This window comes from Melanotaenia boesemani, chromosome 12 (assembly GCF_017639745.1).
Source record: "Melanotaenia boesemani isolate fMelBoe1 chromosome 12, fMelBoe1.pri, whole genome shotgun sequence".
Lineage (NCBI taxonomy): Eukaryota > Metazoa > Chordata > Actinopteri > Atheriniformes > Melanotaeniidae > Melanotaenia > Melanotaenia boesemani.
In genome coordinates this window covers 7,033,881-7,239,088 of record NC_055693.1, presented here as the reverse complement: position 1 = coordinate 7,239,088, position 205,208 = coordinate 7,033,881, and the positions used below count along the sequence as shown (strand labels likewise).

Genomic DNA, 205,208 nt, shown 5'->3' with positions numbered 1-205,208 from the left:
AGAACACTCAAGCCTTTACACTGCTTGGGTTTTGTACAGATTTTAGAAACTAGATTGTGTTGATAAAAGTCTTGTAGAAATAGCTCCGGATCATTATTTGCAGTCTTGAAATAATTACACAGTTCATCCAGATTCAGACTGTGCATCCTTGTCTGCTCAGTAAACTTCTCATTTTAAAAACTGAGGACATTAATACCAGTTTCCATGCTGCTGGTCTAAACCTTCCCACAAGATCTGACCGCAAGGATTCTCCTCCATCCTGTCACAACATTACTCAGATCCAAATCTGATGCTGGCCGATAAAGCCACGCCAGCATTCAGTACACACTGATGCTGAACACAGGCCAACTGGAAACAGGGAAAAAATAATAAAAATTGTCCCTCAAACTGTGACCACAATGTCTGAAACACAAAATGATCCCACATATTTTTATATTTGGTAACATGTGAAGCCTGGAAAGTCTGAGCATTATGCAAGGAAAGACTTTATACATTATACAGAAAATCAGCTCTGAGGCTCCAGCATCCAAAACGTTCATAAAGGAAGAAAAGAGCCCTGTCTTTAAGGTCTATTTTTGCTTTAGCTTGGAGCCTTCCACAAAACAGAAATACTTGTTGAAAGTGCTGGTGACATCACAAATTTAGCTTATTTAGAAATCTAATCGTATCTTTAAAACATGATATGCAGTAGAAAGTAAAATAAAATAAAGATTTCTAAAGAAGAGTTTTTGTAGAAATGATTGCTGTAAATCTGCTTTATCAGTTAAAAATCCGTAATGTGGGATTTTATCTGAATGTTTTCCACTGTATGTAGAGCTGGAGTGGAATGAGAATTAGTGACGTGTCGTCCACGAACTAGATGATTCTTTGTAGTGAACAAGAAGAGCTGACTCCCTATGAAGAGAATCAAATCTTTAGAAGGGGCAGGACTTTATTTTGATTTGTACACCATGCAGCCAATCACACGTGAGGAAAGAACAGGATCATACCACTGAAGAAGGGAGGGGGCAGACTCTCAGAAGACTACGAATATCAGACGTGGGGAGCCGGATTTAAATTACACAAATTGACCTTCAGATATTGATTTGTTTGATGTGGTTCTGTGTTAAGTTCATTTATATGTTTAATTAAAATATTAAATAGTAACTATTTTTTAATGAAAAAAAGCATAAAAATAAGCTTTTCTGCAAAACGTTAAATAAAGAAAATGCTTACCAACATACAAAACCATTCCTAATTGTAAAATTGGTTTAAAATAGAAGCTATGAATACTACTAAATGAAGAGCTATTTCGCAGCTAAAGAGCCAACTCTTCTAAAGGAGCCAAATCTTTCAAAAGAGCCAGACTTCCCACCACTAATGAGAATGTTAACAAGTCAAATATATTAACATAAATATATTTAACACTTTTTGAATGCAATTTTACTTTACCATAACCTCAGTGTGTAATATTTATGGCGATTTGACTTAAAGAGGTATTTTTATTACCCTTATTTAAGGTTTAAACACTTAAGTGTAGTTTATACCCGCACACTTTATTTGCATAGACCTGGGGTATTTCTACTTCAACATGGAGGAATGTGGGCAACACTGAGTTATTATCCACTCATAGTGCTCAGTGAAGAAAGACTCAAGGCTGGATTTCCAGAAAAAGCATAACCATTTCTCCTTCCATAAAATAAGCATCCACAGATTTGAAAACAGCTGGAATACGTGTTTATCTGATGTACCATGTTTGTTTACCTCTAGTTGTGAGGTTAGGTAGTGATTTCAGACTTAACTAATCTAACAATTTGTTGTTCTTTGGGCATTTGTCAGCATTAAAAGAAGATGTTAACACACTATTTTCATCTTAAAAAATGAACAAATAATGGCTTATTAGCAAAACAATTATTGGATAATATCTTTCTGTTCTCTGCACTTGGTTAATCCAATTCAGGGTTGCTGCCGTCAGAGCTCATCCCAGTTGCTATCCCTCGCCTTGATTCATGTGATCCCAACAACTCATGAGCATTGTGTCATACAAACAACTCAGAGCTGGAAATGACATGAAGACTCAGGCCATTTACACCAGTGACAACATCCATGTAATCTCAGAGCGCAACGACTGTTCTGTGCGCTCTGGTGTCGGTTGCTTCCCAGAACTGAAACACTTTGCTTTTCTCACCAGTCAGTTGGAACTAAGAAAACCTGCTAGTTATTCATAAAGTTGAGTTTTATTATTTTAACTGATGTTTGTTTGTGAGCACTTTGTTCTTTTTAAGAAATTCAATAAAGCAGAGATTAATTTATAGTATAACTGTACACCAACATAACTAACACCCACTTTCTTAAGAACTGGCAATCAAACACACATAAATGCTCATAAAACTTGCTTGACATGCTTACATCAGCTGATCAACTATGACAACACACAACATGATAAGACATGAAAAGAGTAACTAGTTCACCTTGATTTCATTAGTGAAGCCAACACTGAAAGAGGCATGTCAGTGTGCAGGAAAGACAAGACGTGATAGCAGGTGGAAATCATTTACAAATGCAGACTGAACAAAACATCTGTATGTCTCTGTAGTGTTGTTACTTTTATTGTTTGTGTCAAGTTATCTGCCTACTGAATATAACAATGAACATGACTGAGCGCTCTCAGAAGTGACGACAGCGTGTTATCTGGATGTTTAAATCTATAGATGAACGGTGGTGGGCTCCTGTAGTTGTCGTGGTTGTAGTATGTGTATGCATGCTCATCCTGCTGTGCAGCTGCAGCTTTTCCTGGTGCCATTTGACAAGTGACTCAGCGTGTACAGGCCACGGGTGGATAAGCAGCAGGAGCCATTAACACATTAAACACACTGACACACACAAACACGATTGATTTGCATGCACTGATGAACATATTGTACCCATGCAAGCAAACAGATGGACACACACTGGAGTGCCATTAAAGGTTCCACTACGTCCGCTGACGAAAACACGTCTTAATCTTTTTAAAATGACTCAGAGGCTCCTTTGACATCATCATGTTTTCGGCAAGCATCTCGTTTTCCATCACATATTCCTTTATTACAGCACAATTAAAAAAGGAAAAATGGACCCATCTGAGGTCATTTCCACTAAGTATGTTCCAAGGATTTTTTTCTTTTCAACTTTCCTGTCAGTCACAGTTTGTTAGAGGTTAAATGTTAACAATCTGAACAAGCTATCAAAACGTTTAACAGATAAATTAAAGCAAAGTAAAAACATCTACTACTTTAAAAGAGGCTACAAAATGCTAATTTTAAATAAATAGAAACTAGAAAAACAGGAGTTTAATCCAGGACGGTAATGATAGTGTTTAAAACCAGAAATATTGAGGTTTTATTTGTTATTCTTCCCTTCTTTGTCATAGTTTTCTTTTTTAGACATATGAAAATGTCAGAACATGTTTAAAATGAAATGAAATTAAATGGATTTAAAATAATAAATTAAATTAAAATATTTAAATTTGCAAGGTAAATGAAATTATAAATGAAAACTACATGAATGGGGTTCAGTTTGAACATACCTGTTTACATGTCTGTGTCAGTGCATCATACAAAACAACAGGCAAAGAAAATTATTTCCATATTTTTATGCACATTTCTTAAGAATATAAACATTCCAAACAGATTCTGTATGTGCTGTTTTTGTTAATTTCTCCTCAATAATCAGTGTGAACAACAGTGAATATGATTTTTTTAATTTTCATAAATTATATTGGTTTATATAATAATGTGAATTTTATTGAACAAACAGAAAAATGCTGAAAACGGCATCACACAAAATCCATTGTTCCATATTATTTCATAACAGTTTAAAAATATTAAATGGGTTATAAGGAACTGAAAATTTACAGCTGTAATATTTTAATACATTATTTAGGAGATCATTTTCCTAAAAACAGCAGCAACAACAAAACATTTTAAAGGGTATTAACATGTTAACCTTCCTCAACCTTAACAGCTCCTCTGAACTTAGAGGTCCTTCCATAGTTTCTGTCTGCAATTCATTTGAAGAGACCAGGAATTACCTTCTAAAGTATTTGTTAGGGGGGGTATGCTGCCCCCCACCTTCCTCTTAAGGATTCTCCACCGGTTCTCAGTAGAGTTGAGGTCAGGAAATGATTTTTCTCCCTTTATACTCATAGCCACCAAAGACTCAATGGTATTTTTGCAGCATGAGATGGCGCGTTGTCTTTACTACAGAAGGAACGGTTCTTCCTGGTGTACCATGGCTGGAAACTATCCGTTAGAAGTCATTTCGACACCCTCAGGCACTTTAAATAAACCTGCCAACTCACTAGTTCAAAACATCCCCCCACCACCTTGGTGACATGGCCATCGACCAACTAACCAGAACTTAGTCCATCTGCACCATCCCGATATCACAGCATTCATCAGTGAATAAAACTCTTTAAAAATGAGTCTTTATGTACTTGTGAGCTCACTGCAAATATCTCTTTGTGTGCATCTCTCTATCTTCAGTTAAGTTTGCACTTTAATCAGGCTGCTTAATGGAGCTGCTAAACTTCTTTTCCTTGTTCCTGTAACAATCTCTATCTTTATCTATCTATCATTGTTTAAAGGTGGTTGAAATATAGCTTTATGCTCAACTGCATCCTCTGGAGAACCCTGCATGGAGATTCCAGAGACACCAGCACCTTCAAATACCTGCTTGCTGCTGATCAGCTGCTTGCTTAATATGTTGTATTTGCCTGACGGAGACTTTCCTTGATAGGCCTTCATCTGAACAAACTTGTTAGCTCTGAGTCACACATTTTTTTACAGCACAATGATCATGTGAAGTTTTTGCACAAGGTTTTGTTCACATGCTTTTCATTTGCTGAGAGATCCTTCTTTTTTCCACAGACTATATTGGAAACTGGGACTTAACCCACTTCATAATGTGAAGCAGTTTCCCTTCACCTGTAAAACTATCGGACCTGTCTGAGATTGTTATCAGTGATCTAAACAGACAGGAGACACAAGCTAAATCTAACTGAAAAACTAAACTTCTCTATAGGATAAATATATCATAAAATTCCACATATCATAACCAAGTTTGGCTGGGTGATAAACAGAAAAAGAAAATGATACAGAACATATGACAGATTATTACTTTAGAAATATTTTTCATAGAATACCGAAAAACAATCTAAATAAATAAAAAGCCCAAAAAGATTAAAAATAAAGCATTGCAGGACTTCCAGTGTAGCAGCACATTAGATAGACACACACCTACCTCTGTAAATTGATCCCAAGAATTCCTGCAAAAAGATTACCTTAGATATTGAAATACAAACAGTATAACCCAGTAAAAGACTCTCTTATGCCAGTCAGGTAGAGACCACAGTAAATCCTCACAAGGGAAGGCTAATTTCAGGCTAACTAAAGGAAACAGAGTAGCTAAAGCTACAGCTAGCACAAGTTTGGAGGATGCAAGCAGCGCATAAGGTGAAAATATAAACCATGCTCTAATTCTCGAAGACCTAAAAGCTGATTTCATAAACACTTTGACATTGTATTGGTCACAACAGGAGGAATGAGAATGCATGCTGAGACACGTATCTCGGCTACGAAGGACATGGTGGCTGACCTTCAAAGAAAACTTTTGAGCTTCGAAGACAAAAACAAGAATATGGAGGACAAGATCATCAACTTAGAATCCAGATCCAGGAGAACCAACCTGAGAGTGGTAAACCTACTAGAGAAAGCGGAGGGTGGCGATGCCTGCTCTTTCTTGAAACCTGGATTCAGAGGCGCTTGATATCCCCTGCTTAAGTTAAAACAATTCCGGGAGATAGCTAAACCGTAACAGCTCAAGATCTAAACCCAATGGCCATCCAAGAACTCTCATCAGGATATTTCTCAGTGACAGAGACAAAGCACTGGTGGTGAAAGCAGTCAAAACAAAAAAGCAAGTCCTCTATGAGGATAAGCCGGTTCAATTTTACCCGGTCATGGTGGTTTTAAGAAGCAGAAGGAATTTGATTCTGTGAAATGACAACTCTGCGACGTGGAAATAAGACACGGCATGCTGCTCCCGGCCAGGCTGCTGGTTACCTTTTTTGATAAAATATTCAAAGCCAAAGGAAGCAGAAGCTTTCATATGTCAAATCCAAGAGGGGGACAACACAGGATAAACAACGGTATGAAGATGGTGAAGTAATTAGCCTCCATGCTCAGCTGCTACATTACAGCTGACAGCTTGGATTACTATGATACTAAACGTTTGACAATAAAGTCTAAGGCTCCGTTCACATTGCAGCTCAACTACGATGTTTTTGTGCATTTGTGAGTCATATTGGATTTTTTAATGACAGTCTGAATTGCTCAAATCAATTTTTTTAAAATCCAACCCAGGCCACTTTCATATGTGGTCCTAGATCGGCTACGTATCTGATCTGTGTGGAAGCGATCTGAGTCTGAACAGTTGCATTTCATCCAACTCTGACGTCACATAATCCGGACAAACTAAATTCTGCTGTTTCACAATATTTACTGTGTTGTTGTCTTTTCCTTTTTTTTCTATTGTAAAAGAAAATGACGTCAAAACAACACCATCACTTTAAATGTGAACAAATTAAGTAAAGTAATGCATTGTAGGGAGGGACGGGGTGTATTTACAATTACAATGTGTTAAAGTCGGGGTCGGGTCGCTTTTTATATCCTACATCGTCGGGTCCAGCTATTTCTCTGGAAGATATCCATGGGTCAGGTTTGGTAATCATCCTAATGGGTTTGGGTGGGTGTGGGTTGGTAAAATTGGACCCGGGCTGGACTCTGCGCAGACGAACACGGCTGCATTGTCTGAACACACCTCTGTACAGAAGTAGGAGCCATTGCTCCACAAAAGACCATTGTTCAGTCTCCTTCTTTCATTCAGCAAGTGGGCATAATTTTATCGGTTCAGAATGGGCGAGTACTTCCAATCTGATCAACAGACATCAAGCATCCATTACATCCGTAAACAATACATGACTTTGTGTTATCTTTTGCACATGCGTATCACTTCAGGGCCACATACCGCACACACTTCAGGGTGCTCAAGTCACTTTGAAATAATAATGTTAACAACCACACAAAAGTCAGGTTTCTTTAAAAAATCAGATTTGATCATTAAGACCTGCAGTGTGAACGTAGTCTATTCCACTCAGTTTAATTCCCCCATTTAGTGGTAAATGGGGACGAGTGGTGCTGCTGGCCATCAGTTGACCCAAGAGTCTACATTTTCCACACATGACATGGTTCTGTTAGTATTATGTGGTAACTCCTGAATGGGTCTCTGTGAACTGTCATTATATAGTTAAAATCTGGAACACCAGAAATGTATAAGCAATGACTATAGTTCAATATTTCAATCGCTACCTCTTGTTTAGCAAGAGGACAACTCCAGTTGGGTAAACTTTAACCTTCAAAGGGTAACTAAGGCAGGATGCTTTAATATTTCGTTACAAATCTGTTCTATATAAAGTAACCCTCTCGGCAAACCTTATTCCTTTTCTTTTTATTTACTCTTTTTCAAGTAAACATAGGAAGGAGGTGTTTATGTCACGCTGAAGTTAAGCTTAACAAAGTCTAACAAAGTCTTCTCATTACATGTGGAATGATCTTTAGTACTACCTCAGTTACAGGGTGGGGGAAAGGTGGCCTTCAGGCCCTGAGGTTGATGCAGTTAGGAGCATCTCTGGCATGTGCAATGTTTTGGTTGTTTAAAGGTACATTTTCACATTTTATCATGAGAGGACCATTTGTAACGAGCAGCTATGTCCAGTATTTTAGAAATTAGGGTGACTTTGTGGAACTGTAGAGGGTTGTTAATACAAAAAAATAATTAGGCAGGTTATAGGAAGGATATGCAGTCCATCGTCTTACTTCAAATGGCAAAAGAAAATTTAAAGATTAAGAGGAGGCGGAGACAGGAGTTGTTTTCAGCACCATTTACCTCCCAAGCGAGAGGGGTCATGACTTTAATACACAAGTCCATCCCCTTGAATGTAAATAAGGCAACTGCAGATAAAATGGGAAGGTATTTGATAGTCCAGGATTCTCTCTTTGCAGAGCCTCTAAATTTAGTCAATATTTATGCTCCAAAAAGGGATGAACCCAATTTCTTTAACAACTTATTCCATGTACTATCTGCACTTAATGACCATTATATTTTAGCCGGTGACTTTAACTGTACCCTAGACCCTAGTTTAGATAAATCGTCACACATAGATAAATCCCATAAGCAGAGAAACTATTCTTCAGTTTGCTAAGGAACTGAATTTGAAGGATGTGTGGAGAGACAGAAACCTTGGAGAATCAGCTTATTCTTGTTTTTTTAGCACGCACATTCATACTCCCGTATTAATTATTTCTTGATCTTAGCATGACTTTTTTTGTATAAAGTAAAAATGTACATATGACAGTATTACAGTTTTAGACCACGCCCCTAACAACTTTGTTAATGTAGATCCAGGTCTGGTACGAGACATGCCTAAATGGAAATTCCAGCAAAAATGGTTGAAGGACCCAGGTTTAATGGCATACCTCAAAACCCAAACTGATAATTACTTCACATTTAATACTCCTGAAACATTGCATCTGTTAGATGGGAAGCATTCAATGCCTTTATCTGAGGCCAAATAAACAATTTTACAAGCTCAAACTCCAAAACAGCCAAACAAAAAATAAAAACCTTGGAATCGAAAATCAAAATATGAAAGTATGTACTTTAGGTTTCCCTGTCCCAAGCTACACCAAAACATCTTGTCATTAAAATCACAATGAAATAAAATCTCAGCTTGAAAAGCTACAGCTAGCTTATAAAACTCAATCATCAACATTCGACAAAGAAGAAAAATCGGGTAAAATCTTGACCTGGCATATAAAACAATTCCAATTAGGAAGATTGATCACTGAACTAAAAAATAATAGAAGGGAGACAATTTCTGATCCCATTATAATAAATGACCCCTTTGAGGAGGAAACTCGATTTACAAAGGGTTACTCCCCCCTACTTTAAGGGGAGCTCTTTCAAAACTTGGAAAATCTATTGTTGGTTGTTTTTCCGAACACATTTCTGCCTTTTATGACGATGGCTCCCCACTATCCTTCCAGTTTTTAAAAATATGTTGGACGGTTCTTAATAGAATTTTAGTAGTTTCTGCAATGTTTTTAGTTGTTTTCTCTCCTTGATGCCAGTGATTTGATCGTTTCTAAACAGACATACATCTTTTCCACACAGGGTGCATCTTTCCACATGGTTGTTTAAGAAATGAGAAGCTACTCATTGCATCAGTTGCGGTTAAATAAGTTGTTGCCAGCTGAAAGATAATCGACCATGCAGTAATTATCCAATAGAAGGATCATACCTATGTGCTTAGTCCAATCCAGGTGGTGACTGGATAGCTCAGTTGGCAGGGCATCCGTCTCCCACGCCAGAGACCCACGCTTGAATCTCACAGGGGATGAATATTAACACCTTCCAGCTGGGTCCTTAATGCTACTTCCTAAACCGCCTTCAGATTTGGAAAAAGGGTCTGCTAAATGAGTGTAGAATAGAGACTTTTGTTTGTTTGTTTTTGGCCCAGCAGTGTATTTTGGACCAGAGCTATTCAGTGTCAAGCAGTAGTAACAGATTAAAATCATTCTTAGGTAAAGAGGGAGCCGGTGTAAAGATGTACTTCAACGCTTTCTACAGTAAACATTAACACTGTATGCTCCGGCTACTTGGCTTTACGACCACTTGTTCTTATTAGACAACTTTTCCCACTTTATGTTGCTCGTGTCTCAGCTTTTTAAAAAGAAGTCATTAAATTTAAAATAAGCAAATTGTTTTCAAAACACATCTGAGCTGTAAGCTCTGCTCTTCTGTTTTTCTGTTATTTTCTGGTAAAGAAATGAAGCTGAATTTACAAAATGCAGTCGGTTTTTGTTTACTTGGGATGGATTTTTTGTTAAATGGGATGGAAATGATCGAACATCATCTCAGGGTCAGATCCCTCTCCATGGATGTGTTTCTCTGGTGCACTTTTACAATCTCATGTTTGCAGATGAAAAGAAAAAACTTTCCACTTCTTCTTCCTCTGCAGAGTCACTTCAAAAATTTTTATTGTGTGAGAGACTGGTGAATAATAATAACAAAAGAAGAAAACATTTCAGGGCTGACACAGCTGTAAAAAGTCACAGCAGAGTGTTGCTTTATGTCTCATAACAAGAGAAAATCTCATGAGGAATTTGTTGGTTTAAGAAACATCGTAGACAGTTTTGATTTCTGGCTCCGTCTCATAGTAAGAAGAAATCTTTTTAGAACTGTAGTTGTAATCCTTGTGGAGGGAAACTTTCAAACTCAGAACTGAAATCTACTGGGAGATGAGGAGAAAGATTCACTGACTTGGGATAAAACTGGCAGAGAAATGTATTAAAAAAAAGAAAAAGACTTAATGACCTAAAATTCTGAGCTTTGACGTTATTAATACAGTGCTACCTCTGTTTCAGGTGGAAAACGACAGTCTAGAAGTCGTCTATTTGTCAGGGCACTTTCTGTATTTATGTCAGCACTTCAGAAACCATCAGTTTTTCCATTAACTTCTCTGTTTGTCGAGGGTACAGAGTCGGAGACATCAGTTCTCAGAATCTACTGCTTCCTCCTCTATTTAAAAACATTTTACATCATGAGCACAAAGGAAACAGATCTGTGACTCAGCTGGTACGGTGAATTGTATATTTATATTATTAGTATAACCATACTTAAGCCATCCATCCATCCATCCATCCATCCATCCATCCATCCATCCATCCATCCATCCATCCATCCATCCATCCATCCATCAGAGAAGCCCAGACTTCCCTCTCCACAGCCACTTCTTCCAGCTCATCCATTGGGATCCTGAGTCATCCTCAGATGTCGTCCCTCCAGCGTGTCCTGGGTCTCCTCCGGGTGGGACGTGCCTGGAATACCACTACTTAAGTAGTGGAAGTTATACTACTTAAGTCTACTTGAGGGAAACTTGTTTTCTTCAGTTAATATGATCATCATTTGCTCCACTTGTGGGTTTTCCTTGAAGAAATAATGAGCTGTAAAGGATCACCCTCCCGAGAGACTGCAGCTTCATCTTTTTGCCCAGATAGCCCTTTTATAGTTTGAAGTACAATTAAATGAGATTTAGGCATAAAAAATAATAGCCCAAATAAAAGGACAGAACAGGAAGGCTGAACGCTATGGGTTACCAAAAGTCACCAAACCTTAGACGTTTAGATTGGATATGTATCCACATAGTACCACATAAGAAAGCGGCCTGGGTCGGATTTGTGCTGTTCAGACTGTAATGACAAGATCAGACATAAGTCTTCTATGAGCAAAAATAAAATGATTTGAGCCACTTTCGCCTGCAGTGTGAACAGAGCCTTAGTCACTGAATTACAATCTGACACACACAGTCAAGCAAATATGATTCCTCCCATTAGTGTTCTTATTTTGTGCAAATATCCTCCAACTGAGTTGGCTTACAAGTGAGGTGCAGAGACACTTCAAGTCAAACCCAAACCACCCCAAAGAGATCCAGGGGCCGTCCCCACGATGCCGAATTACAGTAAAACTGCAAAAGTATTTTGGCAATCCCCCCTTTCCCCATGAAGCCAGGGATTAACCTCCATGAAACCGATCATGTCTGAAACCAGGTACGAAGGTGGATAGGTTTGAGACCTCCACCAGCTGTGGTACTGTGACGACAGGACAACCGCACCACTAGAGGATACAACGTCAGTGTGATGAACGGGTGTCAAACACAAGAATAGTGGCGTCCGTGACCAACTGTGTAGTGGTGCAGCTCCAGACAGTCCAGGCTTGTGTACAGCTTTAGCACCAAAATGCAACACAGTGCTGCGCTACTGTCCCATCAACAGCAGGAGCAAGCAGATATGTCATTATCTGCACATGCGCTACCTCTTGTTCTAGCTCTGAAAAGTTACTCTTTAATCATCGTAGCACTCCCCACAGCCTTGTAGCATGTACTACATCAGTTTCGTGGGGATGCTGAAGCCTTTCTCCTAGTTTTCACCACCGTTTTCACACCTGAACCAGCTTTGATACCGTGTGGACAAAGCCCCGGACTTCAGGGAGGCGCCTGTGTATCATCACGTCAGGGTTACTGATTCCTTTTTCCATTTTCTCTTTATTCATACATCAGTTTAAATAATCCAGGAATTTAACCAGCCTCTATTCACTCTGAGGCTGTTCAGTGAGATGCTTTAAGGCCAAGCAAGATGGAGATAAAATACAAGTCTCTATTAGGATTAAATGTCTGACAAACGAGCCTTACCGAAGCAGCCCTGTTGAAATAAATTACATGTGAGGAGCGGAGAGGATTGTTGCTGACTCTGAACACGTTGTACAGAAATGCTTTCAGCTGTTTATGTCCTCTGTCTTTCTCTGTGTCTGAGATCGTTTTAGGGAAACAAATAAAATAAAAGGCAGAGGAAATAACGGATTTTAGAGAGGGGGAGGGGGGATGCTGATATCTAACAGATGCTGGAGATTTCCTGTGAGTGATGGAAATGTGGTAGTTTCGTGTGACATTGTTTGAATGACTGATTGTGACGACGGTGCCAAATACCACACAGTGACGCTACAGTACATGTGTTGTTGATGCAAGACAAAGGCTTTGGGTCAAAGTAATGCAGCTCTGTTAGGAAGCTATGCTCACGGAAAATCAGTGCACTCATTAATAGAATTACTGAAGCTGAAAGGAAATCCACAAGGAAATTCATTTAAATGGGATGAACTGGAACGGTGCAGCATCATCAGTGCTGGAAAGACTACTCTTCAAATGTCATTTTTTTTAATCAGTCCTGCTAAAACTTAGTGATTAGCTATTCTAATCAATTGATAGCACTTATTAAAATGGATTTAAACATTTCTTTAGAAACGTATTTATGTCTTGTGTTAACATGTCACCAAATTAGTCAACAACAAAAGTTGCAAAACAATTCATGCAGGAAATCTTTGTTTAATCTTTGTTTTTTGGACACTTTTTGCACTGCAATAATTGTGACATTTCACACTGTAATAAACGGTACTTATTAACCAAGCTTGCGAGCTACAGCTGCCATTAAACTGCTATTGCACAATTAGTATTTTTACTCTTCAGATGCAGCAAACATCATTTAACAGTCTTTTAAACTTGTGCTTTTTTTATACAGATTTGAAATGTTTTTAAAAAGATAATCTTTTATCAGTATGTATTTCTACTTCTGTTTACTTCATATTATTTGCTCTGTTGAGCATTTTGATTTACAGTTTGCTTGAAAAAGTGCTATATAAATAAATATTGATTGGTTGATTTATGCTTTGTATTAGGTTTTATCTTCTACATTCTTCTAAAACACACATTGTTTTATTATTTGTAGCTTCTGCAACACAATTTCCTGTATTGGATAAAGTTTTGGATGGCTTCACATTGTTTGGTATTGTATTTCATCTTATCTAAAGGGGGGCAGCAAACTGCTAAGTAGGTGCCTGTTTGTCCTGTTTGGGAAGACTGTGCACTGATAGCACCTGTAGAAACGTATATAAAAAAAAAAAACACTCTTCGTGAATCTCAAGATTTGCATATAGTATTTCTGCCCAACAGCTAAGAAGTTTTTCAGGTTTATTCAAGCTATATTTGTCCTTCAGAGCATCTCTTCACACAGTCTTACCTGCATGGTCTCCACCCTTTTCACAAGTTTTAACATGTCTGTTATGCACTGCTAGCTCAGTACTTCACAAGCACAAGGATGACAAATCTTTTGTACCTGCTGCATTTTCTAAGGAATTATTGTGTAATTACTATAGAGCAGGAATGGGCAGCTCCAGTCCTCAAGGGCCACTGTCCTGCAGCTTTTAGATGTTTAAGGTGCTACTTGACTTTGTCAGATGATACTGTGGCTGTAAAGCTACAGTCTTTTCAGAGCAAAGCAACGGTCCAGAAATGTTCTGTGACTGCAAGATGGGACAGAGTATAAATGAGCTGCTTTTAGGTGAGTTTCTGCAGCGTTTCATGATGCATTCACTGTACCTCAAAAGTGGGAAGTTGGCTCTTGCTTTTTCCTTTGCTAACTGTGAACTCTGTTATCAGCCGTTATAAGTCAATAATGCTCTGGCAGTAATTCAATATTTTATGTGAAGACTAGGAAGTTACTCTTCTAATTCATTTCCAGTCAAAATCTGGAAATATGTGATTTTAAAGTAAAAGTTTATTTGTAATGCACTTTTCACAGACAGTCGTCACAAGATAAAATACATAAAATAGAAGTATAAAAGTCTAACTAAAAGCTTGTTGGAATAAAAATGTCTTCAGCTGCTTTTTAAAAATCTCCACTAAGTCTAAACTACGTAAAGATTGGGGCTGATTATTCCACAGTATGGGTGCTCCTGCTCGGAAAGATCTACTGTATACGGACTGACAGGGAAGTGCGGGGTTTGTAGAGAAGATACGCGATAAAATGAGACATAGGTTAGAGATTAGATTATATTAGATTAGATTAGATTAGATTAGATTAGATTAGATTAGACTAGATTAGACTAGATTAGATTAGATTAGATTAGATTAAATTAGATTAGATTAGATTTATTGTCATTGCAACAAGTAAAACTAAAAGTAAGGAGCAGGCCTTTCAGTGCGCTAATAAATACTATAAAAACATAGCACAAAACACAATATAAACATGCTGTGTTTTATGCAAGATAGATAGATAGATAGATAGATAGATAGCTAGATAGATAGATAGATAGATAGATAGATAGATAGATAGATAGATAGATAGATAGATAGATAGATAGATAGATAGATAGCTAGATAGCTAGATAGATAGATAGATAGATAGATAGATAGACAGATAGCTAGATAGACAGACAGACAGACAGACAGACAGACAGACAGATAGATAGATAGATAGATAGATAGATAGATAGATAGATAGATAGATAGATAGATAGATAGATAGATAGATAGATAGATAGATAGATAGATAGATAGATAGATACCCATGAATGTGAAAACCAGCCTTTAAACGTGTGTCCGATGTCACTGACGTTATGCCTGAAAGGGTTAAATGAAGTTCTGTGGATTACACATTCACCTTGATACATTGAGTATTTTGGTGATTGTGGAGTTATATATTAACGCTGGACCTGACAGGAGGGTCAAGGGAATGAGTGAAGAGAAGAAAGTTAAGATACTAAAGATAGAAAACAGCAGTAACTGTACAAACAAAGCAGAAAAAACAGTAGGAAGCAACATTGATTGACAATCAATTTCAAATGTTGTGGTGCAAATAGAATAGACAACAGGTGGAAATAATAGCAATTAGCGAGACACCCCAATAAAGAAGTGGTTCTGCAGGTGGTGACCACAGACCACTTCTCAGTTTTTATGCTTTCTGGCTGATGTTTTGGTCACTTTTGAATGCTGGAGGTGCTTTCACTCTAGTGGTAGCATGAGACGGAGTCTACAACCCACACAAGTGGCTCAGGTAGTGCAGCTCATCCAGGATGACACATCAATGTGAGCTGTGGCAAGAAGGTTTGCTGTGTCTGTTAGCATGGTGTCCAGAGCATGGAGGTGCTACCAGGAGACAGGCCAGTACATCAGGAGACGTGGAGGAGGGCAACAACCCAGCAGCAACGTGACAGAGTCTCCAGACTCTGTCACGTCTAGACTTCTCTTGCTATTTCAGTGCATTTTAAATTTCAAATAAGGAAATTATTTTTGGCTGTTGTTTGCCTGTAGAAAATTTTTTCACTTGAAATTACTTTGAAAAACTCCATATAGAGCCATAAGAAATAAATGCAGCAGATTTGAACAGATTTTTAATTTAATGATAAATGTTGTTTTATAGGCAATAATTAACAGGCTCTGTTAGTTCCAAGTTCAATGTGTGCAATAAAGTAATTTTAAAAAAGTTTTTGATAAAAACTGACCAGTCCAGCTCTCAACTTGTTCCAAATTTTTCATTTTGTCTGAGTTTGACACGCCTGAGTTAATGTCATAACTTGAAAAAGAAGTTGTGATCAATCAGTGAATACCAGTGAAAAAAAATTATTTACAGAAATATGTACGAGCTAAAGTGGTTATTAGTTTTAATTAACTCATGCAGAAAGTTTGTATTTAATCTTTTTATACTGACCGAGTTTAAATTCTGTCAATAAACATTTGATTTTGTTACTTTGATAATCAAATCAATCATCATTTGGAAGGTTTGGCTTCTTTACATTAGAAGAGAGAAAAAGCAGAAAAACTACAAACAGCTGGTTCATACATCATGGATTGTTGGGATTTTGAAGTAAAATTCAGATATTATACAGTTAGCAGCTCTAATGAAAAAATAAAAGACTATTAAATTTTCCTGACCTCTTTGAATTGATCTAAAATGCAGCTTTGAATTGATCAGGACATATCTGTCCAGATTACTCATAAACTTAAAAACAATAAAGAGCACAAGTAAATTATTACTTGCCTCAGTTTAATACAAATGTAAGATATAAAATTAGACACACAGCACTGATAAGATATCCTCAGAAACAATCGACATGTTGCATGCATGTTCACCATGTCTCAGAACATCACACTTATCAGGGATGTGTTTATGTACTGGGATCACAGCTTTCCTAGTCACAGCAGCTTTAGCAACAGGAAGCATCTGCTCACTTTCACACCACCTCAGATTAACACGCACATAGTGGAAAGATTTCAAAACGCGTCCGAAGGTGACCTGGACTGTGAGCCGGTAACTCACCTTACTGGACGTCAGATATGACGCCAGTTGTTCTGCAAAAGCTGAATCTGGTCAGTTTTTTAGAATAATGCTGAAGATGATCTTTAAGTCATGATACCGTAAGAGCACATCTTAACCAGATATGTTCTCACATTTGCTGATGGGTTTTTAAATATTTGTAGAGTTCAGTTTTGGCAAGACTTTAGCAATGACTCAGCAGGCAGTTGACAAGGCCATCATGGGATTCAACCCACGCAGTAAAATTATGGTTTTTCACTCATCAGATGATAAAACTTAACTGGCAATGCTGTGGTGGAACACCAAAGCTGAATACTATACTTATACTTGACACATGGTACAAGTTAGATATATTTATTTATTTATTTACATAAATTAAGCCTTTAAAGCAATTATTAACACACACACAATGCAGCTACACAGCTACACAGCTAGCTAGCTAGCTAGCTAGATAGATAGATAGATAGATAGATAGATAGATAGATAGATAGATAGATAGATAGATAGATAGATAGATAGATAGATAGATAGATAGATAGATAGATAGATAGATAGATAGATAGATAGATAGATAGATAGATAGATAGATTAAAGTCTCTAATTTGAAAATATACCATCTTCACCCATGAATGTGAAAACCAGCCTTTAAACGTGTGTCCACTGTCACGGACGTTATGCCTGAAAGGGTTAAATGAAGTTCTGTGGATTACACATTCACCTTGATACATTGAGTATTTTGGTGATTGTGGAGTTATATATTAACACTGGACCTGACAGGAGGGTCAAGGGAATAAGTGAAGAGAAGAAAGTTAAGATACTAAAGATAGAAAACAGCAGTAACTGTACAAACAAAGCAGAAAAAACAGACAAGCAGCTTCTACACCTGTAATAAAAACTCTAAACAAAACAAAAGAAAAAAAAAGGCACTGGCCATCCAAGAGGGAGTGGAGTGCAGGAATCAGGAAACCGTGAGCCCGAGAACCAAAAAGTACTGTGTTATTAACGAAATAAACCTCCAAGGACAAAAATCCTACATACAATAGATGTCACCTCAGAAAACTGTTGCATCAGTGAATTAAAAACAAAGAGCCAAAACTTAAAGCGAAACCTAACAAGGAATTCATGCTTTGGGACTCTCCAGACACACATGCAGGTGAGTATCATGACGCTTCCCTTGCATGTTATGTAATCATCCACACTTAGCTGAAGAAGTGTCAGTAACAGCCAATCCTCTGCATCCTCTCCTCAGCCTGTGCTGTCCATCCAAGCAGAGACCTGCAGAAATAATCACCAAATGTTTGCAAATATTTGGGCTTCCTGTCGTTGAAGAGGGTCCTGGAGGACCCTTCACAAGCTGGCAATGATAAAATTTAGATTACACAAGCTGTGCAAATGTACAAAACGTGAAGTAGCTTCATCCCTTTTATGCTCACACTAAGAAGGAACCAAAAGAAAATGTTTCAGTTAATGTTTTAGTGATATTGAAATGGTAAAAACCAAAATTAGTAATGAGATAATGAACACCTATTACCCAAAACCAAGTGTTAGAGATAGCTGAGGCATGTTTATTTCCATAACTTTTTAATAACATTTGTTATAGTCGCTGAAAGGTTTGCCCTACCAAACAATAAAGCAGGCAGTTAAAGGATTATGGTGCAACTGTTACAGACACTAATTTATCTCCTTATCTCTGATGAAACAGAGCAAAGTCTGAGGTCTAATCATATCTGTTTCAAAGTGGAGAACATTTAAACTGAAGACATCCGTGTTTAGCTCTCTCTGAAAGAGGCTGGTGTACAAACGTGGACAACTGGAGGATTGAATTATGTTGTGAATTATTTGCTCTTTTCCTAAAACATAATTGCTCCTGTAAACATCAGCTGCTATCATTCATACAAGTCAGGAAATTTCCCGTCTTGAGTTGCATTTCTGCATTAGGGACCTTGACGCGCAGCATTTAAATCTGATCTGTGCACATGCTGCTGAAATATTTCACTTGAGATAAGTCATGCTGCTAGCATAGCTCGAAGATACAGATTAAATGTTACCCATGATACTTACTGCTACAAAAATCACACTTACAGAGAAGTTTTGTTGCTAAATGAGCTCACTTCACAATCCTCTCTGGTTTTTCTGGCCTGGTCCACATCTGTCTGCACAGTTTGTTGTGGTGCAGCTCTCTTGTGAAAATATCCAACAGTGATGCCATTTTACTTTGGGAAACAATTACAGATCACCACAGTGAGAAGGGACGTTAATAAACAATCACAATGTGGAATTCTCTTGTAAATGGACAAATCTTATGTTTATAGCCATTGTTACACTCATACATTCATGGTGTCCATCTTTGTATAGTTTCCTCCTCATTAAACAATTGCATTTTAAATATTTAAAAATAGTGGACTTTATAGGACGTTTATTGCGAATGGCCGATCAGAAATAAATATTTTTGTCTAATATTAAAGTGTCTTTTTCGTTTTAGGAATGGAACATTTTCTACCTTTAACACAACATGCATCATATCTGATAAAAACTGTTTCTGAGACTATATTATACGTTATAGTGAAAGCAACGCTCAAAACCTTGTTGTATATAATCTGATACCAGTCATCTGACCCTGCATTATATAATATATATATATATATATATATGCATACATATTAAACATAAACTTTTTTTGGGGGGGGGGGGCTAAAAATAAAAAGAAACATGTTTCTTTTGTTTATTTATCTATTCTTTTTTCTTTTTACTGAGAAATGATTGTTTCTGCCTTTTATTTTTTTTTTTGTTTGTTTTGTTTTTCTTGCTGTGGTTTTCATGCTGGTCCTGAAACCAGAACAGAGACCACAGTGTAACACACATTTCCATCCCTCTGCCTCATCTCAATGTTATGTTCAGTAAAGTTTTAGTTCTTCTAAGTTGTTCAGTTACGGTGCAAACTCGATTGTACACAAATGGGAAAGTAGCTTCATGGCTAAAAACGGAGGAAATCAGGCTTGCACACTCTTGTAAAGTTTCATGTATGATTTCAGAGATCTGGTAAAGAAAGAAAAGAAGCATCTGTCGCCCAGCCTTAAAGCTTGAGTCAGTCAGAAACCATAAGTGTAGAGAGGAAATGGTGTTTGGTGTCTGCTGTTTGTGGGGAAAACCACAAAACAGACGTCACTACTTTTACTATTGATATAAAGTAAAAACTCCCCACTAAGCAATCACAGAAAAATCCTGTTTACAACTGACCTGAAAAAGCTCCACTCAGCAAATTTACCTCGTTAGTTTGAAATGAGATGCGGCTGATGGCTAATCAGGCCATCAATGCCATAATTTCTCAGCTATGTGAGGCTCTACTTGTGCACAGTGGTGCTACCAGCTAAGTACTAGAGCTTGCTTTCTAACATGCTGACAAACAGGCATGTTTCCATCAAAGACAGCTGAAAATAATCAGACTGCTCTAAGGTTCGCAGGAACTCATTCATCCGTTTCCAATTATGGCATTGAAGGAAAAAACAGGCTGTTAAGGTGCATCGGTCTGGAGAAAAAGTGGTGCATCAGACTGTCACGGATTACTGTCCCAGGAGTGAAACGATGAAATAAAATGACTCCAAGCGCACTCATCATATGATTAAATATCCACTGCTTAAGGCGCTGCAACAAAACAAGAAAAAGAATGTTTCTGGTCACTTTTCATAACATCTTTATTGAATTTGTGTCTCAGTTTTAAACATATTTACAGATACTTTAATTTTACTTTTGAGTCCAGTAAAAATACAAATACAGAACACTCAAGTTTTCAAAATCAACATCGCTCCCAGCAACTTCGTGGGTGCCCAAGTTTCCTCCTTATTATATATAGATGGTGATGATGTCAGCATGATGTTAGAGATGGAGGGGGATGTGTACGGTGACTGTTTGCTGCTGATGACTGAAGAAGAGAGAAGTAGGGGAAATAAAATGATCAAGTGCTTTAAAATCTTTGAAAGTTCAGGCTGGAGCTGCATCGGTGACTTTGTTGCTGTCTCTACTGGCCAGGGGACTTCTTAATGGAAAATAAAAGGGTCAACTTTAGCTTTTTGCTGGTTAAATAAATGGTAAATAAAACAAAATGAGTTACTTGAAGTTGAAAACTGGGTAGAGATCACTACACGTAACTGTAGAAACCAAACTAATGAGCTCATGAAGCAGCCTGATCGGTGGAGCTGGAAGGAAAGTAAATGTAATAAGCTGGAGTTTAGCCTTAAATTAGTCACTAATGTAGCAGCTGCAGAAGTGGTTGGTAAAAAGCGCTGCTTCGCTAACTGAGGATTTAACACTAAATGATGAGGTTTCGTCAGTTTACTAGTACATGCATGAGAAAAGAAATAAACAAGGCAGCTGCTGATTGTTCTAACTTTCAAAGAAACCTGTAATTCTTACAGCCGAGCACAAAATGTTGCTCTGAGAGATTCATTCTTATTTTTTTTTAATAATTTTTCTGCTTGTCCTTGGGGACGAGTCTGCGTTAATGTGCCGTATGACTGCAGTCAGAAACAAGCTGTCTGTTGTAAATCTGACCTCCAGTGCTGCCACGCGACCCCGCCATCTTCACCAGGAATAAGTCAGGGGACGAACTTGTGAATCTAAGCAGGCACAAAACAAGGATTCTGTGACGTGGAAAGCAAAGAAAAATGCATCATCCAGGGACTCTTAGTTAGTTAGCTAACATCTGTAACCAAGCACACTTTTTTTTTTTAAACTAAGAGCACATTTTGTGATGCTGTAAACAAACATAACATTTTGTTAGTGACATACAAACATGTAGCTTTTACACTTTAGCTAAAGGAGCTGGAAGCATGTTTGTTTAGCAAAACTTTGCTTTGTTAGCCTGTTTCCCTTTAATAAAGTTTAAAGAAAAAAGAAACATACAAAGACTTTGGCTCAATCTAATTAGAAACAGAATCCAACTTATTCTATATTTATATTTAAATGTGTTTATTTTTTTTCTAACACTAACAGAAACAGAGGCCATCCCATAGCAGCAGACTGCTCGGTTTTATTTACAGATTATTGGCCTTTAGATTCTTCCCTGTGGTCACTTTCTCTCCGATATGGTTTTACTTTTGTGGTTATCTTTGAGTTTATTCCCACTTTCACATCATTTCAGATGAAACTGCTCGAGTTTTTGTTCCTTTTTGTTCTGTCTGATGTCGGCTTTTTTTCCCGGCTGCTGTTTTGAAAAAAATGTTTCCAAGACTCAAAGGTTCAAGTTTGGGTATCATTGAAAGTTTAACCTGTCAGAATAAACTCGCATTTAACTGCACAGATTTGGAGTTTTAGGGCAGCATTTAGAAGTCAGGAAGTATAAGAAAAAGCTGCTCTGTGTGGGGCTTTAAGGTAACAGAAGGGGGCAGATTTGTAGCTTAATACAGGAGCTGCAAGTCCCAGGACAGGCGTTTTCAAGAGATTATAAAATGAAGCAATAATATAATGAATGACCGGTTTAAGGAACAATGACACCAAAATTCTTGTTGGGTTTCATGGTTTGGAGAGTTTGAGACTAAAATAGAAGCAAGAAAGTTTTTTTTATAGGATAACAATTGAAAAAATGGAGAATTGCAACACTGTGATGAGTTAATGGAAGAAACTGATGATGTTTGGTGGATGTACAAAGAAAATGTGAGATGAAAGCTCAGCAGGGAGGCAGAATTTCTTCATTTATTCAGCTCTTCAGCGCTACACCTCTGGTGTTCTCTTCTTCTCATCGTCCCGTACAAAGTGCACAAACAAATGATTTACAGCAGAGGTTTATTTCAACCTCACAAACACAGACTTACATAAGCAGGGCTGAGAACGAGCCTCGTTTCAGGATGCGTGGACTGAATATGACGTGATTTGTGAAAAAAAACAACACAACAACATGATCAGGAAACTGTAAAAAGAGATGGAGAAGCAGCATCCAATCAAGTAGCAGCAGAGTGGTGGAAATGGTCTTAAACTGGAGGAGGAACTGGAAGGATGTTGAGGTGAGGAGGCCTGCTGCAGTCCATGTGTAATTACTGTTTCATTAACAGTGGTCCACTTCTCTGAAAATGGAGGATTAAAGGAGGTGCTGTCACCACCTGCAGTCACAAGGTGATCTGTAACATTTCCAGGTCAGGGTTCAACTGGTGAAGAGACAGGAAGTGGACTGGGAGTGGGTCACGGAGAAACGGAGGGCTTCGATTCAACCCAGTCTCTATTAATTTCCAAAACAGAAAAAGACACAATTCATCAACAGAACCTGTAAAGTCCTCGTGTCTGTCAACCTGGAGGAAAAAACAAAGCAAAAGCTTCCGTCAGCTCAGTGTCAAACTGTCTGATCGTGTAATCCTTCTGGATGCACGCTCAGTGCTTCAGCTCAAGTCTGAATGGGAGCAAAGTTTGGTCACATAAAGTCTAAAAAATAAAGAAACTAAATCAAGCCTCTGGTTCGGAGCTCAGAGTCAGCTGAAGCCAAACGGAGGCTGAGCAGCACACCCGCCGAAGCAGGGTGACACAGATCGACAGATGTCAAAGAGAAGGACGTAGAAGAAGAAACGGAGAGTGGGAGGCGGTCCTCTCTGCAGCGCTCTCCTTCTCCTCTGGCTCATGTCTGCAGATCCGTTTTCAGATTAAAGTCTGAAAGAAAAATTTGTCCGGTGTTGGTGGGTGTTTCTTTTCTTTGTTTTGTTGTCTTTTGGCGAGCAGGCAGGTGGGCAGAAAGGTGGCGCCCCCTGGTGCTGTGGTGGTGGAGGAGGAGGAGGAGGAGGAAGGCCAGTCTGTCTACCGCTGAGCAGGCTCGCTGCCGGGGAGGGTGATGTTGCCCAGGTGGAGGACAGGAAGAGGGTGAGCCTCCGTGTTGAAAACCCAGCTCTCCAATGGCATCAGGTCATCGCTGGAGAACAGCAGGTACAGATACCTGAGGGAGGGGTGAGAAAGAAGTGAATGATTTACCAAACTACAAATATCATCAGGTGGAAGAAAAGCATGTGAAAACATGACTTGTTTTAGTCTAACGAGAAGAATAAAATACCAGTTCATTTACAAATTCATTCCAAGCTTCTTTTATCCGTTTTTAAGTGTCTTAACGATGCTGCTGATCTGTTGCCGTCTCACCCTCTAAGATCTGAAAACCAGCCGCTTTTTTCTGTCCAAAACTTCACACGGAGCTTCGAGGGGACCGGCCGTTCTCAGTTCTCACTCATAAACTTCATGTCAGACAAACTCCTTCTGTTGAGTTTATATCTTGTCTAAAGACGTTTTTATGCCTTCGCTTTTACCCCAGAGTGGCAGTTTGGTGATTTTTATTTTTGCCCGCCTTCAGGATATCTTCAGTCAGAGCGATCAGGATCATGAGAGCCCTTCATCATCCTAACAACAGTGTGTTGGAGTGGTGGCGCTCTGGCTACTAAGACTCATTAATGCAAACACAGAGACTCAGGAGGAGCTTTTTTCCTCAGGGTGGCAGAACTGTGAACTCTACCCTGTAGTGACCCTGGCCAGTGTCCTACCTTCTGTCCTACATTTACTCATGTCACTTTAACAAGCCTTATATTTTGCACTACCATTTAAATCAAAGGTGCCCAAGTTCGGTCCATCTACCATCCTGCAACTTTTAGATGCAACCGTTCTCCAACACACTCAAATCAGATGTCATCTGCATGTCATTCAGCTCTGCAGAGGCCTGATTCCGGTGTGTTGGAGAAGGGTTGCATCTAAAAGTTGCAGGATGGTAGATCTCGAGGACCGGACTTGGGCACCCCTGATTTATGCACAGCCTCGGATGCATGTTCGACGGCATTTCACTGCCATCTTGCATATAACACATAAACAACTTAAAACTTGAAATTATTGGGCCAAAACAGGGCTTTTGTTTAGGTTTTTTTATTCATTATGTTTCTGTCTGCTATTAGTATTCCTGTAAATGTCTCTTGTTCTAAAGTCTCCAGAAAAAAAAAAATCCAATCTCACTGAGGCAGGTTGATGAATCAGATTAAATGAAAACATAAAAAAAAAGGACTAATTCAAATCCCAAATTTCAGTCCAATTTAATATTACTGGAGGGAGCTGCCTGACGATGAATTTTAAATGAGGAAGCTCATCGTGTCCTGGTTCAGATGCTCAGAAACACTTTAGCTGCTCGCTCACAGCAGAAAAACCTCCATCCTCTATATGTCAGCACAATTTTTCCATACGAGGTTCTGTTGGTAAACCGTGAGCTTATTGCCTTCAGGTAAATGTTCCTTTAAGACTTAAGATGTACTGTCCAGCAAACACCCCGTAAAAAAACAGAAGTTTTGGAAAAGGAGAAAAGCCTAAACAAGACAATACAGGTGGTTTTAATGTTGTGGCTGGTTGGTGTGATGTGCAGCATCAATTTCAGGTGAACAAACACCGTTTACTGCAGCTCCGTGAGTCATGTGACTGACTTTGCTTTTTATATCCAACTCTGACATCTGTTACCACAGTTCTAACTTAAGCTGTTGTGTCAGTAAAAACATCAGCTTAAATCGACTATTAGACGTTGTAAATAAAACCTTAAGTTTAGTGTCAAAGTAGTGGAAACATTCACAATATTTGTCCTGGTTCGTCGTCTTTATGAACACTGAGGGACTCCCCGTCTTACCAGAGGAGAGTTCTGGTGTTACTTCTGTACCATTAAAAGTTCTCCAAACTCTTCCAATTTCTTTTTGACATGTAAATCGGCAATAAAATTTTATTCAACTTGATTTTTGACTGTAGAATCAGACCATTAATGAGTTTATGACATATTATATTTAAATAAATCTGTTCATTTGGTGCCAGTGTTTATTACATGATTGTATGTTTTAGATATTCATATCAGTCATATATGTTTATTATTTCTCTTGGTTAATACATTCACAACTTGAGCTAACATAATGTGTAAAAATGGGAAAATGCTGTTAAGTTTTTCCTCTTATTATAATATATGCTCCTGAGATACACACTAATACAAAAAGACCCAAAAACAGAATAAAGAGAAGTTTTACAGGTTTATATTTAATTCTTAACTTCGCAACAGAAGTTGAGATGCTGTGTCTCTGTCAGCCAATCAGCAGCTTTTGTGACACAGAGGGGCTGCATTGCTTTGATGTGATTGGCCGACAGCCAGCGGGGACAAACACTGACAGCAGATACTGAGGACACAAAAGGCTCCACAACACAGAGGGACTGAAATGTCACCGTCTCAGAGAGTTAGCAGCCAGTGTGGCGGCTGACCTTTCACAATTGTACACCAAAGACAGAATTTGGTGGTATTTGATGCTTTGTGGGTGTTGATTTGAGTCCAAGTTAAAAAAAAAATGTGGAGGAGGGATCAGAAGCCTGTTGGTAAAACTAGCCAGCAGAGCTGCCAGTGAAACCAGGTTTGCCCTGATTTATGATCACCTTCGACCTGTCAGGTGTTGACTGACAGCAACACTGTTCACTAAATTATCAGGGAGGATAAATGTCAAAGAGCAGCCAGCAGAGGGAATCAGAGAGCCACATTACTATTTTCCTTTGAGTCAGAGCCTGCACTCTGAGCCTCTTCTCCCCTCAGTCAACGATGATGATGATGCTCCATAGAGCTGCTCTTTGCATTAACCAGACGTTAAAACATTATGTAACAGTACACCATGCCTGATGGCCACCCACTGTGTCTACAGCCTCCAAGTAGCAGCAGATGGCATTACATTAGCCTGTTATTACCCTTTAAAGAATAATGTAGAAACAAATCCATTCTACAGAGATCCTGAGAGGCCTGCAGCATCTAAATGTCAACCAATTAAAAGGTGTTTACACAATGTTTAGTCATTTATTTAAAAATATTTGTTTATGACAAAAGAGAATAAATCAGTGTAAACAGTGCACTGACATTTACTCTAAATGCTCAACGTCACTCACTGGCCACTTGATTGGGTCTACCTTGCTGGTACTTCTTGGTTTCATAGATTCAACAAGAGATGTTGCTCCACATTGACATAACATTCTGAACCTACCATCTGAATGTGGCAGCTAAAATATTGTCTATTGTCCAGTTTTGGTGAGTCTGTGTAAACTGTAGCATCAGTTTCCTGTTCTTAGCTGACAGGAGGCACCCGGTGTGGTCTTCTGCTGCCCATCTGCTTCAAGGTTCAACATGTACATTCAGAGATACTTTTCTACATACACTGGTTAGAGCCAGTGCTTATTTGACTTCCTGTTGCTTTTCTATCATCTACAAACATCCCCTCTAACATCAACAAGACATTTTGGTCCAGACAACTGCTGCTCACTGGATATTTTCTCCTTTTCAGGCCATTCTCTATAAACCCTGGAAATTGTTGTGTGAAAATCCCAGTAGATCAACAGCTTCTGAAATACTCAGACCAAAAACAATGCCATGTACAAACTCATTTAAATCCCATTTCTTTCTTGTTCTGATACTCAGTTTGTACTTTAAGTCATCTTGACCATATCTACAGGATTAAATGCATTAAGTTTCTGCCACGTGATTGGCTGATTAGATATGTGACATGTAATTAAACCCTGATAAAGTGACCAGTGGGTGTCAGTTTCTATACTCCAGCTCAAGTTTGTGGTTGAGCCTTTCATTTAAACTGCCCATATCATAAATCTTCATTTTTATAATCAAGTTAAAAGCCTGAAAGTAAACATTAAATTTGTTTTAAAGCATTTTTCTGTTCCATACTAACCATATGCAGATCCCTTCCTGCTGCTAATGAGGACAAAATGAAGACAGAAACCCCAGCCCTAATACGAAGAGTCTGCAGTGCTTGTTCAGTGTTTTAAGTCTTTCTTTTAGAGATGAAATGTACTATTTCCAGGGAATTTTTAAGTCACTTACTTGAGCGTCTCGGCCAGAAAGAAGCTTTGCTGCACGTCGTCGTAGGTTGGGTTGGAAGAGTAGACGTCCTTCACTCCAGAGAAACCTCCACTCACCCGGCAGTATTTATCAATGGCCTGGAAGAGGTGAGGATAGAGGGAAAGAAAAAAAAAGAAGGTAGGACACAAAGTTGAGCAGAAAAGTGATGAAAAAGATGCAAGGAAAAGGGAAGGTAGGAAGTTGGAGTAAGGTGTCAAGAAACCCAAATAAAAAGGGAGAAGAAAACAAAAATGGTGTGACAGGAAAGAAAAATAAAAAGGTTAAAGAACAGGTGAAGGATGACAGAGGAAGAGAGATGAGGAAAAGCAAAAGAGTAGGGCAAAGAGAAAAAGGAGGGGGAGGAGAGCACGTTTTAATAAGCTTATAAAAGCACGCTACAATTAATTTCTTTGCCTCTGACAGATTAGAGCAGGTCCTGGGGAGACATTCAGGAGGCAGCAGCTCTATAAAATATCACAGAAAAAAAAATTCCCAGCATTTACATCTTATTCTCTCCATTTATTTTCCTCTTCTTCTACACAAAGCAGCCTCATAATGAGGGTACGAGTTTTTTTCCCTCTTTGGCTTCATTTTAAGGAGCTTGTGTATAATGACAGAGTAAGTTTTTCTTTGCCAGTGGCAAGTAGGCAGCCTCTCTCTCTCTCTCTCTCTCTCTCTCTCTAAGTGGTCATTCACTACAAAGTCCACATTTCTTTTCACCTTTTTCTGCTGATTCCCACTGAACCAGAAAATGACTGCTGATTAGCAAAGCGAGAAGTTTCTTTCCTCACAACTTCAGGCTTTTCTCATTCCTGTTTCAGCCACATGATCTTTAAAGGAAATCACACATAAGGTGGTTGGACTGGGTTGAAACTTTCATTCTTGGTCTATGTGCACTGCAGCTTGCAAGAGAGGCCAGGACAAAACAACACGAATTATTATTTCAGAACATTTTGATTCTTCATCATTCCCAACAACCATCCAGAGGATTTAACAGAGCCATTGTCTCCTAAATAGTCACATTTATTCCTGTAAAACACGCCTTGACACTCACAGCACAACTTGGTAGATGCAGAGGGATTTTTACTGTCATGATTTCACATAAGCACTAGTTTATGTTATGACTCCATGACCTCCATCCATCCATCTTCTGCCGCTTATCAGGAGTGGGGTCGCGGGGGCAGCTGCCTAAGCAGGGAAACCCAGACTTCCCTCTCCCCGGCCACATTCACCAGCTCATCCGGGGGGATCCCAAGGCGTTCCCAGGCCAGCCGCGAGATGTAGTCCGTCCAGTGTGTCCTGGATGTTACCCGGGGCCTCTTTCCGGTGGGACGTGCCTGGTACACCTCACCAGAAAGGCGTCCAGGAGGCATCCTAACCAGATGCCTGAGTCACCTCATCTGGCTCCTCTAGATGTGGAGGAGCAGCGGCTCTACTCTGAGCCCCTTCCGGATCACAGAGCTTCTCACCCTATCTCTAAGGGAGAGCCCGGCCACCCTGCAGAGAAAACTCATTTTGGCCGCTTGTGTTCCCGATCGTGTTCTTTCGGTCACTACGCACTGCTCGTGACCATAGGTGAGGGTAGAAACGTAGATCAACCTGTAAATCAAAAGCTTTGCCTTTTGGCTCAGCTCCCTCTTCACCACGACAGAGTGAACAAGACCCAGAGAAGAGGGGGACTACCACCCCAGTCTGCCAGTCCATGGAAACTGTCCCCGGTCCACGCGATGCTGCAGAAGCGTGTCAGCCAAGACAGCCCTACAGCATCCAGAGCCTTAAGGAACTCTGGGTGGACCTCATCCACCCCCAGGGCCCTGCCACCGAGGAGCTCTTTAACTACCTCAGCGACCTCAGCCCCAGAGATGGGAGAGCCAACACCAGGGTCCCCAGACTCTGCTTCCTCATCGAAAGACGTGTTGGTGGGATTGAGGAGGTCTTCAAAGTATTCCTTCCACCGCCCCACATTGTCCTGAGTTTTGGTCAGCAGCCCCCCATCCCCACTGTACACAGTGTTGACGGAGCACTACGTTCCTCCCATGCCCAAGTTTTTGCCTTAGTGACCGCCGAAGCTGCGTTTCACTTAGCCTGCTGATACCCCTCAGCTGCCTCTGGAGTCCCACAGGCCAAAAAGGTCCGATAGGACTCCTTCTTTAGCTTGACGGCAACCTTCACTGCTGGTGTCCACCAACAAGTTCGGGGGTTACCGCCACGACAGACACCAAGGACCTTGCGGCCACAGCTGCGGCTGGTCGCCTCAACAATAGAGGCACGGAACACAGCCCACTCGGACTCAATGTCCCCCGACTCACCCAGGACATGGTTGAAGCTCTGCCGGAGATGGGAGTTGAAACTCTTTCTGACAGGGGACTCTGCCAGACGTTCCCAGCAGACCCTCACAACACGCTTGGGTCTGCCAGGCCTGACCGGCATCCTCCCCCACCACCTGAGCCAACTCACCACCAGGTGGTGATCAGTTGACAGCTCCGCCCCTCTCTTCACCCGAATGTCCAAGACATGTGGTCACAAGTCCGGCAATATGACTACAAAGTCGATCATTGAACTGCGGCCTAGAGTGTCCTGGTGCCAAGTGCACATGTGGACACTCTTATGCCTGAACAAGGTGTTCGTTATGGACAGTCCATGACGAGCACAGAAGTCCAACGTCACGTTATGACAGTCATTAAAAATTCAGCGGTCATCCAGCTGCTATTTCCTTTGAGCTTCATTGATTTGCAGTGAGAACTTGTTACAGTAAACTTCGTGCTAAGTGACACCTCTGCTCATGGCTTGTTGGCTTTCACTATCCATACTTGTTACTGAAAACACTGTTCTCTATTCTTTGCTTTTGGTCTTTTTCCTTCTCTCTCCCTCACACACAAATAAATGAGTCTCATCCCTCCATCCTGTCCTCGAATGACCGCTTTTGCTGTCAGCAGATTTCCACCGTGAAGCGTTTGGACCATAATTCCTGTTATTCATGGGCTGCTGCGCCCGACGTGAGTTTGCCCTTCTCGATCCATACTGCAGTGCCCCGCGGCTGCTTGTGCAACATGCACACGCACACTCGCCATTATATCAAACTGAAAGTAGCCTCAATGGTGTCTGGGAACTTATGCATATTTGAAATCAAGTCACATCAACAGTCAAACAGTCTAGAAGCAGATAATACCGTTTGAGTTGACTGTACCTGAACATGTCAAACACACATCTCACAACCATCTGCACTAAATAAATGATCTGAAGGAGGAGCAGTGAGAATAAATTTCACATATCAGCTGGGTTTCACCTTCACATACACCTACACTCATAAAGCTGCACACACAAACACATCTTAACGTGACACGTGCATGGTTTAAGTGAGCACTTACACAAGTAAAAGCCAGGCAATGTTAATGGCGGCTGTGGACAGAGCGAGACAAACGGGCTGGTTGGTGCACCAGATGGATGTAGTTGGACTACAAGGGAACTGTGTGAGTTGTAGTTAGTTTTCATTGTGTTATGAGGTCTACAAAATGTCTACAATACCTAGGGAGTCAGATGCTTTCTTGGCTACCAAAGTTCTGGATATTATCATTGAAAAGTGTTTCTTGAGGGTTAAGAGGAGACAGAGGCCAGGAGATGAATGAATAGAGATTCTCTCTTATTGAGCTGAGCTTTAAAGGTTGAAATGAAGACAGAGTTCAGATGGAGCCTCAGAAAATGTGTAAAAAAACTGAGCAGAAGCAACCCGAGCAAGAAATATGCACAAAATAAAGCATTTAACGGGACAAAAATAAAAAAAATAGAGCAAGACATTAAAAGAAAGGTGAAGCGAGTGAAAAGGCTAAAACTAGTGCACTCTATACTGATTCATGACAATGAGAAGAAATTAAACAGCTACAAATAAAATAATCCAAATTAAATTAAAATAAAAAGAATAAAATAAAATTCCAATACAAATTAAATTTAATTAAAATGAAATTAAAAAAATAAATTATATAAAAATCAAATAAAACTAAATAAAAAATAAAATAAAACTAAACTAAATTAAATTAAATTGTTTACATGAAATTAAATGAAAAATTTTAATGAAAAAAAGAAAAGAAAAGAAAGAAAACCAAGTACAATAAACAAACAGCTTTAGAAAACAAAAGTAACTAGAGAACAACCCCATACGAGGAAATATTGTACATATTATATATGCAGAAGTGGGACAAAAGTACGGAGTTCAGCATCATGAACTGGTTCTGCAGTGGAGATAGTTTTCATTGATAAAAGCCAGAAAGTAGCCAGTGTATCAAGGTTGTTTATTCCAGATCAGCTTTGTTTACATCGGCTCCATGACTGACTGTTTGAAATGAGGTTGTGTTTAAGGTATTGATTTCCACCTGGTCCCATGACATCAGTGTGATGACATCTAGTGAAACGCAGGCTGTTTTACTGGGTTTATTATGTACTGTTTTTATCTTCTAATCCAAATAAATGACAATGACAGCTTTTATCTTTAATTAGTTAATTTATTCAGTTAAAATCTCCCTAAAACCTGACGGTCAATAAGCTAAAGTCAGCCACAGAAAACCAAGGTTTAGATGAGCAGAACAAACAGGATGTGTCACTCAATGCTAAATAATGTAAGGAAGGTGAAGACGAGGCCTTCAGCACGACTCTCTTTAGTGCCGCTCATTTTCAGCACAATCGCAGCTCATAACACACCTGCCAATATATCTGCTTGGCACTGGTGTTTGATGCCTTTACTCCCACTCAGAAAAGCAACGAGCTGCTAAAAATGGGAGAAAACGGGTGACAAGAAGACTGGCAGGAAAAAGGAGAAAACTGAGAGAACAAAAGATGAAGATGATGAGCAGACCGGATGAGAATAACAAGGAGAAGGAATATCGACTCCTGGGTAGAAGACAAACTCTTTAATCCTCTGTCAGAGGGAGCGAGGGAGGGCCCATCATTTCTGTTCCGTTTCATAAAGCTTTTCACACAAAGGGGGGAATAACTAACACCTGAACCCATCTCACAGTCTTTAAAACACATGGAATCAAAATGAGACGTAAATCTCTGCAGTGCTGGCCAGCTGAACAAATATACCATTCACATGTGAGACAGTTTTAAACCTGAACGAACCAACAGTTGATACTTTACGTCACTTTGTTTTGTTGTAAAAAGACTGTAAAACTGCTGCTTCTCTGGTTTCACATCCAGCTTCAAGCAGCTCTGTGCCACAGGTGGGTGATGTTCAGCTGAAGGCTTCTTACCTGTGTCGCCTCCCAGCCCCACTGCCTGTATTTGGGATCGTGGGTGAACCTCCACATGTACCAGTAGGTCTCGATGACCTCCGGTCGCAGGATGTAGTACTTCTCATTCTGCCGAACGGCCACCGCCTCCAAGCCGCTGTCGAACTTGAAGGCCTCTGGGCCGAGCTTCAAGACTTGGGAGAGTAAAAGACAAGCAGAAGAACAAAGAAAAAAAAAGATGAGGGAGAGAGGTGGGATGGAGGGGTAAAAAATGAAGAGATTGGACGATAAAAGGAGAGAAGATAAAAAAAAAAAATTAAAGTGTTGCACAGAAACAGAAGAGACAAACATTTTCTTTTGCAAAAGTCAGTGTGAATTTGTGTGTGTGTGTAAGTAATAAGCATTTAAACACACTGATTTTACTCCCTTTACATCTTTTTACAAGCAGTGTTTTCTGCCAGTTAGGTGTGGTACGTGTCTCACACACACACACACACACACACACACACACACACACACACACACATTGACAGGTGGACACACACACACGTGAATAATCGCTCATTAACTAACAGGCCACCTTCAGTTACCCAGACTGTGGCTAGAAAATTCCCTGTTCTCTCCTTCCTGTCTCACTTCCTTTCTCCATCTTCATTTGTTGCCACGGCAACCTCCTCTCTTTGTCAGCGCAACTTCACAATATCCAACAAGAAACACACACACACGGATACAATCATGATGTGAGATCTCACTCTGGTGTTTCTTTGCTCAAACCTACTGGTCCCAGTCGGTCTCTGTTCAACGGCTGATAATATTTATGCTTCAGGAAAATCTGACCAACCAATCGAGCCGTCTGAAATAAAACTACCATGATTAAGACAGACGGTGGATGTGTTGGTGATTGGGTAGGCGGAAAGGGTTGACAGCTTGTGTCACAGGCTGTCAACCCAACAAGCAAAACAAATGGAATGAATACAGCAGCTAGATAGCAACCACGGCTAAAACATGAATAATAAAAAGTCAACGGCATTTTCATTAGACTGCAAAGCTGCTTCAGAACATACACATCTCATGATCACTTCAGCCTGTTCAGGATTTCTCTGAAGGGTTTGAACATGTCTGGGGCAGAATTACAGAGCAGCATTCATTGTAGACGTCCTGTGGGGGGGCCGTGATAAACAAATCTGTATTTTACTCAATCTCCCTACCCTAGTACCTACATAATATACACCACTGGAAAGCTAAGATTATTGAGATCTGAATGATGTATACCATTCCAGGCTACGATCATGGCTGTACATTCTGTAAACACTAATCTGTGACCAGTTGAAAATGGAATTTATCTTTGAAGCCATACTGACTCCAGTAGCAGATGATGCTGCAACAAACTGTTCCGCTACATCAGCAAGCGTCCGCAACAAGTCTTATCCATAAAAACCTGTTTCAGGCTAAACATATGCACGGTTTTGAGAGGTTAATCTGTTTTGATTTTTATAAAATCAAGACTGCATCAAAACATTTGCCCCCGCCTGAAGAATTCTGACTGGATAAAAATCTGTTTGGCTGAATTTGATTTCCTGAACTGACTTTTTAAGCAAAGTCCACAAACGATCAATCAAGATAAATGTTTATCCCTGTCTGGGACGAAAGTCCAAAGCTTCAGTCAAAGTTTTGGCTGTTCAGCTGATATTTAAAACTAAACGCTCCAAATCTGCATCATACGAAGTTTTGGATCTTTGCTCTTGGGGCTGAATGAATCATCTTGTCACAGATCGTTGTTGCCAAATGCATCCATCTTCTTTTAATCTGAACACTAAATTTTCCTCCAGAAGACTTTTTTTTCTTTCCACTGTAAACTTTCTGCAGATCAGTCCACAGTGACATGAAACCAAACTACAAGTAAACCAGGGTTGAGTAAGTAAAATAAATTCTGGTATTGGTACTAGCCAACATTATGTGTAAAACATACAAGCTGCATGTTTTTATATCCACATGGGAAACCAAGTAAATTAATTAATACTACGAATCAATGTTTTATAACAAATGGTTGCGATAACAGTTGATGTAGTAAGAGTGAAATGGTCAAAACCTGAAGTGTTAATGAGATAAACTTTTACTTTTGGCATTACGTACTGAAACCAAGTGGCAGAAAAGCCTCAGGCAGATTTATTTCCTCTCATCTTAAATAAGATCCACTACAGTCTTTGAAAAAGTCCTTTTCTGAACAGTGGAGCAGGCAGTTAAAAGGTTAATGTGAAATCTATGGCTCTGCATGCTTGTGCAGCTACATGTGTTGCAGCCACAGCTAAGCGCAATCTGACCGAGTCAGAGCAGTTCTGATGCGACACCATTTAAATAAATAAAATCTTAGCTCATATTGGTCTATCATATCTGAATTTAGATAAGCAGTAATATCCCCTCCAGTAACATATTGGTCTCTATATGCTTTGGTGGCTTTTAAGATTTTCTCAAACATCCTCCCAGCTGTGGCCAACAGTTCCTACAAAACTTGCACTTCAGTCCTGACTTTTGTAAATTTCTCATCTTTCTCCGACCAGCAGTGGAGGCTCTGTGGACTTTGTTACTGTACTGCATGGTGGTCAGTCAGTAACAAAGCTGCCAACAAGCTGATTTCATGTCATCACAGATAAAATATCACAAACACACTCGGCAAAGATCACTGACAGGAAGTTAAGATGCCTTCGCAAGTGTCAGCTGAACTGTCAGCAACACTGATTCAAAAATCTAATTGGGTTTGGATGGCTGCTGTTGTGGTTTTGCTACTGTTCTTTCACAGGAAAAGAAGTTAGCAGAAATCACTGAAAGCCCAGAACGCAACAGCAAGACGACTTACCAGGTAGTAAAATCCATTCGCTGCATGACTAACACTGGCCTGATGCTGCGGGTGCAAATATTACTAGAAAAGCTGAAGAAAAAGTGTCTTTTACAAACATTAATGTATCATAAACTGATATTTGTTTTATAACCTGTTGGTTTATTTGCTGCCAAGTTGTCTTGATGTCTTACATTGCTAATAAACAGCAAGTACTTGTTTTTATCATAATGAGCCGTTTTTGTTCCTCTTGATGATTTAGCATAGTTTGCTGCAACAATACTGGGGCATCCCAAGTCTGTGTCACAGTGTTTGTGTTTGCAGCCCTCGCTGTCCTCACCTGTCCTGTCGTAGGACTCGTGGCAGGTGTGTGCGATCTCGGCTCCGAGCTGCAAATAGTGTCCGGCCTTGTCGTCCGGCGAGCCGTCGGCACCCAACGCAAACATACCGCCGGCAAAGCAGGCCAGGTGACCCATCTTCCTCTCCAGGTGGCCGTTCTTCCACTCACCGATGAACGTCAGGCCACTGTTGGATTTGCGTATGAGGTGGCGTTCGATGGCCTAAAGAGAGACAGCCCACGATTGTGGAAACAAAGCATTTATGCATTTAATGGAGAATTTTAATTTTATTTTGGTTTGAAAGCTGAAATAAAGACATGTTTTTTCAGTAAAAATGTTTTTAGTGCATATTTGTATGAAAGTTGCTAATATACATTAATAATTGTGGGAAAATTAGGATGTTTAAAGTACATGAGGAGGGTGACATACTGAGAGCAGGTTACTGATACCGAGTGCAGGTATGTGAGGATGAGGAGGGTCAAACATTAAAAAATGCAGCCAGATCTTTGCTCTGCAGGATCTGCTCTGCTCCATCTGACGTCTTAATGATCCACAGACACCTTCATCATCTACAGACTCTGTAAATTTACCATCTGCTGAATCCAGTCTTTATTTAAAAAATAACAAAGAAGCATCTCTTCCTTTCTTACAAAATCCTGGCAGCAGACACTTCATAAAAAGGATTACTGACGACATTTACAGTTACAGCTGTGATTAGTCTCTGGCTGCCTTTTATTTCCTACATCCTGCATATCTAGCAGGGGACGTGATTCATCTACACACATCGAGTGAATGAAAATGAAACTGATTTGCATTTCTCAACTGTTGCTTCAGAGGTCCGGATGGCACTTTACCTCGATGGCATCATCATAGGTCTTGCGAGCTTCTGTGTCGGTCTTGTCGGACATGATCCACGCCTTCAGCAAGTACTCATAAAAACTGTCCCCTAGTCCTCCAACTGAAGTGTGATCTGCAGAAACAGACAGAAAGGACATAAAAAAAGAGAGTGGATGGAGAACAGACACAAGAGAACCAAAGTGAATTATTCATTCTTCAACTTTGCCTCAAAGTTCTTGGCAGACTGCAGGCTGGCATCTAAACCTTCTGCTGAAGCCTTGATGATCTTAATCTACAATATCTTGGCAGCACACTTCCTCTCTGTTCCCATATTGCTTATCCACTCCCTGATGTGCTCACATGTCGCCGTCCCCATTCGTCCTCATCAAACTTTACGCAACTTTCATGGCTGTCCTAATTTGCAGGACACCAAAGAGTGAAGACGGGACGGTGCCAGCACACGACACACCAAGAAAATAACTCCCCCAGAGGGCTTTTGAGTGCACTTTAATGGCACTTAGGTCTATTTCAGGGGCAATTTCACTGACCTATAAAATAATAATAACAAACATTAGCCAAGAAAAATTTCAGCCACAATTTTAAATCAACCAGAAATACGATGAATTTTAAATCTTTCTCAACATGACTGAAAATCTTCTTAAGTTATTTTCTATTCGCAAACATGTAAAAAGACAAGTCGGCTCCTCATTTTGAGCCCTCATCGGGATGAATGGATGAAAAGCTTATTTATCTTCAACCACATCTCTGTGACTTCTGTGGAATCACCTCTGATATCGGAGCAGATGCTTTGTGTCTCATCGTCAAGGAGATTCTTATTTGTGTTTGACTAACATGCCTGTAGGGAACTTGGGGGGGTTCGCAAAGACAGGCACAGAGAGAGATGAATATATTATGGCGAAACATAACAACCAACCTTAAAGTCATCAGAGAGGAAGCGTCCATGCTTGTGTCCATGTGTGAAATTTACATGTGGGTGCTGGAGTTTGTACATCTACAAAGAAAGTGACAGCTAGCAGCCAAGCTGTAGTGTGTCTTTATTTCAGCGTTTATGTAATTAACAAATAAATACAACTTAAAATCTAAATGATAATGTAAAAAGGTTAAATAGTCACAGATGCAGAGTTGATAACAGAAGACATAATACCTCTGTGATAATAACAAGTCTGCAATCTCCAGTTTCTTTGTAAATGGCATTCTGCTGGGATCAGGACGTGTCTCATGATACTCAAAGTCAGGAGGTCTTCTTATATTACTGACATTTTCTGGGTTGTTGTGGATGTTACTCGCCAGTTAAAGCATGTATGGGAGTGAAGTTCTTTCTATGTCTTAAATGTTTGCATCATCATCACTATTTATCAGGTCCACCTTGCTGGCACTGGGGTGGTTTCATAGATCGAACAAGGTGTTGGAAATATTTCTTAAAGGTTTTGCTCCATATTGACATGACAGCATGACACAGCTGCTGCATCCATGATGAGAATCTCCCGTTCCACCACATCCCAAAGCTGCTCTGTTGGATTGAGATCTGGTGACTGTGGAGGTCGTTGGAGTCCAGTGGACTCATTGTCATGTTTTAGAAAGTAGGTGGAGATGATTTAAACTTTGTGACATGGTGCATTATCCTGAAGATGCTACACTGTGGTCATAAAGAGATAGACATGGTCAGCAACAGTACTCAGGTAGGCTGTGGTTCTTAAACCATGCCACGCTGGGGCCAAGTGGGCCAAGAAAATATCTGCCCACTGAACTCAGCTAGTTAACTGGCCAGAAAAAGACGGGGTATTATGAAACCCAAATTACCAAGACTGCCTTCTGGGGGATCACACAGAGCTACCAAGTCTATCAAAATATGACCTTAGAGTACTCAAATTATGGAAAAATACAAGCTCTTCAGAACCCCAAAAATGGTTGGATTCTACGTTAGAAAAAGTCTCAGAGAGGAGGATCAGAGATGAGGATGAAAGTTTTAAGAGGTGTTGGAACAGGTTCCCTGTGGAGACATGAAGCCTGGTGGGTGTGTTATGAAATATTGCTGAAGTGCTGCTGTGGTTGTGAATTTCATTTTAATTTCAACTCCATTTATTTTCAGTTTCTCATAATTATCTTTGGTTCTGTCAGCCTGACACATTAAAACTTATGCATTCTGGTTATGGAGGGTAATATCTGTGTATTTCTTTAACTACTGAAGATGAAAACAAATATTTTTAAAGGATCTCAGGGCGCCTGTGTTGGAGGAGCTCCTATAGGTGTTTCACCAGATGAGAAGCAATCTTTCTGAAGGGAAATTCTTTTCTTTTTTAATCTTCTGGTCACATTAAATTAAAATAACAGATAAGCTCCCAGATTACCAGCACGCTTACTTTACATCCCAGCCCTGACATTAGTGTAGAGTAGTATTTTGTTTGGAAAACAGAATTTGGAAGTAGTTTACTTTTTAAAGCAGGAAGTGTTTATGATCTTTTAGGATCCTCAACGTATGGGAGAATCCTAAATTCCAACCAAAACTGATTTTATCTTCAATCCAGCACACGAATCCAGAGAAATGATAATGAAGCGGATGCTGCATTAAAGTGGAAAAATACTGAGGAAACACTCGAAGCTTCTCATATCAGTGGTATCAAATGTCTGGAACACTAAATATTTGCAGAAAAACTTACATGAATGAGGAAAACTTATTGACAAGAGCAAATCATTTTCAAGGTCTGTGTGGTAAAAAAAAAATATGGTTTAATTTTGGCTGTTACAGTGAAATATCATTTGCTGTGCTGCTGTGGGAGATTTACTGTCACTCCACTGCCAGTGAATTATTGTGTGCAGAAATGATCACAAACCACAAAAAGAGGATCTCTTACCTCACTGTGCATCTTTTCAGGGCACTTTCTGCTCATTTTCAGAGATTTTTCTAGCCAGGTTTATTATGTTATCTGCTACACTTCATCCATTTATTCATGTCCTGCAGGTTTTCTGAATCCACTCAAAACAGCAAGATGGAATCAAGTAGTTTAGAATGAAGAAAGTAGCTCAGATGTATTTATTCTCAACCACCTACTCCACGCCTTCCCTTTCCACTTTTAAGCTCACATCTTCTTTTATTTACTTTTTATTTTTCTGTATTTGGGACGTCTTCCGGATGCCAACGCATCACCCAGTGCAGCATTGGTGTAATAACTACATAAAACGCAATGATCAGTTAAAATCTCTTTATGAAGAGATTAAGGAATGAGATTTGACAAAGCAGGGCCTTCCCCTCGGGTTGTGTGGATGCATTTATCTGCATCTCTTTGTCTGCACCACTAAAAAGCATTTGGTAAGTTCATTTTATTTCCATTGTGTACGGTTTCATTCTGCATCTCATCTTTTTGTTCCTGAACACACACAGATTTAGTGAGCATGGGAGGGAAGGGCTGAGTTTGGATGCTGCATTCACTCACTCACTCAGTCTTTAAGTTGATGAATCATAAAAAAAAACTCACAAATCATCAAATCCAAGTTTGTGCAGCTGTTAAAACCACATTTGGTTAGCCTCATTTCTAAGATTAAAAGGTTAAATCCTATTAAGGGAAACTATAAAGAATGCAATTAAACTGATCAATGATATACCCAAATGTATTCAGAGGTAAAGAGGATGTGAAAAACCTGGGAAATAAATAACAGAAGGTAAAAAGAGACGTTTGTTTTCGGTGATTCTGGAGGTCTGCTTTTGTGTTCAGTGGCTGAGCCAGTAAGAGTTTTATAAACAGGACTCAGATGGTAACATCATTTTCTCATGTCAGGTTAAAATAACACGGACGACTGTAACAAAAACAGTTAAAACTTAAAGAAATCCTCACCAGACAGTAGCATAACAACAGATTAATGGAATTATGTCAAGAATTTGGCTACAACAAAATAGATAGAAACACAGATAGAAACGGACTTTGAAGGAAAAAAAAATATATATATATATATAGATTGTTTGACAGAAACTGCAAATGTCAGAAAAGAGTCAATTAAAGCAGGTTAAACGTAAGCTAAAGCCACTCAGCAGATTTGGTAAAAATTAGCATGTGCATCCAGGTGTGGCATTCTCATCAGTGCTTAGTCGAGTCAGTTTACAAAAAAAACACAACAAAACCCATAACTACTGCAGAGTCTTTGGATGCTGGGCTAAATGACGATTAAACGTTTTCCAATTGCACTCAAAAGCCAGATGTTAGAGGTTAGAGAGATGTTAATGGGTTTTTTATACTGACCAGTGGAAAAGTGCTTTAAAGTAAGACAGAAGAGTGTGAGGTAACAAGGCTGTCAGTCTCTGAAGGGTCTCATTAAGACAGAGGAGCTCAAGAGCTGCATTAGTTTGCTGTACTACAGTCTACAGACCTGCAATCCACAAGAAACGAATTCATACATGCTGCCACATCCACATACTCATCTTTTTTTCCTTCTCATGGTGAAGCTCACACTTCAAATGTAGATGAATTGATAAATAAGACTTTTTAAGAAGGTAATATAACCTCTAAGTGTTGTTTACGTGTCCTGGAAGCTGATGCTGTTCAGAAGATTTTGGATGGTGGTTTATGCTAATGCGTGTTGATGAAAGCTCATATTACTAGCGTGAAACAGCCCACTGCCTCTCTCCAGTCTGTGAAGTGCAATCTAAATGGTTCTGTAATGGATTTAAATGGTTGTGATGTGTGTCTGTTTGACTCTGTCTCACTGACAGGTGCTCAAAAACATGAAAATAACAAACACCATCTTTTTTTATTATGTGGAAATAGACTTTGAATGAGGTGCAATTTTCTGCCTTCTTGCTTTAGGGAAAGATAATTACAGTATCACAACAACGCTGTGGGGGTTGTTGATCCTTTACTGATGTGTGTATAGGTGATGTAAAACATCTTTAACAAGACGAGACATCCGGTGTCAATGATTACAAAAAGATTCAGCACATTCGGTCTCAGTGGGTCCTAGACCAGCTCTTTCTAAGACGCTAAGACAGCGGCCATCTGTGGTCAAAATTCTTCCAGACATGTTTTCATCTGTGAGTGGATCCAGTGGCCTCAGGTGCAGCACTGACTGCATTCAAGCAACTGCTCAAAATTATGTCCATGTGTCCTGTCTTCCTCTGACTTTTGAGGTGTTGCCTATCCCAAACAGAGCTCTAGCTCCTATCAAACAAAGCCAGAACTGAAGTTTTAAACCTCAGAGGGTTCTCACTTCACACAGAAAGTTGTTAGTCCATTAAGAGACACCGTAGTAACATGGTCCACTTTTAAAACTCATCTCTTCCATTTGGAATTTAACACCATGTAAGATGCTGATCTTAGTATTTTTTTTTTGTTTTAAATGAGTAGCTGTAACTGGTTTTTTGTTGTTTTATGTTTGGGATGTTGGGCTGTTTTAATAGTGTTTTATCTATTTTACTTATATGATTTTTACCTCATGTAATGTCATCTGACTGGGAGTAAATTAGAAATGTGGTGAAATCGTTGGCAGAGGCTTTGCTCCACTGTTTGATAGTTTGAGAAAATGTATTACCAAACTTTCAAGTTTCCAAACTCCTAATCAGTTAAGCTGGTTCAGGCCCATACATGTACTGCATGTGCACGGAAAAAACACACAATCACTAACGCACCAAAAGAGATTCATTTCCTGTCTTGCACGCAAACACAAAGCATCAATCAGCACCTGCCTTGTCATGCAGCTTGCCAGCCAACTCTCCATCTGTTAATGTACTCATTCATCCATCAATCAGTCTGCTCTCCCTCCATCTTCCCTCCATTTACTTTCCCTGCTTTTGGTCCAAAGTCTGTGCACTTACAAGTGCATCAGTCTGACTGCCAAGCCACCCATACATCCATAAATGAGCCCCTCCATTTATGTATCAGCCCATGAGTGCTCTCCATTTGTTTTGTCTAAAGTAAAATAAATAAGACAGAGATTTAATCTGGCCAGATTCTCAGTAGCCATTGCAGAATAAAATCTATTGACCATTTCCTATTTACTTTGGCGTGTTGTGGAACTAAACTGATTTAATGTGGCACATTCTTACCATGGCAGCTTACTCCCTGCAGAGAAACTATATTCACTTTTAAACAGATTTCATCTTTTCATTTCCTCACAGTGAAACGAAGAGCAAACCGTGAGCAGATAGTGATGTCTGATGATCGACAGTGAGCCATTAAATATATCCAAGGCTAGCACACCCACAAAAAGGAATATTTTAACACACAATCTTTTAATATTCTGTTGGAATGTCAAGATAAAAACTTCTTTAAGTCTCTGCTGAACACCTTTGCAGGTTCAAAACATTGACTGAAATGCTGAAAAATAAAAATGTTCCCTTATAAAAGCTTGGATTATTACTATAATACTGAAAAGTAAAGTTGCAGATAAATGTTCAAGGCGAACATGAAGGACAGAGTGAAATCACTTTGTATTTCAACTAGATCGAAAAACTAGATTTGAAGACAAAACATTGGACTGTTTAGTATTAACCTTTTATCACTAAGTATAATAAACAAAAACAACCCTAGAAACACAAACCCAAATTATAAATTTACTCCATTCCAATGAAAGAAAATGTTTGGTTGATTTTTCTCTTTAGCATTGGTAAATATACAACTGTAAACAACTTAACGGTGGGACCTCTTATACAGCCGGGAAAATAAAAATAAAAAACAGACTATACTTTGATGCTTTATGGAGACTTAAGGCCCATTTATGCTCCTTTACGTACACAATTAGGTACGTTTCAAATGTCACTACTCTCATACTTCTACTACATCCACCAGAGGGCAGTGCAGAGTTCAGAGTTCACCCCCGAGTTCCAAAGTCACTTTCAACAACAGCAAACATGACAATAATGGAGGAGATCATGATAATGTCCATTCTGAGAAAGAGACGTAAAAAGAGGCAGCACAGTAATGGTGTTCTGTGAAGCTAGTACATACATTGTGGCTTCTTCTTTGTTTGTGGGTCACACATCATCTATATTGCTCAACACTGCCCCCGCAGTTTCTGTTAGTTCTACTCCAAGTGCTACGTCAGAGTATGCATCTGCAAGGGCCACGATAACGGACCAAACTGCGCACATAAAGGACGCAGAAGACAGACAAAATGATCCTTATTCGTCTTTAGTGTAAAGCACAAATGGGCCTTTACGGAGCATTCACACTGGCGCTGTCTGGTCTGCTTTAAATGAACCCCGGTCCACAGATGGCACGGTTCGTTTGGAGGAGTGTGAATGCTCATTCAGACTCTGGTGTGGAGCAATAAACTCTGGTTCACTTGAAAAGCAGGGATCTTGGTTTACTTGTGAACCATGGTGCAGTTCTTCTGCAGAGTCAAATCAAACAAACCATCCACAATGAACCACAGACAGGAGGTGACGTAGAACAAGTCATAGCTGCTTCTCCTGCTGCTCATTCTGGACAGATTATTGTTAAAACCGTTTTAGCTTTGAACACTAAAGTAAAAACAGAAACCTCAAGACTGCATAAATTTATTGTTGTTTCATTGTTAACTTGCAGTGAACGAGCCGTTTTCGGTCCTGGCCAATCAATGAGCCAGAGTTTCTAATCCATTCTCAGCCAGCCGTCTTTCAGGGAACATCCCCCCTACTAAGCAGTTGTAAGTGGATTATGTTGTCCAGGCAGTACGGTCCGCTTGAGTAAAGTCCAGAGTGAAAACAATCCAAACCAAAGGTGTGAAATTATTTGGAATTCATCACCCAATCAAACTGAGCCCCCAGACTATCCTGATGCGAATGTGCCCTTCGGCTATGTTCACAGGCAAAAGCGACTCAAATCTAGCTTTTTTTTCCCTCCATATGTGACCCATATCTGATTTTTTTTTTTTTCTTTTAAATCGGTCTGGATGGCACAAATCAGATTTATTATTTTTTTTAATTCCAAATCAGACCCAGGCCACTTTTACATGTGGTCCTAAATCAGACACATATCATATAGGGCTATAGAGGATTTAAACTAGAGTCTGGTCGTATTTAAATCATAATATGAGCAACAACATGGGAATTAAGCATGAAAATCTGTAGTGTGAATGTAACCTTAGTCCAGATAGAAAGGATGTTATAAAGAGTTTTTTTTAAGTAAATAATCAGATGTCAGCCATTTGGACAAAACTGTACTAAAAAACCAGTTACACTAGTAGAATAAACATCTATTATTACTGATGTATTGCCTATTATTATTATTGTGCTGACAGCTGCCTCCAGTGAATTTAACCCTTGAAGGTTTAAACAAAACACTTAAACAGTACATAGTTTTATTTTTATTTTTTTAATTCTAATAATTTTCTATTATCACTTCATTTTAGAGCTGAGTATTTTTGCGTGACACAGAAGCTCAGGTTTTAAAATTAAAAGCTGAATCGATGAGCTCAGCCTTGATGTTGTAACATCAGAGTTGTTCATTTGCAAAGGAAGATTATTACAACCACTTTAGACAATGTAGCAGCAGTGTGGAAACTTAGTAAAGGAATGATTTATTTTAATGGGTTGTATTGTTCAGATTTTTGCCTTTTCATCTAGATTGTTTTTACTGGTATTTTACTGGTATTACATTGATCAGCACAACAAGGCTTGAGTTTTGTTTTTTATTGCTATTTTTTGATTGTGTCTGCTGTGGCACTGTGACACAAATCTCGGCTTTCCAACGTGTTGCAATTGGACCCACTTGAAAGCATCAGCAGCCAAAAAAGCAAAGTTATACAGAAAAGAGCTGACGGGCCCGGTGGTGTTTAACTATGATACAGTCACACTGTATTACCACGGTTATTATAGCTCAGTTCTAAAAATATTTGGTTTGAGGTTGTATAAAATCAGAAATGAGTACTTTCAGTTTTCCTTTAATTGAAATGCAAAATTGATCAAAATAAAACTGAAAACTTATTAAAGCCACTGGTTCTGTTAACTGTTTTTGTTATTTGTTGTTATTATTATGCTGGTGTGGCCAGAAACTACATAACTACATGAATCAAATAAATGACAAAACCCATTCAGGTTTAATTAAAAAATGCATTTGGCTGTTGTTAATAAACTGCATTAACCAGAAATGCCTTTAACCAGTTTTAGAGTAAGAAATCAGTGTCGCTGCCTGAGTGCCTTCATTCTGAGAGCTGGTAATATACCCGGGCAGACCGCCAAATTCAATCAATATAGTGGGAATACTGCGTCACTCTTCTTCAATCTTCTTCTGCTTGATTCAATTTGTTCTCATTAAAGAAGATCCATTCTACTTCCCATCTTCCTTCAGGTGGAGTTAATCTATCCTCTCGCTCTTCAAGGCACTTCTAAGTGAATGATCATTTGAAGCCCACAAAAGCATCTTGACACCTCCCCCAACAGGAAGGTTGTACATCAGCGATTGAGGAATTCAAGCATAATCCACAATTAAATTCTCAACACCACCTCAAACGCTCCACCCCCACAGCTAACAGGAGTGAATTTAACACCAAGGTTTCTGGTATTTTTTCTTTGCTTCCACAGAATTCCACTTATGACTCCAGAACAGGACAAAAAGTATTAAACAGACAGATAGAGCAGTTGTTAAAATGAAGCCATTTAAGGTTACAGTCTTGCACTTACGTTGGCCCCAGCGGCCCGTGCGCGGGTTCAGGTAGTTTGGATAGAGCCCGTTGGGTCGGTCCATTTTGGCAAGCAGCTTCCGGATGTGCATCACCTGAGAAAAACACCAATCACAGGACTTCTAACCCTTTTAAAAAAAATTTAAAATTATAACTATCACCTTTCATGACTGGCTTCTCCAAATGATTTAACAGATATATTTAGTTATTGTGCCCTTTGCTTTTCCTTCAAGTGCAAAATAAGTGTATTGATTATTTGATTGAAAACACATCAGAGTTTATTAAAAGTGAAATAAAGCTGTCATTAAAATGCAAACAGTCATACCTGGACACAGCTTACACATGTACTCCTTCTTAGTCTTACCTTCTGGTAGTAGGCAGGGTTTCCTGTCAGGTAGGTGAGGTGAACAAACTCCATGTGGAGGGTCCCAAACTCAGCCAGGATGCTGCTGCCTGCCGAAGCCCAGCCCCAGTTGCGTCCGACTCCGCTGGAGAGGTGATGGGATGGTGAAGATGGAAAGAGAAGAGGAAAAATAAAAGACAGGGAGGACGCGAGAAAATTATTATCTACTCAATAAGTGTTAAAGGCTTTTTACTGCCTGGTTTTCATCAGGTATCAGACTGGATTCACAGGGCTTCACACTTCAGAAGATAATATTTTAATGACTCTTAAAAATACTAATAATGTTAATCATAAGAATATAACAACAAAGACTTAAAGGGAAGATGTTATAGAAACTTTATTGTATAAAATACTATATAAAAACATCTAAAAACATACCTTTTTAAAAAAAATTTGGACATCTAGTTTTTAAAATATCTCATTCAATTAGTGGTCTGGATTTAAGATTGATTTCTACATGCCACCCAGCTTAGGCCTGGTACACACATGATGATTTTTGGGCTGTGTTTGTCCCGATTTTGCCTCTTGCCGACCTTGGATGGCAAACACCTGAAAATCATGAGATTTCCCTGTCCAATTATCATTTGGTCTGTGGTGTGTTACGAGCTAATTTGTCCCAATAATCCGCTCCAAAACGGGTTGTAGCCGACAATTTGCAATATTGAACGTTTCAGAGCCAATTTCTGAGGAACGCTGACGACTCGTGCATTGTGACTGCATGGATGGTGACGTGATATGAAACGTAGCCAATCAGAGAGCGAGCTGGCTGGGGAACAAGGAAGTAAACTTGTTGCTATGGTTCTTCTTCTACATTTTGACATTTTTCCGCCTCGGAGGACTAGATTGTAGATGAGCTGCGGGACAGCATCGTTACGTTATGTGTGTGTGTTGTTCTGTGATTACATTTTCAGAGCACACCACACACAGTATGATCAAACCTGATTTTTTTATCTTCATGTGTGAGGTCTCGACCAGATAAAAAAATCTCATAAGATTAAAAAAATCGTTATGTGTGTACCAGGCCTTAGAGTAGAAATATCCAACCTACTCATTTTTATCTCCACCAAAGTTCATCTTGTCATATGTGACCAACAGGACATCTGGAAAAAATTAGTTTTATTTGTGCAAATGTAACATTGAAAATAAAATTATACACACCTTTTTTGTCTAATCAGAGACATATATATCACTTGTTGTGTGTGTTTATTTGTAATTCTACTGTTGCTCCACAGGGCCTTTGTGTATGTACTTGTGTTTCTTCTGGTGTGTGGCTGTCCAGTAGGAGATGAAGATAAAACACAAAGTCTTGGTCTTCTGACAAATTAGAATTATCCAGAGAAATATGGGCCTCTCTTGTATTACTTATATTCTCAACACTTAGAACAGGATGCTGATCTCTGGAACAGAGGCTGGGTGCTTAGCAACAAACTACCAAGTAGATTTTGAAAGTAATTTATTTTACTGTCATTGTTTGATGCAATGAATAGGTAATAGTGACTTGCTAACACAGGGAGGAAACACACACATAAATGCTAACATTGTATCTGCTTTATTTTTACAGGTATAATGGAAAAGAAAAAAACAAATGGCAGTAGAGAAAGCAAAAGGGTTGAAGTGTTATGTTAATGTAAAACAAAAATTCAGGTACAACACAAAGTAGAAGGATTCTACAAGCTGTAAGGTAAACGGGCGAACAGAGGTTTGGAAACATTCTTTGGAGCCACTTGAAAAGACACAAAAAGCCCTTTGTGTTAATAAAACTGATTCTATAAAGTTCAAAATTGAGTGCAGCTGCTTTGGGAATAACACAAACAATGAAGGTGTGTGTTGTTCTGCCCTTTCAGTGCAGTTGGTATACACCCACGCAGCCTTGTGAAGAGGCCTAATCGGGCGAAATAAGTGAAAACACCCGAGTGGGTGGATGGTGGATGTGTCAGAGCTTTAAAAAACTGTGCCAGGTTGATCCGATGCCACAGATCTCACAACATAATTAGGAATCAAATGTTACAGTTTTTATTTTCATTACAGAGAAAAGACTTTTTCTAAAAATCTAAAATCATGACTTTAACAATAAAAAGTAAACCTGGACTGTGGGTCTCTGGTTAGCTTTGATCAGCGTCGATAAGCAGATGTGTGTTTATTATGGAATAAATATCGATGAGACAGTATTACAACTTCAAAGTTAAGTAACAGATGTAAGAAAATGTGCATTGTTCCGACAAACCCAGAGATGCTTCATAAAAATAATGGAGGTCACACAAACATTGCCTGAGCTCATATTTATTTTCTCTTAGGGTTGGGAAATATGGATCACGTAGTCTAGGAAATGGGAAACTGGAGACCCTCTTAGTATAATTGCAACATAACATCCAGATAAACAGTATCGTCCAGTACTAAAGCTTGTATAAAATCACATGAATATAATTTAAATTCTCGAGATATGACAGAACTTAGAAACCTCATAGGCAACATTGGGTGTCTGGCTGATGAGTTCCCGAAGTGAAATTCTTCTGCCACAAAGGATGATGGGAGAGATAAAAGAGTCGAAATATCAGGGCCTTTCTTCTAAATGAAAATAAGCAGGGAGTAAATGGTGATTTTCAAGTTTATAATTACAAGGTAAGCTTTACATCAGCCATAATAGTTTTTTATTTCTATCTGTGTTGCAAACATTTTAGTTGAAACATCATGAGTTTCTTTAAAACCAGACCATCAGGTCTCATTCACACCAGGATAACCCGGGGGACTCGGCTTTAATCGGCGGGAAATGAACCATACTTTCCACGGAAGTGCACCAGGGCTTATTTAAAGCAGACAAAACAGAACCGGTATGAATGCGCCCTCAGGTTACATAGTCAGGTCAGAACTGAAATGATGTCAGGACTAAACCAAACCAAAAGGTGGTGATTTAACTCCTGCCTCTGAAGTCATGCTGACCAATCAGAAGAAGAAAAAGAAAAAAAAAAAAGATATTTTGTGGTGAGGAAGAAGGACCCCAATCCAGGATGGGGAGGAAGGGCAAAAATAGGATATGTGACTTACAAAATAACTAAAGATGCTGTAACAGCAGGATTAAACAGGTTTATGGACCAAACTAAAATAAGAAAACACAAAACAAACTGACTAAGCAAAACTAGGAGCAGCAGGGACTTAAAAAAAAACAAAAAGAAAAAAACAGGACAAAGAAGACAAGAAAATGTTGACAAGGATCTGGCGAGGAGCAAAAGAAACCAGAGTGTACACAGTATTTTCAGAGGGAGTTCATTACTAAACAAAGATTTGTAATTAGCAAACAGAAGTCTGTGAGCAGGAAATCAACCCAACAGAACAAACACTGAACCTGAACTAAAAACCAAAGAACAAACTGAGGACATAACTCCAAAACCAGAAATCCAACAAGAACCAAACCACAAACGGAACTACATGCAACACATTGAGATAAAAAATATATTGTAAATAACCTGCTGTAATGCAAGTCACCAACTAATTGCTTATTTATATGTAAACGTGCAAAAAGTCCCTTTAACAAGATTAGAACAAGGGTTATCTTGGCCATGTCGGCCATTGCCACGTAATAAAAAAGGAGCCAGTGGTGCATATTGCGATGCGAACAACACAAGCCACAAACACCCGTTCACACAGAACAGGACTACCAGACTACCTCACAATCTTCACCCGGGAAGGAGGTGTTCGCTTTCAGCACATGCTGACAAAAACTAGTTTCCCTCTGACATATATCATTAACCTTATGCATCTAGCTGATATTTAAAGGTGTTTTCTTAACAAATTGTTCTCCAAATTGACGGAGGCAGGTAATGGTAGCCTTAAAGAAAACAGGGTTAGGGTTAACCACCATCTATCAAAATGGTTTTCACTGGCGGTGTCACTAACCTCTTCAGGTTGACCATGGCCCAGGGGATCCCAGTGGGGGTGTTAAAGGCAGGAAGGAGCTTCTCAGCCAGCTGAACCGCCTTCAGTTTGAAGACCTGGACGGAAAGAGAGAGAAGAAAAAGAAGGAGCAATGAAGGGTTAATTTCAGGTTTTACTCATTTACATATTTAATCAAGTTTACCTTTGTTTGTTATATGCCTCATGTAGACGAGACATACCAATTAAAATCAATGCAGGGTGAAGAAAAAGAAAGAACGGGAAAAAAAAAACCAAAAAAAAAACGAGAGATGTCAGGAGGCCACAAAGTGGAGAGGGAGACTGGCGCCCCAATATATACAAAACCACCGTTTGAGCTGTGAAGCAGCAAAATGCAGCATTTCAACTGAATATTACAGGGATATCTACAAGAAAAGCTTGGAGGTCAGACTACATTGATTCAGCGCAGCAAGAACACGGCGTACACAGTCAGAGCTGGGTTTCTATTATCCTGACTGGTGTCTCATTTTAAAAGACTAATGCAGAGAAATGGACATGTTTTCATTTTGAGATTACACGACTTTCAGCGCTCGTCTGACGGATGAAGGCAGTGGAAATCTGCTGCAGCCTTTGTTCTTCTCTTAGCGTGCCAATCAAAGAGATAAAAAGAAAATTAAGGTTATTTTACTGCTGAGCTAACTGGATGTGAGCATATGCTCAGAGCTGGAACGTCAGTGTGAATCTCCTTTGTCACTAATCAACTAACAATCCTGTGACAAGCTGGGTATAGTTTGGTTTGCTGTTGCAGCTAAGGAATAACATGGATTCAGTAGCTTGTCGAGGTCTCAACTTTAATTGAGGCCTTCAGACTAAAAACTGTGTTATTGCTGTTGGCAGCCCACTAGTCTTCCATGATGCCTTGTTGCACAATAATGAGGATAATGCTGAAGTTACTGAAGGAAAAAAAGCCAATAAAAGCAAAAATGGAAACAAAATAAGGCTAAAAAAGCAGCACAACAGGACAACAAACTGAAACCACAAAGCAAATTCCTGCAGAGTTGGTCAGAAAAGCTTCCAGAGTTTGCTACAACCAGGAAAAACAAACAACAAAACAAAAGCAAAAAACACAACATCCACTAAGCTGGATAGTGATTATTCAATTTATGTTATGGTAGTATTAAAAAAATGCTGACTGGCAGCATAAGGTTATTCTAGTTTTGCTACACAGGCACGCAGAGGAGCGCCGCAGAGACGAACACTTCCACACGGTGCAGACGGAGGCTGATGCATCAACAATCTGTCAGGCCTGAGCAGTTTTATAGAAGGACCAGACCGATGGAAAACATTCCTGCTGTCTCACAGAGTAAGAGGGAGCAGTAGCACATGCTGGTGTTTGCAGAATGCTTAAGCAGCCAGTGGGACATTGAAGAGAGGAGTTGGAGGTCAAACTGTGGAGTTAAACATGAAACTCATACAGATACAGACGAGAGAGAGAGAGAGAGAACAACGCTGTTACACAGATGCAGCGATAAGCCTGCAAACAAGCAGGATCAGAACTGCATAAATTTGGGAAATAGTTGGAAGTCTGACGGAGGCTCAGAGAGGCAGAGAGAATGACACAAAGTCATCTGGTGTGCGAAGGAGAGCATAACCTGAGGAATAATAAGCATTTCTTATTATTCCTTGAGACTGACGTGGTCCAAAAAGCATGATGGGTCATTTCCTTTAGCTGAATAACAGTCAAACATTAGAAATGATTAAAAAACAGGACAAAGCTAACTGATTGGTTGTTGGCTCAGCAGTCATAAAGATTGATTAAGAGTCAGAAAATGTTGGTCGTAATGGTCTTAAATGTTGGCTCACTATCTGGCTCTGGATGAACTTTTCCAACTAGCTGCATTGGAGCTGCAAACTGGAAATTTTAGAAGTCCCAACACAAAGGTCAAGCCCAAATTTTTTTTTCTTTTTCCTCTCATATCGAGTACAAATCTTATCAATTAAGTAGATTTATTTTTGAACAGCCAATTAATGGAAATGACTAAACTTTTATTCTAAAAAGAAACTGACAGTTCAATATAACAATGAGAAAAATAATGTGTTTCTTTACACACAGAGGTTAAATAAATGGATCCTTTAATATGAATCCCTTTTTAGATAAAAGAGCATAATTGGATCCTAGGAGGTTAAAATGATTGTTCATCAAAAACTGAATTAGTTATGCAAAGATAGAATAAACAATAAGTCACGTTTTTGCTTTAGTTGTGTGGCTGAAATTCTTTCTGAGAGTCAGATTCAGTTAGATGTGGTGAACGGTACCTCCTCCTTAACAATGTGATTAGATGTTCTGGTTCTGGATGGTTTCTGGGTCAGGAAGTTGTTTCTGAAAGTATTTTGTGTTTAAACTTTGTGGTGACGTCAGCAAACTGGATGCAGGTGCAGAAAACGACCGATGAAATACGTATTGTTCCTTTCTTATCTGGCTTCCTCCATCTGTTTCACAGATTGTATGAAGATGATCTGAGGATGATGATCAAACCCTTTGTGTTCCCTCCTCTCTGATATGGTTAAGATAATGCCAACGGAGCCATAGCTATGTGAGTTTACAGGCGACACGAACATGTTGAAGTTGTAAAAACATATTTTCCCTCTCCCAAAAGAAACTCTATATAAGACTTAATTCTGTGTCTCCCCTAAAAAAAGAGAAAAGAGAAAGGTTAGCAATGTTGTAAAGACCCCCAATCCACACCTGCCTTAACCATGCTGGTGTAAAGGCAGCCAGCTGCATGCGGCTGGCCGCCTGCTGTAAACTCATGTCAGGGTCTGTACTCATGCATGCTCATCAGCATCATAAACCCCTCCATCTATCTGCGGCTTCCTGGCTGCACCGAGGCCCTTTAGCTTTTATTAGCAGAGGTGCTGCTGGTGCCATCAAGCAAGAACATCCTCCAAACGACCCATCAGGACAGACCGCCAGCCACCCTCACAGATAAAACTATACTTTATGATAATCTGCTTCCATCCACAGGCAGACGTGAAAGAAAAATACGCCCTCAGGGAAAAACAGCCAGAGACAAGGCAATGTAGACCTATAAAAACCCAGATAGAGATTCTGCTTAATTAGTGTCTGTATATCTTCCTTATTCTGTTTATATTACTGTGGAGAATCACCACTGTTAAAACAAGCTTTGAGTGGCCAAATAGATCTAGCCTGTTACATTTCTTTCACCTTTCAACTGCATTATCCTGTTTTTACATGAGTACAGAAAAGTGGAATTTGTAGAACACATGTTTATCTTTCAAAGTAAAACATCAAACCACATACACGAGAAGTACACTTGTGTAAAGCTAATGAAATTTACTCAAAGATATGGACTCAGTCTCATTAGGAAATAGAGTCTGAAGCATTAGAAGGTAGTTCTTCAAGATTTCACTTCATGTTTCATCAAATCTTGTATTCCTGCTGCACAAAAACAAACAATTACAAGTGCCTCAAGGCTGAAGACAAGATTTAGCAACATTATCATTTTAACGTCTTCATAATGATAAATATTATCCACGTTGATAGTCTGTCCTGTGCAGCAATGACTACTGAAGTGTGAACACATCCCTGTTAAAGTGTCAACAAAACACAGCAAAGTTTGCATCATTTTCCTCTTTGCCACATCTAATCACCGCAGCAGAATAACTGTGTATCTGTCCTCTTGACATCATATTTACCGCGGCAAGAGACAAGATTAGGACAGTGAGCGCTCTGAGATAAGAACCTTTGGGGAGGACAAACCCAGACAGTTCGTTGTCTCCTGTTTCCTAACTCGCTTCCATCATTCTCCCTCCAGGGCTGACAGCTCAGGTGTCCGGCCTGTTTTAAATGTATCGCAGCGCTCTTTAAATCGATCACTGAAGGATGAACTTGCTCCGTGAACACACACCAAAATGGCATAAAGATTTTAAACAGACCCCTGGGAACTGGGACGATGCTATACATCAGAAAGATTTATTTAAGCACATACAAGGGATGTGGTGAAATTTGGTTCCTTTAATTAATTTTTTTTAGTCTAAACGGCACCAAACAAACAAAGTAAATTTATTTACAACAAAAATACCCAGAAATGTCAGTGGGTGTCTATCAGACACAATCTGTATGCAATAATCTTCACCCTTTAAAGAGGCAACACGTAACTTTCTAACCTTAAAAATATGCGTTTGACTAATTTTGATGACGCAGTGGTATTTATTAGTACATTCCTAAGACATGCACAATGGATGCTGAATTAGCCATTAATCGGGGGCACCTCACTGAAGAAAAAAAACAAAACAAAGTTCAGTAACGCTTCTTTAAGACAGGCAGGAAGGCCAGCGCTCCTAACGTTAGGGAGTAAACTGGTCTGATGTGGTCTAAATGCCAAAAGAAAGAAAAGAAAAAAGACATAAAATGAGTCTTTATTCTATTTATAAATAGAATCAAGGTTTCACAAATCAGAAACTGTGTTAATGTCTCTACAAGCGCTGTAGGATAATAATTCCCTCTGGATTTGTATATCCCAAGTTTCAAGGTTTTTCAACAGGACCTGGTCTAATGATCTCGGGATGGCAAAAGATCCTATAAAATGACTAATATTTGCATTTATAAGAAAGTTATAAAAAGCTCTGTAGATTAATTTAACCCAGATTTGAGCATAATAGAGCAGTTTTTCAGTGGGACTTGGTCTAATGTGATCAAGGTGTGAAGACCACAAATCAGAAGCTAACTTTGTTTGATCTGACATGGTGCCAGAATACTTTAAGTAGGGCTTACAATCATATGAACCATTCTGATTTGAAAAAAAAACACTAGTAGACAAAGTCACTGATACAGTACATGGACGAAGTACTGAAATATTAATGCTGTTACATCTTTATCAGCACATATAAATGGACAATATGATTCTTACTGGGACCAGATAAGCTAAAAACGCTTACAACATGAGGCACTTTGAATGAAATCTCCTGCCAAATAGGGATCAATGACACACAGAGCTGCAATCAGCCACTCCAATGTGTCTCAGACTCTCCTAATGATGCAGTAATCCACCTGAGGACGTCATCTGAGAAGCTAAAATCACTGCGAAGACGACCAGGTTCCGATAGATCTGAGTCCAGAAGGAAGTAAACTACAACGTGGAGCAGGGACTTGGCAATTAATCATATGTACGTTCTTTAAATCCATCAGTTTATCTTTCAGTTCTTGTTTAGAACATGTTTAATAAATCAAAACCTTGTTCCAGATTTTCTGGCTAGTGGGGAACAGTAAGGGGGCATCAGTCAGCACTATGGCTGGCTTTGTGATGCTTACTGTTGAGAAGAAGGGAACAACATTGATTAACTCTTTAAAAGGACACCCATTAAAGGGAAATCAATAAAAAAAGAGACAAAAGAAGCTAAATTCAAATTCAATTAATTAATTAACTAGGGAGGGTTAGCAATCTGGAAAAGTTCACATCACAATGCTGCACCGTCGAGCAGAATCCTAAAAGTTTGTTTTATAAATATATATATATAAAGTTATTTTCAATCTTGTTTTTGGACAAAGTGAACAAGTCTTTCAGCAATAATTCCCCCGTCATAGAGCAAAAATGGTTCAGGAACAGTTTGATTCTCATAATAATGATTATTAGTGTGATGTGCTACAAAGGAGGTCTGACAGACCTTTGTCAGAGCCGACATTCTGGCTTTTCAGAGCGTGACAAGCACAGGTGTAACAGAAAATATTAAAGATGGTTCCTTTTATTCTCTCAGTTAACACTAACAATGAACCAGTGTGCACAAGAGCAGGAGCGTGCCTCATGCAAAAGGAACCCATCATTTGTGCATTTCCTGCTGCGACCCATCAAAATGTCTGCTGTAAAAAATGCTCCATTCATGCTTCAACTTAAAACTTGGCAGATTAAAAGGATGTGCTGCTAACGTATTGGTGTCTGACACCACAGTTCATCTACAGAAGGCTGGTTGAGTCCGTCCTTCGTTAGGTTAGAAGAACGAGGGGTTTACAGAATATGAGGAAAATAGTAGGATTAAGTGGTCAGTAGGCACGTTACAACTAGTGTAACTTTGATTATGGACATTTGATGGTAAAATTCTAAATGTAAAGCTTTAAAACTATATGAAAATGAATTAAAATGGAGGGTGAAATGGTTTTTGGGTGGATTAGGTTAACAGCTGGGACAAAGCACTCGTATACCAAAAATCTGCCACCTTCGTATTTTTAATATGGACTTTGTTGTAAAAGGTAATACATAAAAGGTAAAACGTTAATGAAGACATTAATCTACGGAATTAACACATTCATTGTGACAGCCCTAATTAAAACTTAAGGACCTATAAGGGGTGTTCATCTGATTTTACACATTTATAGTGTTTAGAAAATGATTCATGTGTAATAATTGTGATAATCATAAAATCGTCAGTGTTTCTTTGACAATAGTCGTAGCAAGAAATCAGTACATGTGACATCCCTAGTGTATTATCCTTCTGATTGCTTCTGTGGTGGATGTTTGCTGAACCACGGAAAAAAAAGCATAAACAGAGCTGGACTGAGGTGGATAAAAGATTTTTGTTGGAAACTCTGAAAGGGTTAAAGATAATTGAGCATCTTGTTGGTCAAAGGCCGAAAACAACTTTTCACACAGGTATTTGATCAAATTGTTGTCTTCTTACAAATTAGTACACATTGCATATTCTTTTATTAATTTATTTACTTTTATTCACTATGTATTTATTTTATATAATCTATTATTTATCTTTATTGATTAATTGCTATTTTTTATTTAATATTTCTTTTATTCTTATCTTTTTTTTGTTATTCTTTTCCTGTATTTATTTCATTTTAATATAATTGTAAATAAATTCAAGCTTTGAGGGGTTAAATGCAGAAGCAAACAAAACAAAACAAAGTTGTCCATGTCTGGATGGTACACACTCTTTAGCCATCTGAACAATATGGAACAGTTTCTGTTGTGACACACTCGGATAAAGACTTTTTATTCAGCCCCGGATGTGCATCACCGTTTAAGAAGAAAATAATATTAGGAAAAGATGAGCCTTTCCTGTTGGGTATTTTGCCAAAAAAAGAATGTATTCTGTAATACCAGTACAAATAACGGCAGTTTCTACCAGTCACCATCTACCAGGAAGCATTGACACTTCACACTAAACACCAACTTAATGTTTCCAAACTAACAGTCTCCTGGCTCAGTCTTACTTGTTAGATACTTATCTAACTTAATGAGATCGACTTTTTTCATCCTGTAATAACGAATCAGCTCATCCATACAGACACACACACATGAGCCGACACACACAGTCTCTGGTGGAAGCAGAGGGCCACTGTTGACGTGTAATGGAGCCTCCTAAAAGGATTACGGGGTTGACTGTGAAATGTGCTGGATGCGCCTGCTTGGTAGGAAGGGCCCCGAGGGCCAGAGGGAGAGACAGGATTAAGTCACCCGCTTTGTGTGTGTGTGGTTGCTGTCTTTCATTTTCATACTTTGTCATGCCACTCCGCCATCAGCTGATCCATTTGCTGGTATTGTTTAGCTTCCGCTGGCCTGGCATCAAAGGCAGGAGGCGGCACAAAGAGGAGCTGCCGTGGAGGAGACTCGGAGGCCATCATCAAATTAGCTCCGTGAGCAACGTTTGTCATCGTCTCAATGTAGAAAACTGACTGCTGACAAATGTGACAGATATTTTGAATTGAGTAATAACAAACGGTGCAGTAATTCCTTGGAAGAGGCGGCGTAACTAATGAGTAATTCTGCCTGCGGCATGGCTTGTATTCTGCAGGAGTCCCACCTGATGTGTTTCTACTGTTTGGTATTCGCTCCACTGACACCCTTCATATTTTTGTTTTTTTTCCCCTATGCCAAATGTGGGACAACCACAAAGATAGAATTCAAGGAAATCCTAATTTTCTTTAGGAGACATAAAAGCAAGTAAAAATATTTGATGAAATGTGCATCTGTTTTCTTATCTCCACATCAATCTCTCACTTTTATTCTCTACTCCCCTGACGTGCGTCGTTGCAATCTGTTTTCTCCTGACATTCATGAGCATTGCGAAGCCATTTGTCTGCAGAGCAGAATGCAGAAGGCTGAGATGAAACAAAACATTTCTTGGTTTCCTTGTTCCCTGTGCCCTTGCCTGCTGGCACAGCAGCAGCAACTGAGCATGTCATCACGGCAATATTCTGCAACAGAGGAAAGGATTCCCAGAGGAGGCTCGACTGCTGCAGCTGAAAGCAAGTGGGGTGGCCTCACTATGGGCTGCTGTCTTAATAGAGAGAATGTCAAAATGTTGAGGTTTGCTATAATTTGATTCAGAAGCAGAAATTACATGAATTTACATAATTCATCCCATTTTTACCCGTCCCTAAAGCTCATACCACACTGGGTCAAATATGCTTCTTTCTGTTCAAATTTTACTAATTGCTTGTAAATTGTGATGTTTTATGATTCTTTCTGTTGTAATCTTATATGATGTTTTCAGTACAGTGTGTGTGTGTATTGTGTTACTCTGACCATCCCTGTTGTAATAGTAGCTTTTGACTTTCTTATACATAAGAACATCCAACCTGTCCTACTGTTTTGGAACCCTTTTGTTCAGGTCCCAATCATAAAAATCCAACCCTAAAGAAAGAAAGGAAGAAAATCCCTGACAGGCGAGTCTGTTACAGCATCTTTAATAAGAACCGGGTTAGGGAGCTTAAAAGGACTGCCAGCGTGGGACCCTCTGTGCTGGAATGGAAAAAAAGCTGTCCTAAATATTTAGTCTGTATTGACTCTTCAGGGATTTTAACATTTATGTGAATTGTTTGTACATTAAATGTGCTGTTTAAATAGACTTGCCTTGCCTCTTCAGTGTTCGTTTCATACGTGTATACAGGCTTTACAGGACGTAAATCTCATTAACTTTTAACTCAGTGTTGCAGAATCATATACTCATAAACTCTGTAGCTGGAACAGAAAACCGTGGGAATACATGATGACAAAATAATTTAACGATCTTTTAACAACTACACTCAGCTAGGGTTGTCACAATAGTAAAATTTCAAACTTGATTCTGATTCTAAGGATGTTGCTCGATACTCAATACTATTTTTGATACAATAGAGGGGAAAAAATTATTATTCCTTTAACCAAAGTCAGAACACCAAAAAAATAACAATACAACAAAAATATATTAATGAATATAAGAAAATACATTAACAGCTTAAAATAAATGCATAAATTTAAAGCTGTTAGCTTGTGCAGAACTACAGTCTTCATACAGTCTAACAGTGTTGTCAGGAAGTTTGCTCACTGTGGTGCAAAAAATAAAAAAATAAAACCATTTCAACCACTAGTGAGTGTACTTATTTAAAAAAAAAGACAAGATCATGTAAATAGAATGAACAAGCTAGTTAAGACTATCTACTTTTTAAACTAGATTAATTAAAAGCATTAAAAAGATTAGATTTTTAAATCTACATTAAAAGGCATTAATATCTGACTGTAAGCCAGGGTTTGATGATCCAGTTGCAGCTTTGTACAATTCATTTTCAGGCTGGTTATGGAGCAGAAGACGCCTCCTGCTCTTCCTACATCTTCTAAGAGCTTCTGGGTGGGGGTGGGGGGGGTGTGGGGGGCTCTGAGGTATGAGAACTGTAAACAATAAGTGTTTTCACATCAGACTCAAAGTCTCCAACAACACCGGAAAAGATCTCCAAATTAGTTGCTATTCGCTTTTTTTAAGTGCCGCTAAAGAGGTATAAAGATCTGCTAATTATAGCAACAAGTTGCTAAGTTGGCAACACTGCAAACAATGGGTCCTCCTGGGAGAAGCTGTAGGGGCGGGGCTGCCCGCTGCAGTGCCTGTATAAATGGGTAGAAATGACTGTTTTTCCCGTGAACCAGCAGACACCAAAGTGGTATTTAAGTATTGATACCCGTGCTAATTAGTAGACCTAACTAGATATTAAATTTTACAATCGATTAGGACAAATTAATTAATTGAGAGGACATTCTGCTCTAGAGGGAATGGACTGCAGCCCTAATTAATGCACCTGGGATTAGATTTTTTTAGTAAATGTTAAGTCATATATAAACTCTAATAAACAGAGTCACGTGTTATACATACTAACATATATTTTGCAGTATATCAGACATCCAAAAACTGATCCACCAACATTTCCTGGTGCTTGTGTACTACAGACAGCTGTAACCGCATGTCTGTAGCTCACACAGCCTGTAGGATACCGAGTAAAAAACTAATAACTCCTTCCTGTTGTAGCAGCAGCTAATTCAGCCCCAGTCATGACATGCAGACACACACTGCAACCAGCAACAAGCCTGGAATTAATCAGCTTGTATTTAAGGTAATAAACATATTAAAAACATAAACACTGGTTTAAAAATTAACTCTGAAATGTGAGTTGGTTTAATCAGCTTTGAGTATCTTTATTCAGAGCTGGGAACCATTAAAGAAAGCCATTATCAAGAATATAATCCTGCCATCATAACAAAGTTTTACTTTCAACAAAGAGAATAATGTGCATGTAAAAAGAAAATGTACAAAGGTTAAATAAATAAAAAAAAATTATATAAAATAATAATAAAACCAAAATGAACCCTGACTGACAACAACCTGGTTAGAGTAAATATGATTGTCCTAACTAGCAGCAGCCACTGGGGAGAAGCTACTCCAAACCTCCTGTTCAAAACTAATGAATGAGGAGTATTATTCATGAGATGTGATTTGTTTTTAATTTTGATTTCCTTCACAAACCAGAACAGAAAGCAGCAAGCTGCAGACATTTCAGGCTCTGTATAGTGACATTTAGGAGTGCTAAGGCAGCACATTCACAACTCCCACAAAGCTAACCTGTCTTTCCCTTCATAACGCACATCTATCTTCCCTCCTGCTGGGGTGGATGATGGCAGTCAGTCCGAAGAAGAAAGGAAATCCGGATTCTGTTTGACATGTTCAGCGTGTCAGGAAATATCAGAGGTGGTCAAATGTTTCCCAGTGAGATCAAACAGCCAGCTGTAAGATATGCTGCAGCCTAGGAAAAGCTAAGATTTCTCCCCACAGAGTGAAAATAAAAGCAGTAGAGTTTGGGAAAGTGTAAAAGAAGAATGGTGGAGGTTTAGTTAGTGAGAAGAACATAAGATAGTCTGAAGTGGGCAGCTTTAAAAGATGAGTCTTGAGCACTGAGACAATAAAATGCAGGAAGCGTCTGGTTTGGAGCCATTTATCACAAACTCCCTCCATGTTTCTATCTCTTCTTTTTTCAGTACATCTCTTTCCTGTATCATCAGGGCTCATCGGTCTTCTTGCATCCCAACATTTCCTCCTCATTTTAAATCACCCTCCCTACTATTCCTTCCCTTTTCTTTTGCGCTAGCTTTCCTCCATCTCTGGTTTTCTCTCTGGCTCTCCTGAAGCCTTTCTCTCTCTTTTTTTTATCAAACTTCCTCTCTTTTTCTGCTGCGCTCCCCATCATTATCTCAGTCCCTCTGTCTCTAAGGCAGCCCTGGCTTCGTTTGACGCTCCATCGCTGTCATTCTCCGTCTCTTTTCTCCCTCCATTCCCTTCCTCCATCTGTTCGTCTGCAGGGTGTCCGTGCTGTAGTGTTTATGCCTGCAGTTGCAGGCTTTCTTTAAGCCACTCTCCTCTCATTATCCTACATTACGGGGCTTGGCATGCTCTCCTAACCTTCTCACTCCTCAATCGTTGGTTTTCTCCTCGCTTCTTTATCTCGTCTTTGGCCTCTGCTATTATTTTTCCATTTTTTATTATTTTCAATCACATCTCTCCACATGTCCCCACTTTTCTCTTTTCAAAATCATGTCTGAACAAAAGGCAGAGACAGTCTGTAAGTAGTTGGTAAGTCAAGTTCTATTTGGACCAACTAGCCTTCTGTCAAAAAGAAAAGATATTAACATATGCAATCGAATTATGCAATCATTAGCTTCATTGGTGAAGCTACCTCATTAGAAGTCTGAAATGTGGGCTTTTGAGGAGAGATAACCTTGTGGTAAGTAGCCGCAAGAGATAATACAAGTCGAGTATTGTGGGCCGACCTCTCAATAACAGGAATGCTGATTTTTTTATGTGTAAAATCAGAAATTTGCTTTGAATCAATCTGAAACTCTACAAATCCTTAGATTGTACTCAAGCTTTAAAGCAGCACAACTGAAACTTGGCAGATTTTTGCTCTTTGGCGCTCCATAATGAAGGCTAATTTAGGGTTTCTTTGTTAAATCAGCCATGGCGTGTGTTTAAAACGGCTAATGTGTTGACATGCATGCTCCAGGATAAGGCTACATGATATCAGGAAAACATGTGATATGTGATAACACCGTTGAAAGTTGCAATGACAATGTGATCTGCGATAAATAAAAATTGATGCAGCTTTGATGTCTTCTCATATGGAGCTCCACTTGCTGAACTTTATAGCTTTATAGCATTGTTTTAACTAACGCGAGTTTTTAGCAAATTGGTTTGCAACACAAACAAATCATGTACAGCGGCATCCTGCAGTCTAAAGACTAGAGATAAAATAGAAAACTGACACCTTTTGCAAAAGTTTAAAGCTATTTCTTTACCAGCTTTTGATAAATTTTAATAAGATCCGTCTATAGCTCCTTGTGGTTGTAGGTGGCACAAGTATTCAACATGTCTTGCAGAGTTACTGTGTTTGTAGTGCATCATCCTTTCTAACCAATGTAGTTCCAATTAGCCAGCATGCTTTTCTGTTTAGCCACATGTTCTTCTGTATACACATTTCTTTTTTTATCCTATCGTCACTTAATGTGCCCTATTGCCACAGCTGTTAGCATCTGTGGAGCAGGCACCCAGGACAGTAAGAGTCCATCTGATTTGCTCTTGACACACAGAGCATTATTGCACAGCAGCGTCACATCACTTCCTTAAAATCCGCAAACAGGGACTATTTAACACAGTTTAGGCAGTTCCAATATGTATATGTATATATTGCAAGCTAATATTTGAGTGAAGGTAAATTTTTTATATATTTTGCAGCCGTGCTCTGGGATGGAAAAAGAAGTTGTGATGTGCAGTTTCTCAGCCCCAGTATGCAGGGTAACCACCCCTCCAGGGATGTGCTTAATGAAAGTCAGTGTGCCATCAAAAGAAGTTAGAAGCACAAAGTTTTAAGATAAAAGAGTTCCTTTAAAACACCATTTTATTTTACTATTAACCACTCTTTAATTAAATCTGTGCTCATAGGAGGCAAAATATCTAAATATTCTACCTGGAAAAAAGCTAAATATGTCTAAACGTGTTCTATTTGTTTAAATTGCCTTTCCATTATTCGGCTTTCTCACTAAAGGCTGCATAAGAGACTCCTGTCCACAGCTTGGCCAATCAGACTGAACCATCACAGGAAGTGTCACTTCCAGAAGAGGTCACTTTCATACTGAGTAAATGTACCTTTTAAAGCCAGCTAGGAGCTTGGTATAGGTATTTCAGTCACTTTGAGGTAGATTTCTAGCCATCATATTTATCCTGTACCACCCTGAACTGCTGCTTAAAATTTCCCTGTAAGCAGCTTCTCCTGAGAAGAAAAGATTCAAGCTTAGATAAGAGACACAAGGAATGAACTCCATTTTAATTCTGAACTCATTTCACAATTTTTAGAGCTCAATGTTTTCCTTTGTAATGTTAAACTGACATCTATCTTCTCATCTAAGAGAATATATTTCCAAAAATATCCAGTGCTACCATTAGAAGCTAAGCTAAGGATTGCTGCTGTATTTTCTCAATTGTCTTGCAGTTCATTCCATTCACTAAAATGGTTGTGACATCAGTGGCAATGCCTACAGGAACAAAGGGAGACAAATGAAGCAGAAATGCTGAGAGCAAGACTTTTCCTCCAACACCAGTGACACATCTTGTATGGCTTATAATTTATTAAATAACAGTGGTCTTGCCTTACCTTACAGTCTTTTAAACTGCACCAGTATTTGTTATAATAAGGAGAAAATATGTGTCTTGCATTTGTAATACTTACCACATGTCAATATACTAAGACAAGTAAAGCTGCTATATCCCTGCACTACAAAGTGCTAATGAGGTGCATGACTTTGCTGATTCATCAGTCACTGAATGCAGTCGCCTACTCCTCACTGCCTTCATGTTTACTCTGATTAACGGTCACCTAAGACAGAGTCAAAGATGACCAACAACATCAATAATTCTTGTACAATTACTGCAATGCTAAGCAGATTTTTGAATAAATTAAGTTTTTGAGCATCTGGTTCATATTTGCACAATCCAGCACAACATATCTCCTCAACAGCCACTTTATTAGGTCCACCTTGAAAGTACCAGGCTGCCTTTACAACTACTTTAATTGTTGGTTTCATAGATTCAACAAAGGTGCTCAGAGGTTTTTCTCCATATTAAAATGACAGCATCACACAGTTGCTGCACATCCATGATGAGAATCTCCCGTTCCACCACATCCCAAAGCTGCTCCACTGGACTGAGATCTGGTGACTGTGGATGCCACTGGAGTCCAGTGAACTCATTGTCATGTTCTAGAAAGCAGGTAGAGATGATTTGAGCTTTGTGACGTGGTGCACTATCCTGCTGGAAGTAGCATCAGAAGATGCTACACTGTGGTCATAAAGGGATGGACATGGTCAGCAGCAATACTCAGGTAGGCTGTGGTGGTTAAACCAGGCCACACTGGTACTAAAGGACCCAAAGTGTGTTTCGTGAATATGAATTGTAGCCTCAGTTTCCTGTTCTTAGCTGACAGGAGGCACCCAGTGTGATCTTCTGCTGCTGCAGCCCATCTGCTTCAAGGTTGGACGTGTTCTGCATACCGTTGTTGGAACCAGCGGTTCTTTGAATCACTGTTTCCTTTCTATTATTTCCAACCATTCTACCCATTCTCCTCTGACATTTTCATTTAAACAGCTGCTTCTCACGGGATATTTTCTCTCTTTTAGATCATTATCTGTAAACCCTGGAGATGGTTGTGTGTGGAAAATCTCAGTAGATCAGCAGTTTCTGAAATACTCAGACCAACAAACATGACACGTTCAAAGTCACTTAAATCCCTTTTCTTCCTCATTATGATGCTCAGTCTGAACTTCAGCAAGTCCTCGGACCACGGAGTCGCTGCCATGTGATTGTCTGATTAGTTTTTTTTAAAACAAGCAACATAACGGACAAACTTAATAAAGGGAAAAGCTAAGTCTTCATTTAAAGAGCATATTTATTAGGTATGTTTGTGTCTAAGAATTTGTGGATCTCACTAAAATAGTCATAAAATCATTCAGGAAAACTGTCATCCATCAAAGCTTTTAAGCTAATTTCCTTTTTAGAAAGATTCTAACTTCAGTTAAAACCAGACTTCATCTGTTGGTTAGATGTTATAATAAAAAGAAGCCTATATTTATATCTGACTCATATTTTTTATCAGAATGTCCCAGTTACACAAATCTAAATAGCAAATACCTGTTTAGTCAGTTTTCAATCCATATGGTGCACTTTGTAAACACTATCTATGGAGGTGCTGGATTAACATTACACAGCTGCACATTTTAAACCCAATAATGATGGTTTCCTCCATAACGGCCCATTCTCCTCTCACCTCTGATTTAATTAAAGCGTTTTTGTCATTCACTTCTTTAGACCATTATCTGTGAATGTTGCATGCAGGTTGTCCTGTGACTGAGAGCTTCATAGTTTGTCTGAATGCATGACTAAAATAAATGTGGAGACAAAAGCTTTAAAACATGAGAGCAATGCTAAATGAGAAAAACCAAAGCAGAAAACAAGATGAAACAAGAGGAAGGTGAGGAGAGGAAGAAAGATTGCCCCAAAACAGAAGAAATAAAGAGGAGTTGTGAGGAAAGCAAAACAGAAAACAAGTGTAAATAAAGAGGAAAAGGTGGTGAGGACATTAGAGAATGAGGTAGAAAGATGGGGAGACGAAAAAATAAAGCTGGAGATAGACAGAGGAGTAAACACTATCCATCACTGCCGCTCTGCCTCCACTCTTAGAAACCTACACCTCCTCCTGAATGCTGATCTCCGGCTCTCCTCCTCTGCATTCTCCTGCTTCTGCCTCTATTCCTCCATCTTTATTTCTCTCTATTTTCCTCTTATTTTTTTTCTGTCCTTTCTCTTCATTTATCTCTGGAGTGTTCTCTGATGAGTTTTGTATAGCGCTGCCTCATCTCTGTTATTTGGGCTTTCTAACACAGCTTTGTGGGTTTGGAAAGCCTGTGAATTTTCTTTGACACATTAGTGGATGAGCAGTCCCACATAAAAATGAGCACAGAAGCCAAAGGTTGTAGTTTGCAGATGGTAGCTGACTAAGGAAGGAGTGGCTTGTGTGGGTGACTTCTATCTTCAGAGCTCCAAATGAGCCAGAATTCAGTTCAGCCAGTTCTTGTAAGTCGATCAACTGTCTCAAGCTGCAGCTTGAACAATGTGATTCCACCCTCGCCTTCTTTCTTTCCCTGGAAGTGCTGCTTTAAATAACTCAACCTGGCACTTTGATTTTAAAGCGAGGGTGTCAAACGTACGGCCTGGGGGTCAAAAGTGGCCCGCCACAGGGTCCAATCTGGTCTGTAGGATGATTTTGGTAAAAGTGAAAATAACATAGAAGACATTAAATGCATTTTTTAAGTAACTGCAACTCCCAATCTGTCCACCCGAGGTTGCATTTATTATGTTTAAATATAAAACCTCTCCAAGGCAAGGCAGGTTTATTTGTATAGCACATCTCATGCACAAGTGCTTTACATAAAACATTAAAAGCGTTACAGCAGGGGGATCACTTATTTCTTTCACATCTTTCTTAATAGGTCTTTACTTCAGTTTGTATTACGGGATGAGTCAGTTCAGGTGGTCAGGGTTACTACAAAGATGTGAAAATGTGCACATATGTACATTTAAAATAGCTTCTAGCTAGCTAATAATAATGTGAAATACTGAACTTTTCAGTTCCAGATAGCTGAGATTCAGTGCTTGGTGATCCATTGTGATCTGGAAGTTTAAATAATAAACTGAGGCAAAAATATTATTGAACTTATTTTTCTAAAGAAATTTCAAAATGTATCCTAAAAGGATATTTTATTAAATGTCAAAATCTTGATAACCTACTTGATTGCACTCAAAGAGGAAAATTCAGAATTTCTGCCTAATATGTCATTTTGTTACTGGTCCACTTGAGATTAAATTGTGCTGTGTGTGGCCCCTGATCTAAAATGAGCTTGAAACCCCGGGTTTAAAAGCTACCATCAGCTACTGTCTGAAAATATTTACATAATAAAATCAGACTAAACAACATTATTTTCAGACCATTTTGACTGAACAGATTTGTAACAGAGCAAACAGCATTTCTTTCATCCTCCTTCTTCAATGCCTGCTCTGACTATGTTTAACTTGCATGAGGAATTAAAATGTCCTGGGGAGTATGTCACCAAAGACGTGTTGCCAAGGATGCTGAGAGCAGAGCTCTGCAGATTACTGGAACTGAGGACATGAGGTCCTGCAGCAGGGGACCGGCTTAACAAGCTCAAGCTGCACAGATGCAAGAGTTAAAGGTGTGCAAAGAATAACAACAGAAAGAGGTGGAAACTTCTGAGCTGCTAACTAAGCTGGAGACCCGAATATCGAGGCTGGATATGACTCTACTTGTTCTGGCCAACTTTCACTCCCAGATGTGATCGAGATCAGACTGAGCAGACAAAACATGACGAGGAACTTTCATGTTTTTTCTGCTTGAAGCTTGAGTATTCCAACCTCATAGTTTTCTGAGAGAAACATCTTACAATCTATCAAATACCAACTAGCACATCTTGTGTTGCTGAGCGAGTGTATTGTTTATTTTTGGAGGGCTGTCAACTCACTGGTTTTTTCATCAAAATCCAAGCTAGCTTATTTAAACAACAGCTTAGCTGCAAGCTAATGGAAAAGCATCTCCTTTCCTTAGATCTGACTTCACACACTGGGCTCTGCAGCATGTAGTAACTGATGAAGTGGCTGCATGTCTTGTCGCAGTTTCTGGCCGAGAGTCAACATATTTAAGTTTCAAGGTGCAATAATAACAAAGATCTATGAGAAAAATTGATTATGTCATGAAAAGTCCTAAATTAACACTTAATCACTCAACTAAGAGAACTGATGTTATTTATAACACAGGCTTTAAATATATTCCTTCATAGACTGAATATGAAGAGTTAACTAACAGTTGTGAATGCTGTTAACATATATACTGATTAATTACCAAATGTAAGTAATAACTGTTGGTTTATTCGAGATAACTAAGACTTGGGGAGTGGTGGTCTAGAGGTAAAGAGAGGTGGACCCAGGTTCAAGTCCCTGGCAACAAAGGTGAACCACTGTGGACCCCTAAGAAAAACCCATAGCCCCAAACTGTTCCCTGGAACGGGTTAAATGAAGAGAAGGAATGTCCCAGATGGGATTAATTAAGTAAAGATAAATAAATGAATAATAATAATAATAATAATAAAGTAATCGCTTTTGTTTAGCAGACAAACACACACAAATGCTGCAGGTTTATATAGAAACTGGATTTTGTATTTGTAAAACCACTTGCAGCTGCAGAGGTTTCTGCAGCCACTGACCAACGGGGTTACGGATTCTTGCAAGTTTTAGGAGTGTCATGAAAACACCAGCTCACTTATTTAACCAGTCACATATTACAGTGAAATCTAGCTGTGTAGCAGAAAAATGGGTAAAACTGCAAAGAACTGTCAAAGCAGCTGAACGTCAAAGTAAAACATTCACCTGCACAAACAAAACAAAAAACAGAGCTTTCCTCTGAAAAAACAAATACACAAGTTACTGCGTTCAAGCCGGGGAAATGATTAATTACAGAGCTACGAATGTGGACATTTATATAATCACTGCAGGGAAAAATGAAGACTAAAAAAATTGATGGTGACACTAATAGGGAAAATATTTGTGCAGCAAGAAGAAAAAGGAAGCCACTTTAATAAGTTGGATAGAGTTGCAGAGCCATTAAAGAGCCACTGAGCTGTGGTAAACTACACTGGAAGTTCTCCAATGACTCTACTTATACTTAATTAAGAGTTGAGGCTAGGCACATACAAGAAGTAACAACTACACTGTATTAGCCTTTCCTGCCATCGGTTTGTTCTTTTGTCAATTTCTTCACCATTTTTCTCTTTTTTTAAACTTCCAAACACATTCCTCCCATCAATATCTAATTGGAAAAGCAACCCCTTTAACCTCCAGCTCTTCCCAACATCTTGTTTCGTTACAGCTTGTATCTGTGTAGGAAATGGGCCCTGCTCTGAATCAAATGCAGAGAGAAACCCAGAGGAAGCCATCTGTTCTGCCACTGGTTGACTGCAGCGTTTGGGAGGATAAAGTGCCATGCTCAAAGACATTTCCAGAGAGACCAAAGAATGAGTCTCACTTGCTTTTATCAGCCTCTGGCCATTCATCATCCCTATTCTCCACACTGTACCAATCACCTCCAAACACCCTCCACTCATCCTCACTGTCCCACCGCACAGATTCCTCCACCCATCAGCGTCTCGCCTCCGAGCCCTCCCATGCGACATATCCTCTCCCCCCAAACCACCCACAGCTCCTGTTGTTTCTCTGATGAATGAGTGAGCTTGATTTGGGTGGAGGAGGTGGAGATGAGAGAGGGGGAGCAGGAGGGAGAGAATGAAGAGAAAGAGTGTTATTTTGCTTGTGAGGCAGTTCAGCTGATGCTGTAATTGTGAGTGAATTATCTAAATCTGTTTATCTGTTCATATCTCAGTGGCATTTGTAATAACCGGGGTGATAATTGTGGGAGAAAGTAAAAGTTGTTTGTGTACTTTAGACCATTAGATATGCTTTTAAACAAATAACCGATGAGTAATAAATGATCTTTTTGTTATATCAGCTTAAAAGTCTTTATAATCAGAATTTAGATGATTTACCTCACAAACGCAAGGCTTGTGCATTCACTCCGTTCATTTCCTCATAATTACAGTGTTTGCATACAGCATATTAAGATTTAATTTAACAAAAATAAGCAATGAAAGTGAATTAGAGGAAGTGGAAACCAGTGAACGTGTTCTGAGAAAGTTTCTAATTTACGCTAAATGTGTGACGACAAAGACAAGGCTTGAGATTTGGTGGCCAAAACAAAGACTAAAATGAAATTATAACAGAGATTTCAGTGCTGGTAGAGACTGTGATTGCTCGTGCTCTCATTTTAAAGGCCTGGCTGAACATGAAAGCTGGAGTAGAGGAAATGGATAGAGAGAGGCGAGGAAATGAAACAGAAAATAGGGGATGGGTGGTTAGATTTAACTTTTACCGGCTCTATATAAAGAGACAAAGTCAGCCAGCTGGCTTTCATGTCAGCAGAGAGGAAAGGATGGAAGGAGGTATATTTATGTATATAATATTATGAGAAAGAGGGACAAGATAAAAGGCTGGAAGATGGAACAAAAGCTCCTTTATATTTTTTTCCTCCTCTATCAGACCTTTTTACTGCTACCATCCAGGTAAAACACACTTCGCCATCACTCTGTTCTCAGCTTGATCCGGTTTCTGTGACTTTCAGAACAAGCAGCTGGGTTTTAAAAACACAAGTAAACACTTACTTCCTGTCCAGACAGGTAGTACGCAGCCAACAGTCCTCCAATGAATCGAATATTCACCTCAAACACCGACACCTCGGCATTCTGGGAAAACAAAAGAGCAAAAATCAAACAAGAAAAACAACATTTTACAATTCAATTATTTAGACAGTCTACCGAGTGTTAATGACACTCTTTTATTCCTTCATTTGATGATTTCATACCACTTAATTGAGGCCAATGTTAAAAAAACAAAAACCCAACGTTAAAGGTGTTTTCATGTATGCCTTTCGAACTGGGATTGATGTGAAGTCTGGTGGGAGATGACGAGGGTAATGGCAACAGCAGCAAAATGGACCATGTATTATTTAAACCATGTTTAATTTAATAACTTACAACTTTGCTAAATTAATTATTACGTTTTGACCACTTTTGATTTAAGAATTTATATCTTTGTGCAGCAAGGGAACGACTTTATTACCTTAAAAGGTACACGGAAGAGTGGTGACTAAGCAGAAGAGAAACATCAGCCGTTCTTTAGAAGTTTGAGGCATGAAGAGGCCACAGTACATGAACTGGCCTCATAAAAGGAGAGATAATATTAAGAGGTGAATTTAGGATGAGCACAGGTGGAAGAATAAACAGGTATAACTCTTTCTAAATAAAAAGAACTGATGAAGAAGAAAGGTTTGTAGAGTGCTAATGAAGATGATGGGTGCCTAAAATATAGATGGAATATGGCTCCTACAGCAAACTGGCTGCTAGTAAATAACTTACACACCGTTACCTTTCACAGCAATCCTGTCCTTGGGCCAAACGCTCAGTCCCACATTGGCCCTTATGTGTTCATCAGCATTTGTGTATATATTTTAGAAAAAGTACCTAAAAAGCTGTTTAAGCTAATAAGGGTGTTAAAATACACCGACTGACATCAACACATTGATTCAATAGCATCCATCCAAGTGAAAATATTGATCAAACATCAATACTGTACTCATTTATAAAACATGTTTAAGTAAAAACATGTGAAATTGTTTTGTATTTTTTTGTTCTAACAACCAAATTATCTTAACTTGATGAGGACAACGCAGAAATCTTAAGGTATACTGTACATTCCTGGTTACTATAAATCATGGAAATATTTTGTTTGAGACCCTAAATAGGAGAAAACCGTACACTATATCCTGCTTTAATGTCTGTTTTTTCTAATTTGATATGACTGGGTGTGACTGTGATTTCATATTGATCACTGGCTCCTGAATCAACGTGTGATCTGTGCAAACATTCAACCGTTATCCAGCGAATCAGTATAAAAATGTCATGTGGTTAAACTTGTGATTTACATTCATATACACTAAGAAGTGTGTAAGTGTGTAAGTGAATGGCTTGTAATGTAAAACACTGAATGCTCAACGAGACAAGAAAAGATCTATTAATCGCTCCATTTAGCACCCTACTGAAGCACTGAGGGTGACTGAGACCTGGATGACTGAGAATCTACAAACATACGCCAACAGAGTCCAAAAAGCAACAACTTCTTTATTAAAATACCAAGCTAATAAATTTTGTCTAAAAATCCTTGTCATTATTACTGATTAATACATTTGTGATCATTTTCTAAATGATTCAAGAGATGATAAATTGGACTTCAACGAAACATTTTTTTGGCAAAAAGAAAAATGAACTGCTGCAAAACATAAGGCCACAAATCACTAAATGACTGTTTATGAAGGAGACATAACTGTTTCGTGCTGTGAATCCACACAAGCATCAACTTCATATGTTCACAACTAAAACTGTAAAATAAAAGAGGGACCATGGATGCTAAGAGAACACACTTTGAATTTTACCAATAATTTCAAGAACCAGAAACTGAAACCTAAAGAAATTCCCAGTGAAATCCTGCTGTAAGCTGCCTGTGAGCAGAACTGAAGATAATCTGAGTTAATAAGGAGCCTTAAAATGCCATTAAAGCTCATAAGACTTAAAGAACATTTGGATTAAACCACAACAGTGAGTGGATTAACACGGCACAATGTTTATGTGTATTTCTTTAACTAAAAATTCGATCATGGTCATTATTCCCAAAAAATTAGCCTACATGTACACGAATGAACGGTCACCTGAGTGAAACTCTCGAAAAGATCTCAGTTAAATATACTGAAATATTTAAAAGATTAGTTGATTTCTCTGTGTTCTGTGATCGCAAATACACAACAAATGAGTCATCTAGAAACCTCAGAGTAGAACTTGAAAGTTTTGACCTTTTCCACATAAAAAAAGACTGCCTACACATCTTATGGGCACAGTCTGAATGACTGATGCAGTCCAGAGGGAAGAGAAGAGGAAGGGCTACAAAAAGTTCGACATCAGCTCAGACACCAGTGAGATGTTACCTGATGAAGTAACTGAGCTTTCTGACTGAAGCAGATGTCAACCGATAGCTCGTCTTGATGCTCGGCCATGACAGACTAGTTTATAAATTAGCACCAGTGGCCACATCAGTGCTCATGTAGCCCTGATGTCCAACATCAATCTACTCATAACTTATCCAAAAAGCTCTCTCTGCTTCTTTACATCAATATAAAAATCTGTCATAGATCATCAGATATTCCTGCTAAAGCAGGTCTCCTCCTTAAGCTGCATTTCCCAACAGAATATCTTTCTTATCTACAGAGGACAACAGTATTATGTCTAGTTGCAGAGATGTGTGGGTGATTTCTGAAATCAGCGCTTCCTTTGAACATCAGCCCTTCATCTGGTGATCTGTGAGCTGTTTGAAGCAGGTTTGATTCTGGTCTGTTGGTCGTCAAAGGTCTGAATCCCTCATGAAACAAAGGAGACCACTTCTCTTTCATTCTGCAGAAGCTCATATTTTCTTTTTCTGGCTTTCACTGAGCACATCCCCAGAGAGTAACGGCACCTACAGTCGACCTTCAGATGAAATAGTTTTGTACAGTGTGTGATAATGTATGAGAAAGACTTGAAGCTGAGTCTTGCCTCAGATCCCATGTGTACAGCTCACTTGGACGGCAAGGGGGAGTTGATGAGGGGAACATGGAGCAGGATGGTTCCTTTCTACACTGCTCTTATTTAGTAGTTTTCCCTTTTGAGTTAGACCAAACCAACATATCTCACCTGCTTTTGTTTTATCTTCTATCTCAGTGTCTGCACCTTTGTTTGGTTGGATTGCTCAGTTGGGAGGGGCATCTGTCTCCCAGGCAGGAAACCCGAGTTCAAATCCCACAAGGGACGAATATTAACACCTTCCAGGTGGGTCACAAGATCCTCAACGCTACTGCCTAACCTGACCACATCTTCAACTGCAACGAATGGCTGGAAACTGCATTCAACTCAAATCCACAACCAAAACATCTTAAAGGTTTTTTTTTCTTTTTAACACTAGAAGTCCCAGAGAGGGGTCGATTGACCAGTAGGATTTTAGCTAAAATCCTGTCTTAAGCTGCGAACAGCTTCTTTTGTTTGTAGACGAGTCAATTACTGGCACACCCCGGGAGGGCGCATACTTAGGGGAGACACTGTAGACTCTTGAAACTGGACTGTCAACTTTTGCCCAAAGCTTGGCTTGAGACACTGCTTGGTCCCCTGAGTATGAGATTGGAGTAGACCTCAAACAGATTCAGAAAGGTTTTCCTGCATTCTAGTATATTTCAAATAATTAAAAATATATTTGATATGATATATGATATATACCTCCTCGACACATTTGTGTGCTTTTAGAAGAAAAAAAAAAAGATAATCATTGTGGGCCTTCAATAAAAAAGCAAACAATTTAGAATGATATGACAAAATGATGAATTCATATTTTTTAAAAAAATCACTTTAAAAGGTCCAGCTCTCCTCTTTTCATACAAATGAAAAAATACAAATTTTTCAGAATTTTTTACCAATTTTTCAAACTTTCTAACCCAATGTTCATGTACCTTATGTCCAAAAAGCCCAAGCAATGAACAATTTTGAATATTTAAAATGAACATTTTTTGATTGTGGTGGTACAGGCAGGGTCTGTGAGTAAAATGTCCAGAAGCATTAGTGTCTAAGTCAAGAGGGCATAAATGTCAACATGACAAAGATATAAAAGAACAACTGTGAATTTTTTCCAATGCTTTTTATTTTTGTCATAAAAAAAACAACAAAACAGTTAAAATAATGCAAGTAATGAAACAATTTCACAAATATTTACACAAGGCTACAGTGGCATGCCCTTGTGTGAATGGCTTTTCTGCTCTTTCAGCAGTCCGTCTGTGCTAAGTCCAAACATGCTTGGCACTTCCATGGTATCTCCATCCTGCATTTGCCACATGTGTATTTGTAGCAGTCAACACATCTTACAGTTGCGCAATTGTTCTTGCATCGATGGTTGACCTGACATTTTGCCCTTTTCCCAGGGCTAGGTGTGGGAGGTTGCTGCTGAAGCAGTTGCTCCTTATGTGCCTTCTTCTGACTCACATGAGAGTTGGCCAACTCTTTCGCGAGCTCAACCAGGAAGTCCACTCTTCTCTCCTGCACTCCGGTGCATTCCTTATGAAGAACATGAGCGTTCCGTGCCGCCATGTCGATCATGTTGTAGAACACGGCGACTGGCCATCTCCGTGTTCCTGCACGCACGCTGTACTCCCGCACCATCTGGTCCATCACATCCACACCACACTTTGTGGTGTTGTATTGTGTGACAGTGTTTGGCTTCCTTTTGGTGGTATTCTCAGTCTCAACCACATTGTGCATGCTGCTGAGAAGATAGACAGTCTTTTTCCGTTTCGGCGCATATACTGTGAGTGTTGCACCAGTGGTGGAAAACACTCGAGTGGTGAATTTAGTGTGGTCCTTCAGTCTAGTTGACTGAGGAATTTCCCGGCGAATCTTGTTGACTGTGCCAAGGATGGTGGTTTTCCGGCTAAGCAGTCGTTGCGCAAGGGACAGCGATGTAAAAAAATTGTCTGTTGTTACAGTTCTGCCCTTATCCATGAACGGCTCCATCAGCCTCATCACTACACTCTCAGAGAGTCTCTCTCCACTGGGACGACTGGGGTCCTTGCCAAGATATGGCAGGATATTGCAAATGTACTTTGATTTCAAGTCACAAGCCAGCCAAAACTTAATGCCAAATTTGTCCGGTTTTGTTGCAATGTACTGCAGAAAACTGCAGCGAGTCTTTGTCGGGAAAAGCTGTTCATCAATAGTGATGTGTCGACCAGGGTTATAAGATCTGATGCAGTTATTGACAAAAGATTCCCACAGATTAGAAATTGCAGCAAACTTATTTGTCTCCACTCGCTCACTGCGTGTGAACATGTTATCAAAGCGTAGGTGTTGCATGATGTTTTGGAAGCGCTTTCGGGCCATAGTAGCAATGATTCGTGGGTTTCCCAGCTCTGCTGACCAATTGTCACGTAGTGATGGAACTTTCTTCACCCCCCGCAAGATAATAATTGCAATAAATGCCATTAGTTCTGGGAGGTTCATGAACCAATCTGCCTGCTCCTTTTGCCGTGCATGCTGAATGGTCCATTCTTGAATGCTACGAAGCATTTCAAGTGTTATAAAACAGAAGAAGCTTTGAAGACGAGTCCGGATACTTCTTCTGGCCTTAGCAGTTGGCTCGCCATCTGTGCCGTATGGTTCTATTGGGGTGAAATTGAGACATGTCCCCAGCTGTTCTTCATGCCACACTGTGCCATCTTTAGCCATCTCTGTCCTCTCACTTCCCAACCGAGCCCTCTTTTCTGGCAGTGGAGCAGTCTCATCATCTGCAAGGTAAACAATTTCACAATTTCAGAGGACGAAAATAGGATGTTTTGGAAATAAGATTAAAAAAATCCTTTATTTGTACCAAAATGGAGAAATTCCAGTGTTGCAACTCACAGTACAGGACAAAGCAGAAAGAAAGAAATTTGTCATACCAAAAAGTTCAATAATAGTTTCAAATCTTACCTGAAGACTGCTCAGAGTCAGAGTCCGAATCCAGCTGAATTTGTATCTCTTCTCCATCTGAGTCACAAGGGTTTGTATCGCTGAGGATCAGGTCCAATGCCTGCTGAGTTGTAAGCCGCCTCTGCATTTTGCTTCCTTCTATTTGTTCGAGGTGAAGCTAGCTACTATTTATCCCCCTTAGCCCACCATCCCCCACTGCCACAGAATTTACCAGACGTTTCAAGGTAACAAGGAGGGGCTGGATGCAATGGGTGCATTCCTCAGGTAATGGCTGCATTTACAAATGAAGAGATGCTAATTTTTGCCAGCAGAGTCGTCAGTTTGGACTAAAGGTCTTTCGACCCTTCTCTGGGACTTTAGGGAGACATCAAAATTCCTGGGACTTCTAGTGTTAAGGAGCAACTGTTCAACACATCAGCAGGCAAGTAAAAAACTCTACAGCGATGAAGAGGATGCTGTGCTTGTGTTATTTTGTGTTGAACTAGATGAAGGGAAGGAAGGGAAACTCATAAAGCCTAAGGCCACCCTCATTAAGTGGAAGCCATCTTACTAACTCCCAGTCTGTCAGTCAGCCTCACTTGTTAGACATTTATATCTATAGATGGTATAAGACAAGATGATTTAAAAGAAGCCTGAAGTAAAGGCAGACAGAAGACCAGAGGGAATGCAAGGATACATGATAAAATACATTCTTCTGTCACGAAGCAACAAAACAGGAGAGCAGTCATTTAATTCTGAGTTTATAATGTAGACTTTAAGACTTCCTTCACTTCTTCCACTGTGTCGATTTATCTTATAATAGTCCAAAACATTTTTTTTTTATTTATTTAAATCACATCATACGCCAGAGACTGGATACCAACACACTGGCTGTGCACTGTGACTGATTTACCAATTAAACACAAACAGACATTATCAGAGGAACCAAAGAAAAGAAAGCGAGAGTTACAGAGCAGGAGAAAAGACAAGAGTTGGCTTCTGACTGACTTTTACTGGTTGGTGGGAGCTCAGAGGAGAGGCAGGATGCAAGACAGATGCTGGATTAGCCTTCGTTGGTGGGGGAAGCTAAAGTGAAAAAAATCTTCCAGTGGAACATTGTTTTTAGCTTGTGTTCCTATACAGTCCCTGACAAAAGTCTTGTCGCTTATCCATTTTGTATAAACAAAAGCTTATAACCTGACTTTAAATTCATCGATTGGTTTTAGAAATGTCTCATATGAAAGCTAAAACCCTCCCAAATTATGCTCAATATACTAAAATAAATTTGCTTCACTGAAGAAAGATTGATCATTTAATGAACACAGAAAGGTCAGATTTTGGCAAGACAAAAGTCTTGTCGCCTACAGAAAATTGAACAAATAATTTACTTCAAATACAAAAATATGTTGCATAACATCAGTGAATTAAGTAGTAGTGCTGTGAGATCCATATTCAGTATCTTGTATGACTTCCATGAGCTTGAAGGACTGCATCCATGCGGTTCGACAATGATTCATACAATTTGTTGATGAAGTCATCAGGAATAGCAAAAAAAGCAGTCTTACATGCCTCCCAGAGTTCATCAAGATTCTTTGGTTTTGCCTTCCATGCTTCCTCTTTCATTCTACCCCAGACATGCTCAATGATGTTCATGTCTGGTGACTGGGCTGGCCAGTCCTGGAGCACCTTGATCTTCTTCGCCTTGAGGAACTTTGATGTAGAGATAGAAGTATGTGATGGAGCACCATCCTGCTGCAAAATTTGACCCCGTTTATGGTTGGGAATGTAAGAGGTAGCTAATACTTCTTGATATTTTAGGCTATTGATATTGCCTTCCACCCTGCAAATGTCTCGCACACCCCCATACTGGATGTAACCCCAGACCATGATTTTTCCGCCACCAAACTTAACTGTTTTCTGGGTGAATCTTGGATCCATGCGGGCTCCAGTAGGTCTCCTGCAATATTTGCGGCGGCTGTGATGTAATTCAACCGAGGATTCATCTGAGAAATCCACCTTCTGCCACTTTTCCAGTGTCCATCCTTTTAGCAGGCTGTGGGCCTTGGCAAATGCCACACGGTTTTTTAATTGCCTTTTGTTTAGAGCTGGTTTCTGTGCACTGATTCGACCATGGAGGCCATTTCGAGACAGGATTCTACAAACTGTTCTGGTTGACACAGGAACTTGAGGTGACCAGGCCTGGTGGAGCTCTGCTGCAGTGGAAAAGGGGCTGGCCTTGGATTTTCGAAGCAACAAACGGTCCTCCCGAGCAGTTGTCTTGCGGGGTCTGCCGGACCTGGGCTTGTCAAAAACATCTCCAGTCTTTTCATATCTTTTTCTTATTCTTTGTACTTGACGCTGAGACACATTGAAGGTGTCAGCCACCTCAGCAGTGGATCTGGTCTTCAGCCTCTTGATAATTAACGCTTTGGTCTCAGGGTGGATCTTAGGCATGTTGTCAGAGGTCAAGTTGCAGTTGATGTGAAGGTCTGGTGTGCTGGGGTTCTTTTTATACACACCCACTAAGTGATTGATCAGTAACTGATCACAGGTGAGGCTGTAATCTAGGATTGGGTGCATCATATGACAAGGCGACAAGACTTTTGTCTTGCCAAAATCTGACCTTTCTGTGTTCATTAAATGATCAATCTTTCTTCAGTGAAGCAAATTTATTTTAGTATATTGAGCATAATTTGGGAGGGTTTTAGCTTTCATATGAGACATTTCTAAAACCAATCGATGAATTTAAAGTCAGGTTATAAGCTTTTGTTTCTACAAAATGGATAAGCGACAAGACTTTTGTCAGGGACTGTACATCATTTCTAAGCTTGCGCTTTCTTCTTTAAAGCACATCATAGAAAAAGCCTATACGATGTCATTTAAAAATGGTTTTTAGCTAGGTTATCTGTTATGTATCAACAACACTGATTCATCTCTTGAATTAGGCGTCTTTTTTATGCTTAAATGATTCATAGATCAGTTTTAACTGGTCAAACAAGCAGACTAAATTAAACACATTCGTTAGGTAGACTTTACTGAAAATAAGTGAACAAGCAGCCAACATCCAAAGAAACATGTTTAAAAACTTATAGAAAACCTGGAGAACTACTGAACTTCAAAAGATTACGAGAAAATCGGACTCCTTAACATTAAAACACAAAGTATTGTGGGGCTGTGCTGCACTTTCCTGCATTACTGTACATATTAAATTAATTTGTGGCTGCATTGGTCCTGCAATGTCCTGGGTCTACACTGTCTCTACCATCACTTTTTTGTTGTTGTTCATCTATTATGTATGAGGAAAAGTTAAAAACATATCATTCAGGCGACTCTGCAAAAATTCTAAATTCGACCCAGTCTGTCATCCCAGGTGAGGACAGCGAATCAAACGGAGCTGGAGAAGTCTCTGTCTAGTGTCTATCACTCCAGTTGAAGAGTGTGTGAGAGGAGACGTCTGAGCGTGGCGGCTTTTTTACTGTGTTGGGCCATGAAAGCTCGGAAATGATAGGTTAAAAAAAATTGGTCTCTGCGTTGCCGCTGCATTGTGTAATCGAAACCTCTATTTTATGAGGATTTTAATGTGATAGTTAACAGAGTCAATTAACTTTGAGCCTGGCAGTGGATGAGACCTCCTGCCGACACATCAATCATGTGAGGGCAAGCTGCAGTGCGGGGGCTCAACCAGGACACCGGAGAGTCCAGCAGTGACTCAGTGCTTGGCTCAACCTGGCATGGCTGCTATTTAATCATTCATTAGTGGAAAAGCTGGAGCTGGAGGATTGGTGGCGCCAGGTGGGTGGCTGAATTGAGAGGTTGTGGAGACAGAGTGCAAGATAAAATATGCATAAATTTGTTCTAGCATATAGGAACCACATTCTGGCTCTTTTGGCTTTCTCTACGGGAGGTCATCGCGCATTTAAGCGGAGCTGAATTCATGACGTCTGGAAGTTACAGAATAGTGATTTTATCAGGCAATGCTGGAGTTATAATATCAGGGTTTCATTAGAGCAGAGTGACAGTCTGGAAATTTTCCACAGAACAGTGGTTTGGCATGGAGTCTTAATGGGCTGCTTTTCAGTCCCAATCTCACACGTTTAGCCCTCTGACAAAAGGAATAGAAAAACATAAATAAGTTCCTTTTTTGATAATTCTGCTACATTAACAAACACATTTACCTTATTATTCTTACAATAAGATGCACAAATATGGATCTGCAGCAGACAGCCTAGACCAGGGGTTTCCAAAGACAGTCCTCAGGGGCTGCTATCCTGCAGGTGTTTTATTCTTCTTTGTTTCAACACACCTGACTCATTCAATGGATCAAAGAGCCTATGGAGTTCAGAACAATAAGTCATTAATTTGAGTCAGGTGTGTTGGAGCAGAGACACATTGAAAACTTGCAGAATTATGGCACATTTGAGTCTTGATGAGTGAATACCTGTAGGAGTTGTTTGACCTTTAACTCCACTATGCAGGTGTGTTGGTTCAGTTTGGGAGCTTTGATTTCTTACATTTTTGATCAGAGTTACAATTTTTTTTGTTTTTCTAGTGTCATGAAAATGTGCTCATTGTCCTTTTTCACCTGAATTCAACATAACTTTAGCTGTTGAACAGCTGGTCTCTCATTTGACTCTAAAATACTACAGAAATTAGGAACAAAAGCCCAAATCATCACCCCTCCACTACCATGCTTTAAGGGTGGTATTAGGAATTTGTGCTTATACACTTAAAATCAAACATCTCAACTTTGGTGTCGTCTGAAGAATTAGAGAATTATTTGTACAGCACTTTTATTAAATGTTCCACAGTGCAAAAAGACATGAGGTGAGTTAGGTCAGATTGATCCCAAGAGTTTAATCTTCCAGTGTCGGCAAAATCGGTGTATGAATGTGTATGTATGAGGCTGATGGCACAGTTCAGTCTGCTGCTGGGCAGCTGTGGCTACACCATGTAGCTTCCCACTGTTGTGTGGATGTGAGGTAACTTAAAAATGGATTCAATGTAAAACATTTCAAGTGCTTTAAAAAAGGCCATCTAATCAAATCTAATCTTTATTATATTACTATTGTTTTGGAATTAAGTAGGAGGAGAATATATAGAAGAAGAGGCTTTCTCCTGCAAACATTACAAACAATCATGCCTGTAAATGCTTTATCTAACAATACTCTCATAAACTTGGGCATTTAACGTGCTAACTGAAGGCTGTAAAGTCTGAGATGTAGCTATTGGAGTTTTTTAGGTTTATTTAAGCCTTGTACAGTCTGAACTTGGGATGAACTTGTTAAGACAATCCCTCCTGGGAAGATAGGCAGCCATCCTGAATGATTTATGAATTATCTTTCTTGCTGTAGAATGCTGGGCTCCAAAATGTTTGGAAATGGCCCTTTAGAGCTGGGATATACTTACTGTGAACGCAAGCATACGAATCAAGGTTCCACTACGTTTGTGTATGTGCTTGCTGCAAATGACGGAAGCCCGGTGTGGCAAAAATACACAATACTTGAGGTCACCGCCAGGGGGAGTACACAGCACTTTGAAATAGTGAAAAGGTCAGTCTGTTGGTCACATTGTATTTCTGAGGCATCAACCCCCAAAATGCTTCCAATTTGTTGCCAACTGTTCAGACACACATATTTATTACTGTGCAACAGGTAGGAAAAATTATACAGATGCCGGTAGTTGCGGACAAGGTCCAAGAGACGGTCTTCAAAACTATCCACCATTGTGTTTACCTCGGACCTGTCATGCTCGTTTGCATGAGTACAGTATATCCCATCCTTTAAACGTTCACAGGATGATGGACAGCAACAGCTGCTTCTCTAAGATGTCTTGACAAAACTTGAAAAAACTGCTTTTATTATCGTTTTCTTTGACTTATTTTGAAATAAATAATATCATGGTGTAATATGTCATGTGCTGTTGATAACTGGGGGTCTATTTAGTTAGGACCTGGTCAGAAACAGCAGATTTTCTTTGGCTTAGTTGAAAAATCCTCATGTTAAACTACAGTATTTCTGCTAAACCAATCCAAACTCAAACCTCATTCAAACTCAGTTATAATCACCAACATGACTTGATCAAAGTGAAATAGACCGATACGCATCAGATCTGCACTAACCAGCATGACACACACATCCCATACACACAGCAGAAGTTCAGTGCAACAGTAGGGGAAGTTTCTCTCATGCATGCACATTCGAGTGATTAAACTTGACTAAGACTGATGTCTTTAATCTCCTAAATGGAAATCCAGACTATGGCCTCATTCCAACCTCAGAGCCCCGACTATGAAGGCTGGGTACAGCTGCACCCTTTAGGTTGAACAAATCTTACAAGGTCCGAGCTTAATAATATTTTTGCTGCAAATTATGCTGCCAAACCCCTGCAGGCTTCAAAAGATAGCTTCCTATGAGCTGGAGAAACGGCCTGTTTTGTAAAAAAAAGGCAGAGCAAGAAGTCAGAGTGATACCGTGACCACGCTGCCGAGATTCATCCTAAGCTGGTCTAACCTTTCAGAAATATGCCAGCGGCTGAAAGCAATGCCTGAACTCTTCATCTAATGTAGGTATAAACCAAGCCATTAATGAGAGCAGAGTGACACACCTCCCTCCTTCTCCAGCTTGTTAACAGGAGCTTCAAGTCGCATCCTCTCTTCTCTTCTCCTCCCTCTCCATCCTGTAATCTCTCCCCTCCCTCCTGTGTAACTGGCTCGTCTCCTGCCTTTGATTCTCATTACTCAACTCAAAGATATTTCAATTTTTTTCCTCATTGCCTCCTCTTGCTGTCTGCATTACTGCATTTGTTGTACATTTTATAACTCTCAAGCTTTCCTTTTATAAGGCGGGAATCTCACACCTTTTATTGCTGAGGGAGATTTTATTACTTTGGCTTTTCCAGTAGGGATTTTGGAAATCACTGAGGCAGAAAAGTCACTTTTACTTTTAACAATGTTGCTGCTAGACCTTAGATCTAATTCTTTTCCCCAATTCCTCAGTCACTTCAATACTCACAAGTATTCTTGTAGTCTAATAGCATCCTCTTATTTCTTCATTTTGCACATAACATTGTAATTTTAGATTTTATTGATTTAATTTAGCTTTTTTTGTTTTTTTGCCCCCAAAAGAGGCTGAGCACAGAGGTTGCATTTTAATATTGACACATTTTCTAGCATCATTATTCCTACTGACTTCATAGAGCCCACGGTTTTCTTTCTTTCTGTTATTTTGGGTTTTAATGAAACAAGTAAATAAACATTTTTTTTGTTTGTTTGGGGTTTTTTTTTTTATATAAGGGATTTTTCTAACCGTGTTTGATAAAAATAAAATTCCTATTAAAAAGTGATCTACCAGCTTAACCTGCATCTTTTCACTGCCCTCCTTACATCTGAACCTAATGCACTCTGTCTCTCTTCATTTTCCACTCGGTCATCCTCCAGTTCATGAGAACCATTTAGCTAACTCAGACTCATTTTGTCTCACTGAAGTGGTCTGATCTACAAGACATTTTGGACAGGTCTTTAATTTTTCTGAAGCCAGTCTCCTTGACCTTTAGCACTCAGCTTCTACAGCGAGTGTCAAACTCACTTCTTTCTCATCGAATCAAACCTGAAACACACTTTAGATTTAACACAATCTCGAGGCTCATTCATTTACATCGTCATTACAGATAAATGTCCATAAATCTGCTTATAAATACACAACTGTTTATCTTTCTGATCACAATTATATTTTACTGTTTAAACCTTTTTTTATCTTCAGTTTATTCAGGAGTTTTTTCTTCACAGAAGCTTAATTTAACTTAACGGAAACCTAAAAAGTAAAAAGTAGTGAATTTAATTTATTTTATACCACAATGACCGGCTTTAATAACCTAAACAACATCCGGAACATTGTGCAGCTGGAAACTGTTTCACTGCTATTTTCCTCTTTTTCACTGCTGCACCACTAAACATGCATGTAGCGTGTTATTGCAAATGTTAAGCAGTGAAAATTAATGGAAAAGGTTTAGAAAGTGAAGCTGTAGGAGACACTGAAGACAAAGATAAAGACAATGAAGAACTTTGCCAAAAAAAAAAAAAGAAAACTCCATAATTAATAAGAGAGCAACTAATGGTAAATGGTCCGTATTTATATAGCGCTTTACTGTACCTGGAATGATACCCAAAGCGCTTTACATTATACATCACATTCACCCATTCACACACACATTCACACACTGATGGCGGAAGCTGCCATGCAAGGCGCTCGACCACGACCCATCAGGAGCAATTTGGGGTTCGGTGTCTTGCCCAAGGACACCTCGACATGAACCCGACTTGGCCGAGGATCGAACCGGCAACCCTCGGGTTACGAGACGACCGCTCTACACAGCGGTCTACCTTGCTGAGCCACGCCGCCCCTAATAAACAATATTAATCCAGTTTAAATGTTGTTTAAAATTATTTTTGAGAAAAAACCTGCTAAAGTAAATCAAAGAAAATGTCTGCTTCATAATCTTAATAAAAACAAAGATGGTTATAAATTATAAGTAACATTAGCTTTTTTAATATTTAGGATCCAAGATAATGTGTTAAAAGGGAAGCAGGATATAAGTGAATAATCTGGGAACACTAGCGTAGCAGATTCTTCATCATACTGTTGACATTTGACATCATCAAACCAAGACGACACCAGACACACGACAAGTTACTGACGCACTTCATGTTGTGGTAAACCCACCACCGTTAGTAGATTCTGTTTAAATAAATTGTTTGAGATGAAGGAATTACGATTGTGTGATTCTACTTAAATGTTCTACATTCATGATGATCAGCAGAGCATCGACTTTTAACATTTTCTGTAAATTCCACCCATGAGCTGAACTTCTCTAATTTTATGATTAGAGTAATACTGTCCAGCTAACAGATTTCTTTCACTATACATCCTGCTTCCAACTTCAACTAAATATTTGTGAAACAGAAAAATGGCTGCAGTCTGTTGTCATACACTCGTCTGTCTGCAGTTTATTTACTGGAGGGTAATAAAACATAAATAAGAACATGTATGTTCCAAATGACCTTTTCCTTCTGAGGTACAACTGAAAAATGTTTATTTTGACTCCTGTAATCTTTCTGTCTCCATGCATTTTTTGGTCTATCCAACCCAACTATGTTTTATCTTCACAAATCCTCCTCTATTCCCTCGCTCTCACTTTATCCCCATGTATTACCTTCCTCGCATTTCTCTTGCTGCTGCTTCTGTTCTTTAAGCTTCATTTCTCCACACCCAATTCCTTCTCCATCCTCGACTCAATCTTAGCCTTTCTCCATCTCCATCTTGAGGTTAATTAACCCTCCAAGTGTCAGATTGTTAGAGCCCCTCTGCCTACCTGCTAGCTGCCCTGTGATCGCCTCACTAGAGAGACTAACAAGCCTGGAAACCAGACGTTGGTGCCGATAGAAAGTATGGACGGGAAATGGGATGAAGAGCAAAGACATGGCAGGATGAAATGTGGATGGAAAGATTTGAAGTCTGATCTAAAGAAATGGGAACGAAGGAGGGAGGACATTATGTGGAAGAACAAAGGGAGTGAGAGGTATGCCAGGTGATCTGAAGAATGACAAGAAGCCTTGTTAGGTCTGAATAAGATATAAAGAAAACAAGTAAAGAACAAAGGGGCACAGCAGGAGAGAAAGAAAAGCGTTTGATAAAAAACAGAAGGGAGGAGGGAAAGGAAAGAGGAAAAAATAAATGCAGAGGACAGGACCGCTGGTTTGGAGGAGAAGGAGAAAAGATAAAGGAAAAACTGACAAGGAGAAGGGACAGATGATAAAAAGAAGAGACAGGCTTAGCAGGTGATGGATGGGGGGAAATTAAATTTTGACTGTTAAATGTAATGAAAGACTGAAGACAATCAAGCCCGGAGACAACAAAGGGGTTATAAAAAAGAAGAACAACAACGGCAAAAAGAGGGAAAAATCTAATAACATAGGTAAGGTTTGATGAAGAACAGGGTTGAAAAGTATGAAAGGAGTGCAGCTGAATAAAAAGAAAAACGACGAAAGCAACAGAGATGGTGACTGACAAGTGAAAAGGAGGAAAAGAAAGCTGGTAATGGGAGAAGGAAATAAATGAGGTGAGCAGCAAAGCTGACGGACAAGGGTGGAGAGAAACGGTGAGAGGAGGGAGGGCTGAAAATGGACCGAAAAGGACAAAAAGCAAGATGATGAATGATCGGATGAACAAACAAAACGAGAACATGTAGAAATGTAGAAACTGTTATTTTTATTGCTAAAAGATAAAATAAGCTCCCCCCATCCCCACCTCCATCATTTAAAGTCTTTTGATTTAAGCGGTCTGATACTGCCTTCAGAAATGACGACAGATTCCAACCAATCACGTTACGTTTCAGACCGAGGCAGACCAGGGGCTAGAAGCCATCCCAGCAGCTATCAGGTGATCGGGGGGACAAACCTGGATCAGTCCATCACAGAACCAAAACCATGAAAATACCAGACACACAACCGTGCATTCACTCTCATCAGTAGAGATCATTTACCACCGATCACCCAAACATGAATGTTTGTTTCTTTCACGATGGGAGTGAGCCGGGGAGAACAAGCTAACCCCCAAACAGCAAATATGGATGTAGGCGAGGAAATTAATTAGGATATCACACGTTTAACCCTTTAAAAACTAACAGAAATGGTCCACCTGTGCCTACTCCGTTATTTTTGTTCATAGTGGAGTCATTTCTTGAAGTATCATCAAGTGCTTCATATTTCTATGATCTGTACAGCTTAAGCGAAAAGATTATGAAAGTCAATAAGCAATAAAAACTCATGAAAGTGTTGAAATTATGCAATAAATATAAAATTTTTTATCCCATTTTGCAAAATAAACGCACAAAGCTTAGTTTTACTCTATACAAGTTGTTGCAGCAGTTTGCCTCTTTAAGGTTTTTGAGAAACACTCCTTTTTAGGAGTATTGCAGCTGATTTCAGCTGCAATACAAAGCAAGTGAAATATATACATGGGCATTTTTTTCCATTGTTACATCATGTGATGGAGTATTTTTAAGTGTTAAGTGTTTAAGTGTTCCCTAAAAACAAAAAGGATATACAGCATTAAAAGTCTAAAAGAAATACAAAAAAAAACCATCAGACCAAAACACTTATAAATGCAGAGAAATATTACATAATTAATGTTATTTGAACTATCTTTTTGTTTGCTTGTTTCTGAAGCCATGTTTTATGTGGAGGGTCGTGTAAGTGCTGTATGTACAGTAAGTTCTCTCACCTGCTCCGCCGAGTATTTCCTCTGTACCATTGACTACAGCTGGAAATGTGCGGAAAAAACAGGGAACGATGCTAAGACTTATCTTCCCTACACTAATGTAAACTAAGCTAAAAATGACGAATGTTGTGCCAAAAATGAATTAGAAACGGTGCTGAAGCTGCTGAAGAACTGTGATAAAAAATTAGCAAATTTTAGGGCTGGGCGATTAATCGAATTTTAATCGCAATTACGATCTGGGTTTTCAACGATCATAAAAATGAAAGGATCCGATTATTTTTGTCGAGCGCCGCTGGTATCGCAGCGCTCTGCTGCAGACTCCTCCCACAGCCCCGTCTGCTTTGGTTTTATTCAGCACGAGTTGCAAACACCTCGCCAGTGATCGGCTGGACACACGGGAGGCGACGTCGCTCCTTGTCCATTCATTTTCTATGGAACTTGCACGATGAGGCGGAAATCGCTGCCCTCCTCCAGCCAAGCGACAGGCAACATTCGTGCATGTGAAATGTTGCGTTCGTTTCCATAGGTGTGCACATGGGGGCATGCGACGCGACACAAGAAAATAGTAAAATATTCCATTTTTGTGAGTCGCAACTAAATAATCCAGAGACACAGAGAGACAAACGTTATAAACAAACAGAACTTTTTCTCAGTTAACACAGTGAACAACCCGAGATTTAAGAAACTCATCAACACTTTGGACAAACGTATCACTGCCACCTTGTCTCCATGTTAGTGGAGTGTCTCCCTGCCCTGGATGATGAGTGTGGTGAGGGTGCTGTGAAGAACGTGGCTACAGTCCAATGTTTCGACCTGTGGTCAAGCCACATCATAGAGCCGTATAGAAATGTCGCGCTACATTTTATTGACGCGGATTTCAATGTGAAAACAAAATGTCTTCAGACTAATTTTTTCCAGATCACACCGGGCAGAAGATAACTGCTGGTCTGAGACAAACAATAGCTATGGGGACCTGGTGGAAAGAAACTAGTCTGTATTACCACAGACAAGCTTCAAATGTCACACTTTCCTCTAGATGTTTTTTTATTGTTAATGGAAAAGCCAGTGTGTGCCATTTCAACTAATATGCTACGATTAAAGTGCAATGACTCCAGAAACACATAAATCTGAATGCATTTTTGGAAGCAAAAGGTGGATTCATTTAGCATTTAGAAAACTGTGGTTTCTGTTTATTTTCATTTGACTGGTGAACATCACCTCTTTCATGCAAATACTCAGGGTAGAAGATTTTAATTTCTTTTGGAACAACATATGTATATTAGAAAAGAATGACATGTTGAAAACCTTCCAACAGAGCTTAATCTGGAAAGGCCTCAACTGAGAGGGCAACTCTTTATTAAAATTAGAAGAGATGTATTATACTTATGTTTTATTTATGTCGTAATGACCTAAAATGCAGCCTCTACAGCTGTTCTTCAGATTAAAAAGTCTGTTTCAGAGCTCATTTTCTTTTGGCTGACCAACTTCCAGAGGTTAAGTGTGTCCGTCACATCCAAATCAGAAAATCCAGCTATGAAGTTGCACCAATGTCAACTTTATTCTCCCCCAAATATTTCACGTAAAAAAGGGGAAGGCTGGTACACACCACACTGAAGTCCAGATTCTGTTCGATCCACTCCTGGCCGTCCTTGAACTCCTCATGCAGACCCATGATGTACAGCGTGTCTAAAGCATCCACAATGGATGCGCCCAGCTGAGAATTACCTGCACAAGACAAATATGAGAAACCACAAAATTAGATTCATTTGTTCAGTCATAGAGCAGAAAAAGTCCTCAGAGATGTATTTATATACAGAATTAAAACTGGAATTGGATGCAAATCCATCAGAGACAGTCTCACAAAGTGGTAAAATGCATCATGATATTCAGAAGAGAGCGTGTTCAAATCTACAGAAAGATGAGTCATTTAACTCGTAAAAGCAATTTAATGTTATATTGTCTTCATTTCTAATAGGCTTTGATAAAACAAAGGAGTTATAAAGGATTCAATGAAACATCCTCATTTAATGTATGGAAAATTCCCGAAAGTTGTCAGAAAATCTTCAGATCCAGATGAGTACACATCCATTAACATGATATTTAGACTGTTCCAGTCAGCAGCACTTCCCTTTAACTCCTTCCACATTTCTATCAGCTACAGCATGCACTGCTTGAATTCCCGAGCCTGCCCAGCATCCCTCTTTATCTTGGGGCTCCATTCAGAAAGGAGAGCGCTCGGCTTCATGCAGAAGCTGCGCTCTTATTATCATCATAGACAGAAACCTCTAAATCTCTCTAAAAATACGCTGCAGTCAGAGAAGCGTAGCTGATAGCAAGATGCCCTGGCCGTCTGCCGGATCTTAACTGATTGGCCTGACTGCTGGTGGAGCTGAGCCCCTCTCCTGCACCACACAACCCCCATCTCCTTCCCGTCTGTCACTTACACCCACAGGTACGCTGGAGGCAGTTATGACACTGTGACATCACTGATGCCTGTCAAAAAGGATTAAACCAGAGAAAACTGTTGTCATGTAAAGGTTTTGAGCAACAGCTCCTGAATGCAACACTCACTGTGTCCATGAACAGCACTACACCACCATACTGGTTCCATACAGTGTTATGAGTATATATATATATATATATGTAAGTATATATTTAAGTCAGAGACCAAAGCAAAACTTCTCCTTTCCCACTTAAAAATATTTTTTTTTTAGTAAAATTCAAGTAATTTTACTTGTCTAGGATGTTTCAAAAGAATGTAAATACTTTGACTACTTATATAATTTTTGCTATTTGTGACAACTAAACTCCAGACACCTGGAAGTCGCCATCTAATTGATTCCCATGTTGTAATTTCACTTAAAACATCAAGACTGAAAGGATTTAAATGGAAGCTCTGACTAACAGGAGCCATGTTTTAATAACCTTGAGATATTCTGCTAACTCACAAATTTGGAAATAACCTTGTGGTCACACCTGAAGACTCCCCACTCCATCACTCCCTCCATCTTTCCATCAGCCCCTCCTTCATCTACATGGCCATCTGTTTGTTCTCATTCATCACTGTCTGACTGTGTTATTCCTAATCTTTCCCCTGATCACTCCATCCAAACTCTCATGTGCAAATACTCCTCTGCCCTTCTATGCATGTATTTTTCAGTCATCAGTTCATAGATTTTAAGCATACTGCCTTCAACAAAAATCCTCTTTTCCTATTTATCTGCCTCATGCCTGCCTTTACCTGCCACGGGTCTTATCTCTCCATGGAGAGTTTCTCTGTGCCTGTCTGATGCAGCTGGTTTTCTCAGAGCTCTGCTGCCTTTGATACAACACCGACTGCACCACATGAAGCTGAATTGGCACTTCTAAGAGGTAGGTTTAGGGTTGCCAGACTCTGCTTATCTGAAACAAATTGGCCAGAATTAGGTTTATCTATTTGGGGAATTATCACCAAAGCCTTGTGCAACCACAAACCACATAGTATGAAAACTCAACACACACTCATCTTCTCATTAAAACATGCACTTCCTGGTCCTTGAACTAAATTCACACCTTCTATCCACATCATTTGAACTTTATTTATACTCACACCCTCCATGTTGGCCACTGAGCTCCAGGCTCAAAACATAAAGCTGGTGTTCAGGCCTGGTATCTTCTTGTTTTATAAACTGAAGCTCTCTCCAAACGGGAAAAGATAGAGAGCTGAGGGATTTGTTTCGGAGTTGGTTGCCTTTTTCAGTGTAATGCATACATTCTTTGTGATTTGGGTGTGAATAAAATGCGGGCAGAAGATGTGGGTGGTGTTGGTGTGTTGGGGGGGGGGGGGGGGGGGTGCATCCTTTCTGATTCCTGCTACACATCCTTCTGTATGATTTCACTATAATAATCAGGAACTCCTAAAATATGATTAAGATGGGAATACTCTACAGCAATTTTTACTCTTTTCATATTGTAAAATACATCCACAATGAGATCTGGGTATTACTCAGACTAGCTGGGACACTATTTTCTACAAATACACTGCTGCTGATCTTGAAGTCATTTTCAGCGGACACACACACAAACACATCTACTGGTAACTGCAGGAATCTCAAAGATCCAACGATAACAGAGAATTTAAAACAAGTACTTTGTATTTTTGTAATCTGTAATGAGATGCGATCACTTGATACCACTTTGTAGGAGAAAACGTGGTCATAGAGACCGTTTATAATCCGGGATGCAGCATTGTTAGTGTGTCAGCTCAGCTGTCAGGTTTCTCTGCCAAGACAGTTTGTACCTAGAAATGTAAACATGTCTGCAGGAGAAACTATACTAGCCGTCCAAAACAAATAAGTCACCATCTGCATCTAACTAAGCAAATAGGTAAGAACCTCCCGATGGATAATTACTGCATGGATAATTATGTTTCGGCTGGTTAGGGTTAAGAACTTTCCAATTATCAAAAGATGGAAGGATAGCGAGGAAACATCATCTTCGTAGAAGAAAAGCAGTCAGAGAAAAGTTTTGAATGATGGTGATCAGTGATTATGTAAACATTTACTGAAATCAAACAGAAGAAAAACAACAGTAGAACTCGGCTATGTTGAATAAAAAATGAATAAATAAAGAGCGTTTCCACTTGCACGAAGGGAACTCAGGACTGGGACTGAACAGCTGTTTAAAAAGAAAACCACTTATCAGTGAGGATAATCGGGGCAAAAAAAAGCTTCAATATACCAGGGAGGATAAAGATTGGACTCTGGAGCAATGGAGTCATGTGGTCTGATGAGTCCAGGTTTACCCAGTTCCAGCGATGGAAGCATCAGGGTAAGAAGAGAAGCAGACGAAGTGATGCAGCCATCAAGCCCTGATGGCACAGGCATAGTCCAAGAGGACAATGCCTGGATTCATGGGGCTCAGATTTGGAAAGAGTGGTTTAGGGAGCTAGAGACATGATTTTCATACATGGATTGGCCAGAGTTCCAATCTGAGTTCCATTCAGAATCTTTGGGATGTGCTGGAGAAGGCTTTGCACTGCGGTCCAACTCTCTCATCATCAACACAAGATCTTGGAGAAAAATAAATGCAACTCCGGATGGAAACGAATCTTGTGACATTGTAGAAGCTCATTGAAACGAATGCTGCCTAAATCAAAGCTAAAGGTGGTCCAACAAAATATCAGAGTATGTGTGTGCATGTGGTGGGGATACGTGTTTATAATACATACACCCTTTCTACATTACCTGACTTTTGTGAGTAACTAAAGAAAATTAAATAAACACCTTATACATTTATTCTCATACATCATGGAAGCAGCTTCTATCTTAAAAAACAAACAAAAAAAAAACTCTGTTGCTCTTCTATATTCAGGCTGATCTCAAAGAATTTGAACCAAAATATTAAGACTAAAAGTGTGTACACTAACAGTCACACATGCTACAGTTTTGTAGAAGTTTGTCTCCTCTGTGGCTCAGGGTCCAATGTGACACTTCAGACTGTTTTGTAAAAAGCCAAGCGGCACTAAACAAAGCCAAGTCAACTCCCTAGGCCAATCCAGACCAGTCTGGCTGCATGATAACTGGTTACCAACTTATTTGGCAGCGGAACTGAACATCTGCTGTGTTCTGCTTTCAGCTTCAGAGAGCGACTGATTTGACTGGGCCTTCCTCTCAACATGAGCTCCCTGGCTCAACTCCAGCCTGATTGCCTGTTTCCAGGCCTGGCGCCAAAGTCAAAGCTGTCAGCACCAGTTTAACAGTGAAGTCATTTGATGGCATTCCCTCATCCGTACAAAGACAATGAAGCTAATAACGCTGAAGTTAACTGTGCCAGGTGTAGCTTGGGTACAGGATGTAAAATGGACAGATGAAGCATAAAGGAGGTTCCTGAATTTCAGAACCAAATTTTGGTGGATCTTACAACATACAATATGTCCAACTTAACACCAACACCACATAACAAAACCATGAGATTTTACTGATCACAAACAGACTAGATAATTAGAGAAAAGGCAAAGTATTGGTCTGATCAGAAAACTTTTTTATCATATTAAGTATCTGAATATAATTTTGTAATTTTCTGCAAATTAATGCTAAAGTTGTGGTGAAAAATTTATTTTGGGAGATTATAAACTTTTTGACTACAAAACAAATCCATTCACCAGAATTTTCATGTTTTAACCTCTCGATTAGAAAGAAATCAAAACAGCCATCAGAAATTACAGCCAAAATGAGGGTTCCCAGGTAGTACCTGGGAAGAGAAAAACTCGATTTTTCCATAGCACATCACTGCAATCTTGTCTTTAAATGCCAGTATCTAAGGTGATATCAAATGTTGGCTACCTAAAGCTTTTAACATCAAGTCCATATTTGTGTGTCCTTGTGAATCCTTTCATACAACAAATGTTGTTGAGTACAGAAAGCTTGCACACATTCAAGTGTTTTTTCACGTCCACTGGAGAAATTTACAATCAGGTAAAAATTACACCATCAAACAGCGAAGGTGATTTCATCGTCCTCCCACGTTTTCACATAATAAATATAAAAGTAGCTCTATCTGATCTGGCAGCAAGTTCAATAATAGTCCAACCAGCTGATAGGAGAGCTGCAGAATTATCCTGATTATTTCCGGATGGATTGCAGTATGTCAACAGTTCAGACTGACACGTGATAATACTGGACGACAAATGCAGACTTGTAATGCAGCAGCCTTAACCCCTTATGCTTCAGTAAGGGGATGTCCCCTGCATGCTCAGGACGGGGGACTGAATCAGAATCAAGATTGGATGCAATCAGTTGGTCGTCCTTATCTAGGCTCTCATTTATTCTGAATTGGCTTGTAGAAATACTGATTGGATGACAATAAATTGCTTCAAACTGATTTGTCTGCAAAGTGTCCTGAGATGACGACATTGTGAACGGACGCTATACAAAAAAAAGCTGAATTGAATTGAATGTGTTTGTTCCTTAACTGCTGCACAATGCTTATACCAATATGCACGTTATACATCCACATTATCAGAAAAATGTCCGCTTAAAGCTCAACAAAACCAGTTCTCGGAAAAACAGAAGACAAGGTCATAAAAAAGAGACTTCTTTATATTTCATCAGTATGTATATTTAAAATCCTGACAACACAAAATGGAGACGGAGCTTTGAAAAAAGCTACACACAGAGCCAGGTACTACCAGCCACATAAACAGATAAACTCTTTTTTACATCTTTGTACAGAAACTGAAGCTCGCTGCGTGGTACTAAACCAGATCTCTCCAATAAACCTAACTACCACAAGAAAGGCAGTAAATATTTCAGTGCCCCATAAAATGATTCAATGCCATGACTTTAGGCTCCTGCATTCACCATCATGTGGTCACATGTCCGGCAGAAAACGTAAAATAAAAAAAAGGGGGATGGGGGAGACGGGACCTGTGGGTATAAAATCTCAAAGCTTCTTTGTGTTAGTTTAGTTAATTTTTTTTTTTATTTTCACACACATAATGGCCTTGTTTATTCAGCTCTTAGAAGGATTTTTGCACATTCCTGCTGCATTTCAAAACAGGCAAATCTTGCTGTTTCCTGCAGTCCAATTTGGCCCCTGCAGCCCTGCTGAACTGTGGATCTGATAGGGAACAGTGAGAGAAAACCACAGAGAGTTCTGAATGACATCTGAAGCTTAGTTGGGGGCAAAATTCAATTTATTCCTCCTTTTACACTTAAAAAGGCAGAAAGCCTGCATTGTGTTCTCTGTGAAGGATTTTAAGGGCCATGAATAAGGTCATTAGAAAAACATAGCAGTATGAGATGGAGTGAGATTGTAAAACATGTGATAGTATGAAAATGATGATGTTAAACTTTCATCATGATATAAAGAGTAGCTCATCCTGTCCAGTAAATGTTCGTTCATGTGATGCCCCATTGACAATAGAGCTTATTCTGTTATAAACAGAAGTGACAGTTCTGGGTTACTTTGGTGTATATTTAGAGAAATTAGGCAAATAGAACACATTCATGGTACATGGAATGATGTTTGTAAAAATTATTTAATTAATTGTTTTTAAAAAGCCAAAGAAGGATGAGAGAAATTAGTGCACCTAAAAGTGAGTAAGAAAATAAATAATAAGTACAAATAAAAATGAAACAAAATAAAACAAAACAAAATAAAACAAACAACTAAATAAAAAACTAAAATATCATACACAAAACTATTGTTTTGTAGGAGAAAATACACAAAATGCCACAATGAAGATATTTTACTTTCATTTTTTTCAAGTGTATAACAACAAGCAATAAATACAGAGATGACTATCAGAAGTTAAGCTCCCTGTTTTTGTTGGTAAAAATCAGACTTTGAACCAGCAAATCTTCAACTATCATCACCCTGAGCGGCACACTGCAGAGCTTGACAAGCATAGCAACAGTAACATAGAAAGATGGGGGCTTAGTTAGGGGTCAGTTGTGTTTCTCTCCATCTCCAAACCATGATCTCTGCTTCTCTCTCCTTCAGCTTCTCTAATGCAAGAAGCAGCCGTGGCCCCTCAGGCAAAAGTTATGAAGCAATCATCAGTCAAACCTTCAACCCAATCCACCCTTTCTTCCACCACAACTATCAACACATCCAATATTCAGTCTGCGTGTGGTCCCTTTACGAGCCTGTCTGTTTTCCATGCAAAGAGCAAAACCATTTTGAAAAGAAAATCATTTAAATGATTTAGCAGATATTAACAAACAGAACAAAATCTCACCATTTAATCAGGAGGCTGATGGACAGGGATGCGCATGGAAGAAATGGGCAAACGCTCCTGTGGTGGATTTAAAGATGCATCAGTCCAATATCACAAGGTTGTGATAACAAAATCCCTTTCATCTCAATCTGAATGTATTAGCAGAATTTAGTAAAAAATTTAAAAACCCCAACGATGCCACCTATAAGAGAACCCAAACATAGACTGTATTCCTATTAAACTTGAACAGAACAGCTCCATTAATGTGATGGAGTGTAGGGCACAGCATGCACCAAGACAGGACAGCCATGACACAAGCGGCTGAACGAACTGTCAGGCAGCAAAGAAGAGAAAAGTGGTTAAAAAAAAAAGAAAGAGATACCTGTTGCAGAGTAATTTAGAGTACAAATGTGCAGGCATGTGTGAGACAGAAAGACAAAGATGTGTTCCTGTGATGAAAGTTGCAAAAAAACTGAACCAATTCAGTCCTGGGTAACAAACATAAACTACTTCACATGAGTTAAATAAATAAAACAATTATTCAGCAATTTGACAAAGAAATTACATTACTGACATAAAACATGGAAGACTGATTCAGCTACATCAGGGTGGCTGCAGCTCGGGAGGAAGAGCGGGTCATTACTGGGTCAATCTCCGATCCAATCTCCAGCCTTGGATAAAATAAAGCCCTACATACATTTTCCACTAGCATCTTTCTCACTGGTCAGTCACTTCTGAACATCAGTAGCTGCTCGACCCATCCCGAATAAACGTAACAGTGATTGTGTTTGCATCATCTACATCCTCCACTTTGAAATCAGCTGGGTCAATATGACAAAAACGGTACATTTCTACCTGGTATAATATTCATAGAAGGAGTTAGTCTTTTTAACGCCACCTCGTTGCTAAACATTTATATAATTAAAGTTTTGTTTTGAAAGTTTGTAAAATATATATATATATATATATATATATATATATATTCTTCTATTTATGATCAATAAATAGCATTTATTCTTTAGAAAATTTAGCTGAATTATTATTGAAGTATTACCACACTTCTATAGCATGTCGTTATACACTTGAAGAAAAGTATATCCATCGTGGCATTTTGTGTATTTTCTCCTACAAAACGATTGTTTTTTTTTCCTATAAGAAACAAAATATATTAGAAAACAATCAGACTGGAATACACTTGTGAGCTACAAATCCAATCAACTTATTTACCTTTTTTTTTTGCTTAAAGTTCTGCTAAAACTAATACAGAACTACTTCAACTGAACTAAAATATTTTTACCTCCAGGCTGTTTAATTTTTTACTTTTGTTTCTTTCAATATTTTCCCCCTTTTAACTTGTCATGTCCAGCATCATGACTATAGAACGTGGTCTGGCCATTTGTCCCATTTTATGAATATTTAAATGTTAAAATGAAGTTCTTGTTACAAATTTTTAAGACAGCTGGTCCTAGAAGGATTTACCAAACCATCCCTTCTAATAAAACAAGACTGAAAGCAACATTTTATTATACAGTCACAATCAAAATTAAAGCATCTTCAGACTGAACACCAGCCACTTGGCCAACCTGCTACTTTATGTACCAGACACCTGTAATTATTATCATGAGGCTTTGTTCTTGTTCTCGAGGTCACATAAATAAGAAAAAAGTTTGTGATGGTCCAATTAATTCGTACTCCACGAGAAGCTTTGTTCATGGCAGGGTGGGGCTGCGAAGGCAGTGTCCGTGTCTTTAAATCCCACGTGTTGTTTACATTTATCTACTTTCTCACCACCTCAATCAGCTGTTCATTAAATCTATCTGTTCAACCGCTCATCAGGGGAAATGTGGAAGCCAAAAATTTATGCTTCATTCTTGTCCGTGTTAACTACGCCCACTTCAAATCTGACCAATCACACAATACTTCTGAGCCCCACAAGAGGACAGTTCTAATTGTCCATCTATGTATTCATTCACTACAATTATCCTACTAAGCCTTAAGCTTTGCGTAGTTACTACAAGATCGGCTCCCGTATTACTTTTGTTTTTTTTATGTTTTGGTCTCTGGTATTTTAATTTGTCTTGTGTTTATTGTTGCATGTTTACCAGGCAGCACTGTGGGTACTGAAGAATAGCAATAGAAAGCAATAGAAAGCAATAGAAAGCAATAGAAAGGAGCACTGCAGCTGTTGCTAAGGAGAGAGAAGCATCATGGGAGAAAATCCTGCTGAGTTGACGTAGAAGCAGGAATCCACTAGTTCATTGACTTAATATTTAACTTTATTGCAACTGTAGCATGTGGGTTAAAATATTGGTGGACAGAATAAATTCTTGAGTTTTGTTCAGGTTCAATCCCACTGCAGAAACCCACACAAACTGAAGGTGAAGCGTAACCCACCTTTCAGAAAAGTAAGGCACATTGTTCTGGGCCGTGATTTGATATCTAATTTATATTTCACAGTGGCTATTTCTACATCTAGTAATGTAAACCTTGCCTTGCATGGCAGCTTCTGCCATCAGTGTGTAAATGTGTGTGTGAATGGGTGATGTGATGTATATTGTAAAGCGCTTTGGGTATCATTCCAGGTACAGTAAAGCACTAAATAAATACAGACCACTTACCATTTACCATTCAAACCCCTAACAAATGCTGTTTTAATATACTTTCCTCATTACTCGACACATAGTTCTCTTTCCAAAATGTTCTGTGTTGCTAATGTTTTTTAAAAAAGGTTCTGTTTACAAAAAGCACTGCAGCATGAAGCACAAATCCTGCTGTGACATCACCACATGTCCACAGTGTGTGATGTTGGATATCTACAGCCACAGAATTTAAATAACTACAATCCTCTCCCTATGTAGACTGATTTGTATTAATTCAGCTTGTAAATCTCTGGAATGGCCTTGGTACGGACAACCCATGCCTGGCAGCTGCTTCAGGTGGGAGGAGACAGGGAGAGACTCCGGGTTTCTTTATGGTGAACTTGCCAGTGAGAAGGCTCACTTCACAAAGTCAGTTACCATGGTAACAGACTCAGGGTAAGACCCAGAACTCAGAGTTTCCCTCAACTCAGGGTTACCATACTTCAACATAACCAGACTTCTGGAACAGGTCCCAGGTCCTACTCCACTAAGACAACAACATTTACAACAACAATCCTCAAAAGTATTGTGCAGTACATCCGATGCACCAGTCCATCCACATGTTGGTGCAAGCACAGAGCTATATATGAACTCCTTTATACCCCTAAAACAACATAAGTAATTTATGTTATTTTGCTTCACTAAGTACAAGTTTCTGCTTGTCGCACATTGGTGCATTTCCAGAATGCAATGTACCGTCTCACCCTGGGAGCCAATCGTATTATAACATGAGCTTAATGCTGGGAGACAGAAAGGAAAGCTACATGACTTAATGGTCATTACAACAGCTAACAAAACCCTGCAGAGATTTTAAGTAGGACTGAATATCCAGTATCTCTAAAGTAGATTACATGCCTTAGGTTGTATCGATCAAAAAAGCAGGAAGTCAAAGTGTCGTCTGATCCAATATTCTGAGATCCTGGATGAGACTTCAACCAAACAGAATCTAAAGTTGGAGGCTGTTCTTAGATACATGATCTGTCAGCTATTCCCTATCCAACTGGCCCTTGCATGGCTAATAATTAATAGGATTGCACTGGTCCAGGTTTTCAAGTGACTTTATGACAAGTTTAAAACAGATAAAGCAGAATGTTATCTCCACGGACAAACAACCAAAGTATTGAAAGATGCATTTTTCATGAATAATGAGCATCCTCCCTCCAGTACTGGGCTGACAGGGGATCAATGTGTTCAAACTACCTCTGAAGTTTGCATCCCTTCCATCACCTCCACCTCCTCCTGCCTCAGGCTGTGTGATATCATTTCCTGAGAGCAACTTAAAGTTACTCATGGGAGATAGTCATGCAACTGGAACAGGAAAGATTCTGTGTGAACAAGTTTAGATTAGAATCAACAGACTGCAGGTTTCAGGGAAGAGAGGAGCAGCGTATATAGGGCAGAACTCTGATTTACCAGTGGATTCCCACATGTGTTAGAAGACAAGGTTACATCCAGAAATTGCTTTAATAAGGTTGCCCAAAGCTACAAATGAATCTAAACAACTTTATAACCCAAGGAAAAAAATGCTGCTGATCCTGATGTGTTGCTGCATGTGATCAATTATTTCTGACCATGCACTGGTCACATGCAGGTCAGCAGAAGCAGCATAACACGCCAGCCGTAACACTATCCCAAAAGCATCTGATATGACTAATTACTATTTAGTTTTTATCAGCTTTTACTAAATGAATCAGAATTTATGTAATGGCCTGAGCATGTGAGCATGATGCATCATTGCTAAACAGAGCTGTGTGAGAAATGATCCTTTTCTTTTATAATTTCTCCATAAATATCACAAATTATGTTGGAAAATGTCCTCCCAAGGAAAGGAACAGTAAGTGTTTCACACTCCAAACACCCTGTCTTTCCCTACATAGAATATACAATTTTGGGTATTCTTGTGACAATGGTTTGCAGGAGTGAGATGCAGCAACAAGTCTTGATTTGCACTCAGGCACCAAGACACTGACTCCACTGGGCTTTCAGAGCAAGTCCATGAAGCAAGCTTGTCCACTTGATGTCTGATGGTCAGGTTTCACATAGTTTTACAGCAGTGGTAATGATTTTGCAGCTATTGTGGCATCCTTAGTGGTCTGAACAGGAAGTGTTGGCCTGGGTAACTTATCCGTAATCTGGATGTTGCCCACGAAGTGTCACGTAAAAATTAGAGTAGTGGTTCCCAACCTATTTTCTTTGGGGACAATAGGGACAATTTGTAGACATTAATAACAATGGCTCTGTATGTTCAAAGCCTCAGGGACATCCTGTGTTCTTTGGGTGGCCCACTGGGGGTGGTTCCAGACCCCCTGATGGGAACCACTGCTCCAGAGAATAAGTTTTTGTTCATACTGCAGGTCTTAATGCTCAATTCCCACTTTTCTGCTGAGTTTTTAGAAGGTTTTTCACATTGAAAACATTCAAATTTAAATGCGACCACCAGCAGGCTGAACAGTCAACAACCCACATATACAGAACACATGATGTCAGACGCAGCAAGCTGTGTCTACAGAGCGAAGTATGGATGCTACAGGTCAGTGTGTCTATCAGTTTTGAAGTTGGAGAGAAACTGAAGCTGGTCCAGAATTGTGACATCTGTGACATCAGTGACACAGAAGTTGGACCATCAACCATTCAGACTGAGGTTGCTTTAAAAAACATCCAATATAAGTAATAATAATAATAATGGATTAGATTTATATTGTGCTTTTCAAGGCACCAAAGCGCTTTTACATTGTATCCATTATTCATTCACTCCTCACTCATACCCGGTGATGGTAAGCCACATATGTAGCCACAGCTGCCCTGGGGCAGACCGACGGAGACATGGCAGCTAATCCGCGCCTATGACCTCTCCAACCACCACCGAACAGTCATCCACATTCATACACCAGCGATGCCAACACTGGAGGAAAGGAGGGTGAAGTGTCTCGCCCAAGGACACGACAAAATTCTGATGATTGTAGTGATTGTAAGCATACATGTTTGTTTGTCTCTCTGTGTAGGCCCTGCAACAGACTGGCAACCTGTCCAGGGTCTATTCTGCTTCTCGCCTTGTAACTGCTGGGATAGGCTCCAGTTCCCCACAACCCCTAATTAGAATAAGCAGTTTAAAAAATGAATGAATAAATTAAACTTTCATAAAAACAAAACAAAGAAAAAACATATTGGCAAAGGATGCCTGATACCAATGTGTGAACACGTTAATGCAAAGAGACGAATCGGTGGAAATAACATGGAAATACAGGTGCGTTGTTGTAGCGGTGAACCAAAATCACCAAAAACCACTTTATTCTCCATATTTATGAAGATTCTTACAGTTTTCTAACCTTCCATTTAGAGGACGACTGCACGATGGCCCATTTGCTACAACACACAATTAAAAACACACAGAAGTCGCATCTGACATTCTGGTTCACACTCCTTACCAGCAAACTATCTCATATCGGTACTCAACATTGACAAGTACTGAAACGTAGGTACTCGTACTTGTACTCTGTTTGAAAAAATGTATAGGTGCATCCCTAATATTGGTCATATATGGCCAAATAAAGGATCAGAATGTTCCACAAGTGACCAGTTTTTGCTTCTTCAACAAACATTTTGCTCCTTCACTGAGATCATCGTCCCTGAAACAAATCAAACCAGGCTTTGGTTTTTTAGCTGAATCTATACCGTTAACATCATCTAAGCCTTTCTGTGGATTTGTACTATGAAGGGAACTGTGCCTCTGTTAGCTCAGCTTTCACTATGTATCCTTTACACTACCATAGGTCATTGTCCCTGAAACCATGGACAGTTACAGACAGAGGCTGGGTTTGCATCTGTGCTCAATATCAGCTTTATGTATTCACCACAGAATAAAAAAGGGACAAAAGAAAAACAGACAAGCCAGGCCCAGTAACAACTCAAGGTAATCTGAGCTGAACAATAAGAGCAACAGTCCTCTTGTTACCATTCTGGCTTCTCCTCTTCTTTCTGGGCAGAGTGAGGCTGAGTAGTAAGGCGAGACTTCGTCACTAGACTATCCAGACTTCCCTTCAGTTGAGTAGGTACTACAGGTAAAAATTAATACAAAACAAAAATGTAATTTCTATCTAAGAGGCTTTACAATGAATGCATACTGCATCAGAGTTTCACTTACAGTGACAAGATATCAAAGTGATTTAAATCCACATCTCACAGTGTTTCTATTCACTCAGCTTTCCTGAGTGTGTCCCCGTGGTACAAGCTGTCAATGCTGATAAGAGTTATGGATACAGCAGTAGCCTGCTGCATCTAGAATATGTATTGCCCTCTCTTTTCTGTACTGTTGTTATAAGCACATGCACACACAGACAATCAATACAGCCAAGTTCCACAGGGAGATAGGATACCCCTCATCAATAATAAAGTGTGTTTTGTGGAGAATGCATCACTTTTCCTTGTGTCTTCACTGACCACCCTGTGACTAACAACCTGCACATTCCCAGACTCACTTATTACAAAGGGGCATACACAGACAAAGAAAAACAAAAGGACACATTCCAGATGAACTATCCAACCAGCAGGAACACCAATGAATGGAAACACACATAAACCGCATCAATCTGGAAGCTCACGAAAGTCCCACACGCTCCTCCAGCTGGTTTAACACACCGCACTTCATTGGAAAGTAAAACCTCATAACTGTGTTTCCATATGCAGCACACACACATCCAGCAACATTAAGCACACACACACACAAAAATTAAGAAAAACAACATTAAGCAACAGCTTCATATGAATAAATTTACAGTAACAGCTTATTTAAAGGTCATTATCAACAACGGATGGAGGTTCATGGATGTTTTTACATAAGCCAGCATGGCAGCTGGAAGACCTCAGAAGACGTCACAGCAGCGGTAGGAATGAGAGTATTTTAGATAATTCCAGTGTTTCTGGAACCTAATCCACACTGAAAAAAGGTACAATTAAAGACTGCATACAACTGACAGACAAAACCATCCTGATGTAAATCCCACCAAGCCGCTCTGAAACTTCGCTTTCAAGGCATTCACAATGAGCAACACAAAACTGCCATCTCAGTCTGCTGAAGGCTGCTTTATAATGATCTTCAGCTCGGTTTTAAAACGTCTCTGGGCTTAGTTGACTGTTACAGTCCTTTGCAGCGTTTAGTTAGGTTCTCTGAAAAGCTTCTGTACGTCATCAACTAAACACTGAAAAGTTAAAAGTGAGATGAAGATAAATACAGCTGGCCAGGAAATGGTTAAAAAACACTAATTCAGAGACTCAGATATTTCATCCAGATGTTGCCTGATGCCCAAAAGATAACATGTATAATATATATATATAAATACTTCCTCATCTGTATATGTTCATCTCTAACAACAGTTATTAATTACCACTGTGATTAATACTTCAAACTCCAAGCCATTATTTATTTATTTTTTACTATTTTTGGTCCACCTGTGTTTTTTTTCAAATGTAAAAGTACATGTAGAACCTGAAGCCTTTTAATCCCACTCAACATCCACACATTATTTTTCCAGACAGACTCAGCTGTCAGATTATGAGGCTAAAATGGTGTAAAATGAATCTATGAATTGAAATAGGGCCATAAAGACCAACCTGAAAAACCAAAACAGAATTTATTACTAATCATACTAATCATAAATAACTAATTTATGAACAGTTATCCTCACAAAACCAACTCCAACTCGGCTCCTTTTGGGGCCGCCCTGCATCAAAAACATCTTCTTGGCTTTATTCCAGCCATAGAGGAGCATCACTTTGTTCTTTTTAGACATAGATCTTTCTTGTCACTTGTTGCTCTTTGGCTGTTCCTGATTAGATATCAGCACCAATTTTATTAGCAATTCAAGCCACTTCTTGTCAAACTTTCAACCTTCTAGCAACATAGTAGTGATAGTGATCTGTTTTTATGACAAAAATGTGATAAATAATTGTGTTATAATGGATCGCTCATTGTAGAGTTATCCTATAGTCTCAGAATAAAACACTATGTTTTGCGGCCGGATTGTAAACCTCCTGGACGGGATAGAAATGCTTGGATAAGGTCCGTCAAATTACTTAGAGTTCCTGAGAAACTGTTGATGATATAAGTGATAGTGCTCATGGGCGCCAGTGATCTAGTCTCAAGGGTAAAAAAGATCAGATGTTTTACGCAAGTGTCTAAAAGAATGCATCTAAAACTATGAGTAAAACTAATAAATAATCCAAATTTAAGCTATTATTTGATTATTTGGGGGTTTCTTTAAAATGTATTTTTCCATCTAGAAGTGTTCTGGTAAAATTAAAAAGGTATAAAATCTCTCCAGCACAGTTTGCTGTTGGATCTGTATCATCGTCTAGTTGGCTGCAGCCTCTACAACTCAAATCTCAGAAGAAATGCTGCCCCAGATCAGCATCTCAGGAGAATAAAAGGTGGCTGCCAACGGTAACGTCTCCATCTCTACAAACAATCTGACAAACACCTCAGGGCTACTTGATTTGAAAAAACAACATCATTATTGACTGATTGTTTTAGTTTGTATTTATCACAACTGTCTATCAAGATTAACTATTAGCTATGGATCTGGATATCTCAGGTAAACATCAGACTAAACATTGATCAGTCTGATCTAATTCAGATGTCAAAGACTTTAAATTAATAGTTGATCTGATCAAATTGCCTCCATGTAAACAGAGCTACTGACTTTGGAAACATTGTACATTTATTGATCTTTTGATTAAAGAAAAAGAAAAAAAAATCAATTATTACCCAGAGGTTTGCTCTTTTTCAGCTGAACTTAACAAAGCGCAGCTTACAGAGGATTAATTCTGAGATGTTGTGGAAGTGCAAGAGACACTGCTGTGAAGGAAAAAGAGCCTGTTCAATTTCTTAAAAGTGAAATGAGCGTAACATAGTTTCACCTCATTTGTTGGCAGGTAAAATTAAAATCCAATCAACTGCACATCAACAGCATCTTTGCTTTGTTCAGTTCAAACAACTTTATTTATGCTTTAAAGGTAATTCAGTTTCACACAGGACCCAGAGCACAGCAAACCCAAGCGCCCTACATCCACAAAGTTACAACCGAAAGTCAGGAACAGGCAACACAGGGAGGCCAAGAGAAGAATTTGCAAAATAGACACAAAATACAATAAAAAAATAGATAAATATAAACAAAAAATATAAATCAGTATTTTCAAAATTCATAGGCCACATACGTGAGCAAGCTCTCGTAAGCTAATAACTGCTGAACGGATCAGCTGTCCGTAAACTGGATGCATTTTCTTTCTTATTTTTCCATCTTGCCGGTCAGTGATGTGCTGCCTGCTTGTAATCTTTTTTCTGCTGATGTTCACCAACACACTGTCTGGAGTGATGTGCATCCTGCTGGAGGCATTATCACATAACCTTGTACACAAAAGAAAAAAAAAGTGTGTGCATGTGTAAATGCGCGCTGACTGATAACAAGACCGAATGTGTGCAGTCACGCGTGCATTTGTGTGTAATTAACAACTGTGTGAACAGACTGCCGACGGGCACGGACGCAGGAGAGAGGAGAGGTGTCTGACTTACCAAAGATATTTGTGGAGTGTCCTTTCTTAGCGATGGGCTTCAGTTCGTTGTGACCCCAGCCATATTGTCTGTAGCTGTCCCACGCATGCTTCATCATCTAAAACCAAGACAACAAATAAAGAAGACGTCAGCTCTTCTTGCCTCATTGCCAAAAATGCAGAAAGGCGATTGTTCATTTAATTAATAGTTTAACTGGATAATTTTCTGGTCATTTTTCTTTTATCTGATTTGCTAAATTACAGAAAAACTACAGAGCTGAATTTCATTAAACCTGGTGGAGAGCAAGAAGCTATTAAATGCTTGTGCATAATTAGATTATGTGTATTCAAAATTAAGAAAAAGAGCACAAGCCTTGGTGGAAGATGCATTTTGTGAGTGTGCTCAGTTTAGAATCATAATGTTATTTTACAATGGATCATTTACATTTTAGCGTAATGTCGTTTCAGCTGCAAAGTCGGCCACAGCTGTAGTTCAAGTCTCCACAGGACAAAAATCTGACTTCTGAATCATCAAAATAACCAAAAGGTTTAAGGTCATTATCTAATCTTTATATACTGAGAATAATACTTCAACCTTAAAAAAAACACAAATAAATAAATCAAGACAAAATTGGGCCATGAAGTGAGTGGAAAAGGACTGCAGCGTATCAAGCTAACAGTTACGGAGATGGCTTAAATAACTAATATTTGGAAACTTCTTAAATATTTGGTGAAATCAAATAGAGGAAAGTCAACATCAGAACTTAAAACAAAAGCAAAACAACTGGGTAAAAATATGAATAAATCTTGAACTCAGGTAGTGTTTCTTTATAGTCTACCATCTACGTGTGGATGTCAGTCCACCCAATAAAAGCAAATGTAATTTTATTCTTCACATGACCTCTGAAAGGAGCCTGCAAACAACAGACACTGTGGAGAGGACAAAGAATAAAGAGAGCAAGACATTGTGAGATTAGCCCTGACACAGACTGATGCTGAGGAGAGACACTTCGGGGATGACAGCCCGAGAGCGTGCCAGCTTATACTGAAGCAGTGCTGCTCTTTTTCAGTTCCTTCCTCCAACGGCTTTACTCACGGGACACTGACATCCTCGGAAAAGTACATCTCCTGTCTATGTAGTTGAGTCAGTCACAGTTAGGTTTTAAGAATATCTGGAGATTTGGTTCTTTATTGTGTGCCTGCAAGTATTCCCATCCATCCACTGCCAGCCGTTTGTTGACTTTATACAACGGCAGCTTTCTCACTCATCAGCCACCCCAGTGAGACAGAAGAGACGCCGTATGCACGTCAACCAGAGCTGGATTTATATGCAAAAACATATGTCCTATAGATGTTTCAGGTTTGCAGGGTCTTGGGAGTTTGTGTTAATTAAAAATTCATTGAAATTTTACATTTTGGAAAAACTGACATCCCTGCAATAGGGAACCCAGCTACTGTTTCCATCGACACTTTAAGGTTTCTCACTAGTAGACCGTGTAAAAAAAAAAAAAAAAAAAAACATGTTTAAAATGCGCCCTCACTGCGATAAGCCTACAAGAGAGGTGAAGAGTCGTTACGATGCAGACACAGTAGTTATTAAGAACTTAGATCGTTACAATCTGCTGAACAATGAATGTTCAGATTCAGATGCGTTGCCTGTTCTAGTCTCAGAAGTCATGTTTACCTGGAATTGGTGTAATTTCCTACATCAGTCATGAATTTAAAAAGTACCGATCATTAAATATTCATGCAGCCATTTTACACACGATTTTTTAAAACCTGCGAGCCTACGAAGAGTTGGCTGCAACTATACCATCATACTGATCATTACTGTTAATTAATCAAATATTTATTGTTCTGGTATTTTGGTTCTGAAATCAAAAATATCTGTTCATCTGTGTGGATTTATTTCTGATCAATATATTCAGGGTGTTATAAAAGAAAGATGTACTATGTCTAAATACACAGGCTTAATTAATTTAAAACATCTTGCAAAAGAGGCACTAAAAATATGAAAGCAGTCAAAAATATACAGAAGTGTATTTATTTATTACAAGAACAATGAAATATACAAAAATCGTGATGTGCTCATCTGCATGTGGGAGTTTCATCCAGATCAGTACCGCTGGATTTAAAATCACATACTTATTGTGTCTGTCGCCCTTTTCTACATGAATTCTCAGGTGTAGGCTACCATGTCATCTGTTGTCTCATCATCCCATTCATCTTGCTCACACATTTTAATTGCAGCCATCTTTACTTCTGCTCAAAAGTCCAAACTGTCCTTTATATCCAACCCACACTTAGCCAGAACCACATCACCTGGGAAAGTTTCTGCAGAAGTCCGCTGTTCTCTGGGATGTGTTTATCCAACGTATTCACTGCACGGCACCAAGACAGAAATCTGCTGGTTAATTTCCTTTTTGTGCTCTGATCACAAAGCTGCTGCTGCAGCCGAGTACACCAACTCGAGAAAAAAATATGACAGGACGTAGCACTCGTCGGAAATTCAGAAAAAGACGTAGATTAAAAAGATGAGAGCCACTGTTGAACTGATGTAAACAGATGGTGGGTACACCCAAAATAGCGATTTCTCCCACAGTTCTGTGCGTTGATGACATTGATGTGCATTCTCTATAGGTGTCTGTTGTATCAGATAGTCATAATTCCAGGAACATGTAGGATAGTAATTAACATTTTTCGTATATGATGCACTAATGAAGCTTGGTGAGAATCTTTACACTCCTCAGACATCGTGTATTCTTTTCCAACCTCACTATGCCAGTTTCCCTCTGCCTTTTCACGCCACCATGTGGGGGATAAGAATTCAGACCTCCATCCAACTTTCCCTCCTTGGAGCGGGCATGCAGCCAAGCTAACACAGACAAGGGCCAGAAGCATCATTGTGTTTTTGGCCTTGCTGTTTTCCATGATGCAACCCATACACGCACCAAAGATTATAAATCAAATTAATACACACCATGACACGGACACTTTAGTATTGGCAGACTCCCTCTGATGTGTGTTGATTGGATGCTTCATCAAATTTTGATTTGCCCGTATGCCAAGGACAACTCACACTGCAGGGTGTTTGACAGCACTGACAAACTGCTTATGTAAAAATGGATCTTGGAATACTAATTAGACATTAAGACAGAAAATTCTGGGATCGATTTTGACAGTCACCACTTACCATTAAAACATCTTGGGAGGCACACTGAAAAGGATGAGGGAAAAATTGGTTTGAATTGGCCCGAGTGGCTGACCCTTTCCACAATTACACCTAAACCTCATCAGCAGCTGGCTGCAGAGGCAGAGCAGAAAGACATCCAGTAAACTGTAGTGTTGGATCAAAAGCTCAAAGAACCCTGACAACTTTCCAAAGTAAAACAGGAAAACACAGTCTACTCTTTAGCAAAATTAGTCACACTTTTAGTCCCATATGTTTTTGGTAAGGTTAGCATACCTTAAATCTAATATTAAAATCTTTAAAATATCTCATATCGATAAGGTGGACAGCTATTTACATACTTTTAACTCCTAATCCTTTAGTACAATTACATTGTCAGTTTGTTTTTCTTTTCTTTTTCCCTTTTAGACCACGACAATAGCAGCACAAGGCATGGCAGATTCATTTGCTTAACATTTCATGTACAAGAAAAAAATGCAAGAAATAAAGTTACAGTGTGAAGAATCAAGTTGTTTTGATAAAAAGGAGCAGCAACATTTTTAACCTTGATAAACATGCTGGGTTTCAGCAGACCTGCAGGTTTCTGGGAGTTTGTTCCACACGTGAGGAGCATAAAACTGAACGCTGCCTCTCCATGTTTAGTTCTGACTCTGGGAACAGAAAGTAGATTGGATCATGATGACCTGAGGAATCTGGTTGATTCATAACGAACCAGAAGATCCTGAATGTATTTTGGCCCTAAACCATTAAGTGCTCTGTAAACTAATAGCAGGATTTTGAAGTCAGTTCTTTGACGACAGGAAGCCAGTGTAAAGATCTGACGACTGGAGATATATGATCCACTTTCTTGGTCTTAGTGAGGACTCGAGAAGCAGCGCTCTTGACTAACTACAGCTGTCTGATAGACTTTTTAGGGAGACCTGTAAGGACAGAGTAGTAGAGTTAGAGTAGTCTATGATTAATGCATAAATCCTGCTTCAGGCTGACTTCACAACCCCCTTAATGTGACTGCTGAGGTTCAGATCTGAATCCATGACTACTCGCTGACCTCTGGCTTGGTAGCTGGTTTTTTGTAACGTCACTATGAGAGTGCTGATTTAGAAGTTTTTTTCCTTGGCTCCAAAAAACTTCATTTCAATTTATTCCTATTTAACTAAAAAAAAATCTGCCACATCCAAGCTTTAATTTGATCAATGAATTTTATCAGTGTTTGGACTGGACTAGTTTCCCAGTGAGATGGATGTGTAATTTTGTGTGTCATAAGCATAATTATGGCAACATGAGCTATTTTTCATAATTTGAGCAAGTAGGAGCATGCAGATGCTGAACAGCAGTGGCCCCAAGATGGAGCCTTGGGGAACTCCACAAGTTAGTTATTTTTGTTCAATCAGATTTATTGTTTCCTATAGACACACAGATGTCCATGTATTTTTAAAAGAGACTTATATCGTTAAAGTACTGTGCCAGAAAGTCCTACTCAGTATTTCAGCCGGTTTAGTAAGATGTTACAGTCGACAGTATTGAATGTAGGACTGAGACCCAGTAGTCCAGGACTGAAATGTTGCCACTGTGTGTTTAAACAGTCATTGGAGACCTTAACTAGAGCAGTCTCTGTGCATAAGCCATCTGACATCAAATAAAACAGAAATCCTAACATTTATGGACACCTTTTGTTTTTTAGGTCACAGCACAAACTGCAGGAAGCGCAACAGCGATTCCAAAGTCAGACCACGCATCTTCATCTTTCACCACATTTTAATGGATCAACCTGTCCCCAGTTTAAACACTGACTTTCAAACACACTGACAGTCACATGTGGCATCTATTTCGGAGGAAAAAATAATAAATCATGACTTGCCTCAGAGGACTGAGAGCTCAGTTGTTAAAGAGTATGGCCACATCTCTGTGTTGCCGCAGTGTATTCATTAACCATGCAACATTATACACTCCAGCTCAGTTTAGAAGTGAGTGGCAGCCCAGAAGTGGCCCGGTGTTTTTAAGGTGAGAGTCTGAAGGAGATTAAAAACCCTCTCCTCCCTCCTTCGCCTCTTAAGCCGATGAGGATGAGAGAAAAGTGAAAAGTCTGAAAACTGCTGCAGTTTCATGGAAATGCTGCATTTTTTTCTTATCTGATAAACTTGGGTGTTTAGACTCTGAAAAGATGTATTGGCATTTTACAGATTCTGAGAGACATTTTAAAACAAACCAAGATGAAAATCCTTAGAGCCATGCACCTATTTTCAGGCCACTGACTGAAAACTGCATACCCATAATCTACTGCTGTAATTCTTTTTCTCTAACAGAGGAAAATGCATGAAGAAAAAAAAAACCTATGCAAATATGCACTAAGGTGAGACGGCAGATAAAAAACGCATTAAGAACACTTGGTAATAATTCCATATGATACGAAATATACTTCAATATCAGAAGGAACGTTTGATCAGGACTCTGATTCATCTTCTTGGATCACATCATTTACACAGAAAAGGAAATATCAGGTGAGTTTTTCTGAGGAGGCAGGTTGGTCTCTGCCCCGATGTCCTGCCAGGCTGGGCACTTTAAAGCTGTGACCTTCACTGTAGCAGCCTGAGAGGCTAAAAAAGAAGCACAACCGGGCCCTTTCCATCCCTCTCCCACAGGAACAACAGTCATGATTCAGACACCCTTATCCCTCATGTGCCACAATCTCTCACACACACATACAGTTACATAGTACATACCCGGATAACCACAGGGCAGTAAAATATTCATAAATCAAACCAGCTGCAACCAAGGCCGTTACCTTTGCAATTATTTACAGGGGGAAAAAATAAATAAAAAAATCAGTTTGACAAGCTTATGGAGGTTGGAGGTGGTGGAGAGCTGAGCTGGAGTTATTCACTGCTCTCAGTGACCTCTGGAGAAAGTATGACTGATTTAAAGTGCTCAACCACCTGCCCTCATCTTTCTCATCTCCCTCCAACTCGCACATGGAGCTGTCCTATCTGGCTTAACGGAAGGTCTTTCAGAAGATGCACGAGGGTGGAGAAAGTGTGACATCTGAATTGCTTCTAGCATGTAAATACATTCATGACACTTCCCCATGAAATTGAAGCAGTGAAGGACTCCATACAGGCAAAGAGCTCAAACGATGATGACTACCAATTTTCTTCAAGGTCATATATCGAACCCACATAGAAAACAACTGCTTCACTCTTGCTGTGTGAATTCTGATCATTTTTTAAGCTAAGCTTAGATTGGGAGAGCTTAGCATTTTGGAAGAGCCACTTCTTCATCTGAGGGATGCTCATTTGTCATTAGTATAGATTTTACTGAGTCATTTGTGGGTCACTTCCCAGTTTATACACCATCGCTGCTGAAGTGATTAATGTGCCAATCAGTGAGACGGAACATTTTATGACTACATTGACTTTAACAGCTTTACTTGAGATCGAGCACTCTTATTGAGATGCCTTTCACTCCATCATTTTCATATCATTCCTGCATCATTTTTGCCAGATGAAAGTAACCACTGATGCTGCAAGGTTCAAGTCTGTTAAAGTTTTTTTCTATTAGAACAGGAGAGCACTATGCATTGCAACTGTTGAATCATTTAATAAATATTCAAACTTAGGAGGACAGTTTAAAAACAGATGCGCTGACGAATATTTCAATATTCATAATCACTGAGCAGCCACCTAAATGATTTTTTTATCAGCTCATTGATTGAAAATTGGCCTGATGAGCCCTGCTGGCAACATAAGAAAATGCTGATTAAGATGAACTGCCTCTATCAAGCATAACTGATCTATTTTTTACACTCATATTCAGCAAAAAAAAAAAAAAAAAAAAAAGTGCAGATTTTTTTTAATTAAATCTGCACTTGGTTGCCTGAGCAACAAAAAAAAAAAAAAAAAAGCAAATCTACTGAAACCAAGCCAATTAGCACGTGACTGCAATCTAGAAACAGCGCTCGATAGAGTGGCGAGCTCTATACGCCTTTTCATACAGGATGTTGCTTGACCTTGTGGCCAAGTTTGGCTTTACACACGTGTCACGTGACCAGGAATTTTGTTCTCGCAGACAGTGTTGGGGACATCTGGCAGCTTGTTCTCAATACATCATCCAAGCAGGACTTTATGTAAATGTAACGTTGGAATTGTGTATCGTATTCTAACATCGAGTGCATTTTAGTGTCTCACTTTCTCAAACATGTATTGCAACAACGGTAGCCGCAGTCTGTCAGAAAGTCTCAACAACACGGATGAAAGCATGTCATCCGATAGTTAATAGGGTGTTCACTCAGGTGAAGAAGTTACTTCTGGGTCATAATTGGTCAGGGGGGAAAACATCTGGTGGACGTAAATTCACTGTCAGATATCTTTCCTCTGTGTTTAGAAGGAAGACTGGTTGTCACAGGGGGAAAGGATCTCAACAGGGAAACCGGCCTGGACAACAAACCGGGCTGGTAAAAGCCAGCTTTAAATGCCTTCCCACCGGCTTTATCTCGGCTCAAAGCTGCCATTTACTGTGACTACGAAAGCAACTGAATGTATGAACAAATCTAAAATTCTTCGCTTACAAGCATAATAATGACACATGCAGACATCGATTTTGACCAGTAAACAAGAGAAAATGTTACAAAATATCCCATTAAAAATAAAGATAATTTGGTCTCCTGGTATTCTCAATAAATTACTATGAGTGGAAATACTGTCTCCCCTCTGTCACACCCTCTCAACTACTATCACAGTCAAGCACCGATTTTAAGATACACTTCTTTTTTTCCTGTGGTAAATTATGGAGCAATCAGCAGTAAATAATGTATGGCAAACCTTAATAAATCACAGTGTGCTACTCATTTAAATACTCTCCTCCCAAAACGTGCACCCACACAGATAACACAGATACATAAACAGCAGGGCCAATTTAAAAACCACTGTGTCCAACAGTTTAATTAATTCAAATTGGGGTTTTAGCCAGGCACAAAATGGATGTGTATTTTAGCCAAAGTCTCTACTCAGCTACATGATTTCAAACCCAAAGCACCCTCATCTAATGCTAGTTGGCGGTTGGCTAAATTATTCTAAATTAATTGGATGGGGAATCCCGTAGAATACATCTTTTTTTTTTTTTGGTTTTACCAACTTTCTGCATTGGTTGCACTGGTGTGCCAAACTTTTTCATGTGAGTGCACCGACAAAATATTTAGGTGCTTCACAATTTACACAGTGTTGCTTTCAGCACCTCATTTAATGCATTTTAATTACTGCTTTTTTATCATTATTTTAAGAAATAAATGTGAAGTGCTAGCTTCAGTGAACTAAATTAAACTTAACCTGTGCTGCTTCTGGAAAATTTCCCTCCCCAGATTCACATTTCATCTTTTTTTGATTAAAATAATCTACTTGGAGTTTAGCAGTAATATACAACATTTATGTCTAGTCAACATACATAAATATCTATGATTTTTTAAATGTACAGCAGCCTCTACTATTCGTATTTTTGTCGACCACAACTACTATTTTTTCCACCGATCGTCTGCAGGACAGCCTCTAAGTGCAGCTCAAACACTCAGGGTGAGTTTGATGGAGGTTGCTCTAGTTTTCTGGCAGTCATTATTTTTATATTCTCATCCTGATGCTTCACCAGAAACATGCAGCTTTTTAGTTTTTTTTCTAGAACCACAAACCCTTTGAATTCTCCTTTTTTTTATTTATTGAAAACTCAGGTGATGCTGTCTGACCTTCTGGAGGAAACCTAAGTCAGTGCAGGTGAAGTGCAGGTGAAGTGCAGGTGAAGTGCAGGTGAAGTCGCGCAGACGGGGGGCTGCTGAGGTCAAAATTCAATCAGCTCTCATTTAGCTTTTCTTGTTTATTTGGCTCAAGCACCATGAAAAAGTCTTAAATTAAATGGGGATAACAAATAATAAAATTCTCGTCTGTCTTTCTTTGTCTTCCTGGATGTCAAACCAACACATGCAGTGCACAACTGCAGATAAGAGCCAATCAGAGAAGAAGACCCATCTCTTCTCGGCCTTTAATTGGCTTTTCATCACAGCGTTATTCTTCCCTTAGAACAGGCAGGAGGGGAAACAACACAGAATACACAGATAGAAATTTGAGGAGATAAAAGTCCAACACCTAGACCTGAAAAATGTTGGGCACACTGTTAAGACCAAGAAAAAAAAATGGTCACACTGGAAACATTTTGGTCACAATAAAGAGCCCTGAGAGGGGTTGCTAAGGAGAGTACTATCTCGTAAACATGAACATGAGTTATATAATGGACTGCTTGTTATAATCACGTCATTCAACTATGTTCAGAGTTTATTTTTAGGTGGCAGCAACATAATCAGTATTAGAAAATTATCCTGAGTTGCTTTCCAGAGGAAAAATATGTTGTACATTACAAGGGGACAAATGTGCATAATATTCAAATATTTCTTAATTTAATAGTGCGCATGTGTGTGTGTGTGTGCACTGTTGAACCTGGGCCACGGTGGAGGCTGCCTCGGGTTGCAGAAAGGCAGGTGGATGTGTCTCAGACCAGCGGAGGACGCTGGTGTAATCTCTGGAGAAAGTCTGCGACATAATTCTGTCCTGTGCAGTCCTGCACACCACGCTCTGGCTAATGGAGACTTTTGATGCCCTGGCGCAGCCAGAGGAGCGGATGCTGAGGGGACTGTTGCCCAGCACAGCCTCCACACTTGGGGCTATATGGAGGAAAGAGGAGCCAACCCGTCTTTTCTAACAAGTAGTCTATACCTTAAAGTTGTATAACAACTCTATTTAATCAGTAGGCTAATGTTTCCCATGCCATGCACTAAAATGTGCAGTTCTTTACTGCACAAGTAAAAATGCTTTAGGCTACCAATTTTCTCTTTTGGAGGCTATAAAAGGTGATTTCATACCACAAAACCTTGAACACAATAATGCTTAACTAATGCAAGTAAACACAGACAATGTTTAGCGGTTTGGAAAAGTTTTATTCACTGTTTTTTAATGTTTTCATTCATCTCTTCGTGTCGTTTATATTTTCAAAGTAAAAGATTGTGACTTTCAGTTACCAGGCATGGACTGTTATCCAAATTAAAAGCTAATAAAACATTAATCATGAGGATACATATGCTACTTTTACAGACAGACCCTACTCAGCCAGAGTCGGATCAACAATGGCGAGGCTATTAACTGCCTCCGCGATCCTATTCCATGTAGCGTTTTTGTGCGCCTTGACTTTTTAGGGTACCAAACAGCATCTCATTATTCTTTTCCACCTCACAAGTTATTTTTTTTTATCTTGACCTCTTAAAAAAAACTTTTTTTTTTTTTTATTTGGCAGAACGTCTCCTCTCCATGGTTTGACCTCACTGGGCGAGACCTCTGGACCACGAATAACTAAAGGCGTAACATGTAAATGATGACTGATTTCAGCCGCTGCTGTGAATCCAATCGTAAGATCACTCCTGCAATCAGATCTGCGCTGATTTCTGCAATCATTTGATAAATGAGGGCCCTAGGTGTGCAGTCAACATACAAATCTTTCCACCAAACATACCATGAGGGAGGATGCTTGAGAGGAGATTAAAGAGTTTAGTTGAAGGAGGAAAAGCTTGTTGCGTTCTCTGTCAGAAACCATTGTTGTCTGCCCAATACATCTGGATTTTTGCACCTTTTAGATTGCACTTAAAAAGAACTGCTGTGGCCCCTGATTTATCTGGACTTTACAGTCACAGTCCCTAGCTCTGGAGGGAAACATACATGTGCCCTAATGCCAGCCAAAGATCTGTAAACATTTGCTGTTTTCTCCTCAGTTGGAGCTGAGGGAAATCAGCAGTCAGCTCCACAGAGCTCAAACTCTGAACATCTCCAGATGAACCAACTAAGATTCCAGAGTTTTCTTTTGCAGTGATTATAAATAAAAACCTTTTTATTCACATATGTGTGACCTATATGCTACTTTTTAAATCTCTGTTGAATTCAAGCTGGATTTTTTTATGTGGAGCTCATTTATGCTAAGTCATCTTAAGCTCATTTACAGAATCAAACACATTTAATAGGAGTCCAAATGCTGTAAATATAGTCCAATATTATAGATTCAACTCATGTGTAGACAAGCAAATCCCCAAACAATAATGAACAAATCTAACAGCAACATCTAGCTTATTTCAACTGCTTGGGGAAAAAAATACTTCACAATGTGACAGGTAAATAGTACTGCAGAAATCAATAAATCGCCTAAATAATCCTCTGATTCCCAGAAAGAAATGTCTGGATCACATTAGTAGTAGAACTGCAGAGCTCTGAGCATTTCTGGAGCAGAAAAGCTCCTGCAAAATGTGGCCGATGATAAGAGCAACAATAGTATCCTGCTGGATTTCACTACTCTCGCCAACTGCTGGACCACCGGTTTAAATGAAGCTGGAAATTATTGTCTCCACAGTTGAATACTAAACATGATTAAAGGAAATATTGTTTGATCTTTTAACTACTTTCTGCAATTTTTTTAATAATTGAAATCAGAGGTTTAATTAAGTGTTTCTCTTCTATTATCTCATCCATTTCCCTGCTGACATGCAGCTGTGCACATGGCATACTTTGGCTGAATCCCATTTCCACCCCTTAGACCTACCACTCCACTTTGCATGTTGACATTAGGAAAAGGGCTATCTTGACTCTCTTGAAGGAGAAGGGCTAAGGCTAAGGGCCACACAACCCTCCAAACGAAGAAATCCCAGGACCACACTTCAGACTAAGGGGTATAAAAAAATTTCCCGACAGCCACCAGATACATTGGCAAATTTGGTGACAGAAGGGAGGCAAAACACCCATAAAAGTATATTTAGCATCAATAAGGATGTGAAAATTATTTTAAAATTGTGTTCCATCTTGTGGCCATTTATTTACAAACTCATTCATTTTAGGGCTGTTATCAAAATCGCTAACTTGGCGCTAACCGCTAATCAATACTGTTCATTAAATGTTGCTAATGGTCCTCAGCAGAGCCCTCAGAGTGTGGATTATAACAATTTAACATAATGTCTTCTTTTGCTGCTGGCCCTGAGGGAAGCCCAGTCTGCTGCATCTGGGTGGGATGTGATGGGGAGGTGGCTTGTCCACTGGGTTTATACACTAAGAGATACTTGTTTTGTTTTTGTTTTGCTTTTTTTTCTCTCTCTGTGAGTCAGTGTCAGGTACTTCCGGTTGTTGTAATACGTTTGTGATATGTTTCTTGATATGGTTGTTATTTAGGAACTCTTGATTACTGTCAGCTCTGGTCTTTTTGGAAACGCTGTAGGAAATTCTCTGGTGTGTTTCTGTACAAGTGTAGCAGTTGGTTGTCTGGTGATAGTTTGGATTGAAGGGTCGTTGCTTCTTTCCGTTGTGTTTTTGTCTCCTCTTTCTTCTTTCTGCTTTGCTTTTTGCTTCTTTTTGCTGTCTTCCTCCTTTTTCTGTCCGCTCCGGTCTGGTCCAGAAAGATTACATAGATTCCATAAATCAAAATAAATAAATAACAGTAAATAAATAAATCAGCTTATCAAGGGGAGCCTTATACCCATAAACCTCACCTTGGCAAAGCAAATTTGTTCGGCACAACACAGCAACTAGACCATTATTATGTTTGCTACAATGCTGGATAGGACAAGTTAAAAAAAAAAAAGTGCAAAGGGAAGGGAAAAGCAAGGGGAAGGGAATGGGGAAAGGATAAAAACAAATGGAATTGGGTCTTTCATTTACACAAGCACAAGATATATATGGAATTTGCAGTTCAAATAATACGTCTACACTGTTATCCCAGATTACCGGAGTTTACTAGAAACTCGTTCCCTGAAACCACTTTAGTTTATGCACATGCTGAAACTAATATATTGACATATATTCATACAAAGTGAGGGTTTGCAGTGTAGTTTAAAAACAGTGGCTAGTAGTTTAGCCACCTCCAGACAGTTGTAAAAGCTTGAAAACAACCCTAACTCATCATTTAACAAGAACCAAAGATTGCAATCAGTGAATTCTCAGTCAGGCTGTAAATGTAACCAAATTTTGAACAAATCCAAAGTAACTTCAAAAGGAATACATCAAAGACACTGTCAGACTTTGAGTCAGACAGATGATATAGGACAGACAATAACTACTCTGCTTGAATTACGGCTTCCTGTCTCTATGAAACAAACATAATGACAAGAAAATAGACGCAAAACTGCCTCCCTGAACTTGTTTTACAACATCAAGATGCAAGCCAAACGATTCCCTGCATCTACAGTATAAAATAAGGGGAAAAAAGAGGGAAAAAAACACTGGTCTTGCAGATACTGTTTTGCTGTGTGTCATTATGCTTTCTCCTTGGATTCGCAAGGCAATCAGGAAAGGGGGGTGCGCTGTGCTGTTGCCCATACAGCTGCAATGTTCATGCTCATTTGGGATTGTATGGCATTCTCCCTGAATGGCAATTATGAAGGGGAACAAAAGGGGCATTTAGAGACAAAAGGTGGGTTTGGAGTGAATGGGGCTGCTCCTATGCACAACGAGTGTTCTGATTCCAAGTGCTGTTTAATGAGAGACGATATGAGGTAATTATGCAAGGCGAGAGAAAGGGAGGAGAGCAGCACAGAGAGGGAACGATGCCGAGGCCGGCCTGGTGTCTGTAACGAGCAGAACCACATAGAACCATCTGCATTCTGCACATGCACTTCCCGTCTGGCTCGCTGCTGCCTTCAATACGAGCTGGAACTGAGACAAACAGCGGCAGCAGAAAAGTATTCAAACATACAGTGTAATCCTCACACTGACGCACTCTGTGGAAATTAAATTACATCACACCAGTTCTATGGCAGCAACCTTTCACCCTGGTCTACTGCAAGATAGTCTTCACAGGATTAAAGTGAGAGTGCTGAGCCGGGTAAAACGGGAAGGTTGATATTTATGTGCGGAAAGCTGTTGTGTTCTTGCCAACTTTCTCCAAGGTTTGGGCGACATGCCTACAAAATAAATCTTCCATCATTTCCACATCAAATTTGATTTTTCGTTCAATCCAGTTACTCTTTTCTGTCTTAAAACATATTAAATGTATTTAAAACAACATTAAGTTTCATGTTTTTTTCATGCAAATGTGCCTCTTGCATGAAGAAAACTTTGTGAACATGAATAAAGCCACGTTTTTCTACACTGTACTGTACAGTATCTTTAGCGTTACGCAACCACATCCATCATCTCTTTTCCACTTGCTCTTCACCCTGAGTGTCTTTATCATCCACTGACTCCCCTGATGCTGGTTGCCTTTTAGTGGGAGCGTGTGCAGCTACATAATGATAGCTCACTTCACCTGTTGGTGCTTTCAGACAGACAGCGTTCTGGTTTTGGTTCAGGTTCCAGCTCCATTTTGTAGTCTCAAAACCTTGAAGCTTTCTGGGGAACCAGATCCCCTTCACACCAATTTAAGCAGAACCAAAGTGGGAGAACTTTATCCCACAAATGTGAACAAGATAGCTTGGAGATTTGGTTGTCAGGCTCCATTATAACCTCCAGTTGCTTGAAATAAACCATAAATAATACATTCAAACAATCAAGTGAATTTTTAAACGGGTTGAATGAGGAGTTTAAAAGAAGTTCAAGCATGAACCAGTTGAAGAAATGGTGTAAATTATAAAGAATGATTTATCCCCTATTCATGGTTTTCGCACAGTACACAAGAAGGGCACTAACGAGCACTGTTTTTATTTATTTATTTTTGTTTGTTTTCCCCTGATAGTTATATATTTATTTTCTTTGTTGTTTTTGTTTGACGATTGTTTTTAAATTTGTGAATATGATGTTTTTTTGATGATCTCACGAGTAGAAAAAAAAGAGGGGAAAAACAGGAAGTGAACCATTTGGTGACCAGAGCAAAAAAAAAAAAAAAAAAAAAACCCATGCACTGACTCTGGTTACTGAGCAAGTCATCCATGTTGGCGATTCAAACCCCGTTTCCCCAGTCCAATCTGTTGTGCCCTTGGGCAACACACTCTACCCTCCTTGCTTCCATTGGTGTATGCATGTTTCAAAAGTTTATTGGGGGTCGGAGAGGCTGTTGGTACAGACTGGCGGCCATGTTTCTGTCAGTCTGCCCCAGGGTAGCTGTGGCTACACATGTAGCTCACCACCACTAAGTGTGAATGAATAATGGACTCACTTGGGTGCCTTGAAAAGCGCTAGATAAATCTAACCTGGAATTATTGTAACATTTTTCAATTTAAAGTGTTTTATGTTCATGTAAACATCCTAACATGTTCAAAATAAACCCTCAAAATAAAACAAATGAAAAGAAATTGTCAGGATGTCGACGTCAGCTTACATAAATCTAACCTACTGAAATGTAGACTGGCTATGAGACAACAAAACAATGCAGAGGCATTCCGGTTTTTCACTGAATTAGGTTTTCCTGTAATTGACTGACCTAAGGTAATCTGTAGGCACCCTATGGTCCATATTTGTGGAAGACACGGGGGGTGGGGTACTTCTTCTTTGGTTGTGGCTGCTGTGGTGGTTCAAACTTCAGTTAAGGAGTCAGCACGTAAGCCTGAATGTGTGAAAGGCCTGGGACGGAGCTGGCAGTGCATATGACGGGGGGAAATCCAACTTTCATAAAAAAAACAAATCCTCATTAATACCAATATTTCGATTAACTAATAAAATTAATTTATCGCCCAGCCCAACTTTCTCATCTCAAGCATCACCATTTTTCTTTTCTGTTCTTGGTAGGGGTGTAACAGTACATGTATCCGTAGTTTTCAGTACGGAAAGTTCGGTTCAGAGTTCCCTATGCTAGCGGACATGACAGGTAGTGACAGTTATAAGAAAAAAACAGAGCTTAAGACCCTCTTCCGTCGTTAAAATCTCAGTTTGGGAGAATTTAGGTTTCCTAGAGAAGGATGTAAATGTACAAAGACAAGTGGATAAGACAAAAGCAGAATGTCGGACTTGTGGTCACATGGTAAATGGTCTGTTTTTATAAAGCGCTTCTCTGTATCTGGAATGATACCCAAAGATGTTTACAACATACATCACATTCACCCACTCACACACACATTCCCACAATTATGGCGAAAGCTGCAATGCGCTCAACCACGACTCATCAGGAGCAATTTGGGGTTCGGTGTTTTGCTCAGGGACACCTCGACATGAGCTCAACAGGCCGAAGATCGAACCGGCAACCCTCAGGTTACAAGACGACCACAATCCCCACTGAGCAACACCACACTTGTGTCGAGATGTGTACAACATGCTTTCTTCATGTAGCCCCGCCCCCTCCACATGTGGAAGGATTGTGCTCATTCAAACAATTGTTTTATTAACCAAACATGTCACAGCCTCACAACTACTCATATGTTACTTTATCTTTTAAAGCATACACGCAATTAAAGTTTTATTTTTAAAAGAAAACACTGAAGTTTAGATTAAATTCATATTTGTACAAGTTTGAGTGCATTATCTTTATTTGTCTCTTTCACCCTTATATGTATGAATAGTTACCGTCCATTTAAATAAAGGGGGCATATCTCTATTTATTTATTTATTTTTTTATTTTTTATTTAATTAAACATGTTCCTGTTATCAGTTTTATGTTTTGCATTTATTGCCGTACTGTTACAGAAAAAGAACCAAACCGTGACCTTAAAACCAAGGTACGTACCGAATCGTGATTTTGGCGTACCATTACACCCCATAATACTTTGGCAAATCAGCTTTCTTTGTATTATAACAGGTGAGAAGTAATCTTACCTCTCTGATCTTGTCTCTCTTCTCTTTAACATCAGGCTCTGGTGGCTCTCCATCGCTGGTGCCCACCACCTTCGGCATGGGGACGGGTGGTAAGGGTTTAGGCCCTGTCTCCTTTTTCTTCAGGTCCTCCATCACTTTAGTCTTCTCCGTCTGAATCTCAGACTTCAGCTCCTCACGTGACTTCAGCAGCTTCTCCTTTGCCTCCTGCAGAGCTCGCTCGTGGTCTGCACGGATCTTGTCTCGTAGGCTCTCCTCCTCCTCTCTGCAAGAAGAAGAGACGAAGCAGAAATGTTTTAAGTCTTATATTCACACTTTAAATCCCCATTAGCTCCCACTGGGTTCTCACACAATGATTAAATTTTTCCACAGCTTATGCAAAAATAAAAAAGGTGAGAACATTTAATGAGGAAAGGTGAGCAGAATGATTTTTTATTTTAAATTAATTAAAAAATCTGACCCTTAGGAAGTTTATAAACATGTTCATTACAAAGACAAACATTGCATGCTGTGTAAGAGAAACAGCAGCCTTTATAAACCTGTTTCCAGTAAGAGGATATCTCATTTTTATTGCACTGAGATAGTCATTAAATCAGGTTGGCAGCCAGACTGAAACTTACCTGCGTCCATTCCAGATCTTTATGGGAAAAAATACACAACCATCAGTGTCTCCTGGGAAATCTAACCCCAACCCCACTAATCTGCAGTTACATCAGCTCCAAGAAATAGGACAGGTGTAGATGAATACAACGAGAAGGCTGGCAGTGCCAAAATGACAATGAAACATCATCTGCAGTACCATGTGGCAGTACAAGCTCCAGGGTGTTGACACAACTCTACCCCATGTGGATGTACTTCAGTAATGAATAACAAACATAGCGGGATGTTGAAACAAAGGTAGCAGGAAGGCAAAGACACTGAACTGTTCTTTGGTGGCCACCGGAGGTAAGAATGCTGGAGATCTGCCTTCACGTGTTGCCTTGCTGTTGCATAATTTGGCAGATATAGTTAACAGTCATCTAATAAACAATGTCAGCTGTGATGAGGACTGACAAATGAGGGAGTAGGAGGCTCCATTTGGTTGTCTAATAAATGAAGACAAACTGATGCCAAATCCTTTGTGTTTCAGCTGGGAATACTGCAGATTTAACTTGGTTTATTTTAGCTTTCGTACACTTAATGAACGACTGATTGAGGTGCTGAGAAAGTACGAAAATAATACATCACATTTGCCATTTAAAGATACAGACACCGCCGCATGTACAACCCTGCCCTGCCACCGAAAAAGTTTCACGTTAAATATGAAATAACAGGGTCAGACACAGAAACACCTCTGCCCCCGCAGTTATTCCCACCCCGCTGCAGACAAAGCTTCTCGCGGAGTATGAACTGACCAGACCAAAGCAAACTTTTCAAAGACGGCCTGAAGAACAAAACAAAGTCCTTGCTTCTCTTGGAGGATTTGACAAGCTTTACTCCGCTCTGTCACCTCTTTGTCATCACTGTCAAGTGAGCCGCAGTAGAACCGGACAGGAAGTTGTTCGTTTTTCAAAATTAAATTATCTGCAGAGCAGTGTCACATTTCCTGAGTACAATTTTACACACTTATTATGGTCTGTAAATGTGAGCAAATATAGACTTTATGTCCATATGGATCCATTCATACAATATAATTTACATTTGTAACACCTGAAGAATAAAAAATTATAATTCTGAAGGCATGGCGGCTTTGATTTTGCTGTGATGGTTTCTGTAGTGGAAACCCTGAACACATCCAGCTTCACAATAGCATAAAGAACATACCTGGGAGAGTAAACAGGCTAGTTAATAAAACTAGCCAGCGACTCCAACAAGCAAGTTACCGGTAAGCAAGTTCACCAAGAGCCCGATCTCATTTCACATCACTGAATGAATTCTTCATTCTCGCTGTCATTTCTGAACAACTCCACCAACTGCTGTTCGATTACCATTTTCCGGCTGAGTATTTCACTACCTGCAGTTTGTAATCTACAGAATAGGATTTTCTTCTTGGGGCATTTTGTTTGTTTGCAGTCTTTCTCAGTTTTCTTTAAGTTAATATTTTACTAAGCGCCCTCTAGTGGCTGTGGATGGTAATATTTACTCCTTGTTCATGTCAGTCGGTATGAATTAACATTTAAAAATATGTAACATTTAAAAACATGTAAAATTTTTATATAAGTTTTTAATGCAGAGTTTGCCATTTTTAATGCAGAGTTTGCCAGTTGGATTTCATCCTCCGCCGTCATGTCTGTCATGTCCCAGACAGTCTGAGTGCTGCACTTCTGCAGTTTCTAGTTCTACCTTTTGCCCAGAAAAAAGTTTGTTGCACTACACAAATGGCAAAAGGACAAGAAACATTTCCAAAGTTCCAGATATCACTGACAAATGATTGATGCCTCTGTAATATCCATTGTTTTTATCTTAGAATGTATTTTATGGTCTTTGCTGTAAAATCCAGCAACTACAACAGGATCAGCTTACATCAGCCTAAATATTATCTTTCTACTTGCATCGGCTTGTTCTAAACACACCAAACTGCATTGACGTGATCTAACTTGAGAAAAACAAACTAAAACAAATCAAACTGAAAAGGCCTTTTCACAGAGAATATAAAAACATTTATGAACCTTTATGTGACAGGTGTATAACAAAGTTAAAAAAAAAAAAAAACATGTTACAAGTTTCCATGTAAAATCAACATAGGAAACTTGGAAGTAACTGTCATCCAAGAGCAAACATGCAAGTTTGTTTTTAATGATATTCTGTGTCATTTAATGTCAGAGGAGCTGATGGCCTGCTGAGACCCATGTGGACTCAGCTGTAAGCCCCCCCACAGTTAACGCAACATCTGAGAGAAGAAAACAATACAGAGGACATTTCTTTGTGCTCGGAATCAAACTGCAGCAGCATAAATGAGACATTACTATGAAATTTTAAGGCATTTATAATCATGCCTTTTATTTACAACATATAAATAATGGTAATTCTGCAACTATTATGTATAATTGTAAGTATGAAAGTAACTATATCAGTGAAAATGTTCAATTGATAGTTTCAAATCTGGGCAGCATGAAGAAACAGAACTGAAGAGGATTTTCTCCCCAGGATTAGTTTTAATTCAGACTTTAATTCTGACTCCCCTTAACTGCTACAAGAATCTATAGTATGTAAATATCTAACTTATAAGTAATGTGGTAATGAATAAGAATGCAAAACAATCTAAAACAAATGGATTTTTAGAGTTTTTTTGTTTTACATTTCTTATTTCCTAGACTCCTGTGTGGACTACTTAAAAAAACTAGAAAATGTTAACTTTAAGGTGAGCAAATAGAGAGAAAACCATAAACCAGTTATTAACATGATTAAGCAAAGTGTTTATGCTGCTTTTGTTGTGTAACCCACTATGGGTTATCTATCGGTTAACAAGTTCCTGCTCTTAGCCTGCATGGACTCTGTTCTTACCCACTCAGATCATGTACATCCATGCAGTATGTGCTGGTGATCAGGTGAACGAATGAACGGAGAAGCAGACTGAGATGTGAGTCACTCTGCAGCACAGCAGATGTCTTTATTGTATAGCTCGCTGATAAGAGAAAATGGTAAAACCTGAGGCAATTTGAGAAGAAGAGGACCTGTACACAGAGCAGTCCACGACACAGAGCACAGTAGTCAGTCTTTCTGCCTCCTTCAGACTGTATTCATATAAGCTGAAGAGTATAAATAATCAGACTAACAATTCTTTAGCTTTCTTCTTTTTTGAAAACTTAGGAACACCCAGAGAACCAAGCTGATCGAATCATTTGCTAGTAAACGGCCATTTACTCTAAATCCTCTAGGTCCAGTAAACTATGTTTACCTCTCAGGGAACAAGACTGTATCTATGACAACATGAAGGGATGGGATTACACAGTATCCAGTATTCAGCAGGCTGGTTTGGACCACAGGTTTCTCATAAGCTCAACTTTCTGAGGTAATTGGTTTATTGTTATTGTCTCGAATGAAAGACGTCGGCCCTACACACTCGGCTGCCAGCTGTCTTTCACTCGGTAAAACGGATCTTGAATCTTTTGGTTTTTGCATTTCTGCTGTTAGTTTCAGAGCCCTGATGAGAAACACTCCGGTTGGTAAAGATTTATTTACAGAAAAGGTAAGCTGTGCCCACTCTTGTCACAACTGCACCTGAAGCCAATAAAAACCCACAATAAGAGTCATTTGATGCAGGACTTGATGTCTTATCATTCAAAATCCAGATGTTGCCAGGTGTTTTTTTTTTAACTATTTAAATGAATGCTATACCAAAGTCCTTACAATGTCCCTGACTATGCAGACTAATGTTTAAGTTGCAAGGTGAGTCAAACTACTGAACAAGTGCAGGCAAGGGACAAATCATGAGTCTCTCAGGAAAAAAACACTTGGGTTTGCTCCTGTGAAATGACATTTACATAAAGACAGAACCCCAAGAGTGACATATATGTATGCACGGTTATTCAGTGTGACCGTACCTGTCTGATATCTAGTACTTGCACCACTGTGTGCATGTCAGTCCATGCATCACTGCAGTTACAGAGACATTGTGTGTCAGTGCAGGGAGACAGGAGAATATAGGCGAGTTAAAGGTCTAGAAGTAAAAGGACAAGGAGGCAGTGACCAGCTGTATAAACGTAGAGAGAAAGTTATCAGGGAAAATAAAGCAATATGAAACAGAGACAGCATATACAAAAGCCTGTCACTGATTTATGACTGTCTCTGAGAAAAAAGGTAAAAAGAAAAAAAAAGATAATGTATAAGGAAAAGAGGAAAAGATGAGAAAAGATAAGAGAATTAGAGCATAAATAATAAAAAAAAAAAACTTAAAACAAACATTTTATTCTAATTATCCTTCAAACAACAAGAATCTATTTCATAACTCCAACATGACACCGGATGTGGGGCCAACCGAGACCAAAATAAACAGCTTCCAAGTTACACAACATCGCCCTGGAAACAACTCATAAATATTCATGCTGCATCTCAGCGTGTCAGACTTTAATTGATAGAAAACATATTTTGTAACATCAACATGGCGCTTGCTGTGCTCTTGTGCAAGTGAATGCATGGAGATGAGAGCACGTTCAAATATGCAGCATTTACGGTGTGGGGATTTTATTCAAGTTCTGCTCGTAGCAGATTGGGATTGCTTTGGTGACTATATGCATATTTCCTTCATTTCAAGGTCTTTCAATCTTTCTTGCCTGCAATCTTGCAGGTTTTGTGCATAGTGAGGGCATCTATAGACAAACCTGGCAGGTGTTTTGTGTGTTGTGCCACCTTGAAGCACTGCCATCACTGCGGTGGCTAATTACCTCATATATGCTAGCACCTACTGACATGGCATGGCTAGCTGGACTGACGACGTTAGACACTGGTCCACAGTTACTGATGGGGGTTTCTTACCTGGAGAACTCAGAGTTATTCTGTTTGCATTAATCTTACATAAATTGTTTTTAATTCACACAAATATATTTCTTAGTCCATTTAAAGTAGCACTATGTAACTTTCCAACCTAAAAACTCTAAATATTAACACCAGCCATTTTGAACACATATTGTGGCGGATTCAGCAGAGAAACACAAGAGGACATTATCCAAGGAAGAGATGAAATAAAGAGTGAAAGTCAGAGCTAGAGATAAGCCAAGAGTCTACATCAGACTGACTTTAACTGTCTGAAGAGAGCTCAGAGTTCAGGTAGGATGCAACATGAACGCCGAATTAGTCATCGTTAGATTAGATTAGATTAGACTTTATTATCTCACAGTGGAGAAATTCACTTGTTACAGCAGCTCTTGTTATAGAATAAAGTGCAGAAAGACAGTTAGGGTGTGCATCACAAAAAATCTGCTAAAGTTCAGAAGTGCTTCTTATAACATTGACTAGCATAGAAAGACATTACCCGTTACACCAAGTTAAGCTTGATGGCAACGCATACTTTGACATCAATAAGAATATAGTACAAATCCCTTCTCTTATTCTCTGACATGCACAGCATAGTCACCACAGCAGTGGTGGAGGGTCTACTTTCAGGATTGACCTGAATTCCTCTATATCCAAGAGGGTTAAAGTCTGCTCGCCATTTACCATGGCGCTGAGAGTTGACCATGAGCAACAATCCTTTAAATGTTCAGATGATGCTGATGTCAGATGGCTAATATCCTCATCTTTACAATGTATGTAAATATGTTACAAAAGAAAATTCCATTATCTCTAATGACTGTTCATTCTGTTATGTACATCCAGTCTCCCAACAGCAGAGAGAATAATCAGTCCCCATTCAGAGAAAAGTCTTAGTTCACACCCCCCAACCATACTTTCCCCTTCTTCTAGCTTTTATCGCATCAACTCTTTCCTTACCGGAGCCATTCTCACATTCCCTGGCATTTCTCAGGATTTCCCTGGAGTCTCATCAAAGTTTAAAATATGCAATTAAGTGCACATCAACAGCTGCCTGAATCAATTACACTGACTGAGACAAGCGTGGACCAAAGCTATTGCGCAAACAGGTGACTGTGCTGTATCTTGTGCATAACATTTTCTTATTTAAATTTACTCCTCTCACACACATCCCCCAAAATCTGAGCAAAACCAGCAAAGCCCCAACTCCCTGATTAGCTGCCTCTGTCAAGTCAGGCTGCCAGAAATCACTTTGTTATTCTCTCAAGTCGTTTGTATTTAATGTTTAGAGACATCATCCTTTCCATGGTAACTGGAGGGAAGCAGCAGTTGTCTGCCTGGTGGGGGTATCAAGAGTAAGGTTTGTTTGAAGCTGTGGGAACAAGGCTACAGGCTACATAAGATGTTACCACAGCAAAAAAAAACACACATATATACAGAGGTCACAGATTGCAAGTAAAGTCTTAATTACTTAACTGGCTCATTTATTCATGGTGGTAAGACTGCAGGGCTAATGGTGACAGCACAAAACTTGGAAGTAGCAGGAGGAATCAATAAGCAGATCTTGGTATTGATAAAAAAAAACTAAAAATGACACAACCAAATAAAAATTCATAAAAAAAATAATAATAGATTGAAAAAAGAAACTGTTTTTTTGTTCCACACATTACTATAGAAGTCATTTAAAGGGGAAGTCCAAAGGGATTTTTCCTGCATTGCAGAAGTAGACATGGGCAGCTTTTCACAGTCTTGATCCAGGATGCTTTTACCAGAGTGTGAGGAGGAATCAAGAAAAGACACAAATGGAAAGAGTTTGCTTCCTGTTAAGAACCTCTGAGCCAGAAAGCACTTATACGTCTTAAACCGCTCATTTTGTACAGGGCTATTTAATTTTTTTTCCCCACATGGGGGGTTTCACATTGTTTTCATACTTACCTACACTATACTTTAAACTTCACACTTTATGGACATTTCCATATCTTATAAAATCATAAAAATGATTTTTTATGTGGAGGATTTGTACATTTTATTTTGTTGATTTGTGTGTCACTCCATGAAATTAGTACAATTTAAGTCCTTCTGATCTTTTTGGCTGTATTTTGTCTATTGGGTCTCCAAAAATCTATATTTAAGTATCACAAACTGAAATGTATTATTTAATTCAGAGTAAAACACATTTTTTTTATTTTAATGAAAAATTATTAAAAAAAATTTTTATTTGACATCCTATTTTGTCATGTCAAATAAATCAATAAAAGTGCGCACGGACAATAAAATAAAATCATTTTTAAAAAGGTCCATACATTTTTATATTACAATAAATATTTGTACATTTTTGCTAGCAATGCTTTTTTAAAACAAATTGACCATTTTTTATTGAAATAACATTATTTAGTTCTGTACTTGACTAACTCTTCAACCTTGTTACACAAATGATCCTCCCCCCATAAAACCAATGGTGTGATCCACATGAGCATGAATATCAGGGAATGTCATCACTGCAGTCTTTTTCAGTAGTATATAATAATTCTGAACCTCACGCGTGTCACATGCTGTCTATATCATTCAGTATGTAGAGTGATGGTCACTTAGAGCAATGGTTCCCAACCAAAGCGGGTCCCTGAGGCTTTGAACTTCCAAGGCTGTTGCAATGAATGTCCACACATTTTAAGAAAAACATGACGATATATCTTGTTAATTTAACTTTGGCTTTATCAAAGGACAGGACTTAGCCAGAATACATTATTTATAGTGAGAATCTCACTTTTGAAACCAAGCACGGTTACAGCATGGGGTGGGGCAGGGGGTCCAAAGGGGGGGGGGGGGGGGGGGGGGGGGGGGGGGGGGGGGCTTTTTATTATTTGCATGAAGGGGGTCCCCAAGGAAGATAGGAACACATGACTTAGAGCTAAATTCACAACCCTGTTACCTGTTTAATTGCAACAGGTTGGTATTTTAACACTTTAGTTTATCTAAGTCCAATTTGCACTGTTCTTGTGGAATGACTTGTAAAATATACAAGCATCAGTTTGTCTTAATGCTTGTGATTAACAACCCTAATTTCCCCTCTTGGCAATAAAAAAGGCAAATCAATCCATCTAAGAACAGCGAACTCAGTTTAAAGTGGACATGTATAGCTCCAGGTGGCCCAAACAAACCATGAGACTCCTACGATGTTTTGCAAAGTAGCCAAAACTGTGTTTGTAATGAGCTGCTGTCAACATGAAGCATCAGACACACTTTCCTTGTCCTGTTTCCCCAGAGGTATGTGATTGATATGCAGGTTGTGCTACGGTTTCACTGTACAGCAGGTTTAATGCTATACAGCATTAAGGAATAATCAGCGTCAAAGCCCGAAAGGAATGAAAATAAAATGTTGTTTTGGGTGAATAAACTCTAATGCTATTTCCTTTTTCTAGTTTATGTGCCACATGCTGACATGTCTACCAGGCAGCCAAAAAGAAAAGGAAATAAATGCTGACAGGTGGGACTGCTAATGTGTTTTTCTTCAAATATTGTAGATAAGCAGATTTACACAGTATATTAATCGATTTTCACTCCATGCTAAAGCTCGACATCAATATATGGTTTTAATTCTAAAGTAAATAAAAGAATCTTATCTCTGTCTTATCCCAGGATTACGTCAGACTCCAGCTGCAGTTACTCATACTTCTGATTCCACCAGATGTTTTCTACTCATATACTCACACAAGCTAACATTTCCATTGGTGACAAAAGTAGGATCAAGCTGCACAGAAAAGAAGAGCAGAGCAGGAGGTCGAAAACTCTAAACATGCAGAATCTGGTCAGTTTTCAAAATAGGAAGAAATATTTTTGCTGTTTTCATCCAATTCCTGAAACCACTGAGTTTTTATGACCATGATGTTGACATGGAACGTTTGAAAACTCAGAGGTCACATCCCCGTATAAACGGCGATTGAAGCTTGTACGTTGTTGACCATGTATGCATCAGCTCCGTCTTATAATCACAATTCGTTTAGATGCCACTGCATCGTGGTTTCAATCTGAATGCTCCAGGGGCCTGACATTTAAACTTGTGTGTAGTTTCATGGCTGAAACTGTTGGCACACGATGCAAAAAACTGTCCATAGGCATTCTTTCACCTAATTTACAAAGCTGTTAGTACACATCTTTTTCTTTGTATGCTTGAGCTTAAATCGCAATCATACACCTGATTTCCCCCTCATTTCTCATCATGAATGACTAGATTTTATAGTCAGCTGCATAATGAATGCAACAAATGTAAAAAAAAGAGCCTTTTTTAACCAAATGCACTCAATAATCAGGCAGAAGAGGATATGGGTTTTATTTGAAAGTCTCTCACCAGATTCTTCCTTTGTACACACTAGTTCAAATGTAGAAAAAGGCAATAACAAATGTTTGTACATCTGGCCCAAAGAAGAATATCTAGGTCCCTTAAAACCAGAAAAAGACACCATGGAGGTCCTAGTCCTACAGCTGCAGCCATGAGACCCTGAGCTCTCCTGACCTACATCATGGCCAGCTGAGTAATCCATCCACACCAAAGACAGGAAGTAAAAACTGGTGGCTATGGAATAAAAATCTGTAAACCTGGTTGTTAGATTGATTTAATGGCAGAAAAGAAGGTGATGAATAATGTTCAACCCTGTATCTTTGGTGAGCTACATTCTTAATGATCCACTCATTCTGAAGCGAGGCCTACAGGTGGTAAGAGATGAGTTATTAAGCATCCGCAGCCTCTGCCACTCCGGTCGAAGGTGATGCAAGGAGAATTTCCACTTTGTATTTTCTCTAACACCTTCTGCATAAAAACTGTTCGTTCAAACACATCTGATCACAATGCTGTTCAACACTTTTCAGACGCCTACATAGTTAAAAATGTTTTTCTTTTTCTGTTGCATTCTAGTAAATCTACAGTGCCCCACAATGTCAAACAAACAGAAAGAGAAAAATTCCCCAAACACAAAATTCAAGCAATGAAAACTGGAAGGTTAGGGTTTACTTACCTGTTGACGGATCTGACTTTGATCCAGTTGCTTTGACTGAGAGGAGGGCATTGTGGAGCAGAGCTGCAGCTTCTGTGTTTGGCAGCAATGTGATTTGGTGAGAAACTTTGCAGTTAACTGTGGTCACATTGTCCCTGAAGACTCTGAGCCCTCTACTTTCTGTACAGTTCCAATTTTGATTTGGTCTCATTTCTTGGGCTCCATCTCCTCTTGTTCTCATGTCACTAAGAGGCTACTGTGCAGCATTCATGTGAGCCAATCCAACCAAGTGTTGCACTTTTTCTTTTCTCTGACTTTCAAAATAGGTCTTGTCAAAACTGCTGCACTCCAGAGAGATGATAAACGGGAGACAGAGAAAGGCACTTTCCCAGTGGGCACAACTCATGTTTCAGATACAAACCAAAACACACACAAACATGGAACCAGCTCCAAGAATAATATAGTTTGAGCTTGCTTACTTATTCTTTCAACTGCATTGCATCAATCTTTCGTTGCCATCTATCTCCTTCCTTTACTCATTTCTGCAGGGCACAAATTCAATCTCCTGAGCTGCAGGGACCAAATCAAATTATTAATATTCATGGAAATCAGGATTTGCCTTAAGTTATTGTTACACAAACTTCACATGAAGTAAGAAAATGTGTAGAAGCAGCCAGTGTTGACGAATATCAAACTGCTGCCCATGCAGTTTCCTTCCTCTATGGTAGAGATGCCTCTTCTTGAAAAGTAATTTCACTCGGAGCAGTGATTCATTACGTATCGCTTTGCTCCGTTACGCCTCTCAAAATCTGCAATTACTCTCTGAAATCTAGAGAGATCGCCTGCGTTCCAAGCCTCTCTGGATGATCAGTGGGTAGTTTCAAAGCCCAAATGATGCCAGAAAAACAGGCATTTCTACATCTGTCACACACAGTCATGCTAACAACCATGACTGATGTCAGTTTTTGTAATTAAAATAATGTAGTTTTTATTTTAATTAACTTTTTATCTGTCGCAAGCCTGTGGTTTTCTTCAAAGAGCTGATGAGTGTACCAGCCTGACTTCATGTGGACTCTGTCACCCATAACTGAGCTAAAATTTTAACCTTTGCCTTTTTCTATATGTCCAATTTTTCACATCATGAAGAGCCTGAAGCTGCATGATTTAACAAGCTGAGTGAAATGGACAAAACAGCAGCAGGAGTAATGTGAAGACAATAAATCTGTAAACCTAAACTCCAAATAAGCTTCTGTCATTCATCCTTCATAAAGCATCAGTAAGTCCAAATAGTATGCTACAATTTAATCAAATAAACAAATATAATCTAATTACTTCTTTATTCTCATCATACTGAAGATCCCCACAGATGGATATGTTCCCCAAAGCTTTGCCTGAGCAACTGCAATTAACAGCTTTCAAAGATACACCTGCTGACAGACTGTTACTGATGTTAGTGCAACAGGTAGTACTCAGTTTCATATGACTACAAGATTACCATAAAATGTCCAAGAATTAATAATAAATCATTTTCCTGATCATAATCACAGCTGAAATGTGTCCCTGTGAGATCACATTCAAGCACTGACTGATAATTATTACATTAGATGTAATCCTGTTACGTATGGTAATGGTGGGAGAAAAGGTTTTTATCTAGACTTTTCCATTTTATTACAATTAAATGTGATGGTATTCTTATACTTATCCACCTTCTTCTACCTATTCTTAAAGGAAAAATAATCTATCTAAAATAGATTGTGCCACTACTAAATGAGCAGCAAAGATACCATCTGATTGTCTCCATCAGAGTCTAAAGTGTTTTGGTTATGGAGAAAAATATAGAGCATTTTTTTTTGTCATGCTGTTTTGCACCGCCTTCTTTTCTGCCAAAACATGACCTCTGAATCTGCTTTTGTGATGGATAACTGCCACCATGTTGTTATAAGATGACCTCGTAACAAACCACAGATAATAAATTGCCCCACTACATGGATGTATTAGAACACTTGACCTTGTGGATATAACGCTAGTAAACTGATATGTCTGCACCTGCTCCATTTTAAACTGGATTATTCTTTCCTATTATATTCACACACACACACACACACACACACACACACACACACACACACACACACACACATAACTATATATATATATATATATATATATATATATATACATATATATATATATATATATATATATATATATATATACACATATATACATATATACATATATAGTTACAGTTTACAATCAAGTCTACTGTTGAAAGAAAGCAGCGGAAAACTTGAGTAAACTTTATAGCGTTCTTAGATTAAAAAAAGATTATTTATTCTACAATAAACAGATTTCTATAAACTTATTCTATGTACACAAATATGATTTACACTTATTTTAATGGCACCATTTTTTCACAGCAGATCTACCTCTAAGAAAAAAGACATTCAAATATGTAATATGACCAAATGTGCATTACAATAAGCGATAAATATGTTAGAGTAAAAATTAAGGCGGGTAAAATCAGAGGTTTATGTTCTCACTGGCTGGCTATTCTGTGACCTTTAAGAAGGCTGTGTAGATATAAAAAAATCAATTATTTAACAAATATATTCTGCTGGCTTAGATGTTGATCAATAACAATTAAATTACTGGCACTAAACGCTTATTTTAATTTCAGCAGCAACTGATTTGTGCGCTGCCACCTGAACTTCAACATGTAACCGAGTCCAGAAACCCCTGAAGGAAAGCAGAAAATCAGCTTTGCCACATGGATCATTTGTTGAAATTTCATAGACATTCATTTATTCCGACTCTTACAAAAAAAATAAAATTAAATAAAACCTGGTATCTTCAGCCCAGCAGCAGAAAAGTTCAAACATTAAAATTTAATTACATCACCAAACACTATCCAAGTGTTTACTTGTACAACTCCAATAGATGCCTGATTAGTTTAAAAACCTATAAAATATGACCAAACTGCATTAGCAGAAGGAGGAGAGCTTTGGTCAGACGGTACTGTAACCTCCTATTTGTTTTTTATTATTTTAATTGTTCTCCCAGCTTTTTATTTTAATCCAAGAAAGCTGTAGTACTGAAACACATCCTGATGGCCACATTACTCACAAATATAAATTATTCCATTACATTTAGCCCATTTACATGCAAATCAAAAGTCTGATCATTTCTCCTCTGTGCTGTGATGTCTCAGTGACCCGTATATCTGATTTTGTATTTTTACATCTGTGCAAAAAAAAAAAAAAAAAGGAAGAAAGGAAACGAAAAAAAACTGCATCACTTTTTGACATTTTTAATTAAAGAGACAGAAGTGACCCCGTCATTTCTGTTTCTTCTGTCACAACGTAAGCAGAACAAAAAAGAAATTAGGATGGCGTGCAGCAGCAGGAAGTCAGAGTATAACAGAAGTAAAGAGTTCACATTTAGTCTATTTAGTAGTTTATTAGCTCACATATTAGCAGCTATGGCTAAGAGCACAGGAGCCAACATCTTAAATAAGGACTGGATGTTTAAAAAAAAAGAGGTTGCGTCACTATGCACATACGTACGGAAGAAATTCAATAATAGTTTGGTAATCCTGGTCTAGATTTACCAAACATCGCATTTTAGAAGTGTGTATGTAGACGAGCAAATTCAGATTATTTAAAATGATCTGATTGCTCCCAGATTTGATATGAACCAAATCTTATATCTCGATATTTTACCTGAATCACGATATACAATATATATCTTTATTTTTTTATTTATTTTTTTTCGTCAAGTAACCAAAGAGACGGCTCTAATTTACAACCTTTAGTGCTAAATACTATATATATAATACTATATATATACTTTTATTAAGGTTCAGCAGCACATGTGCATTAAAATAGCTGACTGAAATTAAAGTACCTTTATATTTAATTCAATGCTCCTTAAACAAAATACATTAAAAATATTTTTAAATGACCATAACAAAAAACAGCTGTGCAAAATGCAAAAGAAATTGTGCTTTAAACTCAAAACAAGCTATCTCGACATAAACGATATTCCCTCCTTCTATATTGTGTCTGATAAAGTCTCGATATATTTGAAAATCTCAATATATTGCCCAGCCCTGCGTAAACTGGCTCATTGGAGGGTCTTTTTCTAACCTGTGCTGTCCACTGCCTCCCCAAATGAAAGCCATTACATTGACCTTAATGCTCCAACAGAAGCTTTTCTCACTCATGTGTACTTAACTGTATTCACTGGCATGAAAACACATAAATAAAAAGTTGAAAGCAGCTTCTACTACACAAAGACATGGCCTCTCTCTCATACACAGAGACCTCTTGGGCCAATCTGAGAGGCTGCAGCTGTGTTCCAGAGAGAATGGCATTATGATCACAGGAACAAGATGGAAATAAAACAAGAGAAAGGACAGGAAATGAGATACACAGAAAGCTGATCTGATAGGGAAAAAAGCAGCAGTGTTAATGAGGAGAAAATGTTCAATACATGTTCTCACACACACTAATTCTGCTGGCTCTTCACTCTGATAGTGACTGTATGAGATGATATCTTTTGACACCAGACAAATTAATTAAGATGAGTCTTTATGAAATTACTAAGAACATGAATCTGAATGATTGATTTCTATTGGATCTCTCACTCAGCATGCACAGATATCTCCTGGATATATGCTGAAACCAACACAGCTAAGTTTAAAAACTCACTGTCAGACTCTTGAACAAGCATTTAAAACTAAAGTCTAAACTCAGCAATTCTGTTGTAAAACAAACAAAAAAAAAATCTCTTTTAATTCACCAGCATCTGTTCACAAGGTCTTGTTCGTTTCAAAGTTTCTACTCTCTCCAGTTACAATCTGCAGGCATCTGAGTTGCAAATCAATACCCTGCCAAAAAGTGAGAAGCCATAGCTGTGGGCACTGTTTTTGAAAGTATAAAGCTCCACTAGGATGATACAAAAATTTACTTTCCAAGTCCTTGTTGCAGCTAGAAATGTAATGATGGGAGTGTACTCTAACGCTCCATTTTAGCAGCTAAAACTGCAAATATTCAACTTGACAAACCGTAAACAACAAAGCAGGGCGATCAAAACAACTCATCCTTTACTCAAAAGAAAAGTCAACATGATTCTGGATGGTTGTTGTGCCACACAGGTGGTCTTTTCAGAAGTTTAAAAAATAAAATAAAAAAGGTCAATGAGTGCTCCATAAAAATGGCCTGTTTTTAGAGTTAATTCTGGTATGGTTTAACTGGCCTTCAAACACCGAATTATATAACACACACCTGATTCTAGTCTCTCTTTCACACACACACACAAAAACAAAGCGCATGTACACCACCAGTGTGGACTCGGATGCTAATGAGGACTAATTCTCTATCACTGTAATTTAATAAATGTTTACATTCAGGAAGAGAAACTCTTTAAAATATGGAAAAGTAGCTTTAGAATATGCCAGGGGGCACAAAATCTACCTAAGCTCTCAGGAGGAAACCTACACCATCTCTCATTTTAGCTCAGCCAACTGTAATGTAAATTAATTCATTACCAGATTAAGCAGAGTAACGACAAAGCAAAGGAAACATTAACTTAAGCAACAAGCAACAGCAGCGACCTACAGGTAAACTCGACAACACTTCCTGCAGGAAATTATGGTCTTCGATGACGCCATTTTCTATTTATAAAATAGGTTTTACAAATTGTGTAGTGTTCCCATAGATATATTATATGAACTTCTATTTGTGTCACAAGCAGATCTTATGGCCAAATTACGATCCCTCATAAAATCATCAGATCGCCCAAATTCCTACTGTCCTGGCTGAGCCGGCCAAGCAACAGTGTGTGTGAGATGGAGTGAGCTCAATGTAGAAGTTGTTTTCTTTAATAGAGCAGAGATTGTTACACCTGGAGATATACACACACACACACACACAGCCAGACTAGATTTACTTTGCAAAATGATATCTAATATCAAACTAAATGCGATGAACAAGTGCTCTTTTATGTTGGCTTAAGCTTTACATTTGATCCGCTGGTCTGTGATGCTGATTTATACTCACACACTTTAAAAAAAAAAAAAAACATTACTCGCGCAACACCAACAATAACTGGCAAAGCAATAAGTTGTAACCCTTGGTCACGGCTCTAAAATCGATTATGAGAGGGATGGAGTGGGAAAAGGTTGGGCTTCTTCATTTTTTTTAACTATTGGATGCCTTAAAATTTTCCATGACTTGCTTGGCAATTGCTTTTCACCACATACAAGCAAGCACACACTTAAAATGTGGGTCACTAGCTAAATGTGAAAGCTAATGTTTTAGAGTAGGAGTAACACTTTGTTCTTATGAATTTTAACTGGCAGTAATGTCAGAAACAGTACAAAAGGTCATTCCTGCCCACAGAAATACTTCTGTTCATGGGTCAGATCATAAAGATGACTTTTCCTATGCATCTACTGTACCTCCATGGAGCCATTCTGTTGGAAGTATCACTGTCCTCCAGCCCACAAGGACAGACAACTATGGCAAAAATCTGAATTAATATATATACATTTTTTAAAGACTTTGTTTTTAATAGGCTTTTGGGGAGAGGACAAAAATTAATAATGTAAAAAAAGAGGTGCTTTGTATATTTAAAAACAAGGTTAATAAGCATCATAGCAAAAGAGAATAACTTTTTATTATCCTGTTTAAGAATTGTTGGAGGCCAAAGCCTTTAATAAATATCTGATTAATTCCTCAGTCCTATTGCCTCCTTCACAGATGAAGAGTTAAGCTCCTGTCTCTCCTGGTGGAGACCAAAACAAAAGGCCTTAAAATAAGTCATGCTTGACAGAGTTCATGATATTTCTAATACTCCAGACAGCTATCTGAGGATGTTTATTTCAATGTACCTTATGCATGGTTTCCTCCATCTCAATTTTAACAATAACTTCATAATAAAGAGTTCTATTAAAAAGCTGAACTGTATGTTGCACCTATCTAATACCACAGATGACCACATAGGTCTCCAGAGTTTGCTGGGTCCTAGTTAGAAGCAGTTTTATTTGCACCACCAAACCTGTGAAACTTCTGTAAAAAGCATCATCAATGCAGAATGCATACACCTTGCCTGACCAAATGCCTCAATCAAGCCTAATCCACAAAGCACGCAGTTAAGTCAATGCTGTCAAAATGTGTAAATGTGAAGCTATGATGCAATCAGATGTGACGGAGACAAAGAGTATTGAACATTTCTTTTAAGAAACTGGACTGGAGCACAGCACTGGAGTTAAGTGAAGACGTAAAATAGCTTTTAGGCTGACTGACAGCCAAAATAACAGCTTTTAAGCTGGACATGATGTTGAATAGAGATCATTTCTAAAGGGAATGCATAAATATGCATTCACAACAGTAGAGCAATGAGCAGCTCCTGAGAGTGAAGCATTATGGACTTCGTGTTGCCAAAATGCTAAAAGGTTAATGAATTTCTAGCCTGTCACTGAAATGTGTCTCAGGTGTGTTAGTCTTTAAATCACAGGAGAGTTCAGAAAAAGCAGTTTAACCCACACAACTGTCTGTAAGATCATGTTGGGTGAACGTGAGACAAAAAGCCAATAAAATCTTTACTACGAAGACTTAACAGGTTAAATCTATCGAGAAGCTTAGAAATACACGGTCCAGGAAAAAAAAAATTCAAACATGCTATAACAGGATGTTTAGTTAATAAACATGATTACAACAGAGATAGTGTAAGAGTGTTTATATGAGCTGAAATAATGAAAACAATGTTTTGTGATTAGAATGTAAATACAATCCTAATGACATGAATGAAATGACTTACATTCCCTTCACAAAAACAGATGGATTACCACACAAGAAACTGGATTACTTTTATAATTACGGTTCCATTCTCAGATGGTTTTTAAAGAATGTTAACAGGATGGATTGCTGAACAAACCAGTGCTTCTGTGGGGTTAGCTGTGGCTAAACAAAGGTGGAATTACTACAAGTCTGTTTTGTTCCTGAGGGTCTCTTTAAATTCTAGCACACCTCATTTTCCAGGGGGCCGTTTGAACCCTGGCCCTCTGGAGTAAATAATCAAGACAAACCAACAGCTAAGGGAACAATACCAAAAAGAAAACTGAATGCATCACCATTAGCTGGCATTTAGAGAAAACATAGCACATAATTACTTTATAAGGTTGAATACGATGTTTTACTGTGGATACCCAACTTCCAAAAGTTAGGAACAGTCTTCCAGCTAAAAACCCAGTATTACTACAACATGGAATATGATGATTAAATGTAACTGGACAAACATGGAGCTCATGTTGTTATATTTTTTTTAAAACAATTGTATCAGTTATTAAAAACTGTGCACATTATCTGCAATAAACTTTGGGAAATCTACAAACACAGATGACAAAGTTTATATATAATTATTACATACAAGTATTAAATAGTTCAAATCCTGCCAATTTCATTTCATGTTGTACACTCTGCTACCTGATGGCGCACACTGAGAAAGAACCAAAACATATTAGCACATCTTTCATACAAAAACACCACAAAAGCCAAAATCTGCAACAGTTCATTCAAAATGAGAAAAAGACTTTGGCTACGTTAACAAGCAAAGCAATGTTCAGATACAAACCCAACAGACCTTACTCTGAATGAGACGCCACCATGTAAACAGCTTTTTCTGATTCTTTTAAAGTTAATAAGGACATATTCAGAGAAAGCAATCATCCAATAGAATCATAGGGAGGATACTGTGGGCGTGACTCACTTATGGGACAATTAACCTTTTCAGAGATGTTTTTTCAAGCCAAAGTAATTCCCCTTCTATGCACATCAGTGTCACAAGTGAATGTACAGAGCCAGCATGACAGAGGGTGGGGTCAGAGTTGATGCACCTCTATGCCAGCAAAAGAGGCAGCAACAAAAACAGAAACATAACAAGCTCTCTGGATGTAAAAACATATATATATATATATATATATATATGTATAAACAGACACCCCACATAATCATGTGCTACAAATTGTCCTTCATTGCATCGCTGCAATTTTGCATTGCATACATATCACAAAAATTCCCGTCTGGGATTAAAGTATTTTTCATTTCATTCATTCCATCACTGAGTCCTTTTCTCTCCCTCCATCCTTGCTATAATCAGCCACTCCTGTAAAAGCTAGAGAATCTTAAACCTCCAACAACTTCCTTTTAAAAATGCACTCCAATTCCTACAATAAAACACAGAACATCTTGAGCCCAACCCTGTCTGGTCTGACTGATTTGCTGGACACCAATAAATAAGCATTTTTAAGCAAGTCGACATCCCAGAGTCCTAAAAGGCTTGCAGAATGCAAATAAGAAAAAAAGCACCACAGGGAATGAGGAAGCAGCACTCAGTGCTCTCCACTGTGAAAATGTTTCAGAAATTGCTTTTAACACCTCGGCAAAAACACTCAGGAAAAACTAATTTCACCTGGATGGAGACGACCTTTCCAATAAAAAACACTATTTTCACGATAATGTTTGGCAAGTTTTCAAATGACCATAAAATATTTAAGGTGATTCATGGCACTTAAAATAATTTTTTTTGTAATATGTTTGTTTTGATGCCAACATTTCTTTCTTCCTGAAAACCAAGACTTAAGAGAATAATATGCAGATGAGAAAAAGCCTGGTCACTGTTGATCTGTGTGTTATTTCTACTGTTATTTCACTCTTTTGTTGTTTTGTTTTGCCTTTATGGTGTTATATCTATTAATACATTCATTTTACATCATATAACCTCATAATCTGACAACTGAGTCTGTCCTGACAAAATGACATCTGAATGTGGATTACACTTAAAAGGGTTAAAGATCTACTTGTAATTTTAAAAAATGGCTTGGAGTTTTAAGGGTTAAAACATAAACGCAACTTTAAAATACTTTTTTGAAACTAAGTCTCTAGTCATCAAGGAGAAACGTTTTAAAGAGTAATACATTTGTTCAGCACAGTGGATTCAAAATGTCACACGACTTTTTAAATAACCAGAGAAAAATCATTTAATTCAAAAAGGCCACCATCAAGGTACAGAGTCTGGACAAACCAAACGGTAAAGATGGCTGCAAAAAAAAATTATTATAATTTTGCTGAAGGCGGGCTGTAATCTCCAAGCCTGTTTAAGTAATTACTAAAGCATTTCAAACCGTCTGTGTTCCAGCTCCTCAAGTTCACAGAGTTCTGCCTGCAGGACAGTTTGACAAAACCGGGCCAAAGTCATAGAATTTCTGTTGTTAAAAGAAGTTAAACAATTACACCCGAGGGAAACACAAAGGGGTGGGAGTATTTAAGAGCGGACCCAGCTGCACAAAAGGAGTGGGGGACAACAGGAAGGAGGCAACACCTGTGCTGACGTGTATCTAAATGTTCAGTGGAGTGTGTGACACACTCCAAACCTCCATAGCCATGGCTTTCACTGCAGAATACAATAAAACAGAGCAAGCAGACCAGCTGTCATGTACATGTCCTGCAAAGTCGGAGAGGAAAATAAACTGGACAAATACTCATTAGCAGACCAAACAATGCTTTCTTTTAGCCCTTACTTGTGTCTGTGCTCGTCAAATCCTCCTTCTCCATGTATGACCGCCTGTCCTGCAGCATGCTTGCCCTCTTTGGGTGAGTCAATATGAGGAATGAGCACGTCCTCCAAGCCCAGGTCAAAGCGCTTGTGCTTGGAATTGTCCGGGAGGAAAAAGAAGGCCCCGAAACATAAAGTGATGAAGGCACTCAGAATAAGGAGGAGGATGAACTTCTCTGACAGCCTCAGCGTTGCCCTGTGGTGCGGGAAGGAGGAGGCGCCCGGCGACAGTGTGGGTATCCTGCGGCCCGACAGTGGCAGTAGAGTCGGCGTTGTCATAGTTTGACCGTTGATATGAATGTAAACTGGGGGTGGGGTTTACAGGTGCCACAGATGGTGTTGTAGCAGCATGCGCCGGCTGGCCGACTTTATTATCTCATCCCGGTGTTGGTAAGTCTGGAAACAAAACAGTGTCGAGGTCCCTCAGTGAAGGAGTGACTAGTCGACAGGAAAAAGGTCATGACCAATCTGGAAAAAGACACATAAAACCCACCATTAAAACCCATTAGTTGGCAGAGATTTACCACCATGTGTCTATGCACCACCAGCAAAAATAAAAAAAATAAAGTCTCGTCTCAAAAACGCAATCTTCCACAGACAGTTTCCCAGAGCTGTGTTCCATCAGGACACAAGCACTGATACCCTTTATAGCCAGTTTATGTAGTAGTAATTTTCTACCTTGGCAGCTTATACCTTATAACTACTCACATCATCTCACGAATCACCTGCTGACAGACTTCCTCTGAGCCTAAAAGCTCAAATTTACAATGACAAACATGATGACAACTCCAGAAAAATGTATGTCATTTATCAAAACCTATTCAAAACATTAAAAATTAAACAATCATCTCTCCCATTTATGAGCCAATTTAAGGGCTTTGAAAATAATTTTCACTCACACTAAATTATCCTTACTCTTCTAGAAATTAGAAAAGTGTTAAACGTTTCCAAAGGCTTAAGGTACCAAAAGGCTGTGAAATATCACGAATCAACAGTCCATTGCGGATACTGGGATCACCTGCCAGGAGAAAGAACTGAGCTTTCATTTCACTGTTGTACAGTATAACAATCCTTGCTGTGTCACATATGATCAAATAAAAAATAAACGAGAAGAGGGAGATCTGTCTATATTCTCTCGACTTTCCTACAGATAGGAGATGACTGGAATAATAATTCAGCTGTGTGGTAAACCGAAGATAGGTGGTCTGAAAGAGCTTAATTGTAATAGTTCTATTAAACGACTAAATATGTGGTTGAAAAAGAGAGTCCAGTTATTATGTTAAAAAACGAGTGGTTAAATGTTTGACTTCGCTACTCCAAGTGCGACTGAGAAGGACGGATGGAAACCAAGAGAGCAGCCCAGTAAAACATCAACATAAGCGGTCCTTTTAACGCCCGATGGGTCATCCCAAACCAGTGCTACTGAAAAAGACTATCCAAGCCTTTTTAATTCTTATCGTGTAGGTTTCCATCGCGTCGGAGTGGAGCTACTATATTTTGGCGTGTCCACACACAGAATACCAACTTCATTCTCTGACAGTGCCAGTCTGTGAGAGCTGATTAGCCGATACAGAATGTTAGCTAAGAAGCGGAGCTAACTTACCAAGCTAACACTGGCTAGCATGAAAAACGGACTGCATAAAATACAGTGTCTGGTAATGTTCAAGAAAAAAACTAGGGTAAAAACAATAAAAATATCTCCGAGTTTGCGTTTTTGCTCGCTGACATTTTATCTGTCTCACTGGGTCGTAATAGCTGAGCTTTTAAATCCAAAGCCAGCTGAAAAGCCATGGATACATGGCTAATTCTAGCTAGCTAGCTGCCTATCAACTGACAGAGAAGCTCTCTTGTGTGCTGCATCACCACCTTTTCTCATTTGCTCGGTGAAAATCGAAGCCAGTTAGGATTCCCGGTCCGCCTTTTGGAAGAAATCACGCTGGCAAATATCCTCATGTCCATGCAAATTTGCAGCGCTGTCGTGAACCAGCTGCGGCTGCACCGCTCGCCGTCAGTTCAGAGCCACATAGCGGTACAGCTCCACGAAGATTGTAAGGATGTTGACGACCGGCTGCTCTGATGGACTGCAGCGACGGACTGACTGAGGAGCTGCTGCTGCTCCACGATCCAGCATCAGCTACTCAGCCTGCCTGCTCCAGTTAGGGACCGTCTGAAAAATGGATCTGGCAGAATTAGACTATAATGTCAGTTTCAGGTATTAGTGTTAATAAATTAATTATTGCTGCTGATGTATGTAATATTCTACTAATTTATTGTATATCAATGGGGATGATGTTTGAAATAATTAAATAAAAAAATACTGTACAAAATTATAATGTTCTTGTATATGTTTTTTGTTTGTTTTTTTGTTTTGTTTTGTCTAATTACAATAAAAGTCATTTAAGTTAAAGTTCTTGTATTATAATGTGCTTCCACCTGTGCGGTGCATTCCAGAACAAAATTAAAATTATTCATATTTATATTATAATAAAACATTAGCTGATTGTAGCATGTTTTCTTTGTTGTTTTGCTTTTTTTTAACAACAAAAGCTCAAATCTCTCTCTCTCAAAAAAAAACTGCCCATAATGTTATTTTCTTACATGTATTCTACATGATTTCAGTTTAAATAAAACCCAAATTGCCAATGTCCACCCAGCTAGCCCAGAAATCTCAAAATGGTAAGCCTCAGTAGCACGGATGGATCCAGACATGTGATCTGGTAAAGGGCACAGGCCACCCCTAAAATCTGGCAGGGTAATCAAGACCCTTTAAAAAAAAAAATAAAGGTCTTGCTTACATTGGCCAGCATTTTCTCAGTCTGTGTCCCTGCCTTGCTTCCCAGACTCCAACACTTTCTGAAACAACCCCATTCAGTAGCACAGTCAGCAACAAACTGCAGAAGCTCTGCTGAAATTAGGAATAAAAGAAAATTGATTGGACACAAAGTTTGTAAACTCCACTAAAGTGCCGGATGAGTGATCCATGTGTTTTATATATTTACAGGTAATGCTGAATTCTGGAATATCAAGGATAAGTATAACATAACTAGTCATGCATAGACAGATCACATATTAATTTGTTAGCTTGTAAATTTGATTCTGAGGGGACTTAAATTTCTGTTACTCTTGTTAAACATATATTTTTTATCATATTATGCACAAAAGAGGAATTGACCAAGGTATCTATCTATCTATCTATCTATCTATCTATCTATCTATCTATCTATCTATCTATCTATCTATCTATCTATCTATCTATCTATACATCTATACATCTATACATCTATCTATCTTGTTTGTAATTTAAAATTAAACAAATAAACTGAGAAATTCATAGTCTACCATGTAATTCAGCTTGTGCGTCCAGTTAACAGTCAGCAGCAGATTATCTCAGCATTTTCTTTGCAAAGATTTTCTGCCAACTGCAAATCACTTCAAATGGTGTAGCATAAAAAGAAAAACCGTCACCAGGCCAATAAGCATTTCGCAGCCATGGACACTTAAAAAAGACTTAATGGAGTAAGTGAGTACATGATGTCTTCTGGTTCTTTCTTCAATCTTCTGAGCTCTGAAGATGAACAACTTCATTAGTAAAGGAGCAATAAAAAGAGAGTTTAATGAGAACATTTGTTTAACTCAAGTCTAAACTGTAGTTGTAAACCAGTAAAGTAGCAGAACTTTGCAAATGTTTGCTCCCTTTGAGTGAATTCACATTGATTACGCTGAGACCAGAGTCCTGAAACACCTGGAGGCTCATTGTGTTGCTTAAAGTTTAAATCAGTGAAAGATGTTTATAATTGTTTCCTGAGTACATGTTTTGTTTTCTCCTTTTTCTCCAAAAGCCTTAGATATTATAATGAGATATTCTGATTAATTCTTTAGATTTTTTTTATAATAATGAACTTGAAATTCTCCAGTGTCAGTCATTTTCACTGGATCTGTACAACTCAATGCATAATCTCCCTCTTCCCCACAAGTGCTACCCCAAGAATTGACAATGAAATTCTCACATATGTTTAGTGTAAACATCTGACCCATCCCTGGGTAAACCTCAGATGTCCAAGTACAAGTGAATGCAGCATGTGACATACTTCTATGTGGTTCTACATCCACACAACCGTTTTCTTGATCAAAACATGGCATTTATACATCATCATCTTGCCAAGTTTTGACACAGATCAGTTATTTCCTAAAATATGAACTTTTTTCTCCTTTTTTCCTTATTCTCAATCAAGAAAAAAACTTTTCTAGACACAACCCTGTAAATAACCAGTGGAGGGCACATAAACTTTATACAATATAATGATTTTGTGTGACAAAAATAAAGCAAGGTATTGAGACAGTCTTAGAAAAATTAAAGTAAGTCAGTCAACAAATAATTGTACCATAAAAAAGAAAAAGAGGACTGACAGTAGAGGGTGAAACCCAGCTGATGTCTTAGTGTTTTGGCAGCTACATGCAGCAGCTTGACTCGCTAAACCTGTATCTATACATTATGTATACTCACTGCACAAAATTGAATAATCTTGTCAAATGCACTCTGCTTAATCAAATACAGTGTGGGCCGAGTTGCCAGGAAGGACATAGTTTATCATATTAGTCCCCTGGTGTATGCTGAGAACTTTCTCTCCCATTCTGGCCCTGACAGCAGCTGCTCTGTCTTCCTTTTCAACAGAGAGACACCGCTGAATATGAGACAGGTGTCACTTTGCTTTCAGGAGCGTTTCTTCCACTCACATAGCGGTTTTCCCTTCACCCTGGCCAAGAGCACACTCTCAGCCAAGAGCTCGGCTTTCTCCACAAGTGAAGGGTGTAATTTGTTAGCAACCTCAGCGATGACACTTCTCGTGCTGCTGAATAGCTGGCTTTCCTGTGGTGTGACTTGGGTTTGAGCCACGAACCTGGCTGAACCACAAACTCTTAAAAGGCCGGCAAAGGTGACCATGATTTCAGTCTCAAAGCAATGAATTTCAGTTTCTCTCTTTTCGGTAGAAAAATGCAGGCGGTGACCACATAAACTTTCAACCCACTACTTTAGCATGAGTACATATTATCTGGAAGTGTATGGCTGAAAACAAGAACTGGTGTGTACACCTTGAACGGTGTCACTGAGATGTGAAAGTGCAGCAAAGTACTTAAAGTACGTTAATCTAAAGAGTTTCCAAACAGACCAGAAAGAAATTCTGGTGAAAACAATTTACAGTCCAGTGTGGCTATAATCTAAATAGGTGCAGATACATTCGCCATTCAGATGAAAAAACAATAGAAAAAGGTAACAAAGCCATCTGCAAAGAGGTTGGACTCCACCAATCCTCAGTCAGACATGCACATATCAGTAAGTGCTACAGAAACAAACACGTCTTTAAATACAACCCCACAAAGGTTTACCATTCTGAGACAAACTGGGTCTAAAACTTGAGGAGGAATTTCAGAAAACAATTAGAACTATTGTTTTTAGAATAATTTGCTAAAGAAGTCTAAAGTTGATATTTTGGAATGCCCAAGTTAAATCCTGATTTCTGTCCAATTAAAAATCTGGACCTGAAGTGAGCAACTCATGTAAGAATACCCATTACAACATCCCAGAACTGAGGAGGAATTAACAAAAATTCCTCTAAGCTATTATACAGGATTGACCTAATTTAATGTTTTTGTCAAGCTTCTTTAGTTGAACAGGATGTGTGTTTGTGTATGTGTGTGTGTGTGTGTGTGTGTGTGGGGGAGGGGAGGGGGGGGGGGGTATTTGTGGAGAAATACTAAAGGTTTGAAAGTTTCAAACTTTTAAGCACAGCTGCATGTCAGTGTTGCAGTTAGCTAAAACCTCTGTAAAAACAGCATTCACATCACCGATGTTGAGCTAAACTGTTAGCATCCTACTGAATGAACTGAGGAGAGGGTAAATATCATAACCCCAGAACATCATAAACACTGTGTTTAAGAACATGGTAGCATCCTAGCATAGCTTCAGACAATGACAAACTAAATTTCTTTCATTTCCCCAATACACTGTCATTTATACTTTATGTGTTAGGTATTGTGAGGTAGATAAAATCAGACTACAGCACATAGAAACAGCTACTCACTGTAGCAGGGCTCTGTATTTGAAAAAGAGGATTGTATTGGATTGAGTTTTCTGTGTGACTGCTCCACAATGAAGAACAGCTCAGCAGGCAGTTAGCCTGATGCTGTCAGCCCACAGTCCCAAGTGTGATCTTCTCTGACAGGCAATCTATCCATGTATAAAGTCCAACCATAAAGACAGTGACAGTGTTTTGCTGAGTGTGAAGACAGCAAGCCACAGAGTTCATCAGCTGGTCCTTGAGCTGCCACCGGCCGGGGCTTCGCTCCCCCGCGGCGACAACAGGGCCGCTGGGACGTCTGATTTACAGGACACCCCTCAGTGAGTGAATTAGTGGCAATGCTGCAGCCCGCAGTGTCGTAATCACAGAGAATTCCTCCCATCTGAGAGGTATCACTGTGAGTCACACTCTGTGCTCACTGAGGAGAGCTGCTGAGACCTAATTCCAGGCCAGTGTCGGTGCAAAGAGACACACAAAACACCCAAAAGAGCTGAGCAGACACAAAAAGGCTGGCCGTTTCCAAATCCCAGCCAAGTTTCAGAGAAGGAGGCTGTTTGGCACTGAGAGGGGGGAGGGTGTCCTTTACTGCAATACATGTTTGATTGTCATTGTCAGAGGGAGGAACTGCAACGGATTTATCACACATTTCACCCCCACAAATTACACGGCTACAAAGACAAAACACTCATTCTGTCCCTTTTGTTGAAAGGAGGCAGCATAGGCAGAACAGCAACACAAAAGGAGCATAAAATGTTTACAGGAGAAACAGGGAAGCCGTGAGGTGTTTTATTCCAAGTGCAAGATAACCAAATATCATCTGTCCTTCAGCTCTGCGCTTGCCAGGCTGAAATGGTGGACTATGACAGCTTTGTGCCTCAGAATCACCTCAGGGAGCTCGCCTGTCAGTGTTTGGGCAAGATCAACTCTGACCTCTGGCTCCGGTGGACAATGTGTGTGGAGTAAGTGTGTATCTGAAGTGTTAATCCTACGCTCGAGTGGCGGCAACTGCAAAAGGGCTGAGAGCTACACACATGATGTTTGACATTCCAGTTAATGGTGCGATGCAGTGACTTCGCACAATGCTAAGAACAGCCACAGTGAGCTTCTGTAGATAACAGACGTCTATTTACATACTTCTGAGGAGCACATGCTATTTATTAAGTGGTCTTTAGATGCTTATTTATCAAACTGACAGAGAGGCGAAGTCATTACTATTTATTTAGCTGCAGATTTAAAGTAATTTGCCCCATTCGTTTGAGACAGTTTGCATGCAAGTCCTTGCAATCTTGAACCCATACTAACCTTGTAATGACAAGAGCTCCTCATATGGGGGGGGGGGGACATGAGATACGTGCAGTATAGAAGAGCAGCAATCCTAACATGTAGTACACCAAAACTCAGCTAAAACACCCTACCAAGCTGGCATCAAAACCAAACACAGTTCGAACCCCAAGCAACTATTTAGGAATGTAAGAAAACCACGAGACCAGCACTGTCCACCTTAGATCTACTGATCATTTCTCCACTTCAAAGAAAAAACACAAACAACGTCTCATAATAATCTCACATGTCTCAGCTTTCTTTTGAGACCATGATTACATATGCAGCCCTTGTAATTGTGAAGATATACTTAATTTATTTAGCTTATGTCTTTGCGGACAGGAGGCAGGACATATAAGCCTCGTCAAGAAGAGGTTCAACTTTTTACTTAAAAAGTTTAGTTGTTTAAAATATAATTATAGTTGTGTAAAAAGAAAACCACTAAAGCATTAGCTGAGAGCTGTGGGTAATTATTAGCACTAACATGACTCAAAAATAATTTTAATAAGAGGATAACTTTTTAAGCAGCTTCATTTTGCAACCAAACTCCTCTAAACAAGCCTTTACAGAAGAAAAACAGAAACCCAAAAAAGGTCTTATGAATCCTCCAGTCCATGACCTGGTGTCTTATCCACAACTGATGCACAACTAATTACAAAGGGTTTTATTCTTATTGGAAAATAACATGAAGTAAAATCAATTAGATCCGATGCACTGTATCACTGGTGTTGCAAGGCCAATGGGGATGCAGAGAGTTGTGAATCCCTGCAACTATAGATGCAGCATCAAAAACATTTGCCATGGTAACAAGCAGCAGGAATATCACCAGCATGGAGATGGAAGTTTCAATTTTACTAGCAAAGTAATTTTATAGTGAAAACTGCAAAAAGAAATGTGAAACCACCCTGTGGTTGGCCTCACTCACATTTTAAGGTTTTATAGGCAATGAGTCAATCAGCAATATTAGGAGAGTACAGCTATACAGTTATCCCAGTTTAGCCAAATTATTCTTAGAGATGTGAACTGTGGAGCATCACCATAGGGTGATGGTGTAAGTTACATGGCTATCAGATGACATAAATAGAAGAAAAGCAAAACAAAATCTTGAGGAAAAACCAAACAGCAACAACTGTGGTGGACATCTAAATGAGGAAAAAAAAGGTACTTCCTTTTGAATGATTTCTCTCAGATATTATAGCATCTCTGGTAAGCACCGCCCATCACTTCTGACCAGAAACAGTTGGTAAGTCGTGTCATCACAAAAACAGGACTCTATCTATCTTTGATATGTCATCTGGCTGAATTAATAAAGACATAATTCCATCCCTATCTGTGTCAGTTATTCCCTCAGAGATGGAAATGAGTCTAATATTCCCTCCATAATTCAGTATCAAACACTGATCATCCTGTTTATGTCCGATCTGTTTGCCTTCACCTGTGTTTGATCTGCGGTGTATTGATCAGTGTAAGTGATCAGGCATTCTCCTCATCACACGCTTCTCCTCTTATTTCACCAACTATTCATTTTGATTGTCAGTGCCATTAAACTAATTCAGCTCTGTTGTTTTTTCTCTGAGTTTGCATCCTCTTCCTCTGCTTCGAGCGAGTGTGATCGATCCCTTCTGTTGCACTGGCGTTCTATTGGATCTTCAGTTTTAACAGAAGATCCAGCTTGAGTTAAGGATGACGTCTTGCCAGTTATGGCTTTGAAGGCAGGAACAGATGATGACATGTTGCTCTCATTTCATTAGACTAGCTGTTTACCTTAATTATTTGTCTTTATTGTTTAAAGCTGTTGAATTTACTTTTTATTTAATGACACAGACATGTAATTGCAGACAGTACTTAATTAACGTTCATTTTCGTGAACAGTGTGGTAGATTCTGTTAAAGTAAGAAGAAAACTTACCAAAGACTGCCTTTCTAACCAAAGAAACTTCCATGCAGCTACAACAGTTGGGATGTGTAAGTCGAGCTTCTATCCATTCAGATCACCCAGGAAGCATCAGCCTGACGGGGATTGTTTATTACAGATGGACTGAAAGTGTCTGAAATCTGTTGGAGAATCTTTTGGCTCCTTTTTAAGCCCTCTGCTATTTATTCCTGATCTTTTTCAGCTCTTGTTCTCTACCTCAGGACTGGCAACCGAATGCTGTTAGAAGTTTCACAGCTGAGGCTCAGGAGGAAGGTGGATGGAGTCTGTTTTAGCTCCAATGCTCTGAAACTAGGTCAGCATCACACAGGTTGTGTCAAAGCCTCAATTTCTGAAGCTTTTAAAGCCCACATGGAATTTTTTTATTACTTGTATTAGTCAAACTGACTGGTTTGAGTTAGTAAAGTTAATTATGTGTCATCATTTCCAATTATGGTTATGTAAACAGCATATTTCACATCATACTGTATTTTTATGCTACTTGCTATAGGCATAAAGTAAAGTTTGAAAGGATAATTTTGCATGAAGACTCAAAACCAGAAGTTATAGCAGACAACAAGCATAGAAAACTTTCATACAAAGACAAGGCAATGTTTCAGCATGTAAAAGAAATTCATAACTGCAGCACTTGTAAATAAACAACATATGGGATTCACTCTGGAGGAAAACAAACAAAAAGCATTTCATACATCATACTCACCTTTAATGTTTGAGTCATCTTCATCGTGGAGAGAGATGCTCTGCATTTCCTCAGAGGAAATGGTTTTCAGCTGCTTTTTGCTGGACAGATTGTGCTCGTATGTCTTTCTCTTCAAAGAAAAAAAGACAAAAAAACAAAAAACCTTATTTCATTGTGAAAGAAATTATTTGTAACCAAGTGAAGGCTTAGTGGGTTTTCTTATGAAACTAACCAATCAGGGAATACATATGACAACATTCCTGGTATACAAACTCCAAGAATCTTCAGGCTGTCACATCATTTATAGCACAAGCAATGAAGGTCTTGGAATGCACACAAACAGTTATCAGTAATCACGTCATCATTTCTGAGCTCTGTTCTAATTCTATCTGGTACACACCGGCCTGGTTCTTTGTAATCCTGAGCAAGAGTGAGACAACTCTGCAATGATAGCAACAATCATATCTAAGTGCATGTTATATGTGCAGAGTAGTATTATTATTGTTCACATCCTTTCCAAGTAAAACATGGTGTAAGAACTGAGAATAAAATCAACCTCAACACTATCTAGAAGCTTTTGCATGATTTTGAGGCTGTGTGGATTGTTATCCTGGTGGGATATTCCTCTTCTGCTAAGCTTCTGGAGATTAGGAGTCCCATGTATTCTTGCAACCACACAAGTATAAGCCTCTCACAGCAGCTCTGGTCATATTGTATCTGTTCTACTGAGCTTTCTATAAATTCAGTGACATTTAAACATACTTTTCAATGCTGGTACAGAAGCTGTAGTGCTTGAGGGATTGCTGTGAGCTATAGTAGCATTTCCTAGCATCTGTTATAAACATCTCTAGCATGGTTACTTATATGTTGGAGCAACCGATTGAGCTAACTAAAGCTCAAGCAACGCCTGAAATAAGACCCCAAAATCCAGACAAGATGAAGACATCAAGGATGCTGGGCAGAAGCACAGCGGAGAGCAAGGAGGAGGAAGGCTGGAGAATGTTTCTTCCTTCCAGAATTCCTGAAAATTCAAATAGATGAGTTGGAGGATAGACACAGACACTCATTGATATCTGGAATTCAGGAATATTATATGTTTAAAAGAAAATGGCTACATAAGGATACTCTAGACTAGAAATGTATATATTAGTGGTTCCCAACCCAGGGTCCCTGACCCCCCAAATGGGTCCACAAAGAACAGGGCTCACAAGAGCAGTGACAGAAGAGAGGGCTCTGAAATTTTGATTTTACAGAGCCTGTGTGATTGTTAAAATTTAGGCCACGTGTATCTGCTTAAGGTTTTTATAATTTGAATGTTTCATTCACACGAACTGGCAGTTTAGCAACCAGGTCCCAAAGTAAATAAATGGGGATCCTCTAAATTTATTAGATAATAATATTTTAAAACAAATGACATCAAAAGTTTAAAAAAAGCTTCTTAATAAACCATCAAATCATCCATGTACTGTGGAGTTTAATGAGGTCACTGAGCTGGTGGTGCTGCACTTCCGGAGTAGTTCATGTCAGTCTTGGTAACCGTGATTTTTCCTGCTCCATTTCATTAGTAAAACATGTCTGAGAAATGCCACAGTTACAAAAAAAGTTAGGCCATATGTTAATAGCTACATTTACTTTGGTTTTATCAAAGGACAAGACAGGACTCAGCCAGAGTGCATCATTTGTGGTGAGAAGCTAGCTAATGAAAGCATAAAGCCAAGCATGGTTTCAGCATGAGGCAAAGCAGGATGGGGGGTCCACAGCTTTTTGGTAGTTGCATGAAAGGGGTCTTCAAGGAAAATGGGAGTCACTGATCTGTCTGTGACCATATGAGCAGAGACTGTAGACACAGTGGTCGGAGTAAAGCTGCTCTCACAGAAGATGCATTGGATGCTCCATTCCTCCTTTGAACCCAGTCGTGCCTGTGTTGTGCACCATCAGGTTGAGCTGAATATGATGTCTATGTGTTCTGTGATACATTTGAAAAAAAGTTTCATTTGGGCAAATCACTCCAATGACACCTCTGTGCTTCCACTCTAAAGCAATCTGCTAATCAACTCCTACTTATATATTTCTAAAGATTGTTTTGCTTCAGTGGTAAATACTCACATCTCCTCCTTAAGGGCAGTGGCAGTCATCCTTACACTCACTCACATTTGTTCCCCAAAACATAAAACTCAGGGGGCAAAATGAGAGCCTGGTGTTGGCTCTTTTTTCAGTGTTACTCTATATTAGACCCAAGAACCCTGACAGTGTTTTGGCCATTTTTTAACCATTATATTGTGTTTCTTAACAAGATTTCTGGAGTATTTTATACCCAATTGTTACCACTAAAGCTGTGTGCACTTCACACCATTCAGAGAGTGCATGGCACTGTGCACGAACAGCTATAATATGCATTGTTTCAAATGTAATGGTGTTTCTATTTGTTTTTTCAACTAAATTAAAGATGACACATCTGTTTTCATTTGTTCAGCCTTTCAAAAAAGCATTAAAAAGAAAGATCCTTCAAATGAGCAGTTAGCCCCTTCAACTTAAGTGTTGGTTGCATAATAACATTAGCAGGACATGAAAAGGATGCCATGATGCAGGGACATCTTTGCAGGTATAACTTTAACTACATTTGTGTAGGGCAGTGATTCTCAGCCTTTTTGGGCTATGACCCCCAAGATAACATTTAGTGGTGTTCATGACGCCTGTACTGTTTTCTGGCCTTTTTTTTATGACACTGGAATACTTAGAGAGGTGGAAAAATGAAGACATAATCTTGTCAAGAGATTAGGTTGGGAGACATCTAGGTTAGGCATTTAAATACACTGCCATGGTAATTTATTACATGACAGTGAGGTCACCGGTGGGAAATATATTAAAATATGATGTCAAAGGGATAACCTAGGTGAGCTTAAACGTGTAAAGGTCTGTTTTCTTAGACTTTATGTCTTTGTATTATTGTTCAGCAGTATCACAGTGCTGCTCCTTTTCTAAAAAATAGATGTTTTGTGCTGCTCATCCCTTCCCAACTGATGGCATTAAGCTCCAACCAATTAAAAACACTTGATCTCCAATTTGAAAATCAAGCTCCTCATATTGCTCCATCAGGGATCTTTTGTTGAATTTAGACTTCAGCAGCTCTATAAAAACAGGCTTTATTGGCTTTTACCAAGTCCACTTGTTTCCAGAAGAAGCTGGTTAGGCTCCACTTAGAGCCCTGTAAGTACATTACTGTCATGACTGTGGCCTAACCTCTATGTCTTTAATCAGGTTACGCAGCGTTCGGTCTGAATCACCTGCAGTCTTTGTAAATCCTCTGTGAAAAAAAACATGCATACACACACACACACACACGTAAGGTTAAACAAAAGGAAAGTGCTTTTTTTTCTATCTAACAAGCACTCAGGTAAGAGGATTTGATGGTCTTAAGTGTAGGTGGGGTTTCCTTTGTTGGTTATAAAACTTGTTCCTGAGATTAAATTTCATTGCTGAAGAATGATGGACATTGGCATTACTTGAAAAAATATTAAGCTATCGCAACACGTGAGGATTTTCCAACAAGGATTTCTGTGAGTTAATATTCTTAGTGCAGCTTTTCCCAGACTGCATTTCAGGTGACCTTCATTGTTCAGTGTGTGTGTGCATGACAATGATGGAAGCTGGTGGAACTCTCTTGCAGCCCAGAAATGAAGCACTTCTCAGAGAAGGATGTCAGGGGCTGTCAAAACACAGGATTTAAGATGACATGACGCTGCGGTGTGCATCTTCAACATCAGCTTCTTCCTTTTTCTTCTCATTAAATACACTGGGTCATTGTAAATGACTACACACACCACCTGGCGACAATCTGCAACCAGTATGATCAGCAAATTTAAAGTTGCAGTAACAACAAGGTCAGTGACAAATTTTTTAAATGTTTATTTAATAAATGTTTCTATTGGTATCTAATCCCTTTTCTAAAAGATCTGTTATCTTATATTCTCTTAAAATGAGCCGTTTATATCTACTTGCCGTGGGTCCACATACATCACAGCTGCAACATTTGTGCCACCAGTTTTACTACAGTGTCTCTGAATGGACAAACAACTGTGTAAAGCAAGAACCCTTTTGAGTTTTAATGCTCCACCGGCTTTATTTGATAGGTGCTAGAGCATCGTTTGGAATAGGTGATGCCTAGAGTTCATGTCTAGAAGAATTTTGGCCACTGATGGCCATTGTCCATTCACATTAACGCCATCACAGACTGCATCACAGACTACAAAACTTCTGTTTTGAGAACACTGTTTCCTCCAAGGCGATGCAGTGCTTTGCTAACAACAAGCAATGGATTACCCCTGATATTAAGAGGCTGTCCCCACGATACCAAATTGCAGTAAAAGTATTTTAGCAATCAACCCTTTCATCCCCTTGAAACCAGGGATTAGCCTCCATGAAACCGACTGTCTGTGGTATTGTGAGGGCAGCATAACCACACCACTAGAGGATATGACGTCAGTGTGATGAACGGGCGCCAATAACAATAATGGCGTTGATGACCAACTGTGTTGTGGTGCTGCTCCAGACAGTCCTGGCTTGTGTACAGCTTTAGCACCAAAATGCACTGCTTCTACAACACAGTCCATGGTGGGACCCTAAATGGATCCACTGTAGTTCGCCTACCGGCCTGGTATCGGAGTGTAAGAGATAGTTATTTTCCTGCTACACTGTGCTCTGGCTCACCTGGAGAAGACCAGCAGCACTGTGAGAATCATGCTTTCTTTTTTTACTTCTTTTCAACACCATCAGCTGGTGCTTCTTAAAGCCAAACTAGAGAGGGCTGGGGTGGATCTTAATCTGGCAAAGTGGATTCTGCACTGTCTCACAAATCGGTCCCAGTTTGTGAGAGCTGTGTCTTACCTGCTAACCTGCAGCATAGGTGTCCCCCAGGGAACGGTCTCGGCCCAGTTCCTCTACACTACAGACTTCAGTAACAACATGGACAGCTGCGCTCTGCAGAGGTTCTCAGATGACTCTGTGATTGTTGGACTGATTACTGAGGACGACAACAAGGAATACAGAGGACTGATGTAGAACTTTGTGGACTGGTGTCAGCAAAACCACCTCCTGATTAATCCAGCCGGCTGTCCTGTCACCGGTGAACATCCAGGGGTTGAACATTGACAGAGTGGACTCACATGGTACACACATAACGATTTTTGGGCTGTTTTTGTCCCGATTTTGCCTCTTCTAGAATAGAATAGAATAGAATAAAATAGAATGCCTTTTATTGTCATTATACACATCTACAATAATCTTCTAGACCTCGGATGGAAAATTCCCAATCATCGTGAGATTTCCCGTCCAACCATCATTTAGTCTGTGTTGTGTTATGAGCCAATTTGTCCTGATAATCTGCCTCGAAACGGGTCGTAGCCGACAATCAGGAATATTGAACATGTTCAATATTTCAGAGCTGATTTCTGAGGAACGCCAACGACTCGTGCATTGTGACTGCGTGGATGGTGACGTGATACGGAATGTAGCCAATCAGAGAGCGAGCTGGCTGGGGAACAAGGCAGTAAATAAAGTCAGTCATGCCGTCTTCAGTCTGTTACTTTTTTCAGTTCTGGCTTTATCTGTTAACAATAGTCCCAAGACCACCATCATTCCCCAGTCCTATATATCCTCTTCCATGCTGTGTGTTGTGTTTTCCGATTGTTACTATGTTTCCTCTTCTTCGTTTTTTGCCGGTTGTTGCTATGGTTCTTCTTCTACGTTTCAACGTTTGTCCGGCTCGGAGGACTAGACTGTAGATGAGTTGCAGGACAGCATCATTATGTGTGTGTTGTTCTGTGATTAGATTATCAGCGCACACCACACACATTATGATCAAAACTGTTAAATGCCTGATTTTTTTATCTTCACATGTGAGGTCTTGAACCAATAAAAAATCTCATTAGATTAAAAAAATCATTATGTGTGTACCAGGCTTTATAAGTACCTGGGTGTTCACATGAAAAAATAAACTGGACTGGACTCACAACATGGACACACTGTACAGGAAGTCTTTTGGAGTGAAGGGGGCACTCCTGAAGACCTTCTAGGACTCTATTGTGGCATCAGTCATCCTGTACAGTGTGGTCTGCTGGCGCAGCAGCTTCACAGAGAGGGAGAGGAATAAGCTGGACAAGGTCATCCGGAGTCCAGTTCTGTCCTGAGCTGCTCTCTGGACTCAGTACAGGAAGTAGGTGACAAAAGAGTCCCGGCAAAACTGACATCCATGCTAGACCATGAGTCCCATCATTTACAGGACGTCCTGTCCGCTCTGGAGAGCAGCTTCAGTGACAGACTGATCCATTCTTGATGTGTGAAGGACAGCTACCGCAGGTCTTTCCTCCCTGCTGCTGTCAGACTTTACAATGAAAACAAACTGTCTTTACATACTTATATACATGTTTATGTACATATTTATAAACTGTACATACTCACCTTGTCAGACCTTGTCATATACTGTACATATTATTCAATCAACACTTTATTTATAAAGCACATTTCATAACAAAACATTTCCTAAGTCCTGCACAAAACTCAGTATACCACAAAAAATTTAATTAACAAGAATGAACAAGAATTAGTAAGTATGTGTGTATATACTGTACATATTATTACTTATTGTGTGTTCCTATTTATATCACTTGTGCGCTTCTGCTTACTGAACCTGCACTGTTGCAACAAAGCAATTTCCCCACTGAGGGACTAATAACAGTTTCTTATTCTATTATTTTAATTCTTACATATTGTACATTAAAAGTAGCACAATTTCACTCTCCGACCTTAAAACTGTGTTTCTGACCCTTTTAATGACACAGTGACATTTAATGAAAGATTAAACATATTTTTATTAATCCTAAAGTGAAATTGTAAATGGTTCATTTGTACATTCCTGGAGTTCTCGTTACCCAGCAGTGTCCCGAGGCTCAGAAAATACATTTTACAACTTTTTAGCTCTACGCATCTTGTTACACGCTAGCAACTCAATAGCAACACACTGGCTGTTTGGGACATGTACCATGGATGAGTTATCAATGAAATGCAAGAGGAAATTATCGGAGAAAGAAAGACTCGAGTCAATATGAGACTGACTTTTACTGGCTAGAGGGAGTTCAGGGTACAGGTAGGATTGCAAGATGGTCGCCCAATTAGCCGTCATTATGGAGCACATCACAGAGAAAATCTCCCAAAGTTTTGTAGTGCTTCTATAAGGGATGTTAGTCTTAATTGGACTTCACAAAAAAATCCCTTTTTTTCTCACACAGAACAGATGAAAAGCAGGGATGGATCACTCTTCAGATCCCGACATTTCAATGACAAGATTCAGTCATTCATCTATGGTGAAAACAATTCTCTGTGGAGTCCCTCAAGGCTCTGTGCTTGGACCTAAACTTTTTACATTATATATTAATGACCTTTGTGATGTATCAAAAATTTTACGTTTTATTCTATTCGCAGATGATACAAATTTTTTTGTGTCAGGAAAGAACTTAAAACTACTAATGAAAATAATAGAACAAGAAATGGTACTACTTCAGAAATGGTTCAGTGAAAATAAATTGTCTTTAAATTTAAGTAAAACAAGGTTTATGCTGTTTACAAATCAAAAATGCCCTGAAAATATTGATTTAAGTTTAAATGGAATCAGTATAAAGAGGGTGTCTGAATTTAGATTTTTAGGAGTAGTTATTGATGAAAAATTAAAATGGAAGTCACACATAGCATTCGTTAAAAAGAAAATTTGTAAAAACATTGCTGTGTTGAGTAAGGTCAAGTTTATGTTAAATTATAAGGCAATGCGAATTCTCTACTGTTCTCTTATTTTGCCATACTTGATGTACTGTTTGGAAGTGTGGGGTAATTCCTATAGCACCAATCTAAGCCCTCTAATTGTCTTACAAAAGAGGGCAATACGAATAATTAATAAAACTGCTCCTAAAGAGTCGACAACAGGATTGTTTCTGAAGTCAGGACTGTTAAAATTGCAAGACTTGGTTGTGATGAAAACATTATTAGTAATATATAAAGCTAGACATTTCTTGTTGCCACTTGGACTACAAACGCTTTTTATCCTAAATGATGAATCAAGTAGACGATATTGTGACTTTCAACATCCTTTTGCAAGAACTACACTCAAACAAATGAGTGTTTCAGTGGTTGGTGTAAAACAATGGAACTCACTTAAAACAGATCTTAAATGTTGTTCAAATATTCTCCAATTTAAATATAAATATAAAGAGTACATAATTAAAATGTATGAAAAGAATTGTCTGAATGGTTAAGAAAATAGAGGCATCTGCTGGATGTATTTGTGTTTTAAGAATCTACTGTTGATGAGGCTGTCCTGTTCGTTTAGAAATGAGGATGGGGTAGGAGTTAATAAGATTAATTCTTCTTCCTACTCCAATTCTCTCTGTTTTTTGTTTTTTTGTGTTTTTTTTTTTTTTTTTTCTCTCTTTCTATGGAATGTATTACAATTGTTGTATTTAAATTATTGTAATTATGAAATGTTTTGTTTTGAATTTGATGCATTAACGTGGGAAGAGGGGAAAGGAGAAGGGGGAAAGAAAGGAAAAAAAAAAAGGAGAAAAAAAAAGAAGAGAGAATAAATAAATAAAAGAAAAAAAAAAAGAAAAAAGAGTAATGTGTTTCTCAAAGGTATGCTGAAAAAATAAGAGTTGGAAAATGTCAGTTGTAACTGGAAAATCACATCTGGGTTGTTTTCACTGTGAACTTCCTCCACACAGAAAAATGTCAAGTATGCTCTATTAAAGTTCAATATTCCCTGGAATGCAATGGATCACCTTTGAGGTTATAAATTAATCCTTTAAGTACTCCTGAAATCTAACAGTGGTAGATTATACACACTGTTTTTAGTACTGCACATATACATTACAAGTGATTTTAAAGTCCTACAGCTCTAGTTAATGTTTTAGACATTCTTGGCACTTTTAGCATTTGCCCAGTACATTCACACGAAGAGTTATTTTATACAGCAAGTATATGTGTGTGTTTCTCATTTTTGTCCTTTCCAGCTTCATGCCATGCAGAATGACTGAGTGCTGTGTTGTTCCAAACATTTGCTTTACCAAGAGGAGCTCTATGGACGTTAATGACATAAAACTCCTCTTGATGGTTAAGTTAATTCTCTTTTAAATTATTAAAATTTTGTATTTGTTTATTGCTGAATGACATGTTAATACCAAACCTGATTGATGGAAAAATGCAGGAGGAGAGTGAGGACAAGAGGAAGGAGACATAGGTGCAAAACAAAAAACAATAACAAATTTGCAAGTAAAACTAATAACAAAAATAATAATAAAAACTGGATAGAAAACAGCCTCTGTGAGAAAACGAAGCAGAAAACCACCAGGAGCACCATGAGGAAGAAAAATTAAGAAACACACAAGCAGCAAATATATCAGAATAACTGTAGCAGTTAATAATTGAAAACACAGGATAACACAGCAACTGTATAATTAGCAAGTGTGTACATGCAAAATATATGACATAGGTCTTCAATGAAAACTTGTTTAATGGTGGGTACAACTGTGCAACTGAAACTGTGACCCCCTCCAAGGTTTATAAGCAGACAGAAACAGCCTCAAGGCCTGGCAACCCGCAGCTCTAACGAGAACCTCCAGGATGCCAGGAACAGAGGGAAACCATGTCTTTTTTTCAAAAAGACAATCCTGCATAATAATATATAATTAACATATTTTATATAGTCAGATATGACAAGCGTGACCATGATATTTGGATGCTGTCTCTTAGCATTATGGTTTCCATCCTTGCAGTTCTTCCGGCTGAGTGATTTGGAAGCTGAAAGCATACAAAGGAAACTGGTAAAAGATTAAACACAAAGAGGCATCTCAGCTATGAGACAATATTGCATCATGATCACCGACTCTCTCAGTTACATGCTACATTACTTGAGAGCTCAATGGTGGGTGAAGAAGGTTTATGAGGTCTGACGTCGATCCTTCAGCGTGTTTTTGTGTCAGCAGCCTCAGTTCTTTTTAGAATGAGTTCACTGAAAATATGGAGGCAGAGAAGGAATACAGAGCCAGGTTTTCGACCTCTCCTCCAGCTTTAATCTACACCTGCATTCAGCTAATGGAAGTGTATATGTATGTGTGTGTGTGTGTGTGCTTCTGCCTGAACTGATGTCCAATTTCTGGCTCCAAGGCATTTGCATGATACTCAGTTACTTTTTTCCAGTCTGCTGTTACTGACCAGTTCCTCTTTGATTTGGCAGAGTTACCGCTGACTTCCTCTGAGACGGCTTTCAGTGGAGTCTGGAAAACTTATTGTCGCCTCCAGAAGGATGAGCATCAACTCTAGAGGAGCAGGAAGAGTAAAGTAACTCTCTCCTGCAGCCTGCTGGTCTGGAGAGGTATTAAGGGCGTTAGAAAGTTCTCCAACAGTTTCCCTGCACATTTTATGCAACTGGGTATTACATGAAGAAGTTTGGATTCTATTTAATATTAATTAAAGCGCAGAATTTTGCTGATAAAATCCATCCAAGGGAATCACACTTGAAACCAAATGAAAGGAGACTGATACAACAGAGTTTCACAAAACAAAACGCAAGCCCAAGAGCATTTCACATATTATAAAATGTAATAACAAAAAGGCAATTTTTAATATAAATAACATTAAAAACAAAGTTCACTAAACAAATACATTCAACTAAAAATGCAACTTTTTAGTAAAAACCTGTTAACAAAACGTGTTTTCTTGTTGAGTCACCATCTTTTAGTATTTTTTTTTTTTAATCTGAAGAATCTTTTTGTTTAGCAGTTTTATTTATTTATTTTTTCATTCCTGCTTTGTTGCATTTGCCAAAATGCTTTTTCTTGTGTTGAACTTGGTTAAATATTTGGTGTCATTTCTAAGCCTTTATGTTTGAACCTTTTCCAAAAATTACTGAAATGTTTGCTGAAAATATTTTATTTATTTGTTCCAATGCTGTGGAAATATTTAAAACATAAAAGAAATTTTAAGAACATTTCTATTTTGTTGAATTAAAAATATATTTTTTGGACCTTGAGAGCACTGAGGGCTTTGTAATATTAAGACAGGTGTCTTTGGCCAATTATTCAGACCAGTGGTTCCCAACCTGGGGTCCCTGAACCCCATGGGGGTCCCCCAGAGAGAACAGGGGGTCGGCCGACACAACCCCTGCTGACACCTTCACATTAGGAGGAGAAACTGCAACACAACACCAAAACGACACGCACACTTCACACTCAAGTGTGAGAGTAAACTCATCAGCATCAGCTACGTCGTCACCGTCATCAACCCCTAACCCTAACCCCCGACAAACGCCGCACGAGCATAAATCCGCCTTACGACCACACCTTATCTTTCCAATCAATTTTGGCTCATTTTGAGGTTTAGGGAGGTCAGTGACCTGGTGGAGCTACAGTACTGGAGTCATTCATGTTTATTGTGGGAATCTAGATGTTTCCTTCACCATTTCATAAAACGTGTCTGAGAAACACCAGAACAAATTAATAATCCCTATAAAAAAAGGCCATTTTATTTACAACAGCTTTGGTTTTCATGATTAACTCATCCAGAAAACATCATTTATGGTGACAAGCTAGCTAATAAAAGACCAAGGGGGTCCACTGGTTTTTGGCAGTTACATGAAGGGGGTCTTCAAGGAAAATAGGTTAGGAACCACTGATGTTTATTATATTCCTTTACTTTTCATTCTGGTCGAATATTAACAGTTGATGCATTTTCAGTGTTGGAAAAGTTCAATTTCTACATGAACTAGTTCAAAGTTCAGTTCACACATTTTAAAATGAACTAGTTCAGTTCATAGTTCACAATTCAAAGATCACAGTTCTAAAAATGAACTAGTTCATAGTATTTTTTTTTCCAATATGGTGCTGTGAGCTATTACCCTCAGTCCACGCTCGTAACCAGCTGCAGCTTTCACTCCTACAGTATAAAAACATGAGGAAAACTTCCTTGAATGCTTGAACGGTCGTTTTTTTTAAATGAGGAATTATTGAACGATTTGAGGTAGGAACCAGGCTGAGGTAGGAAACAAATGATGCACCTCAAAGTGCAAAACATTAAACATTATTTATCTTTTCATTAAGTCACTTTTCAGCTTTTTGTGATGTTTTTTTCTGACTTGTTTGTCCAAAGAAAAGTTCTAGAACTTGGGTCATAAAAGTGCAAAATTCAGCCCAAATGAAGAAGTAAAAAACAAAACAAAGAAAGCCATGTGAGACCAAGTGTCTGCCATTTGTTAAGTTTATGAAATCTGAAAGCTCCTCTTTCCTCAAAGGCTGCAGGTCTCCAACCACAAAAAGTTTTCCAGCTGCGGGTGGAGACGAACACAACGGAGCTGCCGTTACTGTACGTCGTTATTTAGTTTTGGCTGGTAGAGGATCTGCTTTAGCACGCCGTTGCCAAGTCTTTAGATTGTTTTTAGTGACATTTAGTTCACATACCTTGGAAGGCTAGCCGGGTGCTTGATTTCAATATGCTGTTTCAGGTTTGCTGTTGACGTTGATTTCTGGAGTTGCTTCTTGACACCTGGTATGCAAAGTTTACACAAAAAGACAAAATTTCTCACTCCTGGATCATCACTGACCTAAAAGATTATTTTTAGTGATCAAACAAAGATGCTGCGTTTTAGCCGGGATTTTGCCTGGAAGCCTCCATGGAAATCTGGCACTCTCTTGAACAAAGTTCAACTGTGAGAGAACGCCGGTCACAAATGCCAGAATGAGCAAGCTCACAATAACGTTCATCAGGCAGGTGAATATCGTTCACTGAAATATGAACAAGTTCATGAATGATCGTTCAATGAACTGGTTCAGGCACAACACTGCATTTTAAACAGATGTGAGCGACTGAAGAACAGACTGACAAACATTATTTCCTCTGTAGGTCAGCATTTGTATGTCAGGCATGATTTCATTTAAAATGTATCTGTGAAATAAATGAATGAGGCTGGAATTGTTTAATTACATAATGTTTATTTTATTGTAAATATGTACACAACTGAGTAAAAAGATGCTACAACAGGAAAATGTACTTGGAAATATTTTAACATACAATACTGATGAATGTACAGCCAGTTAAAAATGCCAAAGCATGTGCGAGGTACTGAGATGATGTTGGACCACAATTAAAAAAAGATCAGCAGTGCTTGCATTTTATTATATAGGTGTCTTTAAACTTCAGCAGTTAAAAAAAGAAAAGAAAAAGCATGATGTAGGGAAGCACAGGTTTGCTTTCAAAGAGGAAGCCGACTCCCTCAAGGGTCACAATCTGTCTTTCAAGGGAGATAAAATAAAATTTTCTCCAGGGTTCTACTATTAGTGACTCACAGCCTCACAGCCTAAAAGGCAAATGGCAGAAGTTACAGGTTACAAAGAAAAGCACATGTTTACTTATCCGTTGGTCTTCCTTAGCTAAGCTATTAGCTTTTATGAACTGGCTTGTATGAACACTGATGGAATCACAATGAATTGGCTCAAACTGATTTGTCTGTAAAGTGCCCTGAGATGACCTTGTTGTAAATTGACGCTATACAAATAAAGTTGAATTGAAGTGTTTAACATCCTGATGAATTTGGACGATCAGCTTCCATCTCACAGCTGCAATGATGTGAACATGCACGAACTGAGTGTTGCAGATATAAAGATGCAGCTCTCCAATGGAGAGCAGGAACACAAATTTAGAAACATTATGTGGCAGCAGGTTACCTGAGTAAATAGTATATTGCCATGAAACAAATACTTTAAGTGTAATTAGTTTTACAGAGACATATGTGTGATCATTGATTGTATTTCATACAAAGAGGTCAGGATGTCTTCTGTCTGTACATTTTTAAGTAAAGGGCACAATAATTACCAAGTTTCCAAAGGATTTATGTAAACTATAATAAGTAGGTTTTAGCGAATACTCAAAAGCAAAATCATATTTAAATAATGTAAAAAAAAAAAAAAAAAAAAAACGGAGGATATTGTACATTGAAAAGCCATCTTTAGAGTTAATTTATTTCTGGGTGTTTTGCAGTCAGTAAAATGTTGTTATAAACAGATAAGAAGTGGATAATCATAAGTAAACAGTGAATGTTAAGCACTTACTGTATACGGGGACTTTCAAAGGAGACATTACAGTCTTTATTTACAAGTCAACTTGGTTTGTTGAGGTTTCAATTAAATGTCACCACAGAATAGCACTGAGACAGTCCTCCTTTCCACTACGAATTTCCATCTCTATTAATAGTTTTAGGGCTTAAAATGATCAGTTCAACCCTCTCTCTCTCTCATGGTCTGCTTCTTTTCAAATCTGTTCTACTCAACAACTTCCAAAGATAAGAGTGATATTTTATTTTGGTTTTCACACTTACCCTAACCCTAATGATTATGTTAAACACTGTTAGAAATCATCAAATGTCAGCATAAATCAACGTAACTTAACCAATCTAAGACACCTCTGAATGTTTAGATTAAATGGCTTTCTCAGCTGTCAGGTTGTCAGTAGATGCCCAGTTCAGACCTGTATGAACATCTGTCTCAACTGATTCTGGGTGAAATTTGGTGCTCAGATAATGGCCTAGAACAGGGGTCTGCAACCTTTACAATCCAAAGAGCCATTTTTCCCCTCAGCCCAAGCTAAACAGAACTCGTTTAGAGACGACACCTTATAATTTTTGATAAATGTCTACTATAGGAAATTTGTCATTCATAAAGAACCACATTTTTATTTTTTAATTTTAGGTTTTAAAATGAAGAAAAATATAAAACTTCTGCCAAAAAATGAGGAGAGACAGACTTTCTTCTGTGGGATGTAGATATTTGTGGAAAATTATATTAGAAAACAAACAAAAAGAAAAGCCCATAGTTTCCAACCTAATGTCAAGAAAAATAGATGAAAAAAATATTACTCATACTTTTATATTTATATTAAAAAACATTAGTTAGTTCTTTAGCATTTTTTAACCATGTATTAAGACCCATTGTAGAAGAGAGGCCAGAGAGCCACTAGTGGCTCCGGAGCCGCAGGTTGAACACCCCTGGCCTAGAACAACAGACGGGATATAAACAGTTTCTCCACATCCATGTTGTTGTCTGCTAAGTAGGTAGAAATTACAGCAGTTAAAAGCAAATGGGAAATATTCCCAGTAATCCCATAACCTCCAGGAATGGATGTGTATACCTTTACAGCGATGTAGTTTTGTTTCATCTTCCATTTGTGCTCATATTACACCAGCTGTGTTTCAGAAGTTTGCCTGACAAATCATCAAGGCAAAAATCATCTCCATGCATTGTCAAGTGTGTGGTATCATAACAACCTGTGTTTTATAATTGACAAACATCTGCAGCTACAATTCCACACGACAGGAACACCATCATCACACATCACAGCATCTGAATCCGATAAATACTTAGAATTCCTCCTCATCTGTCCTGCAGTCTGACTGGCTGGGGGCTTTGCTTGCATGTGAAAAGGTGGACTTTTCTCAGCTTTCCTCTAAAAACAACGCCAGCAGCAAAAAGTCCCACAATTCAGTTTGACAATGCACAACGTCAACACATTGTGAATGGAGATGATTGAAGCCTGGCGACTGGTGTTGCCATGTTCATGCAGGAATCCTGACATATTTTACATAGTTTTTACCATAATAACAAATAAACAACAGAACTTTAAATATAAAGTTAATAATCTTAACTTTTCTCCCTCAATACAATAACAGAAAATAAGTGATTAAGAACAATTTCACAAAACCACAAATTTTCTTAAAATTGCATTTCATTGTAATTAACTAAGTAATAGCTGTAAAGAAACAATGAAAACAAAAATAATAAGAATATAAATGTTTATGATTGTCTGATTAAAGCCCTTTTATATCTGCCTTAAACATCCGAGTGGTAATAAACAGATTATTGTAGTTTTGTATGGAGTGTATTGTAGCCATGTGGAAAAGAAAGTGCACCATCTTTTAATTATTAAGGGTTTACACATATACATGGAAAATTTCATGCACATTTTAATGACTTAAACTTTATAACCCCCAGTCTCCCTCTCAGCCTGGCCTCTGTTTGTTCATGTCAGTCCTATCCCCAGATATTACACGAGACCAGGCTTCCAATTAAATTTTTTTTATTTAATGCCTTATGTTTACTGTTTCTGAATTTCAGCATAACTTTTTATGGCAAATGTTTGTGTCAGTTCTCAAGAGTGCACTAAAACATGCAGGTTATTCCACTCTCATGCACTAAATCATCACTTGCAGTTGAAGAAATAAGCAGCCCTTTCGCACAAAACATCCATATGGCAAGAAATCCCACTTTGTGCAAGAGAGATGACCCTTGGTGGACCCTGTTGTGTGAACTCAGGACCTTACCATGTGCAAGCAAGGTCCTACCAAATGTACAAGAATTTTCCGGGCCTCAACTTGGGGGCATTTGTTGGGGTGGAGACAAGTTATTGCATTACCTACCTTCTGATTGGCCCATTTTCTTCCTTTGGGAGAGACAATGTGGTGGCTTTAGCAGCATTTAAGTCTTATACAACTAACAAATGTACAGATAACGTTTGTGCAATGCTCCATCTCTGAGTAACTGCAGCACAAAAACCCAGCTTTTTTTTTTACTATTTGCAGCTAGGTAGCTGCTGAGAATTGTTGACCTAACAAAGTTTCCGTACATCTTGCATAAATAAGTTAACTTGTTTTCTGTCTGGTTAGCAGAAATCAGGTTCACTGTGACATCAGAAACTGAAAAGCTAACTGTAGCACAAGAAATAAGGAATAATAAAACCAGAATTATACATTGCTGGAAAACATAATTGGTCACCTTTGCAATGAGGTATAGCTGGTTAGGATCATGCTTCTGTGGAATGAGCATCACACTAATCGTGTGGGTAGCGTAGTATTAGAACAGTACTACCTGAGTGTGCGCATGATTCATTGTGCTCCCAACATGTGACACAAATCTGATGCATCAGCTTTGTTAAATATATTTTATGTGTTGTTGCTCATCTTAGATTGTATGTATTAATGCTCAGGCCTGTTAGAGAGCAGATTTTTTTGTGTTTTATTATATAAAACCTTAGAAGTGATAGAGAAGTTTCTTTTCCACATTACTGTTTATCATTCTGCAGGTTTAGTATTTCCTCTGAATTTAAACTGTAAAAAAGTACTCGTGTCATTTTTGCTAGTTCAGATTGTAGCACCTGATAGATTAACAGCAGGTTGATGTCTTCCCTCAGTAACAGAGGTGTTTTTTTTTTTTGCTTTTTTTCCACTGCAGTTGATTTGTGCTTTTCTCCTTTCTAAGCTGTTAGCTGGACCACTATAAGGCCAACAGCTACCAGCATGTTTGGCAGAAGTGAACAACACACAGCGACTTTGATGTCCTGCCTCACTCGATGTGTCGAGAGTCTTTTCCCTTGTCTGACCTTTAAAAGTCTGCCCAAGATTCACACTAACAGCCTGAAGCTTACCTCCCTGCTGCCCTAACCTTTCGGTTGCTGCCATCCTTCATGGACTTTAATCATCTTGACACGACTTGTCTCTGCGTCACATCAGAGCTCCACAGTTCGCAGGTGGCTGCGAGGGGAAACTGCAGCCAACACGCTTGTAGGCAAACACTCTGACTTCTCCACGGTGCTGCCACAGCAGGACCAATGAGGCTTCCTGGGATGTCCCTTATGTCCGTGACCGCAGCCTTTAAATCCCCCTGCAGCCAGACAGACAGGAAAAGATGTGGCAAAGCATCAGAGGTTCTACAAAAACTGTTAAGAGTGGATGAAAGAGAGGCAGCAGTTAACAAATAATACACTGAATACACTACTGTGCTGTTCAAACAGTTCATTTATAGTGAAGTCATGTGTGTTTATGTAAAATTATGACTGAATAAGAAGTGCAGGAACCACTGCAACAACAGTCTAAAACAATGTTTTATATGGTTTAAGTTTGATGAACTGAAGTATTAATGGAAACACGGCTTCATATTAAGTCTGATTAGAAGATCAATGTTTTCCCATCTTATTTGCAAAGAATGATTACACAACTGAACTATACCAACTACTTGAAGAGATGCTACATTTGTACTTAACTAAAGAAAAAAAAAGTTTATCATTTACACTCACTGACCACTATCAGCTCCACCTTGATAAAACTGGGTTGCTCTCCCTTTTACCTTCAGAACTACTTTAATTCTTGGTGTGATAGCTCCAACAAGGCGTTGGAAACATTCCCCAGAGATGTTGCTCCATATTGACATGACAGCATTACACAGTTGCTGCAGGTTTGCATCTATGAAGAGAATCTGTGACTGTGGAGGACATTGGAGTCCAGTGAACTCATTGTCATGTTCTAGAAACCAGTTGGGAGATGATTTGAGCTTTGTGGCATGGTGCATTATCCTGCTGGAAGTAGCCATCAGAAGATGCTACACTGTGGTTATAAAGAAATGAACATGGTCAGCAACAACACTCAGGTAGGCTGTGGTGCTTAAACCATGCCATGTTGGTATGAAGGGGCCCAAAGTGGGCCAAGAAAAGATTTCCCACATCATTACATCAGCAGCTAACTGAAATGTTGATACAAGGTAGGATGGATTCCTGCTTCCCTGTTGTTTATACCAAACAACCAACCCTACTAATCTTTTATTGTCCAGTTTTAGTGAGTGTGTGAACTGTAGCCTCGGTGAGGTCTTCTGCTGCTGTAGCCCGTCCACAGGTTGAATGTGCTGTGTGTTCTGAGATGCTATTCCACACATACTGGTTGTAAACAGTGTTTAACTCAGTTCCTGTTGCCATTCTATCATCTCCTACAAGTCTGCCCATTCTCCTCTGACATCAACAAGACATTGTGGTCCAGACAACTGCTGCTCACTGGATGTCTTCTCCATTTCAGACCATTCTCTGTAAACCCTGGAGATGGATTTGTGTGAAAATCCCAGTAGATCATCAGTTTCTGAAATAGTCAGACCAACAACCATGACACGTTCAAAGTCATTCAAATCCCCTTTCTTCCTCATACTGATGCTCAGTCTAAGCTTCAGCGAGTCTTGACCATGTCTACATGACTAAATGCAGTAAGTTGCTGCCATGTGATTGGTCGATTAGGTATTTCTTTTCAAAAGCAATTCGCCAGCTGCAAGCAATTCCCTAAAGGACCTTAGTCCTTTAAAAAATTTCTCATTTTCACAGTAATTTTCCTCACAGCTTCACTGCAGCTTAACATGAAAGTGCTTCTGAGCTTATTCATGACAGGGTGCATGACATATGCACCATTAGCATGAAATAGCTCTATATTACTATGTAAAGTATGGTAAAAAATAAGATAAAATTGTTTTTTTTTTCTCTCTACAACATGAAGTTCTCATATTAGTTCAAACTAGCCTGATTAGTGCACTGTGCTTTGGTGTTTTTTTCTGTAGTTAAACGTTTTGCATTAAGTTCTCTTATTAGTGACAGTTAACTGAACCTGGAGCTTTGAGAGAAGTTGCATTCAACATTTCTTTTACTTTGTCAAGGTTCAGTGTCTCCACCTACATGTTTGTGTTTGTCACACAGAAGAGAAGCTGCTGCATGAACAGAAATTAGATCAAAACATGGGAAAAGTTCTTTCAGTTTTTTCATTTGCCTCTGGTGTTCCTACCTGGCATGGTTCCTGGACAGCCACAGCGAGCTTCTTTAGCTCCTCCACTGGAGCAGAAGGAGCAGCAGTGAAACTTCCCGCTGTGATGCCTGAACTTTCTCTGAACATCCAGAATAAAAGGAGAACCCTGCAGGAAAACGAGGAGACAAGCCATGAGCTGCTAGAGGCCATGCTCATCCACCCAGATGTCAGCTTTACACCATTTCAACTTTAACAATGAAAGAAAATAAACTGAACAAAAGATTATACTTTAATTCACTTTAGTTTAAGATAAGTTTTCTGCAGTTGGAATAGTTTTGTACCTTGACATGTTGGGCTTTGACACAAACCCACACAGAATAAGCGCCGGGCTCCTCGGGTGTGTAAGAAACACGGTAAGTCCCGTCAGTGTTGTCATCTACTGTTGTCTCCACCTTGCTAAAGGAAACAATGACATATACTTATAAATAAATAAAAAAAAAACACATATCTCTAACAAAAAAGACTTAGAAATAAATTTAGCCACTCAAAAATAAAAGCTAAGATTATATGACTTTTCTCAGCTTCATGAGATCAAAGAGTTATGTGACTACAGTCTCAATTTTTATCTTGTTTTCATCAGCACCTGCTAGTTATGAGCTACTATCACCAAAATGTGACATCATTTTCCCAAGCTGTCTGCAAACCGGCAGGGAAAAAACAACAGAGGAAGGTGGAGTACAAATATAAACATGAAGAGCCAAAGATGATCTACAAAAAGTTCTGTGTGGAACCTCCTTAAAAGAAACAAACAAATTTTTACAGATTCAGTGACTCCTCTGCCAGGTAAAGCTAGCATATCAGACGTCTACCTCAACTATTCAAAGACATTAGAGAGAAAAACATCCAACAGGAGTCAAATCAGCAGTTAAACTGCTGGAAACCTTGTGATTTAACACGATTTCTTCATCAGGATTGGGGATTTCCAGCAGAAATACACTTTTAAAAACACTAAAAAAGCAAAAATATCCCAACAGCAGTTTTATATTTCATAGCAAATAACGAGATGGACCTAACAGTCATTAGAAGCACATTTAAACAGCGACAACATAAAAAGAAAATACTGTGATCGAGACTGAGATTAAAACGGTAAATAAATTGGGATTTTTTCTATATCGACCAGCTCTTAACATTAACATGATCTGCCTTCAGTAGGTTATTAAATGGTAATTTATTAAAAAGGGATTATTTTACGAGCTGTTGTGGTTGAGTGATGCAGTTAGGAATCACTTATTAGTCGACCCCACATTGTTACCACTGACTTTTTAAAAAGTGAAATAGATAAGCAGAAATTAAAATGATTCATGTAATATGGATGCAAATTATTAAGGTTCTAATCTAATGAAAGGGAAAAAAGTATAAAACACAGGTGTGAGGTGCGCTCCTGCTCTGAGCGGCTCGCAGTAAACGCTTGATAAATCTCGTCACAAATGCTGCAGTGTGAAGCTAATGTTCTCTTTACAGATTGAATAAAACCTCACCAAGCCTCAGTAGTCATTTCTGACCAAAGCACAAAATTTCCCTTCAAAAAAACCACAAACCAACCAGAGCCATGAGTGCCTTGCTCCAGGAAACGGGTGATTGGCTGCTTCAGAAGTGCCGCTAACAAAGCAGGCCATGCGCTCACCAGCTTTTCTTCTCTTTGTGGACGATGCTGACGAGGACGTGCTCTCCACCTCGAGCCATCTGCTCTCCGGCTGAGTCTCGGCACACCAGGGTGAAGTGGCTCCGCTGGCCCTCTTGGCCCTGATGCAAACCTGTGAGCGTGAAGGGGGAGGAGGTTAGAGGCCAGACAGCCTGTGCTGTGTTCCTGAGTTTAAAAAAGACTTCCAGGTGACTGATCTGATACATCAGATAGGTGGAGTTTTGTTGACAGAGCCGCTGTTTCTGTAGGCTGGGTCTCATTTTATCTATACGGTTGTTATCATACTGCAACTTAGAAAGTACTACCAAAAATTTACCTCTCTACAACACATGGAGACATGATGACTTCCAGTATCACTGAGTCACTGGTGTTTCCAGACAATGTGACAGAAGACAGAAAATTCTACGTTTACATGTGAATAAATAGCAGCCTCATGGGGGAAATTAAAAATAAATTATAGTTAATCTAGACCGTTAATACAGCTCACAGCAGCTGAAGCATGCAACATTTTCTGTAATATTTGAAAAAAAAGAGGAAAGAAAATGTCATTAATGTGGTAACACTGGCCTCCACAGCATCTGGTGTTAGCTTGGCTTTTTATGAGATGCACCAAAAATTGACTAATTTCTAATTAAGCAAAGGACAAAGTCAGAGGGAGAGACACAATGTTCTGCAACAGAAATGACTGCTTCTGCAGCTACTGAAAACGGATGTGAAGATGGCAGAAAACCAAAATAAAAAATTGTGTTTCACAATAAAAGCGGCTCTTTGTTTTTAGTTGTTTTATCTTCCCATTGTGGCTCTTGTGGGGTAACTTGCATCAAACATTGCATTTGCAATAAAAACAGTGCACAACATCACTTTCTCCCTTCTTTTGGTTTCTTTAGATGCTTAGGAACACTTAGATGCTGAAACACTCAGTTTATTTAAATCAAGGTTGAACACCCACCTGTTCTCTGCTGCATTTCAACAGTTTTTATTTAGAAGTCAAAATATACATCAGGTTCTTTTAAGCTGGAATCATGTTTTAATATTGTATTTAACTTTATTTCTTGCATTTAATCTATTTTATTTTAGATATTCCTTCTGCTTTTATTTCATTAAGTGCATTTCTTTTAATCTTTATTTATTTTTTATTTATTTTATTTTCTTTTTTTTAATGCACTTATCTGCACCCTGCTGTAATGATTTATGTAAAGCACTTTGAATTATCTTGTACATGAATATGCTATACAAATAAATTTGCCTTTAGGATTTAATTTGCAGAGTAATACACAAATAGTTTTTGTTTGGAATTAGCTTATTTACACACGACTGTATTCTAAAATAATTGTGCGCACATTTTCTTTTTTAAACTACTTGTCACGTTTATATGACTACCTCAGTTGCAGCTGCTGCAGTCCCTTGGCTGAAGAACCAAGAGGTTGCAAGAGGTGGAGCAAGCCTTGGTTCATACCACAGCTCAATATTAGGGAGGGAAATTGGGTTTGTTAATGTTAGCTTCAGTTACATTTTTACATCCTTATGTTTTTTTGTTTTTTTTTTTGTGGGCTGATCAGCCAGTCTTTAAGTTCACCTTTGTCTCATTTTGTTTAGTTTTGGTTTGTTAACAGTTATTTTGAGTAAACTTAAGTTAATTTAACCTAATTTATGGGCCCATTTTCGATTATTTTTTGGGTTGAAGAGAAAACCCTCTTTTTTACTTTAACCTGTGCCCTATCGTCCTTTCACTGCTCGGTTCATCACACTGACCTGTGAGGACAAACCAGCAGAGAAGACATTATTACAGAACTGTGGTAGAAATGCAACCCTAGTCTTTTGAAGAGCTCGTCCAATAATCTATGCCGCTCAGTTTCTTTTAATCACATAAGAACCAGAAATCCTGATCTCTTTAACAGAATCTCAAGGCTGGAATCAGCACTGCACGACATTTCTGTCGAACCATTGCTTTATCTTAACCTGAGAGTTTGCCATGGCCAGTTTACTACTTCAGAGGCACAACGGAGCTGCTCTCTTTTACAAAGTCAAGCACATAGAGTTTAGAGGGAGAATCTGACACCAGCTGCTCACACAGCAGTTTAAGGGGACATCTAACTGGGTGGCCACACACCAACTCATGCTGGTTATTTGGATCAGGAGGCATAGGACCATCTGTCACAACAGGTGTAGGAAACACCTTTTAACCAGCAAGGTCAATGTCTAAAATGAGAATGATCCTCTCTAATGGAAAGTAAGGATGCAGTCCCACCAACACAGCGCCAGTAACCAAACCAAACTTCAAACACACTGCATGAAGGGGTGCTCTGAAAAAGGGAAATTTCATATCCATGTGTTAAGGCACCACCACCAAGAAATGTTTGATCTAAGAGAAGCATCAGAATAGACTCAGATGCACCCGAATCTTGCAAAGTGCAGATATTTATAGCAGATTTTACCAAAGCATTAAAAACCATCTATGAGCCTGTTAACACATGCATCAAAAATCAGACCATCTGATTTCCAGCGCTATCAGATTACTCAACTAATCATGAGCCTGTTGACATGATCACTAACATCCAATAAGTGAGTAATCAGACCGACGCCTTTACATGTGCTGTGCTAATCTGGGAGCTAATAGGTTTGCAAAACAGGCTACACGCTGCTGATCGTTGTTTATACTCCAACCGCAGAAAAGCACGCTGACTTTAAGGCGGCATAGCAGACTTTGGTCTTCCACTTTTCTGATTTTATATTTTCTTTTCTGGTCACATGAGCTAATGCAGTGGTTCCCAATCTCAGAAGCCAGCCCCCCAGGGTGGGCCCAGAGCCAGCCTGGCTAAAAGACTTTTAGTTTTGCACTTCTAGCAAAGCATGGACACATTTGTGAAAGTACTAATGGGTAAACAGACATTTCAACAAGCAAAAAAACAAATCAGAAATATGACAAGACATGCATTTCCCTGGGCTTGACCTGTACAATGGTGGGTAATGAAGAGCGACCACAGTGTGTCATAACAGAAACATTTGACATAATGAAACAAGTTACAACACCGCTTGGGAACTTCTCATGCTGAACAAAGAAAAACCTGTTGATAGCTTCAGAAATAAACTACTAAACTCAACTCACCTCATATAAAGTATTGTGTGGGGGTGGGAGCCTTTATGTCGTTGTTGTCAATGAAAAAAGGGGCCAGCAGAAAAAGTTTGGGAACCACTGAGTTAATGATTTGCAGGTATACATGCACAATGACAAAGTATTGGGGAAAAATCTGTGTGTTAATCTGATTTTTCATAATCACATCACCGTCATTATCAGATCAAGTAATCACATTACATGATCTTTCCACATGATCATGTGATAAGTCCAATAACCAAATCAGGGTTTTGGAGAGCATGTAAACACGTTCTATGATGAATGCTTTAAAGATAAATGGTTTTAGAATTAAAATCAGTACACCATGAAAATGACATAAATCTACAAAATAATAACATACATATAACATAAAGGTAATGTTTTAAAGCCCTGTTAGCTTGTGCAGATACAGTCTCCTCAAACTGTTTGCTGACAGTAGTGCAAATACAGAAAAGGAACTTCAACCAGCAGTTAGTGTACATATTGACACGAGTGTCCTTTTGTTCACAATACTTAAGAACAGATCAAGTAAAAAGACTAAATAGAACTACTTAAAGTTACATATTTAGCTTGAAGATGGGAAGTCAGCTACAGTCTGACCAGGCTTCTTACAATACAAGCTACTAGTTTCCATTACAGGAATTGCGAGTTTTACCATCTGGATTAGAGGAAGAATTGTTGCTACCAGACTAGTTTAAAAACAAAAACAACTAAGAAAAGATGCACCAGAGTGAACTTCAGAAACAAATGTGAGCCAGAACATTGTCATCTGCTAAGATGGTGCTCCTTCGACAGTTTTCCATATATGTTGACTCAATTACGTCAAAACTATCTCGGCACAGTTTTTTCAACTCCTCCAGAAGGACCAGCTGCTAAAGCTGCTCTTTAGTTAACGCTTTTTTTTTTGGACATGCACCAACAATAAAATGAAATCTCCTTCTAAAACTTAAATATACACCAACACAGAGAACATGGAGCTGATAAATAACACAACCCTTCATTAAGTGCCCACAATGTCAAACACATATTTGCAAGTATAAATCAACACACTAAATAAATATGCAGACAAGTTTTTTTTCCTCACACAGATGCAGACACATGCCAAGGTGTAAAGAAACACACCTGAGAAAGGAAACGTCACTAAACGAAGGACAGAAGGACCTGCACAGACTGCACTGCATGAAAAGAGGCACTTTATCATTTAGACACTCCACAAAATGGACACACTTTTGTCATGAGCCTCTGAGGACTTCACACCATCCCACCCAGAAAACAACCCCCCACTGAGAAGACGTGCAAGTCACTTTCCTTCTGAACATATGGTGGCTGCAGCCAGTTTCAGTGATGACTTCAGCTGCAGACCAGTTTTCCAAAACCTTTGCATCTTTCATTCTGCTCTGCTTGCTCAGGATATTCATGCGCTGGTGTGGCGTTGTTGTCGTGTCAAAGCAAACATCATTTGAGTTGATTTCAATGATTAATGTTGCTTTGCATTTCCCTGTCAGACTCCATTAGCTGCTCAATAACAAATGATCCCACTCTGTGTTTTCATCTGTTATTATTCTGTTTTCCAGCAGCTGCAAAAAAACGTTTGGATGCTGATGCTGCCGTTGCTAATGAAACCACGTTCACATGCTGCCTCAGAGATGATGAATAGGAGAGCTGTGTAGGAGGATGAGCCCCTGTGAATAATGGAACATCCCCAATGTTTACCTGACCTCCTGCTAACAGTTTGTTTCTATATCTGTACAAGTTAAAAAAAAAAAAAAACAAACATCTGATCCTGACGCCTGAACATTAAGACCACCACTCATTTCATTATATTTTGCTTCAAATGATCCAAACTTTACTAGAACCTATAAAAGTGACCATAAACAATAATTCTTCAAAGTTTTTGAAGGAATTTCAAAGTTTTTCTTTGGATAATTTATCTAATTTTTAGCCCAGTCCTTTATTAGCTTATTACTACCTTATTATTCAAGCATAAAACAAGGCACCAACTCAATAGATGGAACAGTGTTGTTTCTGCACAGACAACAACTTAGCAAAGAACCAGTTATAAATAGGATCTTTTGCCATTTTGTACGTAGCAGTCTGTCACAGAGACGCATCATTTACTCCCATTTCTTAAGTTGCATCTCCAAAAATGGCAAATATAAAAGTTTGACAGAAAGAAAACAGCATTTCTGCACCGGCAAAGTGTGAAAAGCATGGTGTGCAGTGAGTCCTTATATGAGGAAAGTTAACAAGAAGAGGGTTAAAGAAGAAGTGTCAGCCTCACTTTAAAAGAAACTATCAGCAGCAGATTAACAGGATCTGAAAGTGATTTAAAAAACAAAAACAAATCCAGCAGGGACCTGACACAGAAGCTTCCATGAAGGCCTGAAATGGTTTCCATGGAACAGTAGTTGTCAAGGATAATGGTTAAGGGAGAAAAAGCTGAGGTATGCCAAATGACTGGACTGGACTGAAAATTGTTGCCAACATGTTTAAGAGTGATGGCTCCTAACCAGAATCCAGACATTAACTTTAATGAAAGTGTGTTGACAGAAAACAGAACAAAAGGCAGATTTACTCTGAAGAGCTCATGTGTGACCAGCAAAAGGAAGAAAACAGAAGAAGCCACGACATATTTATTAGCTGCACAGACCACCGTCATCTGCTGCGCTGCCTCTTTTTATGACCCTTTCTGAGAATGTACATTATCATCTCCTAAAGTCACAACTCAGAGGTAAAACAAAACTCTGCACTGCCCTCTAGTGGATTTATTCCTTCAAACATGACAAGATTAAAGATGCATGGGAGTATGTAGGTAGTTGATAATGTGTGAAATGGATGTTCCTATTTACATATGTGGATGAAGCAGAAACGAACCTTCAGAGGGTTCAAACTGTGCTGAAAAACAACACCTCCACACAGTGACTGAAACAAATTAGTTTTATAAAGGTTTTCTCTAAAGATGGAATCGTTTCAAGATAATGTGTGAATCCAAACAAAGATGCTGTAGTATATACAGTACGTCAGGCCCGTAAGTGCCGCTGAAATGCTGCCAACGAAATACAGAAACAGACAATCAAACACAAAGAAGATGGCGGCAGAGAACTGAGCTAAAAAAAGACACATTTGTGTGGACTGATGACAAGAAGATGTGGCTGTAAAAGCCACATTATATTCAGTAGCTTCTGCAGGATGAATGCAACACTAATCTACCACTGTCGCAGCTGTTTGCACATGCAGGTTAAAGGAGCAAAGGGTGTATGGTATCACTGCTTCAGGAAAGAAGCATTTGGATTGTAAATACTGAAACAAAATGTTGCCTTTGGAAGAAAGTGAATGACTGAAAAAAAGAATAAATAAAAATCACAGTTTTAACATTTCTATAAGCTAAACCCACTTAATGAAAAAAAAAATATTTAAAGTTTTCATATTATGCATAGTTCACTTTCTAAAGGTTTTCTAACAGTCACGTGCATCATAGCCTGTGAATGAGGCCCCAAAATGAGAAAATTCTGTCACCTCTCACATGCTTGCTCCACTTTTTAGCGAATGTGTGCTCAAATGGGTGAATCTGAGATATTTCCCTTTGTGACCTCATGAACAGAAATAATCACTATGCCCGGTACGGGATACTGCCACTGACTCGCCCTCCCAGCAAGCTGAGCCTGCCCTCTAAAATCACAGAGCGGGCGCCAGCGAAAGCCAGATCCTCTCCCAGAGAACATTTAAAGGTTCACACACAGAAACAGCCCGTTTTCTGTAGAGCTGACTAAAGCTACTTTTGGAATGACTGAAATTAAGGACCAAGGCTGAATTAGGGGCAAGACACTTTGAAAACAATGTTGTTGGACCTCTGACACCCATATGAAATTGATGAAAAAAAGTATATGGGACCTTTAAGATGTGGAAATCAGAACTTTTATACAAGACTGCTTATCTGCTTCAACCTCTTCACAGAAAATGTGGACCACAGCTCTGCTACTGTTACCAAAGCTCTAACAGAATTACTATTAAGTGTATTTATGTGTGTGTGTCGGGGTGTGAGCTTACTAAGCAGAGTTGGCGACAGCTGATACCATTAATACCAGCTGTTTAAGGTCACAGCTCACCTGTGCTGGGAAGCCTTGTGGTCGGCTCCAACATTTTAAAGCCTCTTATCGCACATCGAGGTGATAGTCATCAGTGAGCTTCTGTGATTTCTACACAGAAATCTGGCCTTTATCTGGCCCTTTAATGAGAATGTCACACTGCTGATAGCAGCCACCTTGTGAGGGACAAACAGCTTAATGCTAGGAGAAAAAAAGAGCTTAAATCTATTACAAGTTAGTACAAAAAGGATGTTTGGTTGCATAGAAATGTCAGTGCAGGACAAAGAGCCATTCAAGCCAAACACAATGAACACAATGTAATACAGCGCCATTAAGCTGTACAACAAAGGCTTGACACAACACATGGCACGCTGACCTTTAAGCAAACATTAGCACAATTCTTTGCCAACATAACTTGGCAAATAAGTCTGTATTTGCTTTGGTTTTCCATTTCTCATGAGTGAATAATTGCTATTCCAAGTAATCCAACGCTGGGACAAAGGAAAAATCCACCAGCTGCTTTTGTGTTGGAAAGATGTGAACAGTAGCAGCTGTGCTTCAGTATTTTATCGCTGCATTATCCCACTCTGTGCTATTTATCCGCCAAACATTCCCTCACTCAGATTGACCATTTTCCTTCTAAAAGCCTGAAATTACATTATTACATTACAGTCATTTAGCAGATGATTTTATCTCTTGCCTGGACCCAACTGGAAGGTGTTAATGTTTATAAGGAACTGAACTCTGGTCTCCTGCATAGGAGACGGATGCTCTGCCAAATGTCCTGTTGTCACTTGTAAGCTCTTTTAATGGTGTGTGTGCATGGACCTGTTCTGTTTGTGTGTAAACATCCACTCAGTGCGTTGCCTGCAGGTCTGTTTAATCACCTCAACATTCCTTCAGCTACAAAGGAATTTCAGCCTTTCAGCCAAAGCACCCACAGAAGGAACAACAGTCTTTATCCGCTCAAGGAGGACTCAGTCTGCACTGTGTTTCTGTGTGAAAACTATCCTCTGTGCAGAAAACTGTAGTTTAGTTATCTAACTTTACTTGCCCCACATGAACGGTGGCCTCCACCCCCTTTGGCATTTTTCTACAACCTAATATATACCATATTAAAATGGAATAGAAATAAGGAACTTTTGTCCATTTTTGGAGAAATCCCTGCAATCTCTACTGTGTAAAAACTTCCCCTTTCATTCATTTGTTCATCATGACAGAATAGCTCTTTATCTTTGGCGAACTTTTCTATAACTTGGTGTTTCCCCTGTTTGCAGCTTTATTTTCTTCCAGAGACAAACATTTCTAAACTTCTTTTATCAACAACATAAAAACAATGCCCTTTATTTTTTTTGTTTTTTGTTCTTGCCCCTCTTTCTCTTTTTCTTAATGATGGCTGCAAGTCTCCTGGAATGTTTTATTCATGTTCATCTAGACAAAACTGCTTTGGGTCCTACAAGCTGAAAGTGGTGTAACAGTCTTTAAGTCATACCACAGATTCTTAAACAGATTTGCGTCTGGGATTGAACTTGACCAGTCCACCTAACAGTGAGCCAATGTCCCAGTCTCAGTTCTCTGGAGGACTTGCGGACACAGCCATGCTTTACTTTGGAGATGCTATTATTAACATAATTAATTTTTCTTGACCCTCATTTGTTTAAGAAGTCTCACAGCTAACGTTTTTTTTTTTTTTAATTCCAGTGGCAACCTGTGAAGCTCTGGTGAACTCCATGCCCAAGAGGGTTAAGGCAGTGCTCGGGAATAATGGTGTCCACACAAAATATTGACACTTTGGCCTCAATTTGGATATTTTCACTTAGGGGTGTACTCACTTTTGTTGCCAGCAGTTTTAACATTAATGGCTGTAGATTTACTCTATTAAAAAAGTTGTACACAGACTACTTCACGTTGTGTCAAAGTATAATTTTCTTCAGTGTCGTCCCATGAAAAGTTATAATATTTGCAGAAATGTGAGGGGTGTACCAACTTTTGTGAGAGACTGTAAATGAAAACCTTGGAGCGAGTTAATGTAGCAGAAAAAAAAGACAGAACATTTTTCCGTTATCTGTTTACCTTCTCCCTCTATGGTGCACCTGCTGACGTCCACCACCTTAGAGTTGACCACCCCAACCACAGGGTAACCCTCCACCTGTCCTGCGGGTTCCCTTGGCAAAAAACAAATACTGCTACCATCGTCTGGGGCAACTGTTGCTGGGTGGGGGTCATAACTGCTCTCTACCAGGCTGGTGAGTCTTCTCAGGGTCACCCCTTTGGTGCTGAGGATTTCAGCCTCAGACCCGCAGCTCAGCAGACGCTCTGCAAACTCCACACTGCCTCGGACGTCCAGCAGGGCCTGCTGCAGCTGCGCCCTCTGCAGGTGGAGGTGGTTCCTGAAAACAAAGTGTGTGTTGAAAACAAGTGTGTTTCATAATCTGCTTGTGACTCAGTCATGTGGTTTAGGGCACATGAAAACATACTGACACATTTATAATACCTAACCAGATTTAACTGATTATTCTATAACCAATAACCAATTAAAATCATCTATTTCATTTTTTTAATTTAAATATAATTTAATAGGTCTAGTTTAAGCAAAAGAAGCAGTAATAATATGAAAGCAAGCAAAAAATATATTTAAAAAGTCTGTTTATTACAAGAAAAATCAAATATACTAAAGAATTTTAGTTTTCACTCTGACAGCTCTAAACAGTCCAACAGTCACGAATGTTTGACTGAATGTCTACCAGACACTACCAAACTGTCACAATCTCACCGAGGAAAGTGATGTTCTCATTTTCACATGGGGTGTCATCCAGATCAATACGGTTTAATGTCAAATCCTGCAGTCAATAACTCTAGGTTCTCAGGTGTCCCACCTCACCTGCTCACTCATCCGCCCATCCATCTTTGTAAACGCAGCTTTCTTTCACATAAAGTTCAAACTGCCCTTTACATCCAAACCATGATCAGCCAAAACCACATCACCTGGGGAAGTTTCTGCAGAAATACAGTTTTCTGAGATGTGTTTATCACTGAAGTGACTTTAAGCCGGGAAACAGAATGAAAATCTGTTGGATAATTTCCTTTGAATGCTGATGGCTAGAGCTGCTGCTGCAGCCCAGAACACAACTCAGGGAAAAGATGAAAATATTAAATAATGGTCAGAAATTGTGAATAAAAACAGCAAATAAACAGACTGTGGTCACTGTTTAACTGCTATAAACAGACTGCCGATTTCCCCAAAATGGCTGATCAATTCCACAGCTCTGTGTGTAATGATGTTGGTCCATTTTCCCTATTAGTTGGGTTGCTATGACAACTTCGCAAACAAAACAAAGCAAAGCTGTTAATTAAACGTGGCTAAACATGGTAAACAAACTGTTCTGTGTGCAGGCATGGCACAATTCAAGATACCAGCAGCAACCTAAACAGTCTGACTAAAAGTTAAAAAGTTGGAAAATTAAAAAAAAAAAAAAAAAAAGTAGAGAAGCATTTGCAATGGGTTGCAAACAAAACTAGAACACCTGATTATACCTGCGTTGGACCCGCAGCTCCTCCAGGCGACGGAGCAGAGAAAGACAGTGGGCCTCCACAGCGCTGGCATAGCCTCTTGCAAACACCCTGATCTCATTGGCTGTTGTGTCCACTCGTACCTGCAAAGTCTCTTGAGAAGTTTCCACCTGTAGGAGAGAAGGCAGAAGAATTTAGTTTAAAAAAAAAAAAGTCAAGCTGGACATGGCTAAAAGTTTTTGCATTGTGGAGATGGAGAACCAAAGGACAGAAATGTAGATATTTGTCAAAACATGGAAACAAATGCAGGTTTCTGAAGACCTTCTGCAGCAACTCCTCCAGCCGCTCCAAGCGAGGTCGCAGACATGCGTTGACCAGCTCTCGGATGCGGTCACCATGACGATCAATGACATCGTGTGTGGGACAGCAGTAGTGGTCACGGTGCAATGTGGCAGCGCATTCCAAACACACAGGGAGGTCGCATGGCTGACAGAAGAGCCTGAGCTCCTGGCCGGGGTGGAGGGGGCAGAGGACGGGACGGCAGAGACGACCGCGAGCCTTCAGGTCCTCCAGAGCCTGAACTGAGTGAGACGCTGTTCGCTTCTGCCGCCTGCAAGCAGCATAGAAAACCTATTCAATTAAAGGTGTCCTTAAAAATTAGTTGAGAAAATGAGTCACCTGCTGCTAGCCGCAAAAGAAAAAACTAAACACATCAGAAGTTTTAAATGTTTTAAATGAAGTTTTATGATGGTTAATAACTTTTTGGGAATCACCTTGTTGATGCATCAGTGCTTTTCAATTTCTGTCAAAACAATTTTATCTTTGGCATTGTCATTGATGCAACTTCAAAAGTTAAAACAACTGTGTTTTTCTGATAAAAATCTAGTGAAATACAAATGAAGACCAGTTTAAAAGTTCACAATAAAGTCTTGCTCCTTGTAATCAAATGACAAAGATATAAGGAGTGAATCAAGACATTTGATCAGCATTGTAATAGAGGTGTTGTGTTGGATTGGGTTAACAGGAAGTAATTTACTTGAAGATGATGATAATTAACTTTACAAATTAAAGAGCAAAGCTATGTAATGGAAAATAGAAGAAGAAAACAAACATACTGATAACGCAATGATAACACATCCTTCAATTTCTTCATATCAAAAGAAATACCTGTGCGCTTGGCAGCAGAACTCACACAGGTTGACGCAGCACACCTCGCACCGGCTTTCCGCATCTCCCTCGCCGCACAGGTCGCATCCCAGCGAGCCGTCTGTGACCAGAGTCTCCAGGAAAACTTCGTCAAGGGCCAGGTGGTCGGTACTCAGCCCTGCCGGTCCGGACTGAGGGATGTCCACCTCGGAGTCGCAGTCCGGACAAAGTACCGCGATGGCGGCTCGGTTCGCATCCGCCGCCTCACCGCTCTTGCCGTCGCCGTCAAGGCGGCAGCTACGTGGAGAACCGCAGAAGGGCTCCAGCTGACCGATACAGTCTGAGCAGAAAGTGTGCAGGCAGGGGAGGATTTTGGGGTCGCGGTACAAGCGTTTACACACGTTACAAACCGCTCTGGGATTCACCGACACGGTTTTTTGTTCTGGTTCTGAGTTTAGTTCTGGTTTCTCTGCTGTTTCTTTCTGTTCAGGCTGCGACATTTTCTGTTTTTTTTTTGTGACTAATTGTTCGAAAAACAAAGCAGTTAAACCCACCGCGGAACTTACCGAGCTCCTCAAAGTTTTTAAAGGTAAAATAAAACTTTCTTATAACATTTCATTTGCATAATAATACTAAATTGTCGATGTTCCAAACTTTGACTGTGGAAAAGCTCAGAATTCTTGTCTTTTATTACCTTTTCACCTTTCTAATTAAACTTTTCCCGAGGAAAAGTGTGCTGCGTTCAAAGCTGCATGGGAAATACGACACCTCACTCACCAACAGACCAATGGGAAGCTTCTTTTTTACTATCCGGGATGGTCCAAAAACTTTAAGGGACTCTGACTGCCCCCATCTACTGGCAGGACATGATAAAATGCTAATTATAGCACAGGTAAACCTCTGAAATTATTATTCTCACGTTGCACGTGAACAAAAATTAGTTTTTAGAGTTTTCTGTGTTTTAGTGCTTATGCTGCTTTCTGTTCTGTATGGTCCAAAAAGGAAAATATTGGATCCAATGTGTTTTCTAATGATCCCTATTTTGTTTTTGTGATTGTTATTTATTTATTTTTTACCATTATGCATATGTTTGGACACAGTTCCCCATTTAAATTGAATGACTGGTAATATATGCTGGAAAATGGAGCCAAGAACATGTACCCCTACACACTGGGAATGTAAATTGGGAAAAATCATTTAGCAAAATGGTAATATAATACATATGGAAGTAGCTGGAGCCAAAACTACCTAAATTTTAAAAGTTGTACCTGTGGGGGATCAAACTGATCAGACAGATGTATCAAACATTAGATTGCAGTGATTCATGATGGGGTGTTTACAGCTGCCTGAGTGATTCAGAGATTATTTATGATCCCCTCCAGATTTCAAAACATGAATGCAATTTATGTAAAAAAAAAAAAATAAATGGTACCAGAGTCTGTCATTAGGATTAAAACAATAAGGTGTCCTGGGACAGTTTCTTGTATTGTGCTCATTAACATTTTGGTGATCAATTTGTATACTTAATATTGGATTTTGAATACACAGTGATACAATAACAATCTTGTCTATCTTGTCAATTTAACCCTGAAACAAAAGTTAAGGTTTACTCGGAATAAACCAAGAATCTCTGCCATCACATATAGCTCAGTACCACAATATGTCTGATATCATTTAATAACTAAAGGTTTATGTATGTTGTGTAGCTATATTTTATTCACTTTGCATACATACCACATTTTCCTTTTTCTAAATTTATTTTATGCTGGACAGACAAGTAAAAATCAAAACTCAAATTAAAAAGAATTTAGAATAATTTATTGACAAATAATTTTGCATTGCTCTTCAGTTTATAATCACCTTAGAGCTGACACGCATCTAATAGAAGAAAAAGAAGATACAAATATAAACTGGTCAACTATCATCTATAAATAAAAGGCACCACAATAAATTATTCAGCAAAATATAAAAATCTGTAGAAACTTGTTACCATAACTTATTTCTGCTGTTGAATTGTGACAAAGCCTGTCCTTTAATGAAAGACAAGGGTGGGGTTAAGAGAATTTTTCAGTTTTATTTAACACATGTTTGTGTGTTGCATTAGGTGGTATAATAGGTGCAGAGCAGACTGGTCATGGTGTTCAGATAAACTGAAGCAAAGAGGGTTGAAGCAACACTGAACGCGAAGTACGTTCCCCCTGAAACATCAGCACCTGCAAAATACAGCATTAAATATTAAAATTGATTTAGTCATCTTCAGTATTATTTGCTTCCAATTATTCATGACCCCTTCCATTTTTTCTTTTAATATTTTTTTCTCATTTGTTTATTTCCATACTTTAAACAAAGAAGTTCCCTCAAGGCGTCACCTACATTAAAAGAATATTCCTCTAACTTAATGACTGACAGCCATGAAGGAGACTTGTCAGAGACAAGAATGATTAAAGGACATCATAGGAGTTTTTTGTCCTGACAGTAAATAATGTCTAATTTATCCCACGTTTAATTATAGTATATATTATAGAAGAAAATAATTAATAATAAATGCAAATGTCCTTTGAGCCTGCAACAGAGGACAAGTCTTTAAGAAAATGACCCCACTTTTTCCTTAATTTGCAACTGGATTTAAGGTTTTCTAGACCAGTTTATGGTTTGGATCTTATTGATGTGAACTGTGAACTCTTGGCATCCAGAATGACTCAAATTAATGAAGGGAATTAGATCAGCTGCCTGTAATCATGAAAAAATAAATGTACTACGCCACAGCTGACTTTACAACTAAGATGTTTTCCAAAGCATAAGAAATTAGATTTTAAAGTCTGAAGCAATCCACATATTTCAGGTGCCTAAACTAAGCTAACGTGGAGGGAAACTGAAAACAAAAAGGAAACTAATCTCCCTGTGCATCTGAAAGTGAAATTAAAAGGGTGCTGTGTGTCTTTAAAGCGTGATCCAAGAAAAAAGGAAAAGTCACATTTTTTAATCTGAAGTCTTTATTTTGCCCTTTAACAAAATGCAATAAATAAATAAATAAATAAAATAAAATAAAAATCGCCCTTTTTCCATGTGATATGTCAAAATTATTGTAGTGCATCATTGTATTATTATTGGATCCACCAGGGGGCACAAGACAAAAATCTGATTATGTACAGCAGGGTTTTGAGCAAAGTTTTTACCATAAAATGATGCAAAAGGTCTCAGAAACTGTTTGTATCATATAAGATACATACGGAAATAAAGGTTTAAGTGAGAGTCAGTATTTAATGAGTCTGTTTTTAAGAACCAAGATGATGAGAATCAGAATGACAAACTCATCAAAGTCCTCAAAATAGGTGGTGCCACCAGTTATGTTGTGTGGCCATGTCCATCTTTTATATGGAGTCCATGAACTTAACCTAATAGGTTTTTAGTTCTTTACACCTAAATTTATAATGCACATGTATTCAAAGATGTAAAGGGGAGGAAATCTTATATGGAGCTACAAAAGCATCACAGTATAACTATTTTTAACACGGCTCTTCCCATTTATGTCAGTAATCAGCAGTCGGTGGGAGATCAGCAGAGAAGTTTCTTTATTTCCATGTATCTAAGGCATGGAGTTGTTATGAAAGCATACCTGTTATGGTTGCCTCAGCGATTGCAGTTACTAGATTATTTTCAATCCTGCAGCTGTAGGTGTCACTGCTCTGGTCTGCATTCAACGTGCTGATAATGCTGAATATCCCTGCTGAGCTTGTTGTTAAATTTGTGGTTGCATTCAGGACAATCCCAGTTTGGTGCATCCACGTGACATTTGGTTTAGGAAACCACCTGCTTGCCTCAGCCGTGAGGGTGCCGTTAGAGAACCTGAATGTGGCGGCTGAATAGACTGAAGGGGATGAAAATGGAAAGGAGGAAGCGTGAATCTCTGCTGCCAGATTAGTTCCAAGTTGAACCAAAACTTCTCCAGAGCTGTTTCATAAAACTGTATAGCATTTGGTTAATGACATACACAGTTGGAAATGTTTATTAATGCTGATAATACATGCTAAACAGGAATGTTTAAAGGTCAGGGTTATACTTTTTCTGAGAGAGATCATTTTTCAAAGTAAACATGGAGTGAAACTGGAAGGACGAGTCATCCTACCTGCTACTCTGAGCTGAATGTTGACCTTCCCTCGGCCGGCCGAGGAGCTGATGCTGCAGGTGTACTCGCCCTCGTCACTGCTCCTCACGCTCTGCAGCAGCAGAGAAGCGTTTCCTGTGGCAACAGCATCTGAGAAGAGCTGAGCTCTCCCTCTGAACTCTGAGGCCTGACCCTGAAGAGCCGGTGCTCCATTCTCATACTGATAAACCTTCAGCCCCTTCTTCTCCCAGGTGACTGACACATCACTGAGTCTCTGTTGAACTTGTGTGGGGAGGTAACAGCTGAGAAGCTCGTCTTTACCGAGGTTGGCTACGGGTTTTGTGTTGCTGCTCATCACCTTAGACGTGGATTCTGTGGACAGAGGTTCGAAATTCCTTTATTTCCTCATGTGGTTCCCCATTTGCTGGAACATATACAGCAGCTACTGTTCCAGGGGTCCACACTCAACAAACACAACATACATATTACAGAATGCAGGCAAAAAATGAAAATACAAAATACAGAACATGCTTTATATAAGAATAAAACATGCATATGGTTAAAACTTATCAGTATGTGCTGCACCTGCCGCACCAAATCACCATGATTTCTTAACAGTCATCAGTTAATATTAAAATTTGTTTTCTGTATCCACTTAAACTTATCTTTACCTTGTAGCTTCAACTACAATAGCTGGCAAAATATTACACTCTGTGGCAGCAGTGCTATTTAATTTAGTCCCACAAGGGCTGCAGTCCTTCAGGTTTTCATTGTCTCCCTGCTCCAAAACACCTGACCCACATTAATGAATCATTGTGCAGAACTTCATATGCTTTGGATCCATTTAATTAGGGTCAGATGTGTTGGAGCAGGGAAACGATGAAAACCCACAGGACTGCAACCCTTGTGGGATCGAACAGAGTACAATAACTGTAAGAAAATAAAACAAACTAAAAACTTCTGTCTGTTTCAGGAAATGGGCAGATTGGTTAAGATGATAGAAAGGCAAAAGAAACAAATAAGCACTGGCTCTAACCATTAAGCAGATCGGCTACGACAACAGAAGACCACACCGGGTGCTACTCCTGTTAGCTAAGAACAGGAAACTGAGGCCAGAACTGCACAACAGAAGATAGAAAAACACCTGGTTTGATGAGTCTCCATTTGGTAAATGACCTGTATTTATATAGCGCTTTTATCCAAAGCGCTTTACATCATACATCACATTTACACACACATTCACACACTGATGGCAGAAGCTGCCATGCAAGGCGCTCAACCACGACCCATCAGGAGCAATTTAGGGTTCGGTGAGCTTGACAGGCTGAGGATCGAACCGAATTTGGCAGAAACAAGAAAGCATGAGTCCATCCTGCCTTGTATCAATGGTTCAGGCTGCGGGTGGTGTAATGGCATGGGGGTTATTTTGCAGGCACACTTGGCCCTTTAGTACCAACGTGGCCTGGTTTAACCACCAAAGCCTATCTGAGTATTGTTGCTGACAATGTCCATCTCTTCATGACTACAGTGTAGCATCCTAATACTTCCAGCAGGATAATGCACCATGTCACAAAGCTCAGATCATCTCCAACTACTTTTTTGAACATGACAATGAATTCACTGGACTCAAAGAGCGTCCACAGTCACCAGATCTCAGTCCAGTAGAACAGCTTTAGAATGTGGTGGAACAGGAGATTCTCATCATGGATGCAGCTGTCAAACCTACATCAGCTGTGTAATGCTGCCATGTTAATATGGAGCAAATTCTACGAGGAAAGTTTCCAACAACTTGTTGAATCTATGACGCCAAGAATTAAGTCAGTTCTGAAAGTAAAAGGATCCAACCCGGTTCTAGCAAGGTGTCCCTTTAAAGTGTGCGGTGAATGTAAATGTTGCATTCTAAGGCAACACTGTGATATTTATGTGATGCACCAATAAGATAGTTATGGATATCAAATCAATTTTGTCCCAGTAGAATAGAAATGTGAGGAAACTCTTTAACCCATAAGAGCCCGACGTGACATATTTGTCACATACAGTTTCTGAGACATTTTGCTTCAATTTATAGTATAAACTTTGCTCAAAATCCTCTTGAACACAATCTGATACTTGTCTTCTGTCCCCTGATCGATACCCAGAAGCAGAAAACCATATTATAATATTTTTAATATATCACATGTTAATAAATGGTAGATATCACGCCCCCCCCCTGACCCCCCCCCCCCCCCCCCCCCAAAAAAAAAAAAAAAAAATGTTTATTTTTTTCTTACATTTTGTTAAAGGGCCAAATAAAGACCTCATTTTTAAAAAATTAGGCTTTTCTTACCATTTTTTCATGGGTCGGGCCTTATCGGGTTAAGCAGAACCTCAGCACAAAAGTTAGATAAAAACAGATATTTCTGACTTCATCTCAACAGCAAGAAGCAAAATATGCCGCAACCATATATATTCTTCACTTCAGTGTGTTCAGTTGTTGCAATTTGCAGTTTGTATGGCTACATGTCTCCTCGTCCAACACGATGGAAACCTACGTAAGGACAAAACCTGAAATATTTGAGCAATCTGTTTGAATAAACCTTAATGAGCTGACTTATGGATGTTTCGTCCTACTAACTTCTTTTGAAAATATTAACTTAAAGCTTTTTGTGCAATCAAGCTTTTGTTGGCAAACACAGTTAACGGTAAAGATAATTTATCTGAAATGGGTCATGCGACTTTAAATATTCCTATAACACCACACAGGACACAACACAGACAAAAAACTTGGCTGTATGTCACTAACCTCAAATATTAACTGTATTTTAGTTTAAAACAAACATGTACTGAACACACCCATGTATCCCCTCAGGTGCTGCAGAGCCATCACTTAGGAAAACACACAAATCCATGGAACTTACTTGAGAAGGCCAAGGCCAAAATGAGGATGATGAGAGCCGCAAATAAAACGATGAGGGTCACCATACTACACAGGGAGAGAAATGCAAACAGAAAAATGTGAAAGGTAAATAGACAAATGGATTAAAATCTACCTGAAGATGAATTTCACATCAGCTAAATATATAATTGTAGGAACTAAATATACCATGGATACCATGATAAAATCTGAAAAATCCCCTTAGACTGTGGTTGTTAAAATGACTGGCATTAAAAAATGAATGAATAAAAATACAATATATTCAGAAAAATTGTAGTATAATGCAAATCTACATTGATTTACTCTCTAATGCCATTTTTAAATCTCATGACCTCACCTGTAAAAGATGATTTGACTGATTGTAGCCATGACTCCTGATACAACCTCCAAAATACCTCAAACAATTTGAGTTCAGTCAATTCATTCTGCTACTAACATCCACTAGTTTTCCAAAGAAAATTCCTGCACATGTTCCTTCTGTCCTCAGCTTACACAGACTGTCTCCTGCCTCCCTTAATGCACTTAAAACACAACACCATGAGTAAATATTACATTTAAGGCGTGGTCCTTGCTTCGTTGTTAGATGAGTCATTTATCTTATCAAAGTTATACAAAAAGGCTGCTCATTTAAGCAGCTTGGAATCCTGATAAAGTATCATTTTAATGCATTGTTCATTAAACAGCACCAGTTCATTGTAACTGGTTTACTGGTTGTAAAGTTCATTGCCAACAAGTGTAATACTTTGGGGACTGGTACTTTACACAAGGAGGGGAAAATTCCTTTTTGTCAAGCAAAACTCACCTAAACACAAAAGTAAGATCAGACTATAAATTTGACATTTCTCTTCCTGCTCTTTTTCTTCTCTCTCCCTCCTCACACTCTGCCCTGCTACCTGTCCTGTCATCTCTGAGCCTCTCTCTGCATTTCTATTCTGAATCTTGGACCATAGATCTGATCAGCTGGTCTCTCAATGCAATTGACCAAATTTATTCAAACCACAAAATGGGCGTAGGGGAGCCCGCTTGTCCTGGTGGAACGTGATGGATTCCTGGGGGGTGTGGAAGGTCATGTGTCTGTCGATTCTTTCCGTTGAGGATGCAGAGGACATCTACAGATTTGGATTCATGTTAACTTGGTTTCTGCTGTTTGGAGCGGGCGGTTTCCTGGTGTATCGCAAATTTCGGACACTAGCCACTGGCAAGCTGCCGGATTTGTGTGCTGGTGTGTGTCGAGCTGTGAACAATCAAACTTTGGCATTGCAGGAGCTTACTTGTAAACTGGGTGCTATTCTAGCTCAGAATGGCTGGGTGCGATTCTGGAGCTCGTACGCAGGGTGGACACCAACTTGGAGAAGTTGTCGGCTTGGCTGGGTGGAAACTGAGGAGCTGAATTTCCAGGTCCTCAAAGTTAGTTATTACAAACCGATTAATTTGAATTATTTGTAGTTTGCTGACATCATACTGGTGTCAGCCTGACTGTGGTTTTTAACCTTACTGGGGATGAAAATTCAGAAAAAATGGTTTAGTATTAATTTGAACTTTTTAATATGCAGTCTGTATGTGTGCAGCATCCTGAATTTGCAGTTTAAAGTAAGAGAAAACCTCAGCAGACAAGAAACATTTAGAGTAAAGTTAAGCAGGTAAATTTTATCTTTTAAATTAGGAACAGAGGTACAAAAGCATGCAAAACATGTAAACTTCCACTACAAAACAGCTTCAAACTGTAGCCAACTTGTCCTTGGCTTCTTATGTTAGTGAGCCTCAATGATTCTACAAGACTTTGCTGCACAAAAGACATGTGCATGTACAACAGAGACAACAGGAACTGACTAGTAATTTGACTGACCATGAAATTTTATCACAGTTGGCATGCAACCATGATTAAAATAGTCTAAAATTAAATTTTCTGTATGTATTACCATTTTTATTTAAATACCTTAATGATATATTTGTGTTTTCTTATTTTTTTTTTAAACCAAGATGTCTTGACATGTCAAGAGCTCATTTTTGCAATGAGGGAGATGCTGCCTCACACATCACACTGCCTCCATCAAACATTGTCACAATGCAATAAGCATTGTGTTCCCTTCACCTTCTACACACTTTGACCCTATAATCTCAACTGACCGCTGTAGCAGGGTCAGCGCTAACAGATGTTTCTAATCAACTGCCAAACAGACACTTGACTGCTAGTACCTGAGGTATCAGATACTCAAAAACAAGTCAATAGCAGAATAAGCTTTATGGCATTAGCAAAAAGATTTGGCAAGTTTTTCATTGGCAAAACCAACATTTTCAACTCTGCTAATCACAAAAATGCATTTTCCTTACAAATGTGGCACCATTCAACCCTTACGTTCTCCTCAAGCATATTTATTTAATTTCCTTAACTGTTTGTTCAGCAGTGTGAATTTATGCAAAAACTGTTTATTTATTTAGTCAAACATTTGAAATCCAATCCCATTATCCTCCTCTATTTGAAATGATATAAAGTTTATTTATTTTTTCTCTCATGGCTGCCCTCTTTGTGTGGTGTATCCAGTGACGTGCGGTCAGGGGTGGCAGGCGTAATATTGTCTAGTGATCTGTGTTATAATTGTATTTTCTGTAGGACTACAATCATTTTGAACATTTTTAAAGAAAAATAGCTGAGTTTGTGCAGCTCCCAATCAAATACAGGGCAGAAACCTGGCCGAGATGAGGTAATGGTGAGCTGAGTCTCACCTCTGGGTTGTACGGCATGTGCTTGCTTCTGTTTCTCAGCATGTCGCCAATATAAAGTTTACAGAACAATTTATTATACTGCATAGCTTTCTACAGCCTATGTAATGTCTTTAATGTAATCAGAATTTTGCTGCACCTTGTGGGGCCACACATGAGCTGGTGGGTGCTTGTTGCTGCCGTGCTAAAGTGTTAGCTAAAGTCAGCAGGTTACGTAATTTGGTGGTTTGTTTATTTTATGCGCTGCTTCGTCTGACTGCCCAGATGAAGGATTTTATATCTAAATTAAAATGAAAAGATTAAAGATAAACAGGTGGAAAAAGAATAAAGATGTTCTTCTTTGGCCATTATCTCTTTAGAGAGATCTTTGTGGAGCAGGATAGGCGCATGGACTTCACATACAATAAAAGGTAATACAACAGATTGATGTTTTCATTTTAAAAAAATAGATGAGACTATAAATAAATGAATAAATGACAACAAAAATGTGACCTTAAGTGAATTATTATACTTTTTCTTGTTATCCTCTTGATGAATAACCTGTAAAATTTATTATATCACCAAAATGTCATGTTTTAAATTTTCTGCTTGGGAACCTTACAACAGGCCATTGAAGAGAGCTATTTAATTTCAGTCAGGTGTGTTGGATCAGGGAGACATCTAAGACCTGCAGGACTATGGCCTTCAAGGACCGGAGTCTTTCCACTTTATGCTTTTCTGCATTAACCGAGCCCACATTAAATTTCTGACCAATCACACAATTGTTCTTGGATGCCACACGAAAAAAAAGTTCTGCTCAGCTAATATGTCCAAAACAAGATGCAAGAACTCTCAAACCATAACCAAAATACGTCATTTTGTTCTTGCCGATTCGAGATAAAGAACAAATATCTCTGTTCTCAGGAAGTATGTACGACTTTAAAGAACATGTCCAAACTTTTCAACCCTTTAATGTTCACATTTAAAGAAAAACAGCTGAGAATTTCTTTCCATCTCCTTTAATCTTTCCATTTCCTTAAAAATAATAAGAATCAATTATTTTTAACAAATGGTTGAGATAAGTTAATAACATAGTAACAATAGTTAAGTGGTCAAATGAAGCAGTGATGAAATAACTTATTTTAAGATAACCCTTACAGATGACTGGTAATTTCAGTCATTCTCATACCGATAATAATTTCAAGTAAACAATAAAGTCCGGTGTTACTTTTACACCCCTCAAAAGCACAAATACTTCTCATTGCAGCAATATTTTCTTTAAAGCTCTGTAAAAGTCCCAAAGTCTGAAACTATATCAGACAAGTTCACGCCTGCAAGACAAAGACCTGCCTTTTCTGCATTTGGAGGGAGGGGGCTGTCAGGTTTTTAAAATTTTCTCTTGACATAGAGGAGCACAAAGTTTTCTTCTATGTGACAAAAAACAAAGCCTGTTTTTACCCTGTTTTGAGTCACTTTTAATCCACAAAATCCTATTTTTAAAAGAAATTTAGGTGGTTCTCATCACAATTAAGAAATACTGTGTTGTTTACAGCTCAAAAAACACATTTTAGGGTGCCCTACCCCTTTAAATGTTCGAGTGATCATATAAAAAAATTAGCATTTTGCAAAAACAATTAGATTAACAGGAAATGAATAACTTAGACACATTTTTCTATGTTCATTCTTTTAGCTTGTGCCTCTTCCTTTGCTGTGTTGCTCTTCTTAAACTGGGGTTTCGCTTCTCCAGAAAAAACTTGGGCCAGAAATTGTCTCCCAGACCTCAGAAAGCTCGTTGTTCCCATGAACTTGTGGATGTGCCTCAATTTTCTGAATGTAGGGTGCACAAATTGTGTCTGCTCTTTTCTTTGCTATTTCTTGTAGTTTCTCATTCAAGTGGTCGCTGACTTTCTCCTCCAGAAGAGTTTCATACACCACGCTGTAATACGGTGGACAACAACCCGGCTTTCTTGCCATGCAATTGTCTCTCCTCCAATGAACTCTCCTGATTTCAATGATGCTCCAAAGAAATAAGAAAGCACTGCCTACATATAAGCCATAGTCCTGGAAAAGAAAACACAGTGAGCGAATCATTTATGGTTTCAGTCATTTTCTTCTTTCTTTACATCTTTCGTTCATTATGTTATATTCAGCATCAGACTTGGAGACCCACCATCTGCTCAAAATGTGCTTTTTAACAGCTTCAGTTGGAACAGATTAAAGCTTTAAGCTAACACTAAAACACTTAGCTGTTTACACCCATGCCGGCTAAATGAAACCATTGTAAAATAATATGACCAAACTAAATCATGACTGTGATAAAAGTAGGTTTCCAGGAAGATTAAGTAATGTATTTTTAGGAATAGTTACTGTATTTAGCAAAAAAATGTATCTGCTTTATTTCTGAAAACTGGTGAGTCAAACAAATCATCTTAAAAGAATATTCACAGTGGCGGGGAACCTTGGTCCTCGTTCTGCACGTTTTCCATGAGTCCTTGCTCTAACACGCCTGATTCAAATTAATGAGTCACCAAGCAGAACTTGATCGGCTGAAGGATCCATTTGATTTGAATCAGGCGTGTTAGAGCAGGGACTCATGGAAAACGTGATGCCTTCGTGGACCAGGGTTCCCCACAACTAATCTTCATAACTGGTTGTGTAAGTATTTTCAGACTTGCAGACTAGATCCATACTTGAAGAATTGATTTGTACTAGTATAACTGATCCAGACATCTAGACACACAGATCTGATTCAAACTTATGCTTTAACATTTAAATACACATACAGTTACAAACCCAATAATAATATTAATAAGTTATAAAACTTATGTCGCTGTCTTAAGTTGATTAATATTGATATCAGTAGTCTGACATAAAGAAAGTTGCTCTATAATTACCATTATAGATTAAATTTAATTTTACTGTCAGTGTGACATCCTTCTCTTAGTTTGAATAAACAAGCATGCTCCTGAAATGTATTGCTTAACCCATTTAGCCCTGAGCCTCTTTTTGACCTCTGCTCAAAGGTTGCATACCCATAATGAAATTGGGGTGAATATGCAGCCAAAAGGTGTGTTTAAACACTTTTGGGGTCAAAATAAAGAATACGTGAGAATAGTTAAGATTTGTAAACATCAGTGCTACTTGTGAGGAGTAAATGAAGATGGCATATAACATAAATGAAATGAAATTCAGGCTTGCCTAAAAAAAAAAAAAAAAAAAAAAAAAAGAAAAAGGACACTTTCAGGATGAATATAAGTATTTCTATGAAATGATGCAGCTTTAGCTCTAAACCTCTATGCCAGGGTTATTTAGTTCGGTCCGAAGAGGTCCGCAATCCATCAGGTTTTCCATGTATCCCTGCTTCAACACACCTGCATCAAATGAAATGGAGCTAACAGTCAATCAAGTTTTGCACAATGACTAATTAATTTGAGTCAGGTGTGTTGAAGCAGGGATACATGGAAAACCTGCTGGATTGCGAACTTCATCGGACCGAACTGAATAACCCTGCTCTATCCAGTCACAGCCAACTCAGAGAAAGTGAAGTAAAACACAATTACAGAGGTTTTCATACAGACAGTTCAAATGAGGTTTTTAAAATGACCATTTTGCCACCATCTGTTCTCAAAGTTCAGCAATTAGGAACCTCAGACTTTAAAAGCTAAAAAGAGCCTAATTGGAAAAAAAAGTTTTTCAGGCTGTTAACACATTTCTATTTTCCAGCCTCTTACAGTTCCAGTTACTAATTTTACATTCAGTTTAGTTAAATCTACTGTTGCATCAGACAGTTTTCATTTAAATCATGGTACCACAAAAACACTGATTTTGAGAAAATAAATAACCTTTAAACGTTAAAGATTTATAAACAAACTATTGCATAATGTTATTACTATAAATATACTTACAAGTGACTCAGTCTTGTGATGATCTTTAATGCGTTGCTCCACATAGGTAAGATTTGTTCTGCATGGAATTCCAGTCTGATTTATGTCTAAATTTGTCATCAGGCAACAGTACCAGTCTCCATCAAATAAAACCAGGGTTATCCAGACCACTGTCAGACTGATATACCTGAATAAAAACATTAAAAACCACTGGCAAAAGCAGATACTGCAGCTCCTATAACCACAACAGCGCCAGCTTGAAAGAGACCTTCTTTGGTAAAAAGGCTCCATGATGTTGAAAACAGAGGTGAGAATCAAAGCAGGGAGAAGCAAATACACTACTCCATTTGTATGCAACCCAGGTTGGCATGAGCACACGAAATGCATGTCAAATATGTACTGCAAAATGGAATAGAGGACTACCAGCAGAAACACACTCATAGCATTTTTTAAGAGTTCCAAAACTTTGGACGTCAAATCTGGAGTATGATGCATGTTAGTAGAAAAGCTCTCATCAAACAGAAAATTGAAAGGATAAGTTAAAGTCGCTAAAAGAGGCCTTTAGTTTTATCTTCTTCCAACTTCCCGAGGATTTGAGTAGTGCTGTTTTCTCTGCTGAAAAGAAGAAAATGGCTCTACAGCAGACACACTATCTGATATTTAACTGCAAATGGTAAATGATTACCATGAGACAGTGGTTCACCACAGAGTGCCATCTATTAGTTGTCTACTTTCACAATGATGATGCCCCATGCTTTTGCTTCTTATGGGTTTTCCAAACACAGCATATTGGGCAATGTAATGAATGACATCCTCAGTATGAACGTTAAATATTTTTACATCCGTTTCCTTGTAGAAAAACAGAGAGGGAAATAAATATATGCAATAGTTCTTGCTATTTAGTCAATTTGGGTAATGTCAGGTCTCATAATCTGGTGTTTGGGCCTTTAATCTTGCCATGCATTTCCACTTCAATTTTCCCCTGCTGGCAAACCCAGCCCTGGGGTTTTCTTTCCTGCTACATTTTGAACCAATAGGCTCATCCTTGTTCTTTAATACTGTATTCTGTTCTGTTGTTCCCTCTCCACTTTGATAATATAAACCCCACGTTGCCTCCCCAATGTTTCTGTTGGGTACTGAAGTGTGCGATTTTTCCACAACCTGTTAAAATTACATCAGAAGGAGTTTGTTCAAAAATCCACTTTTAAAGAAAGGCAGAAACACCAGAGGTTGAGTAGAACTGACAATTCTTTGTTTAGCCAGCAAAAAGAAAGCAATACATATCTCTTAAGAGGAGGTCCGTCTTAGCTTTAGCTGCTGAGCTCTAGTACAGGAAGTGCAGAGTCCTCAGGTTCAGCCAGAAAGACCCGCCTACCTCAGTTATCCTCCTTATTTTATACTGATACAATGCATGTGGCTATGTGCGTGCATGTTGTGCGCGTTCATGTGAGTTTTTGCAAGGTGTGTTGCTCCTCTTCTCTACTTTTTCTTCCCTGGCTTTTCTTTCCCACAGTCAGGCATCCTCTTTGGGGGAGATCTGCAAAACAATTTTTATCCCCCCTATGCATATTTCCTTATCAGACTCTGAATTATCTTCTCAGTAGCTTTCCCTTGCTGGGTGTTACACAGGACTCCAAGGAGACAAGAGCAGGTTAACTATACTTTATTTCAGATCAGCACTCAAAGGAAGAATCATACTAGTACCAATACTGGAGAAGGCAAAGGGTTGAGGAAGCCAGGAACGGAGAGGGAGTGAGTCCACATGGTGTGTAGGTTAAGGTCCAACAGGGAGTGACTGTGGTGCTGGAGTATATGAGGACTGGTGAAACAATGGAAGACAGGTGTGACAGGTTGGCTTGATTATGATGATTAGATCAGGACCAGGTGTGGAGGATCAGGGAAGTGCAGATGGAATGGAGTGACTGGCTGAAAGTGGAAGGACAGGCTGTAACACTGGGCACCCAGAACAGTTTCAAGGTCCCTGGCTATTTTCTCAATGTGTGAATGCACTGTCTGTAAGCTGTGAAGCAATGATAATAATTAAGCTGTTTTCACCTCAGCAGCACTATAGTAATGTAGCTCTATTAATTAAAAGCAGAGCCTAATAAATGTCACTAGAATATAAGGGTAAAATGTAAATGAGTAAATGAATAAGAAGGTTTATAAAAATATTTACAACAGTATGAATAAAACCATAGAAGTGCTGTGAAAGCATGTGGATGTGTCATGTTTCTACAATCACATGGCGTTGTAAAGCCATTTGTGGTTTCACTTATAGGATATAGTTTCCAGAGGTTGTCAAAGGTTTCTGTTCCTCCTTTGTGCTTTTTTTTAATGGATGAATCAAGTTTCCACATTCTGGCAGTCAAAATATTGTAATTTGTAGATTTCATCGACCCTCAGATTTTTTATTATTATGATCGATTTTTGCCTAATGAAACAAGTATATATGATAGAGAATCCCCAAAATATTATGAAACCATTAATAGAACCATAAATAGATTATTCATCAGGATATCGATTCTTTTCAGAGGCAGGGCTGAATTCACAATTTCCACGATAACTGATCAACTTCTGATGTTGAAGAGGATTGATCACAAACCTTACAACCAATCTATTATTTTGATTATGTAAGTCTTAATAAGTAAAATATCTGCTCATTTTTTGGCCTACATGTTACAAATTTTACTGTTTGACAGTTACTAAAATGCATGGATACAGTATACATGTAGTGAATCATGTTTGAACACAGCCCAACAGAACATGCGATGCTAGTGACATGTTACCATCTCACAATAACAACTATAGACTGGGACAGGGCTGTTGCATTCCATATTTACATTTTAAACAGTTTCCCAACTTCTTGGGCTTTGGGGGTTGTACTTGTGAATAACATCCAAGAAGTTTAAATTTATTTTACCTTTTAGTTTTAGTGGGATTACTCTGAATATTTATTTTCCTCAGACGTTTAGGCATTA

The 205,208-nt window shown here is 39.0% G+C and overlaps 3 protein-coding genes across 7 annotated transcripts; all 3 read right to left on the bottom strand.

The window, feature by feature from the left end:
• Positions 1-20,452: 20,452 nt before the first annotated feature.
• man1a2 (mannosidase, alpha, class 1A, member 2) lies at positions 20,453-147,566 on the bottom strand. Of its 3 annotated transcripts, none has more exons than XM_042001643.1 (14): positions 147,301-147,566; positions 145,400-145,902; positions 124,385-124,646; positions 107,481-107,577; positions 90,183-90,301; positions 71,397-71,477; positions 50,767-50,861; positions 46,837-46,960; positions 46,474-46,567; positions 36,884-36,999; positions 36,032-36,251; positions 32,880-33,052; positions 27,619-27,734; positions 20,453-23,688 (listed from the first exon to the last, which is right to left on the bottom strand). In XM_042001643.1, the coding sequence occupies exons 2-14, from the start codon at positions 145,711-145,713 to the stop codon at positions 23,553-23,555; spliced, it is 1,947 nt and encodes a 648-aa protein (XP_041857577.1). In that variant the 5' UTR covers positions 145,714-145,902; positions 147,301-147,566; the 3' UTR covers positions 20,453-23,552. The 3 variants fall into 3 exon arrangements, with proteins under 3 accessions (XP_041857577.1, XP_041857579.1, XP_041857578.1); XM_042001645.1 differs by having other exon boundaries at positions 145,400-145,830; XM_042001644.1 differs by lacking the exon at positions 147,301-147,566 and adding an exon at positions 147,038-147,272.
• A 25,057-nt stretch (positions 147,567-172,623) lies between these two features.
• Positions 172,624-189,400, bottom strand: trim45 (tripartite motif containing 45). The gene is made up of 8 exons (XM_042002624.1): positions 188,649-189,400; positions 187,803-188,091; positions 187,506-187,651; positions 186,045-186,361; positions 176,757-176,886; positions 175,414-175,528; positions 175,112-175,238; positions 172,624-173,183 (listed from the first exon to the last, which is right to left on the bottom strand). Exons 1-8 carry the CDS (start codon positions 189,125-189,127, stop codon positions 173,029-173,031), a joined length of 1,758 nt encoding a protein of 585 aa, XP_041858558.1. The 5' UTR covers positions 189,128-189,400; the 3' UTR covers positions 172,624-173,028.
• A 1,025-nt stretch (positions 189,401-190,425) lies between these two features.
• vtcn1 (V-set domain containing T cell activation inhibitor 1) lies at positions 190,426-198,324 on the bottom strand. Of its 3 annotated transcripts, none has more exons than XM_042000928.1 (5): positions 196,918-198,324; positions 195,630-195,694; positions 192,754-193,104; positions 192,244-192,495; positions 190,426-190,840 (listed from the first exon to the last, which is right to left on the bottom strand). In XM_042000928.1, the coding sequence occupies exons 2-5, from the start codon at positions 195,691-195,693 to the stop codon at positions 190,728-190,730; spliced, it is 780 nt and encodes a 259-aa protein (XP_041856862.1). In that variant the 5' UTR covers position 195,694; positions 196,918-198,324; the 3' UTR covers positions 190,426-190,727. The 3 variants fall into 3 exon arrangements, with proteins under 3 accessions (XP_041856862.1, XP_041856863.1, XP_041856861.1); XM_042000929.1 differs by lacking the exon at positions 196,918-198,324 and adding an exon at positions 196,449-196,505; XM_042000927.1 differs by lacking the exon at positions 196,918-198,324 and adding an exon at positions 195,984-196,401.
• Positions 198,325-205,208: the final 6,884 nt, after the last annotated feature.

Excerpts from the sequence above, each read along its gene's own strand:
- man1a2 (XM_042001643.1), bottom strand. The coding sequence starts at position 145,713 with ATGACAACGCCGACTCTACTGCCACTGTCGGGCCGCAGGATACCCACA. Across the intron at positions 124,647-145,399 it reads TTTGACGAGCACAGACACAA|AGAGGAGGAGGAGAGCCTAC; the intron begins GTAAGGGCTAAA and ends TTCTTCTTGCAG. Across the intron at positions 33,053-36,031 it reads CGAGTCCTACGACAGGACAG|TCTTGAAGCTCGGCCCAGAG; the intron begins GTGAGGACAGCG and ends TACTCTCCCAAG.
- trim45 (XM_042002624.1), bottom strand. The coding sequence starts at position 189,127 with ATGTCGCAGCCTGAACAGAAAGAAACAGCAGAGAAACCAGAACTAAAC. Across the intron at positions 188,092-188,648 it reads TTCTGCTGCCAAGCGCACAG|GCGGCAGAAGCGAACAGCGT; the intron begins GTATTTCTTTTG and ends TGCTGCTTGCAG. Across the intron at positions 187,652-187,802 it reads TGGAGGAGTTGCTGCAGAAG|GTGGAAACTTCTCAAGAGAC; the intron begins GTCTTCAGAAAC and ends TCTCTCCTACAG.
- vtcn1 (XM_042000927.1), bottom strand. The coding sequence starts at position 196,015 with ATGGCTACAATCAGTCAAATCATCTTTTACAG. Across the intron at positions 192,496-192,753 it reads CATTCAGCTCAGAGTAGCAG|TCTATTCAGCCGCCACATTC; the intron begins GTAGGATGACTC and ends CATCCCCTTCAG. Across the intron at positions 190,841-192,243 it reads CGCTGAGGCAACCATAACAG|GTGCTGATGTTTCAGGGGGA; the intron begins GTATGCTTTCAT and ends TGTATTTTGCAG.